Source organism: Corvus cornix, chromosome 3 (assembly GCF_000738735.6).
Source record: "Corvus cornix cornix isolate S_Up_H32 chromosome 3, ASM73873v5, whole genome shotgun sequence".
NCBI lineage: Eukaryota > Metazoa > Chordata > Aves > Passeriformes > Corvidae > Corvus > Corvus cornix.
Genome location: NC_047056.1, coordinates 90,793,942 through 91,053,092, shown reverse-complemented (window position 1 = coordinate 91,053,092; position 259,151 = coordinate 90,793,942). Strand labels below are relative to the sequence as shown.

Below are 259,151 nucleotides of genomic sequence, written 5' to 3'. Positions count from 1 at the left end.
CACTGCTCTCTTTTTGATACTGAGCAAGTAGGTGTTTCAAGCCATCTGCAAGTATTCAAATCTAACCTGGTACAATGCATTAGTTTTCATTTCTCATCCCAAAGATTCCTCATTTAAGCTTCAAGACATGGTTTCTTTGCAGGAGGGTGCTGGAGGTTTGTAGGTGTTAGGTCAGTTCAGTGGTAGTGCTGTTTCATTCTTCCCAGAGGAGAGTTCTCCTGGTTATTCTTGGTAAGCTGCTGTTAAAATAAAACCAAAAAGAAAATCAGGTTTTGGTACAGCTCACTCCAACCTTGGGTAGAATTTTCTTTGTAAAGTACTTACTGGAATCGGCACAACGAAAGTTTAAAAATACAGGAAACCCTGTACCCAGAGTCCAAGTAAACCGCAACAAACCCATTTGAGATGAAAAAAAAATTTCCTAAAAAAGACAGTTCCTAAAAGAGCCAAAGGCAGCAAGTCTCTGTGAGGCCAATTTTTCATTTGGAGGCCGTGGTTTGTTTAGTTTTTAGTGTCTGCTCCATCAGCAAGATGAATGCATAAAGCCTGGATTTGGGCCCTTGCCTGACATGCCACCAGATGAAAATAATTAACTGCCCTTGTGCACCTCCTGCTGCAGTCAGAACATGATGCAAGTCTTGTCCCAGTGCTGTGATATGCTCTGTGTCACTCGGCAGTTCCTTTTTGTACATTCAGCAGGCTCGTGGAGACTGCTACAGCCCACAAACTCACCACAAGACAAGCACTACTTGCTGCATCCACTTTGACGCAAAGTAACTGGTCAGCAGTCAATATTTTTTACTTCGGTGATTTTTTAAAAATTTTTAATAGTGGAAGGAATATTTGTTGTGGTTTCTCTGACTACAGATAAATAAGTGGGTGATCCAGGCTGGTTGCCTTCATTTGGGATGGTTTCACATTCCTGCACCCAAGGGTGGCTGGTATCATTTCTTGTGGTCATCTCAGCCAAAGATGGGTGGTATGAAATGCATATTGAAAATGTTTGCCTCCACTCAATTGTAAAAGAAAATAAATTGAGCTCAGACTAGAATCCAACAATTGCTTAATGAGAGGTTAGAGGAGCTGGTCCTTCATCAGACCAACCAGCTACTCTCCCCCGAGGAATGTTGGTGTTTCCTTGCTTTTCACTGCCATCTGTCTTCACTTTGTTAACTTGTGTAGTGGAAGTCTGGATTTTTATTATGTTTTTTCAGTCAGTGTCTGGGGAGAGATAAAGGAGGTGTGTTTTTCAGTCTTTTACACTAACACTGCGTAGCACTGTATCTCGTTAATGTCTTTTGTTTATACTTTTTGGTGAGGCAATTTGAGATTCTGCTCTGCTGCAGGTAGTTGAACAGTGTATACAAGGTAGTGTAGTGTTTGAGTCTGGCAGTAAGTGTAATTTCCAGGCTACACCCTGAGGTATGGGAACAGCTGCTGGTGGTATGGAATAATAGCAGATGAAGTGTTGCTTTTCAGGGCTGACAAGATGCTTGGATACTCGCTGTGCAGAGACAAGTGGCTACCCTCTCTCTCCTAATGCTGGTTCAGAGCAACTTGCATGTCATTCCACTTGATCAAACCTCCATCAGCTTAGACCTCAGAAGTCCCTCTGATCTCGAGCGATCCATGTATATGCCATTTTATAGAGTGGTTGAGGTACACTTCTCCCAACAGTGTTGATAACATTCCAGGCAGTTTTAACTGTGTTTTATAGCCAGAAAAAGCTGATGACACATGTTCTGATGAAGCAATGTCTGTCCTTGAAAGCACAAGCCCTATCTTCCCAGTCTCTGTTTTTTTTTCTCTTGCTGATGCTGTGAGGAGCCTGAGTAGTGAATATGGTTATGAATTTTTTCTCTATAAACTTTTCCTACTTTGTAAATCTTTTGAGAGGTGGGTTTAATGCAAAGAAGCTACAAAATTTGCATGCTTTTTTATTAGCTATAAACAGGTAACTGGGGAAAATCAACTCACCATACTGGTCGAGTGGATTTAATATTAACCTGCCAGGTACTGCATGCAAGTTCTCTTTATTCAAAGTCACAATTCCTAGCCTTAAAAGAATAGGAAGGAAAAGGGCACACCTGTGCTATCGTAGTTAGTGTAGCAATGGATTTTTCCATCCTTTGTGTGTTGCTCCAGGCTTTTCCCACAACTTCCATGTAATTTATGTGTTGAGATTATTTTTCTGGCTTAAGTGCCATATTTTTGATAATCAGCGTATTGTAGGAAAGCGTGTACTGGAAACTTGCATGATGCTGTTCTTTCCAGCAAGTGACTTGTTTGTGTCCTGCTTGGCCTGCTGCTTGTCTAGCACTGATGCTTTACTAGTGCTGTGTGAGCAGCTTTTTGTTGATTAGCTACTTAACAGGTTTCACTACTTGCAGCTCATAATTTCAGCTTTTAAGAGAGAGTAGTGACGCCAGGAATTAAGTTTTATTAAAAGGGCATTTTTTAGTATATTGGTTGATACTATCCAGGTTTGCTGTAAATGTCCGCCTCCCACTGAGACAGAAGTACACTTTATCAGAAGTATCTAGACCTTTTGTTGTGGAGAATTCACCACCATTCTTTGCCTTGACTCCAGAAAATAAAATTACTTTAGTTTTTCAATTGACTTGATAAGAGTGTTTCCCATCTTCAGTCTCCAACAAACACACAAATCTGTTTCTGTGCTTGGATTGCTGTCAGGGAATATGACAAAAGCTGTCTGGTCTTGACTACCAGTAATTGTTTTGGGTGTTCCCTTTCTTCTGAAGCAATTGTGAAATTTTCAGAGGAACAGTGCCTCCCTCTTTTATTATAAAGTCAGGATTGTAATCATTATTCCACTAGCTGAATGAAGAATGTGATTTTTTTTTTTTTTTTTTGAAGTGGGTAGCACATGCCTGATTTGAGGACAGCTCTCTGAGCTGCTTTGCAGGAGCCGTCCTGTCTCCTCTTCTGGTGGGTGTTGGAGACAGTGTTTGTTTTCTTCCCACTTACACAGTTCTTGTGGCAGTGGGCTGGTCAGTCATGGGTTCTGCCAGAGCAGAGGGCTTTGAGGATGGAGCTCAATAAGTGTAGCTGGACTGTGTGCTAACTTCAGGAGCAAGGGTTCATGGCAGTCTGGTTTTAAATTTGTAACCTGTTCAAGGTATTTGCCTCTAAAACTGTTGTTATTAGTCCCTTAACTCTGAGATCTTAACAAGTAGCTGATCTTTTTCCAGGAGAAGACCTCTCTTGAAAATACAGCAGCACTATTGTCCATGGAGAGAACTCTGTGGCTCCTCAGTGATGTTTCAGAGAAGGGTTTTAGCAAACCTCCCTTGGCATTAACACCAGGAAGTGGACACCTGATGTACAGTAACCTTTGACACTGTTTCTCTGATGTGCTCTTCTATTGCTGGGGAATGTTGTCTTGGCTGAAATCTCTGATGTGCAGCTGGTGGTAACAGCCAAACACCAAATGTTAGCAACTCTCACTGTGGAAGACCAGTGCTGACTGCAGTAACTTTCCTCAAGATCCACAGATGCACACAGAGCTTGGAAATACCACCAAAGCATCAGCAGCTTGGATTTCAGTTTGTACGCATCCACCAGTATGATGCGGAGAAAGGACTTTGAAGCGTTTAAATAGTTTTGTGTCCAACTAAAACTGTCTTCTTTTGCTCCTGAGGCAAACTCAGGCAAGTTAAGGGAATATGCTCATGATGGAAACAGTCTGATTCTATGATCACTCTCAGTAACTTGCCAGTTTTACTCAACCCCAAAATAAATGGGCTGCTTTAAATCATTCTGAAGTAGCTCATAGGAGATATGATTGTCCCATATTTCTGGAAGCTTAAACAGGGCACTACATGGTGACATGATTATAAACGAGTGAATTTTTTTTTAGTTTGTTAATGGCGTCATGAACTTCCACTAAGCAACTTAAAACCAAAACAAAATCCAAACTAACTAGCTAAAAGGTTTGTTTGAATATTACTGATGACTTTTGTTCATTCAAAAGGGAAGAAAACTTCCAAGTCTGAAGAGCATTTGCATAGTGGGTATTTTTAGGATAACCTACAGCAATTTTTTAAAATTGTATTTTCAGGAAATTTAAAAAATCTTATCTGGATAGTTCATACTTGAATATCTGAGTTTGAAATTAAGTCATATATTTACTGCTAGCAAAGTGTATAAGGCTTGCTTCCATAATCAGTTCAGGCAGCTTTTACGTTGTCTCTCCTCCAGTGAAAGTATATTCAAGGATGCCTTTGTTTCAGCAGCATTTTGTTCAGCTTTTGTTTCATGTGAATTACACAATGCTTTCTTAGAAACAGTCTTTTGTGCATTAAAAAGGGAATGAGTCCGAAATAGTTTTTGATTAGTAGAATGTGTTATGTGTAGTTATACTTAGAAGCACGAAAGTGTTCTAGGAAATGCATCTTTAAAAACATTTTCTTTCCCATAATTGTGCTATTTAAGCAAATCATCTTTTAAATAGAAAAACAGGTAAGAATATGTGTTTGGGGTTTTGAGTTGAATTGTGGTAGCAGGTGTATGACCATTGTAATGTTCTAGGTAACTGGTTTCTACTTGCCAGTGGAGACCAGGCTGTGGCTGTAAGCAGGGTGCTTCATTTTCCCTGTGTGATTTCAGTAGGGTACTTCAGAGACATGGGTGGCTTTCATATCTTGGCTTTTATTGTTAGGCTCTTTTGGATTCTCTTTCATTTACCACCTTTGTTTCCTGGAGGAAATGCATTCTCTAGGGCATTTGTTAGTGAGATCTTACCAGAACAGACACCTTGTGCTTTATGAGAACAATTTGTCCTCTTAACGTACAGGGATATGATACGGAGCAGTAGTTATGTTACGAAGAGGCTGCCTTTGAAAAGATGAAAAACGTGTTGAAAGGAGGTAAAAATGTCACTTGACTTGCTGGTGAAAAAGTGAAGCAAAACAATCTGTTACCAATCAGTGAGGATCATTAACAGTGAAGGGAGAAGAAAAATGTGTTTCCATGGAACATAATAACTGCTAGGCTGGTAAATATTTTCTCCCTCAAAACACTTCTGCATTTACAAAACATCAGTGTTACACCACCCACATACCCACGAAGCTTAAAGTCCTAAATACAGAATTTGCCTTCTTTGTTTCGTTCCACCTATTTTTAAGCAGATGTAAATCTATGTGCATCTCACTTTGTGTTTGCTACTAATGACTGAAACCAATCACGTTTTTAATCTTTTTGGGTCTTAGCTTCCCCACATATGAAACACAAGAAAGAACTTCCAAACTCTACCTGTGTAGTAAGAAGACCAATTATCATCTGTAAAATTCTGTGAGGAGAACTGATCATTTTTTTCTTCATATTAGGATATTTGCCAGTAGCCTCCTGTCTCAAACCGTGGTCCTATAGTATTTAATATAATGGGAATGAGCTAATAAATTACTGCAAGTTTTTTGAGAGAGCTTCGTTTTTGGAGTACAAATCTACTTTCTGTTACCTGAACTACCTTGAGGGGTGATGGAAGCTTGTCGCCCATCTAAAGCAATTTTCATTAATACATCAGAGTAAGGAATTGGCTTTATTTTTGGCAGGGAAAACAAAATCCAGTAAAAAAAATCAGACTGAGGGGCTGAGTTCACTATCTTCTTATTTCCACCCCTCTCCCTTTTCTTTCATCAAAAAGGATCAAGCTGTAAAAAACAATTGAGGATTAAGATTTGTTTGCAAAGTAGTATTAGCCTGCACTCACAGCAGTAGCATTCATTGGCTCGGTTTCTCCATTTTACTTTGTGAAAGTATAATTCCTGTGGTGTTTTGCATAGAGCAGGTACGTGCAAATATAGGCTAAAAGGCATTTCTGGTTGTTCTATTCCATCTTCTGCTACTGATAGAACCAAATTAGGAAACTTTCATAAAGATAATGCTATCCACAGTACTGTGTAGACCTGGTGAAAATTCTTCACCAAAATTGTTCTGTTGTCTCTGTTTTACTTTGTAGTGCTGTAGATTAAAGACTAAAATTTCTTGGGTTACAGGTGTTAAACAGGTACTGAATTTATTTTCAGCTGTATGTCAGCATGAGGAAAAGCATCCTGCCATAGGAGAAGGCAGACAGGGAGCAGGAGTGCCCTGTAGCTCTGTGTTCCCAGCTGAACTGCAGGGGGCATAGGGATGTAAAATCTACTGATGTTCATCACCTTGCTCCTTGTGCATACAGGAGGCTGCCACTGCAGTTCAATGTATGCCTAAAATGATGAAGGGATTGTCAGCATAAGCTTAATTAGAAATCTCTGTCTGTTACGTTGAGGGAATAGCCTTTTACTGGTCTTACAGAATTTGGCAGGCTGAGTTTGAGAAGCTGTTGTTTAGGATTAGGGGTCAGGGTCAAACAAGGATGAGACATTTCCTTGGAAGGAGTTAAATGCTTCACTGTACCCGTGTTTATTTTTAGAGTGAAATTGCTTTATGACTTCCTAATGAGCTTAGAAGTTGACAAGGATTTAATTTGTCTCTTGAAATACCCTGAACATTGAGAGATGTCACATTAGCTATTCTGAAATACAACAGACCAAGCCAATAGCAAACAATTTCACCTAGTGTACTGTTTATCTATCTGATTAGAATTGCTATCCCCCTAGTTAACAATCACAGAAAGCAAAGTTTCTGTTTAGGGTACCCTGTGTTTTCCTTATTCAAGATGAGCGTGAAGAAATATCAGGAGATATCCTGCCTTGCATTTTGAATTGTCAGGAGGAAGGGGAGCCACTGCCGTGTTGTGATTGTTTGTGCTGCTTTCCCACTGATAACTAAATTGGCAATCACCTCCAGTGTCCTGAGCAATGTGGTTTAGAATAACCAGGAATATGGGCTATTTATCTGCAAATAGTGGTATCACTGAGTGTCAGTGCAGTTCAAAATGTGGTTTAACAGCAAATTTCCTGCAGAAGCCAATCATGCCTTCCTTGTACAATACAAATAATCCTGCATTGGGGTTATCATCTTTTCAAGGCTCACAGAAAGGTCTGTGGTGTTTTCCAGTGAGGTGCTGAGATACTGTCCATTTCCATTTCCTAGTGTTTTCAGCCATCCTGAAACCAAAAGCAAGTGAAGAATCCCAAGGGGACCTTTGGCAGCTGAAGATGAATCAGTGTGTCCAGCATGAACAATCTTGTCCTATTTCCTTGTCTTTATCAACTTTAGATCCAATAGAGATGGTGACATCTGGGTTGCTGGTAGCAGCAAGAAATCTGTGTGTGTGAATATAAACATTCTGCATTTAAAAAGGAAAATGGAAACTTAAAGAACTGTTAAATCTGAATCAAATACCTGTTAAAACACGTGTAAGTCACCGTGTGCTTCTTATTGCCCCACCACAAGCTTGTTGAAAGTTGTTTTTGTTACGTTGTTTTCTCTATTGATGTATCTTATTTGTATGGCATCAGGATGCTTTTTGCCATCGGATTTGTATCACTGTAAGAAAATGCAGAGGTGAGGTTAAAAGAAAGCTTCAAAGAAAAAGTTACTTTGAAAAGTGACTTCTAAAATACAGTGAAATTTAGGTACATAGGCAACCTTGACACAACTTGTCATGTATAAACTTCTGTGTACGAGTGAGAGAGGTGGAGTATTTTGGATGTAAATAAGTAATGGACATTTTGGGATAACTGGACTATAATCACTTTGAAAATCACCAATCCTTAAAAGATCAGTTAAGTGTTGTGCTTTCTGTTGGTACCATTCAACAAATGAAACATTTTATTTAATGAATAATGAAGAGGGGAGTGACTTAATAGTTTTTTAAACTCAGGTTGTGAGATGAGATGGTCACTAAAGGTCTAAGTGCTCTTGTTTGTTTTCTTAATAGTACACTTTATTGAAGACTGTTGTTGATCATTAATTCTTCTTTATGATGCTGAAGGTAGGCTCGGTCCCATGCTCTTAAAAATCCTTAAAGGCTTCCACTATTTTCAGCAGCCTTTGCTTGCTCTTTGTATCACCAGTAATGCCCATTAACTGGCAAAGTCTCTCTCTGGGACTGAAGGTACCTCTAAAGGTAAAAAAGGGAAACAGTATTTGCAAGAATATAAAATAACTTGCCAGGGAGTTTCTGCACTTACATACTTCAATTGCTTTCTTAAAATCTATTAATTGCCTTTTTTTTTTTTTTTTTTATGTCCTCTTCCCCCTCAGGACTCTATTAAGTGGCTTCCCAAGTCTCCTAAACTGTACAGTGGCCATAACTGGAGCTCCCAGGGCTCTTGCTGGGCCTCGTTGAAGGGAAAGGAAGGTTTTCATGGTGGTAACCTGCACAAATTCAGCTCTGCTAATGGAAAATGGAGAGAAGGAAGGATTAGTCCTGAGCAAGAAGCAGAGGAACTCGAGGATCCTGATGATGTAAGTAGTCTTGAAATTGGGGGAGACAATGTGTATCTATGAAGAGGCTATGGCTGCTCACAGTGCTATGGAGCAGAGCACTTTGGGTCTGTGCATTGCTTGTACTCTCATGTCCTTGCTTGTGCAGATGGTGCAGAGTTCAATGTTTTATTCCTTTACTTTGCTTGCAATTAATCCATCCAACCCTCAAGAGTACAGTTCAACTTGCAGGTTAAGATGAGTAACCTGAGCAACGCTGAGACACGTTTTTTACTTTACTCCTACTTAGATCTGTGGTTAGCAGCCTCCCTCCATCTCTTTCAGGTGAGCAGGTTGTTGGCAGTACTTGGGGCTCAGCGTCTCCCTGGGCCTGGATGGTAGAAAGGAGAGGTTGCAGTGCTACTCTGCTGCACGTTTTGGGTGGTGCCCTTCCAGGATGCTGATGTCTGTGAGCCCCTGCCTGCTGTAGTTTCTCCAGCCTGTGCCTGGCAGGTGTCTGTCACCTATGCAGCAGCCTGGCTGTCCTCCTGGTCCTAGCCTGGGAAAGGAGGTTGTGATTGCACTCTTGCAGCCTTTCCCTCTCAGGGCATTGCTCACCATCCTTCCTGATGTTTGCTGGGAGATGAGGGAGGAACTGGGGCTCCTGCTCCTCTTCCTCTCTTTCCTTCCTAGCCCCTGTGAGGGCTCCTGGTGTGCCCCCTCTTCCAGCCCACAGTCCTGGCTCTTGCTCATGGGCTTCCTCCCTGGCACCCACAGCACTGAGCCATCTCCAGGTTGGTTAGCCTTGCACTGTAAAGAGGAATCTCTCTCAAGAGAAGAAACGTAATGAATGTTTTACGTGAGTTAAAGCTAAGCAAATTTCCTTTTAAGTGAAAATAGGAAGCAATCATGCCTTGTATGCTTTCCCTGGGGTTGGCAATGCTTCTTTCCATCCCAGCCAAAAAGAGATTGTGGGAAAGCACCAATATAGATGAAAAATAAAGTGTCCATTGGGGTTCTGCACAGCTGTTCAAGGTAATGCCACTGCTTTTTATTTCTGGTATTAAACTTCCCAGCTTAGAAAAACACATATGGGGCTTATTTTCAGAGGTGTTGGTGTGTGTTCGCTGCATCATTTTACTGCCAAGAGAAGATAGAAGGATTTGGGCAATATGAAGATCTGATTTGACCTTAACCCATCAGATTAGGGAGCAAAAATCAGCTAAATATAAATAAAGCATTCATAAAATGTGAACAGAATTTGAGCATCGTGTCTGAATTTTGTTTAACCCTTCGCCAGGAATAGCTGATAGCTGGAAAACATCACTACATTTTGCAAACTTGTCTGAAGCTTTAATTGTTTAGTGAATGTATTTGAGTTGTGTATCTCTCTTTTCAAGCCCTTGTGGTTTATCTAAGCATAGGGTGACATTGTGAGCTCCTCACTGCATCTCAGAGTAGGTTCATCCTAGAGCCAGGCTTCAAAGTAGGCTTTAGTATGCATCACCTTTGAGGTTCCATTTCCAGAGGACTCCTAAATCACTTAGGTTTGCAGGTCTCCACTCACTGCCATTTGCAACTAAAGTCAATCCAATGACTAAAAAAAAGTCTTAGATGTGTAGATGAAAGGTAGGGGTTTGCCTTCCCTCTCACACCTATGCTCCCAAAAATGGAATGTGAGCTTTGAGGAACTATGAGAAATGTTTTATTTTCTGTATGGAAATATCTTTCCTTTGCCTTGTGCGTGTGGTTCCTTCCCCTGGAACAGTGGATTCATGCTACGGGGCTGCCAGAGGCTGCCCAAAATAGTCTTGTTCTCATGCTCTGTCATTTTCACAGGGCACTGTAGGATTTATGCACATATGGATATATGTGTGTTACGTGTGCTTGTGCATGCCAGGGAGAGGCTATACAAATCCCAGTCCTCTCCCTGTTCTCACAGTTTCAACCCCAGTCTCGAGGGCAAAACATGCCCAGAGAAATAATGCTAAAAGAAATCCTTGTATGTTTGCTGTAAAGTTCCAGTTTTGTATTCAGTGAAACAAATTCTATCATACAGCAATGTGAGAGTGAGGAACAAATTCCTGTTAGCCTGGGTAAGGTCTGTGTTTCAGATTCTCCTTGCTGTTGCTATGTTTACCTTTTTTATCTTTAACCCTCAGGAACCTATTTCCAAGTTTTCGGGCAGCCTTTTTGATAGCAATGATAGCATGCGAGATCAAAGAAATACCAGAAAAATGCTTCAGGAAAAGCACAAGTTGGCAATGAAAGGGAAGACTCTTCCAGGATCCAGCACTAAGGTGCAGCCACCTGTCTCAGCAGCAGGCAGCTTCCCCAGCGAGAGCAGCCGCATCCCGGACGAGCTGCAGGTGCTGGATGTGCCGCAGCCCCCGCTGAAGGTTTGGAACTGCTGCATGGGCTCTGCTTGCTGCTGGGGGGCTCTGCATGTCTGTGGGGCAGGCCCTGTGTCTGTGGGGGAAGCCCTCTTGTGTGAGGCAGTTTATAAAAGATGCAAAGAAGTGGGCACATTGCATGGCAGATAGCGTGAGGTTTACCTTAAAGAGAGTAAGCTGAGGGTTGTCCTTGCTCCCCATGGCTTATATGGAAAAAGAATTTCCCATTAAAAAACCCCAACAAAGCCCACTTTTCTTGTAGCCGTGCATCTCACTTTATATATCCAGCTTTGGTATTGTGAGGTCAAGTCGAAGGTACATGCAGGTGGGCACTGAGCTGAGTCTTTGTTCAGTCCATGGTTTCAAAGCAGTGGTGACAAGTCTTGCATGTGCCAGTAGGGCAGCACCATTTTTCTACTGAAGAAAAATACCCATTGAAGGGGTAGCACCATTTTACTCTGGGCTGGGCTCTCCAGGGGTATGTCTGCTGGTGTTCAGAGTGGGAGCTAGATTTTCAATGCTTGTGTAACTGATAGGCAAGGTTTTTGATTAATCAGGCTACTTATCCATTATAATTCTTTTCCAGGTAACCATTACTGTGTGCAGTCAAATGGGGAGTCTTGGTATTAGCATTGCTGGTGGAAAGGGCTCATCTTCATGTAAAGACAGTGATGAGGTGCATTTCATTATCCAAAATTTATCTAGTGGTCATTAGGAATAGACTGATGAGTAGTTCCTTGAGTTATTTTGTTTTTTTGTTTTCTTTCTGAGCTTGTCCTTCATGTAACATTACTGTTTTTGTGATAAAGCTAACAAGGGTAAACATAGCTTATTTCCCAGAGTAGGATCTGGCATTAGATCTTGTTGGGGAAGCTCCAGAAGGGATGATTTGGAAGAGAAACACAAATGTAAACCAGTGATTTTGCAAAGGCAACCTGATGGCCGAAACACTGCTGTCTAATTTTAATTTTCTACCTCAATTTGGGGTCACTCCCTTGGCAATCCACATGCCTCTTCATCTCATTTGCTCATTCCCAGGAGCTAACTTGATTTGAGAGAAATATTTCACACATCTTCTCACTGATTTATCATTTAAATAAAGCTTTGTTTTCAAGTCTGTTCCCCATGGCACAGTGTAAACAATTACTGACTTTTGTTCATTGTTGTATATGTCAGCCATGGTGGCTTCTTTTTTTTTTGTCTTGCTAATGTGCTAAGGCATTTAGTTTTTAATTTTATAGAGGCAACAGAACAATAAGTCTTGAAAATTAATTACTTCCCATTTGCTTTTTACTTCTAAGAACAATGGGAGAAACTGTCACGTCTGAAAACTATGTTTTGTGTTACCAGGGGATCCTGATTGCACGGCTGCCAAAAGATGGTCCATCAGACTTGGCTGGGGTACAAGCAGGAGACAGAGTGGCTGAGGTAGATGAGTTGTTTGTCACTGTGGAGCGTGTTCTCTTGTTGTTGTCTTTAAGTCAAATCACTTAGAGTTGGGGAATTTGAGATCCAGATCTAGGCTTGCCTTAGCTTTTTAGATACTTGCCATTATGAAGAAATGATAATAACATTAAATTGTTGTATTCCTTCTTGTTATGTTCTGGTTGTCAGATCTTTATGTTCAAAGTGCTTAACAAAATATTATTCACTTAAATGAATGATTTACAAAGGAAAATAATGGTCTTAGTAAGCAGTTATGTAAGCATAAATGCAGTTGTACTTGATCCAAGAAGCTTTCTTGTGACATGGTATTAGATTTACTAGATGAGTTCATTGCAGTTGTAACAAAGAAATATAAACTAGATGAGCTTGTTTCCTCAAGGTAATTTTTGGTGGGAAGAGAACAGCTCAAAATAATTCCCCTGATGGAGGCTTAAAGTGCCAAGTGCCAAGGGAGACATGTGCCTCTCGGGCTGCTCCACCTCAAGTCTCATCTTTCCTAGCAGAAGCCACATTCTTGAGCTTCAGAGTTTCCCAAGAACAGTGGGAAAAAAGTGGTCACATACAGTTTCGTAATATATACTTTTGATGTACTGTTTGGTTTCTACCTGCTGAGAATGGTGGAGTAGGAAGAGAGCCTCAACAAAATTAATTCGAGGTGAAACTGGTCCATATTTTTTTCAGCTCTTGTTCTCTTAAACTGTCATTTATACTTGCTTATATTAATAGTTTTTACTTCAGCGTGCTCCATGTTGAATTAAGGTGGAGAGAGCAAGCAATATTACATGTTTGTTAAATTGTCAGGAATAGTGATACAACCTGTATCAGCCAAAGATTATCTAATGATAAATTGATCTACTACTTTTGTAAAACTGTGCTATGGACTTATTAATAGAGGATGGTGTTCCATAATAGATAAATATTGTGCTAATTTAACAGTTCTTGAAAGGTTAATTATAGATAAAAGTCTGTATAATTTTACATTTTTTCTTTTATGAAAGGTATTTTAACGAATGCGAGAGACTGTAAATAATTCTCTATGTATTTCACATTATCAGATCACTGGGGAGAAAATCCCAGGATTTTTAGTTGCTGTACCTTTACCTTCTGAGCAGAATTTCTGGTCAAGTTAGTATCTTAAAAATCAGCCCCATTGCTCAGGTTCCTCCATGAGGCTATAATTAAATTATTTTGGGGGCTATTTGGAATATACTAGCTGTTAATGTCTGTTCACTTAATCAATAGTGAAACAAGTGAAAAATAGAAGACATTTCTGTTCCATGCTGTTCTGCCCTGCTGTTATTGTACAAATAGTTAGGATTTCTCCATCTCCCACAAGATGGCAGAATCATTCATCTGTTTAAAGAATATAGGAAACAACTCTCTGCTTTTTGTGTGTGTGTGTGATGAGAAGGGTTTAATGCAATCAGGTGTGCTATAGAAATACTGTTTTGACCATGGGACTATTCTGTGTACAAATAACAAGCATTTTTCTCTTGACACTATGTGTTACAACTTCTTATTCTTGAACTGGTAATTCCAACAATTCAAATATAAAATTCACCAAAAATGGGAAACAGCAAGAATTGCAATTTTATTTGCTTTTGTTGTATCGCCACATGTAACAACAGGGCCAGGTGTTTGTATACTAACTTGAGAGGGAGGGAGGGAACTGCTCTTCTTAAACAGCATTCAGAATAAAAATGTATTTCTGGTGTTTTCTTTTAAAGGCAACCTTTGTTTCAGAACCTGCTGCCCTTGATGCTGGTCCCACTGAAGCTTCCCCCAAGGGCAGCCCCTTCCCGACAGTCAACCATGTCATAACAGTAAGTAGGATGGCCCAGTGAATAACAAATCATTCTTACCTAAGAAATTTGTGTTGTCTGTCATTAATGCTAGTAAACAACTGGCACAGAACTCGACACATATCAGAGATCAGTGACCCTACCAAACATTTACTTGGCTGTCATTGCAGCTGGGACATGGCTTCTGGAGGAGCTCAGCTCCTGGGTGAGCACCTGTGTAGCAGAGCAGGGCTTTTGAAGCACTGTGGTTTGGGGACTTTAGGGTGGTGTCCATTCCCTCCAGTTTAAGTCATTATTCTGTTGTCTGACCTCTGTCTTCTAGCTAATGGAAGGAGCAGCATTTCCAGGGTCCCTCTTTGAGGAGGGAGAGGGTGAACTGCTGCCTGGAAATGACCATTTTAATCTTTTGACTGGAGGGGGGAACTTGTGTCACAGGCCTTTAAGACATGCCTGTATTTTAGGTGACTGGTAAGAGTAAGCCTACTGCATATGTCACAGAAGGAAACAGCTGAGTCTTCAGGGTGGCTTTTAGAAATTCACTTTTTTGAACTTCTCTAGCAAGTTCAACTCTATGAAGTTCAATTACCCTAATCTTGGTCATCTATGTGCACACCTGAACGACGGCTTTACTAGGAAGATACAATAAGATCAAGGTATCTGAATAATTAAGGTCAAAAAGCATCTTACTTGTATGGAGCTTGAAGTACCACGAAGCAACAACTGTTTCTCCTACAGCAAATGCCAGAGGAATGCTTGCTTTGATTCCTCTTCTTTCAGCCTTTTTTTTTTAATCTTTCTCCATGAATACCATTCACAACCCACCTAATGGCAAAAAATGAAAGTATGTAATTATATAAAAGACTATAATGAAAGACCATATCCGTTTTTATTAACCATTTAGATAACTAATGTGATTTGTTAGTTGACTGAAAAAGTGAGCAAATAGATCATGCAACTGTTTTTCTCTAGTTTCCTCTGTTAATCACTGTTTGAGAAGTGCTGAGCTACAGTTTTTGTGCATGAGATAGACTGAGAAAGGTTTTCTCTTCTGTTAGTTGCTTAAAGAAACTTATTTTGAGGCCTCTGGCCTCCAACATAATTTTGTGAAACATTTAGACCAGCTTTATTTTCCAGATGAAAACACTTTGATCAATTTGGGGTTTTTTTGTCCAGCTTTACCTGGTAACTGTTTCTCACAGTCTATCAGCATTGCAGGAAGCATGAGGCTTCCTGTTAGAGGAACCGCTGTTGAAAGGGTTTATTCTTACATTGGTGGTGGCCTGGATCTGTTGCAGTAGTATCTGACTTTCAGTATTTTCATCCAAAAAGAGGAAATTACTGCATTTTTATTCTGTATGCCTCCCTTTAAAGTTCTTCAGCTGTAGGGGGTGGGGAGGAGGCAGATTAGACTGAGCTGCTTAACTTAGAGCAGAGTACTCAGAGGGAGTCAACTGGCTGAATATGTTCCCAATGTCAAAAGTACCTGATGTGCAAGTTCTTTTGTGAAGAAACATTTGTGTTTCTGGCTTTTTTTTTTTTTTTTTGAAATAAGAATCTTCCTGCTGTAGCAAATTATGTGTGTTACTGCCTGTAACCTGGAGCAGCATTCATCAATTTTAGGGATTATGGGCTCATGGGGAGTATCCTGCTGACTTGGGAGTGCTCAGTTTCTCATCTGTTCTCACTTTGAAGTCCCTCTTATTCCTCAGTAACTGAAAGAAATCTTATTATCTGAAAAACGTTTAGAGCCTGGCTTCTCATGGAGGACTTGCTTTGCATGTTCAGATAAGCAGGTGGCAGTAGGACCTTAATGCAGAATCTTCTTCTGTGCTAGGAATATAGGAAGGTTCATTTCCTTTGTGTTTCTGATCAGGTTTCAATAGAAGATGGTTGTGTCTACACATCAAGGGAGGGAAGGATTGAAGCATAATGGCAGAAAAACCAGAGACTCCTATTAATATTCTGCAAAAACCGAGTATGTGCCAGATGGTGTCATCTTTCTTCTCCCTCTCCTCCATGTCATCATCCTGCCTTCCAGCAGATACTGTCTTCATCTGTTTATTTTTATTGAATTTTAATAAACATCCTCTTTGCATATGCTCTCTGTGATAATATTTGTCTCATTCTTGCTAGGCACAGCCCACCCCATCTCTGAGCCTGCTGCTCTGGCATTGCAACAGGCGCCGCTGCTGCCAGCTTCAGGTTTGCTCTCTGTTTTCCACAGACTTGGTTGCTCTACCTGCTTCTAAAAGGCTCATTTAATTGTTAACTCATCCAGTCAAACTCAATTTCAAACCCTTTGTGCCAGCTTTAAGATTTCATGACAGTGTGAATGACCAGTAATTAATTGGACAAATGAAATGTTCTTTCACAGTGAGTCATTGTTTTGCAAAGGAAAACTGAGAATCTTCCTTGGTTTTAATTATGATTATTTTGCTGACATGTAGATAGAGGCCTCAGAACTTTAATTACTATTAGATAATTTTTACATGCAGTATTTTATAGACTTGCCTCAGTTAGGCTAATCACAGCTCAAAAATACGAGAACATTTTTTTACTTTGGTTAATATGTATATATCTAAATAGAAATACTTGAACTGAATATAAATCAAAAAAATCAGGGATATAAACACATACCCATGCTGACTTTAACAGAAGGAACTTTAACTTGGATTCTGGAGTCTTCCTTTCCAGTTCTGTTATTGTTTCCTATTCATCATCTCAAACATAGAGCCAACTCTTCACAATCTTTCTCCATCATAAATATTTTCATTCAAGTTTTGACTGAAATTCCCAGTGGATTTTGTCTGACTGAATGGAGAGCGTTGACAGGTTTCAGCATCTTCTGTCATTTCATAACATGCATCATCATGCCATCTTCTTTGACTCATTTTTGGGGTTGTCAACATACAAGGATATTAGATACTTCATCATTAATATCAAGTCTTCAAGATATTTTAATCACTTAAATTGTTATCATATTATTTGATTTAATTTTATGCCTTTGCCCTGGGAATTTCCTCAATTGTATTTTTTCATAGTTCACCAGGGGTACAAGTGTCACTCATATTGGGATTTTCAAGGATGGTTAAAGTAAGAGTTATCAATTAAAAGTGATTGTGTGAATAAATAAATAAATATAGGTGAATCTTACAATATTGGAAAAATCTGAAGAACTTCTTCAGGCTAAAAAAGCCAAATTTTTTGGCTGCTCTGTTAGAAATGCAGAGATAGCAAGCATTCCTAAATCTGCCGAGAAAACAGCTGAGTGTACTAGAACCTGTAACATGTATCAAAATGAAATCCTCTTGTGCCTGCACAAAGTGCATAAGCAGATACACCATCTCCCACAGTATGCAGCTGATGGATTTCTGCCTTTTTCTCATATTTTTCATTTGCAAGTTGTGAGAAATCTTACATGGATGAGAATCCCAGCAGATCTACCTTCTTCATTTCCAGCTGATAGACTTTTCAGGAAAAAACCTTGATGCACTTACATTAGTTAAAAATCTTTAAAAATCTAATTATCAAACCCTTTCTTTATTCATCTGAGTGTGTTAGTTCTAAACATATCAGAAAATTGAAATCACACAACATAGAATAAAACTTTTTCCTTGTTTCTTTAGTCATTGTCTTACTTTGTTCAATTTTAAAAGCAAAGCCAGTGGAGTACTCAGGTCAGAGAAGCAGTGTAAAAGGAGACAACTACAGTGAGATTCAGAATGTCCCTATCATGAACAAAGCCAGGTTTCTTCTGAAGCTTGTTTCAAACAGTGAAGACCTTGCTCACATCACATGCAGTGTTTGACTGACCCGTAGCACCGTAAGTTCTACTACTTCAAGTTTCTTATGAGGAACTGCTTTATCCCTTCTCCAAAACATTTTCATAACTCTTTTAATCTTGTCAGGTAAGGGTGTTGATGTTTTTATGTTATTTTTTTTTCTATTCTGATAAGCTAAGTTAGTTCTAGAAGTCAGGAATCTAACTCTCCACTGCCTTGCACCTGGTGCTGGTTTACATACGTTTGCAAAGAAGCCTGTGAGCCCTGCTGGTTTAGCTAACCTTAGTCATCTTGTGAGCTCCAGTGGAGTGTAAGCACCCATGTGCCGTGTGATCACCTCCTCCATTTCATCTCCTAGTTTGCTTCTGCTTTTATCTAAGCAGCTGAGTATTTCTGAGTCACGATGAAAGATAGAAGATAAAAGGTGTGTGTTGTAGACACGGTGTTTGCCTCCATAGTGTAGTGGTTGGGGAACTTATTTTGTGAATTTGAAATTAAGTTCCTGCTCCCAACAAATGCTTCTGTTTGCACAGTGTATCTTTTTCCTCTCTTTCTTTTAAGTAGTTTTCTCACAGCACTCAGTCAAAACTGACTCATGTCAAACTTTAAGTTCTTGGATTTTGCAAAGCTTGTAATTAACAGTGCTAAATAGGAAAAACCTTTTAAAAAGACAGGACATTAATTTATCTTTTCAAGTTACCATATTAAAATACCTCCAAGTTACAGGAAATCTACAAAGCGAGCTCATCATATGGTAGACAATATAAGCACTGCCAACAATATAAGCAAAAACATATGAAAGACAAATCGACTCAAGCAAAGCACCTGGAACTGTGCTGTAGGACAGCATATTATTTGAGAATAAAAGAGGATAAGTATTGAAAGAATTACACAAATGATAAGCAATGTCTCCCCTTGTAAAAGGCATCCTCATGGACTCTGCGGGAGTACTGCAGGGGAAGAGACTGTACTGAGTTCCTGCAGGCTTTCAGATACAGCCACTGCCTTTCACAGGGGTGATGAGTTTTCCTCAAAAAATCAAAGGGTTGGTAGCTTGGACCATGGGTAGCACTGCTTATGGGGGCAATGCCTTTTAAGTCTCCCGATGTGGTCAGAGCAATGGATTTTCTTCAACGTTTTCATACAATCAGGCAATAAATGATTACACAGAAAGCACTTATATGAAAATCTGTAAATCAGGTTCCAGGGTCAGGAAGTCACTTTCCAGTGGTACATTAATAGATGAAAGAAATAGAGCAAGGACAATTTTTCATACACAATTTCGATCATATAAAAGCCTTTTGTGCCTGACAGCATTGTAGATATGGCACAATGGGGATTGATCTCCCATTTTTGTGCTGAGTTTGACAGAGCTCCACCTTTCTTGCCTTGTGCATTGCCCTTGGGAGGCACTTGGCAGAGAAGCAAGAACAGAAAGGAGCTTTGCTCTAAATGTGACATGACCAAATGTTGTATATACTACATGCTGGAAGACAGATGAAACACGCAAGATGTTCTCTTGCTACTCCAAGTAGAGAAAATACCCAGTTTTAAAACTGAGCTGTTAAATATATCAACATCTAGAAAATTCCCGCAGAGGAAATTTTCATAGAATCATAGAGTGGTTTGGGTTGGAAGGGACCTTTAAAGATCAGCTTATACCCTACTTGTAGTGAGCGGGGACATCTTCCACTAGAACAGGTTGCTCAGAGCCCTGTCCAACCTGTCCTTGGATATTTCCAGGAATGAGGCATCCACATCTCTCTGAGCAACCTGTTCCAGTGTTTTCCAGTGTTGTCTGGTTCATTGACTTCCAGGAAATCATGCTGAGCTGAGTTAGATTTTGGAGTGAATCACTCTGCACAGTGCGAGAATAGCAACAGGGAAGAGGGATGGGCTGGTGGGGTAGCCCCTGCTCAGGGCTCTCTCCAGGCTGCTGCACACAAAACTGAGGCAGCACTTCCAAAAGCATGGTGCCAAAGCTCCTCTGTCAGTGCTTGAGGGTAGTGTGGCTGCTCCAAGTGCAAGGATGAACTGAATTATGTGCTGCCCTCTCCCAACCCCAAGCAACAAAAGGAGGTGTTGTGAGCCAGTTGCTCCCAGAGTGCAGCAGCACAGGTCACACAGCTCTCCTTGTGCAGAGCTCTTCTGTAGCCAAGAGTAACGAGGTGCTTCATCCACGCCTCACCAAAAATTTATCTTCCCCAGAGTGCAGGAGAGGTTTATACCTCTCTCTTCATCCAACTTCACCATTTCTGGAGTTTGGCCAGAGGTCAAACACAGCAGAAAAATAGCATTGTAAAGTGCCAGGGAAAGGGATGCAGCCAGGGATTTCCATGGCCAGGAGAGTTGAGGGTGCACCATAAAACACATGCTGGGTAAAATGTTCCTGATATGCTATGGAAAGGGAGCAGTGTTGAATGCCCAGATGGGGTTTCCAGATGCCTGTGCTTCCATACACACAGCTGTGCATCAGCCGGATCCTGGCGCATGCCCCTCGCCCCTGCCCCAGCTGCGCCCTGGCTGCTGTGCCTGCTCCTGCCTGGCCTTGGGATTGCTTGTGAGTAATGAACTCACAAGGAACCAATTAGATCTCTTTATCTCTCTTTGACTTGTATTTCCTTGTTTCCTTTTGGGGAGAAGGTTGCTTTTATCTGTTGTCTCTGACATCACTGCAGTTAAGGACACCATCAGATGCCGGTTTGTTCTGAACCGTGCAGCAGAAGATCTGCCCCTTCTCTGCTGTTCTGTTGGATGCATTTTTGCATCCTCTTTTAAAAACTTTTATTTAAAAATCCAGCTGTGTAATATTTTTTAGGCATGAGTAAATGCCCTTCTTTACTAAATTCAATTTAGACAGTTTCTTCTGTGAATACACTCATTATCAAATGTGACCTTTTGCATCTAGCAAAGGCATGTTTTCATTATTTAGTGAGAAGTCTAAATTTCCTGTTTAGGTCTAAAAAATTACTTCCATGCCCAGTGATGATAAAATAGGTAAGACTAAGTGTGAAATCATAACATTATTCATGGGGTTTATGTAAACCCTTGCACATGCTCTCAACTGTGTTGATAATTTTATTTTCTCCTATTTTCCCCAGTTAAAGGGTACCATCCTTAGCACTGGAGTCAGTGAAGATCAGCTGTGAAGTCAAATTTTAAAAATATGCACTGTTTAGATACATGGAGCTGAGCAGGCAGGCATCCCTATTACAGGTATTTTCTAGCTGGGGAATATTTTCTTTAGAAAGTTACCTGTTTGAACTAGAGTTAAAAGTATGTCTGGTTTTCTTCTTAAAAAGGGTGAATCCAAATTCTTTTTTCCTGCCCTTATTCCATCAAACTTTGGCCTCTCATGTGTTGTTTCACCTTCTGATTTGTAGCCTCTCTCCCCAGCAGCTGGCCTTGCTGCCAGGTGTGATTTGCCCTGTCACTGCTGGTTATGCCTTTGATGTGAAGCTTGGGTTGCAGCTGTGACTGTTGCCTTGAGAGCTTTCCTCTCTGGCTAATACTGGAATATGGACCTGTGGACTGGGGAAGGCCAGGGGACGGGAAAGGCTTATAAAAGAAAAAAAAAAGATGTTTGTTCTGTTCAGTTTTAGTTTTGAAAAAGTTATAAAAAGACATAATGAACTGTCCTTTATGGACTGTTCTGTAATGTTTTGGACAGACATTTTGGTTAGAAGTAGGTAAGGAAAGCATATGTGCACATCTGGAAGTTAAAAACTATTGGATGTTAACCTGTTGGCAGGACATCTCATTTATCATGTTTTAAGAAACTGCTTTCATTTGAAGCATCATAGCTACTTGTGGGTTTGTTCCCATCCTGTTTCAGTATGAAAGAATTTTTGCAGCCAAGAGTGCAGCTGAATTGCCCCAAGTTGTTTAGATGGCTTTATTTTGCATCTTTCTGCAGAGGACCCGGAGTGCACAGGCAGCTCCTGTCTGTGTTCCAGTTGAAGGACTCTGACTTTCAATGTAGGCTGTTAATCCCATTAAATGAGAGTGTCTGAAATAATTTGATTTTTAGTTATGCCTGATTCAAACAAAACGGAATTTTTTTAATGTAGAAAGTCTTAGTGGTTATGTTATAAAAAGTGACACAAACAAGGTAATGAAAGAAGTTTCCACAGTGAACCCACTGGTTTTACTACAAGACATGTCTGTTGTGAAGTTTATAGGCACTGAAAACGTAATTTCAGGGGAAAATGGAAAAATAGTAACTTGTTTCAAGTGCATGCAATGCATTTGCAATGACGCATTTTTCTGAAAAAGTATCCTATGTATTCTGCCGGTTTGAGGTTGAATAGTAGTTCCACTATTATTTAAATAATAATATTTAAAGCATGATGATGGAAAGTGAAGTAGGAAGACATTGCAATTTCCACATAAGTATTTTAAACAAGTTTGAACACTGCTGCGTAACAACCAGTGGAGAAAACAATGGAATAATAGAAAATCTAGATAATTCTTCCTCCTACACCATCATAATTTTTCTTTTGCAGAATTATCTACAGAGGATGGAAGTTTCACACCTTCCCACATGCCTTAGACAGGCAACTCAGGTGCCTGTACTGGAAGGGTTTTCCTCATTGCCATCCTAAATGTCTCTGCCTTGCCCTGTCTGTAATGGGCAGTGGAAATAGTTTGCTTCCTCTTTGCTGTGCCACTTTTTCACATAGGAAATCTATTCTCTTATCTTCCCTCTATCATGCTGCACCAGGAAATGTACATTCAAATACGAATAGTAAAGAAAAGCTCCAAGAACAAAGCATGTCTATTCAATAGGGTAATGCTGAGGTCAGTGAAGATAAGCAGGGAAATATGAAAGCAAAGGTAAAATCGTCCCAGGATTCTGGGAAGAGAAGGGCTGGGTTTGAGAAAAGGATGTAACAAAATACAACGCAAATTTAGAGTTGTCGAGTTTTGTTACTTTCCTTTATTTGTGGTTTTGTTGTTGTTGTTGTTTTTTCATTTTTAAACAAAGCTGAAAGAGGAAAGGAAGCTGATAAAGCTTGTATTGTGATGTTCCTGGAGCTTGGGTGAATGTGAAGGCAGTGACAGAGTGCTGGGTTCTTAGGGGATGGTTAGGTAAAGATGGAAAGGCCACTGTGGTTAGAAATGTGATGTGTGTTTGTTACACCTATTTTCTGTTGCTTTTGGTTTATAGAGGAGATTAATTGATAACTTTTGCTGCGAGGAGAGAGAGATTAGAGGCCTGAGCCTCTTATTGAATTAGACCTTGTACAAATGCATGCTCTATTACTTAGTTGCATTTTCAATTGCATAATTGGCACAATCTGCAACAGAGTTCTTTTTTCATTGGTACCTATGATTCAGATTTGAGGAAATGAGCACTCTTCAGGGTCCTGTCAGAGAGACAGGCACGGAGGAGGATAAGTGGCCGCAGGGGAAGGAGCAGCGATGGTTTAGGGACAATAGTGATATGGGTTCACATGGGGTTTCAGAGGGAGAGTGGGCAGGGAGACGTGCAGAAAGCAGAGGGACAGAGAACACAGCTGCACTGGGACCAGGACATTGATTTGTTAGACTCAGCAGTACGTCTCCAAATCAGCGAGAGTCAGTGTACGTGTGAGCTTTCTCCTGCCTGGAGAGGGTACAGAGGGGCTGCTGTAGATCAGACCTGAGCCCACTCTTCTCTTGCGAGTGGAAGTTTCCAGCCTTTGCAGCACTTACGGGCTGAGACACTGTTCAGCCTCTGCTATAGAAAATTGGCTGCTCATTTAGTGCTGGTTCCTCTTTCTCTGCAGCAACATGAAAGATTAGATGTAAGACTTCTCCAACACCGTGTATTTTGTGGAGTAGTTAATACAATTACCACAGAAATGTTGAAGGAGCACTTTTCATCAATTAAATTTACTTTATCATTTTTAGACCTAGTCCCATTGTAATATTTGAAAGATAGGATGAAAGCAGTCATGAAATGTTTGAAGAAAATCTTTTTTAGAGAATTAGTTTTGGCTCCTTGGAAAGTGGGGAGTAGGAACCATGCTGATAAAGAGTGCTTAAAAAAATGACATTCAAAATGGCTAAGGTCTTTTCTTCAAAAGGTCAAATAGGTACTGGTGACTCTGCATTGCTAATGAAATACACGTCAGTCATGGGGAGGTGTGCGCATGTCTATTTTTGAACAGCACAGTACACAAAGAAAGGTCTTCCCTGAGCTTGGAACTGACAGCTCAATGAAATGCAAAGCCTGGTCCTGGATATGACTGTAGGTAACTCAGGGCATAGACCTCTGCAGTAGTTCTTGAGGTGTCAGAATTTCATTATGTGACCCAGTAAACCACCTGTATGTATAGATGTGCATTTGCTGTACTGCAAAGCAGCTGGCTGCTGGCTGTTGATAAGCTGGAAGCATCTTTCAGCAAAGAACAGAACCATCCAGTGCAAGGAAAGCCTAAAGTGATGTCACGTGTGCATGACAAAAGCAAATCTTCCCAGGAGCTGTTAGCTTGGCCAGTGCTTAGGATCTGTAGAGGTTATTTAAAGCTTCCAGAAATGTGTCCTTCTTAGTTTAAGCAGAAGGAAAAGAAGAGGGGAAAAAAAAGGATATATAATTGGGTGCCCAGTACACCAGGGTATAAACTAAATTTATAGCTGGTTTTAAAATTAGTTTACTTCTGTCAGGGGTGAGTCTCAGCTCTGGACTGACACCTGCACTTTGGTGTCTACGTGTAGTGTGCCGTGAGCTGGGGGGAGTCGGAGCTAATGTCAGGGGAGCCTGGGGAGTAATTCATTTTAATTCAATGCAGAAACCTCCTGGCTGAAAGTTCAACAGCTACAAAGCATCTATATGCTTGTGTCATTTCCTAAATCAAATAATGTACAGCAAGGAAGTAATATATAAGCAATTGAATTGTGTGGTGTCAACATTAAATGTTATTATGAATTTGAAGTAGCTGATAAATAAGAAGTACTAACTTTCCTGAAAGTTTTCATATTGCTCATAAGATGGCCACTTTATTGCACATTATCATATTACATTTTCCTTAGATATATTGACTCACCCTTATATGTTTTCATTACATGTTAAACTTTTTTTGAAATGCAGTAAAAAGAGGGTGATTTTGTGCATCAGAGTGAAATTCGTAATAATCCATTCATTGATAAAACAATTACTGATACATTATTTGACTATACATAAAGAGCCTGCCATTGTTTTTTTCTCAGTTACAGCAATTAAATTAATTTTAAAACATTACAATATAATTCTCAAAGAATAAAGTTCTTATCCAAAAAAAAAAAGAATCAAATCCATGTATGCATATTTTACTGACAAATTTAAACACTTTCTCTTAATGTTTCTTTTAAATATATTTTGTCAGTAAAGAAGCCAAAATATGCAATTTTTCAAAGATCAATAATTGATATGCTTTTTGGTTCTTAATGAACCCTTTATTGCTTTCAGGGGGATGAATTAATGAACAATGAAGTAAAATTAATTTTTCATATTTACTTGTCTTTATTTTTAAAAAATATTTTACTCTTTTTTTTTACGTATAGAAGGTATTTTAAAAGATTAGCTAATTAGAGGAAGAGGCAATTTATCCTAATCTCACTTTAATTATCAATGGCTTTTTGGCATAAACAAAAAATGAAAGGAAGGCTAAGGAGAATCATCCTTTACTGGATGTGATAGGAAACATAGAGACAAAGGATAAGGTACTTAATGCCTTCTTTGCCTCAGTCTTCAATAGCAAGACCAGTTGTTCTCTGGGTTCCAGTTCCCTAAGTTGTAACACAAGGATAGGGGGTAGAACGAAACCTCCATAATCCAAGGGGAAATGTTCAGCACCTGCTGCACCACTTAGACACCTACAGGTCCATGGGGCCAGATGGAATCCACGAAGGGTACTGTGAGAGCTGGTGAAGCGCTCACCGAGCCTCCTGTCACCATATATTGGCAGTTCTGGCTAACTGGGAAGGTCCCAGTTGACCCTCCACCAGGCTGGGTGGGAGTGTAGATCTGCTGGAGGGTAGGAAGGCTCTGCAGAGGCATTTGGACGGGTTGGATTGATGGTCCAAGGCAATTGTGTGAGGTTGAACAAGGCCAAGTGCTGCACTTGGGTCACAACAATCCCATGCAGAGCTACAGGCTGGGGCTAGAGAGGCTGAAAACCTGCCCAGTGGAAAAGGATCTGGGGGTGCTGGACCTCAGCTGGCTGAATATGAGCCAGTGTGTGCTCAGGTGGCCAGGAAGGCCAGTGGCATCCTGGCCTGTATCTGCAGTAGTGTGGCCAGCAGGACCAGGGCAGTGATTGTCCCTCTGTACTCAGCACTGGTGAGGCCACACCTCGAGTGTTGTGTCCAGGTCTGGGCCCCTCACTACAAGAAAGACATTGAGGGGCTGGAGTGGGTCCAGGGAAGAGCAATGGGGCTGGTGAAGGGTCTGGAGCACAAGGGTCTGTGAGGAGCAGCTGAGAAAAGGAGGCTCAGAGGAGACCTCATTGCTCTCTGCAACTGTCTGAAAGAAGACTGTAAAAAGGTGGGGGTCAGTCTCTTCTGCAATCCAAAAAGTGACAGGGCAAGAGGAAATGGTCTGAAGTTGTGCCAGGGTAGGTTTCTATTGGATATTAGAAAGAAAGTCTTTATAGAAAGGGGTTCAAGCATTGGAACACACTGCCCAGGGAAGTGTGAGTTGCCATCCCTGGAGGTATTTAAAGGACATGTAGTTGTGGCGCTTAGGGACGTGGTTTAGTGGTGGACTTGGCAGTGCTGGGTTAGTAGTTTGACTTGATGTTTTTAAAGGTCTTTTCCAACCTAAACAATTCTATGATTCTCTATGGTGTTGCACCTCTCACATGTTTTTCTCATCACCTTTTTCCCCTGTCCCTTTAAAATATTCCCTTTAAACACTTCCCTGCTCTTGATCTGATTCTTTTCTCTGAAATCTTTTGCATCTTGCTGAAGATACCTCGGATAATCCTCACACGCCCTTCCACTTCTGATGAAGATGCAGACCAGTTGCCCCCAGACCCTGATGACTTTGAGCCCGAGGAGCCTGACAGCGCAGAAGGCCATGCCTATTCAGACTGTCTGAGGAGTGCTTTTTATCCTCCCTAATAAAGTACTTTTCTGGAAGGAGTTCATGGGTGGTTTTCTTTCCCGTTGTTTGACTACATTTAATGTAGTACTTGAACCGCTATGCCTTATTTGTAGTGCAAACCATTACATGGAGGATGGATTTGAGCTGTGGGAGGAGAACCCTGTTTGTATTTCTTTGCCTTGAACTTTCCTTTGGCAAGAACTTGAGAACCTGAAATGAAATGCACTGGGTCAAGTCATGTGAATGTCACCACATGTTTCAGTAGCCACTTGTAAAGGTACCCTGCAGCACCTAAATGTAATGGAGAAAAAACCAGATGATTTTTATTTAGAAGGTACTTTACCCATTGGAAATACACTGAAAGCAATTGTATAGTTTGGTGGGATTTTTTAAATCTTGTATCCATGTTTTGTCTATACAGCTCGTCCTTCTGTGTCCCCCCAGGTTCCTATGATTTGTCCCTTTTAATGTTATTTTCTATGAGAATTAAAAAAAAAATTCCATCTTTTAATTGTGCTGGTTTTTTTACCCATTGAGAAATGTTATTTGTGTTGGAATTCTGTATCTCATTTTAATGTAATAAAGAATAGTTTCTCCAGTTATATCAGTAATGTGAATGTATATCAGATTTGAGCAGGACCTGTCAGCTGTATTTTATTAGATCCAAATGCAGGAGGCACCTTATGCAACTATGTACCTGAGAGTGAACTGAGAAGTAATTTCTTATGCTTGTGGAACTATCTGGAACTTACTTTTTTTTCTGACTTGCATATAAGCAGAACACTTTTAATTTGGCTTACTGCAGTATGCCTGTATTTCATGTATATATATGTGTGTATGTGTGAGGTAAGCATTTAAGAGCAAATTTTCCTGTACAACAGTTTTCAATCCTTTAATTCTCTTCACTGCTATTCAGGTTTCTAATGCATTTTAAGGTGTTTAAGAAGAATCTTTTGGGACTGTTCTTAATTTTGGGTTCCACAGTGCTGCCTTAACTCAGAGGTGGGGTCTGGCCCTGCTAGACTTGAATGCCGTGACTTCCTTTTCATGTACATAAAGTATGCATTGATGTTTTTTATGATGTTTATGATCTTTATACGGTTTATTTTCCTGTAAATGTAATATAGCACAACCCACTGACCTGGTAAATCCTCATCTTTTATTCACATTTTTGAGAAGGATTTCTCAGGTGATCGCTCGTATATAACTTCAATGAATGCTGGTAGCTGCCTTTTACAGAATTACAAAGTTCCCAGGAGGAGATGGCTGTCACAAAGACAAAAATATCTCCTACTAACAGAAGGGATATTTTATTTTGAAAAGATAGATTTGCACTAACACTATGATAACAAGTCAACGGCATCCACTTTGGTTTTATTATCTTGTACATCTGCATTTTAATTGAAGATAGCAATAGGAATATTAAGCTAACTTAATTCATTTGCAAAATAAACATTATCGTAGAATCTGCTGTGACTTTAATATTAAAGACTGTAGAATGTGCATAAGCATAGGCTTAAATGATATTGATAAATGAAATAATATTTAAAATATTTGCTTCCCATCTCTTCCTCCAAAACAGGGTTCTTCCACCGTGACTTAATGTTTGATCAATGCATGTTGCAAAAATATCAGTCTCAGAATCCACAAGTGCTTTGGCACTCTAGCTAGTAATGTATGGTTTACTACTGCTTTATTGTGTCTTACTAGACTGCAAAAAAACCCCCAAACTCATTCAGCTGTTCTAAACCAGCCTTAGATTGCAGAACAAGTGGTAGTTGAAAGCTAGTAAAACAAAAGTAAGAGTTCTGTTGAGAACTTGGTATTTTCTTCCTTTTTAGTTCCCATGCATAAATATTTGTTTTAGATTCTTCATTAGAGCTCAAAAATCAAAATATTTGCTATCAAAATGACAAGCTTTTAATCAAATGCTGTCGCCATTCAGATAACTTAAACACTGAGATCTTTGTCCTTTTTGACTGATTTTCAAGGCAAATTTCGTATTGCGGTGTTGAGAATTTTGCTGTGAATATCAACTTATGGTAGTAACACTCTCTGTGGACATGCAGCTCTACAAAATATATCAGTCAAAGCCTATGCTTATTCAAGCTTCAATTAAGAAAAAAAAAGTCAGTGGCAGTTGATTATGTTTTGCTTTTGTTCTGCAAAAGAGGGGCAGAGGTAAAGGTCAGATGCTGCTGTCCTTATCAGCACTGAGTAATGTCTCTTTTGAGGTTTGGCTGTTTGATAAGAATGGGCAGAAACAGAAGGTGGAGAGGCTCAGTGGGAGTTGGTCTGTTAATGACAGCTCATATCCTGTGCTCTCATTTCCTGCTGACCTGGGAGGTGACTAGAAAAAGCCACTGCCTGGCTATGGAGCAGTCCCTTGTTAACTGTGGGGAACGGGCTTCTCCTCATTCGCAGCTGCCACATCATTTAAAAGATAGCTATGAAAGTATTTAATGCTTTACTAATGTATTTCATTAGCTCCATCCTATCATTGTTACATCCATCGTTGTGGAGGAAGGCATGGAAAACAGTACGAATCAATATGGGAGGGAAGATTTTTGTGTGTGTGTGTAACTAATCTACTGAAGTATATTTTACAGCCCAGGATAATTTGGTTGGCTGGGATATAGCAGTAATATTCAGGGACATCATGTATATAGCTGAAGCAATGGATATCTGATGGAAAAGAGGTCTGTTGTTCCACTCCTATCTGTACCCCTGGAGGACAGTAGATGTAGGACCTTGCCAGCCCAAGGATAGTCCACTTTAAAATAATTGACTTAAAAGACCTGCAAAGAGAAGAACGCACGTACAGCTTCCGTGGACTGCCGTGTCAGAAAAGGCTCTGAGCTCTTGGAAACAATTTATTATGTTGAAATAACCTTCTTTGTTTTCATCCTCAAACATATACAAACTTCTCCCTTTGGAGAATATTTGTCACGGAGTCTCCTGCTCCCTGTACATGACATGTAGGACTCTGCTTCCACACATGCAAAGCAGAAACTTGTGGTGCCTGTGCTGTTTTCCTTTCTCCACGCCTGCTATCTCCTGCTCTGTGAGTATTTGCGGAGCCAGCGGGGTGGACCAGGGAGTGACAACAGCAGCTGTTGGGTTCTGCGGCAGGAATGTGGACCCACCTCTCATAAGGATCAGCTTCCCACCCTTGGCTCCTGGCTGCCTGGAGGTAAGCCTGCTTCATACGCTGTCTTGGTAGTTCAGTCATGCTCTTCATTTCTGCAGGGGTCCTGCCATGGAATACCAGCTAGAAATGCTGCTGGTGTCCTGTCGTTTCCAGGCGTGTGCAAGTGACCTTGGGTGCATATGACCTGGGGTAACATAGGGGGATGCTTGCTGGCAGGGCACGGTGGGGCTGAGAGAAGGGTGAGCACCAGAAATAACCTGGAAAGCTCAACTTGTGCCATCTGCTGGAGTGGCAGTTAAGAGTCATGGGGAAGCCTACTGAGTTTGTGCTTGTTCCTTTCAGCTTTTTTGATTTAAGTGTGGGACAGAAACTCTCTCCATGTTAGAGCTTTAAAAATCACTGTGAGAGTAATTGCTGTATTAGGGTTTTTAACTGGTATATGTTAAGTAGATGGTTTTCAACTGAGTACAGCTTAATTGACCACATCAGGGTAAGAATTAATACTTCTGTTGAATTCTTATGATGTGTCTGATGCTGAGCAAATAAAAGCTATGGGCTTAGGAGAGCAGCAGTGCAGATATGTGACGTGTGGTGTAGCCACTGGCTGGCAGCCCTGGGCTACTGCTGAGCCAGGCTGAAAATGAAAATGTGCAAATTTAAAGAATTGCAGGAGCCACAAGAGTGAAAACACAGCTGAGAGTGACAGAAGCATCATGATACTCACTTGCTTCCTTCTCCAAGAACAGCAGATCAAATGAGCACAGAAGATAACATCTGCTTAAATGCCTTATTTACACGATACTGTTATTTGGGATATACAGCACTTGCACCTTACAAGAAAGCCCACAACTCTCTCCTCCATCAGCTTCTCTTGGCCTCTTGTTAGCTCCTGGTCTGAGAAGAGAAACAGGTGTCAAGAGATGAGTGACTGTAATAAAAAGAAGCAATTGGAAATAGCACAGTAATTTAGGCAATGTCTAGAACATGCTTTTTACTTAGCACCTATTTTCTATGTTTTTCCCTTGCGAAGTAAAACAGGAAATATACAGTTACTAACAGTGTCTCAGAAAGTCCTTGGAGTAGAATAACCATTATTTCTCTGTAGGAATAAGAAATGTACTCTCATGATTATATAAAACCAAATTCTCAGATGGTTAGGATCATGGTCTTTCCTCAGGTTTATTGATGAAATGTCATGCTGAGCAAGGTGTGGTAGATAATAAGGTGATGTCAGCTTTTCTGTGCTCTATCTCCAGGGTCTTTATATAATGGCATTCAGGCTACAGAAGAACCCTGCATCCAGTGTTTGTTTCCTGGGCTCCCTGATTTTAGTGTGATGGCATGAAGTTTGGTGTCATACTCTCTTGCATTCATAGCCTTTTTTTCATGTTCCCATCTCCAATGCAGTTTGCTCCAACTGCCTTGCAGTTGCGTGGTCAGCAGCATGATGCATTCTGAATGTAAATTTCCATTCATGAGAAGTGGAGATTCTCAAGTGAGTGCTGTTAGATGCTTTTACAAGAATGTTAATGGAAAACCCACTTGTGAAACTACATACTCTCACCACTATCTTATGTTAAAATTATTGAGTACAGTTCACTCCATAGTCAATTCCTTGTGTCTTTCTATAGTGATTGTCTTTGATATCAGAGGGTGAGATGACACATGAGAACAGTATTAGACCCTGCATGTAAAGACTATAAACATTACTGAAGATTAAGTTTTAGGGTAGTTAGGATGAGTGCTAAGTTACATGCAGCATAAACACCAGATAAAAATCTGCCATTACTTGCTTATAAATGTCTGGAGTCCTGCATTGCTGGTTAATATTGCACCACTGAGAGCCTACTCTTTTACTGACATGGATCTCTGTTCCCCAGCCCAAGGAGGAAGTGACTTCCCTGGGAGCCACTGTTCGGAAGCCTGCTGACCTCCAGGGTCTCCCAGCTAGCAGTGGGATAGAGCTGGGAGGGCATCGAGCTGACACAGCTGAATGTGCCCACCCGAGGTGCTGCTGTCCTTGTCTGTCATTTCAAACCATTGCAGATGGACAGATTAATGGGAGTGGAGGGGCTTCAGGTTCTTCCCCTGCGCCGCAGGAATGGCCGGTAATGTAAGCAGCAGCATAGTGCAAGCTGCTGTTTGGGTCCCGCTGAGGACCTCCTTTGAGGTCTTTAAGTGGTGCAAGGACATTATGAAATCCCTTGCCACAGGGATAAGTTTCAGCCTCAGGAAAGATTATGAAGATACGAACTTACTATTGTTTGCCTTCCCACTGAGGAGTGGAGAACTGCAGATTTCCTCTGGGTATTATGTTGCTTACTCTTGCTCTTTTTATCCCAGCATTTCCAGGAGACACAGCAGGGTGATTTTTTACTTCATGACATCAAGCTCATATTTATTCCCTCTGCTACAGCAGCTCTTGCAGATTTGACTGGTTCTTTGCATTTGCCTTGCCATATTTACTCTTCTGCTGGCTGTCTTACACAGGTGAAAGAAAGACTAAAGAAAAACAATTGTCACTGAACTAACTTCTTCTTTGTTCTGAAGAATGTTTCAGAACAGGAACAGTTTAAGGTTTGGGGGTTTTTTATCAACTTTTCATGTATAAGGTATGTAGACTGTTGGGAGATGACTGGCTACCTTCCTATCTAAGGCTCTAAAGATCACGTGAGTATAACATCTATCAAGAGACATGCCTAAAGGAGTGTGCCTAGTTATAATAGATAAAAATATAATGATAAAAAAAGGTTCAATATTTATTTATTAATTTATCCCATCTACTTATTTATTTATTTTATGAGAGCCTTCTTTTACCAATGTGTTGACGGGAAGAGGTGGAAAGGATGTGTGTTTATGAGGGATTTAGTTAAATGCTTAAACAGCCAGCTTTACAGCAGGGCTAATGAACCACAGATTACTAGAGAGCATGTTCTTGTTTAACAGTAGCAAACATTTTCTGTGTTACTCTGTGTCTTCATGCTTCCCCTTCCCTTGCTGGTAGGGGCAGAGCCAGCCTTGTGTGAATCACACCTTAGGCAACATGATCCCAGTTGATGTCGCAGCAGAAGGGTGTGTTGGAAACCTTGGCATCCTCAGCAGAGCTGCTGAGAGGTTCCTCCAGCACTCCAGTTTCTATTATTGGCCTCCTGACTTTATCATTGTGAACCAGAGCCAGGTTATTCTTCAGCAGTCAGCTAACAGACTCCACAACCACCCTCATATGGCTGTCAGCTCCATTTTAGTTGTTCACTGGTCATTTCTTCACAGTGCCTGCTGGAAGTTTAGCAACTCTTTCTGCATTTCAGAAGTGCAAGATGTCGTATTCTGATACTAGGAAAGGAGAGTACACTCTGCATGAGGGAATGGGGGGATAGCTCTGTTCCAAAGACTCAACAGGGAAAGACCAATAGTTATGGTAAAGTGCTGTTTTAAAGTATTTTTCTGTACACTTTCATCTCTACATAGCAACATGTGGTGCCAGTGAATTATATTTGTCATTTTATTTGCTTAATAATCTCTGTGAACTCAAGTTAGTGCTACTGAGACATAGCTATTAATTTTCATGGACTTTCTTGGAGTGAAAGCTCCTCTGGACTTGGGCTCAGAGGGAAGCCAAAGCACAGGGGTTGAATTAGAACCTTTGGACAAGCTGAGATACATGAAGGCACACTGAAGTGAAATAGAAATATAGATTTTTAACTTTTAGTAGAAATATGTGCTAAGTGCCTTAAACATTAAAGAGCTGTAGCAGAGACCTTAAACACAGTTCTTGCTGCAGCAGTGGTACCTTTTCACAGAATTCTTTACTTTAGACAAAATATAGATAGAATGATACTGTTCACATATTTTAGATGGAGTGTTCACATAAACAAGAAGAACTGATAGAAACTGTATATGCAAATCTGTGTAATACATGTGTAACACTTGTGTAAGACTTACGAGTGTTAGAATTAGACCAGGATAGGTTAAGAAAAAGAAAACTAGAATTGTGTGTTAATCTTATTGGTCAGTTAACAAGTATAATCCACACTTCTGTAAGAAAAAATAAAGAGAATATAGAAGAAACTAGAATTAGAAGAAGAAGCTGTTTTTGCCTGCTGTTTGCCGTTGCTGCTTGGCTTTAGCATGTAACTCCCTTGAACTCTGCCTTCAAGAAAGCTATGAGACTATGAAATAAAGAACTTAGCAGAACAGGAGCCTCCTCTGCTCTCTTACCCTGGTCTGAGAAGGAAGGGTACCCCGTCAAAAGCTCAACAGGATTTTTCAGTGTGAGCTTTTGGGATAGAGGGGAACAAGGAGAGAATGAATGGGGCTGGTAACCAAAATCCATCCTGAACAATTTGCTGTGATACCAAACCAATGTTTATTGTTATCAAAGGCAGCTGTCTCTCTTCTCTCCACGCTTCTATTTGTGGATTTTCGATGGCTATAAATGGAAACACATGCTGACCAGAAATCACCACAGCGCTCCTGATACTTTTCTGTCCTGACTCCAAAAGTGCAGGGATATCTAACATGTAGTCAGGTTGAATCATTTCTGCTCAGGATATTAGCTGATTTTTATTCCCCTGGGAAATGGAGTTAGGAAAACGTGAAAGCAAAGCCTCAGGAAGAGAAGCTTTAGAGGAAAAGCAAATGGTAAGCTATGTTGAGAAATGTTGATATTTTAAATTTTTTTTATTGTAATTATAAGCAGGAAAAGGAAATAATCTATTGTACTTTATAGGAGTATTTCCTGGCTTCCTTTAACCACTGACCTTGAAGATTAAAACTTTATTCATGTATGTTAAATTAATTATAAATTAATTATGACAGTACATTTCTATGGAAATTATGGAAATTTGTGAATGCATTTTGTGTGCATGTGAAATGCAAAAACTGAAATCTAGTTAAACTTTGATTTGTTATCGTAACCCAAACTGATAGCTAATATCTGTGAGTTTCTTCTGTTTTTCTTAAGGGACAATTTCGTATCTTTGCACATTATGTTCCATAACTTTAGATCAGTAAATGGCAGAAGAAATTTTTTGTGTCTGGAGTGAGTCTGAAACTTACTGAAAAGAGGTGTCACCAAAACAAATTATTAGGAGAAAGTGAAAACAGTCAAAACAATTAGCTTATTCCTAATTAGCTGAGGCTTGCAATGCAATTTATAATTTGCCTTGTGTTAATGAGGTTTTTTTCTTGATATCACAAAAAGGGCAGTTTTTTCTTGGCTTTGCAAAGCTGTCAAGAAAAGTGGTCATCACTCTTGCTAAGAAAGAAATTAGCACTGAATTTTTTAGCACTTAAATGGTGGTGTTGTGTTGATTTGGTTTCGTAGTGGGCCAACTTTTACTCCTGTTTAATCACAACGTTGGCCTCCACTAGCCTCAGTTAAGTGAGTTTTGGCAAGCTTGTGTGTTAGTTAACAGTTTTAAATACAACTTCACCAAGGCAAGATGCCTTGGGTAGGAAATAGGGAAAGCAATGAAACTGAAAGTCATGACCTGGTCTTACAGTATTTTTCTTTAAAAAAGCAGTGTTTATCTAAAGAGTAATATCTGAAAGAGCATTGCTAAAGCTCCAGCATTAAGTTCTAATGGAAATACTATTTATTGTTTTAATTGTTCATTTTCTCATTAATTAATTCTTTAGACAATGACCTCATTTTCAATTTGTGGTTGATATCTAAAATATGAGGAAAACTCATCAAAATTAAAAACAAGTATAAAATCCACTTAATCTTCAGGGAACGTTTCAAAGGAAACCCTTGAAATTTTGTTTCAGCTCATGCATAGAGAAAATATATAGCCATGTAATCAGCCAGTATGGTTATCTAATTGCAGACCATATCCTCATGCACAAAGTATTGACCAGCCAACCTTAAGTAAGGCTTTTCCAAAATGCAGAGTGCTTCATTTGGAACACTAATGATCTGCTGATGACCTTCTCTGTGTGCATCATTTACTAATTTTAAGAATAGCAAACTGGAGCAAACAGGGACCCCAGTGATGGGAGCCGTGCTAACACCCATGTCAGGTCACACACTGTTCAGTAGTTTCAAAACTAAATCCTCCCAACACATTGAGCTGAGAGTGTCCCTTGGCAGTGGCAGGTCACATTCCCGTGGATGCTCAGTGAGGGGGATACAGACACCTTGGCTCAGTGTGTTTCTCACCACTCTGTTCAGTGGAGGAATGCCTCAGCTGTACGCCAGTTCTCCCAGCCCTTTCCCTGTCCCCTTCCAGCTGAGCCCCAGCCTCCTCTACATCCCACCTCAAACTGTCTCTGCCTGTTTAGTCTTAATGCCTTTCTTTTTGTTTGCTAGATTGATTTCCCTTTGCCCCCACATTTTTTCCCTAGTTGTGTATCTCCTGGATTTTTATTGATTCTGCCCTTTTTTCTTTGTTACATGCAGGTCAGGTCAACTGACTGTGTGGTAGCAGTGTCAATCTGTGGCACAGATGCTATTTGTACATGCTATTGTTGGTGTCTGTTCACATATTTAACTTCAGTAGAGCAAATACATAAACTGTTTCATATTCTGCTTCCACCTCTTGTGCTGCCTTTTTGCACTTCAGCTCAGTTACAAACTCTGTTTGGCCACACTGGTGTCCTGATAAGTCTGCTTGTATTCCTGAATCATGAACAGTCTTGCATGTGTGTAAGAGGCTGTTTTCAAGGACGTGATGGCTTTCCCAAACTCCCTGTGTTTCCAAGCTGCCTTCTACAGTATCCTACTTACCAGCTTCTGGATAGGCTGAAGTCACTTTTCCTAAAGCCCAGGGTGTGTGTTTTGGTACTTGTCTTCCTCAGCTCCCTGCAAGGTCTTAGGCCTCACTATTTCACAGTCACCACAGCCAAGCTTGCCACTGAGTGTAACATCCACAGGCACTTTTCCCTTGTTTATGAATAACAGATCCAGCTGTGTATGACACTGGTTGGCCCATCCTGTGCCTGAATCAAGAAGTAGTCCTTGACACCCTGCAGAAACTGTCTGCAGTGCTTGTGCCTTGCCATTTTGTTCTCTGCAGGTGTCACAAAAGCTTAAGGCTCGCGTGAAAAACCCCAAACAAACAGGGTGTGGAGTCCAGATACTTCCCTGAGTTGTTTAAAGAAATTGTTGTGAGCAGCACTGCCCACTTCCTCACCCCTTCTGTGCTCTCTATAGCCCAGTCCCACTGTGATGTCACCCTCCCTGGCCTCTCCTCTGTCCTGACCCAGGAGCACTCACCCAGCCCTGTTGTTCAACCTGTGCAAAAATTCTCCACATTTTAGCTGCTGCTGCACACAGAGATTGTCTTCTTTTCCCTGCCTTTCTGAAGAGCCTCACAGCACTATTGCCATGTGAGCTATCCCAGCGTATCTCAGTTATTTCTGTAATGTTGTAGTTTTGTGACCTATATGTATTTGTATGTGTGAGACCAATCTTGGATTTGTATGCCTTGTTACAAATATTTTCTAGTTATTTTCAAAAGAACGAAGTCTATGTCATTCTGAAAATATTCTGATTGTAGCATGTCAATCAAATAGAGACCAGTTCATGCTCAGAGTCTAACATAGAAGACAACCTCACAGACAGGTTTATGAAGTGGTATTGTACCTTTACACTCACTGCTTACTGTGGATGAGATAAATAATATAAAATTCTCTACCACTTCAGGCTTTTTCACGTAATATTTGTGAAATTTATTGTTAAAGAATTCCTGTCCTTGCTTCCTGGAGGAAGACTCTTCGGCAGCCAGAATCCTGAAGAGAGTCTTTGTGTGGAGCTGACTGTGGGAATGGAAGATAATGGAGGGCCCATTTTATGAAGGGAAAATAGAATGACTCACTATAAAATAGATTGGACTAAGTAGATGGACATAATTTTCCTTTTCATAGCTTTGATAGCTCAGAAGGATACAGTAATTCTGGAGTTTCCCTACTGAAATGATGACTCACCTCAAAATAGTCTGTTTTCAGAAGTCCTCATACCTTAATGCATATTGCCTTATTTGAATTTATTTTAATTATATTTCACACTTGTCTCTTTCTTAGTTGATCTATTCTGTCCCCATGAAAAACAGCACATAAACTATTGCATTTAAGATAATGTTTACATTGGTATGTTTAACAGGGAACATTTAATCTTTGTACTATAGTTTGCATTTTAGGGTTTTTCTTCTTACATGGAGTAGCAATAAAGAACAGTTCTGTAGAGAATATAAATCAGCCAAATGGATATATGAATCAGAACGAGTTCCATGCACTCCTTGAAGTGGCATTAAGGTTAGGTTTTGAATGAGAGGGTTGCAGGACTTCATTCAGAGAATAAGCATTTGGTTTTCACAAACAGTATGTGGATACAACTTATACAGAGCAAGGCAATTTGGATCAAGTCCACCCAAGCAAAACAATGATTAATCTTTGTACTCTAGTAGCAACATCAAGAGTCCTGTCAATATCAGGTCTTCTCCATGGGAAGTGTGGGAAGTAGAGATTCCTTGAAGAAGGCAGCCTGTTTCCTGAAGTTTGCCACCTAAGGGAGCCCAGACAGAATGGAGGATGGTGACTAGTGAGGTGATGGCAGGTCCTGCTTGCAGGTTTTGTTGTTGATTTAACGACATGTAAACCAGGTGAGAAGCGAGCATGAGATGGGAAGGGTTGTTTGAAGAGCAGAAGATAAGAGAGCTGGGTGGAGGCTGGTGGGAGTGGGCAGGGCAGGGAGCGCTGGCTACAGCCATGCCTCCATGGAGACTTCTTCTGCTAGGTCACCCTCGCTCTTGTGCTGTGAGGGCTGGTGTCAGACAGCTAGAGACGGCAGCACTCCCTCTGGGCTTAGGCTGTCGCTTCTTTGCCAGGAGCAGGACCCCGTGGCCAGTGCTCTGACATACTCCCTCTGGGCATGCACCAGGCAGCTCCTGCTGGTGGTGGCTGCAGCCAGAGAGGTGTGCTAAAGCCTCAGTGGATCGCCCCAGGGAAGGAAGAGGAGCCGAGGGAAGAGCGAATGTTTCTTTGTGCAGATACAGGGAGTCAAACGCCTGGACAAAGGGATCATCTTTAGCAGCAGCAGAAATCTCCGTGGCTGAGTAACAGCAGAATAGCTGCGTCTGCTCATAGCCTTGGAGACGAACCGAGCTTGTGCCTGTGTGACACACCAGCCCCTGAGCCACTCCTCCTGGTGGGGGGAGCGAGCCTGGAAAGGTCGAGGTGGGAGGGATACGGTTGCTGCTCTTGGGAAGCAGCTCGAATTGGAGTCTGTGAGAGGGGCAGGTCTGTAGGTTCCTCGTGTATCAGGTATCTGGTGTCCGTGCAGAGCTCAGGGTCTCCACCCTCGTACACATCTAGCCAGGACGGTGGTGCAGGAGCACAGAACAGCACTGCTGAGGTCGCATCTTTCTCGTGGAGAGAGGAGGTGATGATCACAGCTTGTGAGGATGGCAGGGATTCCGAGGGGGAGAAGAACAGTGATAGAGCCCGGAGTGCAGAACGTACCGGTGCTTCAGCAGGTTACATGCTCTGAGCAAGCCGATGGCACATGCACACAAACCCCTGCTCCTCTGCCAGTTCTCCCACCTAACAAAGGACAGGCTAGGTGACTGCTAGACTGCCAATTTACATTCAGGTGAGACGGTAAAGGTGAGAGGTGAAGTGAGTTTTTGTTTAAGTCTGCTTTCCTCACTGGTTTACTTTGCACCTTGGCTTTTCTTCCGTCTGCTGTAAGAACACACCTACCCACAAAAGAAACTCCTAAAAATACATTGCCTGCCTGAATCCTTTCCTCAATTTGATAATTTGGTGCTGAAGTTTGAGTATCATGCTCATCTCACGGCATAGGAAATTAAATAAACACAGAAGTCTAGAGTTAGAGGTGGTTTTATATGTGTATATATGTAAATAATTCCTGTGTATCTAAAATAAGAGTTTTAGTTCTTGCTGTGGAAGGTGTGTGTGATCTCCTCTGGGAGATTTTGTCATGTAGCTGAGTTCAGGTGGGTGAGTTGACACACTTAAGGCATTTTGTGCTACTTTGTCCCACATTACAGCAGCTTTGGCAAAAAGGATTGCTTCCACTTTCAAATAATCCAGAGCTTTGTAGATCAGGACTGAGGCTTTGTAGTTGCTACAGCAAGAAACTGGTAAGATCCTAACATGGAGGCAATTGCATCTTGCTGTACAGGTGTAGGAAAGTGACCAAGGCAGAGCTCCAGCCAGAAGATCACCATTTCCTCTTGCATACCTAGAGTTGCATTCCTGCCTAACTGTGTGGATGCATGGATTACTTCAGCAAGCAATCACCCAGAAGGAGGAGGAGGGAATAAACTTGGAGCCTGCACGTAGCAGCGTATTTTTAGCACTGTTGGTGCAACGTTAAACAGGACAAAAGAAAATGGGAAGCACTGAATCCTGGTCTTCCCTTCTTTCTAATCCTGTCACTGAACATAAGTGTAACGAGGCAAGAGCTGCCTTTTTTTTAAGCTAATGCCAGTCTTACAGAGGCACTGCTGGAACATTTGAGGTAGGCTTTGGTTGCATCAGTGGGAAAAGAGCTATCTTGGAGAGGTGTCATCAGTGCATTTTTGGTTGGAGGTTATGTGAAACATTACCATACATTCTCACACGGGTGTTCCGAAGAGAAGTGCAGCAGATTCCTGTAGGGTCTCGGATGTTGTGGTAAAAGAGGCTTTTCATGAACAAGTAGCAATGGCATATTTTAATGTTTTGGGGTGAGGAAAGAGAGCCCCTGTAACAGTTGGATCAATTGCTGCCACAAAGTCATGCAGGGCAATTCAATTGATTGAATTCTGGGTGAGGCATCAAGAAAAAGAGTGTTAGTACGGAGAGACAGCCCCTGTTGATGAACTAAAGCAGTTCTGGGAGATAGTTCTAGGAATGGAACTTTCTAGAATTCAGTTAAATTAAAAGATTGTTCTGTGGTATGCTATTGGTTTGATACTTGCCTGGATGATACCCAGGTGTAACTTGAGAGTTATGAGTGAGAGACCACTTCCAGAAATAAATTTGGCTGTGGAGCCTGTTTAGAAAAAAACCCATTTTTTCCAAAGATATTCCTCAGGAATGTGTGAGTTATGGGTGATACTTGTGAAGAGGTTCACTGTCCACTGCTGCTGCTCACACTGAAATTCAGAATGAACACTCGGAAAAGCTCCTTCATTAGAAGTATAGGGCAGCACTGGAACAACCAGGGTATTTCTGGACTATCCGCTTTGGGAAATTTTCAGGACTGCTGATGGGGTGTCCAGGCTCCTGGATCATGTGTGTGCCTGGGTTTTGTGAGTGTGCATTTTTATTGATAATTTTTGCCTGTTCTGGAGCTAAGTTTCTCACTTTCTATGCAAATTAGTTGTCATATGCAATTCATTCTTCTGGACCCTTCTGGAGATGGGTTGGAGGACACTGGGGGTCGTTGGTGGTCTTGTTGGCAGCCATTTGTTGGCAGCCCATGCCTACTTCTAGACCTCGTTCCTGCACTTATGCTGTGCTGTGTTGTGCTTATCTCCAGAAACCAGAACAAGGATGTTTATCCCAGAAAAGTGCTGCCCTACCTCTGTATGGCCTGCTTCTCCAGTCACATGTAGTGAGGCATCAAGCCTCCCTCAAGTATGGTTGCTTATTTTCATCTCTTCTTGAGAAGAAGATTCCAGTGGATGAGGAGAAGCGAGAGTAGGGTAGCCTATGTTTCACTTTTTAAGAATATAGTCTGCTGCACTGATGGTAGCAAAGGCAGGCTGAAGAAACACAAACTGTGTGTGGAATGAGTTTGTGCTGCAGACAAATGATGAGGCACTGCTGAGGACCTGCCACTTCCTAACAGGTTGGAAAATGGAGCAATGCCTGGTGGTCCTTAATTTCTAGGACAATCTAAAATGTTTCCTTCCTGTTGCTTCTCCTTTAGAGGAAAGCACTACCCTCACCCCTAAGTTCTGTGTATCAAAGGAGCAGTGCTTCAACTCTTGATTGAACATGAAGGTCATGCAGGAAACCTTTCTGCATTTAATGCTGCACTGTTGAGACTTAATGGTTACCTTTTTTTAAAGGACTGATGGTGACTTGTAGTACATATTGCAAAATACTTTCTGATGGCAATTTTACTATATTAATACCTTCCTGGTAACAAAGATCCATTCTTAAGAAAAAGGAAAAAAAGCGGATTTGCTGAACTTAGGGGAAAAGTTAATTTTGCTCAACCACTTTTAATTTGTTCAGAATTCTGAAAAGTAGAAAGTAACTGGTTGAAGCTTTCCGTATCTTGAATTGTATGCAAATAGATGTATTCATACCCCAGAACTGACAGAAATCCCCAAAGCAATTTCACATTTTTCTCTATGAGAGAGAAATTGAATCACTGCCATTCTTTCTTTGCTGTATCATGTTTCTTGATCTTGAAGAACATTTGGAAATCAAACATGGGAAAATTATAGTGTTTTTTAAATATTATGTTTTTAAATGATGTGAAATGAACCGACAATATTTTCTTTAACCATTTAAAATCGAAGATTCAGGGAAGAGCCATAAAAATTTTTTCCCCTGTTGAATAGATTTAAAATTGTTTTCATAGGAATTCCATGCATCTCATAAAATGTTACTGACAGTGCATTTATCACCATTTTACTGCTTCTTAAAAATACAGCTGTTGGTGGTGATTTTATATAACAAGAATACTTGAAAAAATCATTAGATTTTTCAGCCTCAAGCAAGAACTAAGTGGTTTAATATTCTTCTTTAGTAAATGCACTTTGAAATATATCCAGATCAAACCCGAAACATCAACTGAGTTAAGTGATAATCAGGCAAAGAGTAATTCTTAGCCAAGCTCCTGAGCCAAAACTCAGCTCTTTCAGCCTGAGACAACAAAAGCAAAATGCAAAGTGTCTGTATTTGAATTCCAGCAGAGGAGAGGACATGATTTGTCTTTCTCTCTGCTCTTCTTTAATAGATAATGTTGTCACTAATGAGATGGAATAGATCTCAGTTAAAAATGCAGCGGCTTTCCTTGTAACAATCTTATTTACAATCTTTTAGGTGAATTGACACTGATATTTACATATTAAAAAAAAAATCCAAAGAAAATGTCACGGTTTTTTTTTGTCAGCAGAGAAGTAGCTAAATCTTGACAAGAAAGGTTTTATTTTTAAAATTTCATTTTATTTTTAATAACAATATATTCTAGCTTACACTGTCTTTTTCTGAGAAAGAAACTGTATGTGCTGAAGGATTATAATGATAAATGATTCCTGTAGTGACTTGCAGTTCCTCCCCAGTTTCTAAGGCTTAGAAGTCGGGGCTGTGGGCCCATGACTTGTGGTGACACAGTGCTGCATCGTGTGATGGATTGCCTGGGATTTTTAGGGGCTCCAGTGCACTTTAAAGTTTATCAGAGCAAATTTAATTTTCACTTTGTTTCATTTGCTTTGTTTTATTAATAAGTGTTATGATAAAACTGTCAATAACAGGATTACAGGCTATTTCTTTGTTCTCCAATGGTGATTTTTCTTAGGAATCACCATGGTCAACTGCATGAGGATACAATATGACCTGAAAAAAAGAGTATTTACCCCCAGTGGTCTTATAAGTAAAATATGATAAAATAAAACCCAATATTTCATCCTTCTGTTTCCAATTGAATATTTTTTGCATTTTTTAAGAACATATGCTTCTTGACATATGCAGAAAATCCAAGTCAAATGGTTGAGTTGCCCAAAGAAAGGGAAAGCTGGTATTTTCACCCTTCCACATAATGGCAGTCAAAGGGATGAGTCCAGAAAATGGTTCTGCATACTGCAAAGTGCTCTCAGAAATTACCCCCTGGCAGCCAGCTGTGTGCATAACACTCTCAAAATTACTAGGGACAAGTTAAACCAGTTTCTTGAAACCAGCTAAATTTGTAGATATTAGTAATTTTTAAGAAGTAGAAATGATCAGACCACTTGCGTTCTAGGAGCACTGCCTCTGTGAAATGCTCAAGTACTGCAGATGTAAGTGTCAAGTAAAAGGATGGAAATAATTGTCATGGTGCTCTGGGCAGTGCAAGGCTTGGGAGGGGTGTGAGACTGAGCATTGCAGAATTAGGATGTGCTTTGACATGTGCTGATTTAGATTTTCAGAATATACTCTGGTGCAGCAATATTACGTATTCCTTAAAATTCAGTACTTATTCGAAGTGTTGACCCCAGTATTCTGAAGGAATCTCTTTGCTGTTTCTATATTGGAGTTTCTTGATAGGAAACTCTATTAAGAACAGAATTACTTATATGCTGTTATGTTTGTTGTGTATTGTAGATATCTTGTAAAACATTATTTGTCTATGAAATTGTATATTAGAATTTTCTAATTAATGTTTTTGTGTTCTGTTTTTATTACTATTTCTCATACAAAATCTTACAGGTTTAGATGTTCTTTCATTAATGATGCAGGATAAAGTTGCCTTCTTTCAGACTCCTTAAACAAGAACAATTTGTTCCAATAGTGGAATTATATTTGAAATAATGGCTTTTGCATAAAGCACAAATAGTTACAGTAGTTATCTCACTGAGCTATCTCAGGGTGGCAGTGATTCAGTTTGATAGTTGTTTGTCTTCCTTTACAAGTACAGAAAGTGTCTTGTATTTTAGCTACCCTATTTTTGATGTCTGTGAGAGGGTACAATTCTAAATGGATATCCAGGAGTTTACACGTGTAGCCAAGAATTTATCTAATTTTTATATAACTGCGTATAAATGATTTGTATGTCTAGTCACTGACATAAAATATATTTAGGTCCCTTCAGAAGCAGATAGCCACTTTCAATCAATGCCTGAGTGAGCAGATGATGATTTTCCAGTACATCTATAGTTACTTACATGTAACTACTTGCAAACAGACTAAATTATACGTAAAGTGATGATCTGTGTGAAACGCTGCCCTACAGTACAACAGATGCAAAACAATGAAGAACAGTGTTTTTGTATTTGCAGGTGTGGGACATGCAGGTATGGGAAAGAATGTGCAGCATAAAGCATGAAGGGAGTTGATAAGCTGTTTTGTAAAACCAGCTTTCACTTTTGACACAGAATACAAAGGTATTTTTAACATTATTGGATGTTTCTGAGTTCAGTGCACCAGCTTTTGCTCTCAAAAGAAGAGACCAGGACTTGTTCAGAGTGTGACTGTGCCGTCTTCTGAGAGAATCAGGCCATTCTGGGAAGTATCCTAGCCAAATATTCTTTTTTATCTGAGAAGTGGAGGAAATTGTGAGGGATTTTAGTGCTCCAGCTTAGTGAATTTGAAAGGAATCAGATAATATTTGGATTCCAAATGATTGTTTTGGTAACCAGTGGAGAATCTAACCCATTGCATAAATATTAATAATATTTGCATCATCATTAGCATTACTAATGCTGTAATTTTCTATGATTTGTGTTGCAATTTCACCCACAAATCATCTGCATCAGGGCCTTTTAGCTCAAGTTTAGGAGTAACCAATGACTACTCATCTGCTGAACACACTGCACATGCTATTGTATACTAAATTCTTCATATGAATTCGTTGTAAGTGTCTTTCAAGTTCAGATGTTTGTTTTAAGCTGCTATATTGAATATTTGGAAAAAGCATGAAGTGCTTCTGAGTATTGCTTCAAGTGATCTTGAAGCAATATTCAGAAGACTGTAAACAACTTTTTTTTTTCCCCATCTAATAAATATCCCAAAATAAACATCCCAAACTGTTATGTTCTTCAATTTAATAAATAGTTCCCTACTTAAATGTGTGTAATTTAAAATATGTAGATTTCATAAACAGAAAGTTATTGCCATAATTTACAATTTATGTATGTTTTTGTGCTGGAAAATGAAGAATGTTTTAAAGCAGTTTTAATGAAGTTTTAAAACCATAATTATATAATAAGTTTAAAATGTTTTCAGAGGAATGAACATATCTGACAGAAAAATAATCAGAAAGTACATTTATATCTATTAGCTGTGTGTTGAAATCAGTTATTTAGAATTTCACTGAAGTGACTGGCTAGGTATTACGTGGAATGGCAAGTACTGAGGGTGTTTGGAACTATGAACCCACAAAGAAATTGGAAGGCACTTTTTAAAAATAGACACAGAACAATGAATTCTATCTCAGTGAAGTTTATTTGCACCAGCCAGTTACTTTTCAAATTTTTGTTATGTTGTCATCTCTTAAGTTCACATTTTTGGCCTGTTATTGTGATGTGTCATCCCTGTCTGTCCTCCTCCAGCTGAACAGCAACACTCCACTGTCAGAAACGCCTCTGGTGCCTGCTTTCATAATGTGGCGTCTCCGCTTTCCCCGAGCATTGCGTGCTGCCTATCAGAGATGTGGGGCTGTGATACCTGAGTAATAAATCCCAGTCTGGCTTTGGGTGTGACATGAGCACCTGGATGTTGAGCTGAACCAAGGCAGTAGCACCTTTGGATAAGCAATAGTGGTAGCATATGTACCTAAGAACTTTTTATCCCCATATTTAGGCACATGTGGGTTTACAGATGCAGAAAAGGGATGAACACTGAATGGAGGAGGAATAGGGGTTGAAAAGTTGAACCTAGGAGAACTTTTGAGGTATAAGTGTTGCTTTGAATTACTGAATTGGTTTTGGTGGGGAGCTTCAGCCCTTTGTTGTTTCCTGAAGCAATGGGTCTTAGTAAAATCATTTTACTCTTTGCTGCATATGTCAGTAAAATCAATGCTGCAGGGAAAAGTACTGGTGAAGTGAAAAAGTGGAGTGAATCTGGGGGGCTCTTTGGGGCAGCTCAGTGGTGCTGTGACAAAATGTGGTTTGCACCACAAACCTTTTTAGTACTGCACACCATAGACACTGTTGTAATACACACATTAGACAAGACTTGAGGAGAAAGCTGGTAAGACAGGAGAGGCAGGGAGTCCTAAAAATTTTTAAAAGAAGGTGGAGAAAAAGTAATAGGAGTCGGAAATGGGAGAAATGAAAGAAAAGGAAAAAAAGGTAATTACTTTGAAAAATGAAGTAAAGAAAGGCTACAAGATGGTGGGAGTGAGAATTAAATAGATATGTGTGAATTTAAAAAGTTCAAGAAACATGGGAATAGAGATAGAGAATGAAAAATAGGGGATATGTTGGGCTGAATCTTCGGCAACCTTATCATTTTAATAATTGATGTGTGGCTAGCTGTATTTTATTGGTCAATGTAATAATTCCATCACTTGTACTGAATATTAAGTTTCCTCACACTTTTGGTAAATAATTATGTAGAATTCCCAGAGCACTTGAGAGAACATCTGTAAATAACTTGTAAGTACAGCTTAACAGTGGAAACTCCCTCTGCTAATATATTTATAACAACCTTTCACACTGGTTAAGTGACTCTCCCAACATCTGTTAATTCCCCACTAGGCACATATAAGCCTCTTCCATGAAAAAGTTTAGTTGTGCTTTTTCACATACTGCAGGATGAGGGATTTCAGTAAGGAGACTAAAACCTTGTTGCCGTTGCATTTTTCTTGCTGGCTCCATCAGCACATCTTTCCACGTGGGTTGATGCTGATAGTAGGGAAAACTTTTCCTTCTGTACAAACAGGTTTTGCCATTGATTTCCATACCCAAGCCTAGCTGAACCATAAACAAGATTTCCCTCCTTTCCTTCTGGCACTTTATATAAAGCACAGGACTGCATTTGTAACTCAGTCTTAACCAATTGTTTTTGTGTTGATCTATAGAAATAGATGTAGATAGGTATAGAGAAGACTTTTATATCCTGGGACTGCTGTGTAACTAGAAGCTATATTTCTACTGAGAAAGCTGGGAGTGATACTTTGCATCATATCTTAGAGTGAGAAAGCTTCAGCTCTTTGCTTGATTCATTTTGCTATTATTATTTCTATGGTTAATACCTCTCCAGCGTTGCAGACAATCCTCCTTTGCTGCTACTCTTTCAGTGGCGTGGTTGCCTTCTCACTCGACAGCACTAGGCAATGTGTCACATTTTTGGTTGACCTCTTGTTCTCCTGTATTTTCTGAAGTGTTTACAGGATTTGTGGCACTCCGGGCATGTGAGGCAGCAGCTGTGCTCCAGCCTGGCAGGAGCTTTGGGCATTATAACAAGAATTGTCCTTTCACAGCTTTGCAGTGCTCTTCAGTCCCATGGTTGGTTCTTTATTAAAGTCTAGAGATAACCTTGGATTTTTTCAGCATTAGGAAACCTGAAGTAATATCAGATAACATAAATTGGACTGTGCAATTGCCCTGGTTGTTTGTGGGATCTTACAAGGTTGTATTTTGGTTCCTTTGTTTTCATTTTGGCTGTCTTCTGTCACTTACAGGAACAACAGACTGACTGCTATTAATCTTTAATTTCTGATGCATTATTTATTTTTTGGCATATACTTGCCAACCTGTTTCTCTCTGATAAATACTTAGGGTCACTACTTTGTGTGGTTCTATGCACACACTTCATTAGCAGCACTCCTCCACTGGTTTTGTTTGGATTGCTTCTGTGATTTAATGTCCATAGGGACCAGAGTTTGCAGTTGAAAAATTTGATAACTCCATGAAATTAATTATTGTAAGCATTGTGTGTCTGGCTGCTAATACTGAGATGAATGTAAGCACTGACTGTATTTCCGTTTAGGAAAAGCACTTACACTGTTAATTGCTAGTGCTCAGCTTCATGTGGTTCCCTTTCTAAAACACAGCCAATTTTGATTATATACCATTCTGTTTTGATTGAAAAAAACCAGCAACAAGGCCCAAAACTCTAAAACTTCAAATATTTTTTTTAAAGCTTACCACCACAGAACACAGGTTTATGCAAGCCAGCTGGCTTGCATACTGAAATAGTCCCTCTTCCTGTCTGTTATTATGGGCTCTCTATACAGGCTCGGCTGCAACAAACACAGGTAAAATTTGGGCAACCCCCCCAAACACACACAAGACTTTTTTTTTAAGAATTTTATTGAAAACTCTTGTAACTATTTCATGGCTTTAGCAGCATCTTAATATTCTTGTTAGGGGTACATGTGTGTCTATATCTATTTCTACCCAGTTTTGAAATAGCTAATTTACACTGATTGTACTGGAAGATAACAGTAATTTGTTACTCTCTGGAGTAGAATGGGATGAAGTGCAAAAGTAGAATGGGACTTAGTGCAAAAAATATTTATGATTCTTGTGTTTATTTGGATTTTTCACTTTTTTTTTTCTGTAAAGTTGATTTAAAAGTGCTCAAAAGAAATTGACTTAGCATAATACGACAGTTTTTCTTCTCTAACATGCTTCTTTCAGTCATATAGGAGAGGTATTTAATATAAAGGATATGTGTCTCCTTCAGCTTGGCATTTTTGGTAATGCATAGCAGCAGTGACTGCTGAAATACAGTAGTTAGCCTGATGGCTAATTTAAAAGTAAAAGGAAAATAGGATGTTTGGATAGAAAGAAAAAGAATGTCATATGTAAAATATTTCTTACCACAAATAGGTCAGAGCTTATTTTGTGTTGCAATAATAGTTCACTACTGAGCTCCAAAATATTATTGGGAAATCCTTATGTGTCTGATTCTTCAGAAAATAGTTAAGGTGTTTAAGAAGAGGGTTTTGAGCCATGGTTTGGTGTTTCACTGCCCTAAAAAAAGGTACAGGGTCAATGTAGCATTGGAAGAAAGAAACATTATAAAAAACAACCTTATCTCTTACTGTCCGTGTTCTCTCCTAAAAAGATGGAGGTAAAAATTCAATTATCAGCATTAGTCACAGTCTAAGATTTGAGTTCCACAGAAAAAACATTCTGCAGTCAAATTCTGCTGCTATTCTTAGGAATTTTTCAACTTTGCCCAAAAGGATGGAAGATGAGACCACTGCTGCTGAGTCACATTGATGACTAACAGAATGGATAATATCAAGTAGGTGTTTGGCTCCAGCACTAACTCTCCTCACCAGTAAATATCTCTACTAAAAGAATGTATGATTAATACATTAATATGATTAAAAATGACCAAGCACAAATGTTTTGAAGTAATATTGTGCAAGCAGGTAAGGTGGTGGCTTGCATTTTTTGTTTGTGTGTTGGGTGCTTCCTGATATAAAACTGAGGCTTAACCTGCATTTTTTAATCCTGGACAAAAATGATATGAGTGAGAGGGGATTATAATATTCCTTGCTTGGCTCACTGCTGTAAGAACAGCATTGGCAATATGAGTTCAGACAACAAGACTGAATGGGAGGTCCAGTCCATCTAGCTCAGTGTCCTGTCCTTGACTGTTACCTGCAGTTCATGCTTTTGGGAAAAAAGGCACAATGAAAAGGATAGATATTCCTGTGCCTTCCTGTTTCCCCTGAGCTTAGTGTAAATAAGTGGATCTGTTCACCGTGGATGTATTTTCTTGGGTTTTGATCTGTGTTTCTTTTTGGCATCTGGAACTTCCTGATGCAGCAAGTTTCATAATAACTATCTGTTACATGAACTGCCACTTTTGTTTGTATGATAAATTCATGTGGTGCCTCCTGGCAATTTTGTTCTTATACCAAGAATCCATGACACTGGAGTAGAATTTTAGCTTTATAGAGATCTGGTTTTCTATACAATATTATGGTAGGCATAGTCTTGCTCTAGGTACCCACTGGCTCATATTTACAGGGAATCTTGTGCATGAATGGTCCAACTAATGTTACTTAGACAGTCATCATATCCCCTCTTTGAGATGTCTATCATGTACGTCTGAGTGAGAGTAATCTGATTTTTAAAATATCAGTTAAAAAAACCAAGACTGTGATTAATCTGATCCATATTAAACATTTACCTTTGAGTAGGATGGGCTGGCATCTCAGAAGTGCCAATTCCTCTGTATTGCATGTAAAGAGAATGTGACTTAGATGTGGATTTCTGTTCTGGACACCTTTGCATTTGGTCAGATGAATGTTGCTTTTGGGGAGGTCATTCACTACAGAAGAAGAAATATACATTGTATTTATATATGCATTCTGAAACAGATGCTCTATGAAATCATTCACCATATAATAGACTGGTAAAATGCATTTTACTTGCTGTCCTTCCTCAGACATCCTCTGGGCAGGTGGTAGCTAGATCCTTTGGGCACTAGCTAATGTGCTTTTGCAGTACAGAAAGAAATGGCAAGGAAATTTTATCCAATGAATACTCTTAAAGCAGGGTTTTTTCTTAAAGCCTGACATCATGGTGTGCCCACTTTTTTGTGAAATTGTCTATAACCTCAAGAGAGCCCATTCCTTGGATGATGTATTTCATTTAGATTGTAAAGAGGGCTCCCAGCACAATGTCTCTTCAAAGGTCACCCAGAACATTTTGATTAATGCTATCTTGTGTCTATTTGACAGCTACCAAAAGGGAGGAAAAGAGAACACACAAAAAAAGCAAGGCAGTGTGAAAAAATCCCTTTGCTCCTTAACTAAAGCAAGGTGGCAGGTAAATGTTATCCTCACAAGCACATGGGGTGCAGTGGCTTGAAGAATAAGAGATGCTCCCAGGGCCAAGGGAAGAGGAGAGCTGGTCTCTCTGCACCTGGGAGATAGTGAGCCTCAGCTTGCAAGTGCCTTGGTGGTGTGCCTTTAGTTGAGAGCTTGCCATCTTAAATCCGTTCCAAAAATTTGATCTCCCTGATGGCTGAGGAATCTGTTGCTGCCATACTGAATGTTAGCACAAACATGTTGCCTTGCAATTGATGTTGCCCTTCTGATATCAGCTCTTTCCTGATCCTGATGCCAAATCCATAGAGTTTGATTCAAATAGGTAATTGGAAATTATATTTTGTTTTAACCATTTTCCAGTAGGAAAATATGAGAGAAAAATTTATTCAAAGACATAAACAATTCAAGACTGAGCCAAAAAGTAAGCTTCAAGAACCTCTAGCATTTGGCTTACCCTGGTTTTGCAGTTTCGGTAGCTAACAGCAAATGGCATTTAGTTCCCAGTTGTGCTTTCTGGCATTCTAGCACTATTCTTTCTTAAAAAAAAAAAAAACCAAACCCTAAAAGACCTTCAGAACTATTTCTTGATTGTTCTGGCATTCCAGCATTCATCCCCACAAAAATTTCAGGTGCCAGCATGATACTTCAATACAGAAATAGTAAAGAAAATATCAGAGTAACTTTTTAAACTTATTCAAGATATCTGCTATGAACTTTGGATGTGAAAGGTAGGCTCTAGATGTTTGAGGCCTACAGAAGATTTCAATATTTTACTTGCTAGTCTTCAGGAATAATTGAAGAGGTGAGAGTGGGTAGACCCCAGGTTACAGTAATTTTTCTCCTACTATTTCAGAATCTGATTTTGCTTCAATTACCTGATTTTCATTCCCTAAAATCAGAAATTTAGAAGTTCTTATTTTAGATAACAGGGCTAATCAACAGGCTGTGATTCATCTCTCCTGAATTTAGATAGCTGCATTTACATCTGAAGAGGTTATCTAGGCTCCTGTTGCAGTCAGGGAAGGAATTAGGGACTTCTTGGGCATTATTCTGTGATGTAGTTTAGATGCCTATCTTATGGTGAAATGTATTGTTCTCTAAAAAGTGCCTATTCTCTCCCCTTTGACAATAATGGACCCTTGAACAAGCTCACACTTAGATTTGGTAAATATTTGTTTCCTTAAGTGTCTGTACAGGAAATGTCCATTTAAGTTTGCAGAAACTTTGGCTTTTCATATTATTGCAATCCTATTTTTTTTGTCTTTCAATTTATTTAATTCATTGCTCAGAGTTATATTAGATGTGGAACAGGGGTATCAGCAGGCACACCAAAATTTTAGATGTGAAGTTCAAGATATACACAAGTGAAAATGCAGAGAAAATGTAGACTGAAATCTGGGCACAGTCCCAAGAAACAGCTGTTTACATTCCTACTCCTGTGGAAAGGGTTAGGCTATTTTAAGAACCACTGGTTTTGATTGATAGCAGAGGGGATTCCAGTCTGAAAGAGTATTTTCAGCATGTTAAGTATGTCAGGCATTTATTATCTTACACACTCTTGTCTTTTTTTCATGTTTTCTGAAGCTATTTTTCCCCACAACCTCTTTTAATATTCTACTACACCCTATATATTCTTTCTGATAGATTGGGCAAGCTAACAAGGCTCTGCTCATGTTTCTCACTTGAACAGTAAAGGACCAAATGATTAGGAGAGTGTTCAATTTGTACTGTTAATTATGTGAATTTAAGTACAGCAGTTTCCAGGTTGTAATAACCATAACTCCTTCCTTTTAGGAAATGTTGCCATTTAGACTTCACCACTGCAGTGGGATTGACCCACAAAGCTTGTAGATTCCTTTACTGAATTGTCAAAGAGAATAGTCCTGGAAGACTACTCTCCTTGCTGTGTTTGTGAATTCAGCATGGTCTCTATGATTTAGTTACTAGTCAGGAAAGAAAAAATTGTGAAGGGACATCATGTGCCTTGAGAGAGGGCAATCACACCTGCAGAAAAAAATTGGCTGTGTGATAAAAGTAATTATCTGTATTTTCCTAGCAACTCCAATGTGTTTTGGGAAAGTAGAATTAAGAAATGTGGGGGGAAAAAATCTACTCATGGGATGATTTACATATACTTAAATGCTTTTCACCCGGTATTAATTCGTCAAAAAGAGAAGGTAATTATTTAACTAGTATGCATTCACTGATCATCACAGTTACAGTCAGTGTATCTGCCTTCAAATAATCAATGAAAGCTTCACTTGGACTGCAGAGAACTTTTCTACTCCTTTGTCATGAAAGTGCAGGACAGAAATATGTGGAAATCTCCCACTTCCATTGCTTGAACTTTGCTTAATTCCAGAGTGTATATACTCTGTGGAGTATGAATTAAAGAAGTAAAATTACGCAGGAACTCTGCAAAAATTCTTTCAAGAATTAACTGGAATTATAGCAACAGATGAACCAGTTGATTGTTCTCATCTAGTTTTCCATTTCTGTTAGAAAATCATAGTGCAGAAAAATTCAGTTCTAGGAAAAAAAGTGCTTTGCAATATAAAATCTTTACAGACAAATGAGCTTTTCTCATTTAAACAAGAGTAACTTTACAAAGGACACTGTCTACAAACAAAGAAGGACATTTGTAGGAAGAGAGAGGGTTATATCTCACCTGATAAACCTTATTAATACACATAGCCAAGCTGTGCTGCATCACCAAGAGTGATGTACTCAATAACAAAAAAAAAAACCAACCTGTTTTTTGCAAGGGTAAGCTGAAGTGTGATACATATGTGCCTATAGACACAAAGTGACACAGACAGAAATGAAATCCATGGTATTTATCGAAGATACTGACCATGGTACCCACAGCAGGTGAACCCACTTAGTACCTGTGTAACTGAACCAGACACTCTGCCTCATTGCACCTGGTGTCGGATTAACTTAATTTCCTTTGTGCTTGCACTTACTGGAATGAAATCAGAAGTCATTGGCAGTATTTTTTTTAAATTGTTTTTTCTTAGGCTGTTTTGTACAAAACAGCCTAAAACTTAATTCTCCAGGGAGAAATTCTACATTGCCTGAGGTAAAGCAAAAGTCTGGACAGTTGAACCAAGGAGACAAAGAACATCACTTGCAGACAAGGAGTTGGGCTGAGGAAGAGCTGGAAAGGGAGCTGCTCTTTCTCTCAGTCACATTGCTCACTGGATTACAGCCTCTGCAAATCAAGCTGGCTTAACTGAAGTTAAGTAGTATGAAGTGGAAATAAATATATATAAAAATGTTAGCCCCAGTCTGCTTTGGTCAAAATTTACTAAAAAAAAAAAAAAATCAGTTTTACTGAAACTTGATGTGGAGTTATTCCAGGCTCTCTAGAAGATTCTGTACCTCCACTTGACCCCCAACATGCAGGAGACCATGGAGCTGGCTGCCTTATTTTTTTATGGGGTCCCACCCTGCTTTTGTAAATTATTTGCTTAATCTACAGACCCAGAGGGATGTCTTGGAAGACACCTTAAGTTTTGTTTGCCTTCCCACCACCAAGCCCACTGCTCTAAAGATACTGTAAATCTTAAGAGAGAAGGTAACATATCAGCACTGAGACAGAGCAGTCCAATATTCTGGCATGTAGATTAGTCCAAGAGACAGTGCAATATTATGGCATGTACATTATTTTCAGTCCGTTTAGTCTAAAACAAATCGGGTCTCTTCCTATTTATTTTCCAGATTTAGACCACAATTCTTGGGCTAGAGATCACTGAAGACAAAATATTAAATGGCTCATTCTGACCATAGTTGCCAGCTAGCTTACTACAGTGCAAAGCAAGAAGTCTCCTTTTCTGGGACCTGAGATGAAAGGTTTTTCCCACCCAGAGTAAGATTCAGACATAATTCAAATATCTCATTCGAAATTCTGGAAAAGCAATTTTTAGTTCCCTTCAAATCATGGGCTTTCAAGGCTTTTGTATATGAAAATTTCCCAACCACATTCATTTCAGCTTCAATGACTTCATTTTACAGTATACTCTGAGTGTGTTGGTGCCAGTCTGAAACCATATGTCTATCACAAATGCAGAAAGTGGAAGTTATTTTGATAAGTCCTTTGATTCTATGAATTTGATCTGAGCCCCCCTCACAGAACAGAGATCCATGGGGTGGTAATTTCTATTTAATACAAAGGGAAAGGGAAAAGAAAAATCGTTGTCCTCTTTTAAAAGACATCCTACTGGAGTGGGGCGTGGGAATGTGGGTGCCTCCAGCATGCTGGAGACACAGTCTTTGAATAATTTCTTTAAACCAACCTTAAGATGCATCCCAACCCCCAAATCTCACCCTCTGTTAATAATGTCCCTTAACTATTGGTGGGCAGTAAGCAGTCATAACTGCTGAATATTTTCGGAATATAAAGCAGTGTAATTGAAGAGGGAGCGAGCATTACCTCTTGCAAGAATGGCCTGTTGCCTGGTGTTTGGGGAATACATGGGGTTAAGTTTCTTCAGGCAGACTTTATTCAGAAAGCTTGTTTGAAAAGGAAAAACAACTGCCTATATTACACACCTGCACCTGTTTAGCACTATAATCATCTCTATATTGCCAGCCTCTTCCGACTGTAATAGAAAGAATATTTGCTAGATGGCATGGCAAAATGTTTCCTGATCCCCAGCTGAAATACTTTCCTGCTCTGTTTTTTCCCCCACGGGTTCTGTGGTGCAGGCCAGTGAAGCCACAGGGAGATACAAGGAGTGGGTGGCAGTTCACATCAGTGGAAGAAGAAACCCACAGTCCCTTAATACACCTTCAGATGAATTTTACCTCTGTAACGAATTCCTCCTCAGATACTTCACATTTTATGCCTTCCCAAAGCTGCAGGATTCCTTCTTTACTACTGCACAGTTTTAGCTCTTTATAAGCTTTGCTCCATCATTATTGTAATGTTTTCTCATAGGCACAGTGGTGTCAGATTTTTTTGTTTTGCTTACTATTACCAACATATCTAGACAGCTTTAAAGAAAAAAGAAGAGACCTTCAATGGTTTATGTGATGCTAAAGTTGCTACTGCTCTGCAGCAGCGTGCTCCACAGGAATGGAGCCATATGGTATGTAATGTTTTATATGGAATTATGCATCAACAGATAGTATAGATGATAAAAAGTCTGAAGGTGATCACCAGGTGATCTCTGGTTTAACCCAGACCTGTGTTAATGAACAAAGGTTTGTTTTTCTTAAGAGATTCTCCACCTCAAAGGAACTAATATTACAGTGATTTTGTGGTTAGAAAGCTATTTGCTACTTTCTTTGTCATGCTTGAGGTATAGTTTAAGATTTGCCTACATGTTGCAAGGACTGTATTAAAGAATACGGTGTCATTGGCTTTCCCTTTTCTCAGTGCCATGTCTTTGTTAATTTTAATTGTTTAATTTTATTTGGTTTAATTTAAAATGGTGTTTCATTGCAGTACTTACTGCATGGATCCAGTATGTTTTTTTGGGAATACTTTTAGAGAATTAAGTTTCAACAAGGTGCAGTAATGCTTATACATACTTAGGTACATTTAAGCATGAAATTGGTTCTTTTTGGAAATAACAGACAGACAGATCCCTGAGGCGATTGCCTTTATACCATTGGTTTTCTCTATCACTAGAAATGAACTTGGCTGGCTCATATAAAAACCACTTTGCTTCCATAACAGGCAGAGAAAAGTAATTGTTTTTGTAGAATTGCATACCATAAGCTCAAAGGGTGTCAGTGTATTTCATTACAGTTGCAGTTGACTGATGGAGATTAACCTTATGCTAATCACTGTAAATGTAAAACCTTCTGTCTCAGATAGTGCTTACTACAAAGATTACTGATGTAATTCATGCAAAAAATAAGATTTTTTTTTTTAGTTGTTTAGAAGCCATTTTAAAATCTGACAAACTAATACATTACTTCTGACCATCTATAATATTTATGGTGCACTTCCAGTCATACAAGATATACTGTTCCTGAATTTGGACAGCAAAGAGGAAAAATCTTCAAAGTTGGCAGCATTTCAACTCTTTAAAGCATCAACTTTGTGAAGTAATAATATTGTTAACATTTTTATAAGTGATTCTTCAAATAATTTAGTCCCAGTCATGTGTCTTGCTTAATGAGATGGATATTCAAGTCAAAAAGAATAATAACAAAAAGATTGTTATTCTGGAGACGCATATAAAGAGTAAGCTATAATGCCTATTTTACATTTAGTTCTGAATTTTGCACAGTAATAATTTCTAGCCTTGTTAATAGTATAGACTTCTGTCTCATGTTTTGGGAGGATCTAGCACAGGATTAGACTAGGTTTCCATGACAGAATATAACCCAAGTCCACCCTGTGCTTTCTTTTCTCATTAGGGAAAGTAAGAGCAATACATTTGACCGCACATAAACATTTTCATTAAAGTATTCTGGACAAAATTTAAGGACGTTTCTTCACTGAAGTCAACAATGAAAATCTCAAAGGCCCTTCTGGTCCCAGAATTTCCATCCCACCTCTCCCCACCTCAGAACTCATTAATTGGTTTGGGCAGATAAAACACTACATTGACCTCCTTTGGTCTCAGTGAGCCATGGACACGCTGCTCAGTGACTGTGACCTGAGCACCCTCTACCACCACTGTGGGCAGTGTTCACCAGAGCCTGTGCAAGTAGGTATGAGCTACAAAGGACTAGTTCCAGGTTGCTAGAGATTTAGGGATTAGTCTTTCCTGAAGGTGATACTTGGGCACAGAAAAGCTGCTGTCATGAGTGTTTCTAAAGGGTATTTTTATTTTATGAAGGCTGTCACAGCTGAAAAACAGTAGTTAGGCTAAAATGATGGGGCAAAAGGTTTTTTGTCTCCTTTATTTACAATGGAAAATGCAACATATCTTTTGCATATATATGTGCCAGGGTCTTTAATAAAATCTTCACTGGGAGTAAACCTGTAAAATTATTTCAAAATCTTCTGCAGGTAATCAAACATTTCTATTGTACTGCTATTATTCTTTTACTAGATGGTATATGTGGTACTAAAAAATGATGTATTTTCATAATATAAAAGATATTAGAATATCCAACTACAATCACTCTTAGTCTTTTATAGTATCTACCTTGGCAGAACCTTAGTTTGCTTGTAATGCTTGAAGGTTTATTATTTATTCATCAGCATCCTAAGTTAGACAGCCTTGGTATCTCAGCTGTCTGTGTCAGGGCATGTTGATTAGTGTTTCTAGAAAGATTTGGCATAAGCTAGGTTGATGATGGCAGAGAGGTGGGTAGCATATGTAGTGCATTATCACTATACATTTTCAGTGTTGACAGGAACAGAAGGAAGCTGACATAACACATCTTGATAAGTAATACTGCTATTACCAGTGTCACTTTTATCATCAGCTACGCAAAACATTGACCTAGGACTCTGATTTGATGTTAAAATAACATTGGCATGTATTGACATATATATTATGTTGTTTTTGTCAAGACATTCCTTGGCAGGAGTAAGATTATTGCTTCAGTTTACTTGTTAGCATTGCCCTTAATATCTCCTTCAGAAGGCAGTATTTATTTTTGTGCCTGTTTTTTTTCTCCTAGTGACAAAGATAGCATTTATTGGTTTGGATATGAAAAGCTTATAGGTAACATTTTCGTATGAGAGGCTGCCATACAATTAATTTCATTGCCAGCAATTCAAGTAGTGAACAGACTCAATGTCATTCAAGGAATTTTTTCTTTCAGAATACAAATCCATTTTTGGTATTTCCATCAAAATTTGATGTCTGGAACAGCATACTTTTTCTGTTAAACGTGGACTAGTACTATTACTTACGTAATGATGTATCTTTAAAATGTGCCTATCATTTGATTGCAATTTAAAGTTGATTAGAGGTTTCTAACTTCTGAATGTGAATGACTGGTATCAAAGTACTAGGCTGATCTAGTGGAGGTACTCTGGAAAACAACATGCTGCAAATTGCATAACCCTCCAAAGTACAGGAATTTTAGGGTGATATAACTGGCATGGACTCTGAATGGCTGGTGGGAACTTGAGCTGTGAGGCATTTACTTGCACAAGTTCATGAAGACTTAGCACTCCAGAGCTCACTGGAGTTGATTTGGCCATAGATTTTATTTTCGCCGTGTAGGTACAATGGCAGGATACAGTAAGTGTGGGGTTTTCTCTAGAGTACAAACAGCTCAGCAGTGCACATTTGGGCAGAAAAGATCTTTTGTGAGAACTGAGAGGTGCTTTCTGGGACCTGTGAGTCATGGGAAGTGGGACCACAATGGCTCTTAGTCCAGCGTTGCCTTTGCAGCACTAATCTGCAGGTGCTGTGCGGTCTCTTGTCCATGCACACATGCACACCCCCTCTACAGCTTGGAGGGCCATGTTTAAGGGAAAGGAGCACCACCATGCTGTGACCATCTGGACGGGAGCCACTTTAGTGTGGAGGATGAGTCATTGGTTAGCACAGAGCTGTGCTGTGCTTATTAAATTAGGTGACGTGTTACACAATTAGCCTGTATTTGCACGGCTGGTGACCCAGACTGGCTCAGGTCTCCCGAGCTCTGGAGCTTAGGAAGGGATAATTTAGATCTATCTGTAGTAATCACCCAAGAGAGTTACAACCCCGGAGTGGCGAAGCTGCCTCGGGGAGCTGTCAGGAAAAGCCGACTGTAGGAAAGAGCCCAAGCCCCGGCCCTTGAAAGCGGTAAGGATCTGACACGGAGCCACGGCGGAGCAGCTCGCCTTGCTCGGCATTCTCAGCTGTGACTCTTTCCAAATTTAGGCCTCTAAACTAGGTATCTGTTTCTTACGAGAATGATGCTATAAAAACTGCCACCCTGGATCAGCCAGAGTCCCGGCTTGTCCGGTGTCCTGTCGCAGGCTGTGTCTGAGAGCTGACACCTAGAGAACAGTGTGAGAAAGGGGCCAGCATTATGAACTGAGCTCACATCTCTCCATTTGCGAGGCAATTACCGTACTTCATCATTAGGCACAGAGTATGTCAGTGAGTTTCTCCTAATGAAAGTCTTTCATGTTGTTTAACTAATTGAATATTCACTGGGCCATCACAGGGGACCTAAATTGTCCTTTTCATTTCCATGTCCTGATCAACAGCTAATCCTTAGCTGCTTCTGCATTGCCCGAAATATTAAGTATTTATATGGATGTTTTGTGTGGAATTTCTATGTATTTGTTAAATGAGTCCCTCTTTGTTACCTTATACTAACCTAGTATTTTAACTTTTTTCCCCCTTAAATATTCTCTTGCATTTGATGTCAAAATCTAACAGCAAACCAATTCTTGGTGGCTTTTTTGTGCACCTTCCTTTGCTGCTACATGAGTAAATTACATTATTTGCATATTCTTCAAAGATATCATGCCTCTGTTTTATTTTATTTTAGATTTAATTTTTCAATAATTCTATTGTAATTTTCTAACATTAATAATAATAAAAAAGCTTTTGCATTGAACTATTTCTCCGTAAGCTCTCAGAAGTTGTGTTTGACAATTTAGTCAGTAGATTTTTATGATTCCTGGAAAAGTGTGCAGTCAATCTGAACAGGGAAGAAACGTGAAGATTTACTGGAGGGTTTATTCTACTGATCAGTTGCAATGACGGATACAGTGTATAAAAATTCTTTCTCAGAATATACTTTCTAAGTGTGTATTTGTGTACAGTTGTTTTAAAGTGGTGACAAACAGCAAAGAAATAATAATTAAAAAAAAGATAAATATCTTAGAAGTGATGTAGAATTCAATGTTGCTGAGTAAGAAATCCTGTAAAAGAGTTTTTCATGCTTGTTTCAGGCTTGTTTTACCAGGTATGAAAGGCCACATGACTGCAAATGCTCGACTAACACATTCAAACGAGTTATCCCCTGTTAGCAGAGACACAGTCTCATGCTCCCCAGGGAAGAAGTAATAGTAGGCTATTTAAATAAATCTATTTGCACCACAGTAGGTTTTTTTTTTATTTTTCAGTTGTGGGTGTCCAGCAGTCCATAGATGGTTGGTTCACTATCTGTACCTCCACTGACAGATAATAACCTTTTAAAATAGTCTTGCAATCACGTGCACATGCTCCAAGAGAGATAAACTAAGTTTGGATGAGAAAACAACTTCTGAATTGTGCCCCATGGGTAATTAGGGTTGAAACAAGCTGACAATTTAGAATTTGTTCTTCTGATGTGATACAGCATAATTCTTATGGAACTGTGCCTTTCATTAGTCTTCATGGAATAAAGTGTATTTTTAAGTAGCAGGTGCAAATGTATGAAAGCCTGTTTTATTTTTGTTTCGATGCGATCTCAAAAACATCATAAAATCTTGCTCAAATCTAAATTTTTTCATTAAAAAAATTTTCCATTAAGAACTCTAGAGTTTCATGTGAGCAAGGCCTTGTATATTTTACTAGGACAAGTATATAGTCTGCTGACCTAGCTATTTGCAAAAGCAAATCCCAAATTCTTGACACTTCACCTCCACCCACATGGCATTCTCCTGTCTTTCATTTTATGAACACACACACGCACAAAGACACGCAGTTTCTACAGAAAGCATGCCAAAGCCTCTTAATCCTGAATGCTCTATTGAATATTTGAGGTTCTAGTAAATTGGAGTGAAAATGCAATGACAAGAAATAGTTTGTGTCCTATGTAGCAGACAAGGAGTTCTTAAGCAGGCCTGATTTTGTTTTTGTCGCACAGATCCTCTCTATAAGCCTTTTTTGCTGTTGAATTTTGCCAGGAATGGCTATGGGTCAGTGCAACCTTAAATCTTGTGTTTATTTAGTATTAGTGAGGAGCCAAACAAAAATGCCTGCCAATTGCTTCAAATCTGTGCCCATGTGCATTTCTCATTGTTTTGGGAGAAGAATAAAGGCTGATGACAGATCAGACATGCAGATCCTTCACCTGCAGGCTTCTGGCTTGTTTGTGACCATTAGGTGCTGCAGTGGCTCTTGGCTGCTTGCAGGCAAAAGGCAGGTTCCAGGGGGTGCTGCAGAACAAGACCTGTCATTTCACAGTTGCCTAAAGCTCCTTGCTTGCTCCTCAAGTCCTTCTTCCAAGGCCTTAGCATCAGGATTTTTGGGTCAAATGCTTTCCTGACTCCGGAAGGTTGTAACACCATTATAACATTCAATAACTGAATAGTCTGACATTTCTGACTAGGAAAAGGCTTTATCTGAAAGAAGGTTTCAACCTTTGGCAGTCTGCTTTCTAATGCTAGTGGTGGAAGACCTCTTTCAAAGCTCATGCTGAAAAACACATCTGAGAAGGAGTCTGGTAGCTGGGCCATTGATCAGCACTGTAGGAGCTTGGGGTAATTTTCCGTCATGTCATTCAAAGAGAGACATATTCAAAAGCAGTTTGTCTCTCCATGCTGGTGCTTCCACTAATCATTCCATCCTGGATTGAAGGCACCTTCCAGATAAAAAGGGAATAAAACCAAATATGTTCTGTTAAAAGGTTTTGTTCAAGAAAACTGACTTTTTTAATGTGGAAGAAAATACTTAAATGAAAAATTCCTGGTCCACCACAGAACTGTAAAGGAGATGGGATTTCCTATGTACAATGGCAATATAGAGTCTGTTGAGGCAACATGCAACAAAACACAGCATCTGACTTCTACTGAAATTAAAGGCAACCTTTTAAATTAATGGAATTTTATCTTCTGCTAGTATATTTGGTCATTTTCTAAAAGAATCTTTATTGGAAAGCAGAGAAAAAGTAATTTCTTGGTACAAGGAGGCTTTTAAGTTACTTCCAAAAATAGCTTGATTAATTACCTTAACTGTCAAACTCTTTTCTCCACACCAACTTCTGGCTAGTTAATAAACAAGACCTAATAGGCAGGGAAGATGCAAAGTCAAAGACTGGAGCTGAGAGACAAATACTGCATGAATACATGAGAATACATGTCACTGATTTCACTTGCTTTAGGTGTCAGAGAATGGGTGTTCCAGGAAAGAGGACTGGGCCTGTGGGTACATCTGCCTTTTGCTTTTCTCGGACACCTGAGCTGTCCCCTTGACCTGTAGTCTCTGCTGTAATCAAAACCTCAGCTATACAGCCTTGGCAAGACTGAGCTCCTCATTGCTTTTTTCCTGAAGAAAGATCTGTAGTCAATAGGAACATAAAGTCTAACACTATGGAAAAGAATTTGACATAAACAGTACAGCAGTGCCTTTTTGTAAAAACTGAGTTAAGAATATTTTAAAATAACCTGAAGATTTAGTGAAAAGTGTTCATAATTAAAATTTTATTTGAGTGCCAATACATTGCTGTTAGGATGTTCTTGATACATGGCCTAGAGTTTCAGGGTTTTTAATTTTTTATTAAAATTTGCAACTAGATTTGCTTCTGTGTTATGTAAACCAATTAAGCTGTTCAGAAGACATTGATTATGACCCTTTCACAGATTGCATGATGCCTTGTGCAGGCAGACAGGAGAGCTTTATTAAAAATGCTTGTCATTTCTTAATATTGTTCAGAGGACATATAATCTCTGGGATAAAAAATACTTGCAAGAGTCATTTGCTGATGCAGAACAAGGACTTTTATTAAGTTCAAATCTATTTATTATCTGTAAATCTTCTAACTTGTCAAAACACTGGATGAAAAAGGAGTGCATGTGTTACAGGGTCTTTCCTGTTGAATTCAAATGAAGGGTGTATATTTGGTTTAATGATCCCTGCTCTTGAAAATTAAAACTATGACTGATATCTCAAACTAACAAACTGATAACTGAAATGCTTTCATTTTTTAAAACTTTATATTAACCTCCTATTTTAGTTAATTTGAATTTCAATGTCAATCTTCATCCAAGAGATATTTTGTCCCTTTTCAAAGGTAAGACCAAGTTCAGAAACTCAGAATCATACTCATTTTCACTCAGTTCTTGGGGAAAAATTTGACTTATTTCAAGTAACTTTAAGAAAAAATGGTCCAAAGTGATAAAAAAAAAATTCTTCTGAAATCTTGCAGGATTCTCCTCAATCCAGGCATTTAGAGCACTGCAGTAAGCAAGCAGTGTTTTCACTGAATCTGTCACCTCTGCTTTTAGGAGACTGCAGAGTCATCTACCACTAAGGCAAAAGGAGCAAAGGTCTGTTTGAATGGCTACAAAATTTTGGACTCTAAAACCTAGAGTTTGAAGAAGAGGGCATGTGTCTTTAGCTAACAGAAAACACAGCACAAGAGAATCTTGACTTATGAACACTCATAACATCATCAAAATCCTCCTTTACAGGAGGAGAGACAGAATCCATCCCATGTAATGTATGTCAGGAATGTCACTTAATGCCCATCTTGAGGGTAATGAGTTCTCCCTAGTGGTGAGGGTGGTTTAAGAATCTGTATGGAACATACTGGAATTACTGACTGTACTGAGTTTATGGGGTATTATAGGAAATACAGGCTTTGAACTATTTTAAGGTGATAAAAATATTTACAAAATCTCTGATGTTATAGTTCTGTCAAAAAAATAATTCAATTGCTTCTTTAATCTCAAGCTATGGTTATTACATGCATGCCTTCCTCCAGTTTCTTAGAACGAAGATGCAACATGACAGTACAAATACATAGGAATCAAGTACTGAACCTACATTCTTTCTTACTATGTGCAAAAGTGTTTCCCATTGCATTGTCACCTGTATTCTTATATTGGGAACTTCTGAATAAAATCTCAGTAGGAAGTAAATGACAGCGTGTAGATTTTTGTTCATTTCAATTAACTCCCCTCCCCTTTTTTATAATCCTTTGGTCATGTGATCCTTTTGGTTAGTTCATAGCATCTATGGAAAGAGTGTTATTTACACATTTTCAATTGAAACTCTAAAGTGTTCTTTATAACATTGACAGGGTTTTGCTTAAATCTGGAAGACTCTTCTTGAGAAGCGGGACATTAGTAGCATACTTGGTCATGAAGTGTTTTCTCACTATCCAGATTTGTTGGCTAAAGAAATTATGCTTGTTCTTGGTGCAAAATGTACTGTCTGCTGTTCTCCTACAGTTCTTCTATTCTTTCTCCTACACTCTAAAATATCCGAGGAATGGTACATGACTGTATTTAGTGGATTATTATGCCAAAGTGGAAAACTAAGAATTTTTTTAATGAGACAAAGTTTGTATATATATAATATAAAATCATTTAATAAGTAAAAATAAAATTATTTAATTGGAACAAGCGTAGCTATTCTTTCCAACAAATAAAGTCATATGAAAATGACCCTAGCACCGGTAAACATGCAGTATTCATGGTATCTGGGAAAGCTCAAGTTAAATGTTTAAAGACAGCTGCTTTTTAGTGATTAGCACAGAGAAGAAAACAAGATTCTAAGTTTATTATCGTGCCCTCCTGTGAATGTGCAGAAGAAGCCAACAGCCATTCAGCTTTACCTTATTGTTTGCTAGTAGCTGAGTGCCAGAATAATTGCTCTTTGTAGCCAGCATTCTTCTGGGCCCACACAGACCTACTCAGAAAATAGCTCATTAAAAGGACCTCTGAAAATCCTTGCTGAGAAGAGGAAAATATGACCTCTTCTTCAGTTTTATCACAGACATTTTGTTGCTGCTCCTTTAGTGTTCAATTTTTTTTTATCTTCCAACTGTGCTCTACATACTACAGGCAGCAGTCTGCAGAAGGAGGGATCTGAATTATCAGCCCATTGAGTTTTGTTAGTAGGGGACAGGTAAGAATGCTTGTAGATGAGCTTGTATTGATTATTCGTTAAATGCCTGGCACAGATGACTGTAAAGAGTGCAGCTTTTGATGGGAAGCCTATTGCTGATAATACAGGATGAAATAATCCATTTCTTAGAGATTAAAATACTAACTGCCTTCCCCTATGTGTGGTTTGTTTAAAAGCTGAAAATTTAGCAGCTGGTACTTCCAAAGTACTCTGAGTATCCCTAATGTACCATCAATGAGAGCTCTGTTCTCTTCTTTATGGAAAGGAGCTGAGGAATATGGGCTAGCAGGTATTACAAGACTTTCACTGCTGTCTGCTGGAATGACAGCAGAAAAAAAATGATGGCAGATTAACTAGAAGCCCTCAGTCTGGTAATATATGAGTAGATAAAGACTAAGGTTTTAATTTGCCCATGACAAATGTGACAGCATTGCTTTTCTTTTTTCAAAATACCTTTTCCTGACTGTTAAAAAAACTTGTTAAATCCAGAGGCCAGATGGCTTTTAGAATCTTGAAAAACATATTTGAGAATATGCCATGATAATTTATTGAGATAACTCCAAAGCATGAAAGATGTGCTATTATCTGTCATTGGTATGTGGGTGGCAGCTGTATGGCCTTTTGAAAATTTAACACAACTCTTTCTTAATATTCTCTTGATCCCTGCTCCAAAAATATAGTTCCTCAGCAGTACAAGTGCCTGGACACAAGTTGTAGCAGTTTGGGAAAGAAGATATCTATTGAAAATGTCATTCTTATTTTAAAATAATAGTAATAGAAGAGTCCAAACACGGGAGAGAGCCTTATAGAATCTGTGCTGCCAAAAGCAAATCACATCAGCCTTTACTTTCCTCCTGCCAGATCAATTATTTTTAAATGAGAAGTTACTTTCCAATTAAACAAAACTTGTCCCAAACATTTTAACTCAAAACCCTTACTTTTTACAGTTTTCAAAAATGAAAATATTCTAATAAATGAAACTGAAAAAGCCATCAAAAGATTAAATGTACTTTTAACATTGTTTAGCTGACAACTGACAGCAGTAATAAAAGGAAAATTAGAGGAAAAGGAAACTTTTAGGAAATCAGAAAATCAAAATGAGGAGGCAGCTGTCAGTGGAGACATGCATGTAGTACTGGAGGATGTGTGTGAGCATCTCACTGCATTTTGGCGTTTTGATGAGAGCAGGTGGAGCTGGTTGGTTGTATCAGGGGCAGGAGGTGATGACAGGAGCTGTTAACCTGGGGCATGGGAATGGGCACGTTCAAGTCTCACAGAGGTAGCTGCAGTCTCTGAGTGGGGAGTGTTGGAAACTCTCTCATATCCTCTCCTGGAAAGAGTTTTCTTTGCTGAAAGTGCAGTGAGAATGAATTTTAACCTGAAGCTGTAGTCCTTTGGGTTTGAGGACAATTTTTCTTAAAGTAAATGCTACAATTAGCAGGAGACCAGGGTGTAGAGGGCCGTGGTTGTTCATTTATTCCTGTCAGACTAGGATGACTGGAGTGTTCACACTGTGTTGAAGTGTTTTGGATAGTTATACCTGGGGAAACACAGAGAAAATGCTGTTGTGAAACGAATGATGTTGTGTTTGCCAAAATATTGCTAAAGTGCTCTTGCTAACAGCAGGTTTGCCCTGAAGCACTGAGAGCCCTGATATCCAGCATATCCTCATAAGAGTCCATGAGGGATTTCACACACAACTGTTAACCTGGAGAAGTTTGAACTGTAACTCAGCTGCTAAGGTGAGGCTGTACCAGTCCTCCTTTGATTGCATCTAAAAAAAGCAGCAAGACAGTGCTTCAAAACTGAGCAGAAACCCTGCACATGTGGGAAATGCTCAATGTCATCTGCTGCATCCAGATCACTGCCAAACCTCAAGGGTGTGGTGAAAGACCAGATACCTTGTGCAACTTATGCAAGCTAGAGAAACATATAGAAATGCAAAAATTTGTAGTTACTGTAATTGAAAAATTAGCAGTCTAATCACAGAGTTATAATGTTGTTAATTCCCATTTCACTGACGGGAACAAGTGGAAGGAAGCACTTCTTACAAACAACATTTATCTGAACCCTTTTACTGTTCAAGATATTGTCATTAAGAGAACGAGGCTGTTGTTATTAAAGCAGATAATTTTTCACAGGGTGTGTTTGGTTCTCAAGCAGCTTTCTCAAACCCTCATGCACTAACTCATATCCAGCTGGCAGGACAGTCCTTAGTGCAGAAGCAGAAGACTTTACTACTATGCCTTTGGCTTCTGAGAGGGTGACCTGTACATGTAATTGTGCAGTATTTGTCTGTGTACAGCAGATACAGCCTTCTTGGATGGTGTTCAATTTGTTCATTGCTGATTCCAGTGTGTCCTGGTGGTCTTGGGCTGGCGCTTGGCATTCTGAATTTATCATTTATTGTGTATTCAACTGGGCCACTTATCTCCTGAGTTTATCCATTTGGGAAAGACTTCTGTGTACTTCCTCTCTTCAACCTGTTGTCTCTTAGCACCTCCTCATTGTACTGTTCACTAAAGTGCACACAAACCCTCACATACATGGGGTTTGTTATTATGATGAAGTCCAGGTACAGACATACTCACACTTCAAGTCAAAATGGTCCTATTATTGCAGCTCATTCCCAATGATCACACAGATGACAGAAACCTAGACAACTTTCTCATTTCTACCACTTTTATTTTCTATGCATTGTTATGGAAGGTGTCAGCATCTCCAGTTCTTTGCAGGCAGGTGGATGATGTTGATGGTGGGGCTTATGTACCCCATGCTTTGGGCCCACTTGAAGCTACTTTTCTGTCTTTAATAACAGTTTACTTGTTCCTTCTTCATCAGCCAGCAAATTTTATATCTGAATTTGATGGTGTTTGATATGTTTCATGTATGCCAGATACTGGTTCTTTGCCTGCTCTGTTATCCTTAATACCAGCACACAAGGTTGCATTCCTGTAGTGAGTAACAACTTATTATTAATGATTCGTGCTTGTAGCCCTAGGGCTCCTATTCCACACTTGCACTTTCAAGGCTTCTGCGATTATCTTGTGCTTGTACTTTTGGAAGCATCTTTTTAAATCCCTTGGTCTTTTTCAACAGCCTTCAAGCTATGATAGCTGGACATGTAGTATCAGCACACATACATCCTTTTTCTGCAGTCACTCTGAAGTCAATCCATTGTACAAAATTAATGGTCTGTTAGGAGATTAGCTCAATTGGTTAAAGCATATGCTAATAATGCCAAGGCTGTGGGTTCAATCTGTGTATGGGCCACTCACTTAAGAGTTGGACTCATTGATCCTTATGGGTCCCTTCCAACTCAGAACATTCTGTCATTCTGTGAGACATGCAGGGATATGTGCAAGCACAGCTGTGATGCTGGGCACCACCTGCTTCCTAAATGTGTTGCTTGGACCAGTGTCACTGGTGTGTTACCAAACTTGCTCTGCAATGTGTTTTGGAAAGGAGAACTCTGGAGATGCTCACCTGTGGTGGCAGCACCACGTGGGCTAGATTCTCCTGTGGCAGGATTGGCAGTGCTCAGTGTGTGGTGGTGGAACCTCACCGCATGTGAGCCTTAGCTCTGTGGGGAGGGAGCTGCTCTGGCTGAAATCCCCCTGGCCCTCAACCACTCAGACATCTTGGGACACCAAAAGGCAAATGGCTGGTGTGTGATACTGTAAAATTGAATTTCCTTGCTAGCATCATCCCACAAGACTGATGTCTCAGCTCTGACAGATGTAAGTAGGCATTTATTTATCCTCCCAGTGCTTGGTTTGAGAACTAGGCCTGCTTATTTATAGGTCAGGTTTTGGGAAAAAACTACGAGTGGAATTATGTCATATAGATTAATGGGAATGTGCTTCAAGGTTGCTGTGAGGGTGACAGCAGCATTTTGGGACTCTTACAGAGCTGAAATTGCAAGAAACTCTTACAGGAAAAAGAATAAATTCTAACTTTCAATTTCTCACTGAGTAATCAAGACAGAGCTGTTCAAAAATGGACTGGAAAACTGGGATCTGTTTTACCTCACTGCTATACTAACGTGACTAAGCTGTGTGCAGCCTTTTTTGTTGGGCGGAGGTATCATGACATTGAATAAGAATATATTATGTATATCAGTTGTAAATGTATCTGTTAATGTGCTAGTATGGATGTTCTGCATATGAAGACATAAGTCCTATAACCTTGTAAGGACTCCAGTTTTGATGCAGATATTTTTCTTTATCTACAGGCACTGGATTTGATATGAAATCTCCCATTTCCCAAGGAGTCTTCTGACCATGAATAATATAATAATATTTGATAAGCAGTCCATGTGCATGTTAGACAGCATCACTTTTTTGTTTTCATTTGGTTTTTTTAAAATTTTCTTTTGCAATCAGCCTTCAAACTTCTTCAGTCTACTTTTGTCAGTCCTTGACTGCCTTCTATGGAAGACCAGATGGCAAGCCTGGCCACACTAGTGAAAAATCAGCAACAATATTTCAGCTTAATTTCTGATTGATCCACACAGCAAAATAAACACAGGACAGCCAGAAGGAAGGGGTGACTATCTGCTGAGGGAGAAGCTGGAGGCAGTCTGGGTATGGGACCTCCTAGCTGTGGTTTTGCGCATGGGTGATGGGACTAGAGCAGCTTGAGATGTTACAACAGAGTGTTTTAACTTGGGAGATGTTGCTTCTTAGGAGGTTTAGGAGACTGGAAGCAAATAAGAGGTTTAAGGGTGTCAGTGATACTATAAACATGATTTAAAGGCCCAGGTCATCTTAGGGTCTGACTTACTATGACCATTTAGTCACACTGCATATAATTAAGTCAAGTAAACATAACAGGGAAGGTATTTTACTTGCCCTTAGCAAAAGGAGGAAATTAAAGGTTATCTTTACTTACTTCTCATCAAATTTAGCTACATATGTGTAGAGCAGTATCAAAGAGCGATTACAGTTGTGTAAAGTCTGCTGGGCTGAAGAGCTAATTAAAATGATGTTTGAAAAAAACCACTTCATCTGAATGAGCTCTTGCATTTTGAATAATAGATTAAAATTTTTTAATGTTACAGTGGCTGGGCAAACCCTACATTATTCATTTGCTCTTTCTAGTGCTTTACACATATCACACATTCATTTTCAAAAGATACTTGTCTGCATTTGAGTGTGTGTTGATGTATTGAAAGAAGCAGAAATTATTTGCTGAAGGTGATAAAATGGGAACATCATAGGGCCTGGGGAAGCTTCTGGACCACAGTTGTCCTTGCGAATTTTGGCACAAACTTCATTTTGACTGTAATTTCATCCTGGATTTTTGGAATGGGTTTAGCTTTTTCCTCTGAAATTTCACAGAGAGAAAGTTGGTGTTCAGATGATCATCTGCTGCTGTTTGTAAAAGGTTTTAGAAAAGCCGGAGCTCATGTTACACAATAAACAGCTAATCCATATTAGGTTACTGTGATAGCTATAATAAGTCAGGATATGAAGATAGGCTGAAGATTCTTACATCTCATTAACTGATAATTCCATCTGACTAGATTTTCTCTGTCTTGAGGAGGAGACAATATCTCTTTGTGGTTTGACTTTAGTCTGAACATAGAAAAGGAGTTTAAGGAGAGATTACAGAACTCGGGCTGTGTTTTTGGATGGCCCCTCCCTCTGGCTGGGTGAATGACGTTAGCTGTGCTCTCTCTGAGTGTCAGAGCTATATTTATCACTCAGGAATCGTGAGCATGTGAATTTGTGCTCTGACCAAAACAGTGCTTCTGTCAACATGTTTCTATGTCATGATGTACCCACTTGTTATTTTGCTATTATTTACTCATAATTTACTTTTCTGTTTTTTTAACAAATACATATCTTCAAAGGAAGAGCTAGATGTTTCAGGAATGAGGTTTTCTCAGGGTGTTGTTTTATTAATGGAATGACTTACATTAACAAATCAGTGGAAGAAGTGGTAACGTGAACCAGCATATTGAATTTCACTTTAGCAATCTGTATTCCAGAAGGAAATCCTGAGAAGCAATCGTTGACAATGGGACCTCAATTTAAATTACAAAATAGGCAGTATGCTGAATGCATATAGAGCATATGAGAGATTAAATGGAAGTGTTAGTTTGTTTTCACAAGGTAACCAAGACATTAAAAATGGGCTCTACAAGTAAGGACTACAGAAGCTGTGGTAATGAAAACAATAATTAATATAATTTAAGTTACTATCCCCAGGGCAGATGTAAATTGATGGTATTAATTATGCAACAAACCTGTTTGTAAATTGATGACATAGGAGCTCGTGGAAGTCATCTAGAATAAGGTTTTTGTTTTGAAGCTTTTTGGCAGTATATTATGCAGCCGCCGATAGACACCAATGGATATTCAAAGGTTATTTATATTAAACTCTATAATTTGTATTCTTCAAAGCACTAACTAACATGAAGGCTGCAGTTAAAAACAATCAGTTATTTCATGTGCATAAGGTTGGTTACATAACATAAACCAGAATTCCTTAGTATTGAATTCAATAGATGTCACATTTGGTATTTTTCTGCCGCTGTAACTGTATTGATTCAAGTAAATTCCAGCAGCAGGGAATGTATGGCATTGAATGACTTCTGCTGTTGCAACCAATTTTGGAGAAAAGATGATAAGAAGTTTCATGTATGTTTTTACATATATTTGAATTTTAAGCTTCTTTCTTTATTGTTTACCTCTAAGTATCAGAGTGGCTATTAGTAGATGTAATGAAATGCTGGAAGCCCAGCCTGTTCATTTCTTTTCAGTTCTTCAAGGCTGGAAACATCAGCCAGAGAGAGAGATGGTAAATGAGATGAGTATATGACAAAAGGTGCAAAAATCTTTTCTCTACCTTAAAAAAGAAAGTAGTATGTGACAGTTCCTTCTACTTCACACTGTTCAATTAAAATTTAAATTTTAAAATGTCAAAGTATTTTTTCTTTTTTTTTTTTATATCTCTAAAATAACCACTTAAAAATAATTCTAACCAAGAAATATTTCTCTTTTGTTTTCCCCCAGTGGCAATGTTTGTGTTTTCTGGCTAGTCACCTGATAGTTGCTTGTCTAGGTTTCTGTGGAGCAGCTTAGATTGCATGACCAGTTTTACCAGCTGGAAGTTCCTGTTTCTCAATTGCTATTAGTGAAACTAAGAGGAACACAGTCCTGTCACTGCTTCATGCAGTATCTAGCAACTTAAAACTGTCTGAAATGCAGTAATTGTATTTGCTTGTGTATGCTTTCTAAACTCTAAGAAAATAATATACACTAGGGGAACATAAACAAAACCATGATTTAATGGCATCTCCTGCCTGAAAAAAATAGTCTTGTTCGCCCATTTTTATGTATTTTCCAATCATAGTTTTAGCTTGCAAACAATTTTGGTGATTATTTCCACAATATCTTTAGGCCAAATACAGAAAAGTTTTCTTTGTGTGTTCTTTAATACCAAAGCAATAAAATTGGAAGTGCACGGTAAGACACAATACAAAATTAGGTGATAGCAAGATCTCTCCATTACTATGCAACAGCCTGGAGCCTCTAGTCTGATTTCTTGTTTGTATTTTCTCATTACAAATATGCAGATAAAATAGTGGGAGTTTAGCAATGCTGCCACATTTGATTGGAATTTGCCATAAATCTGTTTGTGTTTGGGTTTACTATTTGCACATTTATTCCCTCTCTTCCTTTTTCTTTTATAAGGAATATTTTGCCTTCTGTCTCAAGAATGCCCACTGATACAGAACAGCTGTTATCAAGACTAGAGAGTGAGGTAGAGGGGGAAAATGTTATTAAAGACAACCAAAGTAGCCAAATTCATCAGCTGCACTTCCTGATAAGAGAGAGAAGATGAAAGCAAAACTACAGGTCTTCAGGAAAGCAAAGGCCATCTCTAGCTGATTTTAATGTAGACCCAGGTACTGTGTAAGACTGCCACGAGTTGTGTCAGCAGTACAGAAAGCACTAATGCTAATGTGATGGGTGCTCCTGCCTGTGTGTATGTAATCGTGCACCTTGAAGGCACCTCAGGGAGCAGCAGGTGCTTGGGTGGCGTCTGCATCCCTGGCTGTGTTGTAGGGACTGGCAGCTGCTCGCTAGTGAGTACGTCCTTGAGTACGAATGGTACTCTGCTGACTTTTATCAGGAGCAAGGTTTAATGTGCTGGCTAATAATATTTAAAAATTGTGTTGTTGTTTTATAAAAAGTAATGATCAGACTCAGGCACCTTAGCGTCTAAAAGAAAGACAGAGCTGTTGTTTCGCCTTCACATAAAATAACAACCTGAACTCCTGGCATGGTGGATCATTTAGCTGTCACTCTTTTGCTGTTGATTCAGGCCATGCATTATATATTCCAGTGCTTGGTCACTTGTGTGAAATGGAGGGGGAAGTAAAAGTAGGAGAGCACCTTGTAGCTTCACAGCTGGATGTGTCTGAGAGAGCAGAGTTCTTCCAAACGGTTGAGGAAAGAGCAGTTGACAGCGTTTGTACAAGTAACCTGCCTCTGTTTTGCCTGAGCACTCCAGCAGGCAGCTGTTAGTGGAAGTAACTAATATTTGCTTGGAGTTTTTTAAAACTGGAAATTTTTAATATTCCAGCCACAAGATGATCAAGTAATGTAAACCATAATTCCACTCTGTTCCACAATTGCTATTTACTTATGGATGCAAATTACAAAGCAGCATAATGAGAGTCATAGCTCTTCAATCTGTTTCACTTTAAACAAGCAAGCAAAAAAAAAAAAAAAAAAAGCCAAAGCAATAATCCTGTTTTCCTGTATGATTCAATACAGTTCAAGCCTCTGCATATTAGAGTTCATTGAAAAGACAATTAATAGCCATAAGGTTTACATCAGATGGTATAACAAAGGAAAATCAATGTACTCCATAGTTATAAATCAGAAAACAGAATTTCTTTACACCAACAAGTAGTGGGAAAGTCAGCATGTCAGGTTCAGTGGTTTGGGGTGTGGTTCCCCCTATTCACCTTGCGAAGGCATGTGCAGTTCCTCTTCCTGATGTCTGGCAAAGCAACTGAGAGTTTTACAATGATGTGGACTTCTTTTTCCTGTTCCATCTCCTGTGAAGGAGATGGAAGTGATAGGAGAGCGTGATAAAATTGAACATTTAGGTGAAATTACCTTTGTTTAGTCTTTCTTGTGTTTGGTGCGTTCAGGCCCTATGTACACAGTCCTACTGAGAGGGCAACAGGGGGAGGGAGAAATAAGCAGACAAACAAGCAATTAGTTGGTGTATGTGGCTGAATAGCTCAAAGAAAATGGAGAAGATACTTGAATCACAATTAATTCCAGATATTGCTCAGAATTAGCTGCATTTGCATTAGAAAATGTGAACACGTTTTGCTTTTTTTTTTGCAGAGCAAAGGTTTTTCCTATTTGGTTTAAGTTGTTAAGCAAATACTCTAGGGGCTATTATTTGCCCAGATACACTGGTATAATTGAATTGTTGTCCTACTGAAGTGGAGTTAAACAAAGATAAAAACAGCCTTGAAGTGGATTGAATATGGTTTTCTGATTTTGTTATGGAAAATTGAAAGAATAGCAAGCTATCAAACAAAAGTTCCTCTGTCTGCTGTGCCACACCACTAGAATATATAGAATGTTGATGAGTATAATCAAGGCAGTATTTTGTCTGTTAAATAAGGCTTTAATACACAATTACCCAATTAAAAAAAACCACCAAAGCAAACACCAGTATAGTTAATAACAGACATGTAAGTTATGTAGATTAATTATTTCATGTTATTAATATTACCTCAACTCTGATAAAAATCATCTTTATTTGGATAAAGAATTTGAACTAATTTTGTGTTTTGTAGGTCACTTCTCAAGAATCTGGAACCAAACCATTGACCTTCACGTTTGTACCATCCATTGGACAACTTCCAACTCATTTTGAGGTTGTGGATATCTCTAAGTTCCTTGTGACAATTCCAGAGGATCCAAAGGATCTGAGCAACCTAAATATTGTAAATAAGGTAGATTTTTTGTTTGCATTATTTTTTCCACTTCTTCAAAAGATAAAGAAAATTTTATTCTGAGCATTGCTGAACTGAAGCTCTTTCCCTTGAATGGTTTCTTGGCTTGTGCTTGGTTTAATTACCAAGATGTGGAATCATTGTGCAAGAGAAGGCAGGTGTCTGCTCAATAGCTTGCTTTGCCTTTGGCAGAGTTTATATTGGAAGGAAACCCTTGATCATCTCAATTCTGTCCTCTGTCAGTCATGCAATGGCAGATGACAGGAATTCCTTCTTGATCTTCATGACAGCAAGGGTGGTGTGCAAGGAGTGTTATCACATGGAAATTGACCAGGAGTTGTTCACTGGATCCTGGCTTCAGCAAATGCCAGTGCTGTGGCTACCAGAAAAGGTGCCAATCCTATTCATAGCTGCATAGTAATGCATCAAATTGGAAGCGAGCTTTTGATTTTTGAAAGCTTGTCCCTGTGATTTCCTGCAATGGTGTAGCCAGATGCACAACATTCCTGGTTCTCCTTCCTTTAGTCAACCCTTTGTTTGTTATTCCTTTCCTGCCTCACAACACTTAATGCCCTCTCATTTTATTCCATGCTGCTTGAAAGGCTACTGCAACTCTCAGGTTAATATTAATGCTTATGGCAATTCTGGTTTTGTATAACAGCTCCTTCCCTGGGGCATTGCTGGGGCTGTGTGGATACAAATATTACTGCTAGCAAGAATTTTTCTTGCTTCTTTCCAGTCCCGTGAGATATTTTTCTCTCTCACGAAAGATATTAGCAGAGTTCTATAAACTATGAACACCTGCGACCTTGCAGAGCTCTGTTTATAGTACAGTAGAAAAATATTTTGACAATGGATGTTTTAGGATTTTAGCCAATCACCCCAAGGGGTGGATGATCCTTTGACCAATTAGACTATGAAGAAAAAAGTCTATAAAAGAGTTTGTAAAACAATTAAAAAAATCAATCTTGCTGCACAATTCCTGCCTGTTGGATCTCTCCTCTCCTCCCTACCACTGTGGGACACCGTAATATGGCTGGAGTTCTGGGTGCTCTTCCATGTAAAAAACTTTTCACAGTAGTTCACAGCCCTCTTACCTGAACATGTTCCAGCATTTCAGTGTCCTATCTGAGAAAAAAGCAGCTAGGTCTGGGCAAAGGATGGATATATTTGAAGAGACATTGACTGGAATATTATCCTCAGGCAGTGTAACTCATTAGTTACATTTACAGCTGCTCAGTACAGGTTTTGTTAGAAGTCATGCCCAGGATAAAGCAGAATCAGGTCTTCCTGTCATCCATCCCTGTGTATTTTTCTGTAGATAGAGGAAACTTTTCTGGCAGTTGATGCAGTTGTGAGGCCTTCATAGCACAGATTAGTCCCTATTCTAAAATGTCTAGGACCTGAACAATATTTCAACAACCAACATCAGATATTCAAAAGAACACTGTCAAACTCATAATGCTGATATCCCCCTCTGTGGTCCAGTATTTTTTCAAAGAACTGAACTCCGGGACTCATGAAGCTGCAAGTGCAGTGCAGATTTGTAATTACCCTGTTCCTCAAGCAGCACTCAAATATCAGCCCCATCTGGAGGCTTCCTCTTGCAGTACACAGTATGTCTATTCATTTACCTGATTCCTCCTCTGAGGGAAATATGATTTAAAATAGCAGTTTTGATTTTGAATGATTTAACGATATGTGTGTCATATGTGCAGTTTGCACTATTCCTGCTTTCATCCAAAGTGTACTCGAGAAGTGACATACTGGATGTGGAAATTGCAGAACATATGAAGAACAATTGTGGCCTGTGCTGCAAAACTTGAACATACAGTAAAGCTCTCTGACCTCTGAGTCTCTTTGCTCTCTTTGGAGAATGCCTTGTCTTAAGGGCCTTTGTTTCTTCATTAATATGTATAGGTTTTGTCCCAGATTAGTCTGTCAGACTCCTCTGAGGAGCATTGTCTGCTCTGTGGATCCCGCAGTCGGGGTGCCTTCCCATCATGTCTGGTGTAGTCAGGTCTGACAGCTCATTCGGCTTGACTGCACCCTCCTCCTCGGTTCCCGCGCCGGCTCTGTCTCGGGCCATCGCTGTGCTCAGTGCCCCCTGTTGCTCTGTGAGTTGCTGGGAGGGCAGCCCCCACAGCATTGGCTGGGGGGCTGGAAGCTGGGACTCCCTGGGGAAGTGGCTTCTGCTGTGTACTCATGCCTAAATTCTTCATTTGCCTACTGCACTTTTGGTAGTGCAGAGACAGACACTACTGAAAGCCAAAGTTACTTGACATTTTGGGGAACTCAAATAAAATGCAGTTAATTTGGCTCTTTTTCCTTGTATCTTTTGCAGTCTGACACAGTCTCTGATGAGCTGGTCTTAAAGAGTGGGGCCAAACAAGACTGTGTGTCCACTGTCTGTACAGACAGCACCCGAACGGCTTTCCGGTCCCTGGGGTGTAATTCAAGCAAAGGAGAAATGCAGGAGAATGACCTGTTTAAGGCTGAGTTTATCCTGATTACGGACTCTGGTGATGAAGATGAAGTAGCTGCAGCCTCGAACAACGTCCATCAGCCTTCCAATGGCTACGGTCCCATCAGTGCTCAGCTGCTGACCACATCGCACGTTTCCCCTGGCACTGGGGCAGGGAAACCTCCTGGTGATGGGCACCTTCCAGGTGCTGCACTTTCCCATGGTACTACTGATCCACAAAAACATCAGGTAACAAGCTCTTCAGACTCTAGCGATAACCTTTGCTTTCTAAACCTTTCAGGATATGGAGCCAGCTTGTACAGCAGCTTGGTCAATTTGTTCTTTAATTAGCCTTTTCATTGGCCATTTCTGTAACATTTGGACCTTAAGGAGGTGGCCCAACCCTTCTGACTTGCTGCCTCTCCATATGATTCTGGTGTGTGTGTGGAGCAGATAAGGGAGATGTATTCTTTCCTTTTAAGAGCAGTTCATCATGACAGCAAGTTAATCAGGAGATGTTAGCTTCCTACCTAGTCTAAATTGTGTGGGGTAATTGAAATCAATAGAGCCTTGAGATCATTTGAATTACTGGCATCAGACTTCCCAGAACTAGATTCTTTTTTTTTTTCTCAGCACCTCTTGCAGCCTTTTATGCAAGAGAAAGAGGCTGTAAAAAATCCTATTATTCTGATTGTTGGATGGTACACCTGACTTTGCACAGGTGTAAAGAACTAATGAAGATGAAATTTCCATTTTTTGTGAACCTTTATAGGTGCATTTATTGAATGGTTAAATTTTAAATTCTCCCTGGGGCATTTCCAAAAAGGGTCTTTGAAATGTTTCATTTACAAATGCATCAATCCAAGCTACTGCATGAAAAGTTAATGTCTCCCATCTTGGAAAGAACACTGATCTATATTGAAGGGTGTGTATGCAATGGAAAATTCCACCTTTAGCAAAATAACAACATCCTTCTCACATGAAATTAATTCAGGCATTTCCTTTGACCTTGAAAATGCAATTCTTAATTGATAATTTGAAAGCAAACATTAAGCATGGCTACTTTGTTTCTGAAAATGAATAGGATATCCTATCTTGTGTTGAAATACTTTTGCCACTCAATTTTTTCATCAAATTCAGTGTAAATTTTTGATTGAAGACATTGTGAATAAGAAATCCACTCTGGGATTCACGGAAGTATGAAATGTTCATTTCTTCAGAGAAACTCCCGGTGAAGTCAGTGAGAATTTTCCATGAGGAAGGTTAAAGGCATAGGTAAGCATACATAGAGGAAGCAGCCTGTAAGAGAATACTTGTCTTGAGGAAATACAAATTTACTTTAGTAATGTTCAGGCTTACTTCAGTGATTTTTTGAAAAGCTTTTACAGAAATTGTGTGAATTTTGGAATACTATACAGAAGAGTTCCTATATTGAATCTTTAAGCTTCTGGTGACTTGGCAAGTAAAGAGGACTTTGGCTGGTGAGGTAACAGAAGATAAAGATTGCACAGAACACGAAATAAAGCCTAACTTTGCTAACTATTCACCTGGACAGGAAGAGAGGCAGTATGTAATATAGCAATTGCATATCTTGTCATTATTCTTTAGTCACAAGTTTTCAAGACCTTACTTCCACAGTCTTCATTATCTCAGTATCTTTAGCCCTCTCTATCGCTTGATAAATAGATGTTTTTACCAAGCTGCCTTTCACTGTTGTTCTGATTCTACGGCGTTTCTGTAGGCATCACTCTTTCTCGCTTGATATCTAATGAAAGATCATCATTTCTGAAATGAAGGAAAACTATGAAAAGATTAAATAGATGCATGGTTTATCTGTTGGTACATTTCCTTTGTAAAATGGATTCCATATATGGGCTATCTTTTCAGTTTGTGGATTATAAGGGCAGTATCATGTCCCTTTTAAGAGTTATTGCATACAACATTATGTTAATTTAAAAGCATAATTAGACAATGAGTTTCCTGTCAGATGTGAAAAAAGCAAGGACCAGTACTGGGGAGCATTGTGTTGCAGAAGGGATCACTCTAACTGACCCAGAGGGCTCATTCAGCTTCATTAATTTCTGACTTAGTTTAAATGAAGGAAAAAAAGGAAAGAATTAAAAAAAAAAGGAAGTTTCTGTTCTGTGAAAAAAAGGAAGGAATTAAAAAAAAGGAAGTTTCTGTTCTGTGAGACATAAAAGTCCTGACTGATGTTGGAAAATGCCACACTATATTCAAAATCTGAAAAAAATAATCTGTTATTCTGGTCATATTTTGAGCCTTTTGATAATAGTTTAATGTTTATATATTGTGTTGGGGGGTTTTCTGCCATTTCTATTTTTATGTTAAAAAGAGTCAAGCCATGCAAGAGAGAGTCAGACTGACTCCTGCCTTTGGGAATTTACCCTTTGGGTTGAGCGGGGTGTCTGCTTCTCTCAAGGTCAGGGTGTGAGCTCAACTTGGAGAAATTTCTTGACTCACTGTGGGGATCAGTAACCAAAAGGAATTTCAGTTACTCGAAGTCACTTGACATTCCTCTGTCCATTGAGTGGCATCTGGTTTGGCTTTTCCAGACAAGTAAGTCAGGAGTCCCTACAAACTCCTGCCATTGCTTGGACAATGCACCTTCCTTGTTGGCAGAAAATGGACTGTTCTAAATAGCATTTATATTAATTGGGTCTCAGCTCACAGTCTGATTTACTGTGTTGTCTCCAGGAATTTTGTTAAGTTTTCCACAGTTTCCAGTGCTTCCTTGTGGCTTTCTGGTTCTGAGGTTGCAGTCTTTGTAGGTAATTTCTTTTTATTTTTTCCTATCTATAAGCAGATTCTACTGAGATCAAAGCTGGGCCCAGAATCAGGTCTACATTGAAGACATGATTCACTCAGACATGATTTCTGCCTTTTGGACTCTCAGCTTACACACTCTTTCCCTTTTCCTGTTTGACCAGCATATCTTTCAGGGTCTTGCTGGTATAGCTAACCACATCTTTTGTGCCCTTCAAAAACAATGTGACCTCACCAGAATGACCATTTGCCTTGCGTCCAACTCAGTTCTGCCATTTCAAATGTGCTGAAGGTCTCCTGGGCAAGGCTCAATACTAATATTATGTCCACTTTGATAATTCTGGAATGATTATCTACAAGGCATCAAGATCTTTTTCAAGTGCCTTTATCCCTTTGTGCTGATGTAACCTTGCCACCTATTTCAACTTTCTTCATACATTTTTGGGAAATGTTTATCTGAGATGCTCCTGAGAAGAGCAAAAGACTTGCAGTTGAATCACAGACCAAAGCAACTCAAATCTGCTTTGGTCACTCACTTCTTCTGCACCAATCCAATTCACCTACAGGAGGGTTTTAAAGTAGAGAAACTGAACAGAAGAAAAATCCACAGATTGAGGGACGTTATTATATCTCGCCTACTGGCACTGTTGAGGCTGCAGCTGTAAAACCATGGTCAGTTTGGTGGCCAGCAACCCTCAAATTCAAGAGAGACGTGAGGAAGGGAGTGGGGTACAGCACAAAGGTGTAAATATGTCTGGGGCACATGTGAGCTGAGGCTGAAGGAGCTGGCTTTGTTGACTCCCACCAAGAGACAGACAAGGAGGCATCCAGAAACTGCCCAGGACCACTGGCAGGGCAGTTACAGACATGACAGAGCCAAACTCCTCTCTGCAGTGGCAGGTGAGGCAGCAATGGCTGCAAACTGCAGCGTGCGAGATCCCAGCTGCTCATCAGAAGCAGCTTCCTCAGTGGGAGGTGGTGCAGCACTGGCACAGGCTGCCTGGGGGTGCTGGAGCTCCATCAGAGCTTTGGAGACTGGATGAGACATGGCCACAGCTGACCTGACCCGCTGGCACTGGTGAGAGCCCTGCTTTGAGTAGGAGGCTGGACTAGATGACCTCTGGAAGCCACTTCCAACCCACTTTGATTATGATTTCCTGATCCTGTAAATAAGAGGTTGATCATCTGTAGATGTGGTTATTAATATTGTGTTACAATAGCAAAATCATTTCTGACGACTTGATTAATGGCTCAATTAGCTCAGCATGTAAATGTTCAGTGGTATTTAAACATGAAGAGTACTGAAAAATGTCTTTATTTTACCTGCAGGAGCATATTTGTCATCTGCTATCATGAACATTTTTGTAGCTGCTTATAAATCTTTCTTCTTGAGTTTTAACTAATTAGAAGTCACTGCACATCCTGTGCTTTTATTATGAAGTTTCATATTTATTCCTCATTTCCTTTTAATCTGTTGTCTTTGTAAGGGAAATTTATCTATTCTATTTCGAAATATAGAGATTTCACACCCCAGCTCTGTTTTGGTAGTTGATCAACTTCCCGAATTAATTATTAAATTCAGGAGGCTGCTTCAAGTTATCAGATTTATTACCACACTGCTTTTTAACTCGTTAAATAATTTTAGTTTTCATGACATATTTAATAATAATTTTAATAATTATTAAATACTGGTAAATTAATCTCAATTTCCAGTATTTTTCTTCTTCTTAATTAGCAGCTTTTTGAGCAAGAGTCATAATTTCTCAATCCAATAGAATATATGTACAATGATATAAACAACATTAATTTTTATATTCCAATATTTGTCCTGTATTCATCCATTGCCTTTCCACTTTGAAATGGGATGCCTTAATAAATGTGTAAAACAAGGGGAAGTCAGTGTGGTTGTAAAGGCATTCATATGTTTTGTGTTTATTCCTATAAATCAAAGCATTGACCTGGCTTTTCTGAAGTTACCTTATACAGAAAGTGTCTTTGGTTTAAAAGGCTTGCTTTTTGTATGGTATAATTTAGCAGGAAGAGCCCACTGATTTTAAGTTCTAAGGGCTAATAGGGTTTTGAAGTGTGTATTTAGCCCATATTTAGGCATCGTTTTGCCCTTGAAAACTTTTAAGTCTTGCTCTTCTGTCACAGCTTCTTCCAGCATGTGCTCTCACTTGAAAATTAGTTGTTTTGTTCTTATTTTTATTTTGTTATGTATCAATGATATATTACATAATACTAATCCTAATCATCACCATCATAATTCCTCTCTTCTATGGGTAAGACATATGTATTAAAAATATAATTCATAGTCTGAGCCACAGCCATGAGCAAGTTGTGTGTTGAAGGGTATAATTGTCTTTTACAGAGCTGCATAATCTTTTCAGGGTATCTAACAATAGTTAAATAGGTGTTCTTATATTTACATCAAGTTTGATGGAATTAGAGTCAATTTCCCTGCTTTCAAATCACTCAGTCAAATGTTAGGTGACAATTTGTATCCTTTTGGTTTTACAGTTGACTTAACTTACTATTTCACACTGATATGTTTTATTCATATTGTGTATACCTCAGTTTTTAATTTCAGCATTATAATAACTTGGAAGATTTTGAGAGAATTTCTTTCTTTAGAAGCATGAAACTGTATAACAGGTTGATAATATACTTGTATGCTCTAATTAGTTTTGACAAATCCTAATTAGAATGGACCCAAGAAAAAAGACACTCATGAAAGAGCTCATTACTGTTTTATTAGTGTATTGAAAGACTGTGGAGAAGGGGATAAGGACTCTTACATGCCTGCAAACTGTCAAAAGCTCTGCTCTGTGAATGACAGGAGAAGTGAAAAGCAAACTGGATGTCTGATTTAAGTTGTTCCAAGCAAATTTCTCATTCTGATATCACAGTGCTGCAGAAGGAGTTGTTTACTGAATGAGAAAAAGAGCACTTGGCCTGAATCCCATTTTCAGAAAGGCTGCTTTCCACTGAACTGTAAAAGCGAGATGGGACACTACTGCATTTTTTTTACCTTCCGTTGTGTTTATTTTTTGTGGATGCCATCACATGATTCCAGACACTCATGGCACAACTGTCTTGGGTTTTACCTAAAATGAAAAATACTGTGGCCTTGAACCTTGTTTATATCAACAAAACTGGGGTGTTTTAAACCCAGTTTAAACCCAAAGTACCACACAGCTTGTCTGTCTCAGTCACCTCCCCATGAGAACCTTATCCATCAGGCTGTATGCCCAAGCTGAAAACAACCCTATGCTTTTAATCCACGCAGCAGTACTAATGGAAACCCTATACGCATGACCACAGGACTGAAATGTGGGGTGTTTAACAGTTCCACAAGTTCCACCTATATTAACAATTCTGTTTTGTTTTTTTTTTCTCTCCAGTTAATTTCTACTCTTTCCACCTCTGATCATCTTTCCTCTAAACCACCTGCTGTCCACTTAATTTCTCCAATTAATCAGAAAGTAGCGTGCGGTGCCATGGTTAACATGAATCAAGCCTCTTCGCTGGACGAGTCCTGTAACAACTGGCAGTCAGCAACCGGGTTTTCTAAGCAAGACTCATCTCTCTACTTTCAGTCTGTTTCCCATAGTTCATCTCCCTCAATGTCTAAAATATCCTCTTCTGCATCAAAGAGTTGGTACTCCACTCCTCAATTGTCTGATAACCTACAAACACCAAGTCTCTATAGTCCTGGCTGTGTTTGCAAAATGGGAGGCTTCTCCACATCCTCTGTTCCTGCAAGGAGCTCAAGTCTTTCCTCCAATCCTCCATGTTCAACGGAAATTCAAAGATCTTTAGCTCAGTCTCTATCCCCCAGTTCTTCCAAAAGATTGAATGCTTTGTCTCCTCTCCCTGTACATATAATAACACATTCATTATGTCCTAGCCCTAAACCTTTGTCTCCACCCTCTCTTTATGGGTCCTCTTCGACCATATGTAGTATAAATGAGCCTTGCTCACAAACGTTATCCAGAGGAAATTCAGCCAAGTCAGGAGTCAAATCCCCTCTGCCAACAAGACTGACTCTCTTAACTGCTATTTTGAGATCAGGCTCCTCTCAGCAGAGACCACTTTCTCCTGCTTCTTGTCCCACATTTTCCCCCAGCTCCCTTAGTTCATCAACATTTGCAATAGATCAAAAGTTCGAAACAACTCCCCCAACCCCCAAGAAATCTGTTTTAAGCCCTCCTATAAGCCTAGATTCTCCCAACAAAGAGGATTATTGGCTTTCAGGATGGGCTCAGCATCTGCTTTTACCTTCCAAGCCACATCCCACGCCTCGAGCGAGGTCCCTTTCTCCTAAAAAGCACCTTCCAGTTCAATCACTTTCTCCAGACTTCCGAAATTCTCTGTCATCCCCTGTCTCCTCCCACAGAAGATCAGTTGCCTCTCCAGATATGCAGTCTTCACTGCCTCCTCCTTGTGCCCCGGCTCCCTCTTCCTTAGCATTCCCCACCTCTCCTTCTCCAGAAGGGCCGAGGTATTCTGCCTCCAGGTCCCAGGGCCCTCAGAAGTCTCACAGAGTACACACTTACTCACCCATCTTTACTTGCCGGTCATACCCTTTGCTTTCTTCTACCAATCTTAGTAGTGCATTGTCTCCCACCCTAGAAAAACACTCATCTCCTTCCCCAAGTCTTTTGCACTCACCTTCTAGATCTAAATCAGATTCATCCCAAACATCTGTTCAGGAGATCAGTGCCTCCTCTCCTACCCCTTCTAGCATCTCAGAGCAGTGGTCTCTCCCACAGCGTCACTCTACCCCACTGGTTCCACAAACTAGTAGTATTAATTCCCATCCACTGCAATTTAATTCTTCATTGGTGCAAGCAAATTTTAGGTCTAACTCCTCCTCTCCAAGACCTGAGCATTCTGCCACCTCATCCGTGTTAAAGTGCAGATCTCCCATCTCAGACAAGTCACCAGGCACACTACCATCAAGACCCAGAGAGCTGACTTCGCCACAGTCTTTTTCCCTGCCTCCTGACCATGAAAACATCAAACCCAAGGTACTCTTGGTGCATGCTTATTTTACAATAGTTCTTTGTCCCTGTAGGGAAAAATCACGTGCACGTTTCACAATTCTAGTAAAATAAATGGGACATGAAAAAAATGTGGAAAAGCTACAGATTTTGTATTAATAGTGAAGATAGTGAAAATGAAATCCTACCCTTCAAATTGCTAGCAATGTGTTCTGTATTATGGAGAAGATGGTGTAGGCATCCTTTAGCACAAAAAAGAAGATTCATGGGTGAGATGATTTACTGCTAAAGATGGATTTGTGTCCAGTGGCTCTGATGTACATTTGGTACACCTATTTGTGGAGCTTGCCTAAAATCCTGGTCTGTCAAAAATCAACCATGAAGAATGTTCTAGTCACCCCATTCTAAAGTAAATCCATATGTGTTCCCAGGGAAAGTAATAGAGGTGTGGTGGTCTTAGGTGCAGGGCTGAGCAAGAAGCAGTTTAATCTAATTGATATGAACTAGATGTTCCAGGGGTAAGTGATTCCCAAGCACCTCATCCCACCTGCCCTCCTCACTTCCCAGGAGGCTTTCCTCACCCCAGCCACCCTGGGACCAGCCCAGATGCACTAATGAGCTCAGTCTGAGCAAAGACTTTGTGGCCAAGGGCCAGCAAGGGAAGATAAGGACAGACTCCTGCTTCTTCCCTTTCTTTTGTACTCTTCTATCTTTGGTACTTCTCTGATCTTGTTGTGCTAGACAGAGGAAGAGGGGGGAAAAAAAGCCAAGCTTCCTACAGCATGAACTACTGCAAATACAAAAGTCTCACACCTGGCAGATCAGCCATGCTCCTGCTGTTTGTCATCCACCCGAAGGCAGGAGAGCTATCGCAGAGTGAGAATAAGCAATGATGGCAATTGCTGCAGGAGGGCTTGGGAACCAGGCATACTGTAGATTTAAAGATGTATCTCAAGACTAGGAAGGGAAGGGTATCCAAAAACATGCAGCAGGTAGGTGAGAACAAGAGAGCTGCTGTGCAAAAAGGAAGAGTTAGTTGCAGAAGGCATCAGAGCTGCACGAGGCTTTCCAACCTCTTTTATCTTATCTTTGCACTCTGGGCTTTCCTTGTGCTGTGTTCCCATCCTCTAACTCATATCTGAGCTCTGTCCATCACAGAAAGTCTCTCATAGTTTATTGATTTATTTGCTCACAGCACAAAATTACAGCCTGGTCCACCAGATCAAGTTGTGTCAGGTGTGTTCCTAACAGCTTAGCCATGGCAGGGGGTGACTTAAAAATGTTAATTGGAAATGAGAGGTTAAAATCGGCACAAAGTAGCAATTGTCATGAATGGTTCTTTTAAAATCCAAACAAGCCAAGAGGAACCATTTTGCCAAGCAGAGATGTACGGTGTTGTTACACCCTATCATTATTAGTTAATGAAACAAAAAAAGAGATATGAAATTGTAGAAATTCCAAGAAAAAAGCCCCTGAGATCAAACTGTAAGGCACAACCAAGCCTGCCGACTGCAAAACAGTTGCAGTTCCTATTAGTTGGTGCATTGAGCACTGTGAGGTCTCAGGCAGTAAGGAAATGCTCTGCTTGTGACACAGAGCTATTGCCTGGGCTTATATTTGCAGAGGTTGTTATACTCCTTCTATCTTTCCTTCTGTCTTTCCTACTGTCCCTTTTCCTACTAATTCTGCTTTATCATGCAATATGGTGGCACTTTTGAAACTGCCCCACCATTCCATGGAGACTGGGAGAATGTCCACCAGTATAATACACTTGGACCATTAGTCTGGTCTAATTTTTAAACATGTAGACAAAACTGACTCAGCTGGAGATGTGGAAGACCTAAAGTATCTAAATCTAACACAGCTGGGTATTCAGTGCAGGAAAGCTCTCTCATGGCCTTAAAATGTGAGTCTGAGACCTCATCTACAGTTAATGATACTGTGCATTCAACACCCCCCTCCTGCTCTCACTTATTTCCATCCCTAGATTATGGCATAGCTCAATGAACGTTGCTGATGTGTTAATGGTAGCAGGCTGTCCAGTGATACTCCAGTGTCAAATCTCAGTATATTTCCACGGAAAAAAAGAAAAGTTTTGAGGAGAGACAACTTTAACATCCTAAGCAGCATTTAGGTCTCTTTAGTACTAATCAGCTCAACTTTATAACCAGGCAAAAAGCAGATTGCTTCATCTGATGATTGTTGATGCATGACAAGATCTTTTCATGTATGAATGTGCTAAGTGAACATAGAGGGGAAAAGACAGCATCTAGAAGTACTTGCCTTTGGTGTGTATAATTTGGCATGTGTAATTTTTCAACCTTAATGTTGCTTCAACAGTCATTGCAGCAACATTAAGACATATTAAACCAACATCTCTTAAACCAGAATTCAGACATGCACCTATTCATAACCTATCCATTTGTTTAAATGTTCGTATATGTGTATATATAAGCATATGCTTTCCCATGGTTTATATTCATTAATGATTTAAAAATAGGAATGTTTTGCAAAGTGAATATAAACATAAATCCACAGATCAGTGCGAAGTGTGAAGTTTGGGTGACCCCAGGAAATAAAAGCCCTCTCCCTAGACTTTGTAGATACTTTGATAGTGTCCTCATGGACCTAATATAGCAAAATGGATGGTGAGACAGAGTAGGGAAAGATAAATTTGATTCAACAAGGAACAGTTGTTAGAATAAAAACTTCTGGCTTTCTGGTTTGAAAAAACTTTGTAGTGGTTTCATGGTGTATCATTCTTACATATTCTTTGATTTTTCCTATTTGAATATAGCTCAGGATTGCATATAGATCTACCCAGAACAGCTGGGGAACAAACTGACTTCAGCAACATGGAGCTCAGCACAGCTGCAAAAGCTACCATAAAGCAGGAAAGATTATTCAGGAGGAGCTCTGTGCTACTGTGGTTGGTCACTGATTGTAAGCCTTTACAGTGCATGTCTAGCACATTTTGCAACACCCTGTGGGTGTCTTAGGTGATCATTTGAACAAAAACTCAAGGACATTTTCCCCTGAACTCCCCAGACTGACATTTACCCAAGCTTTGATGTTGGAATTGGTTTGCTTTTGGCTGTACCAAGGTGCAGGCCAGCAGACCTAACTATCCATGGCTGTTTAAAATTACTGCTAGATTCCTGTGAAGCAGATTGTTAAATGTATTTAGGCATTGAAAAAATAATTTTAAAAACCATGAAATAATGTGTAAAGAAACATATTTATAGAGATGAGAAACTGAATTAAAGACTTTCCACTCATCTCAAACCTGTGAAAATAGCACATTGCTCCCAAGTTCTACAGTATCTGGAAGTCATGAAGCACATGAAAGCAGTATAGAAACTTTTACATTTTAACAGTCTCTTATGTCTTTGTTTAGTTCATATAATAGTACAACTAATGTCAAAGTGATAATAGTTTTCTTTTCATATATGATGTTCATTTCACCATGTCAAAGCCTATGTGCTTGTGAAGACATTGTATTTCATGTATTTCACATGTTCAATTATACAGTTTTTAGTTGAATATCAATTATAATCAAACAAGGATACATTTTGTGAATATGCCTATTTTAATATTTGGAATTTGGTCTTCCATCTCAGTGATCAGTATTTTATCTCTTACGAATATAGTTTTTGTATATGCATTAATATATCTATGGAGCTATGCAGTGTTGCTGTCTAAATGTTCTAAGGGCAGGATTCAACTCACATGACTTTTGACATTTGAATGTTACACATGGAAGCACAGTTTAGGTGATTCTATTACAGCTAATGGAGAGAATATGGCGTCTTCAGAAGATTATTTTATTTTACTTTTCTAGTTGCCTAGTTTGGGATGAGATTAATTCTACAGAAATGCCTATGATCATAAAAAGCATTTGTGTTGACTGAAGAGCCTGAATGGTAGACATCCAAGTTAGAATCACTAAACCTCATATGAATTACTATCCCATGCTCTAAAGCCCCTCTCACCAAAAAATAGAAAGAAGTTCAGTTCCAGCATTTGTATTCATCTGCTTTGTCAAGATATTAATTCAATATGATTGCTGTGATTACTGACTTCTTGAATGACTCATTCTCCAGCTCCTCACTAAGAATGAGTGAAGTCAAAAGCAAACAATATTATGTATAGAAAGAATTAAAAGGTCGTGTCCTACACTATTTCAAGATAGGTGTGCAGATAAATTTCTTATCTGAGTTAAAATTTTGCCCACTCTGCTGTCATCAAGACTTTTAGTAGATATAAAGAAAATTAAAAGATAAAAAAAGAATGACCCAACGTGCAACATGCTCTTTCAGACTGTTATCTCATAACCACCAGTATTTACTGTTGCAGGTAATGGTACATTAAAAAACCTGACCTGATTAACAAATAACTTTATTTCTGGATGGTTATCATAGAAGTAATCAAACACTGACTTAAAAGTCTATTCTTGTGTGAATTTAGGATTTTTTGTTAGATTGTTGCCTAAAAGGGAACAATGTAACAAATATCTACACAATAATAATAGTAGTAATAGTAATAAAAATCCAACAGTCATGTGATTAAGAATCCTAGCTCTTGAACTCGTATAAGTATAGAAGAACCTCATAAATCTTTTTAAAGTTACTGAATTCAGCCTCTACATTTGCAATGAAAATGTAAAAAATATGGTTTGTAAGGAGATAAAAATAACCGGGCAAAGTAATATATTCTAAAATATAAATTATTTGAAAATAATAATTTTTAAGGTTGATCTTAGAATTTTCCTACCCAAACCCATACATTTTGTATGGTTTAGATTGCCAGTTCTGTAAGCTTTATAAGAGTATGAAAGTTCCTGTACTTATTTTGTTTGGTTGGTAGAGTTATTTATTCAGGAGATGAAAAGCTGCATCAAGACTTAAATGTTCTATCCACTCACACAAGCAATTCAGCATTTAAGGATCATAATCAGTCTCATGAGAGCCAATCACAGAAATCCCTCTGATTTTGTGGTTCAGGATCACACCACTCAGCAACCGTTGCTGAGGTGGATGTACTGACAGTAATAGCTGTGCATTTTCATACCAAATCACCAGAAAAATTGGAAAAAACTTACAGCCTCTCCTGATACTCATTTAAGGGTGGTAGTCAGCAGAAAGTGGTTAAACTTAATTTGGAAGCTATAAACTCAACTTACTTTAGAAGATGTAAGGTAGAGGTAATTTGCTTTGTCCTACTTCATTCCTAAGAACAAAACATGTACGTTACACGACTTTAAAATGTTAACAGAAACACAATATTTTCTTTAAGAAATAGCTTTTCTGGGAAATATGTAAGCATTGTTTTGTTGCAACGTGTCTGCAAGATGATTGGAATTGTCTTTCATTCTGTCGTACCTTTCCCCTCTCTTCCCTCTCTCTCCCTCTTCTACTCTGTTTTACTTCTCTTCCTGCTTTCTGGTTTACCCTTTTAGCAGTACAAGATCAAGACAAGCTACAAGGCATTTGCAGCAATCCCTACAAACACATTGCTTATGGAACAGAAGGTTAGTGTTTGCTCAAAGACATGAGCATTGCATTGTATATTTGAGACCATTCACCTTTATGTACCAATTCTGACATTTCTGTTGGGGGATACTGCAGAATGGAAGTTCTGGCGACTAACTACTCAGGATTATAATTCCAGCCATTTTTCAGGGTCAACCACTTTCACTGAAGATCAAAGACTTCACTACTCTGAATTTCTGAAAAGCAATTTACTATAAAAAAGGAAAAAATCCCAGTGTGCTAAAGGAAATGCCTTTTATGGCAACATCTCCAAATCTGTTTTGTTATTGGAAAGTGTCTGGAGCACTGCGGGGTATGCCCAGCCTCTGCCCTGGAGGGGGCTGATAAGGACATTGCATAACCTCCCAGCAGACTCCCCTTGGAAAAGGCAGCACTTTGCAGTGAGGGTGAGAGAAAACAAGAACCATGATCCTCTGGGAGACCTTATGTAGAGTCCTTGTAACCCATTGGCTTCTACCCTCTCACACCCACCCTTGTATCCCTATAAGATCTAGCCCTCTCCCCCTTTGACGGGGAGATAGAGGTGCGGGCAAATAAAGCTGCCCCATGTGGAACTGCCCTACGAGCCTCTCGTCTCCTCCCGGTCCAGCCTGGGGTTTGCCTCGCAGAACAAGCGCTGAAATCACTCCCGCTGAATCACTGAAGGGCTGACAGCCTGCTGAGACAGCCCCCCCTGCAGAGGCATCCCGGCGGCCGAGGGATCCCCGCAGGCCTCTGGGGACTGTCCCTTGCAGGACGCTCTCTGTGGAGCTGTCACGGCTTCCTGGTCTGAGCCACAGACCCCATCCCGGCCGCTATAGAGCACTGCTGTTCTGGGACCTGACAGTCAGTAGATCTTGGTCACTTAATGATTATTGGACAGCTGTGCTTATATCTGTAAATTTAACATCCCAAAATATGCAATTTTGACCAACTGCCTTGTTAAACTGTTAGAACCATCCTGGCCATTGTTCTGACCTCTGTTAACTTCCATTCTTCTTGAACACTTTAAGAGCTAGGCAGTGGGCCATTCCCAGTATGTAGTTTGAGGTAACAATCATTTTCTGTAGGACAGGCAAATAGGTTCAAACCCCAGACTTCAGTGCATGGATTTACTACCAAAGTAAAAAAGCCAAAAAAGGCTAGGCTGTATAGTCCTTATTTAGATAATGCAACTTTAAAAGTCAATTGAAAATTTAAGCTTGCATGAAGGGTTCAAAATACCCATGGATATATATTTCCTAAATATTTTCCCCAAATTAGTTTTGCTCAAAAGAATATCTAAGTTTAACAAAAATTTTCTCTGATGGTTGATGAGCTAAGTGTCTTACATGTTTAAAGACATAATCATGCTTACATCCAGTTTGTAGCTTTATCAGAAAAAGCTTTCTGTTCAGGACCTAGGTGAGGAACTTAGCCTTTGATTAATTTCTTTAAGACTAAGCATTCCTGACTACACATCTAAATATTTATTCACATATACAGCTCAGTTTATTTCACTAGTAGTTTACAAAGCCTAAAGTTATTGGAGAGGGTGAACTTAACTGTGTACAAAATCTGAAGATGATAATTGTCTCCTTGAAGTATTACTGATTGTGATCTAGTATTTATCAATTAACTACTATAAATCAGATTCTTTTTCAGAAAAAAAGAGACATTCCTTTCTTTTCCAATGTTCTTTTCATCTTGAATGATTTTTTAAAACCTTTGCATAAAACCTGATCCTTCCCTTACTTAAATCTTGAATGCACTAATGAAGGTTATGTTTGCTTTAGCTTGCAATGTGGTGCAATAGAAACGGCTCTGTAAAGGAAAATAGCCAATGCAGGAGATTCTACACCCCTACAGAATGTATTTTGGGAGGGTTTTGTTTGAGCAGAAAGCCTGTTAGCAGGTGGAAGAATTTGGTGGACTCCTGAAGTACCACTTCATAGTTGACTTCACCTGAAAGGCACTGTTCGTGCACTCTGAGACTGCACCACTCTGCAACCCAAGCCAGGTAGGTGACTCTGAGCAGGGTATTCACTCTAAGATCACACTCCTGATGTGAACTAGTGGGTTTTTGTCAGCTGTCTGATTGCACTTTTTCATAAGAAAATGGATTTATTTTGATGGATTTTATTTATCTTGCTGGTGCTCTCTGGGGCATTGACTCACAACATGCATGTTACTTATGCCCAGTTCATAAAACTGAATTGTGCAATCTAACACCAGCATCTGTAGGAAAAGTAACGACTCAAGAGATATCTGTGTTTAAATAGACTTTTGGTTACCCATTGATTTACTGAAAATCGTAGCCTTGGTGTATCTTTCAGTAGTGAAAGCAGTCATGTAGTACTAATAAGAAATCAATTCTCCACTATAGGATTTGCCTTCAGGAGAGACTCTTGACTAATTAACTTTTTAAGTGTGTGTTTCAGCATTGCCTGAGCACATGCTTTCTCCCATCTTGAGAATTATGGATAACAATCTCCTATTGATCTGCAGCAGCAGCTAATCGTAGCGCTCCTAAACTAGTCCCGTTGTGTTAGCTGATAAGAGTTTAGAGTATGACTCCTATGAGAAAGCATGAAGTAGTCACATGGCATATTCGGGCCCGCTGTAGCAAGCCTTAATATCCAAGTATTCTCCTCAGAATTGTTGAATTCATGATACATTCTAGCTTAATGACAATAATTGTGTTGTTGTTCCCATTTTATGCAAAGCATTTTATGCACAGAATTAAAAAGAGAGAGATTTAAGATGATAAGATTTTAACTGCATAAGTGATGTTTTATTAACATTAAAATAATGGTTATGTGATTAGAAATACAACATTTTTTTAAGATACATTTTTTAGCCTAAGGTGCTAAAAAAGTGTTTTGCTATGTGATTAAATTATAAATGCACATTGTCAGAAGTCAGCTATTTTCCACTGTGTGAGTAATTATATTACTTAATTTAAGTGGTCATGAGAAATAAAATTAGTCAGAATTGTGTCGTGGGTGATCTTAGTAACAATTCATCTGTAGTATTAATTAGATCCCACGACAGAAAAACGCTACTCACATGCCATGTAAGGTGCAATGATTTGTCTCCCTCTAAATTGTCTCCTGGTCTCTAACTTTCTCAAGTTTTCTTTTATGTTTGTGTAGATGCTTTCATTTAAACTGGCATTTTTCAACTCCTGCTTATGAAACCATTAGGCTGCCATTACCTTAATGTTTTTTCTAGAACATGTTCTTCTTACCTTCCAGTACTCTTACTCAAAGACAGCTGTTCTAGTATGTGCCCATTCGTAGAGAAGAAAAGGCTGATAGACTATATATGTGTATACTTTGAGTAACTCAGAAGTGGCTTAATCTCATCAAATCTCCTCACTGGCAAACTTCCCAGCTGTTTGAGTTTGTGTGAACCTGGTGTTTCTCCTATCACCTGCTCTCTGCTCACAAAAAGGCCTATCCAGGATATCTCTTGGAAGGTTGGGCTGTAACTTCCTTCACAGCCAGAAGACCAAAACTTGTTTTTAAGGGACTTATCCTCAGCATGGTCAGGCTCTGTCAGGGAGCAGCAAGAGGGGGTTGCTCCACAGGAAAGGTGTGTCAGGAGCTGAGATGGCAGCAAGGATGGCAGGACAATGTCCTCATCAGCAAGGGTACAGCTCCACAGTGCCCGAGCAAGGACGGCAGAAATGCTGATAATGAGTTGATGATAATCAGGGTCAGTCAGCAGCCACACATATTCAGAGCTATGAGGCAGGTCCACAGACTGTGATACTGAAGTCTCCAGCCCAGCTGATGATAGGATCCACAGGCTAGAAGGGGAAGCTGAGCAAGTTTAATACAGGCATAAGGAAAAATTTGACAGAAAGAAATAATTAACGATTAGAAAAAATTGCTGGAGACTGAAATAGGCTCTTTATCACAAAAATTGAAAAATCAAGACAGGACATTTTTCTGGCTCCTCATATAGTAATTCCATGTAGTACTGTGGTTTAAAGAAGTCAGACTAGGTGAGCACTGTCATTCCTTCTGGCCTTATTAGCACTGAGACAGTGAGTCACCCTTCTGCAGACACTCACTCTTGTGTAGGTTCTACAATTATATGGATGTGATAACAGTCTAATTCAAAATTCCATTCTGAACTGGGTATTATTTAAAAAGTAATGTTTCTATTATTTAGAGGTTGTATTTATCAAATATCTACTACTGTGTCTTTCAGTCAAAATGGATAGATGAAGAGTTTATTTCCAGGAGCTACAGAAAAATTCATAACGTTGCATACCTCATGTTAAGAAAGAAAGGCAATAATTGTGCAGTTGTAGAGTGATAAAGGACCTTGTATGTCTATAATAGTAACCAAATATGCCAATGCAGAAGCAGCCTATGAGCTCCCTTTTTCTTTCAAGGGCCTTGAAAGTTGACAGTCTCTTAAAACAGATCCAACTTCATCTTAAGGATTATGTAAAATTTGAGATGGAACCCAAAAAACTGTTGTAGGCCTTGGATTTACAAACCAAAAAAGTTTTCTCTTAACACTTCTGTGGTCTTTGGTCTACAGCAAGGTCTATGCAGGGAAATCTGGGTTTGTTGTATTTGTCCAGCTACACATGTGCTCTACATGCTAATTGGGTGAATTTCCCTTATCTGAGCATCATTTGGATGGGAAGGAAACATGGGCATACAGACTTGGTGCTCAGACTTCCCTCAGCCTGAACTGGGGATGAAGTGTGGCACACGTGTTACAAGCCAGCATGATGGAATGTGTCATGAAACACACCTGCTTCACAGCTGAGGCTTATCCCACACTGACCAAGTCTTCTGAATAACACTAGGCATGACTGGCTATGGGTGGAATAGGTGCAAATGTCGACTCATCTGGATTGCATTTATCAAGTAATTACAAGCAGACAACAATAATTTCAATTCTAAATAAATGTAGAAAAAATAAAACAGTCTTTCCATGTTTTGCTACACTTAGAAAACTCCAAAGACCTGGTAATTGCAACCCATTGCCTACAAAAACAGACTATAGGCAATGCAGCATATTCTCCTTGTGGAAAGAAAAAAAGAAAAAGGTATTTTCCTCTGCATCCAGAAGGAAAAAGAAGGCATGTTGGGTTTTGGATTTGGTTGGTTTTTGTGGTTTTTTTTTAACTGAAAAGGAAGAAATGCAACTGAGGAAATATGGCAGTGTTCAGCTACACTGAAAACCCAGCTTTAAGTTCTTGCCTTTAGGAAACTCTTACTTATTGTATTATCAAAAATCCATTACTATAGGAACTGATCATGGCAAACGCAGATCCAGGTCACTCCTTGAAATCGTACAGCAGGAACCTGGAAGCAAATTTTTCTCACTCTCAGACGATTGACCTGACTGCTGGACAATTGGTTATTAGGCATGTCAGAACTTTCTGGACCTGGAAAGCATTTCTGACAAGACTTTGTTGATAAAAATAGATTTTAATTTTCCCCAAATAATTCTGGTGTGCACTTACTATATGAATTTCTTGCATCCACATTATGTGTTCACACCAAAGTGTTTCTCAAGGCTAGAGATAAATACCTCATGGTAAGAAAGAAAGGCAGTAATTTGTGCAGTTGTAGGAATAAATGAAAGATCTACTTTGTCTGTAATAATAATCAAATGTGCCAATGTGGGAGCAGCCTATGAACGCCCTCAGTTTTCATGGCCCTTGCAGTTTTCAGTATTAATTATTTTATAAGACAGAAAGTAGTCAGTATAATTTCATTAAAATTTTCAGTATAATCCCCCAGAATCTTCAAGAAATAAGTTAAAGGAATTAATGGTATGTGAAGTTCCATTACACAGTGGGATTTTTTTTGCATGTGCTGAGGGCTTAGGAAAAGATAGTGATGGGAAAAATATGCTCAGTCCAGGGTTTTCACAATACAGGAAGAGGAAAGCTATGTCAGATCTAGGCCACAAAATTATTTTTTTCTTTTTCTATTGATGTGATCTATTGGTGGATGAATTAATGTTCTATATTTCCTATATGTAACCACGACATTTCAGTCTTCTAACAAAATACTGGAGATTGTGTTTGGATCATTTACCAGTATCCTTTCAGCTCTGATAAAGTTTTAGCACTCAAAAAGGAAGAAAGAGGAGGGAAGGGTTGTAGTCATCAATGATGTCAATGGCACAAATGCATCACACCCTCAAAGTTGCCCTTTGCATGGCAAAAAAATTAGTGATTCACCACATGGTTATTTCATATAAATTGCTTTACATTTTCATTATCTAAACTACAATCTTCTTTTAAATTTTGGTACCACTGTTGTTTCATATATAATCAAAATTTTGAATGTCTAAATAAGAATGTTCCACTTCTGATTTGTTAGACCATCAGCCCAGGAAGAGAATCTTGAATGCTGTTGATAGTGCTAATCAGCAGCATGTAGATAGCACTACTGTTTTAAATTAATCATAATATTTTTGCATGATAACACCAGTAATTTTGGAAAAAAGTAGTTGTACATTTTTATCTCAATTTCTTTCTATGTGGAAAAGTGAAAATAAAAAAGAAGGCATGTTGAAAAAAAGAATTGAGACATGTTTTGAAAAGCTAACAACAGGTTAAACAGAACCATTTATCTCTGTAGAGGTGATAGGGATAGTTATAGAAAGTATAGTTTCCTGTTTCTTCTCTTTCTTTGGAGGACTCAGCTGTTCAAATAAGATAAAATGAAAAATAAGGGAAAGAAAAAAGAAAGAAAAAAAGATGAACTAAAGAGGTGAAAGAGTGAATAAAATTAGATTAATTAGTTTGAAAATTAAAATTTTCTCTTTCCAAAGGTACAGAAAGGGAGAACACTGCAGCTTTTTCTAGTGTGGCTCCTGCGTGATGGTTGGATCTCAGGACTGTGGAGGACGCAGACCTCAGGTGCTGTGCTCACCTGAATTCCTTAGTCACTGAAGGCTCCAAAATGGAAAGATATTTGGGAACTCAGTTTCTACTGAAACTGATGAATTCTTAAATTAGCCAGTCTTGGCTCTGAACAGACACCTTTGGATGCAGCTGTAATTCCTGTAGAAAGATTCCCCCAAATCTTCAGGCTAGTTGTTTCTTACCCTTGGTTGCATTCACCCACTATTCTGGTGAAGTGAATATGAAACAGAAACATGTAGTTTTTTCTTAACAATTCCTTTGTTAGGTTTAATATCTTACTGGTTTCTTGGGGATTTTGAGACGCTGACATATTTCCCCATTCCAAACCCATGATTGATTAAAAGTTTTCTTTTTTCCTAACTCAGATTCAAACTCATCATCCCTCTACAACAGGCTGCTTTGTCAATCCCAACCCTAATAGCTACTGAAATTACTCTCTACTTAATTTTATTGCTTCATTTTAAGTTTACCAGAAGGATGTAATATTACCTGAAATTGAACCAGGGCCACTGTACTTGAGTGCAGCGCTGAGCTCTCCTTAGCTGAGCCCTCCTCTTCGACAGGACTGTTCGTCTTTTTGAAACTCTAGCTGGGTAACAATGATGAGACTGCAGAGATGAGAAAGGCTATTTGTCTTTTCATGGTCTGTCTTGGGATAAGATTACATTAATTTCTGTATATTAAAGTGAATCACTTTTACTTTTTACCTTTTGAACTACAACTACTCTATGGCCAACACATTTGTCGGGAGATGGAGAGAAAGGAAGAAATGTTTGGAAAGCAACTACTTTTAATTTTAGTAGAAGGCATGGTGTTCCATAAATGTGCTTTTGTGCAAGATCATTTGTGGATGGTATTAGAATAATATTAAAAGTAAATTGTCATTAACTTTTCACTTAGGTATACATAGATGTATGCTGCAAGTAGCTGGACAAGGAAAGAAATCAAATGTACTCAGCAAAGTAAAACTCAGAAATAAGTATGCTTATTTTCTTTTTTATTTTTTAAAGATTCTGACATTTCCCTCACAGCTGCACATAGTCTCCTGTATTTGGCAGCCCTCATACCCACCTCACTGGGACCAGTCCGTTCCTGCAGAATCCCACATGCATGAAAAAAGGGCTTTACTGGAATGCTCTTTTTTTTCCTCTTATACTTTAAAAAAAAAAAAATTGACAAAATGAAACCTTACAAAACCATAATGTGTTAAACAAAAAAACCTCCACAAACCCTGCAGTTCCGTTCCCTGTAGTCCAACTTCAGCAGACACATCAGCAGGCTTCCAGAGTAATTTTTGGTCTCAGCACGGTGTCTATTTGAAAATCACTTCAAAGCAAAAATGGATGATGGCAGGGAGAATGTGCTTCACAGATGTTGGACAAAGATGAAAAGGGAACAGAGCAGTGGATTTTGGATTTTGAGAGTGCTTTGTGACCCTTATAAAGTGAAGGGATCGGCAAACTGATTTCCACTGTTCTCAAACCTGCTCCAAGTACTGGCATAGGAAAGTGAGCTGTATAGCCAAGCACAAGAAGCTTGTGTTTTGTTTTGGAGAGATTGCATATCTGCTTAGTGTGAGATCACAAATAGAGTATAGAGCATAATTTGCTTTGTACATTTCTGATTTCAGGCTAAAACCCAAGAATGTCAGACACTATTTTTGTTGCAAGGTGAAATCACCATCCCCTTTAAACAGGAGACAATTTTTACAGAAAACATCTACTGAGGGAAAAGAAAGGGCCTCCTGTGTGTTTGGGTCCCTGCCTTGTCCACCTGCTCACAGCTGGTGGATCTCCAATGGCAGGCAGCAGAGTGCACACTCACTGTGTCACGTTTACTGTGAAGGAGGGGGCATTGTTGAAGGAGAAGACAATTTGAACTGGTAGCTTCTGACCTTCAAAAGTAGAGATGAGTCACCCTGCTTGAATACTCTCTTCTCTGTAAACCCATATCTACATCCTGAATCAGGTGTTGGTAACCTGTAGAACATCACTAGGCCTGTAACTTCTTTTTTTTTTTCCATATTTCCATGGTGAAAGAGGAAGTGCCACCTTTGGAAACAGTGCTGCAAAAAGCGCATGTTTGCTTGGTTTTTAAAATTTTCGGCTTGGTATCACACCAATACCTCTTGAATTGCAGGCATTAGAAGAGCCGACCAAGCCTGCTGGTGTGACTGAAGGAGCTGCTTTGGACACTCATTCAGAGGTAGTGATGTTATTTATCTTTCAGGTCTATACTTGAAAGCAAAAAGCAAAGGTTAACTGAGTGATACATCCTTTTCAGATGTGCTCCCCTGCCCAGCTCAGACAACAGACAGAAGAGCTGTGTGCTGTCATTGATCAAGTCCTGCAGGACCCATTGACTATGGTATCCCATCAGTACATGGAATGGACTTGTTATCTTCTTTTCATTATGTCTCTTGTCATTAATATGTCCATTCTCTGTTGAAAATAATTTTCCAGCGCCGGTGTGAGTCTTCTCCAAGTTTTCTGCAGATGAGCACGGAGTCAGATGTTGGCAAGGTAAATGAATAAGCCCACCTCCACAGCAAGGGCTCTTTTCAGGTAGATATCAAGGCAGGCAAAATCAGTGGGCAGTAGAGACTGCTGCTACAGTAAAACCGATGGCAACACAAAGCTGCAGCTGAGAAATGCAACATCAGAAGCGTTTGGCAGTTAAAAAAGCATGGAAGGACAGAACTGTAGCCCTGGAGTCAATGCAGTCTTTGCTGCAGGATGCTTTCATGAAGTCAGAAGGAGATATATTATGAAAGAGAAACAGTTTATTAAGGCTTCAGAGGCTAAAAATCTCTCATACCTTGCCTGCCTTATGGCAGGGTCTCTGGCCTTCTCCCAGATTTCATTCCATCCATATGTCCTTACTACAAAGCAACCAATGTTTCTAGCTTCAATGGCTGGAAGCATCTTTCAGAACACAGGGTTTTTTTCAAGATCATTATTTATTTTCAAATAATGGCAGTATTAAATTAACAATTGGACTTGCTCTGAGGTTCTGATCTCATTTTAAGTCTCACCACTCCCAGAAGGAGGATGTCTGCAACATCTCTTTCTCCTGGATAACTACAAAATAGGTAGTGAGAGGCAGGGTCAATCCTCTATTTCTAAACTTCTGTTTTCATTAAGTTATACTGATGTGCCTTCTGAGTTCAGAAGGATGGCTAACCAAGGGAAGAAGGTCCTGTATTCAGTTTGCTCCAGGTAAATTTAAGTTGCTCGTGGTAGCTATCAGAAAGTGAAAATGGAGGATACCCAACTAAAAGTGGGAGGAAAGGAATTTCTGGCAGATGAACACATCAAAAAGTTGATCCATTCAAAATATCACACTGAATGTCCAGTCCACCATGCAAGAATAGGGCACCGGTGCAGCATTTCTGAGTGGCTATATTGAATATACAATTCAAATTTAATTTTCATTTTTGAAATTGAAATTACTTCTGTCAATCAACATGCAGCAGTGAATTAGACTCCTAGAGTCTGAAAGACAGAAATGTGATAGCAGCTGAAGGATGGGCAGACACTGTTATTGAGAGTGTTTCCTAATGCCTGAAGAATCTGAAGTGGTTAAAATGCTGCTACTAAGCTGATTTATAGTATCCAACAACCACTTCCTTGGGCAATTGAGAATGGAAGGCATCCTTAAGCAGTCATGATATCAAACAAAGGGGGGCAAAAGGTGGGCTTAACAGGATGTAGCTTAGGGACCAAGCTAAAAGTGGTGAAGATCTCAGAATGAGGTCAAAAAGTGCTTAACAGGGTAAACAAAGGTCATAGACATGAAAGAAAAAAAGAGCTGATAAGTAACTGCCATAGAATTATTATGGATTAGTCAAATTAAAGCAAGTTCTTGCAAATGAGAGCACAGAGAGGTAATATTTTAGGGTATTTTGTGAGCAAATGTAACTTAAATTTCATGGGGCAATGATACCTATGGCTATCTAATAATAAGCATTTTGTTATGAGAGTTCTCATATTAAATGCTGTCCTCAATAAAGCAGGATCAATATTTTTGAGCAGTAAAATTAAGTAGCATTTTCTACAGGAAATATACAAGCAAAACTTAAATATGCCTTAGTCTCATGTATGGTGTGAATCTTTCTGGAAAACTTAAGTTTTCCTGAATTTGAGCAATTAATAAATTCTCAGAATGCTGAAAATCTCTTAGGTTTACTGTTCAGAGTAACACAATATATAAATCATACATCTATTTTTTTTTCTTACAAGATGTCAACAACATTGCAGAGAGCAGCTGGGCGTGAAACCAGATATGTAAGTACTTTTACAATTGCTCTATATTTTGTATGCAGAAATGCTTACTTTGTCTGCTCCTAAACGATACTGGGTGAGTCTGAACAAGCATCTACTTGTGATACCAGGTGTTGACTAACACAGACAAGCACGTGTATAACAGTGCTGGCGTTTGAGAATTGAGGTGTCTTCCCTGTAGTAAATCCATCATGGCTGGAGTCTCTTCACTGCTGTGTCTGTTGATAATTTTACCTGTATGAATATGATATTAAAATTAATTTCCTCACACACTTTGTTGTTGTTTCCTTCAAGCCTGGGGCAAGAGTTTGGCTGTTTGGTAAACAGACTGTTTGTTATAGGTCCTGAAGGGTGCATTGTAGGGGACTTGCTTTGGTAGAAGTCCTTTAGTTCTTTCTTATCCTTCAGAGTTTGGGGTTGATCCAAACTTTTCTTTCCAAGGTACAGAGCTGGCTGAAAACCCACAGTTTAGATGAATAGAAGCTGTTCTGTCACGTACACACACATTCCAACATATGATGAATATATCTATATTGAGTCATTTGTCCAATTATTGAGACATTAAACTCAATGAACATTTTAATTCTCTCTAGTATACACAGTTACTGCAGGTTCCACATTTTACTTGCAACTCATCTAGTCGTGGTGAGAAATCTCAGCTTACTATTCATCATTCAGCATTTCTATTGAACCTCAAATCAAAGCAGTGCTGGCAAAGCAATAGAGGTCTCCCAGTTTTATGCCAGCACAATGCTTGACTGATCAATTCAATTTTGCTTCCTGAGTGTGGCAGTATGCATATTTTATTGCATACTGTGATATTTTTGCTTGGCAGATTGTGCTGGCTCAGACTAATTAGGAAGAATATCAGAAGAGAGCTTTTTAATGAAATAAAAGAGTGTACTTCAGAGGTAGTCTTTGAGAACAGAGTGTATTAAATAACACTCCAATGCAGATCTCCAGCTCCCAAAACTGGAGCCAATATTTACCATAAATTCAGGCATCCAGCTTAGGGGTGCCTAGGGATACAACCAGTTTCTCTTTGCTGGCGTGGAAAATCACCCTTACAAACACTTCTTTGTCAGTCTCCACCAGAACTTTCTAGATGAATGAACAAATTAATATTTAAAAATGTGTTTGGGAATAACACAGAGGATTATTGGTAGGCTAATCTTTCCTATAAATTCTGCAAGTGTGTTGAATTTTTTGAGTGTCAGGAGACAGACTGGGGTCTCCAGGCTGGGCTGTGGTGCCTGAGCTTGATGGGTCCAGGCTCTCCTGTGCTCTGCCATTGCTGTACTCTGCAGCAGTCTCCTGAGGGATGTAACAGGTGTCTATAACAGCATAGGTGCATCACAGCTCTTTCCCCCTCTTTTGCTCTTCTTCCTTAGTAGGAGATAAAAAGGCTATTTCTGCCCCAGTTAATAATCCAGGAGGTGGTTTGTCCTCTGACCCTTAGGAAAAGGGCACACAGAAGTGGTTTCCCATAGACTTGTCTTCTTTTAGTATTTATGATATCTAATATTGGGATGCTTGTCAAAATGTTGCTTTGAGGGCATTTTTGGTTAAAAGAGGAGCTTAAATTTGTTTATGAGTAATGCTAAAGTATTATTTATAATTGCCACATATAAAGGTATATATATGCACACATGGGAATATTGCTAATTACTCCAGTAGGTTACATTGAGTAGTAGATTGTACAAGTATGTTGGGATAGCTTGCCATTTAACAATGAAAATGTTACAGATTTGCCTTGGCCTCAGCTGTCTTTTATCTTCTCATGCACTTCAGAACCTTTTAAGGATGTAAGTGATTGTTCAAGTAGCAAGGGAGTGTATAAAAATATGAAAACTAACTTCAGTGTACACCTGCTGACAGCTAAGTACTGCAGTTATAATTCAACAACTTTTAAAACTGTATGATCTTTGATATGATCCCATTCATCATTGAATAAAAATGCATCTCTCTTGGCTTTAGGGATGATACCACTGATTTTTAATAATAATATAATGATTCTCTAGATAGGAATTTCTCATGATTAACTGGAAAAATGGATGTCCATATTACTGACATGTATGCTTAAGTAGGATTGTTCTGGTTCTCCGACTGTAAAGTTAGGAAAGATTGAGAAGGTAGTCAACCCAGTACTATTCATAGTGTTAATAACATTGATGCTGCAAATTAACAGCCAATGGCAGGCTCAGGATAATAAGATTTAAATTTCACTATTAGATCAAGCTGAAAAAGGGAAATTTTGTTGCACTTGGAAAAAAGAATCCCTAAAATCTTAACAGGTATTTGATTATATCTAGAAATAAACTGGAAATGAGAATGTTTTATATTCTGTCATATCGCTGCATCTGTGGGAAAAGCTTCTGTAGCTAAGCTAAGCCTAGGGCTGTACCTGGATTTTTTTATGTCATCATTATAATCACAGATACTGCATATGATACTGTATGTATTAATCTTTTTTGCAGGCCAACCTTTACAAGTCGGTGCCTATAGTAACTGAGAGTCAGCTGGTATGTATAGCACAGCTGTGATACACTGCTTTTCAAAATGTGCACAAGCACAAAATTTTATTAAGTATTATTTGCTTTCTTAGTCCTTTGAAAAAAACTGCTGTCAATATCTTTTTACAAAGCTGAATTGCTTCTACAGAGCTGTATTGCTTTTCTTTCTGTGCTGAACGCACACCTGTTTAAGATGCTATAAATCCTGACACTACTTGTAAACCTGTGGGCCAAATGCCAAACTACAAAGTCATGCTGAATCTTGAAGTGTATGACAGCAGTAGAGTCTGCTGCTGGTTCTTGGAATCTTTCAATATTCCACTTCTTCAGTTTTGTTTGAATGCAAGAAGACTCTAGCATCTATTTTCTTCTTACACTGTTTTACATCAAAGCTGCTTTAACTAGCGAAAAGCAAGGGTAAGGTCAAGTCAGAAAGTGAGATTATGTATCAGACGTTCATTTTAGCTCTGATCACAATTTCATCTTCTTGGAGCCAAACTTTCTGAAGAAGAGTCAGAAGAGAAATCATGAAACCTGCCCAAGTGACAGTGACCACTAATGAATGCTTAGGGAAGAAAAGAGATGTGGATGAGAATTTTTCCCCTTGTATTTCAACTAATGGAATCTTAGGGACTTCCTCAATCAATTTCTTCTGCCTAGCAATCTGACTGTGTCTTCTTTCATGATTTTTTCCAGTTACTTTTTGAATATTGTTATATTTTGGTCTTTATAACATCATCTATCCATAGGCTTTACTTTGTAATTATGCATTGTGCAAAATAGTACTTTATTTCTTTGTTTTAAACCTATGACTTGACCTCAGTTCTTGTACTGCAACAGCAATTAATATTTCTTTCTTCACTTTATAAGTAACATCAGTTATTTTCTAGGTATTAAGAATAATACACTACCAGTCATCTCTGTTTCTTGTAGAAAATTGAAAATTCCGTGGTCACTCTTTGAAAAGTATGGATACTGTCCCATATCACTGTTGATCCTTCTTGCCCTTTTCTTTATCTTTTTCAGGTTTTTGTTTTTGTGATTGGGAGACTAAAACCATAAACTGCTCTTGTATAGCTCTGAATACAGAACTTCCAATTTACACGAGGGTGTGATAAGGTCCTTAATTGCTATTTCTGTTCCTTTCTTAACCACTTATAGTACTTTATTTAGTTCTTCTGACTTGTATTGAGCAGCAAGCCAATGTTTGCACAGAACTGTACACAATAAAGCCAAGATATATTTCCTGAGTAGTGAGAGCTGTTTTCTCAGCTAATTAGTTCATTGGTGCATGAGCATGAACAAATTTAGGATGTAGTTTAATTTTTTGCTGTGAAATGTATCAATGCTGAATTCAGTTGTGTTTCACCTGCCTTTTATCATTCATTCACTCAGTATTGTAAGATCTGTTGGTAACTCTTTGCACTGATACTTTGTTTTTACTCCCCTAATCAGTATTACCAGCAAACTTTGTCACCTTGCCAGACACTCTTTTCTAGCTGATCTGCATCCATAATTCAAAGCCCAGATTCCCAAGCAGATCTCTGAGGAACTCTGTTTGTGACTAGTTCCAACTCCACTGCTGTGGACAGGGACGCTTTCACTAGACCACGTTGCTCAGAGCTCCATCCAACCTGACCAGGGTTGGGGCATCCACAACTTCTCTGGGTAACCTGTTCCAGTGCCTCACCACTCTCACAGTAAATAATTTCTTCCTAATATCTAATCTAAACCTACCCTCTTTCAGTTTCAAGCAAATCCTTCTTGTTCTGTCACTGATGGAATGGGGTTGCAACTGGGACCTGACCCACCAGTTTCAGCAAGATCTCAGGGGCAACCAGTGTTATAATAACAGGGGAGAAAAGTAGAGGTGAACATGCCCATACATCTGCCGACGTTTAGTCTTCTGACTTCAGACAGATATCATGCAAGGCTCATTTTCATGTGAAATACCTTCTGCTCCTGAAGGAGGGTGGCCATGTCCGTACTGCCTATGGGGAGGCACTCTGGCTTATTTCTAATTGTGCACTTGCTGACCTGGGCCAAAACCATGCCAGAGAATACCCTGGCACTGGGCCAGTATCACTGATTATGGGTCAGCTTTGGAACTTGTGCCTTGGCCCTGTGTAATTTGCTGAAAGTTCTGTACCCATGCAATGGCAGCCCAGTGCTACTATAACAGCCTTTACCATTTTTTGATGTTGTTGTAGGAAGACCAACAGTTTCCTCGGCAAAACTTAGTTGTAGATTGTTTCTCAGTATGTCAGCTGTGACATCTGCCATCAAAGAAAGAGTTCAAGATCTTAGTTTTGGATCAAAGACTTTATATAGCTTGTCAGAGTGCTAATAAAGTGTTTAGAATTCTGGTAGCTGGCTGATATCTCTCACTCTGGTAGCAGAGTCAGTCATAAACATATGACTCAGTCAGCACTTGAATACACGATGTCATTTAGAAAATGCTTCCTTAAAAGCATTTCTACAGCATGCTTTTGGAAGAGGTTTCTTACAAAAGGAGAATAGCTTATCCTTGATGATTTCAGGTACCACAATGGGCTTTTAATTGCATGGTTACATGGCGTGGAGGAGTTCTAGAAGGCCACAGGTCCTTCTTCTGCATAATGATGACTTGATAACAACTGCACCTTTGTTTTTAGATTTATATTTACCTTTCTGTTGAAAGCCAGATATTGTAGGGATGCTTTTCAGAAATTTTGATAGAAAAGTAAGTATTTTTTGGTGAATCCTACAAAGATATATTAATGAAATATAAATTCATTAAATGAGCACTGCATCTTTCAGAAAGTTGATCTTTGTAATGAAAACATTTTTATGCAGCTTGACAGTTACTACTCTTTAAAAACAATTAGTATCCCTTCACAGCTGATTTTTTGCTTTCAGTTGAATATTTTTCTTATTTGATGAGACAAATGAAAGGGCCCCAATCTGTGGAGAGGAGGGAGAGGATAAAACACGAGTCTAAGGGAAGATATTTTACTCCTTGGGCCTTGCTCTTCCCAGGTGCATTGTGCTCCTGCCTGCCTCTGCTGCCTTCACCTCAGACCCCGGGCTCTGCTCTGTCCTTTCCCAGGGCAGAAGCAGAGCACAAAACACCCTCTGCACCCTCCCCTCCAATAGAGACCTCTCTTGCCTTGTCCTTGCTGGATGCCTGCAGATCTTGTTTTAAGGTGATCCATGACTCAGTTTACACGCTACATCCAGCCATCTTAGCTGCATCATTTTAAGCTTACTTTCATAATAAGCTTTTTTATTTTCCAGACTGACTCCTGGAGTGTATTGCTCTTATAAATAGACAACATGATGTTATTAAGTATACATATTTATTTTATAAATAATCTAATAGTGAATCAAGTCTCTTCTCTGCATTTTTATACCCAGCTGGATACTGTGATGGGGAGGGAGCTGTGACAAAACCTATTCCTCATTCCCAGCTGGGCAAGCTTCCCCTCTGTGCTGCAACCACAGAAGGAGCTCAGCACCAGTCCTGTTGTTACCTATATAAGTTGTGACAGAGACCATTCATTTTCTGTGGCTTAGTCGTAACAGAGAAGAATACAACTGACTCATTTAAAAGTTTAAATTCAATCACAGACCTTTGAACACTTGGCTACTAAAATTCCAGTGAGAAAGTGTACTTTTTCTTCCTTTTTTTTTTGGCTCACTGAACAAGTCCATTTTAAAATTATCCCTTAGCCTCCATTTAGAGTTTATGCCACAATCCATCTTGTCAGATTTTACTGTAAGAATTCAAAAAAATCACAGATATACTAAATTGAGAAGTTAATAGTCAAATTTTTTGTTTGCTTGCTAACGAAGGAATTTTTTCTTGGTCAAACAATCCAATTTGTCTGAAATGATGGGTATCACGTATCCATGCTGATCAGATTCTCTCAAATTGTACTTTTCCAACTGAACACTTGAAGATACTGTCACTCTGTCACTGAGGTGAATGGCTCTGGTGCTGGCATGATCGGCAGTGGAATGCTCCAGTGGCGTGCACAGAGGGGCTTCCCAAGCTGGGGGAACCTCAGAGGGAGCTGGAGTGAAAAACTGGCTGGATGGCCAGGCTCAGAGAGTGGTGAAAGGAGTTAAATCTGGCTGGTGGCCAGTCACAAGGGGTGTTCCCCAAGGTTCAGTATTGAAGCCTGTTCTGCTTAGTATCTTTATTGATGATCTGTATGAGTGGATTTAATACACCCTCAGCCAGTTTGCAAGTTGAGTGTTGATCTTCTGGGTAGGAAGGCTCTGCAGAGGGATCTGCACAGGCTGGACCAATGGGCTGAGGCCAACTGTATGAGGTTCAACAAAGTCAAGTGCCGGGTCCTGCTCTTGGGTCACAACAACCCCAGGCAGTGCTACAGGCTGGGGGCAGAGTGGCTGGAAAGCTGCCTGGTGGGAAAAGCCCTGGGAGTGCTGGCTCATGTTCAACAGCAGCTGAACATGAGCCAGCATGTGCCCAGGTAGCCAGGAAGGCCCATGGCATAGTGGCCTGTATCAGGGGGCCAGCAGGCCCAGGGCAGTGATTGTCCTGTGCTCGGCACTGGTGACGCCAGTGGAAATCCTGTGTCACCTCAAACCCTATTTCCATTTGTGGGCCACTCACTACATGAAAGACATTGAGGGACTGGAGTGAGTCCAAAGAAAGTCAATGGAGCTGGGGAAGGGTCTGGAGCAAGTCCTGTGAGGAGGGGCTAAGGGAGCTGGGGTTGTTTAGCCAGGAGATAAGGAAGGTCAGGGGAGACCTTATCACTCTCTACAACTGCCTGAAAGGAGCCTGTAGTGAGGTAGTGATAGGACAAGATGAAATGGCCTCAAGTTTGTCAGGGAAGGTTTATACTGAACATTAAGAAAAATTTCTTCAGGCTGCCCAGGGAAGTTGTTGAATCATGGGGATATTTAAAAGATGTGTAGATGTGGCTCTTAGTGATATAATTTACTGGTGGGACTTGATTATCTTAGAGGCCTCTTCCAATCTAAACAATTCTATTCTACATTTGTATCATTTACAGTACCTGAAATCAATAGTATGTCTCCACTTTTGATACTCTGTCTTAAAATTTCCACTCATTGGACATAATATACTGCAGATATTTAAAAGATGCCTTTAAAGTGTGGTGCAGATGGAGTGCTCAGGTACATGGTTTAGTTGTGAACTCGGCAGTATTAGTTTTATGGTTGGACTCAATGATTGTAAGGGTCTTTTCCAACCTGTTTGATTCAGTGACTCCATGACTCTATAAAATCCAGCATACAATCACTGGTATTATTCCCCAGAAAGGTTTTTCCTAACATGCTTCTGCCTGAGTATAAGTTAACAGCATCACGGGTTGTCCTTCCTTGTTTCACTGTTACTCTTTTGAGGAGCCCAGTGTGAAAGCAGATGCGTGGCTGTGCATCAAGTGTGACTTGAACTTATCAAGCTGCAGCTGAACAGCCAGAAAAAAACCAGCCAGCAAAAGCCACAAACCGTGGTCTGACAGCTCAGTACCTATTTTTTGTCAGTAATAAACACATGCCAATGAAGAAGTTCTGTGTCTAAAAGCAGATCTTGTCACTTTTGTCTACAATCTGTATTAGAAGCATCCCAGGCAGCATAATAATTTTGGTGAATAATTTTGGGGGTGAAATATGTAATTAATAAAATTTTTAAAAATATAGTCAGTACCTCCCCACTGGCATTGACTTGTCTAACAAATAGTCTGTAAATTGTAAAGTATTTTATGTTATTCTTCTTCCATCTCTTTTCTCTTGGATGTGCTATGGGTCAAGACAAAACCTGGTGTCATTCGTCCTGCGCAGGCAAAAGGAAAGAGTGCACAGCAAAAGGAGGAGCCCTATCAACCCAATCCTTTTAAAAAGTACCTTGAAGAAATCAGTGATCAAAATATTGAGCAGGTGAGTAGCTCTCACTCTGAAGGATTTTGTAGCCTCCGCTAGTTTCCTTAAAGGTGAAGGAATAAACATAGATCCTTATTTTGTCCTGGTCCCTTCATTTTTTTGCAAAGTTAGATGATTCCCCAAGGGGCACCCGGCTCCTAAAGGAAAGTCTTCAAGCTGAGATTGGCAGCTGGGCTTTCTACAGGGCCATTTTTTTCTGGTGATGTATGCTGCAACCTGTATGCTGAGGAGAGGACCTTTTTATGACGTCTTTAAGAAACATTGTAAAAGAGAGGGTTGAAATCCTGTGCTTCCCTGTCAAAGAGATGTCTAGATCAGATCCACTAGAAAGCGCTTCCTTCATCTGGGGCCCAGACCTGAATCCTCTCTGAAAAGAAATGACAGCAATGACTGGGCAAGGTTCACACTTTCCTCTCCAAGGGAGACTGCAGAGGAGCTCCAGGGTGTTTCTGTGTCACTTCCAGTGCATAGCTCCCCCAGGTCCATACCTCTCCCAGGTCCATGTCCCTCCACAGATTGTGGGTACAGTTCTACCACATGTGATGGGCATTAATGGGCAGCCCGTGGGGCAGCAAAGGTGCTGTCTTCTCCGACAGCCTTCTGCATGAAGCCATAGGATCACTTTGCAAAAACACATCTTGAACTTTGCTGATATGTTTGAGGCATTATCTCAGAGCAAATCCAGAGAAATGGCTGTGATAGCCTTTTCTCATGCATTTGTGTTTGTGTGCAATATTGGGAAATAAACCTTAAATATGATACATAATCTGAATGTTCCCTGTAGGAGTTTGTTATTAACCTATCCAGTGTGTTCTGAATCTTGCATCTGGAGGGAAGTAAGATGAAGCCAATAGTCCTCTTGTTAGACACGATGTGAATAAAATACCTTACTAATTGAATTTCTCTTACTCCTATGCCTCTCTAGTCACATTAGAGATTTTAGCAATGGCAGCCCTCTCTTCTTCCTTTTAAAACAGAATTTAATTAAGATTTTAATTTTAGCTCTTTCCCTTCCTCTCCATAGCTCTGACTTGATATAGAAAAATCTAAGAATTTCTCAAGAGTACTGCAGCAGTGCAGAGGAAAATAATTGTGGTAGGAATGGGTTCCAGCAACATGTATGGGTACCATCAGAAGGTTTCTATAGAATGTAGAGTTGATATAAAATATAAGAAAAAATGAATAAAAATAGTGATTTACAATTTGACTTTGAACTTTTGAGGTTGACAGTGAATATTTGAGTTCGGTGCCTACAAGTGAGTTGATAGTGAGTTATTCATGCTTTAACTTACTGAAAACCTTCTGATGCCAAGGTACTGTGCTGCCATTTGCCTGGGATGAAATAGCTGGAGAGTTATCTGGAGCTGTTGCCAGAGAGCTTCTGCCCTAGGCCATCTCGGCAGAGCCTTCCTGCAAAGGCAGGGGCAGCTCAGACCTTCCTTTCATCAGAGCTGGACACTGATTATGCTGGCTATAGTTTTAGTGATGAAAGAATTCTGTAATCACCAAACTTCATCTTTTCAGGCAAAGACAAACCTGGGGTTATTGCCAGAGCTTGAAGCATTATGACATTTGAAGCTAACTGTGGAAACCAATCAACTTACACTTTATAAATTACTTGTGACACATATTACTGATATACTGACAGCATAAGTCCATGTTGTTGTTACAACAGAACGCGAAATTATTTTATATAAAAGCTACACATTAAAATGAACAAAAAAAATACTGCACTGTCTTTAATAGATGGAAAAGTTAATTTCCCAATTAATAGGTTTAGTTTTGCTTCCTTTATTTAAAAGGAATAAATATTATGTCATATGCCTTATAGGACTGATAAACTGGTATTTTTGTCCTAAGCTAAGTAATATTACAAGTTGCTGTAAAATACTTATTAATTTAGAAGATCTCTGTTAAGACATCTTTGTTCTGAAAAAAGTAGTAGTGACTTGTATTCAGATGGATTCACTTAACAGAAACTGATTTTGTTTGTGGGAGCAATGGCTGTATGATTCTAGTGGTGGTCCCATAGAACAATTAATAGTACAATATTATGTGGATCTAGGGAAAACTCTAAAGTGCTGAACAAGACAGCATATGCTCTTAATTTCAGCTCCTGCCTCCCAGAGTAGTTTCATTGTGCTGATATTATATCCCCTGTGGGTGGAGGAGACTTGGATGCCCAAGTGAGGATGTTCACAATCTTGCAGCATCTGTGAAACTTCCCTGAGGGGTTTTAGTGCCTGTAGGAGGGCTGCAGCACTGACTGTGGAACTGGGCTTGGTGCCAAGATAACAGCTTGAAAATTGCGCTGGCTATCTTTAACCATGGGGTTTTTTAGCCCGTAAAGACTAAAGACTCATTCTCCCCCTTCACCTGCTCTCAGTAAAAGCATTTTTGGCTGCACGGTGGCTGACTTCCAAAGAAGGGGAGTTGTTCTTACCAATATTCCACCCAAATCAGGTGAATTTACTGCTTTGACTGGATATAAGAGCTGGGAATTAAAACTAGGAGACTGGGAGCTAGGCATTCTGCTCCCTGTGGAAGAGCCAGTGCCAATCCACTTGTCCACAGATACGACCTTAGCACGACTATGGCTGTGGGCAAAAGTGCTCACACTGTTACCGATTTTCCCTGCTTTTCTTTTAAGATTTTCCCAGTCATGCTGGGAGATTCAGCTCTTACATTTCTATTCTCTCTCTTTCTCTGGGTTTTCTTTTCCTTTCTTTTTAATTCCGTTGCTGACAGCAACCTCTCTAGGTAATGTTGCTGCCTCTCCTTCATGTAGCCCATCTTGAAAGGACAGACCCTTTCAGACTGCATCTTCGAGGAGGGTAGAGAGTAGATGAGATTCCAGATGGCATCAGTTTTATTAATTTATCTCTTTCGATTTTTCTTAGACCTCTGCAGTAAATCTCTGCCCTGCCAAACCTCTCAGTGTGACACTGAGCACTGGTGACTATTGTGGGTGACATTCAGTTTGAGACATAATGATGCAGCCAGCTGTAAGTGCTGACTTTCAGCTTCACATCCCTCTGTTGAACACACTGTGTTTTCTGTGCACCAGAGAGTAGCTTGTTTGCCTTCCATTTCGTTAAGAAATGTCCCTTTGTGGAAAAGGTCCATTTCCCTTAAAAATAAATGGTAATTTCCCCTTAAACAGGTAGATGATCTCATGCAAATAATCCAATGTAATTAACAGAGAAAAAAAATATCTAATTTAGTAAAGATCACCTGGAAAGGATGTAGTTCAGCTCACAAATATCTTTCTTCATCTGTGTTCTGGGTACAGTGTACATAGATTTACTCATGTACCAATAAAAAATCCCAATTTATTTTGGCTTTTTTTTTTTTTTTTCATGTTATCATATGCTGCCATCTTTATTTTTTTTCCCCTGAGGGCATATACAATTGGTATTACTGTTATCTTGTGGATATTCACCCCTCAAACACTTTTTACAGACAGAGTGTAATATTTTTGAGGTTCCAATCCAACAGTATTAAGCTTCCCACATTTTTAGATGCCTTTAGATGCCTGTATTTTTCCCATCATGAGAAAGAATTTTTTTCCTCTTAGTACATTTCAGTAACATTCCAGGAATTTTGTAAGTATGTTCCACTTCATTCAAAAAAGAACCATGAAATACACTGGAAGTGGATATAACTCCTGAGCAGTGCTGACATGACAGCTTTATGAAGATTTTAATTTGAAATTGGGGGAACAAGGTCTTTTTTGGAGGAAGATTAGACATTTTGTTACATAATTATGTGAAATGACTCATAATGAATGTTAGAGAATTTGTGTGCTTGAAAATACTTATTAGCAAAAATGTTCACAGACCCCTTTGTCCTTTAAAGAAGAAACTACTTTGGGCAAGGGAAGGAGAAAGATCAGGATGAACTAAAGAGATATTAGCTACACTTGGTGTGAACTTGTACAACCTGTTTGCCAAGGTTTATCATTAACAGAAGCAGGACTGGTGCCTTTGAAGAGGCACGGCAGGAGGCAAGGGTGGTGTGAAGTGGCTGCGCCGCTGCCAAGCTCTGATCCGTTGTTTGCTCATGCTCACTCTTTTGGTGGGCGATGCATTAGCTTCTGCTGGAACTAATCACAGCTCTTGTCACAAATTTTCTGGTTCTTGAGCTCAAAGGCACAGCACAGGGGAGTTTCTGGTCTAGACAGCCAGCCAACTGGGTGAGAATCCAGGATGTATTGTGGCAACAGCCTTGACAAAACCTAAGTGCAAGATGTCTGCCAAAACCTGCCTCCTTGACTCCTACCCCAAATCTTTTGAAAAAGGATTTTATCCTTTTAAAAAGAGCAAAAAGAGCACACATATTGGGTTTTCTTAACGAGAAACACTATTAACTACCGACAACTTAGAACAGCAAAAAATACTGTGTATGCACCTTCACTGGTTTAACTCTTAAGTGTCTCAAAAGTCTTGTTGAAAACGCTGGAATGCTCCTGCTCATACACAGATACAGCCTTCTTTTGTACCTCTCAGACACTGTTTTTACATTGGTTTTGTTCCCAGCCCACTGCCTCATTAAATCCCCCCAACATGACCATTTTATCCTAGCGCAGGATCCTTCAGGGATTTCCTTTTCTGTCACTTGAGCACCAGTTGAGCTGCAGGAGGGAGATGCACTGGACCCCAGTATAACTTGTTTAATGGGACATCTACTGCAGGTTTTTGTGTGTGCACTTTCATGCCAATGAAAATGTTTAGTGTAGATCAGTTGTATTGGCATGAAAATTGAGTACCTTTCCTGATTAACCATCTAGTCCTATGAAACATAAAAAGGTGCAAGACAAGCACTTTGCTTTTTGCCCAAACTACTTTTTTTTGCACCCATTAATCTGTTTTTGTTTACTTTTTCTTTCATAAAAGATTGCTCTCCTACACCGTCTGTATCCAACTAAACTGATCACTCCAACTAAGTCCCCTTTGTGTCCTCCATCCATCTCCCTCACTGACTGTCCAAACCCTGGACCTTTCAGCTACTTGTCTTCCATCATGTGTGATGCTCATGAGAATCCTTATAGCCCTTACAGACACAACTCTTTGTACAATAAAGTGAGCGTCAAGTGTGGTGTGATTCAAGAGCTTTGTAGGCTGTTATCCTTTTAATTCTAGGCAGAATTCAGCTGAGTCATTAGGATTCAGTGCTGGTAAGTGCTGTGGGAGATGTATCTCAGATGAGCCTGTGTGTCCAACTTCCCTGGAGATATTACAGCTTTTCCTTTCCTTGACACAGCTCATGTTGGGTCTTGCTTCCTCTAGACTAGCTAGGACAGGCCACTCTTCATTCAAACTATTTCCTCTTTAAAGCAGGAATAATCTATTTCGTCCCTCATGCTCAGATTAATTTTAACACTTACCCACACTAAAGTAGGGGGGTATTTCTTTTTTTCTTGGTGATTGAGTGAAGGGAGGCTAACCTGAGAGAAATACAGACTTTTCCAGTGGCTCTGTCATCCTGACAAACAGTTGTCTCTTGCCAGTACAAAGCGAATGCTGTTATTGCTGAAATTTTTGTCTTCTTTGAGACAGCATTGGAGAAGTTAGACAAAAATCACTGTAGTCCCAGGTGTGTGGGTAACAGGGCTGTCTAATGAGCTTTGTAAAGTGAAAATTGTGTCCTATGCCTTAACTGAAGTCTTTTTGAAGAGCAGCTAGCACAAGGTATTTACATTTACAAAACAGCCCCTGCATCAGTTGTGGAAATTCATAAGCATCCATTCCATATCCTCTTTTTCTATCACAGAATCTGGCTGTAAGTGATCAAACCTTGTTGCCAGGAGAGATCATTGGACTCAGATGTACAGCATGCTTTTTTTGGGATGCAAGAGGTTAAAACATAGGCATTATGTGCTGTTTCTTTAGGCTATGTCATGGTCTCCTCTTCAGGGGAAGTACCAGGGTAAAATACGTGTCACTAGTTACGGGCACACTTGACAGGGAGTCGAGACTGGAAAGTCAAGACTTGACAGGGAGTCAAGTCATTTGGAAAAATGTATCATCTCTGCAGAGAATACATGTTGATCAGCTGTCAGACTCCAAAGAAATACCTGGAAATGCCTTTCTCTCCCCATAATAGAAGCATAATTTATGTTAATAGGCAATGTTAATAGTGTTTGATACCGGCTCCTCCATCCTGTGGGATTTATAGAATTTACCATTTTACCTACTTATGAGGATGAACTAGAACTAAAACTAAAATCAGCCTTCCATTCTGTCTTTGAGACATCCTGAGCAAAAGCACTTTTTCACATCTGAGAGACTGGTTTAAACAGAACAAAAATTCTGTTTAAATGTTTACTGAACTGGGCTGACATGTTTATTTAGGCAGAAAAGATTTTACAATCAAATATTTTTGACAAGTTTCCTTATTCATTGAAAGCATTCACATGAACAAACAAATAGTTCATAGGACCACTAAAGCAATTTTTTAAATACTGAAAATACACATTTTCTGTTGCTAATGAAAACAATGCTAAAAACTCAGAAATTTGAATAGAAAAGTGAATAAATCAGGAAAAAGGTGTCTGAAGATAATTAAGACAGTGTACTTTTTTGGTATATCATGTCAGCTGTTTTTTGGGAAACAGAATAATCAGATGGCAATACTGGGCTATTTTAATACAAACTGAGTTTTTTTTACCCCAAAAACAAATATTCGTCAGTTAGAATTTTTTAATGCTTCTGTTTTGGTCTATAATATTAACTTTCTTTGATAATCAAAGGAAGACTAATTTTGATTTTGTTTACATGATCAATATTTAACATTTGAATCAGTATATGCTGATAAAATTGCTTACAATATCTGCCTGTTATTTCCTGTACCACCCAACTAAAGTCTGAGATATTAATATTAATGTTTTTAAAAAGAAATTATTTAATTTATTGTCATAAATACTTGCAGTAGCAGAAAACATAGCACAGCAGATATAGTAAAAGGTGTTGAAATTTCAGAGTTAGACCAATTCTGTGAACAACATCCTGACAGCATGGGAATTTCTTTCTGTTCTCTACTAAACCTGGACTATTTTCTCTGTAAATTCCCTGGACTTTCCCCTCTCCACTTCTCACCCCTTAGGATAAGGAATAATATGCAGTGGCTCACTTGCTGGCTCTCCAGCCACCCAGTAAACACGTGGTCAGTGTCCACATGGTCAATCTATGAATGTTTCTAATTATATGTTGTGTTTGCTTCACCTTCCACTAGAGGGCAAAACCTGCTCCTATAAATTCTTACAACCATTCTTAGTACGTTACAAATACAGTATTGAAAAGGGGCAGGAGGTCACAGTGAATGAAGGTATTCTCCACCTGCACTTTTGTTAAAAAAATACCTTAAACAAGGGTTCCCTCAGAAAAGGGAAATGGAAACAACCAAAATGATCACCTGTGTCTTATATTAGGGAGACTGGATATGGTGAGGTCCTAAAAACCAGGATCACTTCATTTGTTGCCTCGAGATCTAAGATAATATCAGCTGTCTTGATCTGAAATGCTTAATGGAAGGGCACTGTGGTGTTGTTTAGGTGGGCTTGACTTGGTGCCAGATTGGTTTTTTTGAAGTACCTGAATCTCTATAGATGATAAAATTACACAGATGAAGCTGAAAGATAGACCTGGCAATTTTTGTGGATTAATACTGTTCAAATTGATGAAATCCATAACCTGTGTCCCAAATAATTTCACTATGTGGTTTTAAGCTTTGATAGGAGGAGGCAGTGGGAACCAAGATGTTGTGTCTCTTTCCTCAGTCTGTGGACAGGCTGCTTCTGAAGTAAAAATGTTGCCCATTTAAGTGAGCTGATTCTGTGCCTACTTGCCTTGTTATCTCTCGTCCTCTCCTTCCCCACTCTATTGCCCAGCCACCAGGTGCTGCTGCTCTTATTTAAACTCCTTGGACTTGAATAATTACATGAATTAAAAGTTTTATTATTAAGAAAGCTCCTTTTCCTTTGGATTGCAACAAAACAACTCAGGAAAAAGGAGTTATATACAAGTATTGCAGTGATGGAGAGCCTGAGGAAACGTGTAGCTCTGTGGTTTACTCCAAAGCATTCTTCTGATGGGAATCCCTCCAGCCTTTAAGGGGGAACTGTGTAGGGTGGAAGAGCACAACCCTGCACCTGGGATACTGTGTCCAGTTCTGGTCTCCACAGTTCAAGAAAGATGCAGACAGGCTGGTGAGAGTCCAAAAAGGGCCACAAATATGATCAAAGGGCTGAGAAGGAGAACCTATCCTATGAGGAAAGACTGAAGAAGTCTTCCTGGAGAAGAGAATGCTCAGGAAGGACCTCCTCACAAGATCCCAGTATTAAAAAATAGTTATAGAGAAGACAGAGGCTTTCTCTTCTCGTGGAGCCACATGGAGAAGACAAGGGACAATAGGTTCAACTAGCAGTAGGAGAGGTTTCATCTTGTTATACAAAAGATTTTTTTATAGTGAGAGGGACCAGTCACTGGAACAAGCTCCCTAGGGATGTGGTAGAGTCCCCACCACATGTGTTCTAGGGGTTCTAGATGTGTTTGGACAGGGTGCTAGGTAACCTCACCCAGGCTCTCTTTCCCACAAAGGCTGGGCCCTTCCAATCTGTGCTGTTCTAAGATTCTATGATTTACAGGAGGCACGGTCGATGTAAATATCTGTCGGGGCAGAGAGCACTAGATTTTAGAAAACCAGCTGTCATTTTGAAGGAGAAAGGAGTGACTCGCCCAAGCAAAGAGGCAAGAAATGAGTGGGTGTATCTCCCTCAGCTTCTAAGTCCCTAGTGAGTTTCAAACTGCCTTTTCTTTCTGTCAGCAAGGGCTGAATACACGATTTATGAACACTCCTGCGAAAATCTCCCTGTTTGTTAAATATTTAGCAGCATAGCCTTTGAAAATGGATTGGAGGGAACTGCCTTTTTGCAAGAGGGGTGAGAAAATTACCATTTCTGCCAGGTCAGGCATTACTTACAACAGTAGCAGAGGACAAGTTCTCTTTAGTGTCCAACTTTGTGCTCAAGCCAATTTAATTTTTTTCCCTGGGCCTAAATGGAATTTTCTTGAAATCACTAAATGTAGTCATGCTGAAAGTGTCAACTTTTCATAATCACTTGCAGGTCTCCAGGCTCAGAGGTAAGCAGAATATTTAAAGGGAATCTTTATTATTTTTTAAATGAAATCAATGGTGTTTACTTCATCATCCAATCTCCTACTCATTGGAGTTTGTATTTGATTAATAGTAGCATAGTGGGAATTGACATTCTGTGAATACAGCAGTCTTTCAAGGTTGCCATGGAAAAGCACTTTTCTCCGAGACATCATCCCAGAAGCTTTTATTTTCTAGAAGACAGTTTCTTTTTCTCTTTTGAACTTTGATATTTAAATGTTGCACTTGTGTAGGTGTATTGTGGTTGATCAATCCACTATCTGTGATCCAGAAAAATTGCTTTGGTGTAGAAAAAGATATCAGAGGTAAACAACTCAGTTCATTAGTGCTGTGCTACAAATTGGACCTCCCTGTTGGGAAAATACTAATGCTTAATATTGCTGTGTCTTCTTTGTATATTATTTTATGGCATTTCTTCGGCTTAATGATTTATTTTAATGATAAAATGTTTAGATGACATTTCTATCATGTTTGACTTAGTTTGATAATGCCTTCAGAAAATATGTGTAGAGTTCCTGCTCAGCTCATCTGTAAAGAAAGGCGTTTCTCTTGAAGCACTTTTTAGAAAGATCATAATTTTCTAAAAATAATCAGTTGCTTTCTTCAAATCCATTGAATTAGCAATAGAGCTTGAAGGTATCTTAGGCTCAACAGGAGACCCAGGAACATGCACTTAACATGGAGGTGTCCTAAGTCTGGCACCACCTGTAATGAATTCTGCTACCCATTTCTCTGGAGACAGCTCTTCCAAAGAAGGAGAAAGGAATTGATTACTGTGTCACTGCTTTTGGCCTGGGTAGTTAGACAAGTCTGAGAGCCTTTCTGTCCTATTTCCAGTAGGAGAAGCTGTTGATGGTAGGACCCTGGCATTTCTTTGGTGTGCTTCTGTTCATTTAGAAAACATGCACAACGCATGGGATCAAGCTCCAGCAGGCACTTTTATGCTTAGAAACCAAAATGTTCTTCCCAGTGAACACACCCAGGAATGTTCAAGTTTCCTCTTGGAACACAGTTACAGCCACCTGTGTTTCTTTCTGCCATTACTTTTATACAGGCTGTCTCTGCTGGGACAGATTAAACCAGTCTTAAGCACCAAATAAGTGTCTACATAATAAAAATTTGAGTTCATCCTTATATCTGGCTTTCAGGGGTGATGGCATCTAGTCTTCTGCATAGTGGATTTCAGTCAGACATTTTTTATACAATAAACATTCCCAAATATAATAGAAATTCTGGCCCTGGCTAGCAACTTGCTTCTGAGAACAGAAGCAACCCAGAGGTAAAGGCTGTTATTAACAGCATTAGCAGAAATATGTAAATGAGTGAAGAATATCAAACAAGATTTGGCGTGTGTGAAACCTGTGTGAGAAACAAAACTTATACTTGTACGTAACTTATACTTTTTACTGAATATAGTAAAAAAGCAAGGCCTGAAGAAAAAAAGAAAATCATAATTGATGGAAACTATCCCCAAACACCTAGATCTATATAGAAATTTGTATCTTAGGGCTCACGGAACACAGGTGTTTCTATGCAATTTCCCACTGCTTTTTTAGATTTTTAAAAACACTACTCAGGTATCAAGAAAAAGTAAACAGTTAACTGATAGACCTTTGGAAACTTTATAATTTAAAGGGCAAATTAGAGTTCACTGAACTTTTATTGCAAGTGTTTGTGTAATGTATACTCTGAAATATGGTCTTAATTCACTCCAGTTTTAATTATGTTAGATAAACGCATAAAATAGAACTAGTTCTGGTGAAATTCCAAGAATGTACTCAGAGCTTGAATTCAAGAAGTCAGAATTTACTGATTGACAGAGGTGTTGTGAACTAGCTTTCTCTTTTTCTCAGTTAAATACTAGCTATAATTTTAGTAGTTATATTATGGGCAGAATATGATCTGAATGCAAATTTTTATATAATAGGTGGCAATTAAAGATGTGCACTCTTGAAGATTCATTCAAAGTTTCTGGTTTGGATTTAAAGTAGCTAAGGTAAAAGATCGCTCTTGCATCAGAAGCTTGCTCAGGAAACTGGGCTTTTTCAGTTTTGCAGGTAATTTGGTAAGAAAATATGTGGGGGAAAGTCAGCTCTAAAAATTAAATCTAGTTCATTTCACAGTGTCACCTGGAAAGCAGTTAGAGTTCTTTGGGTGTTTTCATTCAATGAGAAATGAGCTCTTTCCTTGGGCCAGGAAGTATCATCAATTCTAAGCAATTACTCAATTTCCATGAGTCCATAAATAGTTTACAGTCAATATGTTGAAGGAAATTTCAAATACTTCTGTAGTTGGAAATTATGACATTTTCTGTCCAATACACATTAAATTTTGAAAACATTTAAATACTCCAGAAACCAATATGCATCCTTTGGGTTACATGAACTATCTCAAAGCAAATAGTTCTAATCCATGTGATTAGAAGAGATTTGTCTCTGCTGCCTTACCCTGTGAATGTGTAGGTTGTGGTTCTCATGCCTCAAGTCTTCACTATGGGTCTGAAATCCTTGCTGGCCACTAGCTCCCGTAATCCCCAATAGTGAAATTAGCCCTGCAAGGAACTGCAGCACTTCATTAGCCCACAGCAGAAAACAGAGGCTCTTAACATGATTACCACAAAGTGGATAGTGAAATGCATTTTAATATTTTATGGAAGTGATCCAAAATGTGACATCCAAGACAGACAACACAATATTCTAGTTACAGATGGGTTTTCTTGCAATTGAATACTTCATTTTAATTTTCTAAATTACTAGCAAAAATTTGCAAGAGAAATCAAAATATTATGCAGAAAGCTTCTTCTTTTTTTTTTTTTTTTTTGCTAGTATTTTTCATTGAAAAATAATTTTGGCAGAAAATACTCAGTCAAATCCATCACAGACTGGTCCTGCATGTGAAGTTAAACTTGGTCTGGGAAAAAGCAGCCCAAGGAAAACTGCACTGCTCGGCTTGCATGCATCTCCCTCCCACTCCACTTACAGATAAGGAATCCTTGCTGCAAAGCCCTGTAACTCTTCCAGCCTCTAGCATTCTCTGGTATTGGGTTGTCCAGAGAAGCTGTGGTTGCCCCATCCCTGGAAGTGTCCAAGGCCAAGCTGGCTGGGGATTTGAGCAAGCTGGTTTAGTAGAAGGTGCTTCTGCCCATGGCAAAGGGGTTGGAGCTAGGTGATTTTTAAGGTCCCTTCCAGCCCAAACCTTTCTATGGCTCTATGATTAATTCTATTTAGATTCAAATCTCTCAGTCTCACCACAGTCTGGTGTCCTTCAGGCCTGTGTGTGGTAGGAACCTATCAGGAAACCATGTTTGTGTGAGTTGTTTCTTTTTTGCAGGTATTTATCAGTACCTGGAAAGAGTTTTGAAATCTTCAAAATAAAAATGTACAGCTACAGTAGTGTATAAGAAGGATTTGCAAGTCTGTCACGATGTTTTACTGCATAAGTCTGAAGGCACATTGTAAATCTATATTGTGATCACTATTTCTACTTTACTTTTTGTTTCCATAGAGGTACAAGATGCAAAAGAATTCAGTGCTTAACAACTGAAACTTTGAAATAGATTTTATACTGTATCATTTCAAAGAGACTAGAGGCATTATAATCATAAATTGCCTGTTTACATTTATTATTTTCTTTCCCCTTAGTTGAAAGTAGTCCTTGTTCTGCTGCTGTGGGTGTTTTACCATTTATTGGTACCGACTATTTAATGTTCATTATCACTCAGATAAAGTGGAGAGACATAAAACAGTTTTATAAAAATGTTTGTTTGTTTTGTGTGTTTAAATAAATGTTTTTAGTCTTTGAGAAATCAGTCATTTTTCCCTATTGTGAAAGCATATGTCTATGTTTAATTAGGGTCTAGAGTACCTAATTTATTTTCAAAGGTGATTAAAGACTTGACAGAGTAGTGTAAATGTGAATGTTCTCTGGCAGCTATAGTTGAAATACTCTTATTTCTTATGTATGTTATCTCTCACTGGTTCCAGTTTTAAACTGGTGCCTCAATTAGCAAAGGTTGCAGAGCCTCCAGAGAGCAACTTAGATTTATGAAAAATGTCTTACACTGAGAACAATTCAGAAAGCTTTATATTAGTTCAGAGGCAGCTGTGATTCATAGCACAATAAAGATGAACTGACCTTTTAAAGGCAAATATGTCTTGCTGATTACAGAACTAAATGAGCAAAGGTCTAATGAAGATATTATATAACCACCTCTTTCCAAGACTTGTCTAAGTCTGTAAGAAGTTATTTTGGGCAGGTATATAATTTCTCTTTGAAGTTACATGCTGCTGGTACTTACATATTGTAAAGATTCTCTGCTCTCCTCAGTGTAATTTTGCAGCCACAAATGCAGATTTGTCTAGTTTGCTCTTCCATTGTTCTTAGAAAATATAAAGAAAAAATGTCACATTATGAGAAATCTGAGTAACGTCTGGAAAAGTCAGATATTATTGATTAATCTTGTAAGAGTAATGCAGAATTTTGTAACTTTGTCAAAGGAAACGAGTAGAAATTATAAAAGAAATATTCATCTCCCATCATCAACAGACACGATCTTTTCGCATTTGCATAGGAGGTAGGGCTTCTTGCCAGCTGCTTTGACCTGAAGATGAAAGAATGCCGCTGACAGAGTTTGATGAGGTCTCACTGAGACTACACACCGATAAAAAGTACAAAGATCCTAGTTGCATTCACAGCCCAGATCTGGTGGACACAAGCACATTCCTATATGACTCTGAGGGGTGGTAGGCACACAGTGTCTATTTATGAAAGGGCTAATCCAGCCTCATTCTGCCTACTTCATGTTCTGGTACTTTTAAGTTGTCTGTGTAGTGTGCATTCAAGAACACCAAAAATCACAGTTTTAAGGAAAACTCAGAAAGGAAAGAATAAGACTCTATAGCCTCTTGGTTAAACTCAGGACAGTATGGGACATTTTCTACAGCAAGACAGACACATTTTGGTTTGCGCTGACACTTGATGGAAATAACACAGATAATTGGCCTCCAGTTCTTTAGGATGAAGTCACCCAGCCAAGGCATTTGTTTCCTTTGCAGCTGGCAGAGGCAGAATTGTGTGATTCCAGGGAAGAACCCAACACCTTCCTTTCAGGGACCTGCAAGACTAAATGTTATTTCAGCAGAAAAAGAGTTCAACACTAGGCTTATATGTTCCTTATTCACTGAAGTACTGCTTAAAGTTCCTTATAAATGAGCCATATGCGAATTCCTTAAGTCTAGACTCATCTGACAAGTAGAATGTATAGACTCTTCTACGATAACTTCAAGGGTTTTAGGTCAGAGAAGCCTTGTGGAAACAGAGAGAACTGTATATTGTTAACTAACTCTTTTTCTTCATTATTAATTAGTGAATTCCTTACCTTCTTTCAATTAAACCTCCCCAAAATAATCAATATTACATGTCTGCTCAGAAAATATAAATAATTTTTCTCTCTGTGGAGACTGTCACACAGTTTGTCTCTTTAGTTTGAAAAGAGGGTGCTATCAAAATAAGGGAAGCAAATATATTTCTTGGACCAAAAAAGGTAATTTTGTCTGGTCTAAGGAGGGACATGAGACCTCATATTGAAGAAAAAGGGTAAGGCAGAATCATGACTCAGAGGGGCATTTCAGGTTAACAGGACAGGCAATGGATACTTGGCAAGAAAGGCCAGGATGAGACAACACAATAGAAGTGCATTTTTCATTTATTTGCTCTCTGTGCAATTTGAGAAAAAGAGCTGCTTCATTCTCAGATCACTGCCTGGCTAGGGAACTTTTCTTTCTTGTGAGTAGTGGACAATTCTTCTCAGAGGGCTTAGCTGTACATCAGAAAGTGAAGAGAATATGAACAATACTTTCCTCCTTCTCTTTGTGGTTGACCCTCCAAACTTTGGCTGGGATACAGACGGGCCACATTCTGATAAAGCAATGACTATCTCAACTGTGGGGTTTATTTCACTGGAATACACTTGCCAAGATACGACAGGTGTTGCTAGAACTCTGTACCTGTGTATCATCAAGGATTGCCCAGCCTTGGTAATCATGGGATGTTTGATTTGGAAACAGGAGTTCTGTCTCCCATGCAGACCATCCAACACCTCCTGTGTGTGCTGCAGCAGGGGCTGGTGTGAGGTCTGGGGGATGCCTTGGCAGCTGCCTGGTTGACATTGGGAGCCACGTGAGCGTCAGAGGGAGGGATGTTGCCACTGAGAGAGTCTAGGCACCTTATCCCTTCCTTACCCCTCTTTTGCCTAAATTTATTCCTTCATAGAAATATATTGAATAAATAAATAAATCTGTTGCCTAAAGTTATTCTCTTGCCTTTTCATTTTTGGGAATAATAATCACAAAAAAAAAGAAGTTAAATGGTTCAAAACTTCTGTTGTTGCTAAAGTAGATTCCTTCTTCCCTGGAAAGGAATCAGGGCAAATTTACAAAGGAAGAGAGAAATACATAGCACATCCATAAAGTAATTGCAGAAAATTAGAACGTATTCCACTTCAGTATATTTCTTTGTGTACAGGGCCAGTCTAGCAGATAGTTTTGCTTCTCAAAAAGCACAGTGTAAAAATCAATTTTCTTAGAAGAGCAATATTTTTAAGCAACAGATAATTTTTTGATTCAATATTTGATCTAAATGCCAAAACAAATTAATGCCTTTGATACACTGAAAATAGCAGGCTTCTTCCAATCTTGTTTTTGGAGAATCCTAAAATACCCAAATCCCAGAACTTTCAGCAACCTTTTCTTTAGAGATGATGTCTCTGTGTCAGCCTATAATAAAATGTCACAAGCTTATGATCTTAACCTTGGCTTTATAGGCTCCAGCTGATCTATTTACCTGCATTCTAATTAAAATCTCGTTGAAGTTGGTATGGTTCTTCACTTGAGTCACAGCCATCAAACTTTATTACTCAAATGCAAGATATATAATATTCAAACCACTGGAAAGTTACCAAGATTGAAACCAGTTTTCTGCACATACTAATTACTGTTACACAGCATTTTTTAGTGAAATGTTTGTATGATTTATGTCTATGAAATTTCATAGACATATGAAAGGAAAGCTCTTTTGGAGGAGATACAAGAAGACAGATATTCAAAGTGACAGAAATATGGTTGCAGTTTTAAATAACTTTATGTGCATTATCTAATACTAAATGTATCATAAATTGGTGCTCTTGCTGTGATTTTTACTTGAGATGCCTCTTTGAAATTCAAAAGGGATTTATCCCTTCCCCAACCTTTTAATTATGGGAATATAATATAACAGAAAACAGACCATAACTTGAAATAGATTTTCATACAGACAAGGAGTAGTAGAGTCAGCTGAACACAAATTAGATCTCATTGCCTTGCTATCCTTTGTATGTCTGAGGGTATTTGCTTTAATTTTAAATTTTAGTGATATTTATATAGAAATTGAACTGCTAATGAATACTTTTTTCCTGTTTTTAACCTCATGTTCTCTCCAACCTGTGACATCTTGGCTCGGCAGCCCAGTCATCCCATGGTGCCTATTCCAGAAAATGAGACACTCATCTCCAAGGAGGTAATCAGTTGACATTTAATGGGTTTAAGCATCTGCATGCTAGCTTTATCTTTTATTTGCATAGCTCATATAGAGTTGATCAGTAAAAATGTGCAGAGCTTCCAAACCTGCTTTAATCCAATGCAGAGACCACATAAACATTATTTGTTCTCAATGGTCAGTGAAGAAAAAAATCGAGAGTTGTTTTGCTGCCTGTATTGCTTATGTGAATTTGAAATAACACTAACATTTATGCTCCAGGTTCCTGGTATGTGCTGTTGGGATGTTAGAAAGTGGGAATGGTTAAATTGTGCTCTTTGTTAAATTATGCAGCCATATTTAAATAACACCTTCCACTGTTTTCAGTCACTAATATAGCTCCTGTTTTAAATCCCAAATACTACAACAGGTACCAGAAGCACTTAGGATAATTAGTTATTGAGAATTTCACAAAAGACAGTCAAGAAAACATCAAATGTAGTTCAAGTTGTCCAGTATCAAAATTCAGTGCCAATTTTATTTGACTTTGAAGAAGGATAAAAATTTTCTTGAAGTCTAAATTCAGTGGCCAATTCCTGACTATATTTATATAACTAAACTTTAGAACCATAGTGGTTACCACCCTAGACAGTGAGAGCAGAAGCAATCTATTAGTCATTATCAATTTTCTCTTGAGACAGAGCATACAGAAAATTAAAAAGGTTCAGCAGGCACTGGCAAGTCCTCTTTTTCCAACAAGGTTATGAGCATGAAGCTGAATTATAGCCTCAATGTTGGAATAAACATGTAATTCAATTAACTATCATATTATTTACTCTGGCTTTGAAATGTCATAGAACATCATGCATTACAGGACGTTTTCAATACTATTTTAGAAATTCATCTAAGAAGGCATAACTTGCTACCAATAATAGCAGCATGAGAATGTTTATGACACAAGAATTAATTTTTTACTACCGAGACCTCTTTTACCAGGTGCATGCTCACAATTCTTTCACTAGTTTTTTAATGAATTTAGAAATACAGATAGGAATGATAATTACATATTTATAAACAGTTTATTTTTAATTTATTATATTAAAATTTGATTCTAGTTTGTCTAAAAGCAGCAACATGATAATTTAAATAAATGAAATGGATGTTTGCCAATAATTTCTACCAATGAGTAAATTATTTTTAGTTCTGAAAAATATTGTGGGAGTTTTGGGGTCAAGCCCTTCACATTTTGGAAGTGGAGGATTTGCCTGAATTCTGAGTTTGTTGAAAACATATCAATATATCTTCACAGTTTCTCTCAGTTTCCACTTAAAAAATAAGGGGAAAAAAGATAAAAATGACAAGAGGTTGATATCTCACTTGTTGGGTTGATCAACAGACTGCTGTTCTGCACCAGGAGTATACAGGCACGGCCGTAGCCTCTTATGGGCATCCCTGGGCTCCCTGTGCAGGGTGTCAGAGACTTAGAGCTATTTCATATATCTTTTTGTTTGAATCTCCATCACAGCCTTCCAAATCTCCTCCTTCCTTCCTTGCCTTTGACATTCCTGCTTGTTTCTACACCATCAATCCCCTTTCCTCTGCCTCCCAGGAGCCACTTCTTGATTCTCTCAAAAGCAGGTGTTACTGTGGAACTGTGTCTGCTGTGGAACTATTCAAAGAAAGACCCAAAATGCCCTCACAAAGTGAAGTTAGACCACAAATACCTGGCAGATCTTCTGAGATAGATTGTTTTTTTTCCATCTCTGCTGTAAAGTTTCTGAAATATTACTGAAGTAATGATCTATCATTAGAAGGCAGTGAGAGGGACTGCATAGTTCTGAGGGTAAATTTGTTTTGAGATTAAGCAGATTTGCAATACACCAGGAACTCTAAAACGTGTATATATACACATGTATGTGTATTTGTGTATTTGTATAAGTGTGCATGTATATATCTACAGCCTCTGATGATGCAGATGATTTTCCTGTATTTGAAAATAAGATAGAGGGAGGCAAACAGCTAGATCCTTGTCTCTCATCTTTCTGCTTTACAGTTTGCACATTGAGGGAGAATTTTGCAGATCTAATGGAAAGACAGATATTTTCAAAGAGAATTCTCTAAGAGACAAGACACATAATTCAACTGATGCATTATTAAGATCAGTTCAGAAAGTGGAGGACCTTGTACTGACATAGTAATGTCAGACACAACAAAAGTGCAAAATTCTTTTGGTTAGAGGCCAGCTTGGTCTGTTCCAAGACAGGTAAAATATATAGAACTGTCTTCTAAAAGTTTGCTTTGCTTTTAAAGAAGCACTTTGAACAGAATTTCTATCAACCAATTTATTAAAAAGCTTAAATGTACTACAACAGTGGGAGAATTTGTACCATGACCTGTAGAACAACTATACCTGATGAAATTGTGGTTGCATTTATAAGGACCAAGGACAGTCAATGGGAAAGAAGAAGATTTATAAGTGCTGTCATCAGTATGCTTTCTTTTTCCTTTGATTGCATCTTACTGGATGACTTATAATGGCATTAGCTAGAGGCAAATAATATGCTTTAGGGTTCAAAAAAGTGTCAGATACCATTTTGTACAGCTGAGCAAGCTGACTATTTGTGCTGTTTCCCTGGGGCCTGTCACTAATGTGTATTTTGCAACTATGACTCTGCAGGTGAACTCCAGTCCATGTAGATACATCAGGAAGAATTGTGCTAGGCTCACCACAAGCTGCTCAGGAAGTGATATCAAGAGATGACACATTTACTGTTTCCTCTATTACAAATCAAAGAAAATGTTCTTCATAGAACTATTCAACTCACTTGTACAGAGCAAATGATCTAATATTTTCCCCAGTTTTTAATCTCATTTTTAGCAGGAGGAGGTGACCAGGGCACACCACACTGGCCACGTGAAGGCTGAGCGATCTCTTTGTATGTTTAATGGGTGGCAGAGAAGACACAAATGCATCTCTAGAGCTGACCCCCCTTTCTCATTCTCAGTCAAGAAGGACTGAACAAAGGCATCTGTTTCCCTTGAGATCTATTGCTGGAAGTGGAAGTATACAGCACTGATACCCAGAAGGAGATCAACATTTATTCTGTCTTGGAGACAGACAGGAGAGCAACACAGAACTAGAAGCTGCTCAAGATATTTGGGATAGTCTTCTTAGCTGCCCTGAGGGTAGTGGCTTCTTGGAGATAAGTTGTTGTTGACCTGTCTCTGAAAAACAAACACATTTTCACAATTTCCTCTTTTATGTGGTTGGGTTTTCAGAATTGTATGTTATAATGCTCTCCCTTTCCAGTGCATTAAAAAAAGCGAGGTAGGTCTTGGTTGATGATTTTTAAAATCACAACATCTTTCAGGCACCTGCATTATTCCTTTGTATTTAGGAACCTATCTCGACTCTAGGAACAGTTTATACCAAATTTACACCTTATGAGTTTACATAACCCACAAATCTCCACCGAATTTAAAATGTCTTTTTTTTATCAGTGAATTCTGTTTGGATGATGAACTGATTACAAAAAAAATCTGCCAAGTCATAAGCCCAATATTACTCTTACTGCTATCATAAGACCCTTAGATCACTGTGCTATATTATCTAAATTATTATCTGCCCTCTTTATCTAAAATTATATGTAGGCTCATACTTAACTTCTCCTGCAATGTTCCTCCCTCAGTATGAGAAAGTCAGTGGGATTTGTGCAATTCAAAAAAACAAATGGATGGGCAGATGCTCTGTGAAAGGTGAACACCTCCTTGACCTCTAGGAAGGAGCGAGAGAGGAAATGAGGGGAATGTGCTGCTAGTTTCTCCTTAGTAATTAGTGTTGTTTTCCTCAAAGCAAAGTATTCACTGGAAATAAAAATAATAATAAAAAAGGAGTTACCTTTGTATTCAGAAGAATAGCATTCTATTATTTGTGTAATTTTAGTGTCATTCTGTAACAGCATGCACTAAGACCTGTGAAATCCTTGTGAAAGCAAGAAAATAAATAAGTGACATTCTCCTCCTTGTGAAATCCTTCTTTACAACCAGTGCATGTTAAATGGAGGAGGCCTGAAGGATACTGTTTGAAACCTAACCAAGCAGTATGCCAATAATTTCTGATACCTACTGTCTTCCTTTCAAGTAAAGCTAGTGTTTGCCCAGGCTGTAATGTGTGAATGGTATTATAACCATTCTCAGAATTTTACCGAGTCAGAACCTTTAGAGAGAACAGGGGGCATATGTACCTCTAAAATCTGAAAAAACCCACTGTGTGCAGGGGCTAAAAGTATGTCCTCATTACCCTTATTCATCTATAATTTGAAAAATCCCAAGTCTACAATTACAATTACTAATAAATGACAAATTACAGTTACTAATACAATTACTTTAGGTCCATGTAATCTTTTGCTGCTGCTGACTCATCACTCCCTTTTATCTGTTTGTTATTCATGAAAGATCTGCAATATTTACTTGAGAAATCAATAGCATTTCTAAAGTCAACACTCATAAAAAGATCCCATGAGAAAAAGCTGATTCTATTGAATTCACTGGCAACAGGATTTCACTGACTGTCTTTTGTGCAAAGCAGCAAAAGTTTTTGAAATTTGAAATTCTGTGAAAACGTCAATAAGGTACAAAGTTCTGTTATACACTGCTCTTAGTCTTTATTTACTTAAGGAGTGTTCCTGCTCAGAAGTCAACAATAGTATCAATTAATCATTGATAGATTCTACATATAAGAGGAAAATGTACCAATTTTATGAAAGTGTCCTTGTACTAAAGAATTTATATAAAGGGTTTTACTTTAAACAAAAGCTCCAACCTAAATGGCATTATCACAGCAAAGTGGTGTTCTTCCAGTTAAACGCCCTCCTCACTGGGCCCTGAAATATTCTGTAATGATTCAGCTTGTGCATACTGCTCAATACCTTTTCAACTTGTAAAGAAGATTTCAACTTGTAAAGAAGATTCCAACTTGTCAAAGCAAGGACAAGGATGTGGTAGATACCTAACAGAAGTGGAGGGAACTCTACTGGCAACACTCCCGCTCAAACATCAACTTTACGCAAGCACCTTCTTTTTCCATTTGGTGCTGGGACAGATCTTTCCAAATGTTTTGGGGAAAAAGACCGTGTTGTTCCATATGCTTTCTTAGGAGACAGAAACATGGGCTCTTCATGTGCCACATCACGGATGTACTATTCACTTTTTGCTTCCAATCTTGATTAAGTTTGCAGCCTTGTTCCCCAGACAGTGGAGAGCTGGTGTTGACTGGTATGGCAGAACATTGCTGCCCATTCCTCTCTGGAGTAGTGGTATCACTGCCCTTAGTTTATTTTGACCAAGCCAAGGACTGCAACACTAAGCTCTCTCCATATCCTTAGTTCATTTAGCTGAAAATTTAATGACCCTGCAAATGAACATTAAAAGTAGGAATAACTACTGCTTTTACTAAAGGAGTAAGATTTTCAGGTGTTAGCTGTGACAAATTCTTTAACTTCTAAATTGGATGGGCCACTGAAAGGGAACAGTAAGCTGTAGCCTTCTGAGTCTTATAAATAGAAAGGCAGGTCCAAACAATGCACACTTCTAAATTCTCAAATAAAAACTTTAAATATCAGCAGATAAAATTTCTATTTACTTTATATCTAAACAATGTTTTAAATTTTTTTTTAAAGATTTTATATGTACAACAGGAAATTTATATTGCGACAGGTATTTGGGCAATACTTTTAGTCAGCTTCAATTATATCTCCTTGTTTTAAGTAAAATTTTTCAGTTATAGCCTACTAAATTGAAAGGGCATATTAGGTCACCATGCTTTAACAAGAAAAAAGCCTTATAAAATTTATAGAATTTTATTTGTAGGGTGATCGCATAAAAAGAATTACTGTAAATATATTCATTTTATAAGTTTACATTAAAAATTCTGAAAGGGTAGTAATATAAGAATGATAAAGTTTGAAATATCAGTATGTGATTCAAAGTACAATTTTAATCTAATTCTGTCTGGCATTAAGAAGCAGCTGTTGTTATTGGTCCCATTTAAAGAATGGCAGGAGTACTGAGAAATAGTTTTGGAGGAAAAGAACTTGCTCTGAGTAGGTAGTCAAAACATAGTTGTAGGCTGAAGAAGGCTTTTTAAAATTATTCAATATTTAAGTAATGCATAAGTAATTAGAATCATAGAATCAGATTAAAATTAGCTATAGTGTTTGACCACTCTTACAATATAAAATATTTTTCCTTACGGCTAATTAAAATTTCCCCACTTGCTGCCTTGTTTTCTTTCATCATGCAAATCTGAGCTGTCATTAAACCGTTCTTAAATAACTGGAAAGGGAAAATAGATACCCCTTAGTCTACGCTTTAGGTTAAAGAAGTGCTGTCTGTAGCCACCCCTCATCTGTCACACATCTCTCCCAGAAATCAAATCAACAAACACTTGCAACCATCCTGGTAGACGTCCATTGGTTTCCTCTGCTTGCTTGACAAAGCAAAAAACTGTTTTTCTTGTGAGGGCTCAAAAATGGAAACTACATTCTGGATGCAGCCTCACTAGTGCCCAGCAGATGGGAATAATTTCCTTTAACCTGCTGGCTATGCTCTAATTAACGCAAGTGTATATGGGGTTATCCTTCATCACAACAGGGCTGGACTGATGCACACCCAGCATGGTGTCAGCTAGACTTCATGTCTTTCTTGGCAGAGCTGCTACAGGCCAGTAGCAGTCAGTCAATCACTGGCCTGTGCCATTGCATGGGTTAATCACTTCCTCCATCCCTCCTTGTCCCCTGCCCCAGGCAGGATTTTGTATTTGCCTTTGTTCATGAATCTTCTGCTGGTCTGTTCCTCCAGTCTGGCAAAGTCCTCCAGAATGGGAGCCATACCCTTAGCGTATCAGTGCCCCTCCAAATTCAGAGCATCCACAGACTTCCTGGACATACAAGCTTTTCAGATCTCTGATGGAGATGTCACCCTAGCATCCTCTGAAATACCACCTGGAACAGAGATCTTGAACTGTTGAATACTATCTTTTTAGACCAGGTGGTTATTGGTCCACCCTGTAGTCTATCCTACTCCTTGGTTTGGGTGCCAGGCTATTCTAGGAAACCGTGGCAGAATCCTTGCTAAGGCAGAGGAAAGTGACACCTATGTCATGTGAATGCAAGGGTGGCCACGTGCTCTGTCCTCCCAGCATGAGGTTCAAAAAAGAAGTGGAAAGTGGAAAACCAATGAGTCTGAAGTGTCCTCTGATGTGCACTTTGTCAGGGTGATGTTTCTCTGTTGAAATTTGCTGTGTGCAGAAGACTTCCTGAAGCATGTCAATGCATGAAAAATCATTCCTGGTTCAGTAAGCAGAGTTATAAATTAAGAGTGCAGCAAACCAGTGATTAAAAAAAAGAGCAAATTGCTGTATGAAGCTGTCCATCAGTTTTTACAACTGTTCCTGCATAACATATTGCAGTTTCTATTCTCTTCTTCACTTTGTTTTCACCTTTTTTTTTTCATTTTTCTATAGGTTTCCAATGAAAGAGGTTCTGTTTAGATATGGTGAGTATTACTATTTTTTCTAACTTGATTACAGTCACAATTTGAATATGTAACTACTTTGGTGTCACTTTATCAAATTTTTATCATTTTGTTTAAAAAGATGATAGGATGTTTTAGGTACAAAATTCAGTGTTTTGATAATAAGATGGTTATGTTTAGTGAGTGATTTTCTATAAATAATTACCAATGCAGAATAATTCCAATTCTTAGCATGACAGAATAAAGTCACAATAGAATTAATTCTAAGTGGAATCAATCAAACAGTTGGAAGAAATTGAGGTATAGTCTGGAATTAGATTGTGAAAGGATGTTAGGGAAATAAGATGAATTTTTTTATATTTGAGCACATGACCACATAGTGCCATTAAATGAGTGGCTTGCTAGAGTTAAACAATACCATGTTGCAAATAATATACTGTGCTTGAGAGCTGATTTGATGTATTACTTAGCAAGAAAGGTCAGCAAATAGGTGATACTGAAAAGGCTGAAATGTTGAACGCCCTTTTATTCTCTTTTCTTGTTTCAGTCTTCACAAGAAAAGAGGTTAATTATGACTAAAAGTTTATTTCTATTATTATTAAGAATTTGAGAGTAATATCATGGAGAGAAATGGAAAATAACACCTGAAGGAATACTGAGGTAAATTGGAATATTCAGGACAGAACAGCCTAATGAAATTAACCCTTAAAATACTTAACCTAAGCAATTTCTCAAACACTAGTGATTAGCACGATGAGTAAGCTCCCAGAAAACGGGAGAAAGGCAAACACAATGTTCTATCTAAGCAAAAGAGGAAAGGAAATGCTAAAGAATTACAGAAAATTCAGTCCTAATAGCATTTCCAAGACACTGGAACAAGGTATTAAACAACACATTTGTAGACACCTAGAGAATGGTAAGAAGATAAGATTATTTGCACAGGGACACGTCAGAAAATCCTATCAAGTTGATCTCATTTCCTTCTGTGACAGCAAAGCAGATATAAGGATGTGTTTTATACAGTGTACCTTCAGTGTAGTCCCACACGACAGCCATAAGCAAGCAAAGCAGATATGGACTAAATTAAACTCATATAAGATAGATATGTACTTGATTGGAAAGCAGGACTCTGAGAAGAGTTATTTGCTTCTGGAGTGGGACAACATCTCACAGACTTCCAGAATGCTGTCTTGTAGCTCTAGCACTATAAAACTTTGCCATTAATTACTTTCTCAATGACATGGACAATAGGCTTACCCAATTTACAAATAATGCTCACTTGGGAGGACTTGCAAGCAGCATGGAAGCCAGGATTTTAATTAAAAAAAATTGACTTACATTACAAGAATGGCTTGAAATAAATATGATACAATTGGTTGAAGAAAAATACAAAGAAATATGAAGGGTACAGACAGAAAAGGAATGACAATAATACTGCAGGTGAGAAAATGAGGATTATAGGGGAGGACAAACTAAGTCTGAGTAGAAGAGGTGATGCATTCAGGGAGAGGTTGAAAGGAATACTTATAATTACTCATTTTTTTTCACTATTAGTGCAAAATCCGTGGCATAGGATGTGGGAAACAAATGGAAGATTTAGAAAAGATGTAAATACTTCAGTGTCTTCACACAGAAGATAAGAAATAAGGACAGAGAGAGGCACAGCAGTTTCTGTCTCTTCATAATGGACTATTATAAAGGATATTAGTCACTTTTCCATCTTTCCTGAGAGCAGGAGAAAAAGAAATGGGTCTAAATTTCAGGGAGAGAGATTTAGTTTGAATTTGAACAGTTACAGCTCTGTGAAAATTTAAGTCTTAAAAGCAGTTTACCTCAGGCTGCTGCAAAGACGGGCAAGCTTCTCACAAAATAAATTTGGTCTGCCAGCTCTCATCTTTTCCCACAGCTAGAGCACAAAGGAGGAGACTGAATAGATCTTTAGGGCTGGGGTTTTTTTCTGTGAAACTATGAATTCTATTTGTTAGCCAGATCATCAGGTTGTATAAATTAGGAAAACTAAGTGACCTCAGTGTGTGTTATGCATCTTACTAATCTGTATTTTTGACAAATTGTGTTCATGCAAAAATCCTTCTTTTGCAGCCCCAAATTAGGATCAAGAGCTAAAAACCATATTTTGAAGCCTGTTTCTATATTGAGAAGGAATCCACAGCACCAGTCTTATTTAAAGCACCATTTAAAAAAAAAATTGCTTTCGGTATGCTAGTTGCAAGGCAATAATAACAATCAAATATTCTTTCAAGAGATAATCCTATGTACTAGCATAATTAACCCCAGAGGCACACACATGAATATGGCATTTCCTGAAGTGCTTGCTGGTTTAAGAGATGCCCAATATAACACAGCATATTTTCTTTAGAAATAATATAAATGTTGAAATTAAATAAAGCTGTATTTTTGTTGCAAAGTGTTTTTTGTGATTCTTGTTTTTACTCTTGTAAATCTGGCTCCATGGGTTTCAGATAGCCGAGAACAAGTGCCATCATTGCTGGGAAAGGAATGCTCCTGTGTGCTTAACCTTGGTCACATTTTGCTGCCACACAGACACTTGTATTTTGTGAAGTAGTCCAGGGATTATTCACGCTTGTGTCAGCACCCACAGCAGTCAGCAGTGAACACGCACAGCAATTTTCCCCTGCCATGCAAAATTCATGGCCCTTCTGACCGTGCCAGGTGCAGAATTACCGTCTGCTCTCCTGCACACTGGGAGGAAACACTGCTTTCCAGTTTATGCTGCTGGGTTTTTGATCTTGTGCTGCTACCACAGGATGTTTTCCAAGCCTGGATCTTAAATGTTTTGCTTTGAAAATGCATTATGAAAGTCTAAGGAAGCTGGTTGTCTATGCTGGCATAAGTTAACTGAGTTCTCCCCAACCTCTTGGTCCTTTGAACCACAAGGCACCCCACAGGGGACTCTGACAACATGCTCAGGACCTTTGCATCGCAGCCCTGTCCCAGAGTGCAGGAGCATTTTATCTCCTGATGCATTGTGATTAAGACTGATATCTTAATGAGAATCCCTGCTGTTTTCATTAAAATTAATGTGATGAACTATTTTATGAAATACTACCATAAGTAAAAACATAAAAATTAAAACCAGTCTGAATGGAATAGTCCATGGGCTACTCAGCCTCTTACCATATTGGACCTGGTGTGATTTTAATCCAGCCTACTTTTAAGCTGTTGGACTCTGGAGCTGTGAAAACGGAAGAAAAGGTCAGCAGTCAGTAAGTCTCTCCCTCTCTAGGTAATATATTAATTTGTCAGAACATTCTGAAAATATTGCTACACATTTAAGAGTGGTGTTTTTTGTATTATTTTCTTTCTCAATGGAAAAATAACAGAAGTTAACTGTATAGACCTTGTGAATTGCATACCTATTAACCCGGTGGTGGAAAAAAAATTTGAAAAAGCATTTCAGTGAGTTCAAGAGAGAGTTTGTGAGGTGAGAAATCAACACATACAAATAGAACAAAAAAGTATAGAAAACTTTAAAAAATAGATAAAAATTTCATATATATAAGCATATCTATAACTATAAATGTGTTAAAAATACTCTAGAAATTGTAATAGATCTACCCACCAAGGACCTAATAGTATTTCTTGTTTCCAGTAAGGCACTGAAGTGGGAAAAATTCATATTTAAAGCCATGTGATCTGTGTAATTCTCAAAGCCTTAATCTGCTTTCCTGCCCATATTTTTTCAAGGCATTTGTTTTGTACTGAATTTGTTCCAAGTCCAAATTTCTTTTCCTCTTGAATTTTATTTTTGCAGAGCCCAAATCCATTCTAGCATGTCTAGCTGAGAGAATTGTTCACATGGCTTAGTTTTAAGTTTAAATTAACCTATGAGATAGAAGCCCACAGGTGAAAGGAACATAAGCAAGAGAAAGAACTACTGAGATTAGAGGAAGGACAAAGGAGAAATCCTTTTGTTGACCTTTGGGTTTGTGAGTTTGTTGATCTGTGCATAATTTAAGAAACAGTTTTGCTCTCTGTTCAAACAGCTTCCATCTACAAATGAAAAATTAGATTATATTGACAATTACAGTGTAGAAACCCTATCCTGGGAAACAAATGGAAAAAGTATTAAGAGAAAAAAAACTTTAAGGAGAGATTATAAAGAGCAAAACAACATGAAAGTGATTGCTTTTTCTGAAGTACTAGAAAATTAATGGATGCTGCTTATTCAATAGTGTAATATATTCAGTCCAGGTTCTGATGCCTTTACCCTGATTTTAGTAATTATTTTCTGGTAAAATACACTTTTCCATCAGAATCAAAACGACTGCCCATGTTTAGTGAGGGCTTCTGATCCCCTTTTTGCCTTAACTTCTCTTGCAGTCTGATACTCCATGTTTGCCACCCCCCCTCATCCACCCCACGCATGCTTGTGATGTTTTTTTTGTTGCTATGTGCTACAACTCAAGCTACCTAGAAAATGACTTATTAAAGTTGGTCCAAGTGGTCAGAAGGGAAATGTGTCCAGCACAAGAGGTGTATTTGGAGAGTGACATACTTGAGAAAATCTGGATGCTGCATCAGAATAAGGACAGTCCTTGGCCCCAGGGTTCAGCTGGCTGGCACCCAAAGCCTGGTTTGGTGTGGCACAGCTCTGTGGTCTAGACTCAGTTTTAATGAGAAAATTGCTTAAATCTCTGGGAGTTCACAAGCTAAAGCTATGTATAATGAGAAAAGTGAAACAAAGAGAAGGATTTTGTTAGGATGGTAAGAGTAGCAACTCAAGGACAGAAAAGGAAAAAAAAATCTGTACCTTAAGGTATAAAAAAATCCTTGAAGGCAGAGAATCAGAAAGTGGCAACTAGGCAACACGGAGGATCAGCCTGTAAAGGGGATTAAGATACAGACTTATGAGAAGCAGCTGAGGGAGCTGTGGGTGTTTAGCCTGGAGAAAAGGAGGCTCAGGGGAGACTTTATCACTTTCTACAAATACCTGAAAGGAGGTTGTAGCCAGGTGGGGATCAGTCTCTTCTTTTAGACAGTAGGTGATGAGAATGGCCTCGAGTTGTACTGGGGGAGGTTTAGATTGGACATTAGGAAAACATTTTTTCACTGAAAGGGTGGTCAAGCATTGAAATTGGCTGCTGAGGTAAGTGGCAGATTCACCATGCCAGGTACTGTTCAATAGGTATGTGGATGTGGCACTTGGGGACATGGTTTAGTGGAGAACACAGTGATAGGCTTGGTGATCTTAAATGTATTTTCCAAAATTACTGATTCTATGATTCTAAGATTGGTGGGATCAGATAGGACCACACGATTAAGATGAATGCCGGTATGTGCATAACTTCTTGCAACACCAGCACAATACCTTCTGAGAGCTCATACTGACAATGAAATACAGTATAATCCTCGTCTCCTTCACCTCTGACTGGTTGATGAGGTTTGGGATTGGCAAGCTCACAGTAAACATCACCTCTCTGAAGCTATATGCAGCCATGCACAGGTTAATATGTTCACAATAGTCTGCACTGACAACATAACAAAGGTGGCATGTGGTCCATCCTGGGGTCACTGTCAAAATTTCCATGCCTGATTGTGTTTCTTGAGAGGTTCCTATTCATGTATGAGCCACAATGACTGCTGCTAGCCGTTCTGTAAGTCCTAGTGCAACACTGTTTAGGAGAGCACCTGCAGCTGTATGACTGCATGGACACTGTGCTGGGGCATGCACAGGATTCCCCACTCTTCACAGGTTCACTGGGCTGAGCCCAGAGTGGGCTGACCTTGACACAATGCAAGAGCACAGCTGGCAAGAAGAATGAGATAGCACCAGCTTCCTCGAGGTTGCCCGAGTGATGCAGCTGGTGTGGGAAACAGGCACGGTCAATTACGGTGGTGGGAAGAGTGAAAAGGCTGTGAGGGCATAGCAACCATTTAATCATAGTAATATACCATGCAGCATACATATGTAACACCCATAAAGTAATTTCCTTTTATCTGCAGTTGTTGACTCTGAATTCTTGGGCATTCATGTGTGTGAATCTCTGTGTGTGAGGAATGGGATTTCTTTGGCATGTACAATTTGGGTCAGTTGCTCTTCCTCTACTTCCAACCCTAAATTTGTTGATTCAAATATCTGATGAATTGGGAGAACTGGTCCCAGAGACTGTGAGTAACAAGTCACACTGTGACATGACTCAGACATCTGATGAAATTTTTCACATAAGAGACCATTATTTTGAGTTACATGTAACCTGGATTAGCATCGTAAGAGTTGAGATAGGCAGCCCTGACATTTTGAATTAGAAGTGGCACTGATTGCTACCACACCAACAACCCACAGCAGTGAGCTGCCAGGCTCTTGCCAAAAGGGTGAAGGCACCCCCATTCCTATGCCTGCTCCAAACATACAAAGACTGAATTGACAGTGAGAAAATCACTTTAACCCACAGCTTGTCTGTGCATAAACACATCTAGGAGCTAGTCATTCACAATTTGGGAGAATAAATCCTATTCTGCCATTAGTACAAGGTACAGAGAATACATTGTGGGATAACACTTTTGTTGAAGTAATTTTGCTTTGAAAACTTCTACTGCCTTGCAACCATTAATAAAAAAGAGTAGTAAGTATAAAGAATTGTGGCCATTAGAAATCAGTGATGCATTCTGTGCCAGGAGGCACCAGTTAAATTTCCATTTGAATTCAACAAAAGGGATGGACTGTATCATTGCTGAGTTTAAACTGGAGACAAGCAATTACACGGATTCTCTGATGCACTGAGTTGTGCCTCCTGGCAAATGACTGACCTGGGGTGTGGTGTCATGGTTTCTTCCTTGACTTGTCAGGTGTCCCTTCATTTTCCTGGCATAAGGTCATAGTACTGCAATTCCCCCTGCACAAGGCTTGGTTCCCATTTGCGTGCAGCAGCCATGAGAAGGGAAGGTGTCACAGTTGCCTGATGGGATGGGCTCTGCTGTCCATCCTGGGAGCCACCTTCAGCACCCAGTCTTGCCAGCCACTGCTATCCTACCCTTCTCTGAAGGTGCTGAGATTTTTATGATGCCCAGTAGGCTCAGTCAGACAAATTAGGACAACTTTTGAAAGAAAGGCTATGAAATAATCCTGGATCAGCTTCAAAGAGTTTCTTGGCTTTTTTTTTATTTTAATGCCTTTTTTTTTTTTTTTTTTTTTTTAAATTTTTTACTCCACCAATCATTCAGTGGTATTAATATTTGAATTCTGGCCAAATGTGTGGTGTTTTCTGAAGCTCGAGGGTAGACATCAAAGACTGCTGAAAGAGGAACTAGACATATACTTTTGCACTTAACTGTGCTAACTAGGACTAGGACCCTAACTCAAAATCTTAGGAGACCTGTTGTGCTTGGTATAGGCTAATCTTCAAGAGAGAAAAAGGATCATGTCTAACTGTTCCTAAATTGTTACAGATAATTCAGTGCATGCTTTCACACAGTGAAGACAGAGCTGCTTGGCTTACAGTGGAAAAATACTGAAAAAACCCCCATTTGCTGAAGCACAGTGGAATAGTTTTGTGGGGTTTTTAAAGGTTTGAACACAAGCCATCAAGTGGGAAAAATGGGTTGTATCAACTTTGTTGGAAAACAAAGGTGCTTAGAAACACAAGTTGATTTTTGTGTTCCTTTAAAAGAAATCTAACTCCTGTGTAAATGAGCTGAAGTGATTTCCAAGCAAATTCCTTGCCTCTGTTTTATCATCAGCAGGTCTTTAAAGTTAAAAAGAGATATGCCTCTTCACTTAATCTGACTGACAGACATTTACCACATACGGCAGCTTTTATTCTTTCTTATGCTTCCAGAGCAAGGAGATAACTAGATAAAAGTATTTCTGAAGATTTCTAATGCAAAGGAGATTTGAATTTTGCTAATGTCAGTGCAAATCAGAGGTCATTCTCTTAGAGATGAGAGAGCTGCACAGGCATAAGGAAAAGAAATGAATTATAATTTCCAGAGAGCACTGTATCCATGAACAAATCCTTTCTCATCTCCCTTATATTTGTTGCATTATAGCAGTCAGTGGCAGAATTAAGGTTGTCCAGATTTTTCTGTTATTAACAAAACAATAAAAAAAAAATCAGAGCAAATTTGAAGGCTAAGATTTATGTACTATTAATGTGATTACCTGTTGCTGGCCTTGGCCTTTCTGTTATCTTTCACACAGAAGATTGCCTGCAAAATAAAAATGGTGCGGTCAGATGTAATTTTCCCTCATCTGTAGCTCCTTAGTTGTGACAAAAACAGTGTAGGAGGCAGGCCCAATAAAAGCACTGCTGGTAAGATATTGAAGACTTCAATATTTGGATTACAAGCCCAAATATATAAACATAGACACACATTTCCTCTTAATGCCTCTACCGTTCATGGCAATGCATCCGCACTGGCTGTGCTTTCAAAAGTAGCTGCCCTTTGATGCTATGCCTTCCCAAGCAGCCCAGCTGAAGTCACAAAGGGAAAAATCCCCTTCATTCCCTAGAAAACAACCCACCATCAACTTCTCCAGGTTCTTCTCACTTACTAAGAAATGGAGACAGAAGGATGACTGGTTTTTACCTCTGCTTGTTCAGCTTTGGAGACTTAAATTGTTTAGTCCAGATTTGAAACTGTGGGTGGGTTTTTTTATTTTGATTAAGCCTTATGTGCTATCTCTGGTAGGAACTTCAAAGTTCTTTGGTACTTTTTTCTGAATCTTTTAAGTTTTGGCAACAGTACCACGTATATTGCTTTAGGCCCTCTGTTCAAAAACCTGGAGATTACAGATCAAGTAGCAAAGGCTTTCAGACTTCTCCTTCATATCTGCTCTGGTTTTTTTGTGCATTTATAAATACAGCCATTTTCTTTTTAAATAGGAATGAGCACTTATCAGTGGATATTTATTATATTAATTAGAATGACTGCCAAGTTCATTTTGACTACAGAAATGCAAACCTTAAAAGAATACCTTTGAGTAATAGTTTATGCTGAATATCACCTGATGTTTTTTCTGAATTTGCCCATAATAAAATGAGTGAAAAAAGTGAAGCATATGAGGTTAAGCTAGATCACTGGAAATAGAATTGAAATGGGGGATGCAGGATAAGTTTACTCCAGTGATGTAACCCTGCTTATCAGAAAACATGAAATACAATCTAAATGTTAAAGATTTTCTAATAATAAGGAGAACATGCTGGTTATAGGTACATGAAAAGAAGGAGAGCTTCCTTTGACAGCGTCACTTGTTCCTCACATTGTTTTGATTTTAGAAGTCCGAAGTATAGAACTAAAATACTGGACTGTGTATATTTTGTATGTTCTGAAACTTTAGTATAAACTTTGTCACTTGCAAGAGATCGCACCCCAAGTTTCATAATGATGAATACATACCTGTGACTCTGTTTTCAGTACCTCTGTATCTTGGGCAAATATATCAGTTTACAACATATCTGACTAATAATTAACACATACAGAGTCTTCCTAGAAAACCCTAGTCTACAGCTTTCTGTTCAGATTTCTTTCTGATTGTTAACTGGAGGTACTACATCTAGAGAAAATGAATGTTTGCTGAGAAAGCGAAGGACAACAAGCCTGAGAAAAGGCTTCTAGAGGCACAAGAATGCGGTGCAAAATTCAGATATTGCTCTTATACTGCATTGCAAGTGAAGTTTCGATGGCAAAGCAGCTTGATTCTAGAAGAAATTTCCCCCGAGGACTTTACTCTGTAGAAGACAGGGGGTCTGCTAAGTGGAACAGGATTAAAAGGAGTCCGTATCAGGGAAGTTCCTGCAGGATACGAGGCTGTTGCACAGGAAGAGATGATGACTGCAGCTTTACCATTGTCTCCAGGGGAGCTATATGTTACTGTGACCAGTACTGTACCTCAGGCTCTCCTGGGCCTGTAGACTGTTGTGCTGACTACTGGGATGTCTGCAACCACCCTGTGGAGCCCACCAGGTCAGAGGAGCCTTGGCCACCTCCAGCATGGGGTAAGTTGAGAGAAAATGCTCAGTTGGTTTTAGTGCATCACAGTGAAAATATATATAGAATTAGAATTACCGATTAATCCTTAGAGTGTATACATCCTGAAAATGTCACTAAAGATGTGGGCAAAGACACTGAGTATGACATTGCAGTAAGAATTATACTTGCTGTTATTTCTTTGTCTCTAGGACATTAGCATTGATTTGATTATATTTCTCTTGGACAGACCCTTTGTTTTACTTGAAACTTCACAGAGAATAACCTCATTGGATCAAAATTAGTGTACTCTCAACAAATTCAATAGGGTTTCACAGATTAACATGAGGTGAACAGCAAGCTCTAAATATTTGTGTCTATCAGTACAAACAAATCATCAACAAAACTAAGGGTTATCCTGAATGATACTGCCCTGAGGTGTTCTGCAGTGGTTTTGATGCAGCATAGCTTTCACTTTTTCTGGAAACAGCTCAGGTGTGGGACTAAATGAGGGAACAAAGAGTAGGTGAAGGGATGCGTTTAGAACAAGGATTTGTGTCATATTTTAGTTTCTTACTAGTTAGTTTGCAGTGGAAGTCCCTCCAGAGCTACTCTAAACTAAGTCTAATTATTTTTAGTACTAAAGATTGCAAAAAAAAAAACCCCAAAACATCTGCAAAACAGCTGGTCCTCCCTTGGATAGTGGAAAGGCCAGATCTCTGCTGGTGAGCAAAATACAGTATTGTGGATTTTAAGACTATGTAGCTTCTTACTGTCAGTGCACCAAATCTGGCCAAAGATGTAGAGAATGTGCCAAAGATGTAGAGAATATACCAAAGTTTCAAAAGCCTAAAATCAACAAAATAATGCTGTGACTTTTTAAAATTAACCATCTCTTTGCAATAACCTTGCTGCTTGCAGTTCAGCACTCAGAACACAAGCTCTTCAGGAGGCTGTGCTCTTAGGCTCGCAGCCAAAACCTGATAAGTGGGAGTGACAGAAATGCGGCAAAACAAATTTGATTTTCCAAAGTGTTTCTAACCATCTAAAAGAATGTTCTAGAACTCCATGTAAATAAGGACATTTCCTTCATTTTTATTTGTGCAGTGGTGTATATTATTTTTGAGGTGGGGTGTTTGTTGCAAGCTCTGCATAACCACATAGCTGCATTTCTGCTCCGGAGCTGACAGCTGGTGAGTCTACTTTGGCAAACTGTCTCATGGAATTGGATCACTACAAACCCTGCAGCAGTTTGCCATGTAGTCACTGCCACAAGTCTACCTCTAAAAGGTAGAAGTGTAACAGTAGCTTTAGATAAGGCAATAGGTGAGGGGTATATTTTTATTGCTTTTAATCCAATATTTTGCATTTGTGTGTACTGTTTTGTAACTCCTAACATACCTGCCAGAGGTAGTAATTATATTTACAGTATTCAAGTACCTTTACTTGTCCTATAGATGACTTTATACTATTTTAAAATATGTCATCTCACAAAAAATCCTGGTTCTCTGGTCTTTAAAGTGATGGAAAGTCTGCAGTTTTTAAAAATCTCTTTATTGGACATTCATTATATAAGTAGATAAAAGGGTAAAAGTAGAATAATAAAGCCAAAATAAAGTGGGGGGGAGAAAGTAACAAACAAAATAATCTCTAAAGAATCTTTCTAGAACTGAAATGTCTGAGGAATTGGAAAGAAAAAAAGGTGAAACAAGTAGGACTGAATGCCTGAAGATTGAGCAAATCAGGAAGCATACTGAGAAATGACATAAGTATGTTAACTGACTTTTAGCAACTGACACTACACTTCTACCTTAGACTAAGGATTATTTAAGCACTTGAAGACCACATATGCCACACGACTTTTTACCTGGAAGATCTTGATCTTTTTTGGTTGCCCGAGGTTTTGCTCTCAAAGCCTCCTGAATCATATTTCTTTAAATAAATCAATAAACTGAAGTGTTTTACATGGGCTGGAATGTACAGCAATAAAACTGCTTGGTGGTTTATTTCTGGATCTCCACATATTCACTGACTTAGTGTGCAGCAGAAACAAGCTACACTGTGACTTCTTCCATGGAGGTGCACCATGCTGGGGGTCAGTATTGATTTAACTATGTGGAACTGCTTTGACTCTGCCTTCATAAACCCAGCTTTCAGTTTATTTCTATGGCTTTCATGTGTAGTTTCAGAAGAAACTGCAGATTCCTGCCTTAGATACCAAGTGGAAGTTCAGGATCTTTTTATTATAGTAGTGTTTTAATTTTTGTTGTTAGAAGAACTTTTTGAGTTTTATCTCAGGACTGTATTTATTATTTATTTTATCTCTTTGTTTCAATTAGTCTGATGGTACAAAAAGCCCTGTCAAAATCCACACACCGGATCTCACCCTGTTGGTGGTGTAAAAGTGACGTCCAGTGAGTTTGCTAATTGCTTTTACATGACAGTCATGATCTGACCTACAAGGGAGTAAACCTGAAGATATTTCAGTGACAGAAGTACTCACACCAATGCTGGAGGCAAACGAAATGAGAACCATTAAGGGTATAAGAATGTTGGACTGGGAAGGAAGTCTCCATTTATCAAATGTTCTTCTTTCCAATAATGACTTGCACATCATAAAATCCCATTCACAAAGTCATCAAGCTGCATCTTCAAATTAATCAATTTCCCACTTAGTGTATTAGTATTCTGACCTAATACATTCAGAGCCAGACAACTTTGCTGTATTCTCATGTGTCTTTTACCTTAGATATCTCTGTTGTCTCACTGGTGCCTCAGGCAGTACTCCTGGCCCTCAAAATATTAATTGGGCTAGGCTAAAGAAACTGAATGGTGTTAATCTTCAATTCCCTAGGCATACACCATTAGAAAGCTGCTTCTGTACTGGTCCAGGTTTGCATTTTATCTTGGGCACAGGCAGTGAGCCCTGCCAGCAGAGCTCCACTGAGGGTCTGTTCCATCTCTCAAATGTTGCATCAACATTTTCTTCTCTTGATATTTTTGAAATACCTTGCTTGATCCTCCTTCCACCTACTGTCCGATGCTGACATTGTGACAAACTGTGGTGCTTTGGTAATTTGAGTATTCACTGAAAAACACCTCAGCTCTTAGCTGAAGTTGGATTAGAGCAGACACTTTGGGTCTCAGACTGCCTCAGTGGAATTTATTTTACCTGTGCTATCTCTCATAGCCTAATGAACTACCAAAAGGGAAAGAAAGGCACTTACAGTTAATACATCACCTCTACTGCACTTTGTTATGAAATTATGTAGGGCTCAGAGTGTGTGCTTCTGTCCTGGCAGTGAAGGAGGCACAGGCAGCTGAGGCGTACATGTGTGCGTGTGTGTCTGGGCAGACAAACTCCAGCCCTGGACATCAGAGGGGCATGATCTTCCTCACACTGCTGGTGGGGGGAAAAGCGTGGTATCATGCAAATATGAAGTCAGCACTGTGTTAAATCTTCTTGAAAATGGAGGCAAAGGGAGTCCAAACCCTCTCAGCAGGGGAAGAAACCTGATATTTGCAGGCTCACCTATCAGAACAGACTGGAAAACACAGACCCGTGTGATAAATGTACAATGTTTGTTACTGACTCAACCCAACACCCTGTGCAGGCATTCTGGATCATTATTCTACTGAAACTTTGACAATCCAATGCAGTGATGAAACTATTTATGTGGAAGATATTGAAAGACACACAAAATCTTTTCTAAGTGAAGTGTTATCAAATAAAAAAAGTGAGAGGGATGTATTTTTTTGGAGAACTCACCACTCAATTTAGGTTTTATAGTGGGTTTTGGAGGGTGTATGAAACATACATTTGCCTTGAAATGTAATTGATCTGTCTGTTTTTCAAAGAGGAATTAATCTGGCAAGGAAAAAGAATTTATTACAATGGGTTTGGAATATTCACTAGTTTTTTAGATTCTATACCTGTAAAAACTTATTTCTATTTTAATTGCCAATTAGAAAATAACTTTTATTAGAAATATTTTCTTTTTACTACTGGAAAATAACTTTATTTGAAGAATTTTTTTAAAATTTATTTTTAAGATAGTAATTCTTCACTGGGTGTTTTAAATACTTTAAAATGCCTTCATTACTTGGAAGAAACTGGAACTATATTGCTGACTTTCAACTAAATAATTCAAGCATAGTGCATACAACCAATTAATACAATAGTAGCAAGAGTTTTCAGTAATTCACTTGAAGAATTATTTTATTTTCACACATCTATATGTTATGTTGGCAGGTTGTTATAAAGATGGCCGATATTACGGAGAAGGAACAATAATTAAAGACAACTGCAATTCCTGGTAATGTTTCAGAGAACAGCAAATTGAATTTTATCTAGCATATGTCACGAAACAGTAATTAATGTAGAGAGCATCTTGAAATTCATATTAAAAATTTAATCAAATCAAAATGGCTGCAAAAGTAGTGCTAAGTGTTAAGGTTTTGTGGAAGTAGATTATAGTCCCCTTAGAAGCATGGCAAGAGGGAAACGGAACTTTCTAATCAAGATGTGAATATTAGACTATTAAAATCTCCTCCTCACTGGCCTAATTCTTTTCCTGCTCAGTCAAACCTAAATTGAAATGGTTTCAGTCTAGACCTGGGCATTGACCTGAATGCAGACCAAACAAATATCATTGAACTTTATGGAATCCTTCCTCCTTGTTTGTTTGTTTGTTTGTTTGTTTTTTACACGAGTAAGGAGAGATTACATTAACTTGTAAGGGAAGGAAATATATATATATAAATACATATAAATATACACTATATATATATATGCATTTATGTGGGAAGGGGAGAATTGTTTGAGCACCCTTTTCTCTGCCTTGGGACAGGAGCAGACAGTGCAGGCAGGGGAGCTTTGCTCTCAGCCCTGGCAGTTGTCTGCCTGAGCCTTGCCTCTCCAAAAACCAGCCCCACACTGGAGGGACTGGGGCCCCAGGGCAGTCCCAGAGCTCCAGCTGTGCCCAAACAGGGCTGGAGCTCCCACTCTGCTGACTTTAGCCCAGGGTCCATGGAGCAAGGTATCTGGGGCCACAAAACCCTTTCTGGGTTTCCAGAGTAAATCTCCCTAAAAACATCACATTTTTTCAGGAATTCAACATCAACATCACATTCCCTGGTTTGATCTCACAAAGATGGAAGCAAAATTTTTCAGATATGACCTTTCTAACAAGCTGTAAACCTTCCCAGCTTGTTCCAATTCATTAAGTGGTGAAGCAGGAAGAAATGACACTATGTTTTCATAAACACTGTGTGACAATTATATAGTTCATACTTCTTTCCCCCTCCATCTGCCTTCTGCTGTTAAAGTGCATATTTTTCCTTTGACAATTCTTTTTTGTTGTTGTTGTTTAATGATATTCTTGTCCTTTCAGCAAATGTTTCAACAGTCTCTGGGAATGTTCAACAGACATATGCCTTGTTCGCCAAGACTTAATTCAGCACATCAATTCTGGAGATTATGGGTGAGAACCCTTTTATTTTAGAGTTCTGTTATGCATCACAGTATTGCTCATTGTGTGCATGTGCTAATTACAAGGTATGCAGTCCTTCTCCAAATACGTTACAGCAATTTGACAGTAAGTGTGCATTTGTGAAACTTTCCTAATGTACTGGCAGATTACAAAGCTTTAAATAGAAAGATACTGAACATCTCATGCTAGTAAGAGTTACTCTAAACAGCTATCTAAAATATTTTCCAAATTTAGAGCAATTATTTTCTCTGAAAATACAATTTGCATCATCTTCCCTTATTCTTCATTGTGTTTATTACTTGGGATAGATATTTAAAGTAATTTTTTCTCCTCCCATGAGACCACTGTTCCATGTTACAGGACTCTAGGTAGCACTGGAAGAGGAGAAGATGGGCCGAATGGGGACCAAGTTATGAGAACTTTGTGGGGCTTTGTGGGGGTGTTTCTCTTGCTAATAATCTCATTGCCCTAGCTAGTGCACGGAGATTAGGGGCCCCAGTACTGGATCTGTGCCTTTGGAGACTGCTGGCTGTTTACTGACAGAGATACAGGGGCAGCCTCCCTGGGATCTGGGGTACCAAATTCACCAATGAAGCCTGTCCAGATTTCAAACTGTCATGAGCGCTGAAATACTTCACAGGAGACTTTTAAACCAACTGAATGAGGATAAACAACCAAGTTAGGCCCCTGGAGCCTTAACCTGTCTCTTGTCAGTGGTGAGCAATGAGGTTTGTCACAGGGTGACAGGTGAGGTATGGCTCAACCTGTCCATGTGCTTGCACTTTTCACTGACCACAGGGAGACCAAGAGCAATGAGGCTTTTTTGGGCAGCATGAATCCCACTCCTTGTTCTTCATATAAAAGCAAGAAAGGAACGGGTTAAGAGAATGCTCGCTCCCCTGTCACTCAGCCCTTATCCAGTAATGAATTTCAGTGTGTTCCAAATGTGTATGGCTGCAAGGGTGTGGTTTTTTTGTTGTGCATATAGTTTGCACGTCAGCACTACAGTGTGAGCCGAGTCCACCTGAGAGTAGCGAGGGAATACTTAGAGAACCATGGGGAGCCCTTCCTCTCACAGCGGCTATTGGCATAAAACTCGGGCAGAAGGTGTCAGCTGGGCTTTCTGCTGGGTTCAACAGCACCTCTCTTCTGGTGCACCAGAGCGTGAAGGCGCACTGTAACTCACTACATGAGGCTGTTGGTTGTCTGTGGGAATCTGGGCTGGAGCAAGATTTGAGCATAACTTCAAGAGAACAATAATATTTTGACTGAGCATCTTGTTTTCCAATACTGCCCTGAAGTATTGCATGCTCATGTCCTGCAGGCTGATGTGATGCTGACCCCAAATCACCACTATTCATATAGTCCTGTGTTGCTCCATCTTACACTTATCTGCAGTGGAAGAGCCCATAGTAAATATTTTCTCATGTATATTGAATACAAGGTTTTGAAATGTGGTTTCAAAAATTTATTTCTGGATGCTTTTGCTAGTTGTACTCTTAAATGAGCAATGTGTTAATGTGAGTTATATCTCTAACGTGGGTCTTTGGTTTTCATCTGTGAGGAAGATGGAAAGCTGACAACTACAGTCAGTTCTGGGGAATGACAGTGGAAGAAGGTTTCAAAAAGCGCCTGGGCACCTTCCCTCCATCTCATTCTTTACTGAATATGAGAGAAGCTCCAGTAAGTGTCATGTACACTTGTTAATTTTTGTAAATAACTTTATCACATGGAAAAATAACCGTGGACTATTATAAGAGTATGATTCAGGGTTTTGGCACTGAATGTTTCTATGTTGAATATGATGCTCCTGGAACAGTTCTACAAGTCATAGAATGTCTGGCCCTATTGACAGAAATCAAACAAGGAGGAGCAAAAGAAAATCCTAATCACTGTGAAGTTCTGCAGCAATATTAACATATCATTGTAGATCACTTCTTTAAGAGGGCTCCATAGTAATCTCTCAATTTTGTAATCATTGCAGACATAGCTGTAACCACAGGAAAATAAATCTGGGCATAGTTCATTAGGGCTAACAGCTGAGACTTCACAGCCATCTTTGACAGAAGCTGTGAAACTTGTTTTGGGTTTTGAACAAATGGACAGCAAAATTATGGGAATCATGGCAAAATGAAATGATTACTACCAGCTTTCTAAACCTCTTGGCCATGGCAATTTTCATGACAGCTAAATTAAATTTCCTATCATTTATTTATGCTAAAATTAGTTCTGCAGCAAAGCAAACATACTTTAAGTTATGTATGTAGCTTAAGCAATTTAAGAAAAAATACAAGTTATTGAATCCAGAGTGATTTTTCCAATGCTTTGGATCAGTTGCTTAGTTTCTTTCTTAGAGGACACAATTTATGGAAATCACAGACCAAAAAATCCCCCACCTAACTAGCTCACCATAGTGAAATTAGAAGAGTTGCAAGTATAAATCTATACATCCAAGGTTTGCAAAAGCATTAAGTATAACAGGTATTTATCTTTGGCTTCTATATAGTTCAGGCAATGATGCCATTTGATTATCTATTAAAAGTCAATCGTTGATGCTTGTATATGTGTTGTGGTGTTGCCTAGAATCGAAAGAAAACTTTCCAAACATTATTAAAGGTGGTAATATAAAGAGCAGTTACTTAATGAAAGCTTTCAGGTGCACAAAATATCTATGTGCATGCCCAATATGGGATGTCCACAAATTTTGTAAGTTTAATTAATTAGCATATCTAGCAAGTACATCCAACAGGAGACCGGTTGCCCTGGTGTAGTGGTTTGGTCCAAAATACTCATTACTGTTTACCTTCTGTGAGATAAGAATTAGGAGAAACGCAAAGCAGGCACCAAACTGGAAAGAATATAAAGAAATTTATTAACAGACCTAAAAGAAGAAAAAAAATCATACCACACCTTCAGAACACTTCTCCTCCCCCCACCTTTCTCCCTTCTCCCAGTGACAATGTAAAAAGACAACCCTTCAGATGTTCAGTCTGTTCACCACTTCCATAATAACCTTGTTCAGTCCATTTAGGAAGAGGAGTCTCTCTTGTCCATGCTATGAAAACATTATCACAACGAGACAGCCGCCCAGGTTGGTTCTCTGCTCGCCTGTGAGTCCCTTCCCCCGACTTGCAGCTTTCCCCACAACTGCTTTTGAGGGTCCACTCTTGAATTACCGGGGTACAATTTTAAGGTTGAGCCATTCAGAAACAAAAGTTCTCTTCACCCATCTCTGGGAGCATTTCATCTCTAAGAACAGACGCCCTTCTCCTTCCCTGGGAGCAAAGGGTCTTCTTCAGCTTCATCTTTAGGACTATCTCTGGGAGCATCTCTAGGAACTGAGGTTTTCTCCTTTCCATTTGGAGCAAAAGTCCTCATCGCTTCCATCTCTCCCTGTCCAAACTTCTCATCAAATTACAGCTGCTTCTGCATCTGCCTATCTCAGCGCAGGTGCTTTTGCTCACAAGTACAAGCTGAATGCTCCACCCCCCCATGCCTTCATGAAATTACAACGGGTACTCTGATATATCATAGCTTCACAACAGAATTTCAGCTTTAAGCATCTCCTCTTTCTCTTCCCTCAGGTTTTCAGCTCTTCACAGCACTAAAAGGGTTAATCTCACCTAGGCCTTGCAGCTGGAATGTTGCTTATCGCTGTTGGTCACATGATCTTTGCCGGACAGTGGTGGGCAGCTTCAGCTGAATCTTGGCCGCACTGGAGGGGGGGGGGGGAGCTGGGCTGCTCTGTCTGCCCACAGCACGGCAGTGGGGGGGGTTCTGCGGGTGGAACAGGGCCCATCGGCTCCAGGATGGCCGTGGCCCAGCCTGGCCTGGCCCGGCCCGAGCACGGCCTGGGCCGGGCCCGCTGGCCCCTGCACGGGGCCTGCAGCCACCTGTCTGGAAACGAGACAGAGCTGTGGGAGGGGTTTGTCTATTCTTAAGTGTGGATCACAGAGGCGGTCACAATTTTAAGTGGCTTAAAAATTGTCCATATTCAAACTGGCCAGCTGATAGGTTCTGTCAGGTCACAGAGGAAGCTGTAAGCACCCCTTTGCAAGAACATAACTTCCGGGACTATGCCTGCTAACCCATGACACCTGGTAACCCACCTTTGGGCCTGTCCCTTGGAGTCTCTCCAAGGGCTTCTTCACCCTATATTTTGTTATGTCTCCTGGGTACTGGTGCAAAACAGGGTGTCCTTGTTAGAAATGCTTTTTTTTAAAATAAGACTAAACAGTGACACTGACTGTGCCTTAATTATGCCTCCCCTGATGGGGGAGAATTTTAAGAGTCTTTGCCAGGAGTCTGAGAGACAAATGGGACCTTCAGCCTTCTCTGCTTTCTAATAGTTGTTTATTAAGTCTTATCAGAGAAATAGAGCCACTTAATGTGACCCAGACATAGCACAGAGCAGAGAATGCAGGAGAATGCCAAATTATCAATATTTACACAGTCTTTTAAAGGTGAATCACCCAATGAAAACTTAAAACGAAAGATATTTTCACTTTTCTTCCAGTGTATAAGAAATCATTTTGTCACGTAGACAGGAACTGCAGAATTCTTTATCCACTCATTCCAAACTACTTCTACTGCAGAATATGGAGTAGTAGAAGAAGAAGAAGAAGGTCTGGAGAACAACAACAATCCTCCATTTTGAAGTTTTTTGCTTTTATCTATTTACTATATTAAAAAACCCAAATCCTCTAAGTTTTTCACCTTGTGACAATCTTACATAATATTCTATCACCGAGTTCACACCAGTGTAGATTCTAATTCTTCCCAGAGGGTAGGCAATTTTCTCCAAGGACGAATGTCAAAAACAGTGTTGTCCAGGAGGGTAGAACCCTTCAAAACAGGCAGAGAAGTATTCTCTGCACTCTGGGTTCCCACAAACAGAATTTTGAGAAGGTAGCATAAATGTGTGAGAGAGGGTAATCTACTATTGTAAGGTGTGAGAAAGCCTGAAAAATTATACAGCTATATACCAAAAATCTACAAAGCTGCAAATATATTAAAAAAAAAAAATAAAAAAGCTTAAAATCTTTAGGCATCAGTGGCAGAAGGATTTCCACATGATGGTAAGCCCTGTGTGACAGACAGTGGCATTGCAGAGCTGCCACTTGAACAGGTTTTGGGGAAAGAGGGAATGGCCTCTGCAATAATTTTAGCAGTCCTAATCCTGTTGCTTGCTTCAGACTCATTCTGTGTTGCACAGAATGCCAGCTCCCTGCAGCGGCATGGAGAGGCATTGGGCTGGGGCCCAGATCAGCCAGCTCAATCAAAATTACACTGTGAAGGGTTGCCAGAGCAAGAAGTGGACAGGAATCAAGCTTTGGAGTTTTGCCTTGTAGGATTTTCTGGACTACTCTTTGCAGCCAAAGATGGATCATTTCACTGGAAGATGGCAGGTCAAAATAAGACAATAGCATAAAAGAATTTAATCCAGTATTTAGTAGGTGTCTGCCTTAAGTCACCGGTGAACTGCACTGAGGCTCAAAAGCATTGGATTGATTTGCTGTTTTTGGCTTTTTCCTTGAGGGATACAATGTGGTGCTTATATAGCACAGGAGAAAAAGGATGTCATCAGAGGCTGATATCTCCATTGGTCGGTATCTAGCTAGGTGAAACAAATCCCACCTAGGAAAACAGGAAAGGGGTTTCAAGAAATTCTTTACAATACTTCCTTTCCTCCATTCAGTTTGGAGTAGCTGTTTACTCAGCAGTCCTGCATTACATCCAACCTATTGAATCATTGTTACTAAGCTTCCTGCAGCTACTTCACTGCTATGCTTCTTACAACCTTTGTTCCACTGATAAATTTCTCAGTCACATTTTCTCTGTCTGCTGTCTCAAGAAATCTATAAGCCACAAACCAACTCCCTTTGGCGCTGCCAGACACCCAAGGAGATTCAGTGGATTTTTCTCCAGAAATCCAGCTTTGTACATTCACGCATTAAGCCGTCAGGAGACTTCCTTACATGTTGCTGGAACCACATACTTTCCACAGGATTCTAAGAAATCTTTCTACTTACAAAGGCTAAAAATATAAAATAATACGCTCTGTATGACTTTCTCAGCTTCTGGAAAATTCATTCAGCTTGCATAAAATGGGTCTCAGTTGTACCTGAGCCCATCTCCTACCTATGGCTTCTCTTCAGAATTATTAGAACTTCCTTGCTTTTAGCCCCATGGTTTCTGTCTTAGCTAGTGGTGATATAAAAATATTTTTCCCTGAAGTTTCCTATGAAGTTCCAAATTTCTCTGATTTTGTCCCCTTCTGTAGTTTCCCAGAAGAATATAATCTCTTTAGTGTCATTGTGCTGCCTCAGGAATTACCTGTCTTTGCCACATTTTAATACTTCACAACAACACTTAAAAACGACAGTTTCCTTCACTAATAGGCAGATCCATATCTACCGTCACTGCACCATCCAACAATTTCGTAGCATGCATTGGGCTCATCAGGGGATACATCAATCGATTCTTCCAACTGGCAAAACAAAAGAAGCCATGGAGATAAGTTCCAGGCACTTTCAAAGATAAATATCTTACCAGATTTTCATGGACTATTGCCCCTGTTTCACCTTTCCTGAATAATTTTCTGTCACTGATACACAGCGAAGCACACTCACACATTTACAACGTCCCAAGTGATTCAAAACTAGTGAGTTTCCATGACAGTGTTTCCATTAAGCTTCACCTGTAACTGACAACTCAGAATAGGGTAAAAGAGATATGAATAAAAAAATTCAGAAATAATGACTTTGTAATATTTTTCAGAGACACTTCTCAAACCTTTATGGTTTAACCTTTAAGTGACTTTGTTGAGTACTAATTCACTTGCAGGCTGATGTACTAGTTACTTACTGTGGATAAACTGGTACTAATTAAATAGTCATGCGTTCTATGGGATTATTACTGCCTTTCCCATTTTGCAAGTCACAAAACTAAACATCCACATATTCAGTGGTTAAAAAACTACAATTAGTGTTCAGGAGTTTTGGGCTTGTACTGACCTGATTAACTGGTAGCTCTGGTACAGTAGAAATAAATCCGAAATCTGCAGCTACCATTCATTAAATACAACTTTTTTTTTTTTTTTTTTTTTTTTTTTTTGACAAAAACCGTTTTTTCAGCATGCTTCTGATCTATTATTAAGGGGAAAAAATGATAGCTTCTGGTATGCAAGAGCCTGACGTTCCAAATTATTTTCTGTTGTCTTTTGGGGATGCTTGAGAAAAACATTTTTGTGTAGAAGGGGCTTCTTACTCAAAGGCATGGGAAAAAAGTTCAAAAATATTAAGCTTTTCTGTGCTAACAATTTTACATGTACAGCACAATCAAATCCCAGCAGTGTCCAAAAAGTTTGCTTCTGGAATAGATATTTTTTAGTTGTTTCTTTGATTGTCCAACTACAAATAAATCTTCATAGGATTAATTCAAATTAAACAGTGTGACAGATCTACATGTCATCTTAGGGAAATCACAAACTTCCTGAAGTTTGTCTTAGAGCTTTTAAAAGTTCTGCTGTTAATAAAAGACTATACCTGCTCAATAAGGTGATGCTTTTGTGTGGAAGGGAAGTTTAACATGATGGTACATTAGAATACCTAAAAGACAATGATATGGAGCAAGAACTAAATCTGAACAGAGGACTCTCTGTTACATAGTATGGCTAGACCTGAGTACAGACCAACAGCTAAGTGCACCACTAAAACTGTTTGACTCCTGACAAAGCTGAAGCTCCTCCGTCTGAGAAGGCATTTTCACTGCAGGAGACAACCATTCTTGAAGTTCCATGTAGCACAAGAATAACCACCACACCTTTAAAACTACTGTGGTGCACTTTTGGTGGTATTCTGTCAGCACAAGTCCTGGCAAGAGGTACATTTCAATGGTAGGATCTGCACCCCTCAGCAACAAGATGCTCACCTAAATGCCATCTTACAAGAAAATGAAATACATAATAAGGCACCATTTTTTCCACTAAATATCTAGAAACTCAAAAACACAATTGGAAAGTAGACAAAGTACACCCTCTGTTCCACTGATATATGGCTTTTCCCAGTAAAAACCCTCAGCAGTTGTAGTTGTCTTGCAAATAGAAGGTCATTCATGCCCATTTTGTCTTCACAAAGAAAATGATGTCCAGAAACTTTTTCCTCCATTAAAAAAAAAAAAAATTGCTTTCCCTCAGGGAAAGAAGTGTCCACATTTGCAAATTCATTTATCTCTGGCCTTTTTTCTTTAATTGGTCATCTATGTTTTCTGAAGAAGTCATAGTTCAAATTCAAGTGCTCTTTTATATCCTCTTACCTTTCTGCTTTGGCCAGGCTGCTAACTTCACTACAGAGAGTACATATAAAGGTTTAAAAATAGTTCACCAGTCATGCTGCTGATTGCCTTGTGCTGTCTGACGCTGGTCCATGGAGCATACACTGAGAAACTGTTGTCTAGACTTAATGTTTGTCACAGAGCAGCAGTACTTCTCAATATCAGGGCAGCAATTTTTTCAGAAAAAAGCCAATGTTTCTGGCTACAGGTCATTCCTGCATTTCTAAATGCCAAGGCTAAGGGTTAATGAGGGGTTTGCTCTGGGATTTACAATATGAGGCTTATAAATATATTGGCAGTAGGTTAGGAATACATAAAGTAATACATTGTCACAGACTGGAGATCTATTTAGAATTTTGCTTTTCTCAACTGCCTCTTTTGTAGTGAGGCATTGTAATGATCATTGTAAGCAGCCATTACCCACATAATTGTGCTAAACATTTGCCAAATTTTGCTTTTTTACTGGTTGTTAGTGAACAGCCTCATCATAAAAAAGAAATTCTATTTGTCTGGGATTTCTCCTGTATGTTTCATCTTCAAAGTAAATCTTGAGCTTGTTCTTACTCGCTAATAATGAACATAATGATAATTTGTCAAGTTACTCTTTAAATTAGTTGCTGCTTCCTAAGTGTCACTTGAAGTTGCAAGTCCCATGTATATAAAACCCTTTGAAAAAGCAGACTTTTGAAACTGATTAATCAAAATACTGAGATTAATATTTTACCAAGGTTTAAAAAATTTACTGGCCTTTTATGGGTGGAGGTGAGACTTTCAAAATCATTGAAGTGATCTAAGAGCTGGCAGTATTCTTTAATTGATTCAGGACTCGCAGCCTGCATCTAACCTGGTCAACCTAGAACCTCTGGGTCTGGGAATGCACACAGACTGTATCAATTTGCCTGTGGGGGCTGTATCCCAATGTCAGATACAGACCTGAGGTACAAGCTTCCTTTTTCCTTTCCCACTTTTTCTCAGCTGGGGATTTGCTATGGCAAATCCAGACATGCAAGCTGGATGGAGGCACTGCTGTTTCACAGTGTACACAACAAAGTGATCTTGATACAGACAAAGGGCTAAAATTAGGTTCTCTGAAGAGTCCTAAAATAGTTTGAAATAACAGGCCTCAAATGTTTAAATTGTCTTAGCAATGTCTTAGATTTATGATTATAAATCACATAAACTATTCAGAAAAATGTTTTAGCAAGGGTACCCAGAATCAGAAGATAAGAAAATTGAAGAACAGTAAGAGAATTTAAACAGGATAGAAGCCATTCGTCTTCAGGGTTTCTGCCTGCTTATGAGAAAGAAGCATCAGTGAGAGTTTTTCTTAGGAACAGATAATCTTATTTTGTATTTTGTATTTCCTTCTGGAAGTGACATTATCAACAATTTTTTGAAACGGACTGATTGCATGGCTTAATACTGCAGTTCTCTGTGGCCATTCCTATTTCCTTGCACAATATAATCAATCATTCCATGAAGTTCAACACTAAAAACAAAAATGGGTCAATGATTTTGATATGTTGAACACAGAGCAGATTATTAGCAGTTGTACCAGATGGCTCTTGCATATGCAAATATTTGTTCAAAGCTTGGAGGACTTTGGAGGAGGGCATAAATTAAGGCTGAGAGATGAAGGTGGCAGAAATGGCTGGCCAAATTGCTTTAGTGAGCAGACCATGAATTTTCATGAATTCACTATCAGATTGAAAAGCAGAAGAAAAATCGCTGATTTTTATTCTGGAATGGGAATAAGTGCTTCCGATTGAATAACCCCTACGTAAAAGACAAATCAGTGATACACTGTACTGATTCCTCTCCCACAGTGACAAAATTTCCTACCTACACCCACGTGTCTGGGAGAACAGGGCAGCAGGTATCTAACGTCACTGCTATTTGTAGCAGAGGGCTTTTCATTCCAAAAATGCCAGCTGGGTCATACTTAGCAAATTTCATTGGATTGTTGTTTGAGATAAAAATCAGAGAGAAACTGGTCAGGTTACTCAGGTTGGCAGCCTTGAAGCTCAGCTTTTCAGTTCAGCTAATGGAGTGCCAGAATCCTCCTGCTCTCAGAGGTCTACAGCACCCAGCCATGGGGAAACCACCTCAGAGTTGCTTGGGAAGTCACAGGGGCCAATGCTTTAGGTTTCTGCAGTCTAAAAATTAACAAGTTTACCAACAAAATTACAGTAGAATTTATGATAAAAATAGGAAATGAAGCATATACAGATCTTCTACATTTTGTTTTAGGGAAAGTCACTTCCAGAAGAAAAGTTTCCTGCAATTTTTTCAGCGACTTATGAGTGGCCTGAGTGGATTCATGATCCTTTGGATCAACGAAACTGTGGAGCATCCTGGGCTTTTTCAACCGCAAGTAATATTTTTTTCCTTCCCTTTAAAAGTATCAGTGATGTTATATGTGAAATGAAAATTGTAGTGGTTAGTTACAACATAATTTCAGCTCACTTTTCACTTTTTATTAGCAAATAGGAACTTTTAAAATTGCTACAACTTTCCCTCTGTGTTGTTCCAAAGCCTTAAAATGTCAATCTAAGCTGCAGCACTTTGCTTTTCATAAAATTGTGTAACATAAGATTTTTTTTGTGACAGAAAGTAGAAAATTAATTGACTGATGCACTTTATCTTAACTAATAGAGTAATTTTTTAAAAATCCCCATCCTTTCTGTGCAACTACATGCTTGACTTGAAAGCTTAAAACAGGCAGGCTTTAATTTCTTTACATGTATTTATATGTTTCTGCATTTAACAGTGTCCAACCCTTGCTACTTAAGAAAATTGGGTAAAATGTTTTCAAAATTTATGAGAAGAAAAACCTAAAACTGCTCAAATATTTGTGTAAGAAACAATCTTTCAAATTCTGTAAGAAATGTCAATAATGCAATCCAACCTCATGTGCTACCAATTCTGGTTTTATGAGAAATGGGCACAATGGTCACTTTCTCTAAAGAAGATAGAAAAATCAGTTTTTCTGATGTAAAAATGTACATTTTTCTTGCAATAAATTTCAGTGCATACTTGGATATATAAAGATAGAGAAAAAAATCATGCAATCAAACTTTACGACTTAATTTGGCCAGTGGGTCCTCACAGGTGCAGGTTTCTACAACTGCTTCTTTAAATCACAGCAGTAAGAGAAGGAAAGGAGCACTTAGTCCAGATAAGCCCAGCTCCCTGAAAAAACCAGACTGAACAGGTTCTTTTTCTGATATGTCTTATCCACTGCACATTTAAAAAGAGAAAACCAAGAGAGCTTTTAAAAGCTCTTCTGACAGATTACTGCAGAGATGAACAGAGATCACTGAGGGGAAGACTTTCCAGATACTGTGTCTGAATTTTCCTTTCCATAAGGAATTCACATAATTATTTTCAAAGCTATATAGTGTGAGATGCCTTCACATATTTTTTAGGTGCATCTAACATTTTCAATCTGAATTTACAAGATTAATTGTTGCTCAATGAACAGACAAGCACTGCTGTATAATTTTTTCTTATCATGAATAATTTCTGTAAGTATTCCAAAACTTTACAGTAAAAGGCTTTTATACCTATGAAAATAAATTCATTATTATGGGACATCTCACAGAAGCTCAAAATATAGTTTACATCAACAAACTTTCTTTTCTGAAGTCCTCCTCAAAGCTCAGCAAAGTTAGTGTTGATTTTGACAGGGATTTGAATTTCAAGAGATTTTTTAAAAGTTTATTTTCAAAGTAAAAAATTTGGGGCTTAAAGTAATACAAATAAAATTTAATCACAGGTAATGACCAGAAGTGAGGCTTAATGATTGTTTCATTGTCATTCGATAAAGAAGGTAGAAGTACCTTAGTTTCACCCACAATTTAGTTAACCTAGTCTACATTAAATCAGTTCATAAATACATAAGGACTAAGAATCATCATTATCTGAGTGAATTCAGATAAGGTGTCTATCCCAGAAGAATAATTTTGTGTGATAAGGGAAGGAGGTACAAAGAGTCCTACAGTTACACTTTAATATGAACATCTCCAAATATTCTTTGTAATAAAACCAATACATATTTTCAGTCTTAAATTTTCTTCTTCATAGGACTGTTCTCCTTTTTTTCCCCCCTCACATAAAGGAAAGAAAAATAGGAAGAAAGCAAAGAGATTTGGAGATTCAGCTGCAGGAAGTTGGAAAGTATTTGCTTCTTCTGCTGAAGGCAACCACATATGAATATGCAAACAAACTTTTACAAACATGGTAGAGACAATTATGCAAATGTCTCATCTAATGTTTAGATATGTGGGACTTTATAATAGCCAGTAAATCTAGGGATTTGTCATATTTCAGCAAAGTTGCTCATGATACTTTGCAATATCCCGGTCCTCTCTCACAAAAGTCTGGGCAGATTATATCAGTATTGTTTAGGAAAGATACCTGCACAGACAGAAAATATTGAGGTTGTATTTCCATCCCTCTTTCACAAAAACAAATGCAAAGTTGTGAGTAATTATTTGTTTTTGATAACAGAAAATTTATTTCCATACAGGTGTTGCAGCAGATAGAATAGCAATTCATTCCAAGGGTCAGGTCACAGACAACCTTTCTGCTCAGAACTTGATCTCTTGTGATACCAGGAACCAACATGGATGTAATGGTGGAAGTATTGATGGTGCTTGGAGATATCTGAGAACACATGGGTAAATGTTTTATCTGGCTGTTTAGATAATTTTAAATTGAACCAGTTGCTTAAGTTGTGATAAGACAACACTGTAAATGGACTCAAAACTTTTGTGTCTCTTGAGATATAGGCTCTTCATTTTAAACAACCTTGAGTAAGCAGCCAGTTGCATGAGACAATATTGTGAATATTCAAAAGAATCAAACATCTTTTCTCTACAAAGCAAATTGCAATAATCTCGTCCCACGAGTGTTCCAGAATGCAACACTCTGTTAAGGACTGTACCTAGATCCTTCCTTCAGGTCAGACTAAGCAGAGTTAACAGCTGTCAAATTCCTCATGAACAGCTAGAAACTTTAAAATGGGATATAATCATTTATGGAATCACATTTATTTTGGTTGGAATTTTTGGAGGTGACCTGGTCCAACATTTTGCTCAAAGCATGACTTTGAAATTAGATCAGACTGTTTAGACCATGTCCCTGGACACATTTTTAGTATCTTCAAGGATGGAGGTTCCAAAACCTTTCTTGCAGCAGGTCAGTTTTTTTGACCACTCTTATGGTCAAACACTTTTTTGTCATATCAGCATTTTCCTTGGTAGGCCTTGTGATGGGTGCCTTCCAACTTTTCTCTGTGCATCTGCAAAAGTTTTGTTCTGTCTCCTCTATACCTCTCCTTACATAGTGGAAGACAGGAATTGTATACTCTTTTGCCTTTCCTTCTCTGAACTGAACAAGCCCAGCTGCCTCAGCTCCAGTCCCCTAAGTGCCTTCCACTGGTCTTGATCAGTTTGTCAGTGTCTTTCCTGGGGAACACGTAAGTGAAGATACAACTCCATCTGCTGAGTAGGAATTTGAGGGGAATATTAATTTTTCACAACATCTTGGCAATGTTCTTGATAACAGAGCCCAGTATTGACTGTCCACATTTGCCAAGAGGGCTCACTGCTCACCTACATTCAACTTTCTGTTTCTCAGGGCCTCCTGTCCTTCTCTGTGAAACAGCAGAGGCAGTGCCCTGCCAGTACCTGGGCAGTTCTGGCTCAGAGGCAGGATTTGCCATCTGTCTTTGTTGAACTTCGGGATGTTTCTGTCAGGCTCATTTCTTCAGCCTATTAACGCTGCTCTGAATGGCAGCCATGCACGCTAATCCCTCCCCAACAGTTTTGCATTCTCCACAAACTTTCTAAGGGTGCCTTACATCTAGCTGTCCAGATTGTTAACAGAGATGCAAAACTGTTGCTTTTGTGTTGTCTGCTGGGGAATGCCATTAATAAACAGACACCAGTCACTTTGACCTGTCGACCTTTCAGCATGCCAGTCCACAGTTGACCTTGTAAGCAACTAACCTAACCCAGTAAACTAGAGGAACACCACAGGAACCTATGCTGAAAATGTCACTAAAGACAAGGTAAATGATAGCTATTGCTTTCCTTGTTCTCTATGGAGCCAGTCATTACCTGCCATGGTAAATCTGCACTGCCTGTTCTCCGTCAACTCCTTGAAGTTTGTGTGTCTGGAAATGCCTTCCAGGAGAATGTCAATAACCACATTTTAGATACCATATAATCAAATCCTGCTGTTTTTCAAATTATCAGAATTTTGTTGTCCTTTCTGTTCCATACCAAAATCTGTTTCCTGTCTTGTTTTCATACAATCTCATCCCTTACTCTGCTATATCTGAAACTGACAGACAGGGAGATCTCAGGTGTTCTCTCTGTCGACATTTAATTTTATTTATATAACAAACAAACCATGACAAGAGCAAAAGAATGTCAGACATGATGTTTTGTAGTTGACATGACAGCCTGGGGATCCAGGAGAAGACCTGTCACACTATACAAGTGATAATTCTGCTTTCTGCAAGTGTATCAAACTATTTCTGACCTGACAAGGATTTTGTGTTGTTATAGGGAGAGTTTACATCGAGTGCTCCTCTGCCTTTTTCTCTTAGGGTTTCAACACTAAATTGGCTGTCATTTAGGTTTTGAGCAGGAGATCCTTTAGCTGAGTGATTCTACCCAGCAAAAGCCTCTCAGCACCTCAGGGGGTCAGGGAAAAGGATTTCTGCATGAAGAAATGAAAGTCATAACTTGACATTTTAATTGTAAGCACTTTTAAACTGCAATACTTTTCTATAACTAGAAGAGCAGTCCCATTTTACTCAGTAGCTCATGTTTTTGGGAGAGTAATTCCAACTCTTTCTCTCTTCATTTTAATCTTCCATTTCTCTCTGGATTGTTTTCTTGCCTGTTAAGAACAGGAGCACAAGAATTGCTGGTGTAGATAAGAGAAGAAATGAGAATAATATTTATGAGCACTATCTCCACAATAGCTGGAGCAAGTTATTTTTAGAGGAAAAGCTGTAAAGAATGCAGCAGTAGGACAATCTCCTAGTCTTCTATTCCCTCTGACTGTTATCCCTGTATGGGCACAACTACCATGAGCCCCATAATAATAAGATTCTTCCTATGGCAGAATGTAGTATTATTTTGACCTTACCGCTGTGGCTAGTGACACAGCCTGTTATGCAGATGCAATTTAAGTATAAAAGAGTAAGCTTTTTCTTAAAAGAAAAGCACGGCAGGCTGAAGCTCTACAGGACAGTTCATTATCAGCCTGGCTGTACCCTCACAGGTGTGAATGCAGTAACATTAAGTTTGACCTGACTGAGTAGCAGTGTGACAGTGGTGTGCTGAGCAGGCTTTCTGACTGATGTAAGCCTGGAAACTTAGAGCCACAGCACCGCAGCTCACACAGCACACCTGTGAACTGTCTTTTCACCTCCACACTCCCAAGTACTGGCTTATTGCTCAGCCTCATGGTGTTCACCAGCCTCTTGCAGCTGATTGTCTTGAGTAAAGAATCTGAAGGGCAGTAGTGAAAACCATCAGGAATTTTTGGAAACTAACTAGATCTCCAACAAATCTCAGCAATCCAAGATTATTTTCTTAGTCACTTATTAAGCTTTTTTGTTGCCATGGAGCTAACTCCAGCATGTACAACATCATTGGGCTATGACAGACCTTTTCCTGCTACCATTTTTATCCCTGATCATTGATTTGCCATCAAAGTACCACATATGAAGGTATCCCTACTTACTTATTTTTACAAACATTTCTACAATCTGATTTTCTTCCCTCAAGTTCAAATGATATTTCAAAATCCATCCCAACATTTCCAGACACAAATAAATACATTAAGGGAAATACCCAAATACCTTTAGAACAGATACTGGAAATACACAAGAGCAGCTCTTCTGGATCTGAGCAAGGGTCCATCTAGCCCAGTGTTAAGTCTCTGACAGAAGCCAAGAGCAAATAATATCGAGAATAACAAAAAAAAATTTAACTTTTTTAATTCACCGGACCAATAATTTAATCAGTTTTGTAGCTAAACCCCATAATCCATAACCTTTTACCTGTGACAATGAAAAAAATTGGAAATTTATGGCATAGAAGTTAGAAGTGTCTTTTGAATGAGCCCTGTCGAATAGTCCTTGCTTCCTCACACTTTCAGGTGACTTATTTTTAGGAATCATTATATTGCAATCATTTTTTTATTATTTCCATACCCTGCAATAGGGAGAAAATACATTGATTTTTTGTGGGGCCTTGTAAATTATCACAGCGGGTGTTCAATGCTGTTTGAAGTTTCTGATGTTTTGATTTCTGGAGTGTGCTTAGCTCAGGTTTTTGACAGATGTTCAGAAAAATCAAGTGCTGACCTAAACTATCCCCAGTGAAGTCAGAAAACTATTTCCATAAAGCTCAATGAAGCTAGGCCAGTGCTGAGACCTGATGTTTTAGAATCACTGAACACCCAATTAACAGTGAAATCTGCTATAAGTGGAGCTGAAACACTGTTTAAATATCACTCTTTCTCTTTATCTTCCTCCATTAATTAAAGAATAAATATGTATTCTATTACCAATTATTATTAATTTTAGGTATTTCAGTTAAAAGCTACAATTTGGGAGAAATAAGTGTTCTTTGAAAGTATCTATTTTAACTAATAAGGAAAACTAAAAGGTTATATTCATCAAGAATGAGGAAAAAAAATTTCATTTTCAGGTAGTATTAAGGTTAGACACTTGAATGCAAATAGTGCTTCTAATCACAACAGGGCTTAATCTGATTTTTACCTTGGTTTCTTGGCAGTTGCAGGGTATGAGGAAGATGTTATTGTTATTAGCCAACTTACAAATAGCATAGTCTAACGTTTAAGATTGTTTTTTTATCTCACAATTCAAACACATAAATCCAATAAATCCACAAAAATTTTCATTAGACTGGACACATAAACATGACTGAAAATTACTTCTGTCAAGAATGTATGGACATACTACAGAGTTTTCCTGGTTGTACCTGGATTCTGCTTGTTTCTAACGTTATTTTTGTATATATGTATCTATATTTGTGCATATAAACATATTCACATCTATTTCTGTTTTTCTTCTGTAAAGAACCTTTTGGCAAGGTCTTCTCCTTGAAGCGTTTTTAATGTTTGCTGGTGTGCTGGTGCTTCAGTACATACAAAATCATGCTTCAGCAGAAAGCTGTTCAATTATGTTAAACATGTCTGCACAAACTGTGGTTGGTGAAAAGATTCAAACATGGCTCCTGGTTCAGAGTGAGTGATCTTATCTGGATAGCCACACAGCTCCAGTGTGCCAGTGCAGCTTTTATTGCTTCACTTCTGTTGTACAAATAAGACCCATCCATGCAGAACCTGTGACAAGCCCATTGGGACAGTCCAGCTGAGAGGAGGGGAAAAAAAAATCCCTATCCCAGGAATGAATTTTTCCTCTGTTGCCTCCCTCTGAGGGGTTTCTAAGTACGCCTGAGGAATACTTGATACTAGGCTGTAATTGCCTGCTCCTGCCCTGCTTATTGTCAATCATGCTCTAAGGACTGTATTTGCCCACCTTCTCTGCCTTGCAGGCTTGATTGCACTCAGCAGCAATCCTGTGTTTCTTTCGAAAATCTATCATCAGTGCTGAATGGAATGATTATGCATATAGAGACAGACACATTTTATCAATAATTAGAGATGTGTACATATATAAACCAAAGATTTCCTTCTACCCGGTAGAAGAAACACAGCATAATAAATTAAAAAATGAGCAGTAACAATCTGTGCATGCTTGGACAAAATACTTGCTGTTCCCCACTGGATACCTATGAATCCAGAATACTGTCAAATTCAGAAGGAATCAAAAGGGGTTGTCAGTGACCAGATTGAAGACCTAAGCAATAACAGCCTAACAACCTTAAATTTACTATCCCTTTTCATCTAAGTAGAATTGCTTTTGAAGCTTCTGGATGTATGTGATCTAGTCGGGGCAGAAGGAAAAAGACATTCTCAGATTTTCTATCACCAAATGCTAATGGGAAAATGCCATTTCTTACTCAAAATAGCTGAAACATATATGAGCTCATCTTGTAAAACTCCTGATGACTAAGTATACACTGGCAAACATAGTTATACTCCATATTGTGTAGAAATACAGTTTTCACTTCCTCAGATTCAGAAAGTCCAGTATAATTGATGAACTACCTAAATACAAATGCTTTTTATAGGACTGCCTATTTTAAAATATTCTGCTTCAGCAAAATATTTAATTATGCTCTTTAAAAGAAACCCTCTCCTAGGCTTTCATGGCATTAACACAGAAATGTGTATATTGTTTCAGAAATGTCTAACAGTATTGCATGCATCCTGTTCCACAAGCCATTTTTTCTAAAATAAGCCCATTGACAGTATTGGTAACTTATTGATCCATTTCAGGGTGAACTTTCATGCATTGTTAATGAGATGAATATACCAGGTGACAAGCGCTAAACACATTTTTTACCCTCTCTTTGGAGAAGGGTGGGGAGAGGACTACTGTAATGGAAACTTAATCATAAATATCATGTATATCAATTGAAGCAAATGCCATCCAGTTGTAGATACGAGTCATTCACAATTCTGAAGAATATTACTTGAAATACACCAGTTGCAAAATAATTAAAAGCTTGAAATAAAATGACAAAAATGTTTAAGCAAGCTTCTTATCAACTCTTTTTTTTAAATACCTGAACAGGGTTGTATCATATGCTTGTTATCCATCGTTTTGGAACAAACACCTGGGGCCATCAGCAGAAAATCGCTGTTATGTGTCAAGTGAACATGGAAAAAACTATACAAATGGGCCATGTCCCAATGCTTTTGAAAAATCCAATCGGTTATACCGGTGTGCCTCTCATTACAGGGTGTCCTCAAAAGTAAGTTCATGACATTCACCTGTTGTCTCACCAATTTTACTCCTTTGGGGCTTGAATGTTATCTGTCATACTTTAATATGTTCACTTAACTTCAAGAATAGAGCAGTGAATTTTCCTTTAGGTTGCCTTTGAATTTTTCTAAGAGTTGAAATTCTTTATAGTTTCTCAGTTGTACATCATCTCTTTAAAGCTGATAATTTGTGGTCGCATTGAAATTAGAGACAGAAAAGAAAATATGCAGTTACAACAGTGCAGTTGTTCTTCTTAAACATGTTTCTGAAGGTTTTGCTAATTTGGTAAACCAAATATTCTCCAGCAGAAGCACAAGTACAATGGTATATTTATACTATACATATGTGCACACAATGATAAATTAGTATGAGTTTTAATTTTATTTAATAAAATGTGTTATCTTCCCTTGCCCTCTCTGTTGCTGCTCTCACCTCCTCTCAGGAAACCGATATAATGAAAGAAATCATGGACAGAGGACCAGTGCAAGGTATGGTAAATTTAAAGGATGGTAACATTATTGAAATAATTAGACTGTGCAATGACCTTGTATCCAAATATTAGAAAACACAAATTCTTTGCCACAATGAAGAAACTGGTCATATGCACTGTAGTTCATCCAAGGACATTTGGTGGGTAAGTCATGGCCCTAAAGGCAGCATGACTGCATCAGAGCCTGTAATGAGTAAAATGACCTTGAGCTGGATACGTTGAAAATTTGTGCAAAATCTGTGTGCAGTAAATCCATGTGCCCTTTTTCATGACAGTTCTTTGGTCATTGGTGAAATAGCAATCTGTAGCTGTGCAGGTGGAATTAAATGTTAGCTCTGCTCCATAGGGCTGGGGTTGATTCCCCCACTGGCTAAAGCCAACTCACCAGGCCTGCTCTCCTCTGAAGGTAACGCTGAACTATATGGGCCTTCCAGCAAATCATTCAATACTGAAATACCCCAGAATTTCTCATTTCAGAGCACAAATGCTCTTGTTGAGGCCTATCAGTTTTGAATTTTTCTGCTGAACTCTGCAATGAAGATCCCTGACCTCTCAGTGGTCAGAAACAGAGAGACTTCAGCACTGAGTAGGGAAATGCAAGAAACTTTTTTTTTACCCTGGATACTGTCCATTTGTGGATGGCAACAGCTGAAAATGCAGGTTCCTGCTCACACCCCAGGCCAGTGTAACTAGAGAGGTTGATGGATGTGGGCCTTGGGGTGAAGGAGAAAGGTCATAGTGCAGGATGTCTGCTTGTCTTGGATGGCTGGCTGATGCAAAACCAAAGGATTTTACTTCAGGGGACTTCTGCATTTCTACTGCCTTTAATTATATAAGGAATTATCATAATCCTAAATTTATTATTCAGATCGTTTTGACTATTAGATAGAACTCATTTTGGTGCACCATGGAGTTGAAATTACTTCTTAAAGCTTGTTATGTGGGCAGCTGCAATTAATCTGAAGCTCAGACTTAACGGATCATCACTCTTTTTTTTTGTTCTGTCCAAATATGTTTACTCAAGGAAAATATTCTTTCCCGTACTGTATTTGATCTAAATACAAAGACAGTAATTTCTGCTGGTTTTAGAAAATGATAAAAATTAGGATCCTCAAGATAGATTTTCAGGCCTCAAATATTGAGTTCACAGTCTGTGTATAAACATTTTGCTGGATTAATCTGTTAGTACTAAATTTTACACATAAAATAATCAATATTCAGCCATTTTTCAGGATTTAGGCACTCAACAATTCATGTAATTTTAAAAATTTTAATGCTTTTCGTGTATCAGGTTAAGGTGATGCTGTATGTGGAAAAATCAAGATCTACATAAAGGCATATAACCGAGAGTATGTATCATTGTGTGAAATCACTTTCTGTTTTTTCTTTTGGCTGTAATATGAATTTTAAATGAATCACAATTATGATCCTGTAATTTGTCACTCATTCTATCTTCCCATATTACAAATGCAGCCAGGGCAAAAGTCTAATTTTAAAACCATATCATACTGTTTTTCTGCATATGATCTTCAAATACTGAAGGAGATTTTCCATTATTCATTCACTTGTCGTTCCTGAAGAACTTACAGAGTGCTTAGGGACAGTCTTACCTAATGTACTAAGTAATGTTTAATAGCTGGAAAGCATTCAAGATCCTTTAAAGATCATGATGATGAATGGACTTTGATTTTTGAACATATTCAATGTTAAGAAAAATTATGTTTTTTTAACAACTGTGAAGCAGTAGGTGTAGGAATGTAATTGAAAATTTTGTGTTATACAGCTTCCAAGTTTGAATGACAATTTCTCTCTGACCTACGTCATTGTCTTACATGGTACAGAAACAGCAATTAGCATTTTTGGATTCAAATGAGGAAATACTAGTTTTTTTAAGAAACCAATTTTCAAGCAGTAATATTTCACCAATCCTTTGAAAACATTCAAATGGACAATCTAATATTGGCCATTCATCCTTTTTTTTTTTTTTTTTTTTTTTTTTAATGGGCTTTAGGAAATACTCTGATGATTATAATGCTGAGGTAGGAAAATTATCCTTTCTGACACATTAGTCAGTCTTGATTAAAAGAAAGGCTCACACATTGTTGGCAATACATCAGAGTTTTGACCCCACAAAACTTACAAATTCAGCTATCATGATCTTGGGAAAAATTCTTATATTTACTAACACAAGAAAATTATCTTAGAAAGCACTTGGCTATATTAATTAAGCCCTATATTAGTGTAGGGCTAAACTCTGTTTCCTTTTGTAGCTACTAGTTTTATTTCTCATGTCTTTGCATGATTAAAAAGAGATAAAAATTCCTATGTAAGCATTTTATGCAGGGGAATCCATAGAGGAATCAATCTTTTAATCTGCTGCATCTATATGCATAGATCTGATAAGCTCAGCATGACTGAAGTAGCTCATGCATGACCTACAGTAAAACTTAAGAAAATCGCTGCCTTTTCTGATTCATTAATAATTAATCCATTCATTTTGGGAAATGCAAAGTCTCTCCTATGCCAGAGGGAAAAAAAATTAGGTGGTGGACTGTGGTCATCTCGTTCAGTCCAAGTCACAGTATGTATCAGGACAAAGTCACTGAATAAATAAAAATGTCTCAGTCCTAGATCTAGAATTCTCATCATCTTTGCCCATCCTGTACTTCACGCACCCAGACCACTCTAACTCCAAAGACTGTATCATTATTTAGCTCCTGATTGCAAGGTATATACATATACATAGATATATATATTTACATATATATACAAATGTATGTATACGCACACACACGGGTGTGTGCTCAGGCAGTATATATGTAATATATAATCATGGATAAAATTCTCTCGCATAAACTAAAGTTATTTTGGAAACACACTTCAAAAATTCCTACCTCATTTTAATGGAAAAAATTTAGGTATGGTATCTCTTCACAGACAAGAACGTGTCTCATTTGGGGCACAAGTTAAATTCTTTGTACTTACAGTTGAAGGCAGCAACATTGGAAGAAACAGATGGGCTAAGTCTATTAATACATGGCTCCATGGCTGGTGTCACAGATAAAATAGGGTTTTTTGACAATGGAATGGCCTAAGCATCAGGCATGCTGGCATCAGATGGGACTCACCTTTTGCAGAAAGAAAGGAGGGTCTTTGCTCAGGAACAGGGGGTCTTTGTTGGCAGAGCTTCAGCAAAGGTGTGATGGGGAAGGGACACAATATCAGGCTTGTCTGTGGCAAGGTGTGGGATGAGATGCAAAGTTAGAGGGACGGGGTGCTAGTGATGATCCTCTGCCTGTGCCTCTGAAATGTGCTGGCCACTCTGGAACACACCTGAAGTCATACAGAGTTGAGCCTATGACTCCTGAGGGAACAGAAGCCAACAGGGAAACACCATTCCATTCCTGGAAGTGTTCAAAGCTAGATTGCATGGGGCTTTGAGCAGCCTGGTCTAATGGAAGGGGATATCCCTGCCCATTGCAGGGGGTTGGAACTAGATGATCTTTAAAATCCCTTCCAACTCAAGGCATTCTATGAGTCTATTATTTAGAGTTGCTGATAAAGAATAGATTATTTTCTGAAACTGGACCTTGATTTCAAGAACAATGTGACTCACAAATGAAACTACCTTCTCCTGTCTCAGCCTGATGACAGATGAGATCTTTGAACCTCAGCTCTCCCATGGGAGGTATGAATTTTGCAGTATTTGCGTTCAACCTCATTTCTTTCCCTCCCTTTAGCCAAGGTATCAAAACAAGATCCAGGGAAGCCTCTACAGTAATTTTTTGAATGACTTATCCCCTTCACTTCCCCTGTGATACCCTCACCTAGAATAAGGCTAGCAGGTGTGTTCTTCACCCTTTCTGTTCCCTTTTATCATTTTCAAGCTCTCCCTCCACAGGATCCTCTGCAGCTCAGAAACCTCTACAGGTGATACTGTACCTAGTGGTACAGGGACATCAGCAGAAGTTAAATTTCTTGCTCTGTGCACTGGTGGTCCTGGGGACAGAGGGAGGAGGGGGACCTTTGCAAAGAGCTCTAATGGAGTCCTGAGCTTGCATCTAGAAACACAGAATAAAGTTTGTGTATTTTTCCACTTGGTCTGTGGCTATCAATATGTGAGCTCTGGTTTGGCAGGCAGCTCGACAGAAGCTGTAACACTACTAATTCAAAACATTTAATTTTTTTCTGATTTAACTGATATAGCCATATCCCCAACTTGTCACCTAGGAGGCATCATGGCTGTTTAATCCTGTGCATTGCTATCAGCTTACATTTTTTACATTTTTTTATGTGATTAACCTCATTAACAAAGTACATTCTTAGCCAGGTTTCCTGGGCAAATGGCCTTATTTCACTAGGTTTTGAGAAGTTTTTTCATCCCCTAAAATTTGTGACTGTTTTATATTTTCAGCCAAATGTGATAGAGGTTGTAAAGATAGCTAATTTCCTTCAAGTTTGTGAAAATATTCAGGTAAGAAAAAGAAATTTCAAAGTATGCCAGACAGAAAAAAATGACTGCATGAGCTCAGTTTACTGGATACTGCAGATCTATACCAGGCACATGTTAGAAATAGTGCAACCACTTAAAAAATGGTCAATGAAACTTGTACTTTTTGGGACTCCCAAGGTGCAAGACTTTAGGAAATTGGATTACACTAATTCTCATGTTCCAAGCTGTGTGTCAGTTAAAATCATAAGCTAAAAATAAGCTGGAATTAAGATTCTATTTAATGTTTCTAATTCACTGGAATTTAAAGGTAATGTAGACCTGAAAAGTATTTTCATTTCTCTGGATTTGTTAGCCCACCATAAAGCAAATAGAACTAAGGTGGCAGAACATATGTCGAAAAGAAACCCAGAATTATTTTCTTAATAAACAAATAAATGATACTCCTAAGAAATAACAAATAGGCATAAGATGCAACTTGTAATCTTCATTCTCTTGCGTAAAATTTCCAGTTCATCACTCTTTCACCTTACATTTTTATGAAAAAAAGGAGTGATTTTTCCCACACTTTTACCTAAAAGTCATGATTTATACATATACAGAAAAACTAGTTTTCTTTAAGGACATTACTGTGTATTTGACGAACTTTAGGTTTCAGAAAAAGGCATGTCACTCCACCATATTTCACAGGCTACACATTTTCTGTTAAATGATTTTCTTGAATATGCAGATGCTACTCAGAACTGAGTATTTATGTAAGCCTTCACGAGGCAATGTTTCTTCTTACTGTATCAGAAGAAGTCAATGACAGGGAGTTTCCACAACATGGAAAACCAAAAAAAATTATAAGAGACCTTTGAGAGAGCTCTGTTGAAGTATTTCTGTTGTTTTGCTCACAACAGGGCACTTCTGAGAAATTGATGCTTTGAGATTAATTACAAAGTACACTTAATGCAGTCCAACACACAAGAATTTCACTGGTAAGATGCAAGGAGCAAAGAGGAATAGAAGTAATGTTTGCTGACTGTGGTGATTTTCCTATTGTTTTTCAGCGATAATGAAAGTGTATGAAGATTTTTTCCTTTACAAAGAGGGAATATATCGCCACTCCCAGAAAGCAGGATCTAAATGGAAAACTCATTCAGTCAAACTCCTTGGGTGAGTAAAGCACATTCTTCTACCCTTTTTCTCTGCCATTCATGGGTGTAATAAAATTTCAGTGACCAGTCTGGAACCCAAATATTTGACTGTCACAGATGGAACACTGCTACCTCCCAATATAAGGCTGCCTTGTCTGAGAATTTTAGAGAGTATTGGAAAGAAGTGTAGACCCATTGTCTCTTAATCTACTCTAATATTGGTTCAAAAACTTCAAATATAGTGTTTATAGAATAAGCCATTAAACCCCATATAAATATAGAAAAGACCCACATACACACACACACACACACACACAAATATAAATAAAAATACTTTTTGGGTATTCACAAATATTCCAAGTACATATCAAGTTGTGAATGCAAATAGAAACATAAAAATTGACAGTGACCTCCCAATGAAATGGTATAGCTTACTGGTACAGCAGTCTGGGCTCTCTGTGCCTTGAATAGAAATAAAATGTTGCTGAGATGCTGGTGATTTTATTTGGGAAACTGCTTCAGAAGTGTGTGTGTAGTACACCAGTGGATTTCCTCTCAAATGTAGACCAGGGCCACTATGTTAAGAAGACAAGTATCTAATAATGCATATGCTCGAATTACTGAACACACCACGAGGTTTTATTCTTTGACGTGAAGGGAATATGAAAGGATGAATTTATTAAATCAGCAAGTGCGTACACAGAAAAATGACTGGGGAATCTCATGCAAACATTTTATTGGTGGTCTAGAATATCATATAAATAATGATTCTGTGCATGCTAGGAAGATTACGGAGAGTATCTTCAACAAGTAGTTCAAGAAAATAAAGTTGTGAAATAAGGTGCATTTTGTGCTTGTGGTCTTAGTGAAGATGTCTTCATAAAGGGCATGGAAATGCATATAGCTGTGGAAACTGCTGGCTATGAATTACAAGAGTGTGCTTGATAATGGCATAGAAGCAAAGAGAAGCAGCAGGCTTATGAAAGATCATCCTTCATACTGCTGCAAAAAAAGTATTGACTCAGCCTAGCAGAGGAAAAGCTCCTGAATTATGATTATAGAGAATATTGTGAAGCAATGAAAAAGAGAAACTGGAATTTAGTGTAGAAAAATGGAGGGCTGAATTAGGAAAAGATGTTTATGGAGAACACATGGTATATGTTGGGTTTTGTGTGTTTTTTGTTGGGTTTTGTGTATTTCAGGTATATTTGAACAGCCATGAGAAACCAATAACATTAGACAGTAAAATTTGCAGTGCAATTTGGATAATTTAGCTCAGGGAGGAGCTGCTGAGAGGCTGTGAGTTCAGGGGTTGGAAGGGCTGTGAAGCATGCTTGGCGCAAGCATAGGTGATGACAACTAATCCCTAAGACAAGATGCTCCACATTTGTGCAGAATAACCTACCCAGATGAGTGACTGTGCAAGAATGGCACCAGCAGACAAAGTGATGGCTGAGGAGAGAGAGAGGAGAAGATAACTAATGTACCAACTATATGCACCAACTATATGAAGTTCAACAAGGGGAAGTGCCAGATTCTGCACCTGGGGTGGGGCAGCCCTGGATGTATGGACAGACTGGGGAATGAGATGCTGGAAAGCAGTGCCTCAGAAAGGGACCTGGCCAATGGCAAGTTGAATATGAGTGGGCAGTGCCCTGGCAGCCAGGAGGGTCACCTGTGTCCTGGGGGACATCAGGCACAGCAGCACCAGCTGGGCAAGGGAGGGGATTGTCCTGGTCTGCTCTGCACTGGGGCAGCCTCACCTTGAATACTGTGTGCAATTTTAGGTGTCACAATATAAGAAAGATATTAAACTATTTGGGGACATCCAAAGGAGGGCAATAAAGATGTTGAAGGGCCTTGAGGGGAAGCCATATGAGGAGCAGCTGAGGTCTCTTGGGGTGTTCAGCCTGGAGGAGACTGAGGGGAGACCTCATTGCAGTTACAGCTTCCTTGTTAGGGGAAGAGGAGGGGCAGACACTGATCTCCTCTCTGTGGTGACCAGTGACAGGACCTGAGGGGATGGCCTGGAGTTGTGCCAGGGGAGGTTTAGGGTGGATATTAGAAAGAAGTTCTTCATTCAGAGGGTGGTTGGGCACTGGAACAGGCTCCCCAGGGCAGTGGCCACAGCACCAAGCCTGACAGAGTTTGAGAAGCATTTGGACAATGCTCTCAGGCACGTGCTGTGACTCTTGGGGTGTCCTGTGCAGGATCAGGAGTTGGACTCGAAGATCCTTTTGGGTCCCTTGCAACTCAACATATTCTGTGATTCTGTGTTTCTATGCTGAAGTGGAAGCTGAATTGAATGGGAACTGACAGGCTGTGCAAAGAAAAGATAACAACCCTCAGGCAAGGAGCCACTCTGAGCAAAACCTGAGTGCCTTGACTGAGACACAGGAATGTGCTGAATGGTCACTGCCAAACACAGAGTAGAAGGAAAGATGACTGGTCTCATGTACTGAAGAAGGACATAAGAAGTGAAAGAAAAAGAAGAAAACTGAATATGATGTTATGTAGGAAACCTCAGACTTGTTCAGGATTTAATATGGGGAGAATGCATTTTCTTACTAACACATTTACTTAATTTGAATATTCCTGAATGGATTCCAGTGGATCCAACAATATAAAGAGTTACCAAGCCTTGAATTGTCTAATGCACAAATGTTGTGGCCTCCAAGACTGTGCTATATAAAAATATTTGCAGAGCTGTTTAATAGTAAAAATTGAATTAGATCTTGACAAGTTGGAGACTGTTGGATCCCTAGGCTAGGTGTTTCTAGCAATGATAAATCCAGCCATAAAATATAATTCTGCATCATGAACTCTAAACCACTTCTTTTTACAGATTTCAATGTCTTCAGGATTAAGTCATCACTTTTTAATATCATTTATTAGTTTCAATGAATTTGAATGCAAAATATGTGTTGTGGGTATAAGTTCTTTGTCACTCATATATAGGTTGGGAGCAAAGGAAAATGTAGACACCTTGACCTAAATGAAAAACTCATGGGAATCTCCTCATAGTTGTACTTCAAATAAAAATAGTGATGAATAGTTGCATTTTGCTTAGCTGAGATGGCTCCTGGAGAGACAAAAAGGAGCAGAGACATACTGATAGATAGGATAAAAAATGCAGTTTTGTGTGGGTTGATGCTTATTTTAGGCTCATTTTTATTTATAACCCCTTCCATAAAAGAGATTCAGTATGTGTAAAGGGCATCCATAATAATGACTGACCCTATTAAGTTGATATTTGTAATATCTCAGAAACATTTTTGAAAGTGCCTTAAATTGCCCATGAACTGTACAACATATAGGGTGATGGAGTGATAAAATGCAAATACATTTTGGTGAAGCTTGCAAGAGCTATTTGTACAAAACCAGAAATGCACATATAAATTGCCTAATTGATCATTGGACCAGAAGGATTTTAAATGTTTAGATTCACTTCCCTTGTTCTGCAGCTTGAAATTGCAAGTTATTTTCTATCATTCAAAGGCTTATTTATAAAATCAGCTCTGACAGGACTGGGAGTCTGTTGCAGTGGGGTCTCCTGCAACATCCATAGACAGCGAGGCCCATGGAAAGAAAAAGGGAGTGATTTTTGATAGAAGTTTCAGAGATCTTTATTTTCCAGCCACATGGCCAGGGGACTGCTGAAGAACTGAGCAATCACAGGACAACCAGGGTCCTCCCCGGGCAGGGGAACACAAAATCACCAATGGGGAACAGGATTAGGATACGTGTGACCAGGGAGCAGGGAGACCCCGTGCCTAGGCCATGCCTCTACCCCAGGGTCCCCTCTCCCAGGACCCCATGGCAAGGAGGAGGAACCCCAATAGGAGTCTATCTCCATTGAGGTACTGTGTGACCTCAGGTTCAAGGAGAAAATATGAAAACATGGAATAGCATGGAAGGAGGAGGGGAAAATGTGGAACAGCCAGGCGGAGGCTGTTGCGGGGAGCAGTGTTTGGGTTTGGTCAGTCTCTCTAGACAGTGAAACAGGGCTTTCAGTAATCTGAAGGCAGGATGGACTGACCCACTGATACTTAGAGAGAGCAGGATCTCTCAGGCAGCTTCTGTGTCAGTATTCCAGAGACAGAGAGGTAAGCAGAAAAAGTGAGTAATGGAGACTGGGATACATAACAGCTAAGTTTTGACTTAGAAAAGTTAAATCCCTATACCTCAGCATGTTTATCTTTTATAGCTATTCATCTGCTCTAGCTTGAGTATCTAAAGGTGAGCTGAGTTGCTTTGTTGGATCTGATTTCTCCTTGTAGACTATAAAAGAATTTGTGGGATAACATCACACTTAAATAGCTAAAATGAAAAATTCTAGATTAGATTACAGAAATCTCACATGCAATGGCATCTTGAAGTTGCTTAAAACCAAAATGACTGGTGCATAATATGCATAGTAAGACAGTATTTTCAGAATATCTTGCATATGTATGTGTGTATGTACGTACATGCATTCATGGATCCGTACATACACAATTACAGCTCTTAATGACACCAGAATGAAAATAAGTTAAAGAGGCAAAATGAAGCTGCAAATGGCAAGTGGGACTAAGAAGGACAAACTATTAGTTTGGTAATTTTCATTTTTTCATCTGCACTCTGTTATTTTAAGAAGACTGATGGATGAAAAATGACATATGAAACCATCATTTTAATCTCATGGTCTCTTAATAAAAAAGGCTAAATTCACATCAAAGATGAACTTGGTGGTAGATTTCTTTCAGATCTGTGCATTTAAGCTAGGATTTCTGAACAAACCTGTCATATCTATTCTATACTAGATTCTCTGTAAATTTGTTTGTTTGGTTTTTTGTTTTGTTTTTGTTTTTGTTTGTTTGTTTGTTGATTGGCTAGGCTTTTAAAATTTCTTCTTTCTACTCTTCTGGCTTTCTTTGTTCCATCCAGGAAAAGAAATGTAATGTCCATAGGAAAAGAAAACCTGGGGCAGATTTGTTGGTATAAAATGCCGTAGTCTTTTTAGTAAGGAAAGTACAGTTCAGTAAAGGAAGTGCTTTGGATGGTAGCTGTGGTTCTAGTTCAAACAAATCTCATTTCCAACTTAGTGAAGTAAAGTATCCATCATGAATGTTTGCATTGCATTGCATTGCATGAATGTTTGTTGAGACAAATCTTCTCTCAAACTTTTATTTCTGAGTCATTTTAGTATCCATGCCAAACTACAATATATGATCCATACCTCACTAAAAAGCATCTGCTGAAGCCCTGACACTGAAAAATCCAGGAAGTCTCAAACGCCGGTGCCTTTGGCTATAGTTAAATCTATGGACAATCACCTTAAGGCTTGGAGGAAACAAGAATAATATTATTAAAAGCCTTGATAATCTCTCATGAACAAGATAGATTTTCAGATGCTTGGAAGGTGCTCAGAATGAAAAAAGGCTTTAAAAAGAGGACACTGAGATGTGCATTTGCTGGAAACACATTTCCCCTCTATTTTAATTAGCAATTCACAGAAAGATTTAAATGGAATAATGCAGCAGATTAAATGGCTTAGCCAACTACTAAACTGAAACATCTATGCCCTGAAAAAGCATTGGTTGAATGTTTAACACAAAAAGCCATACTAATGGAGATAAAATTAATATGTGAGGCAAAGAGCTTGTGGTTTACTGTTGAGGGGGACAGCCAGACAGAGCAACAGCATTCTAAGATTTAATACACAATTAAATGACTCACCTATGCAAAGTCCAAAGTCTTAACTACTGTTAGTGATATCTGGAGTTTTGGCTTTGGAGATGTTTTTCTCTATATTCTTCTCTTTACTTGCCCTCACTCGAGCTTACACTCGGAATAACTACAAACAAGTAACATCTTAAACCACCGAAAGTTGTGACCCAAACCCTTTTTTTCCCAAATAAAGAAACCTGGGCATGAGCTCCCTTTTTCTTTCATGGAGAAAAAATAATTACTTTATCATTGTCAGACAATCAGCGTCAGGTGTTATAGTTAAAAATTAAACAGAAACGCGCAAACGTATTTTACAGCAAAGAGAAATACATGAGGAGATCATGGGGAAAAGATACAGTGTCTGATGATTCATGCAGTTAAATCCATGAGACTGTCCCCCATACAATTCATTACAGCACATCTGTGGGATCTGTGGGAGTGATTTAACTATTGGCTCACTGACTCAATTTGACTCACCTCTCATGTTGAAAAGTCTAGGCAAAACTATAATTTCAAATTCCAGCAACCATTTTCTAAGAAGCTTTCTCTTGTGGTGAACATTAGCCAGTGACCCTAACCTTCTTATTTTTAATACAAGATTAGGAACAAAACTTTTGTCTAATTGAGTAGATAAAATTGCTAGTTTTTGAAATGTACTAGGCTTTTGTGATTCAGCACTAAGAACAGGTCGCGACCCACAAAAGTTAGACTTTTTTTTTTCTCTGGTAGCATCATGACAGTTATACAACCAAGTCCAGGGAAGAAACTGAGAAGAGAAGTTTTGGACTGCATATATTTCTTGCCAGCAAGCAGTTTAAATCCTTGGTTAATACAAAGCATTGACTTCTACTAATAACACCTAATCTGCAGAAATTAGCCTGAGATCCAAGATCTGTCATTCCTCTTTATTTTTAATGCCTTATTAGATTTCAGTTCATATCTTCAGTCCTAAGGAGTGAGTTTGTGTAATATTATTTAGCACACTCTTTAGAAGTCTTCACTGTATTTGCTGCTAAGAGCATTTTACCTATAAAAGTGACTGTAAGCACACTTGAACCTAGTTTCTGTTATCTGCCAAAACACCTTGGTTTTGAAGCCACTGCTGATACACCTTTTTTATTGTATTAGGTTTTATTTCCAGTTTTTTATTATTTTATTCAATTATTTATTATCAGCTTACTTATTTCCTGATAATTTTCTTTATGCTTTTCTTGTGAAGTCCACCTTAATTTTTGTGGTACAATATATTGAAAAACAAACTTGGAAATGTTCAAATAAAACCAATTTCCATTCTCTGCAACACTACTGAAACAGTCTCTGTATTCTAGCTTTTTAACTGTCAGGCAGAGTTGTATACTCAGGGCCTGCTTCTACAGAGCTAATATAAAGGAAAAGTTATTACTGAAAAGGACAGCTAAGGTGCCTCTACTTTATAAAATTGTACACAAAATTATGAAAATAATTTTATATAAGACCACAAGTACTCATTCTTTTATCCTAAAGAGCAACATAATTCTTTTTACAGTAATTTTGAGCAGGTTTCCTTTGAGTAAATGGAAACATATTGCTTAGTTTTTTCTCCTGAAGGGGACTGAATACAGTTTTGTGAAATTACTTTTTTTTATTCAAGGTTATTTTTGATTGAAGACCGTGATAGTTTCTTTTGGAAAAGCTAAGTGGAGTATTTCTTGCAAAATATTTTTGCCACAGAGAAGAAAACTTCCTTTTAAAAGTTATTTTCAGTAATTGATAGACAGACCTTCTTAATGGTTTCTTAAAATCTCTTCTTTTTCTTCTTAATAGAAATGGAAAGTTTGGATATGAAATGGTGTCATGATTTAAGCCCAGCTGGAAATTAAGCAGTCACTCTCTCAGCTCCTTCTGTCTGTCTCCCCACACACCTCAGTGGAATGGGGGATAAAATCAAAGTAAAACTTGTAGATTGAGATAAGGACAGTTTAATAAATAATGTAAAATACAATAACAATGGCAAGTGATAATAAAAAGGGAAAAAGAAGTGCTGTAAAATGCAATTGCTCACCACCTGCTGACCAATACCAGAACCCCCCTTCCTGAACCCGGATTGGATGCGCTTCTGGATAACTTCCCCCAGTTTGTATACTGGGCATGAGTTCTATGGTGTGGAATATCCTTTTGGTCACTTCTGTCACCTATCCCAGCTAGGATCCCTCCTAGTTTATTTTGAATTCCTCTTCACTGGCAGAGCATGAGACGAAAGGAAAAAAAAGTCCTTACTTAGCAAAACCCAAAACATCAGTGTGTTATCAACATCACTCTCATTCTAAATCCAAATCAAAGCACTGTAACAGCTACTGAGAAAAAGTTAACTCTATTCTAGCTGAAACCCAGACATAAGGTTGAAAGATTTCCTAAGAATATCAAAGGTAGGGACATTAGTGATCTAAAGCTTTGCAAAAATAACCCTAAGAAATTCCCTGTCTGTCCAAGTAATGAGATCCAGAATCTCTTTGCTTTTAAAATGACATTCATTTGGAGTAAATATCAAGCTGGAATAATCACAAAAGCAAACAAAAGAGTGTGATTAGGTTATTTTGGTCATCTTCCAGAAAATGCAATATTGTTCTCTAATGGATGTTGTCCAAGAATGTGTCAACTCACTTTAAAGTCTCTGTCAATTACACTTGGGAAAGAATTCCACTGGGAGTTTAGTTATTTCACCTAATTCCTTTAGGATTATGCTTTTTTTTGTTTTTAATATTGGTTTTGAAGATTTTGAGGGACCAATCAACACTTTCTCGGAGCTGCTACTCTGCAGGGAAAATGATCTGGAATGATATGTAGAGTAAGCTGGATGCAGCCATCACTACTGCCACTGGTGGTTAAGGTTCAAGTAGGGGATGTGGAAGGGAAGCAGCGGGGGGACCACCACAATGTATCAGGAGAGTCTGTTCTATCTTCTCTTTACCCACCCTTTGCAAAGAAGAAGGCAACAAATATATCTGCCCTGAGCCTTCTCTCCTGAGGGCTGAACAAAGCCATTTCCCTCAGCCTCTCCTCATACATCATGTGCTCCAGACCCCAAATATCTCAGTGGACTCCTGCTGATCTTGTTCGAGCCTGTTAATGCCTTTCCTGTGTGGGGAAGCTCAAGGCTGGGCACTGGGCACAGAATGGCAGTCCAAAAAAAAAGGAGATCAGTCACTTCTCTTGACCTGCTGGCTGCACTCCTCTATATTTTAATTTAATATACTTTAATTTAGAGTATTTGATGAATACTCATAGGCATTCATTACTGAGAAAGCAGCTCTTCTTTTTAAACTGTAAATAAAATGCATATGTCAAGTGCCTATGTATCTGACTATGATGACACAAATCCTGGGAAACTAAATTCATGGATATGTTATTGTCAAAGATAAAAAAAGTTACTTTTCTACCTTGGCTTCTAAGTTTTCTTTCATCTAGAAACATTTCTGAGAATCAGTAAATTCCTATCAATGTATGAAACTAGAAGCTGACTCTTTTAGAAAATAACAAATGTTAGAAATACATTTAATCACAGAAATGTGACCCTGTGGGAACTGGTCATCATCATGCTCAAGCAAGCGAGAGAAATTATGTGTAGTACGAAATGCAGGAATACATGAATATAAATTCAAGGCAATTTTTCTCTGTCTTTGAGACTAATGTGAATACTGGACTTTCACATTACAGCTGCTGTAATTTTTTTAGTAAAATGCTCATGAGTAAAGAAGTAACTCTGAATCTGATAAGAAATTCAAAAGCCTCCGATATATCTTTTTTGTTTAAATTTATGATCATGACAGATTGTATCTGAAATACCTTCGGCAAAGAAACTGCAATTATTGATAACCCCTGAACATTCATGTGGTAATGAAAAGAAAAAGCATCATGAGACCTCTTTAAAAAAACGATAATTGCATTCCAGGGTGATTATGGCAAATACTGTTTTTATGATTCCATGAATTTAATGATCAGTAGCTACAATTTGTACTTGCAATTGCAATCCACGCTTCATCTCTCTGCTAGTCACCAATTTGTCTTCCTTTCCTTTTTCCCTTTGGCTGAAAATGCAGGTATTCCATGTAAATGATGGTTCACTGTTAACCAAGGAGAGTTGATGCCACCATCACTGTTCAAATAAAAGGGTGACAGAAAAATCCCAATTTCCCCATTCACAGTGTGGGATTTCTCATCATATTTTTGCTGGTTGCCTTTGAAAATGAATGGAGCACTGCAAATACAGCTCAAACATGCGATGTTGATGGAATATACACCAGTACACGCCTTGTCAATGGCATTTGATATATCCTAGGATTAACTTTACGCTAGGGAAAACCATCTAAACATTCACATCTTTGGTTTTCTGTTTATTTGTGCCCTTGTATAGGCACCCAAGCATCATGAGTAGTGAATAGTAACTAGACAAGCATTTGTTGTATAAATTCAAAGCAAGACAGAGCTCTTTAAGCTCCAGCAGGCAAACCATGTGTACTTAGCTACCTAAGGTGTGCAGCGTAACTCTTGCTCACTGAAATACATCCAGGTGATTGGGTTGGAACTTCTTCTTCCCTGTGTATAAAGTGAGGCCTAAAAATCAGAGTACTATGCAGTTCAACTACAGGTATACAACTATGAAAATCCTGTCACTTGGCAGGTGGGGATGGCAGATGGGGAAAATTTCTTGTATGATTTCATAGATACTTCCATAAAAGTTAACATGTCTTCAAATATGATTAAGTAAGTTTAGAGGTCACCCCCCCATACCATGCAATAAAACAGATTAGGCTGACAGCAGTTCAATTTGATCTGAGAAAAGCCGGGAATATTTTCAGTCTGAACTCACCATTTATTTCTCTAAAAATGCTGGATGAGACTTTTAACAAAAACATTCTTAGGGGTCTTCAGTGTTCACATTAGTTTTAATATTCCTATACAGTTCAGTTCAGCAGGCAAGCTCACCAGAAGAGAGATTCTGTCAATGAAAACAGGTCTTGTCAATGAAAACAGGTCTTTGCAATGAAAAACTGAAACTACACTTGTTTTAAGTTTTTGTCATCACTAATGGCGATTTGACTTGTGATTAGCAGGTCAGCAGGTAACCTCATTTGAATCATCAGAGTTTGTTATTCATGCTTTGTTCCGATACTGGTAATCACAACTAGCTAAGACATACTTTTATTTTCTGATTACTTGTTTCATCAAAGTACCGTTCTTTTCTAAAAGGTGGGGAGCCTTACGTGACAAAAATGGACAGAAACAGAAGTTCTGGGTGAGTGAATACTTAGGGCTGTGTTTTGAAGCAGAAGAAAAAGATTTCAACAACACAGATCATCTAAAATCTACTTCTTTGCTTTCATTCACTCTCTGCAGCTGTTTTTTTCCTACACCTTAAAGTGTCCTGCATAATTCTATTCTCTCTCTGGAAACTTTTGTCATGCTGACCCTCAAACTATATCATCACCTACCTCAATTTCAAAGCCTGTTTCATCTCACTTATACCTGTGTTTTTCCTACACTGCCTTTTCTGTCTCAAATCTTATTCAATTTTTCAAATGTTATTAAAAATTTCTATGAAAAGTCAATTCTTTTTGATGCCTGCAATTGAAAGTCAATAAAATTAATCAATAATATTTGTTAAAATACTTGGAAAAGACAAATTTGCTGTTTAAACAGTGTTGGCAATTGTTATCCAGCCATCAAAATAAGCCTCCAAAACTAAAACCAATCAAACTAAGAATATTTCCTTTAAGCCATTTAGAGTAAGTCAAATTTTATCACTTAGAGTAAGTTAAATTTTATCACTTGGATTATGACTAACAGCTCATCTTATTACTCCTGCATTCATCTGAAGGGAGTTTGGTGTTTACATAGCTGATGGCAGGGCTTATGGTAGGTAGTTTCACTGATATCAAAGGCAAAACCTACTGAGACTTCATCAGAAAATAAATTGCTCAATATGTCAATAGCTACGTGAATAAAACTTCATTTTTTAAAAGTCAGCTGGTTTTTTAACAGGTGTCTTTAACAGGTTTTTTTAAATTGGAATTCCGACCATTGTTGTTTTAATGACCACTTTCACCAGCCAAGAGCTGAATATTCATTTAATGATTTCTGCTTCAATTTATCAAACTGTCTTGTAGAAATACTATTCCATTTTTACTAACCCTGATTTTGGAACTGAAATTTTGATCAAACCAAAAAAGGAACAAATTTTTAGAAATTAGAAAAAGATACACGCTAATTCTCAGTGCACCCAATCTGAGAGACTCTGTTTCTTAAAAAGGAAACTAACATAAAAGATTCATTTTGCATTTTAAACCTTGCATTTTTAATTAATATTTTCAAATTAAATCTGAGAATTTTTTTCTGCTTTGTTTACTTTTAGATTGCTGCAAATTCCTGGGGAAAATCCTGGGGAGAAAATGGTTATTTTAGGATTCTACGTGGACAAAATGAGTGTGATATTGAGAAGCTGATTTTAGCTACTTTGGGACAGCCATAGTTTATCTGTACCATATTCTGCTTGATGTATCTATTCTTTCCATTGTTGTATATCGAGTCCTTATGGGGAAATAATAATGTCTTCTCTCTAAGTTACCTTTCTGTTAGTCCTCATGAGGTCTTCCTGACTTGAACACACTGCAGGCATCACAGCACTCTTGGATCTCACCTGGTACAAACACCCCTTTAGGCTAAAAGCATGTTATATCCAGGACTACTGAAAACCTTGATGTGTCACAGAGCAGGAAGTTCCCTCCTGATTGAATAATGCCTGAAATAAATGGAGTTACACTGTTAGCATGAATATCTTTACAATACATACTCCAATCAGAAATTACTTCAGAAATATTATGTACTCTTCCAAACAAAATTGGCTCAGCTCATGATCATACTGAATAACAAATTCCAAAGAAATGTAACCAGTTCTGATCCTGTAGCTGAAGAATTATTTCCTATCCACCTTACTTACAACTGAGTAGATAAGTTGTATCTATGTATCAATATCTCATCCAGGATATTATATTTTTTCTAGTAGATCCCACAAAGTTGATGCATTCAGTGTAATACAAAAATAGCTTGCAGTGAAAGAGTGTATTCCTGTTCCTGCAATCACAACCAAAACTGTAAATTTTAATAATGTTTTAATTAAAATAAAGAAGAAAATGTGATTTCTCCTCAATTCAGTCTAGATTAGACTAAATCTGGAACTGCTTGCCTTCCACTCCCTGTTTAACTTGAGAAAAGGCATGTGTCAACATTCCCAAAAACCTTTTTCAAACAGAAGATGATGGAAAAGGTACTCTGTTGTTTGCCTCCACTGACATATCTGCAATCCAGGCACAGTTTCTGGTGTTGGTGATCAGGATCACTAGTGCAAATGAGACACGCAGAACTTCTAATGTTTCCATAGCTACTTCTGTCTGAAGAAGCAGCTTTTTGACCTACATCCCTTCCTATAAGCATTGCTGCAAATATTGACAGGTTTGAGGACTCTTTTGCTTATTTGCTAATTAAAATATAGATATTGCAGCTATTGACATAAGAAGAAATTAAAAGCTTTCTAGCCCTTTCAGTTTCAATTAATCCAAAGGCCAAATGCCAACAGGAATAAAATTATCTATGAAAGAAATCATGGCATGTTAAATAAGTGGGGGGGAAAAGCTGCCATGAAATTTCAGTGAACAAAGAATTTCCAGGGATACCTTCAGTGTATTTAACAGAATATGTTAATTCTTTCTAGAAAAAGAACCTGATTTCTAATGTCATCAGTAAGTTCCTTCCAGAATTTTTCATGGTGGTAGTATACAAAAGACACCCATGCGTCTGAAATAACATCTCTTAAACTAAAGTTGGGTGACAATTTATGTTTCATCACTACTAAAGGAGCTATTGTTAAAATGTCAGTAGCATACTACAGCACAACAAGACTTCTGCGGCCTCTAGAGTCATATAGTAAACTGAGTTTAGACACAAAAAAACCTTTATTACTTGAAATTTGTAGCAAACTGTAACACAAGCAATTTTAGAAGCTCTAAATGCTCTCAGACAAATAACTTTTCTAGTTTTAGTGAGATAAGCCAGTACTTGAGAGGAAAGTGTACTGAATCATCTACACACCTATTTCCCAACCTCTTGGTATATATTGATTCCATAAATGTCAAGATTTCAGAAGAGTATAATTTAACTTTGGAGTGAATGACACTGTAAAAACATGTTCAGTAAATTCTGGGGGGGATTATTTAGTTCAACTTCAAATTGGTCTGCACAGCTGTGGTTTTTACTTTTGCCAGTGGCTGTTGCTGCTCCTGATTTGCTTATGAGATCTTCCTAAGATCTGGTCTCTAATGTAAAACTTCTTCAGTGATGAGAAAACTCAAAACGACTTTCCTAGATCTTTAACAGATCAAACGGTCATATTGGCTTGAACAAAACACCACATGGAAGTGAAAGAAATCCAACCATATTGAAGCAATTGAATGGTTTAAAAAGTCGTACTGCTTTACCCACCCTCCAGAATTAACCTTTTGTGACTATACCTTTTGGTTCTTATGTATATGGGAAATGCTAATTTTTTTATTGTTCCAAGTGTATAAAAATGAGAGTCTGGCATACTGAAATCGAGTTAGCTTTGTGGATGCACCACCTGGCACATATTTCTGTGCAGATATGAAATAAACAAGTATCTTGACTCTGTGTGCAGATCAGCTTCATGCACACGGGTTGAAAGAACCCATATTTGGGACAATACTTTGAGTGATGTATGTGCTCAGCACCCTCTTCATACTCCCTCAGTATCACGAAGCTGCTATCTATGGATATGTGACAGTACCTGGAATTTAACAGACAGACAGATATATCTGCATCTGGAACCCAGTTTGCTCTTTGAAAACAACCTTGATGTTGTGGCAAATATTCTGATACTATTCAGAGCACAAGTAAACAATCTTCTGCCAGTGCAGGTCTTCTCATAGTGTGGAAGAGACAGTGGGGCCCAGGAGCCACCAGGGGCTCTTCCTCATGCAGACTATCTGAAGACAGACTTTTAAATATCAGGGCTTTGATTTCTTCTAGTTCATGATTTGGTTGGATTATGCAGAAACTTGTTCTTCATGAAGACCCACCTCTCATTTCTCTCCTCCGTTTTTGACATCTCCATCACTAATACTCAGCTATGCCTGCTAGCTTGGACTGAAAGTGTCATGTAGCCTGGAGCTTTTTCCTGAATGAATATAAAGGAAAAATATGTGGCTCAGGTTAATTTGAGAGAGAGCTCACCAGCTTTAGAATACTTGTATTACTGATGGCCTGTGGGAAATTCAGAAAGGGGTTGTACCAGGAAGGGAAAGCAATGCAGGAACAACATTTATGGTTGTGACATGGAGGAAATTTTCTTTTCCATAAAAATAGGAAGGTGACATTTGTATAACAAGCAAAGAAAGAAGTCTCCACTCAGATTACAAATTACAATATGTCCTGTTAGCAACATGCTATGTGAAACTTTGAATAATTGTTAGTCTCACAGAGAAATGTTAAATCTGGGTCTAGCTACAGGAATGTATGTCTTGGTACCTGGGACCTGACAGCATACATTTCTAAGTTCCTATGTATTTAGAAACTGTTTCAGATAGAACTCTGAATAGAAGTAGCTGTGAACTCGGGAGAGTTTGAATCTCCTCAATATTAACTGAGCAGAACAGGCTCCATTTGCAATTTATACTGATCATCCTTCAAGGCTTTCCCACAATCTGGTCCTAAATGTTACTGATAGTATCTAATAGATGAAGACATTCGAGATGGCTTTAAGTGAAATTAATTTAAAGTTAAAAGGACTAACCAGGCAAAAAAGGAACCCGGTTATTTTCACACTATTCTTACCTTTTTGCCATCCTATTATTATGGAAACTTCATCTGTTTGCTAAATGATAGGAAATCACACTCCAAAGATTTCAATGGAAAGCACTATCAATAGCTGGTAATATTCTGAGTCATTTTGTTTACATTAGGGTGCCTGGCAAGTGTTAAATTCCTGAAGGCAATTGCTCTGCTGAGCTGACTGAGTCATGGGCAGCTGCCTCTACACCAGGCCCCAGGCAGAGATTTTGAGGGTGCTGAAAGGCACAGAAAACTCTTTTCTATGTTACTAAAAATCACTGCACACAACTTGGCAAGACCAGTTTTTCTCAGCTATTGGAGTTTGCTCATCATCATTAGAAAGCCTGAAAAATTGGTGGCACTTGCCACATGGGGATTTTAATTTCGTTTTACTATTTCAGAATCATGCATGTTGAAAATTATTTTACACAGCCATGATAAGTGCACTGAGGCAAGATATTCCTCTTTATTCTAGTTATCAAAGTAGGGAGCTAGGTGGAAACCTACAGAATTCTAGCTCCCCAAGCATCGAAACTTTACACTATTTATATGTCTTAACAAACAGAGGTATCGCGTTTCATTGGTTACAAATTTCACAGCTTTTTCTCTAATTAGTACTCAATCCCTTATTTGCTAGCTATGTTCCTTGCTTCTCATGCTAATTAGTCCTCATGCGCAGTTCTTCCCTCCATTTGAGTAGGTGGTCAATGAGTTGGTGGTCATGATCTGCCCTGCTCAAGTTACCTTTCCTGCAGTTACTTCTCAGTCCTGCTGACTTCACTGCTGGTGGCTATTGTGTAGACAGCACATTCAGTTCCCTTTTCCTCAAAACAAAGGATTATCTAAGCCTACAAATTTACAATGCACTTGCTTTATCATAGCTTCTTAGCTATAGCTACTGATTAACAACAAAAACAATTGCAAAGTTTGGTTTAAATCTTGATGTCTATAGATATGACCAGCACGGTGTTGTTTCTACCTGCCTTTAGCTGAGGGATGTAATATGTGGCTTGGATTTTGCCTGTCTGCTCTTTATTGCCTGGGCCTTTCCACAGGATGCTGTGGTTAGGAAAAAAAGATTTTATTTAGGATGGTTGCTTTGTCTTGGATGCCCAGAGCGAAACTCCTCTAGGAGAGCTTCTCCTGGGCATGCAGAAGTTAGGGAGGCTTCCTGGCTTTAAGCTGGCAGCCAGCACTGGCTCTCAAAGATGCAAAGACTTATGTGTAGCTTAGTACAACATGTTTTATGGGAATGCAACCTGAAACAAGAGGAAAGAGGACTCCCAGGGACGTAAGGAACTTGCATCTAGAGCAGGGCCGAGACAAGACCTGAGAACAACAAGGGAACAGTTTTCCTGTAGTTGCAGGGATCACGGAAAATTGCCAGACTAAGAGCAAGCCTGAAGAGAGGAGCTACACTTCTAGGAATCAGACTAAGAGAGACATATGTTTGTAAATCTTTACAGCTTAGTGTTTTACTAGAGATGTGACAGGAACTTGCACCTGGGTGCTTAATGCTATACCTACCATTTGGAAACTGTTTCCTATATGAACTTACATCTTTGCACCCATTCCTCACTGCAAGGACCATAAGGATGGAGTCTGTGTCTTTGCCTGAGTTAACAGCAAATTGTAACATTGCTTTATTCTAAAGTTCTCCTGCATCCCCTCAGTTGAGATATACCCATACCCAGTTATCATGTTTATTTCCAGGCAGTGTGGAGACTCCCAGCTCTTGAAATTTTCTTGGTCCGATGTGTAGTTCAGTAGTCACCCCAAGTCAAGGATGGTGGCAGAGGTCAGTGAGTGAGGGCTGCAGAGCAAGCAGCTCTGTCTCAAATAACTTTTAGTTAGGGCATATTACAGAAAGAATGAATGCAATGAAAGGAATATGTTTTCTCTTTTCTTTATAAGTCTAGCTGTCAAATACACCATAATACAGTGAATATTATTGCTTCATCTATAACAATTTATTGTTGTGTCTGGAAGTCTTCATCATGGAGCAGCTCTGTGCAAAGCTTTTCCTGGAGAAGGCAGCTGAGGCAGAAGCCTGAGGCAGGAGGTCAGACTCTGCTCACCATTGAAATCCTCTATGCTTTAAAGTTTTTGGGGTTCTTTTAGCTGTGGGCTCCCTCAAGCTCTGTATGAAATATTTTAGGCTTATCTATATGTTTCATTGAGCTGTTCCAACAGTGACAGCCACACAAACACATAGATAGGAACTCATTAATTTAAACTACTCCCTTAAAATAAGCACAGCTGCAATTCCATTGCAAAACTCTGAAGACTATAATCTTTTATTTCTCACTGCAGCAAAACCAGCGTAAAAGAACAAGTACAGTTCATTACGTCCATCTGTCCTGGGGTGATGTTATGAAGCTGCTTTATTCCTTAACCGTCCGCTCAGTGCCCAAGGACGCTGTGCGTTTAAGACGGACCCGGGGGGCGGGGCCACGAGACTGAGTGCGGGGCAGTTGAACGGCTCAGCCCAACGGCTCCAGGGGCTCGGGAGGGAGCGCGCCGGGAGCACTGTGCTCCTTCTTGTTTTCCTTTGTGTTCCAGCTAGCTGGGAGAAGGTTCTGTTGGTTTTTTTCTTGTTCTTTTTTTCTTCCCTTGCCTCACTGCCTCCCTTCCCTCCTTGCTGGTCTGGGGAGCCTGGGGGGGCGATCCCGGTGGGCCTGTGGGGTGGCCCCGGCTGGTCCAAGCCTGGGCGTCTGTTCCCTCTCTGGGAATTTGTTGTATTTTGAGGGGTTTTTTCCCCCCTGTTCTACCCTGTTTTGTTTGGTGTTAATAAACAGGTTTTTTTTTTTTCACTTCCACTAGCTGTGACCCACTTGTCTTATTGGTGGAGGAAAGAGGGAGGCCCTTTTCCCTTCAGAGGAAACACTCATTCTGAAGTGTTTCCTCCTGAAGTTTTGTCTCCAAAACTGAGACGCCATCAAATCATGATACACAGCACAATGTTTTATCAAAGAAAAATTTACAGAAAACTTGTGTGTAGAAGACAAATATTTAGCCCTAGTTTGCTGTACTGTCATACTGTGAAGGACTCAGCTGTTGGTCCAAATTCATCAGCAATATTGCTATTGCATGTAGTTATAATATTGTTCTCACTTAGAATCACAGAACTGGAAAAGACCTCTAAGATCAAGTCTAACTATTAACCTAACACTGCCAAATCACTATCATGGACCCTAACATGGCACATCTACAGGTGGTTGAAATACTTGCAGGGGCAGTAATTCAACCACTTCCTTGGGCAGCCTGTTCCAATTCTTGAAAACCTTTCCTGTGAAGAAATTATTCCTAATATCCAATCCAATCCTCCCCTGGCACAACTTGAGGTCATTTCCCTTGTCCTGTCACTTGGCAGAACAGATTAACCCCCCACTTTGTGATAAGGTGCCCCTCGAGCCTCCTTTTCTTCAGGCTAAACAACTCCAGTTTCCTCAGCCTTGTAAGACTTGTGCTCCAGCGAAAGAGCTTATCTTCATCAAGACAATTGGAAGCAACAAAACTGGACAATCAAGGTTTTAGAAGCTGCACATCTTCTTTTTCATTCTAGATAAGTTTTTTAAGAGCACTGTGTACTACTAGCCAGCAGGATCCACAACATCTGAAAAACTGTATTAAAAGTGTGACCTGAATAGAACCCAAATTGCTGAAGTTTGTGAAAGTCTTGACAGCAGAGGAAAGGCAAAAAGGGGAGAAGAAGAGGGGGGGAGAAGTGGTTTAATAATTCTTTCTGGTTTCCACCAGGTATGGAAGCAAAAACTAATTGTACTTTTGTCTTGAAAGCAAAATTCAGCAAGTTTTGCTGAGCTTCAGCTCAGTCTAAAGCAAAAAATAAGGCCATACTTACAGATTTTTACATACTTACAGCAAGTCTGGGCCAAGCTTTGACAAAGTCTAAAGCAAGCATATGTTTCCACTGGAATCATCATCTTGTAATAGTTCCGCTCCACCCAGTCTGGTGTGAAACTCACCCCTGTTTCACTCTGATTTCCTTCTTGGAAAACTATCCAAAATCAAAATGGACTGTAACAGGAGATTATCTCAGCTTCACTGAAGGAATGCACCAGATTAAAAAAACCAAAAAAAACATCTTTGATGTCTAGCAAATACAGATCCTGCCAAATTTCATATAGCACTGCTCAACCAAAAAATACTAGAGTACCACAGTGGTGGCTGCCCTAGTGACATTTTCAAGGTAAATAACAGCATAATGATTTATCCAATAAAAAAAGACAGATCGAGGGAAAAAATACAACTAATTACTCATTTTTCCAAGCCCTGAAGAATTTATTGTTCCATTAAACAGGAAACCTTCCTGCTTTGAGTGAAGTGTGGATGAACAGATGGCATTTCACTAATTGGCTACTTTTAATGTGGACTTTCATTCACTGTTCTGATGCTTCTCAGTCCCTCATGGTGTGCTGCCTTTTAACATGTTTGCATTTCTTGTGTTACTGTCATGCTAACGTTTGGGACACAGAAGGTGATATTTAAATAAGGTTGCAGGCAAGCTATCTGTGTCCACTTAAGAACTTGGGCTCCCATAAGTTTCCATGGTATTTTGGAAAGGCTGCTGGAATTTAGTTCAGGAGACCAGAATAAAATGAAATTTAATTTAATTTCCATGTACTGAATTTTCTCAATGGACAGACCACCCAAGTGGTAATAGCAGAAAGGGAAAGAATATAAATGGGCAAAACGGCAGTTTTGATTTCAGTCTGATTCTACTCCACTCTTTCATAGAATCAGAGGATCATAGAATGATCAAGGTTGGAAGAGACCTTTAAGATCATCAAGTCCAACTGTCAATCCAGCACCACCACTGTAACCCCTAAATCACTAAACCACATCATCCAGAGCAAGATCCAGATGCTTCTTAAACACCTCCAGGGATGGTGACTCCACCACCTCCCTGGGCAACATAACAGTGACAAATTTTTCTCATATCCCATCTGAATCTCCTGTCCCAGTTTAAGGCCATTTCCCCTTGTCCTCTCACTGCAGGCACAGTAGAAGAGACCAGCCCCCACCTCACCATAACCTCCTTTCAGGCAGTTGTAGAGAGCGATGAGGTTCCCCATGAGCCTCTTCTTCTCAAGACTAAAAAAATCCAGCTCTCTCAGCCACTCCTCATAAGACATATTTTCCAGACCTTTCCCTTGTAGCTCCAACAGCAGATTCTGTCACGGTCTCATTCTAAAATGAGGTAAATTATTAGTCATTGGAAGACAAAATTTGCGAAACTGAGCATGTAGAAAAAGATGTTAAGAAAAGCTTTTGGTTTAAGCCTGAAAGTACATGCTGATGTTGGTAAAGCAAGGTGATTGAAGAGTTTGGGTTGGTGGCCCAGAACAGTATCATGCAGGCGTGGCTTTTTACTTACAACTTCCTCTGTGTGAGATACTCTGAGTTTTTACATGTATAAGTACAGCTCCAGGGAGAGCTAAAGCATGTTTGGGAAGAGAGTACTGCAGAAAACAGACTGAGATCACACTAATGGGCATGACAATAGCTGCAGCACATGCGTGCATCTCTGGATGTGTGAATCTGTGTGTTTGGATAAATACAGAGACTTTTTCTCCACAGCACTGTCTTGGGTCTGGAGCCCTTCTGCAGGAGATCTTCAAATCACAATGATGGGTAATTCAGGTAGTCAGGGTGTTCAGAACTGCACAAATGTCGGGAAAGAGAACAAAGTTTTCTCTCTGAAGGCAGGTTGCTCAGTTAATCTAAAGACCATGATGGCATCTACAGAAGAGATGAATTTGCTTTGCTGAGAACACTGACTAACAAGATAGGCCTGTGTAACTCTTTACTATGATTTTAAAAAAAATACTCTTTATAAAACAATTAATTTTTAGCCAAAGGGCAAGAACTTTAAATTTTTAATCACACAGAAATCTCTGCAAAAGCATCGCACCCTTCAGTATCAGGAAGAAAAAAGGACAGACAACAAGGAGGCAATCCTGGTGCAGGTCCCCCAGCCCTGCCAGGCACAGGGCCTGGTAGCACGCACACCCTACCAAGAAGTGTACTAGTGTGAGAAATTGTACTACTTCACACCAAAACTGCTCCTGCAAAAGTCAGCTGAGGAGTAAGAAAGGCCTTGAATGGTCTGTTTCTAAACCAGAACATAGCGCTACATGTGAAAAGCTAATCCTGTATTCAGGAAATTCACCTGAATTTATGTGAAAAACATGGCAACAGAGTTCTGCTCAACAGCTGGGCATCATGTGAGATGAGCTATCTGGGAAATTTTTGTTTCTGAGGCTGGAACTTGTGTCTTCTTGGTGTGGTCCCTGAAAGCCCCCAGATGTCACCAGGGAGTCATTGTGACGCCTGTGACAACAAGCCTTTTGGATGCAGAGGGCAGCCCTGAAGGGCCACAGTGCCTGGCCTCCTCCATCAGGGACAGACATCCAGTTGTGTGCTTTCTAAGGGTGCGGAGAGGATTTTCTGGACAAGGACACTAGCAGGGCCTGGGGCATGTCTGTGTCTCTTTGGGGAGGAGTGAACACCATCAGCAGGACCACTGCATTTGTTTCATCGAGCTGCAGGGGACAAGGAGCCAAACGCCAGGGAGTTCCCACAGCAGCTGGCACCAAACACTACAGGAGAAGTTAAGGAGGATGGATCACAATGTGGGTCAAGCTCTAAGGTCTGAACAGGATGTCCCAGCATCAGGGAGGAGTGAACGCCGTCAGCGAGGACGCCGGGTTTCTTTCACCGAACCTCAGTCTTCAAGGAGCCGATCCCCACAGAGGTCCTGCAGCACCTGGCACCAAACACTGCGGGAGAAGCTAAGGAGGATGGAACGTGATGAGGGACGAGCTCTAAGACCCGGACGGGACATCCCAAGCTCCTCGGGGAGGAGTGAGCGCCATCACCGGGGACGCCGGATTTCTTTCACTGAACCACAGGTGGCAAGGAACTGATTCCTGTGGAGGTCCGCAGCCATGCCGGGCACAAGCCTGGTAGCACACCCTACCAACAAGGGAACTACTGTATGCCCTGTTACCAGTGTCAGGAATCATACTACTTTAGACAAAAACAGCCCCTACTAATAATTGCAAAAATAAAGTCAAATCCAATGCTCAAGGCTGGGGCCAAGCATCTATTCTCCATCAAAAAATGCATCTGAAAATCTAAAGATACTTGCAAGGCCTTTTTAGGTTAAAGAAGATAGCAAGCATGAAACCTGAGTGCTGGTTTTGTCATCATGTTCTATTTTACACTGTTCTATAAAATGTGGTACTGAACATTTTGTATGGGACTGCCTTTGTTCCCTATATTGTATTTCCACAGTGTTATCAACTGAAGATGTTACCACATTTTCTCCTTTCTGCCCTAGTATCAACAACACCAGTGGCTTATTAGAAGAATCTCTTGTCCTTCCACGCCTGTTTTCTTAGGCTTTACTCACCCAGAATAACTTTTTCTGTTTTTTACCATTCTTCTCACAAGGTAGCAGTGAAAAGTGAAGTCAATTTACAATTACTCTGTCTCAAAGGCACTGCCTATAATGCCAATCCAAATCTAATGCCTCGTAGCAAGCCTCTGAAAAGCTTTCTCTTCTCCTGCTGCCATAGAGACTTTAAAAATAATCCCCAAGGCTTTCATAGAGAAATTTGGCCCCTTGGTATGCCCTGCACAAAGCCTCAGGCTTAATGCCCAGAGTGGCAGTACAGGCTACAGGCTCTTCAGACCATGGCCAAAGACTGACAAAGTCATTAAAAAACAGTGGTGTGCCAAGAACTGTTACTTTCAAGTAAGACTGGAGCAAAAAGAGGAGTCTTTTCAAAAGACAGGTGTTACAATACATTAATTACTGGACAAACCCCCCATGTATTCAATTTTTGTATTTAACTACAGTTGGCCTCTACTTTGAACACTTCTTGTGTCACTCCATGAGTAGTACCACCACAGAACAGAAGCTTTAAGATGCCGCTGTGAAGGAATTCAGATGAAGATCAAGCTGCCAACTTGCTGGCTCACAGATTTGATGTGCACCAAGTTGCTTTAACTATAAATTGTGACCTGCCGACCAACAGGGAAAGCTACAGTCACCTGCAACACATGCTATGATAACAGAGCCAATTATTTTAGAGAGATTTTTCACTTGTTGCAGCCCTCATGATTGTGTTTAGCTTGTTAGTTTTCTATGCAGTCACTAATAAATCCCATAAAGGGGAAAAAAATTAGGATGTGGAGACCTCATGGATGATTCCATGAGGAAAACCTGACTCTTCATGAACATATAGAAACATTCAAATCTCTCCATATCAGGCAACCTGAAGGTGCTTTCTTATCTTGCATGAGTGTGTTTTGAGTCACAGAATCCCAAAACAAGTAAGGTGAGAAAGGACCTCCAGAGGTCATGTGGTCCAACCTCCCCAGCTCAGGTAAAGCCACCAAGAGATGGTGGCCCAGGAACACGGCCACACAGCTTCTGAGTATCCTCTCCAAGGACAGACACTCCACAAGTGCTCTGGACTATCTCTGCCGGTGCTTGGTCACACTAAAAAAGCATTTCCTGATCTTCAGAGGGAAGCTCCCATGTTTCAGTTTGTGCCCATTGTCACTGGGCACCCATAAAAATAGCCTGGCTTACTTAGTCTCTATACCTTCAATTCAGCTATTGATGTATATTGGAAAAGATACTCTCCAGAGTCTTCTCCAGGGTGAACAGCCTGGAGGCAGCAGTCTGAGCCCTTCCTTGTAGGAGCTGCTCTAGTCCCTTCATTGTTTTTGTGGACCTTTGCTGAAGGCTCTCCAGTATGACCATCTCTCCTTGTGTTGGGGAGCCCAGCACTGGCCAGAGTACTCCAGGTGTGGCCTCACCAGCACTAAGCAGAGGGGGAGGATCAGCCCCTCCCTCCCCCCGACCTGGAAAGTCTGCTGAGGAGTAAGAAATGGCTTGAGATTGTTTATTTCTAAAACAGAGCATAGTGCTGGGTATGAATGTGAAACCTGTGAATTTATATAAAAAATGGGGCAAGAAACATTATTTTCCCATATGTCTTCCTAAATAAAAAGTACTGAACTCTTGTGGTGTCATAATTTATCCACCAGCTTCTTTTCCCATCCAGAAATGCATGCAGAAACCCAGTTAAGCAGTCTCAGCATACTGAGCGTACATAAAAATTATTCTGTCTAGGTATCAGTGAGACTGATGGTGGGATTGTAGATCTAGCACAACTGGGTAAAAACATTTCTTTTTCTTTTTTTTTTAAACATCTTCTTCTTCAAGCCCTTGAAGCAATTTTGTTTAGTGCGGCTCAGTACTCATGTTGTTCTGAAAGGATTCAGTTATATTGCCTGTGGAACATTCAGGATGCTGTCAAGAGAGGCCCTTAGAGCAGTGTCAGTCTGGGCAATAATATTTGTCTTTATTCAGAGGCATCAAGCTCTGTATCAGAAGCAGCTGTAACAATCTCTAAGTGTACATTTACACACATGAATGCTATCTCGAGGGGAATGCTTTAAAGATTTGTGTAAGTGATTATCTGATCAAGGAAGTTAATGACTTTGTCTATTTTTTAAAAAAAAAATTCCCCATCTTACGTCTATCACAGAAGAATTTACCAACTTTCCATATGCATATAGCATCTTTGAAATATGATGCACCTCCTAAGAAAACAGCAGCACTGTGTCATGTTTTAACCCCAGACAGCAGTTAGGGTGCCATGCAGCCATTCACTCACCCTGCCCCTTCCGCTGCCCCACCTTAGTGGGACGGGGAGGAGAATCGGAAAAAGGTAAAACCCGTGGGTTGAGATAAGAACAGTTTAATTATGGAAATAATATTAACAACAAAACAATAAGAACACTAATAATAGTGGTGATAAGGGAAATAACAAAGAGAGAGAGAGAGAGGAATAAAATCCAATAAAGAGAAATGATGCACAATTAAACAGCTCTCTACCCACTGGCCAATGCCTATTTAGTCCCCAAGCAGTGATTGGCACCTCCTGACATCTCTCTTCAATTTATGAGCTGAACATGATGTTCCATGGTATGGAATAACACTTTGGCCAGTTTGGATCAGTATTGTGGTTATGCTCCCCATCAGCTTTTTGTGCAGCTCCTCACTGGCAGAACGTGACACACTGAAGAGTCCTTGACTTTATGCCAACACTGTTCAGCAACAATTAAAGAATTAGTTATCAGCATTATCCTCATGATAAATCCCAGACACAGTACTATACCAGCTACCAGGAAGAATATGTCCCAGGTGAAACCAAGACACACAAGCATGGCACAAGTCACGTCAAATTGTAATTGTTGAAAAATGAAACTGTTCCTGACCCTTCACTGAGGAAGTAGGCTTCTCTGGATGTCAGTATGCCTTCCTTGGTCTGACCTGCTCTACTGTAATCCACTCCATCCCCTCAGGGTTAGGTAATTGGACAGAATTGTCAAGAGATGCATTAAACTTTGGACCATTCCAAGACTGAGTTAAGGAAGGAAGCATAATCTCTTTTGTTAATTTGATTTCCAGGGTTGATATTCACTCTGAATAAGATGAAGCATTGCCTTTGCTCAGAGCCTGAGTCAGGACAACTTGACCCTGGCTGTAGTTCCTCTTTGAGTTGTAAGGGCTGGCCCCCATTTCCATTAGTGTTTTGCACTGACCTAGACTCCAGGTCTGCTTTGTTAAAACACTTTTTGGAATTTGGGGAATGGTGCATCTGGCAATATAGAGAGAGCTGACAGACCCAGAGGCATCCCAAACCATTATCATATTGGTCAGATGTTCTTCAAGTAAATTTTCAAATCATCAGCTTTCAACACAGAGAAAGTCTTGGTGAGTCATTGGTTGTCTTTTTTCCCCCCCACAATGCTGATTCTCTTTCTCCTGTATTCAGAAACAAATGGTCTGTCTGTAGTATAACTCAGTCATGATTGATAAGTTCAATACCAGACATGCAGCTAAGGTTTTTTGAAAGTGCTTAAGAAGGTTTCAAGTCAAGTTGATGCACAGGAAAGCTGGGTGAATTATTTATGAGTGCTTATGAAAAGCCCACTTATGGGTATTAGAAAACTGATGTATGTTCATAAAGCTCCACTCTTTGCAGACGCAATGTAACTTAAAAGAGCATCTTAATGGAGTCTAGCTAGAAACTAAAATCAATATTTCATTTATCTTAAAGAGAGCCTTCGCTTTCCAGAAGGCACAAAAAATAGTGCCTAGAATAAGGAATTGAGAGGTTCTGCCTGATAACATCATGCAATCCTTCATCCACTAGAATTATCACGTGATATCACTAGTTTTCTTTACTTTGCACTTTATACTGTGCTTCCTTTTGATATCAAGAAATTGATGAGCAATGTCCGGCTCATAATTAAGCATCTGATTTAAACATAGAGGTACACAATTTTGTGTATGGATTTATGTGCAGGTTCTTGTATTAGTGGTAGAAATTTAGATTGGGTTGTTCCATTCTTGATGAGTTCAGCTCAGATCTCCTGTGACCCACCAGAACAATTGTCATCTTCTATACACAGTGGCAGGGAACCGTTTAGTTTGTATTCCTGTGTGTAGGACTGGTTAAAATGAGCGATAGCAAAGGAAATTTGTCCATATAATGTGAACATTTTTGTGCATATAAAACTCCTTGTGGACTATATATCATCCCTGTTTACCAGGTACACACAAGGCACACACTCTTTCTTTATTCCTACTTTGGCTTTACTGGGCATAGTAAATCTGGATGTCTTAGATTCTTCCGTCTCTTTACTTGTGGTCTTTACTTGCCAGATACATACTTCTGGAAATTATGATTGTGCCTTTTAGAAATTCTTGTCCTGAGAAGGAGTGAGATTGATTTCAACACACATGTAGTGCGCATTCACCTAAGCTGTGTGAGACTGAGAGAGAAGATGGACATGCATGTATAATCCATAGTGATTCACAAGGTCCTGAGTATGATCTATGAGATTGGAACTGTTTATTACACGAGCCTGACAAAAACAAATTGTTTAGGATTATAACCATTCAGAAAAAAAAATCTTCTCATGCAGGATTTCAGTTTCCAGGAGAAAAGAAACTTTACACAAAATTAATTGCATGGAATAAGTTATATATATTAAAAAAATTCTGAGTCTAGAGTAGCACTTTGTTTCCTTTGCAGTTTCTCATGTTAAATCCCACATGTGCAATTCCCACAATGGTATCAGGACACAGGGATTTAACTTCCTTTTCTTTTTTCCAACAGATAAAGCTCCTTACCACAGAGAGGTATAGAGGGTCCTTCAAAATGGCTAATATACACTTTTTGAATACCAGCAAATATTGTAATACATTGATGTCTTTCCAAAAAGTACTTGTAGCTACATTTCCATTTCCTTTAGCCTCCACAGAGGCACAGGCATTACATTTCAAGCTGGGGTTTCTATTTTCAGAATGGCAGTAAGTCTCAATAGCAGTTTCTCCAGGCTGGCAGTCATTCTGTCTGAGCTGAATGGAACTGAATGAATGAAGTCTTTCCATTCATCAGTTTGTTTGCTTGTTCATCATTTAAAATGGTGCTGGTTTGTTGGGCTTTATTTAGCTTGACTGCAGCTTGCACTCAATATAGATATGATGGAAAGACAAGAATGAATGCAATGTTTCAAAGTAAAAGCAACATTCACCCATTGCAGTCCTATGCAGATGTGTCTTGTAAAATCCGACAGCTAAATATTTGTAAGTCTGATCTCAAAGAATCAAGACATTAATGTAAATGAGTCATCAATTTTAAAAGTTTGGAGATTTTTTTTTTCAGTTTCAAAGACTTTTGGCTTACATATAGACCATGTACTTCAAGCCCTTTCTAGATATGTGAGCTTTGCAATACCTTTACAAATGGTAAAAATTATCTAAAACCCTCCCTCAGACACTTGACTACAGGAACATAAAACTCTTGCTAAGTCTTCAGGATGTGAAATAAAAAATGTAAAACCATGTATCACTCCAGATGTGTGCATTTATTATATACACATTTATTTCTTAGATTCAATAAAGATAGTATTCTGAGTGTTAGTGAATTTGGTATGCTCATTAGGAAATATTGTAGTAGGCTGTGGCAATTTTAAGTTGACTTCTGTCAATAGTTACTGGCACTTCCAGTTGTTCTATTATTAAAAGATTGAATAAATAGGAAGTTATTTTTTATGTTTTTGCTTATTTTGAGTGGTATCACACTGCCCTTTTTCCAAGAAAAATTAAAGACGATGCGCCGCTACTAGGAGTTCTTATATGCTTGCACGTAGAGGAAGTCTTCTTACTGGAATAGGAAAGGTCTTTTTAATCATCATGATCATATCTTCCCTATAAAAATAAAATAATACTTTCCCATAAAAACATAATAATGAATTAGAGTTGGGAGTTTCATTCCCAACTCACTGTAATAAAATGATCCTGTGACAGCTGGCTTTAGGTGGCAAGCTGAGTTACATTTCAATTTAGAAACTAAATGTATAGTCCAGTTATCAGCCTGAAAATCTTGGAACTCGTTTCTGTTAGTGCTCTTCCTGTGGAAGGTTCTGCCTTTTTCTGCACTTAGGTTTCCCATGTATAGAAAGAAATACTTTTATGTCTTAGTGCACAGATACATCCCAGGTTATAATCCTTGCTCATAATAGTCCTGGTATATTTGAGAGAGGTCATATAGGTCTGAATGATTCTACTGTCATCCAACTGAGCATAATTTTTCTCATTATTCTCACTTTGACTAAGTAGAAAAAAGTATTGTAACATATAAATCCAACAGCTCTGACATATAGGAAAAAGAGGTGTTACTTGTTTAGCATATATTTTAATATGAAACATTTGACACTTCTGTTTCATCTTACACCAAGGTCTTACAATTCAAACCTATGAAATATTAATCAGAATGAATGAAACAGGGGACTGCCAAAACACACTAAGTGACTCATTAAGATGTATTTCCTTTAACTGTCAAAATTCTTAGTTAGGAACATAAATAGAAAGTCATGAAATGTGAGGACATGTTTCATGGAACATTTGTACTGTCAAATGGATTTTGTCTCTCATAAAGGTAATATTATGTGCCTTGGAGGGATATTTAGCTATATATATATTTTAGCTATATATTTTTTGATAATTTACTGATTGATATTTTTGGATGTAGAGCTGGCTAAGTATTCATAACTCCCAAGTGGATTTCTTAATTCTGATTATTAAATGTATCAATTTACCAAGTGTAAAGTACATAATTGTCAGAATATCCTGAAGATATTGAAAAGTTTTGATGAGTAAGCCTTCATAAGGTACAGAAACATGAATGTTATTTCAAAATGGAGGAAGAAGTGAAGAAAAGTGACTTTCCTGTCACCCAACAGTTTGGTAGAAAATAGATGATTCTGCTGTATCAATATGGGCAAGTACACTGCCAGTAGAACACTCCTGGAATTAATCTGGTATTTAAAAGAAAAATATTCAGACCTTATGAATCTTTAATGTTTACTTTTATTAGGGTTGTGTTTTCTTAAATAATCCTTACTTCTCTAAAACAACATTCTCCTGTTGCAGATTTTACCTTGGTTTCCTAAGGAATGAGTTTGAATCCTTCCTTAATAATTTATTGCCAGCTGTAGCCTGTTTCAATGGTAGAAGATCCACAGAGATATTTATTAAATATGTAGAAACTTAATCTAAAGATGCAAACAGACCTTATTTTTCTTCCTGTTAGGGTTGAAGAACCCCTTATTGCACAATGGATAATTCACACTGGGGGGAAACTATTAAAAAAGCCTCAAGATCTTTCACTGAGTATTTGCTGGACCTCACACATACTTTAAGAACAATTTAAGACAACCTGTCAACCCTCCTCCCTGAAAAAAAGAAAAAGTAATCCAAAGAAAAAGTTAGATGTCCTTTATTCTATTGTTCACACTGAGTCCACCTGCACAGACATTTTTGTGAGCTTCTGATGAAAGAGCATGTGGCCAAGACATAGCTCACTGAGGAGCTACCTAGCATGTTAGCATTTCCATTGAAATAATAAATCATGGCACAGTAATTCTGTGGACAGAAGCCCATTGCTGGGTGAGGCCCAACCAGTTGCCTTTCTCCCTCTTATTATACTGTTTCAATCACTTCCCATCTTACCAGTCAGGCATTTGCAGAAAAATCCCAGAGTCGTTTTAGATACCTGAGCAAAGCTATGTTCAGTAGACTTCTCTCAAATGTCATTTTCCTTTTCCAGCCACATACAGCTTCAGTCATAGTGTCCCTTTTGCAAACTCTGTTAATCCATTTTCATATAGTTACCCTTCTTACTGCATTTCCCCCCCCCAGCCTTCCTTAGTTCTGAATTCACTACATAGCTGTTGATCACTCTCTGCTTGGAAAGCCCAGTTGGGCAGTAACAAAGAGCGCCTGTGAATTGAAGAGGTGATTGCACTGTGAGAAACAGTATTTATTAAGGTTTAGTCCTGTGTTAGAACCATTAATCTAGTGAGGCAGTTTCTAGAAGACTAACATCATGCATTGCTCATGCTCTGAGCTGTTTTCACACCTTTCCTCTAAGAGAAGGGGTTCACAAAGTGTGTTCAGATGTGGAGGTGTGAGGTTTCCAAATTGTGTTAGGCTGGTGTGTGTTTCTATGTGGGCACAGGTCAGTGCAGCTGATGCACTTTACTAGTGTGCATCAACAGTGCTGCTGCTTCTCCCGAAACAGTTGCCTCAGGTCTGAAAATTATTTGGATTTAGTTCTTTGTAGTTCTTCTGGCATCTGAACATTAGTTAGATCTGAATCACATGAATGTGAAGGTACAGATGTCCCTCTTCCAGGCTGTATCTGGAAGGAGCTTTGAGGGTGTTTCAGAAATGTTTGTCTTTTCTCACAGACATGACCAAGTGACATTCCTAGTCACTGCATTTCCTTCTTTACTGTTCACTGATGTCTGACTTGTACTGTTGCATCTGTTGCAAGTTCCCTAAGGATCCCAAATATCCAAGTTTTATCCATCCCTCTTTTCCTATTTGCCAGGGAACTCTCCAGGCTAGTGACAGTAAGCAGAAGACTCGTCTTTTACACAGCACCAGTTGGAAAGAGCTCCTAAGCTAACCTGAGCATCCTAGCACACCTTGGCTGCTCTGAAAAGTACTACTGGGTAATGTCAGAACCTTTCCCTTTTGATTATCTCAAAATCAGTGTCCTGCAAGCCAGTTTATGGCAAGTATAAAGGATGTAGTTGAAAAACTAAATACAGACATCTACCTAGGTAGGAGATGGCAGCACTTCCTTCCTGGCTGGTGGCTCCCTTTCCTGAGGCAGGGAAGAGACGGGCTGCTGCATGCTCTGAAGGCTCTGTATGCCTCTGCCCACCTCCACAAAGAGTGAAGGGCTGCCCTCTGAGAGGTGCCCAGCCAGCCACCAACATTATTAAATGCTTCTGCATTGGATTTTGACCATAGGGCTGGGGACTGAACACCCCTAATTGTATTAAAACCACAAAAAAGGAAACTTTAGCTCTCTCTTATGCTGAGAAATTTGGCTTTAATGCAGATGATATTCCTCTCCTTTCCAATAATGAGTAATATAAAAGAGAAATGTTTTCATGGGGCATTCCCCCCCACCCGCTACTTAGTAACAATTATATTTCTTTATAAAGGGTGTATTTGACAATCAATTATATAAAAAAGATTATTTCAGAATATAACTATAACTAATAAAATTAATAAGAGAAGAAAGTATAAGAAGAGGAATCACTGGGTATATACTGTTTCTTATGCTTCTTCCTAATGCACCTGTTCTAAATCCTGCCTGACAAGATGCTGCATTAGGCAATCTGCTGGGTCCATTAAGAACATTAAAAAAATTAGCATATGGGATTGCTAAATGATCTTCCATTATGTATTTCCTGTGGCTAAGAGAAGCACATACATTCATCCTGTGCACTGTTTTCTTTTTATATCTACCTTTTATACCTGGATTATTCATTTGAGTAAAACATGAGAGGGAAAATTTCATTGGCTTGGATTATGCCATTTTCTGCAGCATGAAACATGAGTCAAATTATGTCGGTGAATAATAGTCTAAAGGTTTTGAACAAATATGGAACATTATTCTTCCTAATTATAAAACCAACACAATGCGAAGCTCTTTGTTTCTGTAATGAAATTGCCATGAGGACGAACACATTAGAGGTACAGAAACAGAATTCACAGTCAAAAACCAGTAGCTGCCTGCATGCTATTAAGATAACAAAACAATATGTTTCCAGCTGAGTGACCATACTTCTTTGTAGAATATAGATCCATTAGGCAAGCAGAATTTACAGCTCATTCCACCCTACATGTACTTTCAGTAAAAAAAGAGCAAAATATGATGTCAAACCCAGGAAGTCAGAGATGGCCTTAGTCCAGCACAGGAAGAAGCTCAAGTGGGACTGACAGAGAATATCACTTTAGACCTCAAGGATATTTAATTCAAGTAAAAGTCTTTTTGAAAACATTTGGGATGACAGTATGATTCATTAGTTACACTGTACAAGCCCTATACTGTACTGCATGAGAAATGTTATCAAACTTTCAGGACCACAAACTGGGTTCTGCTAGAAGCACAGAACTGAGCAGTTTGGGATGTGTGCTGTAGACCAAGAAACAAATGCTGAATTTTAAACTATGCATAAGATATCAGTAAAGCACACACATTTTAGTGGAAAAGTAATGCAGGAAACAAGTTTTTTCTCTAATGACACTGACACAAGTTATGCAATGTAGCCTACTGGTTTTAACCTGTATGCTCCTTTTTTTTTTTTTTTCCCCAAGAATTTTTCTCAGAATCACAGGAAATAAACTGGGAATCAGAAAGTCCAGCTCAGTTTTACTCCCCAGTTTGAGGCAAGACTGGCTGTATCGAAACTATTCCTGACAGATGTCTGGTGAGTTCTTAAAGCCTTCAGAGGAAGATGTAGCACATTACAGCTAAGCAATTTACTCTGGTACTTACCTCTCTTTCCCTTTAGATATTTTTCCACCTGCCTGATGTACACTTCCACTGCTGCAATTGTAGTCCATACTACTTTTTTCATTCTCAGCAGACATGAAAGTTTTTTCCCTTTCTTTTTTTTTTTTTTCCCAGCAGTTTTTTAAGCTTGCCATCATGTTTCCCCACAGATTTCTCCTGAAAAACCAACTCACATTTTTATGTTTCCACATTTATGGTCTAATAATTCTTATGGGATCATCTTTTTGATGGTGTAATATCCAAATTGGAAATTGTAGTCCCAGGGAAGTAATATAATTGCTGAGAAGAGCAGAATGATTACTTCCTGCAATTCATTTTAAACAATTCTATCTTTCAGTGTTTCAGTAACATTATTTAATTATGCTTGGTTATTTTTTTGTAAATACTAATTATTTAAATTCTTACTTGCACTGATACGACATGCCTCTGACTGCTATGCATACTTGATTTTGATTGTCACTATTTCGTGTGTAGGACTGGGTTTTTGTAGGCTTTTTTTCCCCTATTGTTAGTTTGTCTCTAAATTTTTGCTTGGTTTTTTTTTTTTTTGTTTGTTTGGGTTTTTTTTTGTTTGTTTTTATTTTGATTGTTGTTGTTTGCTTTTGTTTCTTTTGTCAAGATCCTTCATTCTAATATTCCACTTACAGTAAGCTCACAACCCCACATGGCTTGCACATTTAATGCACAGTATTTTGTCCAGGTTCCTAATGAAAATATTTAAGAATATGGAACCATAAAATCCCCCTGTAGTACTTATACCCTTTATCCTTTTTTTCTCCAATTACTTATCCATTTTGTGGGAAGCTACTAAGGAGTGTACTTTTGGAGGAAGCCAAGCGAATATCCTGTTGGAGAGGGTCAAAAGTCCTATTCAATTCAAAATATCTGCTTTCACCAAACCCTCAGGTTTGCTGCCGTGTCAAAAAATTTAATTGATTCATCAGGATTTCTTTTTGACAAAGCCATATTGATTATTACTTATCAGTTTGGTGTCTTCTAGATGATAATTTTTCAAGTTGTTTCTTTCTAATATTTCTTTGAAAGATGAAGTTACAATTATTTCAAAAGCTTTTAGGCTTCTCCTGTTGTTTGGTCTCTGTTTTTCTCTAGGAACGAAGCACTGCATGATGTTATGATTAATGTCTGCCATATTGCCAGTTTTCCAAAGTTGTTCAGAACTGAAGAAAAAGTTATTCTTTGGATGGTGTCTTAACTTCCTGGATCTAAAGATATGTCCCACTTGCCTGTTGTATAGTCTTACTGTCTTTCTTCAGTGAATCGGGAGTTAGAAACCTGCCATTAACATCAAAGCCTATCTGTCAGATGATTGTGCTAACAATTTTTCCTTTTTGTTCTTCTCTAAAGGCTTATTCTAGTTGATCTTTTTAATTTAGAAGCCATCAATAGACCATGCTTGACAGCAATATTCTTGGGTTTTTTCTTTCTATTATTGTGTAGAGATCTAATGAGTCTAATTGTCATTATACTTTGGATTCAGAGAAAGTGCATATAACCTTGATATACAAAATTCTACCTCAAACTTCTGTTCCTTAATAGGTGGCATTACTCACCAGCATACACATTATAGAAATGATCGACTGAATGATAGTTTTGGTGCTGAAATAATGTTGCTTGCATTCTTATATGTGTTACATGTACACATTTTTGTTCTTGTTACTTTGCTATAATTCTCTTTTCAGTGTAGGTGCATCTAAAATCTTGCCGATACTGCTGTATCTTTTCCTACCTAACCAATTCCACCTTCACTAGAGATTTGTATGTTCATTCTGTTGATAAGCTTCTGGTCTTCCTTGAAACTCATTAACCTAATTCAATCATTCAAGTTCTCCTACTCGATCAGTCTAATAGGAGACATCTTTTACACCAGATAATCTTCCCGACATTTTTTCTTGGCAGGAAAAAAGAAGACAAATTATGTGAAACGTGGGCCAGGACACAGTCTGAGGATTCTCCCTCTGTCAGACAGATGGTGTTTTGACAATACAGCAGTACCCAGCCAATTTGCTTCTTCCTCCTGGAGTCTTTGTAAACTTGAATGTTTGCTTCACGTGTTGTTTCAGGATCAATACATAGAAAAAATTAAATGCGTGTCCTCAAAAGTACTGTGAAGGAATGGAGGGCAGCCTAGTAAGCACTCATGTGTAACACCATGAACCACACTGGAAGTGTTTTAATGAAAGTCTGTATTGTATATGGGGCTGGAGGGGGAGAATAATTTTTTCTCAGGAAACTATGAATCCAGATCCACAGACAATGTTAAATTATTTTTTAGACCAAATAGCGTTAGAAACAATAATTTAGGCAACAGTTCAAATCCCTATGCATAAGATTTACTTTCTGAAAACATAGAAAATCAAATGACAAGAATAACCAGCAAATAATAAGTTTAATAACTGAAATAATAGCCAATTAACCAGGATTTACTCTCAGCTAGAAAACTGGTCTTCCTTATCAGTTGTATCAGTTATGACTCATGGCATAAGAGATACCACCTCTTTACAAAGAATATAATTACTCTGCTTTTTTTTCCAATTGTATAAGGTCTGACTGAGATAATTTGCATCAAAACTTCCTCAAGGAAAGTACCTATAACAAATAAAATTTATTTTAATTTTGATTTCTGAGGGATGTTTTAGTCTATAAACTTATGGAAAATATCTTTAGGACTTCTCTCTAATTTTAAACCATACAAATGAAATTTGATATTCGAGGGATGATTAGTCTTTCTTTATTAAAAATGCATTAAAGTAAGTGCAGTAAATTTTGGTTTTGAGAGCCAAATGATGTAAACAAAATGTAACAGAACCTGTGGTCAGATCGTACTCAACCCCTCATTGCAAAATAAGATCAAAGGCATAAAATAAGACAGCAGATCTGATTGCAAATTTTTATGTTGTAGCCAATAGCACAGAATATAACCAAGGAAAATTCATAGAAGAATTAATGAGAGCTGCTGTAACTGATGAAGAATACAATTTAAAACATCCATTGATGTTATAGCATAGAGAAAATATGCTCCATTATTGGAAATAGAGGTCTGCTGAAGTAATAATTTCAAACAAGCTAATCTATGTCTTCAAATCTGTGGGATCTGCCATGCTTTCACTGATGCCAAGGCCAAAGATAAGGGCTATGCTCAGCAGGCATACATCAAAGATACAAATTACTGCAGACACTCACTGGAGTGATTTCTGAATAACTCCTACCGTCACTGTGGGATAGGTCAAAACAATTATCATTTTGAGCTCCTCAGATAGCTGTTATATTACTGAGTATGTCTTATATATTTAAGTGCGAGATTCAAAAGCATGCTTAAGACTTAGAGGGAAAACAAGCAAGGAATATGAATCAGTGAATTAATGGTTAAATCTCTTAGATGGTAAGGTTGAGTCTTGCATACAAGTCAAGCTCCCAAAGTCATTACTCTTTCTTTTTTCTCATACATTGCTAATGTGAAACGTATCCCAAGGACAGGATCAGGGCTCCTTGTTTCCAGCTTCCTCCCTGTTATCACTGCCACCCACTTTTAACTCTCCAGAACAGGATCTGCAGTTGGGAGCAAAGATGTCTGACTCCAGAAACTTCTCGAGGCTTGCTGTAGGCCACTGAGTGCTCTTCCCTTCTTCACCCAGGGACCCCAACAAGAAGGATGAAATATGCACATCTTCCTATAAAAAGCCTACATGTTTCCACTCCAGGAAAGCCAGGTAACAAGGTATTGTGGAGTGTAAGTGCCTGAATCCTGAGTGTAATAGGGAAATCTGGGTATAGAAGCTGTCCATGCACTGCAGGGAGTTGAAAAGCACTGGTTTGTTATAAGCTCTAAAGGCAACATCTCGATTTTACAAGTAATGTTAATCAGGAAACTTTTAGGAGAAAGAGCTGAATTGTTATTAAAAGTCGCTGAAGCATATGTAATTGAATTTAGTTTACTCAATCAATAAAAAGACGTCTAACTAACTGTAGGGCTTTGACATGAGTCTTTACAATGGTTACAAGCTGTGGCAATTTCTTTGTGTCTTCCCAAACTGTAAAGGCATAGTGAAGACTTTCCTCCACATCACGGAGAAGAATCAATGAAGCAAGAGACCAAGATCAGTACAGGATTTCAGCTGAATTTGGAGTTAGGCTCCAACCTGATCCTGTCTTTTCTTTTTTGGCTGCTGCTGGACACTGAAGATACTTAGATAAGACAAAACCAGACTTCTTTGGTCAAACCAAATGGCTGAACTTTTTAGCCAATAACCACCAGAAGGTCTGTTTCTGGTCACGTGGGTATTGCCTTTGTGGACAGGAGTGAGGGGTTGGGTGCCCGGATCCCACCCCTCTTCCTACTCTGCAGCTGTGAGAAGGGGCTCTCCATAGTGGCCCACTAGGTCACCAGACTCAGCTGCTGCCAGAGCACTACACATGTTACAGACATTCATAGGACTGGCATTCAGAACAAACTGAGTGGTATCTCCACTGGGGCAGGGGAAGTTGACTTGACTGTAAGAAAAAGGTCATAACATTTTAAACAGTCATTCAAAAACAAGCAGCCCCAAAATCCAAACCCCATTCCCTTAATTTTACATATCTTATGTGGTGACTTTTTCACTCACAGGCCAGTGGAGTAGTTTCAAGAGAAGCAAAGGAATATAGCATCCATCTTTTGCTAAAACCTCGTGACAAAAGAGATGGAAAAGAGTGGCAGGTTTCTCCTTTGGTATGTCGATTATAACTTTCCTGCATAAATTCTGAGTATATTGAGTCTAAGTAAGTAAGTGTGTTGGAGCAGGTCTCTCTCTTTTTTTTTTTTTTTTTTTTTTTTTTTTTTTTTTTTTTTTTTTTTTTTTGTGTGGCCTTTATGTTAGCACAGGAATTCTGCACTGAAGTACAGGAAACCATCTTTCTTATTGAACTTAAATAATTTTTTTAAAAATTTCTTTTGGGATTTTTCAGTATTTCTTTTGGACTTTTACTTTCTTCTTTTTCATTCAGCTTGTCTGAGAGAGGAGGAACAACCTTGCTGCTTCTCCAGGATTTCCTGGGTTCTGTAAGGCACAATGAGATGAGGCTTTGTAAAGCACTTTATTGTCCTGGGTCTCAAGGGAGGCAAACAAAATCTGCTGTCTGTGAGCTTCCATTTCTATCTATAACATAAGGAAAACCTTAGTATTTCAGAGGCATAATATGTAGCTGGTGAGTTAAAGTTTAATAAATCTGGTGAGGTATTTATATACATATTATGTATATGTCTGCAGTTGAGGGAAGATAATTGTCAAAAGCAATGGGAATGGACTGTAATGCAATGCAATGCAATGCAATGGAATAGAGAGGGGTGAGATCATGGGATGACTGATAGTCTCAGAGCAATCTAATTTAGCAAAATAGGTGAAGGAATAGAGACCAACCTACTCAGCTCAGGGAGCTGCTGGCAGCTTGCTTACGTCATGCTGAATGCTGCTCATTGTTTAATCAGTCAAGGTATAACTCCCTTGACTGTGTTTGGAGAATTGAGGGAAGAAATATTGAAAACATATTTTGCTGTATTAATTATAAGACTCAATTCTGACACTTCTTTACTACTGTCAGACGTGACTTCTATGCACCAGCTCAATAACAGAACACTGCTATTTCAGTCTCAGTGTATTTTTTAACAGACTTACAAACTGAAAAGGGAGTGAAAATAAGGAATCAGTCACAGGATTGGCCAAGCAGCAATTTTCCATCAGCACACAGGCAATGGAGTAGTTCTCCTGTTAGCATGCTCCAGCAGGGTGTTTTAGAGTGTGATTCTGGTGATGACATCAGTTTTAGGAATATGGTTGCACTGGCCAGGTCTCACGTGCTGAAGCATGCAGCCAAAGCTGCTGGCTTCTTAAGTTTGCACTTCCTACTCTGAAACCCTATATACATTTTGCTGCCTCTGCATTGAAGTCCAGTACACAAAAGACTGTGAGGGATATTAGAAAACTCTCTAACAGCAACCGAGCAGGAGAGGGACTCCCACTTATGTTCATGGTCACAGGGAGGAAAACAAGTGATCCATCAGTCATGGGACATAAAGGAATGAATGGGGAATGGAAACTGCATTCATTTCAAACTAAAATTAAAGCTCGGCATAACTTTGTTTCACCTCTGATTAATTTAAAACTTCAGTTAACCAGGCCTGGCTTTTCTTTAACAGAGATGAGAATCATATTTTCTTTATAACTTATTTATGCTTATAAATAAGCTGGCAAGCCAAATGAGTCAATGTGGTTTCTTAAGTTCAGGTCTTTACAGATCCTGGCAAAAGAAATATTTATGCAGATTCCAGCCAATGTATTCCCTTCCTAGTAAATTCTGATTACTTCACCTTTATGTCCTGTCTGATACTACTGACTGCTTTGTCTCACAAATGGAAGAGTTAAATCATAAATACTATCACCCTGTGTCTCAGTGCTCTTCCTCCTCCTCCAAAAAGAAAAGACCAAGGGCTCTATCATTTAAAGGCTACAAAGATCTTAGGTGAAATCCCAGTGTTATTGAAGGCAATGTCAAAACTCCCACTGAGTTCAATCAGGTCAGGATTTCACAGCTTGTTTTTGTAAAGCTGATGAGTAAGAGAACGTGGGATATGGGTATATAAAAGAGTCACAAATCACAGAATGTGAATCATGCACTGTAAGAGCAGAGATTTTATAATACAAGAAATAGGTCGTTCTGGAAAAATAAGAGTTGCAAATCTAAAGCTGATAAAAGCGAAGTGTTTTTATCTCATGCATAGTCACTTTTGGAACACTGTGGCACAACTTTCTCATTTCTGAGTGAAGTGCTTAGAGTCAACATTAGGAATGGAATAAAATGGGGCTTAAATTAAAAGGGGCTATGCAGTAAAAATAAGCGCTATAAATGTCTATGATCAATAAAAGAAGATAAAAACAAAAACAGATGAGCTTTGACAAAACACAACTCTTAGTCACAATCACACACTTCTAAAGGCCAGGGAAGTGACAATTATTGCAATACTTTCTCATAAAGTATTCCTATTTGCCATCTTAACTGAAGGATACACCATACAGAAGAGATGCCATAAGCTCTATTGAAAATAACTGATGTTGTGAGAAGAGATGATTCCGTGAAATTAGTCTGTGCATTATATGCCCCAGCAATAGACACAAGGGTTTAACACTGAGTAACTTCATGTCTCCCCATGTGGACAGGAACTGCACTCTGTGCCCTACCACTCACTGTCCCATCTTTGCAGAGTGGCAGCAGCTTAAAGAAAACAATAAATTTACTTGACGTAAGCAAAAAGCCAAGTCCTTATCCAATAACTTAGAAAGAAAATTATAAAGAATAAAGGACACTGGAGTAGGGGGGTGGACTAGGTGACCAGAGGTCCCTTCTGACCTGAATTATCTTTTGATCCTATGAAAACACAAGAATCTGCAAACTCAAAATGCAAAGATCTCAACCTGTTTTCATTGCAGGAAGGGATTCCTCTGATGCATTTACTGGCTGCAAGGACCCAACTTGATAATCCTGCTCCTCACATCCTATCTGTGGAACAGCCTTATTCATCTGCTATCTGGTACTGTTGCTCTTGCTCGGGTGCCTGGCACTTGTGAAAAATTTAGTGGTTGCTCTCAGGTTATTTGAAAATTAGTGATATTCTGCTTTCCTTCATGTTAATTCCTCTATCCATATAAACATTTTCTCCTAGGAAATCAACGGAGTTGAAGCTACAAATCCACAGTTGCAGTATTTTAGAAATGATGTATCTGAGAATTATGTTCTTTCTTCACAGTGGTCTTTCTGTCTGCTGGCTTTTACAGGGACAGTTAATGGCACATTAATTTATATATTCTTTAAAGGCAGCTTGTCACAATATATTATTGGTCTCCAGATCAGTAATATGTTAATAAATTCACGCTGTTAAAAGACAGATACTTGGGTTTTGGACAAAAAAATCCCCCAGAATAAAAATAACAACAACAACAACAACAACAACATCAAATCATTTTCATTAAAAATTTCACATTTTTAAAAAACTTGAAAATTCCAGCATTTTTCAAAAATCATTGATGAGACCACATGATACTATTTCAGTTACCTGAATCAGTGATTGCACCTACTGAGTAGCAGCTCTCAATTTTCTTTTTCCATTCTTGCTGGATTTGTTCCATTCTGTCAGAGGAAGACAAAAAGATGAAGACTTTATCTCTGTTTTACCTGCACTTAGAAACTAAGGTGTTTTTCCAAATTGGACACTCTAGTGCTTGTTCCTGCCTTATAACATTCTACAAAGGAAGTACCAGCGCCAGGATTTTACCAAAAGACTTTGGGCCAGATCCTGGAGCGCAGAGCCTGTAATAGCAGACTTATTATATAACTGGTTCAACTTTGATTTAGTTCAGAGTGTCTGGCTTTTAATTGCATAGAAATCCATAAGCCAGGAGGGAAGGGAAAAGAATCATTGTGACTCATCTAAAGGCTTAGACAGCAATCATTTTTGTGGATCTTCTCCACATGAAATTGACCTTTGCAAATGTGAATTGATATAATCCTCTTGCCAAAGTAAGTCCCCCTCTTTTAACCTTATCAAATTATGGACAACACCTCCACTGCAGATAAATTCAATAATTGAAGCTACCAACCACAGTTATTTCACTGTTTAAGAAAGAAGATCCAAAAGAGCCAACAAGAAAGAGTACATAATAAAAATATCTCATTTGGCTACAGTCTCATTTTGCTGTTTCTGCTTTAAGAAATTTGATGGAGAATATTCCTTTAGGATGGCTCCCTCCCACAACAGGATTGAAATTGTTTATTTCGTAAATAAATTGTGACCATTCTTTTAGTCTATTATGGACAGGGAAATAGTTTTATGTAAGGATTGGGAAATTTTGCTTAGGATGTTTATGGATGACTTGAGAGAATTGTAAAAGGAAGAAGAATACTGATCTTACCTGAACCTGTGACATCAGAATAAGTATTAAAGAGATATTATTTAAAAAAACTCCATTATTGACATTGCTCATTAATAGGTAAGCCATTTATATAAAGAAACTAAGATCTGATTAATTTCTTCACTTTCACAGAACCAAAAATCAGTTTTTACATGCTTTTCTAAAGTAAGCCATTGAAAGGAAACTTGATTTAAGCTAAAATTGATAAGGATATTTTTATTCCAGAATATTTTGGAGCTATAAAATAACATCAGATGGGCCAATGCTTTTTTACAAATTTTACTTGATATCACTTAAGAAATGACTAATATTTGTCCTTTTGACATCTCATACTCTTACAAAAGAAGAAACTCAAACCCTAACCCTAAAACTCCTGAATAATTTATTAACATCTCTGTTTAAAGAAAAAAAATAAAGTACATTTCATCATTTGTTGGAGCCTTACAACTTTATCTCCTCACCATCTCTTGAGCTAGGTATCTCACATATGTCCAGTGTGGCACTGTCTTGATGTCTTGGGAGACATCCGTGCTGTCAGTTCATGACTGACCAAACAGTCCAGAACTGTACAAGTAACCATCAGCAATGCACTGCAATTTGCTGTGACAGAGACATTAATTTGAATAACCCACTAAATACTCTCAAACAGTAGAGAAAAAGGCAAAATGAGAACTACAAAACCTTCTTTCTTGAGCTTTTATAAATACATTTGCAAGTATTTATGGCCAAGAGTATTAACTCCTTTGAAACTTTAAATTGGAGTAACATGAGCCAGAAAATATAATTGTCCCATGTAATCTCAGAAAATAAATAAATAAAATCCAAGTAATATCATCACCATCTGGTCTCCCCCAGAACAATTCTTAGCATCAAAAATACAAACAACAGTAGATACCATCTGAATTTCAGTAGAGGAACAAGCTAATTATAATAACCTAATTTTATCAGAATAAATACTAACATTTTATAAAATAGCCATTTATAATTACCTTGCTGGTAGCAACTTTCCAAATCAGATGCAAACAATGTTGGATCTCTTATCTGATAAACAAGAGGTGGAAATGGTTTTTTTGGGAGTTAAGAGTCTGACACTCGCACCCCTATTGCCTGAGGTAGCAAGGATCGTGCTCCATTTTCTCACCTTGTGCAGTCTCAGACCAGACCTGAACTGACTGAAACAAAATTTGCTGTGCTATTTCCCACTTTTTAAAAATTATTCTACTGTGGTTGAAATGTATAAAGCTCAGTATATGCAAGTTTTAAAAAAATACAAACTACAAGCAGTTAAGGCAGAACAAAGCCAAACTTTCTCTTCACTGTTTTACCTAGGCCTCCATCTTTGCCTTCTGCAAAATTTCTTTAGCATTCACAAGTTATGGATGTGTTAAACAGGCACACAAGTGCCGGTGGTCTCTTTTGTTTCTGCCTAAGGTACTGAAGTCACATTTCTTTCAGGAGAGAAAGGACATCTTGAAATTATTTTATCTGACACATTCTAGATGATCTTCTAGATCATTTATCATGGTATTAACTAAAGATATTAATAGCATTAACAACAAGATATTCAGCAGTGTTTAATCAAGATATCAAAATTTCTTTGACATTCATGCAGCAGTAGGTTTGCAAAAGCAAGAAACTTACCTGTTTGAAGTTGTATGACAAGCTTGTAGGGACCCTGGCAGCTCCTGTCCTTGATCCAAGCCTCCTTGGCATTCACCCCTGTTGTTGCCAGACATTATTTGTCTCTGAAAGAAGCTAAGTGTATATTATCAGGTCCTAATGTCTATTTCAATGCTTTGTCAAATATGGTATAAAATGAGCAAGCATGTCTTTCAGTCAGTGTTCCTATTAAAGTTTCTTTCCTTCCAGTGTAACCAACATTTTTCTACTCATGCTTTTTAATAGGAAACTGAAGGGACCCAGATACTGCAATAAACAACAATCTAAGTGTGATGGCAGCTGCAATCTGTTTTTTATTTTAATTTTTGCTTTAAATACTTTTTCTATGTATTATTTCCATTGAAATCTGGTCACTTCTCTCTTGCTTTGATGACTCTCTATAGCTCTTTATTAATTTCCTTTTAATTTTGCAGCACTAAACAAGGTGAGGTACTGATATCAGCTAAAACTACAGCCATTGAACACATTTCTGATAGAACTGCATGCATTTTGTATATACTTCAAAAATATAAATCTTATTAATTGAAAAAATAATTACAAAGATCAAATTTCTGTAAGATTCTGTTGTCACAGGTAGTAAATGAATAGAAAACGAATAATTTAATATATTTTTAAATTATTAATTTTATCTTTTTCTGCAAAGAATTGAACTTTGCCCTCTAAGTGACTGCAACCTCTGAACTAACACCAGACCTTTTTGATGTTCTGGTGGGTTTTTGTTTGTTTGCTTGCTATTTTAGACATTTTCACAGAAAATAGTGACCCAAAATTGGGGCAAATATTAGGGGCCTTGTATGTTTTCACATGTAATATATAAACACAGGCACAATTGTCACTCACTGAGGGGCGTCAAATTTCCCTGAAGCTTGGGCAGAGTGTTTATTATCTTTTGTTTTTTCTAGATTAAAATGTTTGCAAAGTCCTGTTTTAATGTTTATGACATGCTGGCAACCATACTGTAACTGATGCCATTAAATATGTAACAGTGTCAGCTTCATTTTTTTCTCTGTTATAATAATTGGATGAATTTTTCATGGAAGTTACTGTTCTTACATTTGAGGTAAAAATTTACCTATATCAAAGCCTTCATAAAATGTCTGAATTAAATGCCTAAACATCTAAAATTATAAATGCCATCTTCAACTTTTATCCATGTTGAACAGTAGAACTGAATCAAATATTACTTCAGGCTCTGGAAATAGCTGGAGGCTTCATCTTTAGTCTCCTATTTTCCTGTATCTTTCTGACACATAGGATTTTGAGGCAGAATATATTATCTCATAGAGGTTTGATCTTTTAACCCATAGGAACCAATTCATGCAAGAATTGAAGCTTGGTCTCTAAATGACCTATGTCAGATATCGGTAAACTGTGTAAACATATTACTTATAAAATCTGAGCATGAGCTTCTGCAACCTTCACAGGTATATACACAGTGTCCAAAATTTGGATAGGTATTTAAAATTTAACTGTTTTCATCATCAGAAACCTGCATTTTTGGGGCTGGGTACTAATAATCCAACTTCTCTGTTTCCTTTTTCTCTTTTCCTTCTTTTTAAAACTCTGTTTTACTACATCTCTTTTATTAGGTATATGCTGAAAGCAAGCCCAATTCTATAAAAATACCTTTCTTCCTGCAGCTGGAGTTCCAAGACTCCCCATCCTTGTCAGTGAGTACATTGAAGCCCAATCTAGTAGAGATTTAAGCAAGGCAATGAGCAAGGGCAAATTGCTGTTTTCTAAGGTTCTGCCAGTCATCGTTACCTTAACAAAATGAATACATTATCTCTTTCCCTTACAGTTGCCCTTTTCCTCATGTGAATTGCAATTCAGATGTTTATACATTTAAAGGCCAAAGTGTGCCTTGACACACAGCTTGCACAGCTGTGACCCGTGAGATCGTAGGTTATGACACATTTACAACTGTTTGCCTCGCTCACTAAAGAATGATGGCAAAAAGAGTCACCATTTTAAGGTGAAATCTTACGTTAAAAAAAACCCCAAATCTTACAATGTGCAGACAACTCACCAGTGGTACTTGGTCACTCATCAGAGGGCATTAAGCTGAAAAGCAGCAGTGCTGACTGACTCTGTGTCTCTGCCAAAGGGCACAGAGCCGTGGGAAGCAGAGGCAACCTCCCCTGAAAGAAGACTGCAGCATAAAAATACACTTCCAGGAGCAGAAACAGAAGGGAGGCCAAAGTAATCTATGCTTTTAACTTCAATTTGTTTACAGTGAGGTGAAGGTCAAGATATCAGATATTTCAGATATCTTCTGAAACTCCTGTGGTAGACTGGTAAGCATAATGAAACATCAAAACACCAAACAGTGGACTGAGCAGTAAAAAAAGGCACTGAACATTTGGAACTGAGATGGGCATGGCCAGGCAGTTGGTGGGAATTATTCATGTCTGCCAGACCATCCAATAGGTAAGCACAGCACATGAAGAAAAGATGGAAAGGCACAAATGAGGGCATGAATAATGCTCCTGAATAACACAATGGGCACTGATTGCAGGTTACACTCCCTGAACATGCTTCAGAGACAAACGCCTTTGCAAACAGGACACATTTTCAACTTAAGAATATTAAGGATTGAAATGTCTTTGTGTTGTTATGCCTAACAGCAAGGGCTAAGAAAATAGTATACAACTGGGAAATTTGTATGGTTTTCTCTGAAATATCTTACTCATTTATAAAAGATTTTCTTACAATTTCTAGACAAATTGAAGCACCACCATATGCTGAAAGTCATTCTTACATGCACTGTGCTCCTCAGTCAAGTCTGGTGTCTCATTAAGAGTTACTATTTAAATGTTTTAGCGTTAATGTGCCACAAGGGATACTATGATCACTTTTTAAATTTTCTTCACTGTTCTCAATAGTATCCCTTTCTATATTTTTACTTAAGGCATTTTTTATAATTCAAGATTTTCCATTTGACTAAAACTGATTAAAATTAAAGATATTTCATTTACTTTTTTTTACTTTATGAGTATAGAACACACTTTAACGATTGTATTATAGTGACAAACTTCTAGTTGGCTTTCCACCAAGCATGTGTCTGTCATGAAGCATCTTGGTATTAGAACCATTGCTTTGTACTCTCTTCTGTAACATAGAGAAGAGAAAAGGTAAGTCTCAAAAGAATAAGCTAATAATGAATACAAAGATAATTCAAAGATAATTCAATTTTTCAGGAAACAGATGCTGCCTTGTAAGTATGATTTCCTACTGTAATAAAAGCAAGTGGAAAAAGGATTGCAAGCAATAAAAACCAGTTTTATCAGATTCTTAAATAGACCAGGACCTGTCAAATATTCTTTGATGGCTGGTGACTTGGGATTCTATAGCCTAGTTTATCTCCATTGGTTCAGTCGCACAGTACTGGAAAGCCAATATCTGTGTCCTAATTCAACTTCTCTATATTGTTCTCCTTTATGCTCCTGGGTCTGCAATAAGGCACTGCATTTTACAGTAATATATAAAAGAAAATCCAGATCCTTAAGTATATCAGGTTGCTCTATATTATGTCAAACCAAAGCAGGTGTGTGAGTTGATTTTTTTCTAGACAATTTATTTATAAAACCTGTCAAAAATGGAAAAAGAAACACTTTGGGGTTTTTTTGGCTTTTTTTAGAGTATTCAAAGAACAAATTTGCACAGAATTGACATTTGGACAATCGGGAAGTGAAAAGATAAGTAAATTGAATGAAGCATAAAAAACATGTCATGCTTTTAAAATGCCATGATGCTGGGAAAAACTGCAGGTCCTTCTAAAGACAGGGATCTCACATTCTTAAAAATAACTGGATTATTTATTTGGGCTGTCAACCTGACTGATGATCTGCACAAAACCTTGTAGTAAAATTTTCATTAAACTTTTTATCATCAATTCAATCATTCTTCAGAAAGCTATATTGATTTAATTTTCTTTTGTAAATGAAATTTTTCTTAGAGAGATGCATTGAGATAAAAATATTTATTGTTTTATTTTATAGAATGACACTTTTAAGTGGGATTATTCTTTCAAAATCAGTTAACCTATTACTGTTCTATTATTTTATCTCTCTGTTTCCTCATGACAGTATGGAATAGTGCATCAATCAGTAGTAGCTCATAATAATATAAAAATATTGTTGGACTTTATCATATCTCAAATTTTAAAGGAAAGCTGTTACTTAAAACTGCTTGAAACTACTGATATTTTAGAACTTAATGTTTCCTATATTCCTGTAATAGTTTTGTCAGGAAATAATAAAATCTGTCTAATTATTTAACAGAGCTATCAGTGATTCAACAGGTGTGTGCTTTTCATGTTTAAGAATAAAGAAAATTGTTTATTACCATTGTAACATACTGTTCTTTATACCACAAGACTGATGTGTATTGATTTGTAATTTAGGACAAGATTTCCTACTTGTCAAGCATCTGAAATACCTGCCTTGTAAAGTGTTATATGACAAGGCATCTCTTTTAACATGTTTGATAAACAGAAACCATACATTATAGTATTATTACATTAAGTGGTTGCTGTTGTGTAGGAAATCATTTTGGCCAATACCTAGTGGAATTAAATGCTTTAAAATATGTCTCATGCCATCATAGCTTCACAGGATTATCTCAACCATATCTTAATTCTTCTGTATATTCAGCATGTCCATTTGTAAACCACTGCATTTTGTAAGCCTTGATAACTGTGAAAATGATCCCCACAGAAATTCTGAGCGCCTTTAAGGATACACTGGCAAGTCCATTGGCATAAGTATTTCTCAGGAGCCATATTCACTAATATTTTCTTCAGCATCTAACCTCCTATTGAGGATCCAGTGGTTGGTGGTTAATGTACATTTTCTGCTGTGACGGCTGGTTTCTAATGATAATCATGTCTTTTCTGAACAGAGAAACTGATAGGTAAAGTCAGGATGTGAATAACATTTCTCAATCCCAATTTGAACAGATGGTCATGGTTTATAGGAGAGGTATGAGATCAAATCAGGAAACACAAAGCAAATAATTAGTGTACGCAGTCAAGGCACTGGAAAAAGGCTGTAGACATGGGTGTTAGATTGCAAAAGAAAGGAAAAAGAGAGTAACGTGGTTTATCCCAGCTCAGAAATAAACACAATACTGGGATCAGAACTTGTATTATGTCTTAATTAGTAGCCTAGATGAGTGAAAGGATTGCCGCCTTGGCGGGTTTGTAGGCAACTCCAAGTTAGAGGGAATAGTCCATAAGTGGAGGCTGGAGAAATGGGTTGACAGGGACCCACGTCCTGCAGCTAGGTAGGGACAGCCCCCACAGCACAGAAGGCTGGGAAGCAGCTCTGTGGGAAAGGGCTGGAGTTCTTGGAGGGTTGCAAGGAAAGCCTGATCCAGCCGTGAGTCCTGGCTGCAGATATGGCCCACAGCACTGGGGGCTGCACCAGCAGGTCCACAGGAAGATCCTTTCCCTCTGCTCAGCACTGATACCTTATTGTGATTCCTACCACGATTTCTCAGTAATCTTTAACACTCTGGATTTGCTGTACAAACAAAAAGTCATGTTTTTAGCAGAATTTTCTCCATTTATTTAAATGTTAAGTTTTCTTTCTTCATAAATCCTTGTCTGGGATTCTGATACATTAATTGAGTTTTGGTTTAGGGTTTTTTTTTTTTTTTGCCTCTGTTTCATTACATTGTCACATTGTGACATTGTCAACAGCTCAGTCTGGCTGTTCAAGCAACAGGTTCAGCATAAAGTCTGAAATGTGTGAACATAGAGGTGAACTTCCCTAGCCAATATATTCCTTTAAAAAGTGACGGATGATATTGCTGGTTAAAATTAAAAACAACAGGCTAGGAATTTGGATGAGGCTTGAATATCCTCATCTCTCTTTCAGTTACTAACAATGTCTGAGATGAATTAGGTGCAGGTCTCTTACACTGCTTTAAAACACAAAGCAAAAATGCCCCATCCTTGGAGGGAAAGGGAAAGATGACAACTGTCTGGGATGTTTCAGTGACTTTTTAGAAATCTAGCTGTTTAAAAGTAGTTAATTTTAATATCATTCAGGTCAGGTTTCCATAGTTTTGACTGGAAATTACTCCTATGAAAAATTCACAGTTAAAGGAGGCAATATAAATAAACTAGTATGTAACTCTGTAGCATTGCTATACCTAAAGACAGAATCTAATCCTAAATACTTTTGCAAGATTCAATTGTTTTCTTGTTCTGAAAAGTATGTGTCCTGTAGAAATTAAACTTCTCAGCATAGTGGTGCAAGTGATCACACAGCAACAGCTACTAAAGTTATGGGAATATTTAAAAACATCTTTTGAGATTTCCACCTTCTACCTTTTCTTCAGAGAGTCACACAATGCAGTAACAATTTTTAATTTTCAAATCTTGCTTAATATTGGCTGTCTAGTTCCGTGGAAGCTGCATTCCACCTCCATTTTTGGGGTTTGTTTACAAGGCAGTGATTTGCTCTGCTGTAGTGGATCATGTGGAAAGCTTCCTAGCTAAAACCTTGTTATTATTCAATAATTGGTAATCATTCCAAAAGTACTAGAGATAGTTTTCAAATAGAGGAACCAATTATGTAGTTGTAACACAGTACTAGTCACCTTTGAGTAATGTACCTTAGAAAAGCTGCCTCAAGACAGAGCATTTTGGATACACCAGGCTGCTTCTGGACAGCCCCAAGATAGGAGCTGGGTGACTTTTCCGAAGTGTTTGAATGAGGAGAACATGGATACTGATAGCATAGATGCAGGGAAAAAAAAAAAAAATTATAAATCCTAACAGAATAGTGCGGCAGTGGAAGATGCTTCTTACCACTCATTGTAGCTACTTACAACACAGCTGTGCAAACCATGCCTTCATACTACTCTGTACAAATGTCACATGGTATTACTTGGTGATGTTACTTTGCTGATATTACTCAGCTGTTTATAAACTTTAGAAGTTTGAAAGATGCCTTGGAAGCAACAGCTGCAGTTGCTCCTGTGATGCATGGAGCACTTCAGAGACTGCAGGGCCAGGAGGGACCACTGAGACCAGCAGGGCTGACTCCTGAGGCCCTCAGCACATGGCAGGTACCAGCCCATGAGGCAGCCGTAGAACTCAGTGTTACTGCAAAGTAGCCCAAAAAAACAACAGACCTCCTCTGATCCATCAACAACAAGAGCACTGGGTTTGGGTATATTGAGCATTGTTAAGAGCAATAGGACAGAGACAACAGAGAGAAATAAGAGGTGAGGTTTTGGTACATATTGGCCCTCCTTCTTTAGGAGTCTGTGATCAGCGGTGCCCGGAGCCTGCAGTCAGGGGCATCAGAGTAGCTGTAGCAGTGGCATAAAGCAGTCCCCAGCCAGGCTGGTGCCCAGCCTGCCCTGCACCCTCTGCAGGCCAAATCATCCAGCCAGGAGAGAAATGTTCATATGGGAATGGATGAAGTTTATAAGGGATGGTTTTACACCTTATGGAGAAGGACAACACATCATGTTCCACACACTGCCTGCTATGTCACGTAGCTAGAAAATGACAGCTTTTTAGATTGTAAAATGTCCCTTTGAAAAGACACCAGACTGGTATCAATCACAATAGATAATTTCCCTCATTCTTCAAGTAGACAATGCACATATAAATACTACAGAGACAGTTCAAATTTAACTGAAGACTTACCCAATTTAGTTTTATACACTACCCATACAATAATTTTTTAACACACTTCCAAAGACACAAACCTGTCTAAAGGATAAAAGATCAGTTTAATATTGCTCTGTTTTTCTGCAAGGTGGAGTTTTCTGCCTTATTTTTAACACAAACACAAGGCAACTGCTAGTTTGTCTTTGCTCTGTATTTCATTTCTGTACAATTACTTGACAGCATTGTATCAAGATGAATGCATTATCTCTTGTTTCAACTACAGCATCCAGAAAACTGAAGAGCTAGACTTAAAAATGCATAGTAGATTTTCTTTTGGGGCAGTATAAGGGACTTAAATGACAGTGTCCCACTTAATGAATTTTTATGGTATGCCAATTTCTTCTGTAGTTCTAATGTTTCTCATTTCACTTAAATCTATTAGAAAAAAACCCTTATGCTTATAATGTCTTTTCAACAATAAACTTAATAGATATAAAATTCAACAATTAAAAAATCTTAGAATATAAAATTTCACAAATGTCAAAATTTCGTCTGGTTTAGGGGAATACTGAGATAATTTTCATCTGAAAATACAAAACAATACATATACAAGCCTTCTCAGTCTCAAATTAATCAGAACATTGTCTGCCTCTTGTCTTCGAAGCAATCAATTAACCACCAGACTTCGGAACAAATAATTGATACATATTAAATATGGTGGTCAGAATACAGATTAGAAGCTTTTATCAAAACTCATGTATAGTGTTGCACTGAAAACAGAGCCTTTCTCTTAATAAAGCATTTCAGTCACTATTTGAATATGCAATAAGCACAGAAGTCTTGAATACTGATGACCAGAGTATTGATTAACATTTTTTTGCAAGGTTTATTTCCTACTGAGACAATAATCATTTAATATGCCAAAATTCTTGCTGGAAATTTTAAAGAAACAAGGAGCCAAATCCAAAGAAAGTCTTTCAGTAATTAAAGTAGAACTTAAACATATTATAGGAATTAATGTCTAAAATTATGGTGCTGAGGTATAACTCATGAGCTGCTTAATTTAGAATGTATGTTTTTTACATGAAAGTGAATTAAATTCTCCAGTATTCATAGATGTATACATGCTCAGACCAAGTCTGGCTTAAGAAATCAGTCTCATTAGACTTTATAAACTTAAGGCACCTACATTCTCAAGGGACCAAATTCATCCATCACACTTGCAGAACCAGTACCTTTCCCACCCAGCACCACCAGTCTTGCTCTTTGCACAGCAAAATGTTACAGCTTTGCCCAGAGAGGGACGAGGTGCCCAGCCAGGAGTCACCACCTCTTGCATCTGTGGGGCATTTGCTGAAGAAGAGAAGGTTGGATCTGACTAAAGCAGGAGAAGCTGAGGACATGTTTTTCTCCTCCCATCCAGCTAATTACATGCTAATTAGAAAGTGGAGCATCTCTGACTAGTTCTTTCAAAGAGTAGTTGATGATACTTATAGTTTTGACTGGCTTAGGGAATTCTAGAGATCAAGTTCATGTGGATTTTTTGCGGACAACACTTCAGTCTTTGACTGAACTTCAGAACTGGGCAACAGCTCAGCTATAACACTGACGAGCATTTCCTAGCTACAGGACTGTCAGCACGACCAAGGAAGAAACCTGGACTTAGTCTCCCATACTACCAACAAGAGATCTCATACTGTGTTTGAACAAGGGTGAAGTTTGTGCAGTTAAAATACTTTAAAAACCCAGATAAATTCCCAGAAGTGGACTAAATGGCTAGAAGTGGAAAAAATGAGTGCAAACCAATGGGCTTCCAAACAGATTATTTCAAACCACAGCAGTGTTTATGGCCATACATACAAGTTGGGGTGAATTTCATGTTTATTATCTTTCTCATGGACTTATGGCCATATGATTTAAAGAGCTATCAGTTAGGATTGACTTTAAATTTGGATAAGTAAGCTCCATTTTACGTTGTGATATATACACTACAGCCAGTATATACCAGGCAGTCCCCCTGAAATTAATGCTGAAGCTTCATATCCATCTCACCAATCACAAAAATTGCAATGTTTTTTATTTTTATTTTTATTATTTTATTATTATTATTATTTTTATTATTATTATTATTATTATTCCTGTAGCTTGTATAACATTTAGTTTTGTACAATTTAACAAAACAGAGTGGTTTTGAACTCAGCTGGCGAGGACAGACCCACTTAGTAAGAATAGCACATCCTCATGTACAACAGATCTTGAGAAGCTTCTTGTTCATTGCCAACTCCCCACCGTTAAATTACAATTGAAATGGGTCAGGTTAAACAAATAAGCAAAACAAAGAGCAAAACCATGCAAAACCACGTATTGTGTGAGAATTGTGCTAACAGGTCATTAATAGCCCACAGTGAACATTTAATTATTTAGATACAAAATAAGGATCTTAAGCTGTGTCAATTAACATGAAACATCATGGATTTTCAGGATTTTGCAATATGGAAAAAAACCTTTCTCCAGGTTTTTCACCTTTCTCATTCCTCTCAGCACTGGTCAGTGAACATTCTGCCTTGCACAAAATTACCTTAAAGGTGACCTTACAAGAACATTAAACCAAAAGCTAAAATGAACCTGGTATAATTTGGAAGACTTTGTTGAAAATAAAGAGTAGCATTCTCTTGTTTCTGTCTCCAAAACACGGTAGAAGCTGACCTTGACAATTACAGCCTACAGAAAACACTTGTGAAATTGAGAGTGGTTGGAAGCAATGCAGTACAAGGACATAAAATGAGGAAAGACATTCTTTCCTTTGCACACAGTGCTATTTGCATCACACCTTTCTTCAGTTTCTTCAAATCACTCATGAACGGCAAGGCAGCAAATTAATAGAACCACTGACACCCTGTCTCTTCACCTCATATCAATGCCTGTGAAATGGAAAGAGGATTCAGAGGCAGGCTTGAATGTCCTTTAGCTGAAAACTGAACTGATAGCCGATTAATTAGCCTTTTAAAAAAGGATCTGGGGAATGAAAGTAAAGGCCTTCATAAAATATGAAAGTATCCTATTCTATTTTGTTCCATTCTTTTCTTCCATCTTTCTAAATTGACAGACATTTATGCTTTTAAAAGGAGCAATGAGTATTAAAATTTGTATCTCTGTGAAGAGCAATGATTGTGAGCTGAAAAGTGTTGTTATTTGTACTCAAGACTTAGGAGATTTCTGAGAAATGAGCTAAGCAGGAGCTTTCACTGACTCACTAATTGTCACCGCATTACCATAGGAAATTACTGAGATAAAGATTTGATGGAGGTTATGATTCAAAATGAATGCAGCAAGATTTTCCCAGGTACTTCACAATCTTTAGAGAGAATTTGTTTTATATTTTTTTCTGCTTTTAGCTGCTGATGAGAGATAATCCTTGGAGTGAAGTAGGTGAGAGGGTGGAATAGAACACACATTCAAAGAGATTCAACAGAAATAGTCCTGTCACATCTGCCTCATTATCATCTTTACCTCTGAAGCATCTGATGTCTGATTTATGTTCTAGGTGGAGCATCTCAGTGCTAAATTAAAAGGAATTTTAGTGAACACCATAACAGAATCAATGTCTGTGTCAGTTCTTATAGCAATCATCTCATAAGTAACTGCCTACAGTTTTGTGTTAACTGGGAGCTTGTCATGGTCCGTCATTCAAACAAAAGCAATTAGCTGTTTGCATGCCTTCTGTTTGTAAGCTGTCATATAATGATTCATACCATTGATGTTAATGAAACCTGCCTTGTAAAAATAATTTTGATGGAAGATTCTCAGCTGTCATCTCACCCTTTCCATAAATTTCGTGCAGTTTGTGTCACCATGAGCATGATGGCCTCAGGTATCAGGAAGTAAAATGAATTACAAAAAACCCGTGCAACCTAGATTATAAGCAGAGGTTTTACAACCCAAGGTTGTACTACTATATTCCTTGATCAGCTTCAGGGTTCAGGCACTGAATCAGGTCTCGATGCTCTTGTTGTGTTAGCCATGTGAAATGTCTGAATCTCCATCCAAATTTTTCTGTTTCATTGACATCTGATCAGTGCATCGTGGAATGGTTTGGGTTGCAAGATGCCTGGGAAGTCATCTAGTTTCAAGCCTTGCGCCACAAGCAGGGACACATTGCACATATGTGAGAGGCAGGTCCTCCAGCAGCTGGGCTCAGACAGGAGATGCCCCTGTCCCAGTCTCCCCAGCTGGTGACACACAGACATGCAGGCTCCCGAGGCTGCAGCCCTGCTCCAGTTGCTGGTACTGACCATCACACTGGTCATGACTTCCCAGGTAAGTAGGAAGAAGTAAGTAAGAAGGAAAGACAGTATATGCAATAACTGAAGAAAGTGAAGTGAAGAAAGTAGCTGAAGCATCATTTGAATCTCTTTGACAAGACAGCAAGGTTTTCCTGGCTGTTGTGATAGAGTGGATGATGTATAGAGTTGGAAAATTGAGATCACTGGGAATGGGCAGCAGAAGTGTCAGGGTCACCACAGTGTTTTCTATACCTTGCTATGTAATACAACAATGTGGAAAGTACTTGTGGGAAATTCTTTTGGTAAATCACAAGAAAGGCCTAAGACACCACAATCCTGAGAAAAGGCAAGCACATGCCATACCGACAGGTGGCCCTGATGGCTAATCTCCCAGAAGAGTAAGTCCACTGAATCATTAATTTTTGTTACAGTCATATCTGAAAAGTCAAAATGTCCTCAGGGAGGAAAATACAGACCTACTCAGAAGTATAGTCATTGTCTTCAAATATAAAGAAAGCAAGAGATTAAAATTTATCAGAAACAGGCAAAAAATCTGAAAATCTAGGACAAAATTCTTTATTTAGGCAAGCATGTCTTTTTCACCTGTCCCTTCCTGCATAACCCACAGATGGGGCAGGAGCGGCAAATAGCAAGTTTTCCAAAGAATGCAATTTTAGTCATCCTGAAATTGCTTTGTGATATTAGTTACAATTGTTTATATGGGAATTTAAATACTATTTAACTAGGTTTCTTTCAGTTAGATAAGCATTGGTTACATAGATCCATAGTTTTGTGTAAAGCATAACACTGTACTGAATATTTTTTTTTTTTGCATCATTTTGCCAACACCCTTTTGTTTTACCAGTATTTTCTTTTCTTTGTGTTTGTTTTCTTCAAGGGCTGTTACTCTTGACTACAGCAGCCCAGAAGCTTATCTTGATAGGCATATTAGAACAGTGTATTAAGCATAATCAAGACCTATGAAGCCACTTTTTTTTTCTTTTTTTTTTTCTTTTTTTCTGACTTACAGAAATAAAAACTAAAGTATCAGTTTCTTGCTTTCAAAGGTATTCAGAATTTAATTTTAAATACAAAAGAGAGCTAAAACCAAAATTAATTTATTATTAATATTTTACTCGTGCCAAGCATACCTGTGGGATAAATGGATAGTTCAGATTGGGTGTGGATAAATGACAGGTAGAGTTTATCAGAAGCAAATGGAAAAGTCCTTAAGCATTTGAGATTCCCCAGTCCAGGCACAAGTCTCCAATGGTATTTATAGAATTCACATATCTGCTTGCTATGTAGCTTTGAGAAACTACACTTGAGCATCTGTAGAACCTACTTCTAGTCAAGAAAATTTCTGTTTGTATCCAAAATCTAACCCTAAAGGAAAACAGTTTGGGATTAAGCAAAACTGGGAGCTCCTGGGGAAACAGAATGTATCCATGCATACCACACAGTTAAAAATGTGGAGAATCCAAGTAAATTACGGTGAAGCAGAGAACTCCAAGGCATAATGACTTATAACCTTCAAAACCTCATGTACTTTTGAGAAAAACACTACTGTTACCACGCAGTTGCGTGATTTCCATCATGTGAATATAAAAAGATTGAGAGAAAAGAAGTTTGAGATCATTCAAAAGTAGTAGGTTAGAAGCAAACTTAAATGTGGTAAACGAAATAAGTCTCATGAGGGAATACACATCTTAAAAACTTCTAATGGCTATAGGTCACCTCTAATATAAGCTACTAGCAGCAACCTAAGTATCACAGGGCTGTAAAGACTCATCAGGTAGGTATGTAGCAAGGGAAACTGGCTCTGTGAACGACTCCACAATATCAAATAGTACCAATTGACTGCAATCCTGAGAACGGATCTGTTCACAAAACAGATTACCGTTCACAAAACAGGACCTAAGGGGAGTAATTTTACAAGCTTGTGCAGCTACAAATAGCAGTTCAACAATTTGTGACAAGGTTTGAAGAGGCATTGATAAGTGTGACACCTCTGAGCTTTGGGAATGCCTGCTCTGACTATATTCTATACCATGAAAGAAGACTGTGATGGAAAAACACAGAGTATCCATGCAAATAACACATTAATAGGCCATGCTTTATACTCAGGTTTACCAGTGTGGAGGTAAAAACTCACCTTTTGAGCTCCCCAGGACACCTGCCTGGTCTCAGGTTTTATACAGGTAGTTACTATTTCCCACCATGTCACTGAGCTTGGACTCTGCGAGGGTATTGTGGGCAGACCCATCATGTCTGCAGCACCTTGTTCCCCATCATCCCTCTCGGGACACATCAGAGTTTTCACCTCTGTACCAGTGCCCTGCTCAGCCTTGTGCTGTATCAGTCCTGCAGCTGCATGATGAGCTGCTGCCTTTCTGCTCTCATGTGCTCTGTGTCCCAGGCATGGTGCTCCTCCTGATGCTCTCCCTGCCTTCTCCAAGGCCTCCCTGGCACTTGAACTGGCGCCAGCCTCTCCAAGCACTTCTGGCACTGTGGCTGGGGGAGCCACACCTGAAGCCACCACACCTTCCTCTTTCAATCTCCTTTCCTTCTTTCTACATATTGCCTGGGACTACCTGTACAGAGACCTGTCCCTCACAATAGGATAGAGTACAATGTGTATATAAACATATATAGACATATACAAATACCTATGCATATATATAAATATATATATATATATATAGTACTCTCACATATATACCTATATATGTCTATTAATGACTAAAGGACATTAAGGCAGAGGTAATTGGGGCAGCTGGTCCTTTGGAAAAGACTATAAAACTGTGACTGGTTCCCTGCTATGCCCACCTGTTTCCCCCTGTAATTTTCCTGTATGAGTTAAATTGGGATATGAGACCACCTATTCCTACACAAAATACGAGGGGAAGCCAGAGAAGAGATAGTGCTCAATGAGCTTTGCTTTTAATGAGAATAGGAACTGGCACAAAGCAAAGTTATCTTCCTTGTTTCAAAGTTGTGTTCGCTAGGGAAGTCATGGGGAATAAACACATCTGTGCTTAACCTTCTGCAAAGAAACCCACAGAGTATCTTGTCCTTTGCCAAAAACATGTGTACCAGGCTCTTTATTGAACTCCCAGTTTTCCCATTTTACTTTCCAAACTCCCCTTCACACTTGTGACTGAAATAGAAGGGAGGTTACTTGGTCACACATGTATCAGGCTTCCAACATCAGTTTTTCTTGAGTGACATTTAAAAAGGTTTTGAAATTGAGTTGTACTGGCTCAAATAATTTCTCCTTGGGGTCTGTTCCAGCAACACTGGTATGTGTATAAACAAGAGTTTGTATCCCTGTTGTGGTTTTTAGGATTTCTCCTAGTTTTTTCTGTTAAAGGAATTTTCCCCCATGCTGTTGCTAAGAGGGGAAAATTGCTGGGTACTTAAGGAAAACAAAGAGCTACCCACTGCGGGTGGGGGCACCTGGCTATTCTTTTGTTTCACCTGGGTGTGTGGGCAGTTCGGTTTCCGAACGCGGGAGAGGGAAGCTGTGTTTTTTTCGTCGGCTGGTTTTTTTTTCCTTCTGTGGAGAAAGACCCCGGGATCCCAAGCCCACCTTCCCTGCCCTGCTGGAGGCCGGGCTGTGGCTGCCCTGTCCCACCGCTGCTTCGAGCCTTCGCTGCGTTGTAGCCGTGCTTGCCCTGCCTGCCCAGACCTCTGGGGGGTTCTCAGTTTGGATACACCTTGTCTGCCATCCGGGATTTGTGCTCATCCCTGCCGCTCCAGCCTGCCATTCCCGAGGGTCCGGTCGGACACCGGGATCGGCTGCCCAGAGGTTTGTGAAGCCTTTGTTCCATCCCTTCCCCGGGATCCCAGAGCACCAGAGCCGCGGGTTTCCCGAGCTCGCTCCGGAGCGCCCCCTGCAGCCGCGGGGGAACCATCGCACCTGCCCTGCTCACCGGGAGCCGCCAGCGCCCCTGCCGGCTGCGAGCGGAACTGCACCCGAGGGGAAAGGGCCTGACAGCCGAGAAGGCTGGCACTGGGTTTGTGATTGTTCGCTGTTACTGCCATAGTTATTGCTGTTTGTTTGACTGGTTATATATATAATATATAATAGTAGAGAACTGTTATTCCTATTTCCCACATCTTTGCTTAGAAGCCTCCTTGATATCAAAATTATAATAACTTGGAGGGAAGGGAGTTGCATCTGCCATTCCAAGGGAGGCTTCTGCCTTCCTTAGCAGACACCCGTCTTTCAAACCAAGACAATCCCTTGATAATTTCCTGAATTAGAACAGTCCTTGTGGTCCATCACAGCAGAAAGAGCAGCAGGGAAATACTTTGGGCCAGCAGGCACCCACGTGCCACGTGTTGACTACTACAGTGGGTGCTTGTGTCGCAAGTAATGGTTTTCAGTAATGTCCCTTTGCTCGCTATTGTCACCGTCTGCTTTTCTGATGTGCCTTAGAAAAAAAGCTTCATCTGCTAATTATCTTTTGACAGCTCTAATATCTTGAAGGGAGAAAAAGTAGATAAGAAAAACAGTTAGGCCAAAAGGGTTATCAGACACCGGAATAGGGAAGTGGTTGAGTCACCATCTGTGAAGGTATTTAAAAGACACATAGATGTGACATTTAGGGATGTGGTTTAGTGGTGGACTTGGCAGTGCTGTGTTAATGACTGGACTTGATCTTAGAGGTCTTTTCCAACATAAAAGATTCTGCCATTCTATTTCTTTACTGCCTCTGAGCTGGAGTTCAGGTAAGCCTTAAAAGACCTGCTTCATTTTCCTTCTTTTATTTGACTAAACTTGAATTCTTGTGGCTTCAGAAAGAAGACAGTTCTGCAGCTCTTCCTGCTTTTTTGTCTCTGAGTGGCCAGTTCTCCACCAGGAGTACTTGGCAATATCTCTGTTTATTCCTACAAAAAATAATGAGATCCTTCTGCAATCTTGCAGCCAGCGTGCCTGAAATTCTGTTTCTCTTGTAGGTATTTAGAATTGATAAAATCTATGAATAATATAGATCTAGAAAGAATTCAGAGTTTCCATATTTTGTATCTGTCTCTTCTGCTCTAGCACTCACCATATTTGTCCAATAGTAATACACTGTGAATTTGGTCTTAAGACCAATATTAAAATAGTCACAGAAAAAGCAAATCAGTCAGAAAGTGCACGTGTTATGACTAAATCTAATTATGGGCAAGCGCACATTTTATGACTAAATCTAATTATGGGCAACTGTATTAAATTATCAGCTAATAGGTCAACTGCTAGATTTCAAAATTATTATAATAATCATTGCTACCTTTTACTGCTTTCTCCAGAAAGTGCATAGACAAATTTAGAGGCCTTCATGCTTCCCAAGAAGTATTTCTGTTTGAATGGTATAGGTGAAGGGCGAGGTTCCAAAACAATGCTGGGTTTTAAAACTGAGAGAGCCTTTTAACACATTAGCAGTCTAAGTCCTTCATATGTAGCTAGAAAGGTTGTCATTTATGTATTATTTGCTTTGTTTACTAGCACTATGATAAAATTCCTAGATTAGTGTGGTTCTGTTTTATTTAGCTAAGGTACTCTCTCTGCTTTCCTACCTGTGTGTTAATTTTAATGCAAGACAACTCAATCAGGGGTGTGTTGTTCTTTAATTGTTTGTCATTAAGGGAGTGGGATGGTATCTAAATTTGTTTCCCTTCATTGCTTTGACCTCATCATGTGGGGACTCACTGGAAGATGGTATCTGTATTTATCTTTCTGTTGTCCCAAAAAATTAAGAAATTGAAGATGGACTTCAATGTGGGATTCTAAATTCCCACAACAATGTAGAAGATTTTGAAGGGCATTTGGTTTTATAGGGCATTATGGAATAAAAATATAATGGGACAAGCTGAGCCTGTGTAATTATGCAACATAAAAATTGCTCAGCCTGTGTAATTATGCAACACAAAAATTGCTTGTAGAATTGCCTTGTCTTGGTTATCCATTGTAAAAGTTGCCACAAACCCCGATCTTTCAAAGGCAACGACTCCTCTAGAATCTCCTTGTTCACTCCTTGTCCACTCCTTGTCCACTCCTTGTCCATTTTAGTGATTGTTCCTTTAGAATTACCATCATCGTACCCTGAAACATGCTTTGGATCTTGCTATAAGATAAACAACTGGCTAAATATTCATTTATCCAGACATGCATTACAGTTTGTAATAGCTGTTACCTTAGCACAATAAATAAATGGATAACGTACCACCATGGGTTATATATATGAAGTTATAATAATATAAAATCCATTAAGAAATATTATATTTATTTGTAAATTGCCTTTCAGGAAACTGTTGTTTATTTCTTTTATCTTTGTTTACAGAAGTCTTGCCACAATGAAGTGCTGTGATCTATATAGTAAATATAGTTCACTGCCTGCACAGGAAAAAGCATAATTTAAGTGAAAATACCATTTTCCTTGAAGTTTTCTTTTAGACAGGATTTCAAACACAGAGCCCAGTAGACTAAATGAATTCACACTGGCTGAACACTACAGTGTTGTTTGTTCAAACAGTGCTAAGCATGATGAAACACAATTTAGTGTCATCCATATACACAGAGAGTACAGATTCCCTTGTTTCTTAAATCTGATATACTTATCATTTAATAAATAAAAATTGATTAACCCATCTGTCGCTTGTTTTTCTGAAGACCCTGGGATCTGTTTTGACAGAAAATAGAGTAACTTTAGGTATATCAGCAATATCTGCTTTCAAGGCTTTTGAGAAACTGACATTAAAAGAACTTTATTCCTAAAACCTAAAAATGGTTATTAGTGAGAAACTAATAATGAGTTCGCTTTTGAGGAAAACATCATTTAGATTTACATGTTTTAAAAAATCCTATTAAATACTATATAATACTATTAATACTAATAAATACTATTAAATAATGTTGCAAAAAATTAAACTATTTATCATAATGGAGAAGGAAAAACAAAGCAATAAATCCCCTAGTCAAATTGTTGAGGAATCCATTCAGTGCTGGTGTCTCAGTGAGCAGCTGCAGTAGGAGGCCCTGGTTGAGCTCTGGGAGCCCGAGACTAGAGGCTGGGAATTGCCAACCCTGTGCACAACAAAGGGCCTGGGGGCCTGTGGCCTGGCCAGAGGACTGGACATTTAAAGATACAGCAGGAGCCTAGGACTTTCCTGTGTCTGTGAGGACTGTGAGGGGATAAATGCCCAGAGTTTCCTTTTTTTGGGGTCCCTCCTCGGAGGCACCAGCTTGAGCTGGTTTTGTACTATTTTGTTATTTCACCAAGACTAAATTATTTTAAGGATTGGTTCATCTGGCACTCTGCTGTGAAAACCTGGGGTTGAGCCAGCTCGGAAGCCTGGTGTGACTGTGTGAGTGTGGGAGTGTAGCTGTGAAAGGGCCTCCATCCCAGCTCAGGTGTGCGCATATGACTGACAGAGGGGCTGCTGGCAGGACAGACAGGGACATTTCCTTAACAGAATATCCTGCCTTTTTAATAAATTTAATTAATATATTGAATCATGACTCATTTCTGAAATGAACAGATGCCTTTTAGTTACTAACCTCAGAAGGGCAAGGTTTCTGCTGTTTCTGCTCTTTCCAAGTAGTGAGAATCTAGACAGTATAGTTCATCTTCTACTCAATAAAGATTTTGTCTGGAAATGTGGGTGAAGAAATTAAATGGAATAACAGAGTAGGAAGAGAAAGAGAGAGAGAGAGAAAGATGGAGGAAAATGCAATCTGCAGAACATGTGAACAAAGAGTTCCCTTGTGCCTGGCTTGCTCTGTTTTTCTTTATCAATCACAGAGCATATTCCTGTTGCAAGAATGCCCTTCTGGAGTCACTCTAGAAATGTGTATCTAGAAAAAGCTTATCTTTCAACCTTCCAGGCTAAAAGATAAATATTGACAAAATTTCACTTTAGTGAGAAAAAGTACAAGTTACAGCAATAGCAAAAATAATGATCTTAATTAAAACCATGAAACTGATGTTTGTGTCCCAGCTTTTGTGAATTTTAAATGACACAAAGATATATATGAATAATACCCTTGTGTTCACAGAATCATAGAATATCCTGAGTTGAAGGGACTCATAAGGGCTATCAAGTCTGACTCCTGGTCCTGTTTTGGACACCCCAAGAATCCCACCATGTGCCTGGGGGCATTGTTTAAGCCCTTCTTGAACTGTCAGCTTGGGTGCTGAGACCACTTCCCTGGGGAGCCTGTTCCAGTGCCCAGCCACCCTCTGGGTGAAGAAACTTTTTCTAGTATCCAACCTAAACCTCCCCTGACACAACTTCATGGCATTCCATCGTGTCTTGTCCCTCACTGGTCACTGCAGAGATGAGTTCCATGGCTGCCCCTCCTCTTTCCCTCGGGAGGAATTTGATGCTTAAAATCTCCAGTATTTCTGTGCTTTCACTGAATGCTGTTTTGGATGATGTTGCTGCTCCTTACTCTATGGGTGAAGATTTTAAGCACATTCATGCATAGCTGTATAGGAAAGGAAAATAATGCATTTTCATTCAGATAGCACATTTTCTATTTAATAAAGGGGTGTCAAATTTTAATACCTGACAATATCTACTTTCTAATCAAAATGTTGTCACAATTTCTCTGTGCTCTTGAATCTCAATACTTTGCAGCTTTTTTCTTTTTTGAATGCTGCAAACATCAAACCGACAATTCAAGCTAGAATGTTAATTTTGTTTCAATATTATTTGAATAAAAATTACAGTAAGTAGATATAAAAAAGCAGCAAAATTGTGTGCACTGTGTTTCTTACTTTAAAGGGACCCTTGCACAGTCAAATAGATGATGGCTGTAAAAAAGGAACAAGTCAAAAAATAATTTTAAATTCTCATAGTACTGAAGTCTGCATGGAATTTAGGGGTTACCTATATGCAAGGAATAAGTAATAATGTTCATATAAGTCTTTTAATAATCTCTTAAAGTCCAAGAAATCATACAAACATGTGACTATTGTCCCCTCTGTCTACACAGATGTGCTCACATTCCCTGTGACTATACCACACAGCAAGGATCAGGATGTAAGATTTGGTGTACTGGGCTGCTACAAAGTCTCCCAGTGAGCGTTAAAAAAAGGTGCTGAGTTATTTACCAGGATGGCAAGAGTAAACATCCTGTGTGAAATTCTGCTGTTGTCAGTGTTGATAATAAAACTCCCACTGACTTGAATAAGGCTAGATTTCACTTCTCCTACACTTCGTTTTCAATTAGTCTGCTCAGTGATCTTTTGACTAGTAATTAAGACCTTGAGGGCCCTATGGAGACATTCAAAGTAGCTTTTTCTATTTGCCTCTTTAAATTTTTATAGAGCTGTGATTCTTCATCTTTATAAACTCTTCTGAATCTTTCCTGGGTAGGAAGCAAGGCAGAAATGTGGGGAAGAGGCTAGACACTAGGTTTGCCTTTATTTCTTTGCTTTTTAGTTTAGCCTTCCTCTCTTAAACTACTTAGGAGTGGTGAGTCACAGTTCTGTACACAGCTTTTTTGAAAAAGTTGGTTTTTAAAAGATGAACTTACTGCAGATTTTGGGTCTCATGTAGGAAAATGTTATTTCCTCTGGTATCCTTGAAATGTACAACATAAGTAATCATATAGCCCTTCTGAACCATTTGAAACTGTCTTTTCTTATTATCTAAAAATAGTGGCATGTTCAACTGGCCATTTTTTCTTGAATTACTGCTTAGATGCCTTTTCTGTGAACAGCAGGACAGTCTGCGATCTAAAGCCAATCAACATGGTATGTCCTCAGAAAGCAGCAGCAGAAAAGGAGACTGCAGTTTAGCATTTGTTCACTCTGTCTTCCATGCATCTGCAAATTCCTCCTTCTTCCTTTCCTTTTCAGGTAATTCTTCTTGGCTCTTTGGGTGTCTTAGAAGGAAGATGTACATGAGCCCAACACAGAGAGAAGATGATTTATGGGATGGAAGGTTGTCTTCTCTGAGAGTGAAACCTTTTACTAGGTAAGCTCAGGAGAACTCCTGTAAACAAGAAAGAAAAAGCTCATTTGTAGGTGACCTGAAATCTGTGCAGGAGAGATTGGATTTCTTGTCTGGGTAGATAAATAACATAATAACTTCACTGGGGCTTGGGTTAGCCCTTAGTTGGTATTTAGCTCACTTAATAGGATTGGGAAGGTCTCATAAAAACAATCATAACTAAATTCTTGACAGATCTCTGTAGTAACAGTAAATACTGATTTCAAAGGGTGCGCAACCAAGAAATTTGTCATTGTTCATGTAACTTTATGAAATCTCTTTACCATAATGCCCTGCACCAAGTAAAAAAAATACTCGTCTCCCAAACCAGAACATTCTTCAAACATTTCCCACCTTGCATTTTTTTGTTAAATACTTTCCACTTGTAAAAATGACACAGTGTAAAAAGAAAAGCTTTTTCTTCATTTAAATATCCAATCAATACAATTAGATTTTAATGAACAGGAGATTTCTGGTTTGGTTTGGTTTGATATTTTTTTCCTGAAGGAAGAATCAGTACGTTGCAACGTTGCTGTTCTCTAACTGGTTTTGCCCATAAACATTAATTTATTCCTCCTCTCCTGCTATTTGCAAACCTGCCAGAGATTAAACAGATATACAGGAGATGGCAGAAGCTGCACACAAAATTTGGTGTGCTTGGCGTCCTTTAAAACACTTGGTGGAGCAGATGAGAGTTTAAAGGGAGTACCCTAATTAGTATTGGTCAGGGTCAGATGCAGAAGAAGTTTGAAAACTGGAAACGGAGGAAATCATTAGGAAACTTGGGTTAAAGAAATGGAATTCTAACACTCAGCCAGGCAAATTCCCGCAGAAGCCAAAGTCTGCATTGTAGCACAAAGTATCAGCACAAAGTTTTAATGTTAACGTGTAAAAACCCCATACGATGTCATCGCTCTTTCCAAATTTGTAACAACCTTTCTTAGAACAGTGATGTTTTCAGCAGAACAGCAATGGAAAAAAAAAATCTTGCTTCTTTTGAAGAAAGTGAGCTGGCATTGCAGCTGCACCTTTGAGATCAGTTTAGCTTGATATTTTGTTCCCTTGCTGCGTATTCCTGAAACTGAGAGTCTTGTTTCCATTTGAAAACTTCACAAAATATCTCTGGGAATTTGCCAATATTAAGCACTATTGCCATTGTAGGGGTGTTATTTTAAAAACACTGACAAAGTTCCTGATAGCAGAGTAGAGAGTTTAGGATAAAGAAATCCATGCGGGTTTTTGACAGATAATGAACCAGAATCCATATATAAATAAAAAATAAACCCATCTAAGGATATGCAGGAGATAGCAAGAAGCTTGTACAAGGAGGGAAGTGGGAATGTCCTGCAAAGTCCATGGTGATATTCTAAGCAGAGAAGGGATGGCAGTTAACAATAATAAGGTAACATTCAAACCAAACGTATTATGCAAAAAGGGTCCAGTGAAATAAATTCCTAGCAGATCCATGGTCATAGACAAAAAATGAGCTATTAACTTTTAAAGTAGTTTAAATATCTGCACTTTATTGCAAGTTAAAACACAAGTGTTTGTGTAAAAAGTCTATATTCTACCAACGCTCTTAGCAGTCCTCCAAAGCTCTTGGCAGTGAAGTTCAACACTGCATGTGAAAAACAGATTTCTTGAACACCTCAGCCAGCACAGTTTTATTCAGAAACAACATTTGATTCCTTTCGTTCATTATAATAGAATATAAGGAACTTTTTCCCCCCCATTATTTCTCTATTATGCATGTTCCTGTTTCATAAGGAAACCAAATAGTCTGTGGATGGCCTTGGTGTGTGCTTCACTTCTTTGTCATCAGTCAGTGAAGCAGTAACTAGCAAATATATTGTATCTGAAAAGTCCTAGATTCTTTTAAGTAATATTCCACTAATAACTTCTGCAAACTAGCCAGCTAACTATGTTAGTATTTTACAGAACAGTGGGTCATCACTGAAATCACCCTTTGAAGCTCCTGTTGAATTATGTTGGCTCAAATTGGTGTCAAAGGCCATAATATTGTATATAACTTACTTTCTCCCTTCAAGTTTGCTCTTTCCCTGCATATCTGAAAGAAAAACACCTTCACTTCTGATCTGAAACCTATGCTACTTTCCAACTTTCTCTATTATCTTCTCTTTTGTGCTGTTAATTGCTGCTATGGAAGTAAAAAAAAAAAGAAGAAACTGATCTCTTGATAGATGTAACTGAGAAGTTCAGTGGATGGTTAATAGAAAGAAATTACATGGTCTGACACAAGATATCTATATATAGATATATATATAAGTCTGTGTTAAAAGACTTGGTGTGTGTTTGATTTCTTGAACTGAAAGCTGTTTAAGAGCTAATTCTAGATTCTTACAAAATACTTACGAGACTGGGATGTCTTGATGTCAAGTATTTTGACAGAATACTTTGTGAAGCCTTTTAATAAGGCTTTATTATTCCTTTATTTATTATTTATATAGGCTAAAAGTTACTTTTTTAATAAGGAACACAAAACTCCTACTATTGTTTCAAATATACAACAGATTTAAAGACAATGAAAGAAGTTTATCCAGAAAAATAAAATGCCTCAAATGTATTTGGGACATGCACATGGGAGCATAAAACCCATATAAAATAAGAGTATGCTTAAGGGGCAGTTTCATGCTTATTCATGTAGTATTTTCTTCTCTGTCCATCCTCTCAGATATGGTAGAACAATAGGCAGCACAAAGTTTGTTGAGTTTCAGAATGTTTATTTTTGTCCCTAAAAACATTAATACCATCTCAATTTCTGTTGAAGTTGGTGGCTTTCTGTGACTCATTGTGATTGTGTCAAAGCAGAAATAACATGGATTAATCCTTTTATCTAGTCTGACAGTCAACAGCTCTTTGCTCTACCAGCCACCACAGTCCTTGGCATTGGTCATAAATCTTTTTTTCTTGAACATATATCTGTTTTTCAGGCACTGTTTTCAGCAGGTATCTGCAAGGGTTCAGTTGTACCTGAAACTTTTTTTTAATCTGCTTTTCCTTCAAATATTCATTCTTCTTCAGCTCCATCCCTACATTTCAGAACACATGGAAATTGAACATATGTCAGGTGATAGCTCTTGTGTGACTAATTTATATCTACTCAATGTTAACACGAAGCTTTAAATTTTTGGGTAGCTGCCTCGGTTTTCATCACAGCCTTTACTTCATGCATTACTTGTCCCAACTACCTTTCCTGTTATTGCTCTTTTTTCTGGCTTCTCCAGTTGCTCTGCTCATTAGCTCAACTGCAAATAATGCTGCCTATGAAATATCATTCCTTATTTGATTAAACACTGTGTAATCAAGCCCACAGACTTTGGAAAAAATTGATTGTATGACAATTGACTCGATGATTTGGTCAAAATTTAATAGGAAATGAATAATTTTCATAAAGTGAGTCATATAAATCAGGAAACTAGTTTATGATAAATAGATAGTGAGAAAACAGTATCTGCAAAAAATAAGGAATTTGTTACCACATGGGGTATTTCAACAATGACTCAGGTCTAGAGGAGAGGAGGGCTCTGAATGCCCTCTTGGGTATGGGTGGGTCTAAATCTGTTGCCACGGAAATGTGGTTATACAGAATAAAATACCTCATTTTCTGTTAGAAATGTCTCCGATAAAAAACATCAGAAATAAAAAAAGATGTGTTGATTAACCTTTATCATGTTTCTTCTGATAATGCTTTCCTGACACCTCCAACTTTGAAATGTTGTATGATGCTTTATATTCTCTCCTGAAATGTACTCTGAACTTTTACTACAAACCCCTTTGTTACTATGGAAGCTGAAGGCTGTAGAAGTCCATTCTTCTTCATCTTTCCCTTCTTTTTCTCTTACAATTTCAGACATCTTGACCTTAGAGAGGATTGGTTTTACAGTTACCAATAGATTAACACCAACTAGGTTTTACTATGTTTTAGGAGTTAGTGAAATATAAAGTACCAGAAAAAAGAGACATTGCTGGTTCAGATCTGTTAACTTCTAATGGATGGCAAATTCTACCTAAATCCTAAATTCTACCTGAATCCTAAAGAATGAGAATAATCCATGTATTAGTACACACATAAGTCATCAAAAAAATCTTTTGCCTCTGCCAGCTGCTAACATCCTAAACTCTTCTGTCTGAAATGTAGCACCCCAGAATAGACTAGGAGAGAGACTATGGGCATATTCTGTTGACTATGGGCAGCTAATAAACCCTCTTTCTGACTGCTGAGGCACATGGGAGCTCTCTCAAGTACTTTCAGGTAAAAGCTAGGCTGTTAGGGATTGAAGTTACTCTGGTTTCCAAAACCTCTTCCACAGAGAACTGTAAAAATAAATTTTATCTCCCATATTACTTGAGCCCTTTCAGAAGATCTTTGGAAGTTTGGGTATGATTTATCAGGTTTTAGCAGGACGTCTAGTAGTAAGTGCACTGGAATCATAATCACCAAACTCATGACTCTCTAGCATGGGATAACTTCTAGAGAAAGAGCAAATGCCTCATGCCATATGGCAGTGTATTGAGTTTGTGCAGCCAGGTTTGGATGGTGAGTGGGCTACAGGGGTGGCTTCTGTGAGATGCTGCCAGAAGCTTCCTCCATGGCCAGCAGAACCAATCCCAGCTGGCTCCAAGATGGACATGCTGCTGGCCAAGGCTGGGCCAATCAGAAATGATGGTTATGCCTCTGTGATAACATAGTTAAGAAGAGAAATAAAGTGATTGTGGAGTTGTAATTGCAGCCAGAGAAGAGCGGAGTGAGAATATGTGAGAGGAACAGCTCTGCAGACACCAAGGCTGCTGGAAAAGGAGACGGAGGAGATGCTGCAGGTGCTGGAGCAGAGATTCCCCTGCAGCCCATGGTGCAGACCATGGTGAGGCAGCTGTGACCCTGAAACCCATGGGCATGCAGAGACCCAGCCCATGGAAGAACCCCATGCCAGAGCAGGTAGATGCCTGAAAGGAGGCTGTGATCCAGCCTGTGCTGGAGCAGGTTTCCTGGTAGGACTTGTGACCCGTGCTGGAGCAGTCTGTGCCTGGAGGACTTCACCCTGTGGAGGAGTGATCCATGTTGGAGCAGTTTGTGGAGAACTGTCTCTCGTGGGATGGATTCACATTGGAGAAGTTCATGGAGAGTTATTTCCCATGGGAGGGACCCCACTTTGGAGTAGGGGAAGGACTCCTCTCCCTGAGCAGTGGCAGAAACAACCTGTGATGAACTGACCATAACCCCCATTCACATCTCCCTGCACTGCTGGGGGAGGCAGTAGAGATGGGAAGGAGGGAGGAGTGGGGGTAAGGTATTTTTAAGGTCTTATTTTACTTCTCTTTATTCTGCTCTGATTTTGTTAGTAATAAATTCAATTAATACCTCTAATTTGAGTCTGTTTTGATCATGACAGTATTTGATGAGTGATCTTTCCTGGTACTTATGAACTCATGAACCCTTCATTATATTTTCACTCTCCTGTCCAGCTGCAGAGGGGAGTGATAGATAGTTTTACAAGCCAGAGGAGCACAGCCCTCTCTGGTGCTAGGTACTAGCTGTGAAATAAGGATAGCCAAAAATTCAGCACGAGTTTTCCCTTGCACTTTGGAGTTGGGGCAGGGAAACAAAAAAAAACTGACCCAAGATTTTTCCTTTTCTGAGGACAGAAGGGCATATCTATTGTTAAAAGCTTCGATATGATGTACAAGCAGACTCTAAAAGTACCAAAACAGCATGCAGGTTTAAAATCCTGACCTGCAGGCACCAAGTTTGCTTGTATTCACTAGGGTTTGAACATTCTAGTTTTTGTTTGATTTAAATCACTTCAGGAAGTACTTTAAAGACAGAAATAATAATTAGGCATAAAATTTATTAAAAATTAGTGGGAATCATTCTCCTTCTTTCTATCTGAATATTTTGAATCTTCCCTTTTTTTGGTGTATCCATAGTAGTATGTTAAAACTTTACGCTGAAGAACAGCATAAGAACACTAGAAATGGTAGCAAAAATAGAATTGAAGTACCTCTTCAAATCTGAACTAAGCTCAAACTTCAGTTACATGACACATGCAATATTTGTTTAATAAATTTAATGTACTAATGTACAAATGAAATCCTTCCACTGTATTATTATTAATAAATACAGAATGAATTATGTCAAAAAGAATCTCTGATAACTAACTTTTAATTACTTTATGTGACCATTTTCTGATAGAAGAGGTTCTGAGCTAATTTGCATGTGTGCTTAAATATTCAAGGCAAATCAACAGCTAACTAGATGCATCTGGATTTTAGTACATAGTTTAAAGGCCTTCAGGAAATATCCTTTGCCTCTGGAGAAAAAAAACTGACTTGTATTGTTTGATTAACTGACATAAACACAAAGGAATTTTAGGTGCAGAAAGGATAATGCAAGTCACTTGACACTGAAAAGATAAAATTATCAGCATAAAGCTGTATCCCTCCTATTCACTGAACTCTCTTCGTGGTTTGACCTGCTTTCCTCTGCTCTTTTTAAAAACTGTGCTTTCCAGCCAGATGTAATATTTGAAACCAGCATCAGTAAGACACTACAGGCTTAAGTTTTCAAATGCAAAGGTGTTTTTCTTAGTATTGAGCTTATGACAGCTTGTCCAAGTATATTAATGACCATGGGTAACAAAACAAACAACGCTTCCCATAAAGAACCTAATTAATACACAAAACCTAACAAATTACAAGAAACCAAAGTGTCAAGTTAAATAGTTTTAACATTAAATTCTTCTCTTTTTTCCTTGATTATAGGCTATGTGAGGCACCTAAGCTCCTTCCATGATCAAGAGAGAGGAAAGAGGATCTGAGAGGTGCACATAGTACATGACATTAATCATCTTCTGGAGTGTCTTTGAGGCAATGTCACTTAGGTTGGAAGTTTAACTGTTAGATGGCTGCAATGAGTTCAAATTAATCCCACACTACTAAATAGGCTGTGTACAGAAATTCCCGTGGAGTTTCAGTGACAAGACTTAGTCTACTCCAATACAGACTAAGCTCCACATGGCTATTATAATTAGTGTAAGGGATGCTCGAAGTCAGGTCTGACGTCTCAAAAAGACTTAAGCACATAGGAGCCTCACCTGAATGCCAAATAGGTTTGGGTAGAGTAAGTCTTTACCTGTGCAAAGTGCATCCAACAGGGAAGCACTACTGAAGGTACTCACTAGCAGTGCCCAGGGACTCAAACACATCATTCAAGAGGAATGTAGGAGTCTTCAACTGCTGTCACAGTGGAGTGGCATTTCTCTAAAATAGTGAAGGATGGCTGGCACTTAAATCCTGCCCTAACCTGGGCCTTAGATCCCTGGGGCAACAGCTGGCCACTGGGCTTTCCACCTGAACCAAAGCTGGACTTGCCGCTGCACATGAATGAAAATTGATGCTACTGATTGGAGCTTCATTGGCTTCTCTTCGTGTATCATGTTGCTTCAAGCTTGTTTTTGTCTTTAGGTCTACGGATATTTTAATAATAAATAATTCTAATAAGAACTAAATAAGTTCTGATACTGATGAGACTGAATTCAGTTTTTTACTGCCTTATGTTCTCCCTTGTATTGGCAGATAAAACAGAATTTAACATGAAGTGTTGACCTTACTCTAAATATCTGAATGTGCAAGAATAAGGAAATAATGCTTTTGAATATGAATATTATAATTTCTTGGCAGGTCAGTAACCATAAGGTCTGTAATTAACAATTCCTCTCCTTCAGTAGCATGGGACTCTGCTGACTTCTTTCATCAAAAGGTTTTTGTGCTTGTTATTTGGCACTTGCTGTTTTGTGTCACCACAGAATTAAAAGTACTCAGAGCATTACTTCTTCCACATGTATTGGTAGAAATGAACATTAAACATATTGCAAAGTATTTTTTTAGCTGTCCAAAGTAGTTAAAATGATGCAATTTGAGCTAGTTCCAGCAGTTATTTCTCAGGTTGGTAGGTTTTTTTTCAAAGAGACAATCTACTGAAATTGGTGGACATATGAGGAAGAGGTCCTTCAGCTTTGGGATGCACAATCTCCATGTAGGACACTCTTAATGTCTCTTAATATCCTTAATAAATTCAATAAAAATCCAACAATATTCATCCACTTCAAGTATATGTAATTGAAAATGCAACTTTCTTTCCCCCTTTATACAAATTTTGGAACTAAGAAAGATGAATGAGGGGGTCAAAGGAACTCTTCATAAATTCAAATGACTCTCTTTAACAATATTGAAAGGTTATGATTGGGTTAGCCCTTTAAATTGTTATTATCCACTTCTACCATCATACCCACGAGGGCAACAGGAATCTTAGTTAAAATATCATCTCAGTTACATGCATAAATGTAATCTTTTCTCATTTCATTCATCTCTCCTTGAAATGGCTGGTTGATACCTGCTGGCCATACACGTAACTCTGATGCTGCTCCTTGAATTTCCACTACCTCTGCTGTAATTCTGCTTTATTCAGTTGTAGCCATTCTGATGAGAAGAGAACTCTCATCTTAACTGAGCATGGTGCTGAAGAGACAGCCCTGCCATGCACATGGTGCAACAGCTCTAGATTCTTCACTTCGTCCCATTCCCAATGGTGAGTATTGCTGACCACTTAAAAATTGACAGCCACTAAATATTTTTTGACCTCTGATCAAGGAAGGAGAAATCATGTAATGGAATGACATGATTGACTAAGTGACCTTATTCTGATATCAAAAATGGAATATGAAGGATGCTGTTACTTTTCCTGTTCAAAAAGAAATTGTATGAAAAGCAGAGCCCATAGGCCCAAAGTCTGGCTCTCAGCAGTCTGATTATCAATGGCCTGATTGTCATGTGCGTAGTTTTGATCCAAGCTATAAAGATAAAGAGGATAGTACCAGTCTGGGTGGTTGTCAAGCTGCATAGAAATATTTCATTCTTTACACTAAGATACATGCCAAAGTTGCTACATGATTGTTATTTACTCATTGTGAACAGGATCTTCTTCTGCTGATCATCAATTCGTGGGTGCAAGCTCCAAGAAAAGCTTGCGTTTTCCTTTATTTTGCTGTGAATTTTAAATAGGAACACTACATTTATGCAGAAATTACTGTTTATATGATTTTTCTTCATATATATAGGAACATATATGTTCTCAAAAATACCCATCATCTTGGTTGCACCTTGGATTTATGAAATACTTGAAGATATTATGGCTGAAGGTGGTGTAACTGACTGATATTCAGCCAGTGTAAAGGCAATGTTGACATAAATGAGGCAAAAAGTCACATGTTCTGTACAGACTCTAATAAGAATCATGTCTTTGCATGGTCTTAAAGAGGAGAAGAGAAAGTGTGGAAGCAGCCCAGGCTTTTGACTTCCTCTCCTAGGGGGATGATTAGGGCACTTGCAGGACCAAGTGCAGCCTAAGACAGAAAAAACCCCACAACCTTGTTTTCTGGAGGGACGGAATAACCCACTTGCCAGATTGCTGTGAAAATGTGGGTTTTCTCAATTCATACCCATCCTTCTTGTACCTGCCTTAAGAACAGGGGTGTGGGTTTTATTTCCACTCAAGCAGTACTGATGAATCCCTCTATCCTCTCCTTCTCTTTTCTGTAGTCACAAGACTCTTGCACACAGCTTCAAGGACAAGCAACAGGGCAGCCTCTCTTTCAGGCTGCTATAACATTATACTGAGGTCCTGGCTATACTCTTCTCTGCTTTTCATTTTATATCCTTAATGATTTTGAAGTCTTGGGGATTCCTTGTCCAGCTCCTTCCAACTTGGTAAAATGCAAGCAGACCTGCTCCACCAAAAGCTTAATGGGAATCCCTGTGATCACATAGATCTATACAAAAAAATGGGGTCCGACGTGGTCTTTAGGGAAAGTGGAGTAGCACAGCTTGCCACAGCTGAACTTGCTTCTCTTATCCAAACAGCCCAGATCTGTCCAGGTTGTATAATGGAAATAATCCCTGGCTCATTCAGTTCCTCAGATTTTCCTGGGCATTGTCTGATTGTTGCTACAGCCTAAAGACTAGCCCTGCCTTGCCTGGAGGACTGCTGGGAACAAACTGATATGGATGATAGGAACAGTGCTGAGCTGGTGTCCCAGTCACCTGTTATTTTTAGCAGTTTTCACATGCCTTTGACTCTCCTGCATGTCCTTTGCTCTCTTTTGCCTCCAGGCTGGCCATACTATTAGGTGCTTCAATGCCTTTGTGAAAGGATATGTGCAGAGGAGATGTATCTGTGATTTTATTATTTTAAAACTCTAATTTTTTTTTTATTCTTCCTATTTATCTTGTAAGCCATTTAGTTTAGTCCTGTTGTTTCTCACAAACTAAGATTCATTAGTTGCCCCCAAGATATTGTGACAAATAGTGAACTGTCATTCCCTACTCACTTCCTCCAAATCTCTGCTGTTTGTGATTTTCTGGATCTTTATCACAGTCTTTTTGTTGCCTTCTGCCAACGAGTTTTAATCTTTTTAGTAACTCTTCAAGGTCTCTCACATCTTCAGATATTATTGTTACCCTTTTGATTTATATTGTTAATATAGATGGTCAGGATTGTACTGATTCTTTAAAATGTGTGGGAACCTTCACAAACTGACAGAAAATAATTGAATTTCTGTTTTGCTCTCAGTTCTTAATAGCCCTGAAAATCAGCTTAACTGTTTTTGATATTTATCAAGGACTTGACCATCCTCCACTTAACCTCTAGAATATAATCACTTTTTAATTATTTCTATTCTGTATTTTTGTACATGGGAGCTGTGAAGCGATGTTCTATTTTGATCTCTTTTTTTTTCTTTTCTTTTTAGTTCAATTGGGATCTTTAGTTATCACTTGCTTGGATGCTTCTTGCAGCTGATAGTATTTGGTGTTTCAGGAAAGGTTGTTTATTGTAGTACTTTGAGAAATAGTCACAGCATGTCCTGAAGGACCCTACTTAGCAAAGCACAAAATTCAGATTTCACTGCTTAGATCCACAATTCTGGGAAATAATACTTGAGCATTATTTGAAATGGTTTAATTATTTGACTTTGCTATCTTTTCAAATCCTCAAGTGGACCAATGAAATGATTTTCAAATTGAACTGCCTATATTTTCTTGTAGCGTCAGTCCATCACATATTAAAGACTGAAACCTAACATGCACTAATTTTCCTCTTTTTTTAGTAACTCTTATCTCCTCCTTTCATATTTTAATGTATTAAATTGTAACTTTTTTCTTTCCCTATGTATGCAAATGTCACACTTCCTGTCAAGAGCTGAAAATATTTCACAGTGGATAGTAAAGAAAGGAAAGCCTGCAGTAAATCTTTTGGGTGGCTTGCTTTGCCTCTCACATGTTTGCAAAGAACTCTACAATATCCAATGGAGAGAAATTACCCCTTGAATTGTATTTATTAGATATATTTTGGTAACAATTACTCTTGAATCTACCTGTGTATTTTCTTCATTTTTATAAACGCTGTTGATGTGTATATGGTATGCATCACAATTGATAATTATGAATTTTAATGGCTGTGGTTCAGTTCCTTAACTTTCAGCATTTCTGCAAGAGCAGAATGCTGTATTCACAATCTCTTGCAGGTACAGCACACCAGGATAGCTTGATTTGCCACTGTAATGGTTCAGATGAGAGCAGGATGGAAGGAACTAAATTGTGAAGATAGATGTCACAGGTAAGCCCAAACATGTTGATGCTCAAACCTGATCTGCCTATATTAAAACTTTGCTTTTAATTTCCAAGACTTACATCCTGTAGGGAGAGAAAGATAAGGAGGTTGATTGTTTTGAATATAGTCTAGGTGATATCAAAGTTGTAAGAAACAAAATTTCTGTCTATATCATGACAGAGATGGAGATTTACTTATTCCAAGTGTAAGTTGTCAACTTATGCCCTAAACCAGGCAGGTGGGGAGCTTTTGAAGCATCTACCTTAGGTCTTCTCTGCTTACACAACAGATCCTCTTAAGAGATGAGATGGCTTTCCTAATGCCCATCACTTCAAAACTCAGATCGAGTAACCGCTCATTTGAATCGTGAATTAATAGAGGTCACTTTGCCTTTCCCAGTACAAGAAGATCCTGCTGCAAAAAGGGATAATGAGTAAAGCACTGTTGTCCTGAGCATGCTTTTAAAGAAAGAAGAGGAACACAGAGAAAATGAGGACCTGTGAGCGGCAGTAGCTCTAAGAGGGATGGCTAAGTGGAGTCCTTTCTGCCAGACTACCTCTTCAAATCAGAGTGTTACCATTTAATGTTCCTAAGTGTTCCTCAGCATTAGCTGTCTGCTGGAAATTTGCCCCAGCTTACTTGGAAGGATTTGTGACTCTGAGATTGAGGTAACTTGGGATTCATTCATTGGGTTTTTGCAAGACTGGGCCCTTATTTTTCTTTTTCTTTTTGGCTAAATGCTATCTTCACTGGTAACAGCTTCCACTGGATGAAGTTCACAGGAAGAAGTTGTTTTCTCAGTATCTAAGTGATACTGAGACCAGCATGCTAATCTCCTTTAATAAAATTTTATTTTCATAGACAATGAAACTATGTAGATAAAATTATCTTGCTTGCTTCTGTTCAGAATCTTTGTACACAATAGCTGCAATCCGATTGGAATTCCTAATCTGCAGGATTCACTTTTCTAAAAACTTTTAAGATAAGCCCTAATAGACAGATTTTACACACACATGCACACATACACACACACATACACACACACACACACACATATATATATATAAGCACTAGATGCATAAGTACTAATTTCCACTCTGCCTCATCCCAAGTTCCCTAAAAAGGGACTTATTTATGTGATTGCTGTAGCAGGATCAAAAGCCATCCATATGTGAGGCGGCTGGTGTGGGGTCTGTAGCTCAGACCCAGGAAGCTGTGACTGGTCCGGAGAGATGGTCCCATGAGGAACCGTCTTCCCAGGGCCCGGTGTCTTCCCTCAGCCGTAGCTGGAGTGCCTGTGCAGAGAGGCTGTCAGCTCTTTAGAGATTCTCAGCTCGTGATTTCAGCTCTTGCTCTGCGAGGCAATCTCCAGGCCAGACCAGGAGGAGAGAGACGAGAGACCCATAGAGCAGTTCCGCATGGGGCAGCTTTATTAGTCCGCACCCCACGAAGGGGAGGCCAGGGACGAGCTCTCTCTGCCCTCGCAGGGGCAGAGGGCTAGATCTTATAGGGATACAGGGGGTGGGTGTCAGAGGGTAAAAGCCAATGGGTTACAAAGGATCTGCGTAGGGTCTCCCAGAGGATTCTGGGTCTGTCTTCTTCTCACCATAACTGAAAGTGGTTGCCTTTCCAGGGGAGTTCTGCTGGGAGGTTATGCAATCTCCTTATCTCAGCAGATGTCCCTCCAGAGCAGAGGCTGGGCATACCCCACACATATGTGCTTCCAGTCCAGTGCAGCAGCAGCTTTCAGAAGCCAGTATGTGGCTTTGGGGTACATGGAAGTGTGGCTCTGGTAGCGCTGTCTAAAACATCCTCCTGTCTTCCCTGGTCCAGACCAGCTCCTCTGGTGCCACTCATCCCAGTGGACTTGGAGCAGCAGTGTCCTGCTGCTGCTTTGGTCTCAAAGTGGATTACCCTGACCTTGCCAAGAGGTCCCAGAGGCCCAGGAAGATGGTTTGAGTTTGTTCCTAATGGGAACTGCTAGGAGAACAGGAAGGGGGAGCACTGCTCTTATGCCCTAGAAGAGCACAAAAGGAGGAAGCTGATGAGTTAAAGAGGTAAGAAAGCATTTCCTGCCTTTGTCTCTCCCCCAGACATAGCCATAGTCTTCCACAGAGATCTCTCTCTGAAACTATACAGACTCCTCTCTTCTACCCAGACATTTGGAGATGCCTGGACCTTTCCGACACCTGTCTCTTGCTCAGCATCCCACACAGGTCCTCTGCCATCCTGCTTTTACAAGAGCAATCTGCTGTGTCAGTTCTCCCTCTCTTCACTCAACACTGCTCAAATCATCTCTCTCCCAGCCCTCTCTTTGACCACCCACATACAAGTGTGGTCCTTTCAGTGCCCCTCCTTCCTCTAGTTCTGCTACCATCTCTAAACAAATTAGTAACAATTGGAGATTTAGCCATTTTCAAACTAGGAAGTGACTTTGTAGGATATACATGCAACATCTAACTGTAACCATCCTTCATATTATTTACAAACAAATTTTAAACAGTATTTTTGTTTTGTTTCGTAAATACTAGCCTAGACATCATTTTTGTACTCCATTCAGACAAGGCCTCATGCAAATGTAAAGTGACTAAAAAGAGGAGAAAAGTGTGATATAAATTGAGTGATACATGCAAAGAAATACTCTTACAGATGAAAAACTTAGTGTTACATTATTTTTCTGTTGAACCAGCAATTAAACATAAAGTCAGTTTAAACTAATTATAATTGAATTTCATATGTGATGCAGTTGTCAATGAAAAAATAGCATGCATCAGAGGGATGCAACTATTTTTTTTCTTCCATCTCTCCTTCCCTGTCTTTGGGGCATTTTAAAAACAGACATATTTTTCCTACAAGACTCAGAACCTATTGATTTTTCAAGTTACCTATGGAATTCTGCCTTGTGAGGTGCCAGATGAACAGGGGAAATCACAAAATGTGATAGGAGTCCCTATGGAGCGCACTATAATTAACTGTGTGTCCATGAAGGATCTCCAGGAGTGGAGAAAGGCACTTGTTAAATAAGGCAACAGTTTCTATGGAAATGGAAAATGACCACTCTCTGAAACTTACTTTAAAAAGCCCCCCAAAACCAGTTAGGCTGATTGTGTGAATTAAGTTAAATTTGGTACATCTTTCCAGACTGAAAACTTGATGACTTTCTACACTAATAATCACTGGCAGTGCTGTTAGTCAAATTCTTTTAATCTGTTTGGGCAGCTTTATTAGCTTAGCTTGGAAAAGAGAAAGTGGATCACTCTAGTCCGTTCGTGCACATGACCACGATCACCTAATCACATTTAGACATCTTGTTGTCTTTTTGCATCTAGGGCTGTTTAGTTATAATTTGAGTTATTTTTTGTTTTGGATGTCTATTGATGAATAAAAATCTTTTTAACAGCAGGCTTCTTTGCAAACTGCAATTTTACTGCAATACACAACATATTCTGTAACAGTTGTGAAAACATTCAGGAGTCAACTGGCCAAAAAGTCTTCTTTCAAATGTCAGTGTCCTACCTGAAAGTTATGAGTCCTTTGCAAAATTTAGGTCACTGAGCACTCAAAATCAAGCTCCAAGTACAAAACAGTCTGAAATCATGGATGGATCTGATTTTTTGCAATAGTAGCAGAAAAGCATGTTTGAAATTCTGCAAGACATATGCTAGGATGAATGGAAATCAATGAGTTCTTAAGCAAAAAACCCAGAGAAAGTATAAATATTAAATCTTTTATTTTCAATTTAAACTGTATCTTTTCTACTGAAAGATTCTACTGAAAGAATTAAATAAAAAATCTTTCTAAAATAAATTTAATTATTTTGGCCTTTGGGAGTAAGTAGCTAAGCATAAAGCCTTGAACTTTGATCTCACTTTGATGTGTTCTTTCAGCTTAGAATAAATTTCTAGCTTCAATGAAATAGGATATAATTCCTGCTCCCTTCAATGGGCTGGGACATTGTCTGTGAGAGAGAAGAACTAAATCCTCTAGTTCTGCCAGACTGGTAAAGCACCATGTTTTTTCCATCATGAAAGAAAATAATAAGTCAGAAATACCCTACTCTCTTCTTCAGAAATAGATTAATCTAGCATCCAGCACCCTTGAGAGCAGCAGCCTTGTTGCAGAAATGACACAAAAATACCAGGCAGCTTGGATTCACCATGACTTTCAGAACATGGTTCTCTGGAATGACTTCACATAGTTCTGGCTATGTTAAAATATTGGAGACAGTGGATATAAATGAAAAGATGAAAAACAAACCAAACAAAAAAAACCTCATTCAAATTTCATTTGTCACTGCAGCCTTATTAGATGATCTCCTGGTATTTGAGCAGCTCATGTTCAGAATCCTACTGCGTAACACGTGTACAGCACAACTCATGCTTCTGCAGCATTTATTTTAATTAGAACTTGTGAAATGAAGCCCCACCTAAACTAGAAAACTGGATGAATGTTCATCTCTTGTTCACATATATTTTGCTGCAAAAAATTGACTCTGAACAAATGAACTCTGATTTGCAACAAACCTCTTACATATTGTAAAGAGGAAGAGAAAGAGAAATCAAGGAGTTGTCATTAGCGAATCTCCAGCGATACTGATCAGTGATCGTGAAAACAGTATATTTTACAACAATTACTGTATTTTGCTTCTGTCACAAGGTTTTGGTAATCATGCAAGTGAAAATAAATGTTTATTGAGTAGTTATTGAGAGGATGAGTCTTTTGAGTCATAACCTTCAATTGGAGAGGATCTGGCATGGGAACAAGCTCTTTTGTATCAATATAAATCTTTAGATATTGATCAAGGGACTGTGGAAATAAAAAATAATGATCTATAGTATTTGAAAGACTGAATTATGTCACAAGA

At 38.8% G+C, this 259,151-nt stretch overlaps 3 protein-coding genes across 14 annotated transcripts; all 3 read left to right on the top strand.

The window, feature by feature from the left end:
• Window positions 1-5,994: 5,994 nt before the first annotated feature.
• LOC120411713 (protein scribble homolog) lies at window positions 5,995-27,338 on the top strand. Of its 5 annotated transcripts, XR_005604222.1 has the most exons (7): window positions 5,995-8,376; window positions 10,497-10,733; window positions 11,314-11,403; window positions 12,078-12,155; window positions 13,901-13,996; window positions 20,859-20,973; window positions 26,692-26,778. XR_005604222.1 is itself a non-coding variant. In XM_039569340.1 (6 exons), the coding sequence occupies exons 2-6, from the start codon at window positions 10,545-10,547 to the stop codon at window positions 26,842-26,844; spliced, it is 606 nt and encodes a 201-aa protein (XP_039425274.1). In that variant the 5' UTR covers window positions 5,995-8,376; window positions 10,497-10,544; the 3' UTR covers window positions 26,845-27,338. The 5 variants fall into 5 exon arrangements, 4 of the variants coding, with proteins under 4 accessions (XP_039425274.1, XP_039425275.1, XP_039425277.1 ...); XM_039569340.1 differs by lacking the exon at window positions 20,859-20,973 and having other exon boundaries at window positions 26,692-27,338; XM_039569341.1 differs by lacking the exons at window positions 20,859-20,973; window positions 26,692-26,778 and adding an exon at window positions 22,263-25,520.
• Window positions 27,339-34,358: 7,020 nt separating this feature from the next.
• Window positions 34,359-138,110, top strand: LOC104693474 (muscular LMNA interacting protein). Of its 3 annotated transcripts, XM_019289971.3 has the most exons (14): window positions 34,363-34,619; window positions 75,919-76,077; window positions 78,422-78,790; window positions 84,730-86,358; window positions 91,790-91,861; window positions 100,894-100,959; window positions 101,038-101,121; window positions 101,217-101,276; window positions 102,996-103,040; window positions 105,515-105,559; window positions 111,338-111,463; window positions 128,138-128,191; window positions 135,672-135,703; window positions 137,783-138,110. In XM_019289971.3, exons 1-13 carry the CDS (start codon window positions 34,557-34,559, stop codon window positions 135,696-135,698), a joined length of 2,799 nt encoding a protein of 932 aa, XP_019145516.2. In that variant the 5' UTR covers window positions 34,363-34,556; the 3' UTR covers window positions 135,699-135,703; window positions 137,783-138,110. The 3 variants fall into 3 exon arrangements, with proteins under 3 accessions (XP_039425826.1, XP_019145516.2, XP_039425827.1); XM_039569892.1 differs by lacking the exon at window positions 111,338-111,463 and having other exon boundaries at window positions 34,359-34,619; XM_039569893.1 differs by lacking the exon at window positions 84,730-86,358 and having other exon boundaries at window positions 34,406-34,619.
• A 7,064-nt stretch (window positions 138,111-145,174) lies between these two features.
• Window positions 145,175-242,589, top strand: TINAG (tubulointerstitial nephritis antigen). Of its 6 annotated transcripts, XR_002273165.2 has the most exons (14): window positions 145,175-145,659; window positions 149,883-149,946; window positions 151,024-151,113; window positions 152,691-152,805; window positions 161,707-161,830; window positions 163,988-164,138; window positions 170,210-170,390; window positions 170,844-170,889; window positions 176,394-176,499; window positions 209,863-209,975; window positions 211,172-213,797; window positions 214,119-214,787; window positions 217,540-217,640; window positions 242,472-242,589. XR_002273165.2 is itself a non-coding variant. In XM_019289819.3 (11 exons), exons 1-10 carry the CDS (start codon window positions 145,290-145,292, stop codon window positions 209,963-209,965), a joined length of 1,350 nt encoding a protein of 449 aa, XP_019145364.1. In that variant the 5' UTR covers window positions 145,175-145,289; the 3' UTR covers window positions 209,966-209,975; window positions 211,172-214,043. The 6 variants fall into 6 exon arrangements, 2 of the variants coding, with proteins under 2 accessions (XP_019145364.1, XP_010404438.1); XR_002273166.2 differs by lacking the exon at window positions 242,472-242,589 and having other exon boundaries at window positions 215,063-225,045; XR_002273164.2 differs by lacking the exons at window positions 217,540-217,640; window positions 242,472-242,589 and having other exon boundaries at window positions 211,172-213,789.
• The last annotated feature ends 16,562 nt before the right edge of the window (window positions 242,590-259,151 follow it).

What these genes read in the sequence shown, in the direction of transcription:
- LOC104693474 (XM_019289971.3), top strand. Translation starts at nt 34,557, where the DNA reads ATGGAGTTAGGAAAACGTGAAAGCAAAGCCTCAGGAAGAGAAGCTTTA. An exon ending in TGCAGGACCCATTGACTATG is followed by an intron (nt 101,122 to 101,216) that starts GTATCCCATCAG and finishes ATAATTTTCCAG; the next exon opens with CGCCGGTGTGAGTCTTCTCC. An exon ending in GTGATCAAAATATTGAGCAG is followed by an intron (nt 111,464 to 128,137) that starts GTGAGTAGCTCT and finishes TTGGCTCGGCAG; the next exon opens with CCCAGTCATCCCATGGTGCC.
- LOC120411713 (XM_039569340.1), top strand. Translation starts at nt 10,545, where the DNA reads ATGCGAGATCAAAGAAATACCAGAAAAATGCTTCAGGAAAAGCACAAG. An exon ending in CAGGAGACAGAGTGGCTGAG is followed by an intron (nt 12,156 to 13,900) that starts GTAGATGAGTTG and finishes TTTCTTTTAAAG; the next exon opens with GCAACCTTTGTTTCAGAACC. An exon ending in CAGTCAACCATGTCATAACA is followed by an intron (nt 13,997 to 26,691) that starts GTAAGTAGGATG and finishes ATCTTGCTGAAG; the next exon opens with ATACCTCGGATAATCCTCAC.
- TINAG (XM_010406136.3), top strand. Translation starts at nt 145,290, where the DNA reads ATGCGGTGCAAAATTCAGATATTGCTCTTATACTGCATTGCAAGTGAA. An exon ending in CTGGGCTTTTTCAACCGCAA is followed by an intron (nt 161,831 to 163,987) that starts GTAATATTTTTT and finishes ATTTCCATACAG; the next exon opens with GTGTTGCAGCAGATAGAATA. An exon ending in ATTACAGGGTGTCCTCAAAA is followed by an intron (nt 170,391 to 170,843) that starts GTAAGTTCATGA and finishes ACCTCCTCTCAG; the next exon opens with GAAACCGATATAATGAAAGA.